This window comes from Mustela nivalis (assembly GCF_964662115.1).
Source record: "Mustela nivalis genome assembly, chromosome: 7".
Lineage (NCBI taxonomy): Eukaryota > Metazoa > Chordata > Mammalia > Carnivora > Mustelidae > Mustela > Mustela nivalis.
The window spans coordinates 102,890,684-103,179,041 of NC_139026.1; the positions used below are offsets into that span (position 1 = coordinate 102,890,684).

The 288,358-nt window shown below is 38.8% G+C and overlaps 7 protein-coding genes, 2 long non-coding RNA genes and 3 pseudogenes across 23 annotated transcripts; 5 read left to right on the forward strand and 7 right to left on the reverse strand.

The window, feature by feature from the left end:
• Positions 1 to 8,869: 8,869 nt before the first annotated feature.
• Positions 8,870 to 13,534, reverse strand: LOC309870407 (uncharacterized protein; the record flags this gene model as incomplete). 2 transcript variants are annotated; one of them, XR_014314561.1, is made up of 3 exons in its annotated part: positions 8,870 to 9,211; positions 9,645 to 9,729; positions 12,703 to 13,534. XR_014314561.1 is itself a non-coding variant. In XM_082742564.1 (2 exons), one exon carries the CDS (start codon positions 13,532 to 13,534, stop codon positions 12,725 to 12,727), a length of 810 nt encoding a protein of 269 aa, XP_082598690.1. In that variant the 3' UTR covers positions 8,870 to 9,729; positions 12,703 to 12,724. The 2 variants fall into 2 exon arrangements, 1 of the variants encoding a protein (XP_082598690.1); XM_082742564.1 differs by having other exon boundaries at positions 8,870 to 9,729.
• FOXJ2 (forkhead box J2) lies at positions 13,097 to 33,224 on the forward strand. Of its 7 annotated transcripts, none has more exons than XM_082742556.1 (12): positions 19,292 to 19,369; positions 20,099 to 20,208; positions 20,434 to 20,780; positions 22,060 to 22,134; positions 23,068 to 23,136; positions 23,290 to 23,430; positions 23,875 to 23,929; positions 26,759 to 27,148; positions 27,551 to 27,652; positions 28,214 to 28,423; positions 29,048 to 29,146; positions 30,274 to 33,224. In XM_082742556.1, the coding sequence occupies exons 3-12, from the start codon at positions 20,448 to 20,450 to the stop codon at positions 30,360 to 30,362; spliced, it is 1,563 nt and encodes a 520-aa protein (XP_082598682.1). In that variant the 5' UTR covers positions 19,292 to 19,369; positions 20,099 to 20,208; positions 20,434 to 20,447; the 3' UTR covers positions 30,363 to 33,224. The 7 variants fall into 7 exon arrangements, with proteins under 7 accessions (XP_082598677.1, XP_082598680.1, XP_082598678.1 ...); XM_082742553.1 differs by lacking the exon at positions 19,292 to 19,369 and adding an exon at positions 19,614 to 19,682 and having other exon boundaries at positions 23,875 to 24,073; XM_082742551.1 differs by lacking the exons at positions 19,292 to 19,369; positions 20,099 to 20,208 and adding an exon at positions 13,097 to 14,245 and having other exon boundaries at positions 23,875 to 24,073.
• Positions 33,225 to 33,747: 523 nt separating this feature from the next.
• C3AR1 (complement C3a receptor 1) lies at positions 33,748 to 41,746 on the reverse strand. 2 transcript variants are annotated; one of them, XM_082742562.1, is made up of 2 exons: positions 41,686 to 41,746; positions 33,748 to 37,052 (listed from the first exon to the last, which is right to left on the reverse strand). In XM_082742562.1, the coding sequence occupies exon 2, from the start codon at positions 37,038 to 37,040 to the stop codon at positions 35,595 to 35,597; it is 1,446 nt and encodes a 481-aa protein (XP_082598688.1). In that variant the 5' UTR covers positions 37,041 to 37,052; positions 41,686 to 41,746; the 3' UTR covers positions 33,748 to 35,594. The 2 variants fall into 2 exon arrangements, with proteins under 2 accessions (XP_082598688.1, XP_082598687.1); XM_082742561.1 differs by lacking the exon at positions 41,686 to 41,746 and adding an exon at positions 41,607 to 41,671.
• Positions 41,747 to 62,099: 20,353 nt separating this feature from the next.
• On the forward strand, positions 62,100 to 74,392 carry NECAP1 (NECAP endocytosis associated 1). The gene is made up of 8 exons (XM_082742563.1): positions 62,100 to 62,234; positions 67,782 to 67,882; positions 68,038 to 68,142; positions 68,802 to 68,883; positions 69,696 to 69,804; positions 69,885 to 70,065; positions 72,260 to 72,362; positions 72,688 to 74,392. The coding sequence occupies exons 1-8, from the start codon at positions 62,140 to 62,142 to the stop codon at positions 72,734 to 72,736; spliced, it is 825 nt and encodes a 274-aa protein (XP_082598689.1). The 5' UTR covers positions 62,100 to 62,139; the 3' UTR covers positions 72,737 to 74,392.
• A 251-nt stretch (positions 74,393 to 74,643) lies between these two features.
• Positions 74,644 to 152,880, forward strand: LOC309870409 (C-type lectin domain family 4 member D-like). Of its 3 annotated transcripts, XM_082742568.1 has the most exons (10): positions 74,644 to 74,796; positions 75,803 to 75,939; positions 141,816 to 141,970; positions 142,601 to 142,649; positions 144,367 to 144,470; positions 146,011 to 146,100; positions 148,524 to 148,628; positions 150,324 to 150,475; positions 152,175 to 152,287; positions 152,615 to 152,880. In XM_082742568.1, the coding sequence occupies exons 5-10, from the start codon at positions 144,443 to 144,445 to the stop codon at positions 152,757 to 152,759; spliced, it is 633 nt and encodes a 210-aa protein (XP_082598694.1). In that variant the 5' UTR covers positions 74,644 to 74,796; positions 75,803 to 75,939; positions 141,816 to 141,970; positions 142,601 to 142,649; positions 144,367 to 144,442; the 3' UTR covers positions 152,760 to 152,880. The 3 variants fall into 3 exon arrangements, with proteins under 3 accessions (XP_082598694.1, XP_082598693.1, XP_082598695.1); XM_082742567.1 differs by lacking the exons at positions 74,644 to 74,796; positions 141,816 to 141,970; positions 142,601 to 142,649 and having other exon boundaries at positions 75,827 to 75,939; XM_082742569.1 differs by lacking the exons at positions 74,644 to 74,796; positions 75,803 to 75,939; positions 141,816 to 141,970; positions 142,601 to 142,649; positions 146,011 to 146,100 and having other exon boundaries at positions 144,206 to 144,470.
• A 517-nt stretch (positions 152,881 to 153,397) lies between these two features.
• LOC309870411 lies at positions 153,398 to 156,303 on the reverse strand. Its single transcript, XR_014314564.1, has 2 exons — positions 154,116 to 156,303; positions 153,398 to 153,886 (listed from the first exon to the last, which is right to left on the reverse strand). It is a non-coding gene; the product is annotated as an uncharacterized lncRNA (long non-coding RNA).
• A 437-nt stretch (positions 156,304 to 156,740) lies between these two features.
• Positions 156,741 to 159,412, forward strand: LOC309870413. Its single transcript, XR_014314567.1, has 2 exons — positions 156,741 to 158,428; positions 158,645 to 159,412. It is a non-coding gene; the product is annotated as an uncharacterized lncRNA (long non-coding RNA).
• Positions 159,117 to 164,111, reverse strand: LOC309870408 (C-type lectin domain family 4 member E-like). 2 transcript variants are annotated; one of them, XM_082742565.1, is made up of 6 exons: positions 163,873 to 164,111; positions 162,972 to 163,064; positions 162,260 to 162,349; positions 161,401 to 161,552; positions 160,663 to 160,778; positions 159,117 to 159,451 (listed from the first exon to the last, which is right to left on the reverse strand). In XM_082742565.1, exons 1-6 carry the CDS (start codon positions 163,907 to 163,909, stop codon positions 159,301 to 159,303), a joined length of 639 nt encoding a protein of 212 aa, XP_082598691.1. In that variant the 5' UTR covers positions 163,910 to 164,111; the 3' UTR covers positions 159,117 to 159,300. The 2 variants fall into 2 exon arrangements, with proteins under 2 accessions (XP_082598691.1, XP_082598692.1); XM_082742566.1 differs by lacking the exon at positions 163,873 to 164,111 and adding an exon at positions 163,470 to 163,692.
• Positions 164,112 to 166,422: 2,311 nt separating this feature from the next.
• On the forward strand, positions 166,423 to 174,834 carry LOC309870341 (vomeronasal type-2 receptor 26-like; annotated as a pseudogene). Its single transcript has 3 exons — positions 166,423 to 166,520; positions 174,303 to 174,405; positions 174,575 to 174,834. The product of its transcript is annotated as a vomeronasal type-2 receptor 26-like (transcript).
• Positions 174,835 to 208,829: 33,995 nt separating this feature from the next.
• On the reverse strand, positions 208,830 to 240,800 carry LOC309870342 (ankyrin repeat domain-containing protein 26-like; the record flags this gene model as incomplete). Its single annotated transcript, XM_082742478.1, is given in 6 exon segments — positions 208,830 to 209,051; positions 229,319 to 229,396; positions 238,200 to 238,352; positions 239,979 to 240,014; positions 240,016 to 240,611; positions 240,614 to 240,800. Coding segments are annotated over 6 exon segments (1,272 nt in total).
• Positions 240,801 to 255,686: 14,886 nt separating this feature from the next.
• Positions 255,687 to 264,853, reverse strand: LOC309870344 (casein kinase II subunit alpha' pseudogene; annotated as a pseudogene). The gene is made up of 3 exons: positions 264,850 to 264,853; positions 256,854 to 257,153; positions 255,687 to 256,750 (listed from the first exon to the last, which is right to left on the reverse strand). The product of its transcript is annotated as a casein kinase II subunit alpha' pseudogene (transcript).
• Positions 264,854 to 268,123: 3,270 nt separating this feature from the next.
• LOC309870345 (ATP-dependent zinc metalloprotease YME1L1-like) lies at positions 268,124 to 274,099 on the reverse strand (annotated as a pseudogene). The gene is made up of 6 exons (XR_014316502.1): positions 274,047 to 274,099; positions 272,888 to 273,038; positions 272,107 to 272,234; positions 271,943 to 272,016; positions 271,027 to 271,113; positions 268,124 to 268,416 (listed from the first exon to the last, which is right to left on the reverse strand). The product of XR_014316502.1 is annotated as an ATP-dependent zinc metalloprotease YME1L1-like (transcript).
• Between the last annotated feature and the right edge of the window lie 14,259 nt (positions 274,100 to 288,358).

Genomic DNA, 288,358 nt, shown 5'->3' on the forward strand with positions numbered 1-288,358 from the left:
AATTGGTCTTCAGGAAACTCCAAATTAAAACTACATGAGATTCCACTGCACGCTCCCCAGAATGGTTAAAATGAAGGAGGAAAAGGAAAGGAAGAAGGAATACAAAACGTGGGAGGGGATATGGGGTACCCAGAACTCTCATACACTGTTAATTGGGGATATACATTGATAAATTGGTGCAATCAATTGGTGCAATTGGGGGAAACTAGCGATATTTATTGAAACAGAACATAGGCCTACCCTGTGACCCAACAATTTCATTCCAACGGATTTCAACAGAAATTCATATACATGCTCACCAAAACATGGATACTAGAATGTCCATCTCTGCAGTATTCATAATAGCTCAAAACTGGAAATAATCCAAATGTCCATTGAGAAAAGAATGGATAAATGCGTGGTGAGTATATTCACCCAACTCACATAGGATACAGCAATTAGAGCAAATGTATTATGGTGATGTATTATGGCAATGATATGGATAAATCTCATAAAGTTTAGTGAAAGAAACCAGGGTGCAAAAGAGAATATGTTGGGGTGCCTGGGTGGCTCGGTGGGTTGAGGCCTCTGCCTTTGGCTTGGGTCATGACCCTGGGGTCCTGTGATGGAGCCCCCCACTCTCAGCGGGGAGCCTGCTTCCCCCCCACTCTCTGCCTACTTGTGATCTTTGTCAAATAAATAAATAAACTCTTTAAAAAAGAGAGAGAGAGAGAGAATATATTAAAAGATTCTACTTATATAAAGGTCAAAAGTCGCATATGGTGTCATAAGTCCAGACTGTGGTTACCTTTCAGGGGATTGTGACTAGAAAGGACAGCACGGCTTCTGGGGTCTGTTAGTCACTTGGTCTGGGTGCTGTTAACTTTATAAAAACAACCATCCAAGGGCGCCTGGGTGGCCAGTCATTCAGCATCTGCCTTCCCTTCAGGTCATGATCCCAGAGTCCTGGGATGGAGAACCGAATGGGGCTCCCCGCTCAGCAGGAAGCCTGCTTCACCCTCTCCCACTATCCCTGCTTGTGTGCCCTCTCTCTTGCTTTCTGTCAAATAAATAAAATCTTTAACAAAAAGAAAAAAACCCCAATATCCAATAAAACATTTTCCTGGTATGTTTTACCTTAAAAAGTTTTCAGAACAAAAAAGCCTGACATATTAATTTGTCCAACTTCTCTGCTCAATTCAACCTGCATCGCTTTTATGACCATTATAAGGCTCTAGTAGGCACTGTGGAGTCCTGGAAAGATGTGTCTGCCTTCCGGTATTTCATAATCTTGGCAGTGGTATAAGCAAGTCATTGCTGGGAATAGTCTTTGATTATGTGCTAATTGTTAGGGAAATCCTATTAAAATACTCTGGAAGAAAGTTGGAGAAAAGTATATGCATCTAGGCAGAGTTTCTGGGTTAGAGGGATTTTTTTTTTTTTTTTTTAGATTTTATTTATTTATTTATTTAAAAAAAAAGATTTTATTTATTTATTTGACAGACAGAGATCACAAGTAGGCAGAGAAGCAGGCAGAGAGGGAGGAGGAAGCAGGCTCCCTGCTGAGCAGAGAGCCTGATGTGGGGCTCAATCCCAGGACCCTGGGATCATGACCTGAGCTGAAGGCAGAGGCTTTAACCCACTGAGCCACCCAGGTGCCCCTAAGATTTTATTTATTTGACGGAGAGACCGCAAGTAGACAGAGAGGCAGGCAGAGAGAGAAGGGGAAGCAGGCTCCCCGCTGACCAGAGAGTGTGATGTGGGGCTCGATCCCAGGACCCTGAGATCATGACCTGAGTCGAAGGCAGAGGCTTTAATCCACTGAGCCACCCAGGCACCTGAGTTAGAGGGATCTTAAGATCCTATAATTTCTTGTGAATAGGTGCTAGGGTGATCAACTGTCTCAGTTATCCCAGGACTAAGGGGTTTCCCCAGGATAGCCGTGGTCAACCTGGGATGGGTAGTCACTCTAACTGGGGCTGAGCCTGATTCATCTTTGTTTTCATTTTTTATTTTGTTTCTTCCTCTTCTTACTTTATTTTTTTAAAAGATTTTATTTATTTGACAGAGAGAGATACAGCGAGAGAGGGAACACAAGTAGAAATAGTGGAGAGAGGGAGAAGTAGGCTTCCCACGGAACTGAGAGCCCAATGTGGGGCTCTATACCAGAACCCTGGGATCATGACCTGAGCCAAAGGCAGACGCTCAACTGACTGAACCACCCAGGCTCCCCTGCCCTTATTTTGTTTTGTTTCTTGAGAAGTGGGGAGGAGCAGAGGGAGGAGAAAGAGAATCCTCAAGCAAATTCCCCATTGAGCTTGGAGCCCCATCAGGGCTTGATTTCATGACCCTGAGATCATGACCTGAGCCAAAGTCAAGAGGCGAATGTTAGGGCGCCGGGTGGCTCAGTCCTTAAGCGTCTGCCTTCCATTCAGGTCATGATTCCAGGATCCTGGGATAGAGCCCTGCCTCTGGTTCCCTGCGTGGCAGGGACCTTGCTGCTTCTCCCTCCCCCTTGGAGGCTCCCCCGCCTGTGTTCTCTCACTCTGTCAAATAAATAAAATCTTTAAAAAAATTAAAAAAGAGTTGAATGCTTAATTGACCGAACCACCGAGGTGCCCCCGATTCATCTTTGAACCTGAAGTTTCTAACAGAGTCTGGCACATAGAAGATGCTCAATAAGCTCAATATTTGTTGAAATAAAATGGGGGGGAAATGGTAACAAATAAAGGCTCCCTATCAGGTGATGCCAGTTGGTTTTTGAAGGGCAGGGAATTGCAGATCAGGTAGGGATTAGGATAAGCTTCAGAAGGGCCTTGAATGCCAAGCTGAATAGTCTGGATTATGTTTTATTGACAATTGGTTGCCATGGAATGCTCTTGAACAAAAAGAGTGACATAAAAAAAAATCTGTACTTTATTAAATCTGGGCCACTGAAGGGGATTATTTGACATAAGTAGACTCTACAAGCCAAAGTCCAGGTCGAGAGGTTATTAGGAGTCCAGAAAAAAAAATGAATAATAGACTTTTAGAATTGTAAGAGAATGCCTTTTTAAAAATGCCTTTTTAAATTTTTGAATAACAGGTTTTCTTTTTCTAGTCTATGTTCCTTTTAGAAACTGTTTCTTCCAAACCTTCTATTCTCTTTTCTTAAATGTTAATAGTTTTTTGGAATACTAATTTTAATAAATTAAATGAAGCAGTAAATGAAGGCCCAGTGGTAAAATGACCTGTCCAGGGCTATTTGGCAAGTCTGAAACAGACTGAACAAGAAGCTGAGTTTCGGGGCACCTGGGTGGCTCAGTGGGTTGGGCCACTGCTTTCGGCTTGGGTCATGATCTCAGGGTCCTGGGATCGAGTACTGCATCGGGCTCTCCACTCGGCGGGGAACCTGCTTCCCTCTCTCTCTCTCTGCCTGCCTCTCTGCCTACTTGTGATCTTTCTCTGTCAAATAAATAGAATCTTAAAAAAAAAAAAAAAAGACAAACCATAAGTGACTCTTAATCTCACAAAACAAACTGAGGGTTGCTGGGGGGAGGGGGGTTGGGAGAAGGGGGTGGGATTATGGACATTGGGGAGGGTATGTGCTTTGGTGAGTGCTGTGAAGTGTGTAAACCTGGTGATTCACAGACCTGTACCCCTGGGGATAAAAATATATGTTTATAAAAAATAAAAAATTAAAAAAAAAAAAAAGAAGCTGAGTTTCTTTCCTGCTACAGCGGTCACCTTACACTACATCAATAGATTCATAACGATGTCATGCTGGAATAAAGTGTTTCCTTGGAAGGGAAAAAACAAGGCAGTATTTTTTTTTTTTTTTTGAAGTGATATGTATCCAATTCTTAAATTATGAGAGTATAATCTTCCCATCTTTTTGGTGTTAAAAATGTTAAATTCCAAGGCGCCTGGGTGGCTCAGTCGGTTAAGCGTCTGGCTTTGGCTCAGGTCATGACTAGAGTTCTGGGATTGAGCTCCCTGTTCATCAGTGGGAAGCCTGCTTCTCCCTCTCCCACTCCCCCTGCTTGTGCTCTCTCTCTGTCAAATAAATAAATAAAATCTTTGAACAAATAAAAATAAAGACTTTATTTTTAAGTAATCTCTATACCCAGTGTGGGGCTTGAACTCACAACTCTATGATTAAGAGTCTGCTCCACAGACTGAGTCCTGGGGTGGGATGAAGAGCACGAAGTGAGGGAAGGGCAGATGTGGAGGGAGAAGCAGGCTCCCCTCTGAACAGGGAACCTGACAGAACACTTGATTCCAGGACCCCAGGGGTCATGACCCAAGCCAAAGGCAGCCACTTAACTCACTGAGCCACCCAGATCCCCCTCCCTCCTTTTTATATACTTTCCTCTACTTACAGAGGCTGAAAAACCAAAACCTCAATTTCCTAGATTTTCTTGCAGCTAGGATTCTAGTTGTGAGTTTTATCTATGAAAAATTTGCACATCCAAGAGACTTGAAAAGTCAAAGTGAGGCAGGGGCCATCTCCTGGCTACTTTGGTAGTTGCTGCTGGCTGGCATGGTCATGGGATTTGGGGGTGGGGTGGGGTGGGGTTTCTGTAGTGTTCCAGCAACCGTGTACAAGCTTCATGGCCACTGAAAGCTGCTGAAACAGTCAGTGTTAGCAACGGTAGCTTCCCGATGCCTGGATCTTAGGGAAGGCACCATGTTCTCCCACTCAACAGTTAGAGGAACAGTCTTGATTCCTCCCCTTTCTGCAGCTTCCCCTGGTGGGTGAGTTTAGTAGTCTTGTTTTTGAAGCCATATCTGGGATATAGCAGAGGCCCCGCTCCTCCTAAGTCCTTCCAACAAGTTTGTAAGTACCCATGTCCCTGTATTAAGGCCTTTTCTGCTTAAAATAAAGTGGTTTCTGCTTCCTGTAGACAACCAGATCACAACTGAGCAATAGTACTTTGTCCCTTCTGTACTTCTACCAGCCCCTCCAAACCTCTGCCTTCCCTTTTCCTCTTCTTTCCATAAATTCCAAGTGCAGCATAAACTGGTGCTTTCATCCTTGGTCTTTAGAGGCCTTCTAGCTATTGCTGGGCCTCCAGAGGAAAGAAAAAAAGATTACTGTGTTTCACAGAGCAGAGGTTTGGGGAGGTGGGGCAGCTGTTAGGCTGGAGGAAGTTGAAGATTTTCCTAGGGCCTAAGATTCTTTCTGACTCAATGTCTTATGTTCTTACCAATCAAGATGCCACTGGTTTATCTTTATATGCTAGAAGGCTTGGATCTTTGTTTAGGAACAATGCCAGTTTTTTTCTTCCCTTAGACTTAGTGGTAGGCTCTATTTCTCCTTAGAGACAATTTCCACTCTGATTTATTGGATATCATCAAAAGGAAAGGTGCAGTGCTCTCCCTGTATGAATTATTGACCCCAAAATCATTTTGCATGGCTTCACATATTCATATAATATTACCAGGAAAAAAAATGATAAATACCGTTTTTGAAAATTTTCTTAGTATCTCCCTTACCTACTTGCGTATAAGCAATGTATACCTTACTATGCTAAAATTATCTGTAGCTTAGAAATAACTTTCCTATGGTACTTTTATTATTGCAATAGAACTGCCCCCGGCTCTTCCCCTTATTTCAAACTGCTGTCCAAATTATACTGACGAACCAGTATGATACACTCTCTCATAAACTATCTGACCTAGAAGATTCTAGAAAATTATAAAGAGGGACGCAGTCTGGATAAATAGAAGGTACTTGAATCTTGACCGACAGGCTGTGCAGTGTCCTGCCTGCAGTGGGATAGTTATAACACTCTTGGGAAGTTTTTGCACTGTTTCCTCAATTTCAGAGCCTTTTTAGACCATGTTAAAGCATGGGTGAAATCTTGCTATAATCTTGCTGGAAAGCAAGCGATTCCATAATTTCTGGTTATCTCTCAATACTCTCAGTAAGTTCTTCCTACCCTTGACTCTCAGATTGTAGGTTAAACAACTTATTTTCCATTCATTGGATGTAGAGGTCATTTTTGTTTTTACTAATTCCATCTATCATTTCAATTTTTTTCTAGGAATGTAGGTTAAGGGGCAATCTGCTTGCAAATTTTAAAGGCCCCAGGGTGTTAAGAGGAAAATGGTAGGTTTGGGAATGAAAAATGAAAGATCTACCTTTCATTTTATGGCTGGATTAACCCAGGTGGTAAGTGTGAAACATTTTTTCAGGATTATAAAATTGACATAGATAATTTATTTTTAAAATATGTGTATAGATATATTTTTTAAAAGATTTATTTGAGGGAGAGATTTATTTACTTATATTGTGAGAGAGAGGGTTAGGGATGGGGCAAAGGGAGAGGGAGAAGCAGGCTCCCCCCTGAGCAGGAAGTACCCGACGAGGCTCCATCCCAGGACTCGGGATCATGTCGTGAGCCAAACGCAGGCTCAAGGGACTGAGTCACCCAGACGTCCCTATTTTGATATAGATACTGTAAAAAAACATATTCTAAAGGTCTGGCATCTTTAGAATTTGTCCATTATGCTCTAAAACATCTTTTCATTTTGTTTGGTTCAGATCTTGGACCACGTATCCGACACCACCAGGTATGAGGGATACAATGATGAACAAAATATATTCCCTACCCAAGGTTTCTGTATAGTTGAATGCTCTTCCTTTAGACAAATCGTTTCAATTCTCTACATCTCCACCCACTCTCTTCATTATTTTATGAATGATTGCTTTAGGAACCCACCTGCTTGGATACTGTAATCCCACGTCCATCCTTAGCTTTCTCTCTTAGCGTCTGTTTCTCTATCCTTTCCTAGAGTCAAGGTTAAACCCATGTTTTTCCTTTCCTGTCTCATTCTTTTAGGTAATTAATGGGAAGTCTTAAATTTGGTCCCACTTAAATGGCAGCAAAGGCTCATAAGAATTCAATTATCATATGTATTCCAGAAAGCCAGGGTACACGCTGACTTCGTTGAGTAAACAGGAAATTACCGATCCTATCCAGGAAATGACCTTGTTTGAGGGCAAAGAAAGTGCCGCGGATTTCCCTCTTTCCTTCAGTTCCCTTCTAAACTCATTTCCGGGTTCTAATCAATTTGGTCCGTCAGTACAATAACAGAGTCCAGCTGACTCTTCGCAGTCCCACCCTAGACATCGTCCCCGAGAGGATGGCCAATAAACCCTTCCCTTTAGCAGACATTTTTATGCCTCGTTTACCTCATTGCCAACCTCAACCAATCAGTAGCTGCGGTAGGCGGTACCAAAATAATCTTCACTTCCTCCCCAAATAGCCACACCCCTCGCTTGCGTCCTCCTGATGGATTACTGACGCAGCCAATCAGCCAGCAACCTTGGGCCCAGCCTACCTTAAACCCAATCAATTAAAACGGAGACGGGGAATTGGGGCGGAGAATGGAAAACTTGCCCCCTCGAGAGGTGCGTCCGATTTCTTGAACTTACAGTTTTCGACCAACAGTCACTGCGTACTTTCTCTAATGCCCCAGTTCTGTTCTCTTCGACCCCACCCCAAGATGAGCCCCACCCCTCACATATATTCCCCTCATCCCCCCGCCTTCTGATTTCAGACTGGCACGCCCCCATCCTGAATCCTGCGGAAAAGAACCAAACCCAGTTGCCGGGGCTTTACACGTTCCTCTCGTGCGAGCAGAGGAGGAGGAAGGACGGACCCTATGGCCTCGGGCGCCAATCTTTCCATTCAGTGCGTCTCTCCTCCCTTCCCCACGTTCCCGGGTCGGAGCTGACACGGGAGTGGGAGGGACTGTGTGTCTGCCGGGCTCGGGGAGAGGCTAACGCTTCTTAAGGTGGAACGGAGCTGTTGGGAGGCTGGGCCTCCGAACAACCGGGATGTGACGTCCTCCCGCCCTCCAACCACGTTTCTCCGTTTTTCATCTCTAGTCCCCTAACCTTACTTCTAGGCTTCGTTTTAGGGAGAACAAGCAGGTTAGGAAGAGTATATAAAGTTAGCGTCTAAAACTTAAAATAATAAAGTTATGGAAAGGAAATACGCACCATGGAATTTTTCCTTTGTGATTTAATCTCTGCTGTGTTCTATCTCTGCTGTGTTGTTTTCCCTAGATTACCCTTTAAGTAGCAGCTAGAATTTATTCTGATATGGAAACGTGAGCTCGATTTTGTCTAATAAATATTTCCAAATGAATCGCTTGTATGTGCATTTACCCCATATCCACTATACCTGACTGCAGCCTCTAAGCGAAGCAAAAATCCTGTGCTCCGTAGTTGTGGTTTACTTCCTACACCTTCTAACATCAGGTCCCTTGAAAAACTGGAAGAGTGGAGGTGATATGTTGCACAGCCTTGCAGTCTTGGCTCTAGTCAAATCTTTCCATTTGTAAAATGGGGATAATACCTACTCCCTAGGTTTACTGTCACTGCTAAAAGACATAGCATTAATGAAAACATTGTAACCTGAAAAGTGTAAGCATAGCTAATACAGTATTATGAATACAAAGTATATAGTAACAGCAAACACTTGAATAATCCTTACTATCTTCTAGCACTTTTTATTTTTATTATTTATTTATTTATTTATTTTTTAAAGATTTTATTTATTTATTTGACAGACAGAGATCACAAGTAGGCCGAGAGGCAGGCAGAGAGAGAGAGAGAGAGGAGGAAGCAGGTTCCCCGCTGAGCAGAGAGCCCGACGCGGGACTCGATCCGGGGACCCCGAGATCATGACCTGAGCCGAAGGCAGTGGCTTAACCCACTGAGCCACCCAGGCGCCCCTTCTAGCACTTTTTAAAACAATATTTTAAAAAAAACTCTACCCCTAACATGGGGCTTTAACCTGGGACCCCCAAGATCAAGAGTCGCAGGCTCTATTGACTGAGCCAGCCAGGTGCCCCTTAAAAAACTATTTCGTAAAATTTCAAACACATACAAATGTAGAGAGCATAGTATTTTATTTATTTATTTTTAAAAGATTTTATTTTTTTAAAAAAGATTTTATTTATTTTATTTGACAGAGAGAGACACAGGGAGAGAGGGAACAGAAGCAGGGGGAGTGGGAGAGGGAGGAGCAGGCTTGCTCCTGAGCAGGGAGCTCAGTGCAGGGCTAGATCCTGGGACCCTGGATCATGACCTGAGCTGAAGTCAGACACTTAACGACTGAGCCACCCAGGCGCCCCCAAAAGATTTTATTTTTAAACACCTCTACATCCAAGGTGGGGCTCGAACTCACCACCCCAAGATCAAGAGTTATATGCTCCACCAACTCAGCCAGGTACCCTGAGAATAGTTTATTAAAAAACAAAAACAAAAACAAAAAACATGTGATAAGCAACCCCGGTTGATCTTTTATCATCTAAACCTCTTTCCTCCCATCACTTGATTATTCTGAAGGGGATTTCAGGCATTCCATGATTAAATACTGCAGTATGCATTTTTAAAAGATAGAGATCCTTAAACAATAACATAGTACCATTAACACATCTAATATAACAATAATTCCTTGATATCACCAGAGTCAAGATTGAAATTTTACTGACTGCTTTATAATATCTTTTCCAGTTGCTTTGTTCAAATCAGGATCTCCCTCCACCCAGCCCAAATGTCCACATATTATATTTGATGGATATGTCTCTTGGTCCATATACATTGCATTTGCTTGGTATGATTTTTAAGCCCCTTTAAGCTTCAGACTTTTTCTCTGTGCACTTACCTAAATGCTTTCTTTACATGCATGAAGTCATCTCATTTTTCCACAACACTGTGAAGTAGGTACTATTATTATTCCCATTTTACTACTGTTGAGGAAACATAACAGTTAAGTGATTTAAGTTCTCACAGTTATAGAGCACCAAAGCTGGGATTTGGATACACAAATCATATACACAAATCATACGTTTTATTTAACAGGTAAGTCTTTAATAAATGCTCCCGAAACGGTATTGTGACATATTAGTCACCAATAGTATGAAGAAACGATTTGCTCACGGTAGACTAACACTTGTGAATTATGTAATATGTTCTATTTTAGAAAAGTTTGAATCCTTACATTTTGGTTTATTGCATGTTTCAGTGACTCACTCTCTTTCTCTCTCTCTAGAGCTATGTGTTTGTGAGCTCTACACCCACGGTGGGGCTCAAACTCATGATTTCAAGATCAAGAGTGGCATGTTCTCTACTAACTGAACCAGTCAGATGCCTCTCAGTGACTATATTTTTATTCCGCTCCATATCACCCTTCTTAATGCAAATATACAGAGAATGAATGCAAGTGTTTCCCCCTGTCTTAGGGTGAAATCAAAACAAACATAGGTTTATTTATCACTTTTTCTAATTTAAAAATTACATAAGCAAAACCCATAAGAACACTAACTATAGATAAAGTAGAAAATGAGGTAAATTAAATTATCTTCAAGTTCACATCTTTGGTGTATATCCACTTGTGTCTCTGTGTATACTCAAATATATACATACGCTTAAGTATATATTAAATTAAATTAATTAATTAACTTATTTATTTGAGAGAGAGGGGGCGAGCATGAGAGGGGAGAAGGTCAGAGGGAAAAAGCAGACTCCCCATGGAGCTGGGTGCCAGATAGGACTCGATCCGAGGGCTCTGGGATCATGACCTGAGCCAAAGACAGTCGTTTAACCAACTGAGCCACCCAGGTGCCTGATAAGTATATATTTTAAAAAGCAATTACATGATTATATTATACAAACTTTTTTTTTTTTTACTTATTTATTTGACAGACATCAAGAAAGAGGGAACACAAGCAGGGAGGAGTGGGGGAGGGAGAAGCAGGCTTCCCATTGAGCAGGGAGCCCTGGATCTTGACCTGAGCGGAAGGCAGATGCTTAACGATTGAGCCACCCAGATGCCTCTATTATACAAACTTTTAAAGCATGATTTTCTCCCTGGAATATATTCAGATATATGAAAAAATTGGTTCTTTTAAAATAATGTATACCTATTGTAAAATATCTAAATGGTAAAGAAGATGTAAAAAGAAAATCAGCTATTATATAGACATACCATTATTTATTTAAGAGTTACCCTATTATGGTTATTTAAGCAAATTTTCTCATCTTCTACAGTCACAAATAATGCAGAAAATATCTTGCATATATTAAATAATTTCTTGAGCTTCTAATTCTCCAGTAAAGGATGGTCTAATCCTTCCCTTGCTTTCTCATTTTTAGTACTACTTCTGTACCATGCCTCTCAAGTTCCACATATATACAAAAATGTCAAAAATGATTGACAAATGAAACATAACAAAACATCTAACATGTAGCAAGAAGCAAGCATTTGATGCCAAGTTATCTGTGTGTGGGAGAACAAGTTAATATTTCAAAAGGGGGAAAATACAGGGCGCCTGGGTGGCTCATGTCATGATCCCAGAGTCCCTGGATTGAATCCTTGGATTGAGTCCCGCATGGGGCTCCCAGCTCCATGGGGAGTCTGCTTCTCCCTCTGACCTCCCCTCTCTTGCCCTCTCTCACTCTCTCTCAAATAAATAAATAAATAAATAAATAATTTTTTTTTTTTTTTTTTTAAAGGAAGGGATACAGCTTAAATTGGGATAGTGGAAGGATGGAGAGAAAGAAAAGACTCAACTGGGCTTCATTTCCTATAAATTTAAGGATTTTTTTTTTCATATATATATGTTTGTGATCTAGATAGATCAATCAATCACAAACAACCAATTGACCTTTCTGCTTTCTATTTATGTAAAGGAAATGCCATCTATTTTCTTTTTTATTTGAGTACAGTTGCCCACAATGTTACATTAGTTTCAGGTATACAACCATAGTGATGGGACAAGTTTATCCATTATGCTACGTTCATCATAAATGTAGCTACCATCTGTTTCCATACATCTCTATTACAACAAGTTTAAGGATGTTTTTTAATTCTGACAGTTCACGACAATGGAATAGAAGTTGAGTTGGGACTTTGGAGTTACTTGGATTTGTTAGTTTAAGTCCTGGTTTTGCTACTTACTAATCATGTGAATGTAGACACAGTCATAATCTCTAAGTCAGTTTTCTCATCTGTAAATGTTACTTTCGGGTACCATAATGGTACCTTATGGGATTGCTAGAAGAATTAAATGGGGTAACACATGCAGAGTTCTTAGCTCAATGCCTGGCACACTGTAAATACAATGCAATTTTATACAAAGTGTAACTTAAACAGTATCATACATTTAGCCAGAAGATAAAAGACTTTACTATCTAAATGTGAAATGTAGTCATCAAGTTGTAATCCAGAATACGCAGTCTTTTCTTTTGAGCAATTCAAATATTTCATGGATGATATTTTTTGCTTTCATATTATTTTATGTGATAGAAATTAGAATAGTTTGAGAAAAGTTTAGACAGGTCAGAGGGTGAAATATGTAAGAGTTTCTAGAGGAATAATATGACTGAAGGAGGAAGAGTAGAGGTGGGCTCCCGGGTGGCATATTCTGTCGTCAAGTGAACTGAACGAGAAGTCATGTTTTGCATCCTCTGTATACTGTACAGTTTAAAAAGCATTTTCACATCAGTTATCTCCTGTGGTCCTTGCAACAGGCCTAGTGGGTAGTCAGGGCGAGTATCGAGGTGCCCTCGTCGCTCAGCCCCCGCGGAAGAGGGGCCTTGTACAAGTTCATACGGAGTTTAGCCTAGAGTTCTCTCCGTGACACGCTCCTTCTCTCTTCACACATCCGCTCCTTCAACAGCACGTACTGAACTCCAGGATGGGGTCAGGATGACAGACTAACCCGGTCCCAACGCCATACCCCCTTATACACCGTCTCCGGGGAGCGGGAAGCCCACCAGCGCCGTTCCGGAGAGAACACCTCGGGTCGGCCGTGCAGAGAACACCCCCGAAGGCGCGTGTGCAGCCGCGGCGGACGGCGTCGGGCGTGACCGGGGGACCGTCCCGACCCAGGGCAGGGGGCTGCGGTCGCGCGCCCAGGCGAGCTGCTCGCGCGGCCCAGTGGCGGGGCGGCGGCGCCCCACCCCAACCCCGCGCCATCCCCCGGCTCCGGGCCGCGCGTCTCTCCCGGCGCCGCGCACCCCGGCGGCTCGGCCCGCGGCTCGGCGCCGCCCGCTCCTCCTTAACCCGCGCCGGGAGGCGGCGGCGGCGGCGGCCTGGCGGGCGGGGGAGGGGGAGGGGCGTGGAGCGCGGCGCGGAGGCCGGGGAGGAGCCGGGGCCTGCAGCGGAGCCGAGCCGAGCCCGAGCCCGAGCCGAGCCCTGACACTGTCCGTCCGCCTTCTGGCTCCCCCGGAGCCCGGACTGGCCGGAGCCCGAGAGGTGGCAGCGCCGGGGGCCTCACGCGCCGAAGGGAGCGGACCGGACGGGACGGGACTAGAGGAGGCGCTGGCCACAGTAGCCAGGGACCGGAGTCGGCAGCCGCGGCCTCCCGGACCCTGCTGCCCAGGCCAGCTCAGGGAGAGCGGGGAGTAGGAAAACCCCACCCTCGGGGGCACCCCGGAGCGGAGGCGGGCGCGGGGACGGGGGCAGCCTCTCTCGCCGCTGGAGCGGAGACCCTTACCGCCACTCGGGCGAGGGGAAGAAGAGACCCCTGTGGGGGAGAGGAAAACCCCCATCCTGGCCCGGGAATAGACCTCCAGAAGTAGAAAGGGGCGATCCTGCTAAAGGAAGCAGACAGCGTGAGCCCGCCCCAGCGTGCCTCCACCCCTCCAAACGCACACTCTCAGCAGTTCAGGACTTTTGAGGCTAAGAGAAGGGGGGACATGCCTGTGGAGTAGGCGCCCTTTATCCTATCCAGTACTCACAGGGGAGAGGAGTCCTTACATTCAGAAGCAGAGGCCACTCCAGGGAAAGAAGAGGAGCCGGCTTTCAGCCTTTCAGGAGAGGGGAAGGACTCTCCTCTCAACTTCCTTGTACCTAGACAGTGGAACAGGGCAGAGCCCCTCCGCTCAGATCTCCAGCAGACAGAAAGAGCCCTCCACTCCCGAAAGATCCAGTTTGGGGGGGAGGGGGACTCCCCCAAGGGGGAGGAGACAACTCCAGGTTCGGAGAGGCTCCTCCCCTCCTCCCCAGGGTTACAAGCAGGGTGTGGGGGGTGTGCCACCTTCCCCAGGTAGGACCTCCTTCTCCTCCGCCGCCTCCTCCCTCCGCTCCTCATCCTCAGGGGACCCAGTTCCCCCCGACCCCAGCTTGGGATGCTCAACCAAGTACAGGAAGAGCCATTGAGGATGAAACTCTTCATCTGCCTTTGAAGAGGGGAGTCCCTCCAGCCCCAAACTCCAGTACCAGGTGGTTCCCTCCCTTTGCTGGGGGAAGCTTGGAGACAGGTTAGTGCTTTCTTTAACCTCTCTGTCCTCTTTATGTACTAGTGGGGGTAGGGGCTGAGATGGTGGCTCTTGGGTTTCATCACTGGGGAAGGTAGAGTAATAACTCAGAGAATCCTCTGGGGAGTGTGTTCTGAGGAAGCTCCTGGCTTCAGACTTACACCTTCTGCAGAGGCTCTGTGAAATGGGTTTCTTAGTGTTTGGGGACTCGATGGATGGGATTCCTTTGAGGTCCCTGGGGACACATAGGATTTCATGCTGAGGGCAAAGGGGTATCAACAAATGCCTGCATTTTCAGAACTGCATCCGTGCTGTGTAATAAGGATGGACACATCCCAACCAGACTCCTAGCGCGCTCTCCATTCTTGGGCTTTCTTACCTCACTAAAGTGATCATGGCATTTCATGGCCTACACTTGTCTAGGGCTTCCAGTGATACTACCTTGTCTTACCTTGTAAGCCTACTTCAGCTTCATGTCCGCCAGAGCTGTTCTCTCCTACCCACTGTCTCCTTGACAAGAAAATCAGCCTGTCCCCACTCACCCTTCCTCTGACACCAGGAGGCCTCCTCTTGTGGCTTACCTATTCCTGGATGGAAGCATGGCTCTGTCAGTAAAATCCAAAGGGACGATGGAAATCCCCCCTTCCTAAGGCAAGAAGAGAGGATACAGGGGAATGCTAACTCCTGGGTTGAAGTTCTTCCCTAGTGCTGGTCCTGTACCACTGCCCTCATGTCCTGCACAGCTCCTGTCCACAGCTCCTGTCCTTCACTGACAGTTCCTTAGGAAAAAGCAGATCCTGGATAGGAAGACAGGGGTGTTGCTGCTCAGCTTCCCTCCAGTCTTCCATCGAAATAGGTTGCCCCGTTCCCCCACCACCGGGAGATTTGACCTGTGATAAATCTCCTTTAAGAAAAGCACCTAATAGTTTCATCTTTTCCCTTCCCATTTCTTGTTTGGTTCTGTGTCTCTGGAATCTGGTATTTAAGTTTTCTTTCATGAGATATGGAGCAGGAATCATCAAAGCCCAGAATCATCAGAAAAGTTGGGAGAAGGGTGCCAGGAAATCCTTCTAGTGGATGCGGGGCGTTTAGCAGTGTGTCTTTCCACCTGGGACCACTAGCTGGGCCCCCGCTTTCCTGCCTCAAATTCTGTGTGCACCTCACAGCAAAACCAAGTGGGAGGCTTCCATCTTACATGGGTTTTTATGTTTCCTTCTTCTTTCTCTATCTGGGCCTTGGTGGGCTGTGTGAGTCCCTACATACATCCACTTGGCCCTGGAGACTACCTGTTAGTGGTATATGAGGCAGGGGTATAATCAGGTCCACACAGCTGTGCTAGAGAGCGGTGTACATATGTCTCTTAATTCAGGTGAATGGGGCTCTGACTCTATTTCGAGTGGGTATGTGTGTGGGGACAGTTGCGTTGCACTTTTCGGACTAAGCCTCCAATTACCCAGAATCCTGTGTTTTTGGTAGGCCTCTTGAAGCAGGTGCCCCTGTGGGAGGACATGGAGAGGTTGTTGGTAAGGCTGCCCTGCTGGGAGGAAGGCCTTGGCCTGCCCTGGCCAGTTGAGAACCTTCATGAATGGCTGCACAAGAGTCCTTTCTTGTGGTAAGGCTGCTCAGTGTCAGGCTGTGGCCACTTCTTCTAGAACTAGCGAGAGAGTTTTATTTCTGGTATCTCTGGTCTCAAAAGCATGAAGCTCCTTGGCTCTTACCTCTAGAACTCCCTCCCCCACTTCGTGAAAAGAGCCGACTCTAGTGTAATAGCAACCCGTTTCTCCCAAAGTGCTTTCCCAGATGCTGGAATGCAACTTGTTGAGAGACTGAGAGGGAACTGTATCACAGTGGCTCCAGGTGGGCCCTCCCTCCTACCCCCCAACAGTGCAACCAGCCTTACTAGGATGGAGTTTCCCTAATTCTCCTTGCTTCTGTGGAATCTGCTGGGAGCAGATGGCTGTTGGGTTGGATTAACTATGCTTTAAAGAGTGGTGTTTTCCAGATCATGTCTTATGGCTAGACCTGGTCCCTGCTGAAAAATAGAGATGATATCCTCTTGTTCCTTCATCTTTGAAGTCTGCGTGGTCCTGGAATTGGTCTGTAGTGGGGTGACCTTATCCCCAAAGTAAAAAGTGGAGTTTCTGACATCTCGAAAGCTATTGCAAATTCAGTGCAGGTTTTGTAACATAAACTATGGCAGTCTTGCTGTTTTCAGTCTTAACCTCCACGGCCTGCTTTCTCATTTCCAATATTCTCTGTTTTGCCTCATTCAAAAATAATAATAGCTACACTTACCTAACACTTACTAAATGCCTTAAAAATATTAACTTGAGGGGCACCTGGGTGGCTTAGTGGGTTAAAGCCTCTGCCTTCGGCTCAGGTCATGATCCCGGGGTCCTGGGACTGAGCCCTACATTGGACTCTCTGCTCAGCGGGGAGCCTGCTCCCCCCCCCCCCCCGCCTACTTGTGATCTCTGTCTGTCAAGTAAATAAACAAAATCTTTACAAAAAAATATTAACTTGAGGCAATCCTTACAACAACCCTGTGCAGGTGCAGTTATCATCTTTATTCTATAGAGGAAGAAATGACAACATAGAGAGGTTAAGTAACTTGCCTGAGGTTGCACAGCCAGTAAGGAGTGGAGCCAGGATTGAAACCCAGGCATCCTGACTGGTAATTGGTAATGTGGTAAACTCAACCGCTGCTCTATTAGTGTTGGCATTCTGTCCAGAGCAGGAAGGTATCACTCCTTAATACCTGACCTTGGCACCATACAGAGAATAATTCCTGGCCTTTCAGATAAAGTGGGAAAAAACCCGTGCCTGTTATTTTGGATCTTACACATCTCATCCAGGATCAGTCTTCCACACCAACAGAGTGTCTTTCTGTTTTTCTCTGCCTTTCTCCTGGTACTGTAGTCTTCATTAGATGTCCTGTGGATGTGATGGAGCCTGCCCTTTGGCTGCCTTTCCCAGTTTCTATGGGTATTTCCTTTCAGTCTTCCAGCATGCAGAGAAGAATGTGGCCTGACTCAGGTTCTGCCCAAGCCCAGTGGCACAAGGCCCACCTGGAGAGAGAGGTCTGGGTAACTAGGTTGGTTGGACTAAGAAATGGAAGTAGCTCTTGTTTGCCTTTCTAATATTAGCTCTGAACATTAGCCTCGTGCCATTATTTTGGGGAGCATGGAATGTGTGGAAGCCACAAGCTCATTAAGCTTCATTCACTTCCCTCCAGGGATGAAGCTTTGGCAGTGTTGATGACTTCATCCCTTTTATTGAAGGGGGAAACTGAGGCATCAAGACTTCAGGGAGCAAGGGGTGGCTAGGGACATTTAGTGAGTCAGTGTCAAGGCTGGGAATAGAATGGAGGGACCTCATCTCTGAGGTTCTGTGCACTGGACGGCCCTTCCAGAATGGGGAAGTGACAGGGGTGAGGAAGTGGGATGGGTTAAAGGAGAATGGTGCCAAAAGATCAGGAGGACCTTCTGCTGCAAGCTTCTTGTAGCTGGTAAGATTAGGATATATTTTGAGTGCTGTGTGGTATCTGGAGGGCTGACAGGGAGGGTGCTGGAGAAAGGTTAAATTTAACCTCTCTTAACCTGGTGCAGGGGTAAGGGTAGGGAAAAGCATGGAACAACTAGCAAAGGCTGGCAGTGCTTCCCTTTCTGGAATTCACAGCGATTGGCATGGGTTCTGTAAACCACTTGAAATCTACTCTCATGTCCGTGTCCTATGTTGGGAGACTTTCAAATGAAGGGTCCACGGAAGGCTTCTGTATTCATAAGTTGAGGTTTCCTAGGGATCTTAAGCAGAAGATAATAGGGAATTCTTTTTTTTTTTTAAGATTTTATTAATTTATTTGACAGAGAGAGATCACAAGTATGCAGAGAGGCAGGCAGAGAGAGAGGGGGACTTGATCCCAGGACCCCAAGATCATGACCTCAGCTGAAGGCAGAGGCCCAACCCACTGAGCCACCCGGGTACCCAATAACAGGGAATTCTTTATAGACCTCCCCTTCTGAGGAGGACCCAGGAAAACCCTGGTCACTGAGAACCTGCTTATTGTCACAACACTGTTCGGCTGGGATAACCCAGCTATAGGACCAATTCACTGCCCAAAGCGCCCTGCTTTACTCCAGATGCTGTGGCATTTTGATTCAGTAATGCGCTGGGAGGTTTGAGGCTTCCTGGAATGATTAGATGTCCCTATTAGCTTCCAAGTTTCCATGATATTATAAGGCAAGGTGGTGGTGGTGGGCTGTAAAAGAGGGTGGTGGGGAGAGAGGCTACCCATAAAGGGGAAACTCTTTCATGATACTATTTATAAACATAGCTTTTTTTTTTTTTCTTTCTTTCTTTCTCTTGTCAAGTGATTCTTGGGTTTCAGTTGGGTCTCAAGCTGCTCAGGCCCTGAGGCATAAGGTGTTTCCCTCAGCCTTGTGGAGTGGGTGTGTTGCTGGGGAGGAGCAGGGTGCCGACTACTTGTGTGTACATGCAGAAGTTGTGTGGGTGGGGAATTTGGGGGAGAACACAGGGTGAGAAAAGGAGAAAAGGAGAAAGGGTAAATTTCAAGGGGAGGAGAGCCCCAGCTGTGGGCTACAGAGTGAGCTGACAGGTTGCAAGTTGTGTTGGAGGCAGGAGAGGGGGGTAGGCAGTCGTACCTGGGATTGAGTTTTTAACGGCAAAGGATGTGGATTTGTGTATGGTCGAATCCATACCGCTCGTGCATTTTATCTGGGTGCGCATTTAGAAATTACGTACGCGATGTGTTTCTGTCGGGGATTCTGAATTCTGAGGCTCGCTAGCCCTGGTGGGACCGTCAGCAGGGCCTCGAGAAGGAAATACTCTCCTCCCCCGGCGAGCAGGCACAAACCTCCAAGCGGCAAGTGCTTAGGGGGTTGCTGGCATGGGCTCTCTGGGAGCGCCAAATGGCTACCAAGCGCTTCCTGCCAGCCTTTCTAGACCCTGCAGTAGCAGAGAGCACCCGGCGCTCTTCACCTCCCCCCACCAAGACGTCACTCCGGCTACACCGATCTGCCAGCGAGAGCGCCCAGGGGGTGTGGGTGGCAGCAGGGTGTGCAAACATCAGGCGTGGGCGGTTTGGCAGCGCCAGGAGTTTGCATGGAGGTGCAGCAAGCGTGCGTGCCTGGCTGGGAAGGAAGGAGAGAGGAGGAGGGCGGGAGAAGGGGAGCCAGCTCTTAGCCCCAGAGTGGCTATTTTTAGCTAGGCTATCTGATTGTTACGGTGTGCACACAGCTGGGTGTCCCCCACCTCCTGGCTCAGTGAAGCCCAGCGGGCTGGGAGGTGGGAGGTCCTTGTCGATGCCTTCTTCCTGGTGTTGGTGTCTGTGGGCGGGAGCCGGTCAGGGGCAGCTTTAAAGGTGTGAGGGCGGCTCTAACTCAGGATCTGTTACCTCTGTGTGTGGCTTTGTGCTCTGCTGGTAATGTACATCGTATATCTCATTGTGATCTCTGGGTATGGGGGCCACTGTTTACATGTGTGTCTTGCCTCTGTCCTTTGCTGGTCATCGTGCGTAATTTATGCTTGGGGTAAATCGAATATGCCTCATGTGCACATATATGGGATAAAAAGGTGAGGGGTCAAATTCACCCACTGTGAAACATCTGTAAAAGTGTTGGTGTGTGCTTCCTTGCTGTATATTTGTGTTTACTCGGACTGTTTTTCTTTTCTTTTCTTTTCTTTTTTTTTCCGGACTGTTTTTCTTTACATGTTCACTTGTGCTGTCTCTATGTATGTAAAACAAGCATCACATAATTGGAGAGTAGACTTTAGCTGATTTTACCTGGTATATTAAGTTTTTTAAAAAATTATGTGGTTTAAAATATTATGTTGTAGGGCTCCATGTAAGGAGGATTGAGGGAATACCTCAGTTGGGTGGGGGTCTGACTTCTTAGTGCTGAATGGAGAGTCCTGTTGGCTGTGTTCTACATTAAGATGTAAGACTGGTAAGTACCAGTCTGTCATCTAGTAGATGATTGGTGATATGTTGTCTGGGAGCTTTGGGAACACTTGGTTGAGGGCTGTTCTGCGACAGTCTCCCATGGGGATTACAGTGGGAAGAAACTCTACTTCCCTTAGAGCACTAACATTTGAATATTATTTGCCACTAGTAACCAGCTATCACACTCACCTGTTCTAGTTTCCTCTCCCCTTTGTTCTCTTCTCTGCAGAACCCAGAAGTACCATGGCTTCTGACCTAGAGAGTAGCCTCACCTCCATAGACTGGCTCCCCCAGCTGACCCTTCGAGCTACCATCGAGAAGCTTGGGAGTGCCTCTCAGGCTGGGCCTCCAGGTGGCAGCCGCAAGTGTCCCCCAGGCTCACCCACAGATCCAAATGCCACCCTGAGCAAAGATGAGGCAGCAGTGCACCAGGATGGCAAGCCACGATACAGCTATGCCACCCTCATCACCTATGCCATCAACTCCTCTCCAGCCAAGAAGATGACCCTCAGTGAGATTTACCGCTGGATCTGTGATAACTTCCCCTATTACAAGAACGCTGGCATTGGTTGGAAGGTGGGATGACTTCTGTAACCTGCAATTGTTTTTAGCCTTTGACAGCCTTTTTTTCTACTCTTTTGTTTCTTCCTCTAACCTGGTCCAGTTCACTCTGACCTGTTTCAGAGATGCGTGAACTTAAAATCTTATATCTCCCATCCCCTACTCTTTTTCAGAGTTGAACAACTTTCATAAGGTATATCAGGGAAACTCCAGTGATATCGAGCCACTAAGTATAGTTATGAGGATGGCAGGATGCTGTTGCTCATCATACCCTCTTACCTTCTGAGTCTTCGAAAAGGAGATTCATTCATTTCACAAATACTTATTGCCACTCTACTATGTTCAAGTCACTGTGCAAGGGATGGCATTGCTTCTTCCTACCTAGAGGTAGGAGTCTCATCAGATTTCCAAAGCTTCATTACACGTAGTCCTCATCTTCTGAAAAATTGTATACCAGTAACAATAACAATAATAGTAATAATGATAATAATAAGGTCCTTCACCAAGAGCTCATCCGCCAAGCAAGTAGTAAGAGGATAAGTTGTTTGGCTGGCAGTAAAGGAAGAAGGAAACTCTTCTTCCAAGCAAAGAAGGAAGACTGCTGTTCCCCATCTTTTGGAGCAGCAACTCATTTGCCAATTGTTGAGAAGGAGGGGGGATTTAATGTAGTTCTTTCACTCTGTAAATCACCGGTTGACATACAAATCAAATGATGAGCTGGAGACTACTGGAAGCGTTCAGCTTTTCCTCCATGACCCTGTCCCTGTTAGCTACCACAACACCCAGCCTCGTCCAGCACACAGCTGCAACATTCTTTTTTTCCTCCAAATGTAGCATTCCAGGGGGCTGTTGAGAGAACAAAGGTGACCTTGTGCCTTTGTTTTGTTTCAAATTTATATTTGCTTTTATTTATATAAACAGTCTTAAAGGGGAGATTAAAATAAGTTAAGGCAGATATGTATCTATCTTAATTTTTCAGGTATATATATATATATATATATATATATAACCAGAAAGATTATATAGTTGTTGTTTTTTATATAGATACCAGAAGCACCTGGTAGTCAAGTTTATAGGCATTACCTCCCATCCATTTAATTTCTGCATTTTCTCATCTCAGGGCTCTTGCTATCTGCTAGATAAGGTCCTCCATCAGTATAGTTAGGAGGTCCTAAGTTTGCCTGATACTTGAACTTTATGATATGTTATGTTCTTTTGTGTCCCTCTGTGCCCTATTGGAAAATTTTCTGCTTTACACCATGCTGAAGCCTAACTTGCTTCTCTGCTTCCCTAGAATTCAATTCGGCACAACCTTTCTCTCAACAAGTGTTTCCGGAAGGTGCCCAGACCTCGGGATGACCCGGGGAAGGTGAGACACTCCTGTAAGCATTGAAAGGAGGGGCAGGAAGGAGAGAGGAGTAGTTGACAGTCTAGAGTCCTGTGGCTGTTTTAATTACCCAGAAGAGGAAATCATGTTAATTAGAGAAGCAGCTTTATTTTTTCTCAAAGGAAGAGCTTGGCTATCATGCTTGTGGGCCCCCACTAGCATGAGTGACTAAGAAAGATTGTGAATTTTTTTTTTAAGACTTATTTATTTATTTGTCAGAGAGGGAGAGAGAGCGCGCATGAACAGGGGTAGCAGCAGGGAGAGGGAGAAGTAGGCTCCCTGCTGAGCAAGGAGCCTGATATGGGACTAGATCCCAAGACCCAGGGATCATGACCTAAGCCAAAGGCAGGAGACAACTGAGCCACCCAGCCATCCCTGAAATCCTTTTTTTTAAAATAGAATTATATATGGTAAAGTTGACTTTAATGCCCTCTTTCTTATGTGTGGCCCTCTTTTTAGATGTGAAAGGTAGGCTAAATAACCTTTGTAAGGACTTTTCTCTGCAAAAATCCCATGACTTTTATCTTCAAAAGGGAAAAGAGATAAATCAGTTTCTTCTTTCGAAAGATGTGGATGCTCGAGTTCAGGAGAGCCTTGCCACAGATCACACAGAAGGGGATGGTTGTGTGTGGGCATTTCCAGCTCTTTGAACAAGATACCAGAACAATCAAGGCCTGTGTTTGGACCACCAGTTATAGTTATACCCCTAACATACTCATTGAACTTTTAGGACAAATTTATTCCTCAAAAATAGCCAGTACCCTCGGAACTCTGTGTGATTCTCCAGTTATTTTTCTTAATATAACATTTTTTTGGGGGGGGGGGTGAAAATCCTCCCAACTATTTGCTTTTCCAAAGGTGGGAATTTTCATATATAATGATTTTGTTTTCTGTGGGTTTGGGTTCTCCTTCCAGGGCTCTTACTGGACAATCGACACCTGCCCTGACATCTCCCGAAAGAGAAGACACCCTCCAGATGATGATGTAAGTCCCCACCTGGGCCAGCACCTCGGGCTACATCCTGTCTTCTAGTTTTGGTCCTTTCCTGTGTTTGGTGCAAAGGGTGAGCTGAAACCATGGGTCTCAGGAGGATGTTTAGTTTCTGCTTCCAGATTTCTGTTCTTTCCCAACCCTCAGCTATCCCAAGACTCACCAGAACAGGAGGCAAGCAAGAGCCCACGGGGAGGTGTTCCTGGGGGTGGAGAAGCCTCACTGCCTTCCGAGGGGAATCCTCAGATGTCCCTTCAGAGCCCCACTTCTATCACAAGCTACAGCCAGGTAAGAAGTAGGGGTGTCAGGGTGCATGGGGACGGATGGATGGGTGGATAGGTCGTTGAACAGAGTCATAGATCTGCCAGTTGGAAATACTGTATTATCTGTGATGTAGTAGGCAGATCAATTGGGAAAGAAAGGGAAAGCAGAAAAGGGAAGCTGAGAGAGAGAGAGAGAGATATGTAACAGAACTTTGAGAAAGATCAGGGGGATGAAAAGTAGGGAGAAGAGAAGAAGGGGAGCCAAAAAGGTTATGAGAATGGAAGATGGACGGAGCATGGGAAAATGGCTCGAGGTACATCACGATAGGAATCAACCCAGACGGGGAAATGATGTTCATTCATTGAAAAGTTAGGACAGGATGAAGACAAGCCAGAGAGCTTGGTGACCATGAAAGGCTCCTTTCCTGATACAGCACATGGATTGAGTCTCTCTTACTCCTTTCTGCAGGGCACAGGATCTGTGGATGGTGGAGCGGTGGCAGCAGGGGCTCCTGGCCGAGAAGGTGCGGAGGGTCCTCCTCCCCTGTATAACACCAACAATGACTTCAAATTCTCCTACTCAGAGATCAATTTTCAGGACCTAAGCTGGTCTTTTCGCAACCTCTACAAATCCATGCTGGAGAAATCCTCTTCCTCGTCTCAGCATGGTGAGCCTGCTGTTGGGATGAGGGCATGAACATACTTCTACTCCTGGATCAGTGGTACATTCTCTTTCCCTTCTGTGTTACTTTTCACATGAGGAGAGGCTGATCACTGGTTAGGGGAAGCATCTCAAGAAACCAGAATTGTTTGGAATCAAGCTCTTCTGGCTTAGTTTGGAGCTGTTTTGGAGCTGTTTTGAGAGGCAGGCTGGGTTATTAGCTTCAGAAAGTGAGTTCAAGGGATCCCCCTTCTAGAACTAAGGGCAGTGACTTGATGGCTGCAAGCCCATCATTTAGAGGATGGCCACTAGGGGACAGCAGTGGTTTGCTTTCCCTCAGAATCCGTTTCATTGTGAGACAATTTAATTTTTTAGCATATTTCTAGTTGCTTTAAAAAAAAAAATTGTGCTCACTTCGGCAGCACATATATTTTTAAAAAGATTTATTTATTTATTTGAGAAAGCGAGCGAGTGGGAGAGGGGGTAAAGGGAGAAGATCTTCAAAAAGACTCCCCACTAAGCGCAGATCCCACCCTAGGGCTCGATCTCATCACCCTGAGATCATGAGATCATGGCCTGAGCTGATATCAAGAGTTAGACACTCAACCAACTAAGCCACCCAGGCACCCCATGTTAATTTTTGTTAGAAAGAAATCTCAAACAGATGCAAAAATAGAGAAAATAGTATAATACACCCTTAGGTTTCCAACTTTTAAGATGGCCCAGTTTTAATACATGGTAATATTTTGTTCAGCTCGTTTCATTTACCACCCACTTTTTTTTTTTTAAATGGGAATAATGTAATGCAATTCCCAGATGTGCTATCCCACCTATAGGTACTACTTCATTGTGAAGTCTTTTTTTTTTTTTTAAAGATTTTATTCATTTATTTATTTGACAGAGAGAAATCACAAGTAGATGGAGAGGCAGGCAGAGAGAGAGGGAAGCAGGCTCCCCGCTGAGCAGAGAGCCCGACGCGGGACTCGATCCCAGGACCCTGGGATCATGACCTGAGCCGAAGGCAGCGGCTTAACCCACTGAGCCACCCAGGCGCCCCTCATTGTGAAGTCTTAATGATAAAGACTTGGTTATCCACTGCCATTATTATTCTTAACACAGTCAATAATACTTCCTTAATATTAGTTTATATTTGGTCCATACTCAAATTTCCTGTATTACCGTGTGAGAGTAAAGTTCATATTGGAAAGCTCCTTTGAGAGATCACCTGGTCCAGCCCTCTGCGACTCCTGTTTGTTTCTGTTTTTATTTATTTATTTAGATTTTATTTATTTATTTGACAAACAGAGCACAAGCAGGGGGAGTGGCAAGCAGAGGGAGAGGGAGAAGCAGGCTCCCCGCTGAGCAGCGACTTGATCCCAGGACCTTGGGATCATGACCTGAGCCAAAGAGAGATGCTTAACCACTGAGCCACCCAGGTGCCCCTTGTTTGTGGTTTTAAAGAAATTAGAGGTGGGGGTTGACTTCGGGTGAGGCATCAGAGCCTCTTGTTCTGTGTAGTTGCCGTGTACAGGCCTCAGGGTTTGAACGGGATGATGAAAACTGATTAGCAGCCACCTTTCGGAAAATTTATATTAACTGCCGTGGATTTCTTCTTTTATATCTTGGGGGATTTCGAGCTGGAGTTATGCGCTGAGATTGTAGCCTTTGCTTGAGAAAGGAATCCAGGTCAGATGATTGATTGATCAGAAGTGTGGAGCAGGGAGGGGCTGTCAGAGACAAAGTGAAAAATTAGAGTGAGTGAGGATTCAAGTGTTCACTCAGATTTCATGGTGGCTGAAAGCTCCTGCCCAGCCTCAGTCTCTAGTTCTTCCCTGCCCAATGTGTGCCAGAAATTCATCCATCCTTAATCTATGCCTCACCCAGCTCCGTTTGTTGGTGGTGAATCCAAGTAGGTAGTAACAGCGACAAGTGTAGATACAGTAAGGAAGAAGAAAGAGTAGGTACCCAGTGGCTTTATTTTATTAGTAATTTACCTTTTATTTATTTATTTGAGAGAGAGAGAGCACGAGCAGGGGAGAGAGGGAGAAGTACACTCCCCGCTGAGCAGGGAGCCTGAGGCAGGGCTCCATCCTAGGACCCTGGGATCATGACCCAGCCAAAGGCAGATGGTTAACAGACTGATCCACCCAGGCGCCCCTGTGATTTACTTTTAAAACTTCACCTGATATCTGTCTGCTCTTGACACTGATTCCAGGCCTACCCCCAGATCCCTGAGGAATAGAATGAAAGGTACATGCTAACCTTTTTGCTAGAATTCGAGCAGTTGTCACACTGTCAAGGCCCTCCATCTGTCCGTTGTATCTATAGAGGTGGGGGAGCCATGGAGGGCAGAGGGAGCCCAGAGGATCGTGCCTTCTCAGGACACCCTTAAGTCTGGGGTTTTTATCTGACGCCTCCCATCTCATCCCTGTGGAAGTCCTGTTCAGTGAAAATTGAACTGGGGTGTTGGTAGGCTCAGTTGGTTGAGCACCTGACTTGGGGTTTCGGCTCAGGGTTTGGGGATCAAATGCCCCACGCGGTGCTCCATGCTCAGTGGGGAGTCGGCTTGAAGACTCTCTATCCCTCCCCCTGCTCGCAGTGCTGTCTCTCAAATAAATAAACCTTTAAAATAAGAAAGAAAAGAAAGAAAAATGCATGCCCAATTCACTTGGCTGCTTCTTCCACCCTCCAGGCTTCTCGTCTCTCTTGGGGGACATGCCGCCCTCTAACAACTACTACATGTACCAGCAGCCGCCGCCGCCCCAGCAGCAGCCGCCGCCGCCGCAGCCACCCCCGCAGCAGTCGCAGGCTCAGCCGGCTCCCGCCCAGGGCCCCTCCGCTGTAGGGGGTGCCCCTCCGCTACACACCCCAAGTCCGGATGGGTGTACCCCACCCGGGGGGAAGCCGGCTGGGGCCGAAGGCTACGGGCCTCCCTCCGTGATGGCCATGCACCCACCCCCGCTGCAGCACGGGGGCTACCACCCGCATCAGCACCATTCCCACCCCCACCCTGCCCCACAGCCACCACCGCCGGCTCAGCAGCAGGCACAGGGCCAGGCTCCTATCAACAGTACTGGCTTTGGTGAGTACGGAGGGTGTGGTGGGCTCTGGGAGGAGGGCGGGCTGGCCTGCTTGTTCTGACTGGGTCTGGAGATGCAGTTGGCCAGGTAGTTAACAGTGGGTCTCTAGCCTCCCCACCCTTCCCCCCGCCCCCACCAGCCCCTGCAGGAGCCCCTCTGAGCCCACGGAAGTTGCCACTCAGAGCTCCGTGTTTTGGGATTCTTGGACCACCTGGGATTGCTTTACAGATTCTCCTGCCTGGGAGCTAGGCTGTCTCTCCCTAAAGCTATCCGCTGTACTAGTCCTCCATCTTCAGGGAGGGAGATTTTCAGATTATCCTGGTGATGTCATTGACAACCTTGCACGTAGTCAGCGAGCTGCCACATCACTCTCTTTATTTTCCACCCTCCCCGCCCCTTTATAGCCTTTCCTCCCGACTGGTGCTCCAACATCGACTCCTTAAAGGAAAGTTTTAAGATGGTGAATCGGCTCAACTGGTCCAGCATTGAGCAGTCACAGTTCTCAGGTGAGTGAGGAGAGGAAGATGACCAGAGGGGAGAGGAGGACATGGTGAGTGGGAAGCCTAGTAGAAACCAGCACCAGAAGGGGATGGTGAATTGAGCTTTGAGGAGGGAGGATTCCATTGTTTTCCCTCCATATCTCACAAGGCAGATGATGCCAGTGTTATTTGCAAATTAATTTTAATTCATTTTGCCTGAACTCACCCAAAATATGACCGTGTTTTATCCTACCCTGTTTTGTCCCTGGAGTGGGAAGGCTCTCAGGAATTCAGAAACCGGACCACGATTTTGTAGTTTTGTCACTGTTGATGGGCTAATTCAATCACTCCCTTTGAAATTTTGTTTTCTTTACCAGCAAGATGGAAATTGTAACAAGAATTTAGGAAGGAGCCAACAGAAGAAGAGTTTGAAAATGTAGAGCTCTAGGAGATGTCAGTTATTCTTGGCAATGAATCTAGTCCGTAGTGTTGATTTGTGATGTGGTGGGAGCAGTGAGATGGGGGCGGATATGGTAGGGGCTTTGGGACCTCCACAAAGGGTAGCCCTTCTTGCTTCTCTGTTTGTAGAACTGATGGAGAGTCTGCGACAGGCAGAGCAGAAGAACTGGAGCCTCGATCAGCATCACATTGCCAATCTGTGTGACTCTCTCAACCACTTCCTTACCCAGACTGGTCATGTGCCTCCCCAGGGGGGCTCCCACCGGCCACCAGCCTCTGCCCGTATTGCTGACTCCTGTGCCCTTACCAGTGGTAAACAAGAGCCAGCCATGAACCAAGGTAGTGAACCAAGCAAGTTACCAAGGAGGTGGAGGCTCTGACGAAAAGAGAGGGGGAGGAAAAGGGCAGAAGAGAATTGAGCAAAGTCATCTGATGAGCAGTGACCCAGACTGAGCAGTGGGACTGGTTTGTCTGCTACGTTGACTGAACATCTAGTGCAATCAGTCAAGTCCTGTACTGAAACACTGTATGAGTCCCTTTTCCACCTTAATTTGGGAGATCAGAATTACTTATGAAAAGGGAGGAAAAGGTGCTCATTCCAGATGTGTGTGTCAGTAACCCCTACCCAGATCATATCAGATGGGGTTGTGATTCTCTACAGTTACACAATCTTCAGACCAGTGTAATGAGAGAGGTTCAATGATCATGTTTCTCTATTTGTCATCCTTTGACTAGCCATGATATTTCATAGTTGTAGGGACCATTAAGGTCCCTTTTTGCCCTAAGTGGTGAGGACTGATGGCTCCTCCAGAAAGCCTTTAAGCCTGCTGAAGCTATAGAACAGAGCAAGGAAGGGAGGAGACATCAAGGAGAGAAAGAGTACTTCTTTCCCCCTCTATATTGGGCCCTACTTCACTGAGTATAATGAAGTCTGCTCAAGTAACTCTTGTCTTGCTTTGGCAGTGAACTCTTATGTGCACCCACAAGCCCCCCACCTATACCCCGGCCCATCACCAATGTACCCAATCTCCACCCAGGATTCAGCAGGATACAATCGCCCAGGTAAGAGCCAGGAAGCTTGCTTCTCCCACAGCCCAACACTCTTCACTCTGACAAGTTGTGTTTGCTTTCCTCTGGCTCTGAGCCTGCATTCTCTTCCCTCTTGCTCACCCCTGCTGGGAGTATGTGAGCCTTCATGATTCCTAAGGCTGGAGGGTGGGCCCCTTGCTAGGGAGGTATATGTCATGGGAGGCTAAAGAAGACTGATTTACTTTGGACATAACTTGTGCCTGCAATAATAAAAGGGAGTAAAAGCAGGGGTGCCTGGGTGGCTTAGTCAGTTGAATGTCTGACTTTGGCTCAGGTCATGATCTTGGGGTCCTGGGGTTAAGCCCTACATCGGGCTCTGCGCTCAGCTGGGAGTCTGCTTCTCCCTCTTTGTCTCCCTCTCCCCCTGCTCATGCTCTTTCTCCCTCCCACAGCCAAATGGATAAATAAAATCTTAAAAAAAAAAAAAAAAGACAGTAAAAGCATGCAAATAGACCAAAGATGTTGAACATTTATGTCCAACTTTGGAATCTAGATGGAAGGTATGGTCAGGCAGATACATTGAGCACGTTATACAGACATACCTGCTCTGTGCTCATGTCTGTTTTCCTGTCACCTGACTCCTGTATCAGGGGTCTGGGATTGAACTACCTCTGATGGGGGTGGAGGTAGACCCTAACTTGCCATAAATAATATAAAATGAACAGATCGTTTGCTTTTAAATACATTTCAGAAAAATTGCTGTTATTATCCTGCCTAACCACAAGGGTTTCAAATTTTTTGGATGACATCAGACTCTTTGTCCATATCTTCCTTATCCATGTAACACGTCTACAAATTTCTATACTGTGATTTCATATAATAGTACGTTGTGTATGTTTTTTTCATTACTACATGGTTTTCATAAGTATAATTCTTGGGGGCTGCATAGTGTTAAATTGCCATGTGCCCTCGTTTACTCTGGTTTATTTCCTGGACCCACTGGAGTGGCACTAGCAACGGAAACAACTCTGGGCTGATAAGGAGCATAGTTTCACCAGCCCTTCCTCGTGGTCCTATTCAGGGCTGAGCACTGCCTATCTAGATGGATAGAATAACTTCCCATCCACTCTCCTTTTAATTTCTTTGTCTCTTCCTGACAGCACACCATATGGTCCCTCGGCCACCGGTCCCCCCTCCAGGTACCAACGAGGAGATCCCTGATGACTTCGACTGGGACTTGATCACTTAGGGCCTTATGGAGCGTGGCCATGAGCTCAAGGCTGGGTGGCGAAAAGTCTGGCAGTGGGGCAGGAGCAGCCCCAGCCCATCCCTTCCTCCTTGCTGTATATACTTACATATCCTCTTTTTTCTTGCTCTGTCAGAAAAGCCACCACAAGATGCTGCCGAAGATAACCCCCCTCTTTCCTGCCTCCTTCTTCCTCTTCCCTCTTGTTTTTTCTGAATTCTTTTTTTATTATTCTTATTATGGTATTATTATTATTATTGTTATTATTATTATTGGTTATCTGCTGCCCCCAGTCTTCTGCCCTCCTTCACAGACCGTGTCTGTCCCTTGCTAATTTAAAATCATCTGGCCAGAAGGTGAGGCCTTGGTGGCTACAGAGAAAGGTTTCAAATTTTGATTTACCTTTCTCTTTGAGAAACTCAATGCTAATCTCACCTTCTGACCCTAAATTGTTTTCTGTTCCTGTCAGTTCAGTCTAGTACTAGAGAAGCCACATTCTCAAGTAAAAAGAGATCTAAAACACCGCTGGGCAGCCATGAATTTGCAGGTTTTACTCAATGGTGCTAATTTTGTCCTCTGAGCTCTTCCTTGTCCCTTTTATCTTCGATCCTTACTTCTCCCGATCCTCACTTCCCATCTAGGGTAAGAGTGATGGTGGTGGTGCAGAAGGGTGACCATTAAATCCTAGAAGAATAAGACTTATGGGTTGGGTGGAGTCAAGCAGTGTAGAGGGTGATGGAATATAAAACAATCAGTTTCTATATGCTACTAAAAACTTCCATGGGCTTGTTCCCAGCCCTTAGTCTATTGGAGATAGAGTTGGTCTTGCTTCTGTGGTAAAGATGAGGATATCTGTTCAGCGTAGGTTCAGCTTTTAGGAGATGGTTTCAGTTTAACCCTTTTGGGTTTTTAAACATAGTTTTCTCTGGAAATTAACTGTGGCTCATATTTGCATTTACAAATTATTCTATAGTCCCCCTTCCCCATTCAGCAAATACTATTTTGTCCTCCTTCAGTTGCTGGCTCAACTCTTCCTCCTCTTTTATCTTCTTGCCCCCATTTTCTGGAACTCTCAAGAAAGAAAAGTAAGCCATTATCACTCTTTCAGTTTCATCATGTCCTAGGACAAGATGGGAACCTCTTTCCTACTGATCATAGCAGAACCAAACCTACAGCGTTAGGTGGTAGGGGCGTGGGGAAAGGGAAAAGGAGCTGGCATACACATAGGTAGGGAATATTTCAATTATTTAATTATGTCAGCAAATGCTTCTCTTGGAATACAAATCACTGGGGCTGAAGCTTTTGCCATTTGACTTTCAAGGGGTGAAGGAAATTGGTAGAGGAGATTAAATAATCTAGAGAGGAGAGTTTGTGAGGGCCAAGGGAGACCCCCCAGAAAGAGAAAAAAGGTATAGGGACAACTTCTATCCTTTAATGAGAAATGGCCATGAGTTACTGCTGCAAAGTACTTAGTGTGTTTCACGTTCATTGTTGAATACTAGTTACGAGAGGGAAGAACAATTTTACTTCTGTTTTTATTTCACTGAATGTTCACTTTCTGAAAGCTGCAGGACAAATGTAAGGAACGGACAAGGCCACTCTCTCTCTGATTTCTGCTTCTTGTTCATATTCTTTTATTTACCCATGACTTCCAGGAGATCTAGCTTTCCACTCTTCTGCTTTTCCCTCACCCACCCCTTTCTTTCTTTGTAAGGGGGTTATATATGAGAGTTTGTTGAAGAAGGCTGAAGCAAACGGGCAAGAAAGGGCGGTTAACTAAAGAGCACTTTATTTTCTGTGAAGTTCTTTGTAAGAAATGGGGATATGAGTGGCTTGAATCCCCCGTTTTTGGGCAGTCAGTGGGGTTGAAGTATGACACAATATTTCCCATTGGGGAAAGGAGAATTTCTCTTAGAGGGTGGCAAAATGCCTTTGCCCTGTGTCTTTGTTCTAGGCATCTCTTCCGAATTCCTTCCAGTCAAGGTGCCTCCTATATACACAACTTCCCATCTGTTCTTCCCAAGATTTCCCCCTTTACAAATGATTATTTTCTCTTTTCTAAACCCCCTTTCTACTCAGATCCACACAGGATTTACGAGGGTAGACGAAATTGTACATGTAAATGTCCCTTGTTTATAATTCATCTGTGTCTTCTGAAAATTAGTCTCATGAAGACTCTGGTGGGCAACCAGAGTAACTAAAGTTTGGGGCTAGAAGTGGAGACTGGCCATCAGGCCTCCTGGGATTTTAGCTCCCTTCTATTGAACTCAACCTTGCTAGATGGCACAGGACAAAACTTACCCTCTTTGGGCCTGTTTCCCCTCCCCTCCATGAAATGGAAAGAATACTACTTTTTCTTGTTGGTCTAGCATTGCTGGGCTCAAAGTATAGTCATTGTTGTATTGAGTGACGTGTGCAAAAGTGCAGGCACTCCTGCCTCCAGGAGGAGATAAGGGAGAAATGGGAGGAGAGGGACAGATGGAGCGGTCACGTGGTATAGATCCACTCATCCTCACTTTCCTCTCTTCGACCCCCAGGTTTCTAGTTTGGTGAGTCCTTCGTACCACCTGTAGTGCTTTGCATTGGTGCAGGCCGGCAAGGGGGTGTATGATCTCACAAGTTGTTGTGTTTTGCATGCTTTCTTAATAAAAAAAAAAAAAAAAAGGAAGAATGTTTATGGTTTAATCTTACTGGTGCTGGTCTCAGATTTCTTTTTGCCAGGGTAGGAAGGCAGGAAGGGGGAAGCATTTGTCTTCAGCTGGCCTTGTACCCTTTCCCTGCCTCCCACCTCTGGGTCCAAACAGTTGATCTTGGAATTGTTTTGTAAGATTGCTGGGAAAGAAGAATTAAAAAAGATGCATTTAACATTGCTTTTTTTTTTTTCCCCAAATGCTATTAAATATAGTGAAATATTGTTGGGAGAGGCAGTCACCCCTTATAGCTCGGTGTGTGGACTAGGCCACCTTGCCTATGTTCTGGGATATTTCAAAGATCAGAGATACTACAGTTTTGGGAGGAGTTGGATCTCCATCTGGGACTTCCTGGCAAATACTCACAGGTACTTAGCAGAGTTTTTCATAAGAAAGGAGGGAATTCCAATCGTAAGATTTTGTTTTCCGAATACATTTCCCAGGGATGGAACTCTCAAAGGGAATCCAGAAATAACAACTGTGGAATCTTATAGCTATGTCATCACCCCCGTATCCTGTACACTAAATGCAGAAGTTTGGGACTTACATCCAGGTCTTGTAAGATGCGTTGGGACTTCCAGGATCCTAGCTAATTGCGATTATGGCAAGCCTACTATGATTTGCTGTATGTATAGAGATTATGACATATTCTGAGTATCAAACAGTTAAGAGGATCCATGAATCCCAGTCTCAACGAGGAACCACAAGAAAGCAAGCATTTATTCATATCAAATACATAAGAAGATTACATTGGAAGGCAGCATTGCAAATATTACATCATGTCACACATTGTTACCTCACACCTGAATGACTTCTCAGTGATTTGCAATTTTTCTGCATAGCACGTTATTACTTATTTGTAGTCCAGAGCTTCACCCCAATCACTGAACAAATAATAGTGCCTTGCAAGTCTAAAACATCTCATTTTCTCTTTTTTTTAGACTAAATAATTATATTCCACCCAGGGGAGGCTATATTATAGTACAAAAACCCTGAGATTTTAGAAGTTTAACACAATAAAGTTTAAATACACAGACAAATGAGAAGGTGATAGGGTTAAGTAAGTTGTTTTTTTTTTTTTTTTTTTTTTTTTTTGGAATGAAAGAATGGAAGGAAGGCTGTATGTGGGGTTAGGATGGATCCACAGAACAGAAGAAAGTGTGGTCAGGAGCCAACTGAAGTATGGTGATTAATGAATATTAGGATGATGGTCAGTAAAAAGTATGAATGTGGATAAAATTCATCTTTCAAGACAAGAAGTGATGTTATCGTGTATATGAAAACTAGCTGCATAAGCACATGATTTTCATGGTAAATATCAGAAGAAATGTCTAAAATTGTTGCAAGTGTTATTCTGGGAGATGGGAGTGGGAGGAGGGATTGGCTGGGCAGAGAGGGGCAGGAAACTTTATATTTCATTATAAGCCTTGGGTTCTCTTTAAATTATGTGCATTTATTACTTTGGGAAAGATAAAAATTCATTTCAAAAACCCAAAGATATACCTGGTGAATGATACACAAGCGTAGCTGTGCTTTACGAAGTTTGATGGTATTCCTGGAGGGTACTCAGTCACTGTGCAGTGAATTCAAGGGTTACTGCTCCATCCTCCACCCTCCTCCTCTTCTCACTGGAAATGAGTTTCTCAGGGAATGTTAGTTTCAAGCAAGAGGAGGGGAGCAATTTGAATCTTAAGAAATTAGAGGTTATTAGGTGCACAAAGTGTAATACAGAAGAAGATTTAGAGGCAGGGGAGAAATAAGGGAATAAAGGAGGTTAAGGAGGAATGGAAGAGAGATGGTTCTATCAATAGGCAGACTAAGTAAACAGAAAACTCCCCAAACCACAGCTTATGTGCCATTTTATGAGTAAGTTTTCAGATGCCTTAGCAGCCTGTCTTTACACAGTAGATGCCTATTCAGTTGTAATAATGGAAACGTGGAATTCCCATGTCCCGTATCCAGGAATATTGCACATAGCAAGCATCTGATATTGTACTCTGTTCCAGACTGCGTCTCATAACTGCTTGTTTTCATGGACTTTGTCTTTTTGCAACCTTGTTTTCATTTGAAAACATCACCACCCCCACAACAAAGCCAAAAAGAGACAATCATTGTTGACTCATGTAAGATTAGACAAAATGGTTTTAAATTGCATCTGGGAGGGGATTTGGACACTCCCAAAGAAAAAAGTTCATGATGGAAAAATCATTTTAAAACAGACTAGGTTTTCCCTGATCTCACTGGCTTAGTTTGGGTAGAAATAGACTAATTTGGGGGATGATTCTCAAATTTAGCATTCATCACAAACACGAGAGTTCATTAAAACACTTGCTGGGGCTCACCCCCGGAGATTCCGATTCATCAAGTTTCTAGGTGATTCCAACAAGTTACCAGGTGATGCAGATGCTTCTAGTCTCAGACCATACTTTGAGAACCTATGGACTGATTCTTGGATGGCTTCTGGAATCCCCTGCTCACAATACCACTTGTTGCTTCAGAAACACGTCACACTGGGTGAATACCTAAGAACCTTGGCTCCATATCTTCACACAGGTGTACTGATACTGTTTCTTTCCGAAAAGACTTTGCTTTGGGGACAACTGGTAGAGTGTGTGAGGTCTTCACTGAAAGCCACCTCCAGAATGCCCTTCATGGACTGTTTGGCTTTCTTTCTGAAATCTTTTCCCAGGAGGGCATAGAGGAAGGGATTAAAGCAACTATTGGCAGATGCTAGAGCAATGGACATGTGGTCCCAAGATAGCAGAGCTTTTCCAAAGGGAGTTTCTGAGTCAAAAAACAACGATAGGACTCCAATAATGTGGTATGGAGCCCAGCAGACACAGAAGACAACCACCACAGCCATGGCCACTCGCAAGGTTTTGGTCCGAGACTTGGTGAAGCGGCCGCGTCGCATTCGGAAGATAATGAGGCCATAACAGGTCACCATGACCATAAAGGGCAGAAGGAAACCCATCACTAGTCTAGTGATGGTTATTGCCATCAGGGGTGTTAGTACTTGATTGTCGTATGAAAACTGGCCTAGATCATAATCCTGGAGATTTCGGAATAGCTCATATGCATATAAAGAGTTTCTGGAAGTACCAGAATAAAGCTCTAAATCTGTAGAGAGAAAACTCTCAGAGTTATCTGGTGGGTTAGTTCTGCGATCTTCAACAGGAAACCCACTGGGGCTTATAGATGAGACCTCACCAGCAAGAAAATTATAATATGGATATTGACTAGATAATTTAGCTGAATCCACAGGGAGTGACTCTCCAGAAGGTCTTTGAAATGTTTGAGAATAGATAGTGGTGGCTGTCCAAGGAAGATCATTTGTTTGTAAAGAGAAAGACTCTAATCCCTCATCCATTTCTCCAGGCAGGTGCACAGTGGAGTTGTCAAGAGACCCATTTTCCAGTAGATCACTGGTGAAGTCTGAATAACCAAAGGAGCTGTAGGGACTAAAATTGTAGCCACACATGTAATGGTCATCTACAGCGAATGTTTCCCGGTACACGAACACGGGCATACACATTACAAAAGCCACCATCCATATACATCCGCAGATAGCGAAGGCTGTCCCCACCTTGCGGTGATTCTGGCACCAGATTGGCCTGAGGACCAAAAGACAACGATCCAGGCTAATGGCAGTCAGCAGGAAGACGCTGGCAAACATGTTGAGGATGATGATGGAGGGGATGAGCTTGCACAGGAACCAGCCATAGGGCCAGTGTCCTTGCAGCGCCAAGTGAGCCAGGGAGAAGGGCAACGAGAGGCAGCAGAGGAAGTCAGCCAGCGTGAGATGGAGAAACCAAACGGTGTTCACTGTCCGCTGCATCTTTAGGCCAGCCACCCACAGCACTAGCCCGTTGCCTGGCAACCCCAGTAAGAAAGTGAGGCTGAGAATGCCCATGGAGAGAATGACTTGGGGTTCGTACCAGGGTTCTGAGGGTAGGTCAGTTGAACTGTTATCAGCAGAGGAAGGCTCCATTGCTGAACTTCTCTAAAAATATAAGCAATAATATTAAAAACTATCTTTTTCTTAAAAAGCATATCCTTAGAATTACAACCCTCCCACATAATGCTGTAGACTACAGAGGCCCCTGTTTTAGTCTGTATTCCTTAACTTCACACTGGACCACACGAAAACATTCTGTGATCGTTAAAATCTACCATATCAACTTAAATGTGTACCAAAATCATAATTTCATTTGGAAGTTCCTGTCAATGTACATTTCTCCTCTTTCTTGCAATTCCAATATCACATTCTGCACTTGTTCCTTTCCTTACCCAGTGTTCCCTACTAAAAACAAGCAGGGTTCCTGGGTGGCTCAGTTGGTTAAGTGTCTTCCCTTGGCTCAGGTCATGATCCCTGGGTCCTGGGATCAAGTCCCACATTATGCTTTTCCTTCTGCCTGCCACTCCCCCTGCTTGTGCTTGCTCTCTCTCTCTGTCTGTCACATAAATAAATAATCTTAGAAAACAAAACAAGACAAAAAAAAAAAAAACAGCAACAAAATAAGCTAAATGGATGAACAATAACTTTAGACCAGAGGTTCCCAGCTTTCGATCCACAAAAAGGCTTTATGGAGCTCCATCACCACCTCGAACAGTATGTAAGATTTTAAGGTTGCATATTCCCAATTCTATGAGGGTAGAAGGTCCATCCAATCCCTCCACCAGATTTTCAATGACTCACTACCACAAAAAAAGGTAATGTAGACTCAGTTGTATCTTTACTTTTTAATAAAAAGATTAAAAAGATTATTTATTTATTTGAAAGAGAGAGAGAGATAGCGAGAGAGAGCATGAGCAAGGAGCTCAATCCCCGGACTCTCTAATCATGACCTGAGCTGAAGGCAACTGCTTCACGGACTGAGCTACCCAGGTGCCGCCCCCAGTTACATCTTTAGATATAACCTCATCTTTTCCTTTTGCTTTCAAATTTTTCAGGAGCTGTTTACTCTCTCAGCATCGATTCCCTCAACACACGTCATTTCTTTCTTGTTTTTTAAAAACGTTATTCATGAATATATACATATATTTGCATTTATATGTATATGTGTATGCATATTTTTCTTAATTAAAATTTAACAAAACTTGGTTAGTCTGTGCATATTTAAAAATTATTTAATTATGGGAAAATAAACATGACACAGAATTTACCATTCTAACCATTTTTTTAAGTATAAAGTTCAGCAGTATCAAGTATATTCACGTTATTGTACAATTAACCTCCACAGTTTTTTCACCTTGTAAAACTGAAACTCTAATTCTATTAGACAATGGTTCCCCACTTCCCTCTTCCCCCAGCCGCTGGCAAACCACCAGGCTACTTTCTGTTACTATTTGTATTTGACTGCTCTAGACATCTCATATAAATGGAATTGTACAGCATTTGTCTTCTGGTGTCTGGTTTATTTCCCTTGGCATAATGTTCTCAAGGCTCATCCATGTTGTAGCATATGTCAGAATTTCTTTCTTTTTAAGGCTAAATAATATTCCATTGTATGTAAACCCCACATTTTGCTTACCCACTCATCTCTTGATGGACATCTGAATTGTTTTCATCTTTTAGCTCTTGTGAACAGTGCTGCTATGAACTGGCATGCATACTGTTGTATAAACTGATTTCCTTTTTTCAGCTAGTCTCCACATTATGCAGTAATATTTTACCTTAAGGAATACTCAGTCTTTGTCTGGTTTTTTCTAGACGTAGTTTTTTTCTCACCGTCCCGAAACATCTTCTGTAGCTGATTGATCCACAGTTATAGTCAATCTAGGATCACACTTTGCATCTAAATGTTATGTTTAAGTATCTCTCTCTCTCCTTTTTTAACATAGTTTGTCAGGGATGCTAGCTTGTCTCAGGGTCTGTTGTTCTCACCACTCACTTTTTAACCTTTGGAATTTGTAATTTTTTAACACTTTGTAATTTGTCTTCTGACCCATCACTGGGCTAAAGTTACCTCTAAAATTATTTCTAAATAACAAATCCAAACATCGTTTTCTCTGTCTTTATCCACAACTCCATTCTCTTGGCCTCTTGACATTACCGTCCCCTAATTCCGAAGACTCCCATAAATGCACCCTACTTTATAGCTTTCTTGAACAACTCACTATTTTGGCTAATGCTGTTTACTTCTGTCTGGAATTATGTTCTTCACCTTAACCTCCTTTGTCCTGCATTCTTAATCGCTACCTGTTGAAATTCTAGCCATTCCTCAAATAAGCTCAAATGTTATTCTTCTTCAAAACCTCCTCTTAAAGTCTCAATAAGAAATTAGTTCTTCGACCTCTTAAATTTGTGTGTGTGTATGTGTTGAATCTCCATTTCATATTCTCTGTGCAGCGAAGCATTTTGCCTTGCATTATAATAATTATTATTTTAAAATGGTTTTATTTATTTATTTGACAGAGAGAGACACAGCGAGAGAGGGAACACAAGGGCGCGAGTGGGAGAGGGAGAAGCAGACTTTCCACTGAGCAGGGAGCCCGATGCGGGGCTTGATCCCAGGACTCTGGGATCATGACCTGTCTCGAAGGCAGACACTTAGCAACTGAGCCACCCAGGTATTCCTGTATTATAATTATTGTCATGACTGTTTTATCTATTATTCTGGCCTTAAATTTCATAGTGGTAAAAATGAGTCTTCTACCTAAGTGCTTGTTCTACCGAAGTTACCACAATGGATTCTATGACATAAAGATCAAAGATGACTTCAGTGCATGGATGTTCATGTTTGGGGTTTACTTTATTTTCTTTTTCAACTAAATTTAAAATTTTTATTATTGTCCACTTAATCCATTAAATACACTGTCTCTTCTAACTTCCCTTTTGGTTTCCAGTTTCCAGTTCTTACTGGCTATAATAGCATTTTATGTTTCCTTTCATAGAGTCCCAAAATATTTTTGTGACTTGGAATTTTGCTGAGCTAACCAAATGCTGTCATAGGGTCTTACACGATTAGCAGAAGTTAAAATAACCGAGTCAACAAAATAATAGAAAAGAAGAAGTGATTATCATTCTCCCTCTCTGTAGCCTTATGCACTCAAATACTCAAGTCTTATCAGGACCCCTTCTTTCCTTGCTGGGCACGGCAGCTACCCTGGTCCACTGTCCTGCTCCAGTATACATAGTCATGCCAACATCTGTGAAGTATTGAGAGAGGGATAGAATCAGAGAAGCTAGGACTGAAAAGAAACATAGCAATTATTTTTCCTTGTCTCTAGTTTTATTTTGCAGTTTTTGACACAGAAACTCAGCAAGTTAGGGGACTGTCACATATTCACAACTAGGAGGGCTATAAGATCTTAAGTCCAATAGTCTTTCTACTACAAAGAACCACAGAACTAAAAAGGCTTCGGTATTGTAATTATTAACAATAACATGGGAAAGGTACCGAGAGCTGCACAAACTGAAGTAATAAAGACTGAAAAGAAAGTCATCTGGGTGGGTCATTCTGTTAAGCAACTGACTCTTGATTTTGGCCCAGATCATGTTCTTAGGGTCATGGGATGGAGCCCCGCATTGGGAAGGATCTGCTGGAGATTGTCTCCCTGTGCCCCTGCCCACTCCCCCTTGTGCTCTCTCCCCCTAAAATAAATAAATAAATCTTTAAAAAATAGATTAAAAAGAGCAAGATTCCAATATAAATAAAGCCATAGGTATGAACTATATTTTAAATATCACATATCATCTGCCTTGAAAGCATGTATAAATCAGTCTTAAAAATCTTTCAGAATAAACAAGATCACTTTTTACATTTCTCCAAGTGTTTTGGCTGAAAGATACCTCTACATTTGTGACTGGTAGACCCCTTTCTTCCTCTTTCCTTCTTTCTTTCTTTTTTAGTTTTAAATACTACATTGGCCAAAAGTAGTTAAAAGGATAAAGACATTCCTGAAACTAAAATTCAGTTATAACAGGACAAGAAAGTAGATTCCATAATCAAATACTAATGATAGGGAGACAGAGTTGGTAACAATAAAGGATAAGTAGGGGCGCCTGGGTGGCTCAGTGGGTTAAGCCTCTGCCTTCAGCTCAGGTCATGATCTCAGGGTCCTGGGATCTAGCCCTGCATCGGGCCCCCTGCTCAGCAAGGAGACTGCTTTCCCCACCCTTCTCTCTGGCTGCCTCTCTGCTTACTTGTGATCTCTGTCTGTCAAATAAATAAATCAAATCTTAAAAAAAATAATAAGCAAAAGAATAAAAAAAAAGAGGAAATAGGAGTGAGAAAAATATATATAAAAAGGCAACTGACTTGAAGAATTAGCTATTGTGAAAAGCTGGACTCAAAATTCAGAAAGAGACACATAGCCGATTTAAGAGGAAAAAATGGCATAAAATTCACTATTTGTTCTAGAATGAAAATATGAAGAATGAAGATAATTTAGAACATGGGATATTTAGTAAAAGAAAGATGGATATGGAGATAAAACAAAAGAAAGAAAAGTTGGGGAAGGAATGGGGGGAAGAGGAGATAACGACCCTCAAATCATTATCAGTAATAAACAGAAGAAGCACAAGTTGTCTGGTGAATGTAGGTTTTCTTACCAAAACCCTGAGACAGTAGCTGACGGCCTCAGCACAGGTCTGGAGGTCCCCACAAATCCCGTGTGGGTCTCATACTTACCCACAATCAAGCTATGAAGTATGTTTAGGAAATTTGCTGAGCGCTTCCTCTTCCCTCTCTTCGCTTCTTGTGATATAGGAAACTCCACACTTTTGACTACTATCTGACTTCACAGGATGAGTTTTGAAATGAGTCACTCCTCAATGTTTCAGATAAGAAAAGTAAAAAAAAGCAGAAGTGGGAGGGCATAATTGTTTTCTGAAGAACACAGAATACAGCTAAAGAGAGAATTTCTGTACATAAGCTTCTCACTTGGTAGGTTTTTGCTTGCGTTTTAGAAACGCATACACATGACCCTATGCTATGTAAGGGTGGGGGTGCTGAGTGGCTGGAAGGCGTGACCGGCATAAACCAGATATAAGAACCTCAAATAACATCTCCTGAATGCTTATTATGTGTAAAGAAACATGCCGTTCCAAAATCGGATTAATTAAACTATGTTCTAATATTGAGAGGTCCACAATCTAGTAGGAGTAAGCACCTATACACACCCAAGATCCCCCTTCAATACAACCCAGACTATGATAGCAGAAGTGCCAGTAGAAGTAAAATAGTACAACATAACAGAAAGGCTTCGTTTAGCCTGGGACAATCTAGGAAAGTCTTAAGGTAGAAGTAAGATCTGGGTAGATCCTTAAAGACTTTTAAAAAAATTTATTTAATTTTTAAACTTCTTTCCAGAATTCATTGTTTATGCACCACACCCAGTGCTCCATGCAATATGTGCCCTCCTTAATACCACCACCAGGCTTACCCACCCACCCACCCACCCTCTCCTCCCAAACCCTCAGTTAGTTCCTCAGAGTCCAGTCTCTCATGGTTCATCTCCTCCTCTAATTTCCCCCAACTCCCTTCTCCTCTCCATTTCCCTATGTCATCCGTGTTATTCCTTATGCTCCACAAATAAGTGAAACCATATGAAAATTGACTCTCTCTGCTTGACTTATTTCACTCAGCATAATCTCTTCCAGTCCCATCCATGTTGATACAAAAGTTGGATATTCATCCTTTCTGATGGAAGCATAATACTCCATAGTGTATATGGACCACATCTTCTTTATCCATTCGTCCGTTGAAGGGCATCTTGGTTCTTTCCACAGTTTGGTGATTGTAGCCATTGCTTCTATGAACATTGGGGTACAGATGGCCCTTCTTTTCACTACATCTGTATCTTTGGGGTAAATACCCGGTAGTGCAATTGCAAGGTCATAGGGTAGCTCTATTTTTAATTTCTTGAGGAATCTCCACACTGTTTTCCAAAGTGGCTGCACCAACTTGCATTCCCACCAACAGTGTAGGAGGGTTCCCCTTTCTCCCCATCCTTTCCAGAACATGTTGTTTACTGTCTTGCTAATTTTGGCCATTCTAACTGGTGTAAGGTGGTATCTCAGTATGGTTTTGATTTGAATCTCCCTGATGGCAAGTGATAATAACAATTTTTCATGTGTCTGTTAGCCATTTGTATGTCGTCATTGGAGGAGTATCTGTTTATGACTTCTGCCCATTTTTTGACATGATTATCTGTTTTGTGTGTATTGAGTTTAAGGAGTTCTTTATAGACCTTGGATATCAGCCCTTTGTACTGTTAAAGACTTTTTAAAAAAAATTTCATTTTATTTGAGAGAAAGCACAAGCTTGGGCAAGGGGAGGGGCAAAGGGAGAGAGAGGATATCAAGCAGATGCCATGCTCAGCGCAGAGCCCAACAGGAGTTTTGATCTCATGACTATGAGATCTTGACCTGAGAAGAAACCGAGAGTAGGACGCTTAACTGGTCAAGCTACCCAGGCATCCCTGGGCAGGTCCTTAAAGATCTCTATAGACAGGAGAAGCTGATATGCTATTTAGAATGTTCAAGTGGAGAAAAATGAGAGGCAGGTGGGTGGGAGAATGTTTCGGGTATTGGGGATGGACAGAATAGTCAATCAACTAGATTGTTTCATCAAGAAGGCATACAGAAGATTGAAGCAATGATTTCAGCTTAAAGTATACTTCTTAAAAATTCTCACTCACATTGTTTTTTTACATGTATGCATATGAAATAAAATTCACTTGGGTCAAATGTATTTGAAGACTGTTGCCTGGGGTAAAGGCTTCAGTCCATATTAATCAACTTACTGTTCAAACAATATCTGCTTCTCCTCTTGTTTGCAGAGAAATCACCATGAAATTTTTTAAGACAGAAAGACCCAAGAAAAATGCCAAGAGAGTGATTGATTGACTGATTGATTGATGTCCATTGTTATCTAATGACAGAGTAGTACATATAAAGAAGATTAATTGAAATAATACAAAAGTTAAAGGGTAAAAGAATGAAAGTTTTTATTTCCAATTCCACTGCCTAGAAGTAACTATTTTTAATAGCTTCACATTCATTCTTTGTAAATTTTTTCTAAGTAGAACACATATCTTTTAAAAAGGTAGTTTCAAGCAAAAAATGGGATTATAATTTACATGTGATTTTATGATCTGCTTTTTGGCTTAACAATATGTCAGAACATATTTCAATGTTGGTGCATATAATTCTATTAATTATATTCTGTTTTTTTAAAAAAATATTTTATTTATTTATTTGACAGAGAGATACAGCGAGAGAAGGAACACAAGCAGGGAGAGTGAGAGCGGGAGAAGCAGACTCCCCGCCATGCAGGGATCCTGATGTGGGGCTCAATCCCAGGATCATGCCCTGAGCCAAAGGCAGATGGTTAAGACTGAGCCACCCAGGCACCCCATATTCTGTTTTTTTATTTTAATTTAGTATTTGGAAACATGGAATAATGAAGGTATTCAGAAAGCACAAATAGTGAGCATACAAAAGATAGTATTCTCATAAGTGTGCATATATACACATTTTATATGTATATACATAAAATAATTCATTCTCATGTTTAAAAAAAACTTTAAATATAGAAGAACTAAAATGAAATGAAAACTGAAATTTCCAGAATACCTAGCTATCCTATTGCTACTCCCTGGAGGAAACTCTTTCATAAATATAAATGCAATTACATTACATATATTGTCTTGTGCTTTTTCTATTTACCTTTTCATATCTGGACATAGTAGTCCACATCATTTTTTAAAAGATTTTATTTATTAATTTGACAGACAGAGATCATAAGTAGGCAGAGCAGCAGGTGGCAGGAGCGGGGGATGAGGGCTCCCTGCCGAGCAGAGAGCCTGATGCGGGGCTCGATCCCAGGACCCTGGGATCATGATCTGAGCTGAAGGCAGAGGCCTAACCTACTGAGCCACCCAGGTCCCCCCACATAATATTTTTTAAATTGGTCCATATTATCCCTTTAATCAGTTAGTCCTCTGTTGGTGAATAGTCTGTTTTTATCAACTCTTTTTTTTCAAAGATTTATTTATTTATTTTAGCGAGATAGAAAGAGAGAGAGAGTTCAAACATGAGCAGGGGGAGGGGCAAAGGGAAAGGGAGAGTTGGAAAGAGAATCTCAAGCAGACTCCCTGTTGAGATCAGAGTCCTACCCAGGGCTCTTGATCTTACCACCCTGACATCATGACCTGAGTTGAAACAAAGAATCAGATGCTCAATGACTGAGTCACAGGGTGCCCTATTTTTTAAAATCAACTTTTAAAGCAGTTACAAACAATGCTCCAATGAGTACTTTACTTTTGTATTTTACACATCCACGAACACTTTTGTAGAATAGGTTCTGAGAGTTATAACTGCTAAGTCTAAGAGTATGTGCATTTATATTTTTGAAAGATATATAATTTCCTACTACAGAGATTCCATCAATTTATACTTTCACTGATAGGGGTGAGAATATCTTTTTTTTTTTTTTTTTTTGAGAGCATCTTTTCCACTTGCAAAAGGTAAGGTCTTTATCATTAAGTTCAGTATCATAAACATGTACTCTGCTCCTACCACAGACACTATGCTTTGTGCTGTAGGAGATATAGATACAATGAGAGATATACATTATTATAACCTAATAAGGGCTGCTGGGTCACTCTGGAAAGCAGTATGGAGGTCCCTCAAAAAGTTGAAAATGGAGCTACAACCCAGCAATTGCACTACTGGGTATTTACCCCCAAAATACAAATGTATCGATCTGAAGGGGCATGTGCACCCTAATGTTTACAGCAGCAATGTCCACAATAGCCAAACTTTGGAAAGAGCCTAGATGTCCATCAACAGATGAATGGATGAAGAAGATGTGTATATATGTGTGCACACACACACACACACACACTCACACACACGGAGAGAGAAATATTATGCAGCCATCAAAAGCAAAATCTTGTCATTTGCAAAGATGTGGATGGAACTAGAAGATATTATGCTAAATGAAATAAGTCAATCAGAGAAAGACAGTATCAGACAATCTCACTCATATATGGAATTTGATAAACAAGGCAGAGGATCATAAGGAAAGAGAGGAAAAAAATGAAACAAGACAAAACCAGAGAGGGGGACAAACCATGAGAGACTTTTAATCTTAGGAAACAAGCTGAGGGTTGCTGTAGTGGAGGGGACTGGAGGGATGGAGTGGCGGGGTGATGGACATTGGGGAGGGTATGTGCTATGGTGAGTGCTGTGAATTGTGTAAGACTGATGAATCACAGACTTGTGTCCCTGAAACAAATAATACATTATCTGTTAATAAAAATATTTAAAAAATCTTTCTATAGAAAAATAAAATATTTTATCCAGTAAAAAAAAAGGGGGGGGTGTGCTGCTGGGAGGTTCCCAATGTGCCCAGAAACATGAGAGAAATACTAATTCTTACTGAAGCAAACTGACCACTAAAGAGGTAGCACTTGAGCTAGACTTTAAAGATGGGTAGAAATTTTACAGGCCCTTGTAGTGCAGAAAAAATAACATTTTATCTGTTTCTCTGCCCTATGAGATCATGACTTTGTTTCTATGTCCAATGCCTGTTACATTCTTGGTATAACATATGGGAATGAATGAATGAATGAATGAATGAATGAATGAATGAATGAAAGAATATGTGGTTGAAAAGGATGTTGACTTTTGAATATAATTCAAAGATTTCAGAGTCTTTAAGGTTGTTTCTCAAGTGGATTCAGTCTTTCTAAAGATTATAAAGCAATTATATCTGTCCTTTCTTATAAAGTACTAGTTGTTTTGTGGTGTAATGTTGAAAAATTAGGGAAACTTATGTGGTTATCATTTGTTTCCTTTTTTTTTTTCTTTAACATTTTTTTTTTAAAGATTTTATTATTTATTTGACAGAGAGAGATCACAAGTAGGCAGAGAGGCAGGCAAAGAGAGAGAGAGGAGGAAGCAGGCTCCCTGCTGAGCAGAGAGCCCGATGCGGGACTCGATCCCAGGACCCTGAGATCATGACCTGAGCCGAAGGCAGCGGCTTAACCCACTGAGCCACCCAGGCGCCCAACATTTTGGTTTTTTGAGAGATTGAGAGAGAGAGCACGAGCAGGAGAAAGGGCAGAGAGAGAGGGAGGGACAAGCAGACTCCCTAGTGAGTATGGAGCCCAACACAGGGATTGACGCGGAGTTTGATTTCAGGACCTTGGGATCATGACTTGAGCCAAAATCAAGATTTGGAGGCTTAACTGACTGAACCGTCAGTCAGTCCCATGTTTTCTCCTTTTGAATATCTAAATTATAAACATCTAAGCAGAGATTAGATGCTCTAGAAAGAATGAAATCTTGAATATATATTACAAAGTCAGTCATATTAAAACCTTTTATGAGCTACTGATTAATTCTACATTTTCAGTGATGGCAATTTGTATTTGCCTGGCCAAATTAAAATCTTTGGAATCACAGAACCTCTAGCCTTTTTTGCCCGAGAGAATTAAAAAATAAACATACAACAAAGTTTCTGCCCTTAAGGACTTTGATGAAAACGGAGTTTGAATCCCAGCTTTGCCAGTTCATTTTGTGACTGTACAGAAATGATTTAAACTCTGTTTTCATTTCCTCACCTGCAAAATGGGGATTGTGTCAGATTTTATCTATTGAACTGAAGCCCATTCCCATCTTTCCTTACTATCTCTCTATTGGAAGCCTGGGCACCACATTTCCTGGACCTTCTCTCCAGTGGAATTCTGAATAGGCTTTACCAGAAGGTCTATGCTAATGTGCTATCGGATGGTGAAAGGTAAAGGGAAGCATTGCATTTGATTCTGGAACTTAGTTTGTTCACCATGACTGCAAATCTTTTTTTAAAAATTTAATTGATGCATTAACTAATCTCTAAACACAATGTGGGGCTCAAACTCACAAACAGGAAATCAAGAGCCACATGCTCCACTGACTGAGGCAGACAGCTGCCCAGGATTGCAAATCTATTTTACTTATTTTAGTTTATTATTTATTTATTTACTTATTTGTTTATTTATGTTAGAGACAGTGAGTGTGTGTACACTTGTGAGTGGGTTGGGGGTAGGGTATAAGGAGAGGAAGAGAGAATTTTAAGCAGACTCCACACCCAGCAGGGAGCCTGTCATGGGTTTGATCTCACGCACTGAGATCATGACCTGAGCTGAAATCAAGTCGGCCACTTAACAGAGAGCCACCAGGCGCCTTGAAAATCTGTTTTAAAAGTAAAAAAGAACAAAAACCATAAAACAGACTAGCCATTAAAACTATATGTATAACTATATTATATACACACACACACATGCACACACATACAGAAAGAGATTGATTAAACAGGGAATCCTTTAGCTTCTGGCTCTGTAGTAGAATACAACTGTGGTAACTCCTGCAAAGGGGATGGGACACGTGGCTGAGGCAGCTGCTGGCTCCTGTGGGCTCTAGTGGGATTACTGGTTCCTCAGACCTATGCATTCTTAGATGCCTGGGACAGCAGCAAGAGCCCTCAGCCTCAAAGCCAAAGGCATACTTGCCCATTCTAGGTGACATGCTTCTCCAATTCTACGGGAGCAGTCACCCGCAATTCTATCATCTCCTCCCCTTTTATCCTTCTAGCGCTCCCAACGCTTTCATAACCAGGTCCTTATATTAAATATCCTGTTTGATGTACCTACAATGGTTTCTCTTTTCCTGGATGGGTAATGACTGATTTAGGGGAATATTCACTGTACTCTTTAGGATTGTTAGGAGTTAATAAATGCATGCCAAGCCCTTGAAAGAGAGTTGGCACATAGGACTCAATAAATGTTAGTAATTATGCCAAAAACATTACGTGGCTTCCAGTCTTGCCTATTATATCACAACCACTCTCCCAGCTTGGACATGTAACAAATAACTTACAGAATGTTCTTTTCCCATTGTTAAGACATGTCCTTTCTGTCAAATCAAATCCTAGCCCATGGCTCTTCAGGAATGTGGATTAGATGTACTCCCTTCTTCCTCTAGCACATAGCTATAGTAGAACCAAGAAGGGAAACAAATTGAAGAAGAAAGTCACTCAGAAAGGAAAGCAATTCAGTTGAAAAGTAAATAAAACAAAGCAAAAAAACCTGTTCATCCCATCAAAGTATCTGATGCACGTATGCCTAGATCTTGAAAGAAGTCAGTCAAGTTCAGCATGATAAATCATTCAGATCTGAGTGGTTTAAAGAAAAGTAAATGTTTCCTCTATTGATTTATTGGTCATTATTTTACCATTATGGTATGTACCTAGGATAGCCAAGGGATGGAGATTGAAGGGGAAGGAAACTGAGTCCACCCACATTTTTCACGAACACCGTTTGGGGTTTTCATTCGGTGAAACTGAAAGTGGACAAGGGGACAAGCTTTTGGTTTGTGCTTTATCTAATCTGATGAGAATCCATAGTCCCTATGGCCCCTGTTTTTTGATGGGGACAGGATTCAGGACTGTTGAGGAACACATAGCTCTCCTAAGTGTAAGTCTACATAACTTGTTGAGTAAACTTTGGTGGATTTTGTATGTTAGCTATCCTACTTGTGCGTTACTTAGAAAGTGGCGATGGGCATTAAGGAGGTCATGTGTTGCGATGAGCACTGGGTGTTATACGCAACTGACGAATTGTTGAACACTACATCAAAAACTAATGGTGCACTGCATGTCGGCTAGCTGAACATAAAAATAAAAAATAAAAAAAGAAAATGTCTTCATTTCTTTTCTTTTTCCTCATGTCATCTTCAGTAAAAAGCAACAGAAGGTGGTGATACTGTGTTGGGAAACCACCCAGTGTTCCCCTCTGGTAGGAAAAAAAAACCCCACTTCTCCCTTTTCTGTGTATCTCCTTCATACAGCTGACATTTCATTTCTGACACTTCTGGTCACCGCACCTGCGGGCTTTTTTTTTTTTTCCTTGCCACATCAAACAATTCCGTGAGACTAGCTGGCGTCAATTTAACTCAATTCCACATCATCTACCTGGAGATAGTGTTTCATCCCACAGACTGAGGACCAAGTCCCACAGGACTGCTCTTCACTAATGGTGCTAATGGCAAGGGGCAGGTCCCACGATTACTCATGACTTCTGTGCCTCATGGCTACAAACTGGACATTCCAATGACCTCCTCCCCCTCCGGTTGCTTTATTTACTATAGTGGTTCACAGAACTCAGGGAAACTCATACTTATGTTTATCAGTTTATTAAAGAATGCTAGAAAGAATACATGTGTACAGCTAGATGAAGAGATACATAGGTGATAGCCCTATGAACTTCTGCCCCTGGCGAGGTGGAACATGTCACCTTCCCAGTGTGGCTGTGCTCACCAACTTGGAAGTTCTTTGAATCTCATACTTTTTTTTTTTTTTTAAGTTTTTTTTTTTTTTTAAATTTATTTATTTGACAGACAGAAACCACAAGTAGGCAGAGAGGCAGGCAGAGAGAGGGGGAGGCAGGCTCCCCGCTGAGCAGAGAGCCCGATGTGGGGCTCGATCCCAGGACCCTGAGATCATGACCCGAGCTGAAGGCAGAGGCTTCAACCCACTGAGCCACCCAGGTGCCCACTTTTGGGGTTTTTATGGCATTTTCCTCACACAGGTGTGATCAATTATTAACTCCTTTTCCCACTCTTCTAGCTTCTCAAGGAGGGTGGGGGATGGGGCAGAAAATTTCAAGCTTCGAATCATGGCTTTGTCTCTCCAGAACCCTCATCTGGGAGCCATCTGGAAGCCTACCCAGAACTGCCTCATAAAGAAACGTCACTCCTGTCACCCATGGGTTACAAGAGTTTCAGGACCCCTGTGCCAGGAATCCAGTTCAAAGACCAAATATATAGCTCCTAATGCTCTTATCACTTGGGAAGTTACAAGGGTTTTAGGAGCTCTATGTACAGAACTAGGGGCAGAGATCAAGATACATATTTATTATAAGTCACAATATCACACGTGGCCATTTCAGATGAGATATTCCTTATATATTTGCCACATTTGCCAGCCATTGAGGGAAAAATCATGTTAGAATGGTAGCTCCATTTTATTTTTAATTTTTAAAAAATATTTTATTTATTTATTTGACAGAGAGAGAGAGAAAGAGACAGCAAGAGAGGGAACACAAGCAGGGGGACAGAGAGAGAGATTGAGAGAGAGAAGCAGGCTTCCCGCTGAGCAGGGAGCCCAGTGTGTTGTTCCATTCCAGGATCCTGGGATCATGACCTGAGCCAAAGGCAGAGGTTTAATGACTGAGTCACCCAGGAGCCCTGGTAACTCCATTTTAGTTATGTTCTCTGTTGTGTAGCTTCTGAAATACTGAAAATCAATGTGTCAGTGCTTATCTTAACCTAAATGAACATGGTAACTCTTGTTTCAAATGTGAATTAGTATCAATAGTAGTAATAACTTACACCCTGAGAGTTTATCTACCAGACACTGTGCTAAGCTCTTCATTGGTTTCACGTATATAGCTCTCCCAACCGCCCGGTGATGAGATAGGTACTAATATTAGTATCTCGTCGTCAAAAACGACATTGAGTTGCAAAGAGGCTAGTGAGTTATCCATGTGCATGCCACCATGTAAATGGCAGAATTCGAACCAGACAGCGGGCCTGCAGAGCCTATCCTCTTAGACACCTTGCTCCTGCATGAGTGCTCTATTCTTTCAGTATTCATGGTAGTTTATGCTCCGCAAAGTCACCAAGAACACTGAATTGGCAAGTTCTGAACCACTGCTACTAGAGGAAATCCAGATATCATAGCATTCTGGTCAACTGATCGCTATACATTGATCCTTGAACGTCATGGGAGTTAGGAGAGCTGACCCTCCACACAGCCGAAAATTCACATGTTATATTTGATTCCCCCTAACGTAACTGTGAACAGTCTACCATTGACTAGAAGCCTTACCAATAATAGTGATCGACACACATTTTGTATATGTATTATATGCTGTATTCTTACAATAAAGTAAGCTAGCAAAAAGAAAATGTTATTAAGAAATGTTCATAGCAGCAATGGCCACGGTCGCCAAACTGTGGAAAGAACCAAGATGCCCTTCAATGGACGAATGAATAAGGAAGATGTGGTCCATATACACTATGGAGTATTATGCCTCCATCAGAAAGGACGAATACCCAACTTTTGTAGCAACATGGACGGGACTGGAAGAGATTATGCTGAGTGAAATAAGTCAAGCAGAGAGAGTCAATTATCATATGGTTTCACTTATTTGTGGATCATAAGGAATAACACAGATGACATAGGGAAATGGAGAAGAGAAGGGAGTTGGGGGAAATTGGAAGGGGAGGTGAACCATGAGAGACTGTGGACTCTGAAAAACATTCTGAGGGGTTTGAAGTGGTGGGGGGTGGGAGATTGGGGAAACTGGGTGGTGGGTATTAGAGAGGGCACAGATTGCATGGAGCACTGGGTGCGGTGCAAAAATAATGAATACTGTTATACTGAAAAAAAAAAAAAAAGAAGAAAGAAAATCATAAAGATGGGGCACCTGGGTGGCTCAGTCGGTTAAGTATCTGTTTTTGGCTTGGGTCATGATCCTGGAGTCCTGGGATTGAGCTCTTTGTCATCAGGGTCCTTGCTCAGCAGAAGTCTGCTTCTCCTTCTCTCTCTGCTGCTACTCGGGCGTTCTGCTTGGGGGGCTGTTTTAAACAGAAAACATCAAGAAAAACCATAAATATACAAAAACCTTGGCACTACATAGACTGCAGAGGGCACTTCTTTAAAATATGAGAGGTGAGGGGCGCCTGGGTGGCTCAGTCAGTTATATGTCTGCTTTTGTCTCAGGTCATGATCTCAGGGTCCTGGGATAAGAGCCCTGCATTAGGCTCCCTGCTCTGTGGGGTGTCTGCTTCTCTATCTTCTTCTGCCTGCTCCCTGCCACCCCCACCCCACACTCTCCTTCTTGCAAATAAAAATAAAACCTTCAAAAAAAATACGAGAGATTAAACAAGAAGGTACAGTATTACCTTGTTCAATCTCAGCTGAATATGTGCATTTCCAGTGAGTCAAATTTTCTGCCACTTTGTGTGTCCATGAATAACTGTGAAAGGTTTGGGGAATATCGATCTTGGCGTTACAAATAAATTTAAGCAAATAGGCAAATTCACAGATATAAATTTCATAATAAGGATCTCCTGGAATTGTTAAAAGTCTTGCATATTCTGCCCATTAACTGGATGGAGAGGTTGGAGGGAGAAGAAAAAATTTCGGAGGCAGGGACACTTGGGTGGCTCAGCTGGTTAAGAATTTGACTTCTGGGCGCCTGGGTGGCTCAGTGGTTAAGCCGCTGCCTTCGGCTCGGGTCATGATCTCGGGGTCCTGGGATCGAGTCCCGCTTCGGGCTCTCCCCTCAGCAGGGAGCCTACTTCCTCCTCTCTCTCTCTCTGCCTGCCTCTCTGCCTACTTGTGATTTCTCTCTGTCAAATAAATAAATAAAATCTTAAAAAAAAAAAAAAAAGAATTTGACTCTTGATTTTGCCTCAGACTGTGATCTCAGGATTGTGAGATCAAGGCCTGCGTTGGGCTCACACTGAGCATGGAGCCTGCTTAAGAATCTCTTTCTCCCTCCTTCTCTGCCCCTCCCTCTCCCATTTCTCTATTCCCTCTTAAAAAAAAAAAAAAAAGGATTACGGAGGTAGAGTTGCATGCTGGTTAAGGACTTGGTCTTGGAAACATTTAGATCTGTTTGCCACTTGTGACAGTAGACAAGTTAGTTAATCACAGTGTTTCGGTTTATTCACCTGTAAAACTAGCAGGATAATGATAGTACCTATCTGTTGTGAGGATTAATGATATAATGCACATAAGCATGTAGAATAGTATTCAGTATTCAGTAATCATTATTCATTACTATAATTCAACCATATACACAGTATTACTAATAATACATGCAAACATAAATGTAAATTATGAGCAGCTATTGCATTAGTACCAGAAATATAAGGTATTCTTTTCCTGACATTAAATATTAAATATTAGACATTAAACATTAAATATTTGAATATTTGAATATTTGAATGACCAAATCAATAGATCTTTCTGTATCTCAGCATATTTTTGATGAAAATGGGGATAATACTACTGACCCACGAAGACAGTTGTGAGAAATAAATGAGATTGTGTATGTGAAAGTATTTTCTAGTTTGTATTTATGTATGTATGTATGTATGTATGTATTTAATTTTTAAGACTGTATGTATTTATTTGACAGAGAAAGAGAACAAGGAGGGGAACAGCAGGCAGAGGGAGAGGGAGAAGCAGACTCCCCACTGAGCAGGGAGCCCACCTGGGATCATGACCTGAGCCAAAGGCAGATACTCAACTGACTGAGCCACTCAGGTGCCCCACATTTTGTAGTTTTTAAAAAAGATGTATTTTAGAGAGGAAGAGAGCATGTGAGCAGGGGGAGGAGTAGAGGGAGAGGAAGAGACTCTTCAAGCAGATTCCCTGCTGAGTGAGGACCCCCCTCCCAACCCAGGACTCCATCCCATGACTTTGAAATTAAGAATCAGAGGCTTAACTAACTGACCCATTGAGGTACCCCGCATTTTGTAATTTTCAATGTGCTATATATCAGTTAATACCATTATTGTTGCCATACAGAATGTTTATTGTTGGAATCAATAACTAACAACTTAGCTGCTTCACATATCACATTTTATTTTATTTTAAGATTTTATTTATTTATTTGAAGACAGATCACAAGTAGGCAGAGAGGCAGGCAGAGAGAGGAGGAAGCAGGCTCCCCACCGAGCAGAGAGCCCGACACAGGGCTCAATCCCAGGGCTCCGGGACCACTACTCAAGCCAAAGGCAGAGGCCCCAACCCACTGAGCCACCCAGGTGCCCCCACATATCACATTTTAAATGTGAGGTATATAACACATTTGGAAAATTCTGCAATGAATATGTACATTTTAATTTTTATTTATTTATTTATTTGAATATGTACATTTTTAAAAAGAGTTTTATTTATTTATTTGACAGAGAGAGACACAGTGAGAGAGGGAACACAAGCAGGGGGAGTGGGAGGGGGGAAGCAGGTTTCCCAGCCAGCAGGGGGCCAGATGGGGGGCTTGAGCCCAGGACCCTGGAATCATGATCTAAGCCAAAGGCAGCCAATTAATGACTGAGCCACCTAGGTGCCCCAAATATGTACATTTTAAATAATAATGAAATGTTATCATGAGTTTATCATCCAATTTTTTCAAATTTTTCATCCTGTTTTTTTTGTTGTTGTTGTTTTTAAAAGATTTTATTTAATTATTTGACAGACAGAGATCACAAGAAGGCAGAGGCAGGCAGAGAGAGAGAGGGGGTTCCCCGCCGAGCACAGAGCCCAATGCAGGGCTCGATCCCAGGACCCTGGGATCATGACCTGAGCTGGAGGCGGAGGCTTTAACCCACTGAGCCACCCAGGCACCCCCCCTTCATCCTGTTTTAAAAGTAGAATGCTATCACTATCATTCAAGCACACTCCATGCCCACCTTAATCTTCCTCCCCACCCCTCACCGACCCCCAGTATCCACAATTGGGAATTTTGTATTTATCATTTCCCTTCATTTGAAAATGGCTTTGCCACTGAAATATATTTCCCAAAAACATACAACTTTAGATTTGTTCATTTTTGAATATTGCCCAAATGGACAATCTAGTTATTTCTTTTGTTAACTTACTTTTTTCTTTCTTCCCCAACCAACATTGTGTTTTTGTGATCTATCCTTTTTGCTGCACATCGTGAGTAGTTCATTCATGTTCACTCTTTACACTGTCTTATTATACCAATATACCCAAGTTGATTTGTTCTAATGCTGGACATTTATTTCATAAATGGGTATAAATGGTAAACAATGTTGCAATAATATTCTTGTGCATTTTCCCTAAGAACATTCAGCCCGATTGTATGTTTGTACCTAGTGAACATATGCAGAAGTTGCTTACTTTGGAGGAGTACTCCTGGTATGACCACATTCAACTTTACTAGAAACAGCCAAACTCCCACCAGTTCCATTGCCCCACATTCTTGGATGTGGACCAATTCAAAAAAATTTTGTGACTAGTTGTGTCATGAGGAATGTCGTCCAAAACTCTTCACTCAATAAGGAGATTACTCTGGAAATCAAGTATTTCCTTAGAAAATTATCTACAGAGTAACTATAGTAGGGGCTAGAAATTGCTTCTGTTTGATTTACATTTGGTAAATGTAATTGGTGCAGTATGAGAGGACAGAGTTGGGAGGAAAATCAGATATATTTAGCTGTAGCGTCTGATCCTTTTCTTAATTACATCCCACACCTGCCACATGCCTCATGTTCTTGAGATGGCATGGAGATTCTCAAAGGATGAGTTATTGCTGCAAACCTCTCTGGGACCAAATTATTACCCACGTTTTGTAACTCTTAAAGCTTGAACACCTAGGAGGAAGCAGGTATATTTTCTTATCAGAAAAAAGAATCCTATCAAGAGTTCTCATCTGGAACTTCAGGTCAGCATCAACAAGTGAGACATATCCTTTGTTTCTCAGGGTTGCAGGACCTGGTAGTTTTCTCCACAAATGCTAAGGTGGCTTTGATCTTAAATTCTGTAATTCTAGGACTTGCTTGGTATTTTTCCCCGCTTAGGCCTCTAGGTCACCATCATTCTAACTGTAGCTCTTGATTGAACACACCATGTCCCAGGCGTGTCTTATGTATTGGGGATACAGAGTAAATCAATTGGACAAAGTCAGAATTCCTGACCTAAGAATTAGAGATTGCCAAATTCACATACTGGACCAGTTTCACCTGACCCAGTAGCTGCAGGACCACAATAGGTGCCCCTACTTCAGATACTTTTAAAAGATAAATACTCCTTCTTCCCCAAATCTTTTAGCTCTTTCTTTCTCCAGAGATAACCATTTTTCCCCTAATGGCTTTTATATTTTTATTACATATGTATGACTTCATAAATAATACATAGTTTCATTTTCATGTATTGAAATTTTATATGCATAGTTCTTTTTTTTATATGCATAGTTCTTGATTTACTGTTATAAGTTATTTATCACAACAGTAGCATAAAGAAGTATATAATATGAAAAAGAGGGGCGCCTGGGTGGCTCAGTGGGTTAAAGCCTCTGCCTTTGGCTCAGGTCATGATCCCAGGGTCCTGGGATCAAGCCCCACATCGGGCTCTTTGCTCAGCAGGAGCCTGCTTTCTCCTCTCTCTCTGCCTGCCTCTCTGCCTACTTGTAATCTCTGTCTGTCAAATAAATAAATAAAATCTTAAAAAAAAAATAGTAAGCTCTAGACCCAACATGGGTCTTGAACTCATGATCTCAAGATCAAGAGTTATATGCTCTACTGACTGAAACAGCCAGGCAGCCCTTATATTTATTTTTTATAGATGACCTAATATTATACCTTTTTGGACCTTACAGTTTTTCACTTATTAACTTACCTTTTCATATCTGAGCATATAGACAAATTTCAGTGTTTAATAGGTGCATAGTACTTCACTGATAGATGTACCATAACTTATTTATTTATGGAATGGATCAATTCCAGATTTGATGGACATTTAGATTATTTCCATATTCTAATTATAAAAATTCTTCTGTAAATAGCCCATATATTTCTGTGTACTTGTGAGGTTATCTTTATGGCTTATATTAAATGAAAAAAAAATGATATGGATACAAAACTACACAAGTGTTCTATTTTTGTACCAGTATCTTGGGTGCTTCTTGTATTTAAATAGTGTGGTGGGGTGAAGAAAATGTTAATTTGTAAATCATGAAACATGAGTTTCCAATCCTGACTTCATAACCAACTGTGTCTTTGGACAAATGATTTAATAAGTCTCGAATTCAAGTCTGTCATATTAAAAGTGCAAGATTTCACCCACAAGGTCACTAGGGTCCATTCTAAGTAAGGAATATTTATAAACTGTGATTGAAATCTCATTACAATTCTTATCACTGCATTTGTAGCAACCCTAAGACTTAGGACAGTTATACTTTAACAAGTACAATTTCATGATAGATAATAGTACCCTGAACAAAGGTAAATCAGAATTAAAAACCCTGTGATAAATAGTTTTTTGTATGTGTGCAAAGAATAAAGAGCTGAAAAATACTTTACTGGTGGAAAAAGTCAGGAAAACTTGACCTTTATTTTCATGTTTAAAATATTTCTAAAAATAGTCAAAATTTGAGTTGTATGAGGCCCCTGACATTTCTAACAAAGATGCTTTTGTTGAACTCGGTTAAATCACATATACTTGGAGAATCACACATAGGAGAAAATTAGCTTGATTTCTGGGACAGTTAATCTAATCTCCAGTCCAGAACTTTTGAATTGTGTAGCTGCTACCCCCTGCTGGTGGGCAGAGGTGAATTCCAGCCAAGATATTTAGCATTTTTTGGATTTATAAAGAACAAATTATAGCATTAAAGATGGACAGAAACAATCATTCATTTAATAGAAAAAAAAAGTATGGTGTTCTTACTACATTCCAAAAACTGTGATGGATACTGTGTAAATACAAACATGTTTCTTGCCTTTGTACCTATTAACAGATGAATGCAACGTGATAAGAATTAAAAACTAAGTATAAATAATGCTGTGGGAGTGTAGAGCTGGGTTTGGGGAAGTCGAGAAAGACTCCTCAGATAAACTGATATATGAATTACATCTGAAGACATTTTACCAGGGAATGAATGGGAAGGACATTTCAGTCTGTGCAAATATGTTCAACATGAACATGAACAAAGATGGTGTGTTTGGAAAATTACAGCAATGTGATTAAGCTAGAGGACACTGGGAGCAAGAAGAAGATGGTGTGAGAAAAGTGGCTCTATTGTGAGCCTGAAAAGAAGGTTGGGGCAAGATTATTAAGAATCATCTAGCTAAGAAAATTAGACTTTATCGTACAGCCGGTAGAAAGTTTGTAAGATGACTTTCTTTCTTTCTTTTGTTGTTGCTAATTGAATTTATTATTCTTTTCTTTTTTTCTATTAACATATAATGTATTATTTTACTTCAGGGGTACAGGTCTATGAATCATCAGTCTTACATAATTCAGAGCACTTACCAGAGCACATACCCTCCCCAATGTCCATAACCAGCCACCCTCTCCCTCCACACCCACCCAGCAACCCTTAGTTTGTTTCCTGAGTTTAAGAGTCTCTTCTGGTTTGTCTCCCTCCCGATCTTAGATTGTTTCACTTTTCCCCCCATGACACCCTGCCCTATCTCTCAGATTTCTTATTATCAGAGAGATCAAATGATAATTGTCTTTCTCTGATTGACTTATTTCGCTTAGCATAATACCCTCTAGTTCCATCCATGTCATTGCAAATGGCAAGATTTTGGTTTTTTTGATGGCTGCATAGTATTCCATACATTCCACTACACACACACACACACACACACACACACACACACACAGGAATACACTGAAAATTCTTCTTTATCCATTCATCTGTTGATGGGCATCTAGGTTCTTTCCATAGTTTGGCTGTTGTGGCCATTGCTGCTATAAGCATTCAGGCGCACATGTCCTTTCAGATCACTACATTTGTATTTTTAGTGCAATTGCTGGGTTGTAGGGTAGCTCTATTTTCAACTTTTTGAGGAACCTTCATACTATTTTCCAGATTGGCTGCACCAGCTTACATTCCCACCAACAAGGTAGGAGGGTTCCCCTTTCTCTGCATCATTGCCAACACCTGTCATTTCCTGACTTCCTCATTTTAGCCATTCTGACTGGTGTGAGGTGGTAGTAAGATGACTCTTTGAAAAAGCAGAGTAAAATATACACAATAATCTTAGTATATGATCTAATTATCAGAAACATTCTTGGTCTTTCTTCATTACTTTTTCTTAACCTGTGGGTCAAGTAGGTCAAGATGTACTACTAGTATTGAAATCAGTTTTGTGGATTGAGAACAATAATATAAAATAGAACAGAAGAGAACACAATAAAAATTATAAACTGCCATCATGTTTAATAGAATTATCATTTTAGGAAAACTTTGTTTCAAGTACATATGTGTGCATTGGGTTCTAATATAAAATGTGTTTCTACTGTGGGTAAATTTCACTCACATGTGAAATTTAAGAAACAAAACAAATGAACAAGGGGAAAAAAGAGAGAGAGAGGCAAACCCAGAAACAAAATCTGAACTATAGAGAACGAACTGATGGTTACTAAGGGGTGTGTGTGTGTATTTATTTATTTATTTGACAGAGAGAGAGAGACAGCAGGACAGGGAACAAAACACAAGCAGGGACAGTAGCAGGGACAGTAGGAGAGGGAGAGGGAGAAGCAAGCTTCCCCCTAAGTGGGGCGCCCCATGCCACTGGATCCCAGGACAATGGGATCATGACCTGAGCCAAAGGCAGACACTTAACCCACTGAGCCACCCAGGCATCCCATATTATATATATATTAATATATATTTTCTACTGATAGGTGTTCATGTTGTTTTGCATTACTCACGATTATAAACAATGCTGTAATAAATACTGTACGTACTTTATTGTGCACATAAGAATATCTCTAGGGTCACCTAGGTGGTTTAGTTGGTTTAGAGTTTGACTCTTGATTTCTGCTCAGGTCAGGACCTCAGATGGTGAGCTGGAACCAGGTGTCTGGCTCCCTTCTCAGGGTGAAATTTGGTTGAGATTCTCTTTCCCTCTTTCTCTGTCCCTCCTTTCCCATGCTTGCCTGTGCTCTCTCTCTTTCTTCCTCTCTCAAAATAAATAAATAAAATCTAAAAAAAAAAAAGAAAAGTCTCATACCTATTAGTGGTTTTACTAAATTTAAAGTCATATACGATATTTTGATCAACTCTGCTAAATTTCCCTTCAAAATGTTGTATCAACGTACATTCACGGTACTAGTGTATGAGAGTAGCTGGTTTCCCACATCCTTGCCAGGGATATATATCATAAGTCCTTTTGAGGGTGCCTGGGTGGCTCAGTCGGTTAAAGGACTGTCTTCGGCTTGGGTCATGATCCCGGTTCTGGGATGGAGTCCCATATTGGGCTCCTGGCTCCACGGGGAGTCTGCTTCTCCCTCTGACCTTCTCCCCTCTCATGCTCTCTCTCACTCAAGGGATAAATACAATCTTTAAAAAATAAGTCTTTTTGAATTTTAAGATTATCACTTTGTCAGGTAGGCTATTATTAATGACAGGTTTTCAACCAGTCAGTATAATGAAGGGGCAAAGACTGCTACTATTTTAGACAGACTTCAGTTCATAACTTGGTTTTGACACCTGCTATCCCTGCTAATTAAATCGGTTCAAAGTGATAGTGTTGTGGCAAGTTTACATGTGAAGAGTACAGAGAACATATTTATGGAAAGAGTTCAATAGGATTTATCATTACAATAGGATTTGGAGCAAATAGTGAGCATTAAGTAATAGCTCATTAGTTTTTGCTAATTTATCAGTAATTGAGTTGGTCCCATTTAAGAGTTTGAGGTTATTTTCCAAAAAGATAACCAGAATGTACACTGAAAGTGTGGCAAACTATTTCAACAGGTGTTGTTCCGTGAAATCCGAGATTAAACGGTGCTGTTAGGCAACTAATCAGGCTGGGCATTTTTAACATTTAGACGCCGGAGGATTAAAAATCCACCATGACTATGAGTCATGTATTTACTGTAGGTACCCGGTTTGGGATTACCAACAGGTAATTACCCTTTTTCTGCCGGGAAACTGGTTAAAAAGTGGTTCTCGTCAGAAAAAAATTCTCCCAGTTTTCAACATGGTCCTCTTCCTCCCCAAGTACTGCAGGACCCTTCCAGCCCCAAGATGGCGCTTTCCCTAATCACCTTTGGGAATCGAGATTTCCATAACGTGGGTCACGCACTGGAAAGGCCGTTTTGCCATTACCCAAGATGGCGAACTGCGCAGCTTCACGGTTTCCAGGTTTCAATATGGCTTCCCCAGCCGGTACCTCCGGAGGTTAATCTCAGGAACCCAACTAAAATCGCGCGGAAGCAGCGTAAGCGGAAGTTGCGCACAGCCCACCTCCCCCGCCCCCAACAGTCCGCCCCCATTCCATACACCCCGCCCCCGGTGGCGCGGAGTGCAGAGCCAAGATGGCGGCTGAGTTGGAGTACGAGTCTGTTCTGTGTGTGAAGCCCGACGTTAGCGTCTACCGGATTCCTCCCCGGGCCTCCAACCGCGGTTACAGGTATTAACCCCGAGGCACTGCAGCACACGCATACCGGGTCGGGGATGACAGTTTCTTTCTCAGGTAGCACGCTGCACGTCCCTTGCCACTGCCACCTCTGGGTTGTCACCTTGTTAGCCTGCTCACCTGGGTTGTTATGGCCCAGCCCTCCTGTTCTTTCCCCACTGTGGAATGCCATCCTGGTTTCCTCCGCTTTTAGAAAAATTACCGTCTGCATCTTCACACCCCTCCTCCCTTGGGCCCCTCTGGGTTACCCATCTGCTCCACATCATCCACATCCAATCGTCCCTGCTCTATTGCCAGTCACCTTTAGTTCTTTCCTGCGTCCTTCAGTTTGTCACCCTTGTCGAAACTCCCTCCCGTCCTCCCTCATACCCATTACCAGTACCCGGTACGCTTTTGTGGATAGTCATTGTTGGCCATTCTGTAGGTGATACAGTTTATCTTCTGTGCAGTTGTCAGTCTTGCTACCAAATACCATCCACCATTTGGTTTTCCTTTTCAGTTCTTTGGCTAGTGGGCAAAGGTTAGGATTATAGGTTTTCCATTGGTTGTCCATTCTGTTTCTTTTCAGTACGTTTTCTTGGTGATTACATAGTATTTTCTATTTTCCTCCCCCCTCCCCCCTTTACCTCTGCCATAGCTTTTTCTCTCCAGAGTTAATGGAGCATTTTCTCTGTAGTGCTAACCAACCACCTTGTAATCCGATAACAGGTTCTGAGGATGCTGTAGGAAGTCATGAGGTCATGCAGTGGAAAGAGTTAACATGTTAACTGGATTACATGCTAAGAAATATGAGTATGACTTCTGACAACTTAACAGCTATATGATTTGAGACAAATCTCTTAGCTTTTCCAAGCTTTAGTTTTCTCATCTGTGAAATAGGGGAAAAAAATTAATGATAATAAAATCTGCTCTGGTTATGTACCTCACAGAAGTTTTTGGAGGGTTAAATGAAATAATACAATGTGAAAGAATTTAGGAAACAGTAAAGCAGCATGTAAATAGATAGGATGCTGTTCTTATTGTTCTCTGATCCACATCACCATCATGATTTTTCTCTTGGCATTTATTATTACTTTGACTGTTGTGCTCCTCCTCTGCCCTTTATTTTGCCTCTTTACCGGAGAGGCATTCATCATCAGTTCATCATCAGTTCATCATCACTCAGTATCTTTGTGCTTGCTGACCTGTGCATTAGACCCTGTGGGTTGTACCTTTTGGCAAAGAGGTAGTCCTAATTCCAGTCTTTCAATCAGACTCCAAATTGACCATAATAGGAATCTACATGCTTTCTGATGGTAGTTACAGGTAGTAATATGTGTGACTCAGCTGAGGGATATCTTCTTTGGGAAGCTCCCCTTTACCTTTTCATTCTGGCTTTAGTATGTTTTCTGCATGCTTCCACAACACCTATGCTTATCTCTGTCATAGTGAGTGCTCTTACTTCTGTATTGTAATTGATTGCTCGATCTGTTTTGCCAGACTAGCTATGAACAACTTTTTTCTTTTCTAACTTCTTTTCTAATTTTATAGTACCAGGGTCTACTATAGTGTCTGGCACATAGTGGGCACTCTAAATGTGGAAGAAATTAGTAGGTTATACTTAATTGCATAAGTTGACATTGATTGAACTGCTAAATAAGGTGGAATAGCCCAACTTAATAGTTAAGACTTCCTGGAGGATAGGATATACCATAAAGTGGGCTTCTCTTCTTTTTCTTCTGCTTTATGATTTTTTAAAGACCTTCCGTCTCTCACCCATCTGCATTCTCTACCTTCACTTCCTAGTTTATCCAGAGCCTTTTATCCTTATGTCCGTTAACAGCAGTGAGGCATCAAAACAATTTCTTAATTTTCCTCTTTTACTTGTTATCTATGTTTTCCTGCTTATTATTGACATTTGTAATCCTCCAAAAGGTATTTTATCATTATCCACTCTTACTATAATGAATGAAGAGAGCTGCATTAAGTTTGCATTGAGATTCCCATTTATTTGCTTTTGGCAAGGCACTTAACTCTCTCTCTCTCTCTCTTTTTTTTTTTTTAATTTTACTTTTTTTAGAGAGAGAGAACAAGAGAGCACACAAGGAGTGCCTGGTTGGCTCAGTCGTTGAGTATCTACCTTCCACTCCGGTCATGATCCCAGGGTCCTAGGATTGAGCCCCTCATTGCAATACATCGGGCTCCCTGCTCAGTGGGAGGCCTGCTTCTCCCTCTCCCTCTTCCTCGTGTTCCCTCTGTAGCTGTCTCTCTCTGTTGAATAAATAAATAAAATCTTTAAAAAAAAAAAATGTACAAGCATGGGGAGCAGCAGAGGGAGAGGCAGAGGCAGACTCCCCACTGAGCAGGGAGCCTGACATGGGACTTGATCCTAGGATTCTGGGATCATGACCTGAGCCAAAGGCAGACGCTTAACTGACTGAGCCAACCCAGGCGCCCGACACTTAACTCTTTTGAACTGTGGTTTCCTCATTTGTAAAAATGGATATACTACTTATACCTTGCAGTATCCTCTCACTTAATTTTCGTAAGAGTGAGCATAATGCCTGGCATGTAATAGATGCTTGATAAACATTACTTTTATGTCTTTTTCTCTGCCTAATCTTGTTTACAGAACACATTTTCCATTATAAGCATGACTTCTTTAGGCTGCCATTAAAGGAAAAACTGGGCTTTTTAGGAGGCAGGAGTCAGTTGGTTTGTGTGACTAAGATCACCTAGAGTGAGCTGTTGCTTCTTAGGCTTTCACTGATAGTTTCAGTCTATGAGAAACTTGTAAATGATGAAGAAATAGTATCCCAACTTATAAAAATTTTTATATTTATCACTACCCTCCTCCTCAGCTAAATCAATAGTAAGCTTAATAGTCTGTTTTAAGGTAATAAGAAGAACGCTGGACTTTGAAGTTAGACATTATATACTTACTGTGTTACTGTTCTTCACCTAGAGAGACAGAGATAATAGGCTTTTCATGCCTGTTCCATATGATTGCTGTAAGGATTTATTACCGAGGCGAATGAAAGTATTTGAAGTCAGTTCAGAAGACCAGTGAAACCAAGAGTTCCTCAGGCTAGGTCTTGGGAGTGGGAAAGGAACTAAGGCTCAGGGCTGAAGGAGACTGCTGCTGGGCATATCCATTCACTTATTGAGAATTTGTTGAATATTGGCCACTAGACACACAAAATAAATAAGACAAGGAACTTGTCCCAAGAAACACATCTGGTAGGCTTGTTCTGATATATTCAGTATACCGTGTTTAGCTCATAGAGGCATAATAGAAGAAGTAATGACCATATTAAAAAAAATTAAAATACAGGGACCTTTAGAGCATTGCATTCTGGATCAGATTGAAGTACTTGAGCGTCTTTGAGGCAGGGCATCAAGAGAGGTGGACATGACAAAGATTTGTCTTATAAATCCTGTTCAAAACCTGTGCTTTCTCTTTTCCATCTTTTGCTTGCCATCTTGTTAAACTTATTATTGTTTAGATATACTTATTGTTACCTTTCTAACTTGTGAGTGTTTGTCTTCGGGTTCCTAAGGGATGAGTTTGTTTGTTTTGTTTTTAAGATACTATTTTTAAGTTATCTCTGCACCAACGTGGGCCTTGAACTCACAGCCTCGAGATCGAGAGTCACTTGCTCTACTGACTGAGCCAGCCAGCTGCCCCAGGATAAGTTATTAATAACTTTTACTTTGCCCTCTCTTTTCCACAAAATCACAAGGCACTGCTTTGTAAAATTAGTCATATTTAAATGTCTTAGATTTCATTCAAATTTATTTATCATCATACAGATTATAAGTATTCAGTATTTGTAATGTTTCCATGGACATCAGTATGTTTAGCCCACATGTCTTTCCTAAACTCCAGACTCATATTCAAATGCCTTCTCTGTATCTTTGCTTGAAAATCTGTTTGCTATCTTAAACTCTACATATTCAAAACTGAACTCCTAATCTTTCTTCCCAGACGTTGCTCTACCTGTAGTCTATCTCCGTTATTGGCAGCTCCGTTGCTCAGGCTAAAATCTTTAGAGTCATCCTGACTTTTCTCTTTCCTTCTACCTCACATTAAATCCATTAGAAAATCCTTCTTCTTTGCTTTAAATATATCCAAAATGTAGCCACTTCTGCTGCCCCATCTTCCTAGTCACCATTATGACTCCTAGATTACTGCAGTAGTCTCTTAACTAATCCCCATGCTTCGTCACTTACATTGCTTCTACACACAACAGACAAAGTAATCCTTTTTTTAAAAAATATTTATTTATTTATTTATTATTATTATTTTTTTTCAAAGTAATCCTTTTAAAATAAAAGGAAGATTGGGGTGCTGAGGTGGCTCAGTAGGTTAAGCATCTAACTCTTGATTTTGGCTCTGGTTGTGGTCATCTCAGGGTCATGAGATTGCGCCATGTGTCTGGCACCACATTTCAGCGGGAAGTCTCTGCTTGAGATTTTTCTTCTTCCCTTCACCTCTCTCTCAAGTAAGTTAAGTCTTTTAAAAAAACAGCTACTTTCTTAAAACAAATAAAATAAAAGGAAGATCATGATCATGTATCACCTCTGCTTAAAACCTGTAATGGCTTCTTCACTCAGAGTGAATGCCAAAGTTCTTACAAGGCCTATAAAATTTGGCCCTCTGTTACCTCTCCCACTTCATCTCTTAATTTATTTTATTCTTACTGTAGCAGCTTCCTTTTTTTGAGGGCAGACATTCCAGACACACTCCCATCTCAGCACCTGTTGACTAATTGTTCTAGTCCAGGAATTGCCCCCTTCCTCCAATATCTGCATGGGTAATTTTCTTGCTTCCTTCACATTTTTGCTCACTTTTCACTTTGTTAATAAGGTCTCCCCAACCACCTTCTTGAATGTTACAATCTGTTTATTCTCCCACTACCCTCCCAGTTTCCCTTTTCTGCCTCTGCATTTTCTTTTTTACTGTAGCACTTACCATCTTCTGAGATATTATTTATATTGCTTATTTTTTATGTTTTCTTTTATTACTTGTATTCTGTTATATTGTAAACATCATGAGGGTAGAAGTCTTTGTTTTGTTTATTCAGTGTTGTATCCCAAGTGCTCAGAATAGTGCCTGTGACTTAATACACACTCTGTAAATATTGGTTGAATTCAGTGAAAGATGATGATACATTTAGGGATTTGGGAAGGGTTCTATTACCAATATAATTTATTTAGTAGACTTTGTTGTTACCTGATTGGTAAAATACTGTTATATAAATTATTATCTGCAGTAGGGAAATGGTATTATTATGAGAATTTTAAAAAATTGCTTGTATTTGTACTTTATATGTTTTATTGATGCTTATTGGATAATCCTTACATAGTAAGGACTTGTTTGCTGTGGGCTATATGTATAATGAGACATCTATGTAGAGGGGTCATGAGTTATTCTTATTGATTATTTAATAGGTAGAAAGAATAAGCTCAGGACAGCAAAATAGAGCGGTGACAAATGATTTGTGTAGGTTTTTAGTAATTAAAGACATGGACCTGAGACTTCCTATTTTCCTATTCTAGGGCATCTGACTGGAAATTAGACCAGCCTGATTGGACTGGTCGCCTCCGAATCACTTCAAAAGGGAAGATCGCTTACATCAAACTTGAGGATAAAGTTTCAGGTAATCTGTGCTGGTGACTCTCTGACGTATTAAGAGTATTGGTTTGCTGCATTTATAAGTACATTTAAGTTGGGGATTGGAATGGAAATATTTGTTAACTGGAGTTTTAGATTTTTGCTTCCTTTGCCCAAAGAAGTCTTTTTCTTACCTGTCAGGGGAGCTCTTTGCTCAGGCACCAGTAGAACAATATCCTGGTATTGCTGTGGAGACAGTGACAGATTCCAGCCGCTACTTTGTAATCCGGATCCAGGATGGTACTGGTAAGGAATCTGGTATTTTGAATGGGATGATAGTAGGAAAATAGGTAATGCACTTCAATGAAAGTGTGTCCTAATTGCATTTATCTTTCTTTAGTTTACTAAATTTGTCCTCTCCTTTCTTCATAGTTAACTCTAGTTGCTAAAAGCAAGGACAAGGATTAGCATGTTATTAGTAATAGATATGAACACAAGTTCAAGACACTGTGATTTATAGGTAGATGTAAATCAATCAAAGTGTCTAACTAACCAAAGAATTAACATATATTGCCCATTCACTCATTGTTAGTGGTGGGTTTTGGTGGGACTGTCTTAAATCATCTATGTTAGGGCAGTCATTCTCTGTCTTTTCTCTGTAGTCTCTATCAGAGGTTGTCCTAACTTTTTGTTAGGATGCAGTTAGATTTTGTCCTCAACTGTGGTTACTTAATTCTGCTGATGTATTGTGAAAGCAGCGGTATAATGTGTAAACAAATTGGTGTAGCTGTGTTCAAGTAAAATGTTACTTATAAAGACAAGTGATGGCAGCATTTGGCCCTTGGGCTATATGTAGATTGTGGACCCCTGGGCTGTGAGAAAGTGTTTCATGTTCCGGAATTTTCACTGGGTGGAATTTTCCCCAAGGGTACTTCCTATTGAGAATATTCCTGTCTTTTTCACAGGGCGTAGTGCTTTCATTGGCATTGGGTTCACAGATCGGGGTGATGCCTTTGACTTTAATGTCTCCTTGCAAGATCACTTCAAGTGAGTGAAATTTGACCTTTAGTTACCTGGTTAAAAGGTTTTGGATGTGCTCCTTTTCAGTTGAATGGACACTCTTTTACCTTCTGATTTCTGTTTTTGGTAAACTAGTGCATTATGAATTGGAATCTTTCCATTTGCTTACATTATCTTTGTATTTGCTCTATCCTTTCCTTAAAACCTGGAACATGTTTTTGGTCCCTTGTATGGTATTTTGAGATGCTTTTGCTTATGTCTCTGGGGACTTGTGCTTTTAAGTGGCTAAGGGAGGCATATAATAATAGCAGGACTGTATGGGAGATAGTGGGGAGTTGTGGGGCAGTTTTGTTACTTTGTGTAGCTGACATGTTTTATGTCTGTTTCAACATTTCTTCTGCCTGCCTGGTTTTGGCACAGCTGTGGTGGGTAGCATCATGCACACCATCTCCTCCCTACTTCAAGGGCAGGCATAGGCACAACTCTGCTTTTCTGCCTCAGAACTCTGAAACTGTGGAAGTCCACTCACTTGGCACAGGAGTGCAGCCTGGAAGGACTGAGGAATTAACACTCTCTCAGGGGCAGCGCTCAACCATGGAGGATGGGAATTGGCAGCTAAATGCTGTCCTTGGAGGGACAAGTTAAACATGTATTCTGTGTGGCTCCTCAGTGCCACTGAACGCTGTTGCCCTCTTTCGTGGCTTTTCTTCCTTTCCTTCTTCATTCTTCATATTCCCTCACTCTGCTTTCTAGAATCCTGTCTCCTATAAGTTAGTTACACTCAGGTTTGTGTGCTGGACTCTCAGGTAATCTCAGATTAACATAATTTACTCTTTTAGGTGGGTAAAGCAGGAATCTGAGATATCCAAAGAATCTCAGGACATGGATAATCGTCCCAAGTTGGATCTGGGCTTCAAGGAAGGACAGACCATCAAATTGAGTATTGGGGTGAGTATGCTTTCTTTCCCCTACTCCCTGTATTTCTGTAATAAGCTTGTGACTTTTTCTTCTCTGTTTTCTCTATGTAGAACATTACAACTAAGAAAGGAGGTGCTTCTAAGCCCAAGACTACAGGGGCTGGGGGCCTAAGCTTGCTCCCACCCCCACCTGGAGGCAAAGTCACTATTCCCCCACCGTCCTCCGTTGCCATCAGCAATCATGTCACTCCACCACCCATTCCAAAATCTAACCATGGAGGTAGTGATGCAGGTAAATCTCTTCATAACTTTGAGAAATCATCATATCTTAGGTTTTGATTGGGTAGCATCTGTTTGTCAAGGAGTATCTTGATGTTTTTGCTGTTAAATGGCACTTGGTACTGACATGGTGATTCTGGCAGCCTCTAATAAGGAATTAAAGCTTTTCCAGTGAACCGAGAGTCATGATATTTGGCAGGTTCTTTGTTGGAAAATGAGTAGATTTAGTGACTGTTTTCTTCATTATACCTTGGTGAGATGCTAGTAGGTCTGAGAGTCAGATGGAGTAAGATTTTGGTCATAGCTCTGCTATTTTATATCTGAATGTGTTTAGTAACATTATTTACATTTTTGAGTCTCAGTATTCTTTTTTGCTTCTTAAAGATTTCATTTGAGGGGTGCTTGGGTGGCTCAGTTGGTTAAGCATCTCTTTCAGCTTGGGTCATGATCCCAGGTACTGGGATCGAGCCCTGCATCTGGCTCTCTGCTCAGCAGGGAGCCTGTGTCTCCCTCTCCCTTTGCTTCCTGCTCCCCCGACTTGGTGCTTGTGTGCTCTCTTCTCTCTCTGTGTCAAATAAATAAATCTTAAAAAAAAAAACAAAAAACCTTATTTGAGAGAGAAAGTGTACATGGGGGGAAGGGGCAGAAGCAGACATCCTGTTGAGCAGGGAGCCCAATGTAGGGCTCAGTCCCAGCACCCCGGGATGATGATATGAGCTGAAGCCAGATGCTTAACTGACTGAGCTACCCAGGCATCCCGTCTCAATATCCTTAACTGCAAAAGGGAGACTTAGAATTACCCCAGGATTATAAAGGAGAAATGATGTGACACCACCTAACATAGTCCTTTGAAAATTGCAGCTATTCAGTAAATGTTATTTTTTTTATCTTTCGTTTCTTCCCAAAGGCATTTGGGAGAAAATTAGACAGCATCTGGGTGTATGAATACATTTTCATTCTTCCGTATTATCTGAGGGGAAAAAGAGTAGATGGAGTTTTTCCATTTCAAGAATGGGAACATTAGGGGCGCCTGGGTAGCTCAGTGGGTTAAGCCTCTGCCTTCGGCTCAGGTCATGATCTCAGGGTCCTGGGATTGAGCCCCACATCAGGCTCTCTGCTCAGCGGGGGAGCCTGCTCCCCCCCCCCGCCTACTTGTGATCTCTCTCAAATAAATAAATAAAAATCTTAATAAATAAATAAATAAATAAGTAAATGTCAACTCTTCTCCAAAAAAAAGAATAGGAACATTAGAACTCGGGAAGCAATTTTCCAAAGATTAGAGAAGCAGGTATTAGAATCTGTAGTTTTAACTTATTGAATTACAGGATGTAGAGCATTCATATCATTGATTGCTAAGAGTAAGCTTCTTTTGAAATTTTGACGTAAAAATGGTTATAACCTACATCTTTTCATAAGTGTCTCCAGAAGGCACTGGGTATAATGTCTAAAGTTTACTTTAAATTTTTTTGAATTATGCTATTTATTTTAAGATAATCATAGGTTCACATGCAGTTATGAAAAATAACACAAAGAAATCCTGTGTACCCTTTACTCAGTTCCCCTAAATGGTAAATTTGCAAAATCAAAGTCAGATACCACCAGGAAGTTGACATTGATACCATTTACTGATCTTATTTAGATTTCATCAGATTTACGTGTTCTCATTTGTGTGTATATGTGTGTTTTTAGTTCTACGCACTTTTATTTTGGGTAGGTTCCTGGATCCATCACCATGGTTAGGATACAGACAAGCTCCATCCGTACAAGGATCCCTCATGTCATCCATTTATAACTGCATCTGCCTCCTGTGTCCTGCCTCACACCCCCTCACTAACCCTAGGCAATCACTAATTTCTTTTCTCTCTCTATAATTTTGTCACTTCTGTGAATGTCATGTAAGTGGAGTCATAGAGGACATAACTTTTGGGGATTGGCTTTTTCCGCTCAGTATACTTCCCTTGAGATTCATCCAAGTTGTGTCTGTCAGTAGTTTCTCTGTTGTTGGGTAGTAGTTCATGGTATGGAAGTACTACAGTATGTTTAACCTTCACCCATGGAAAGACATCTGGGTTGTCTTCTGTTTTTGACTATTACAGATTAAGCTGCAGTGAACATTTGTGTATAGATTTGTGTGAGCATAAGTTTTTATTACTAAGATTTTTATTATGTTTTCCCTTTTCTTTCTCTTCTCTTTACTGTGTATTCAGATATCCTTTTAGATTTGGATTCTCCTGCTCCTGTCACGACACCAGCATCAGCTCCAGTTTCTGCAAACAATGACCTGTGGGGAGACTTTAGCACTGCATCCAGGTATGAACCTCATGAAACCACCATACTCTCAGTCAGAGGATATGTTACAGTTAAACGAAGTTCTTGATCTGGGAAAGCAGGGCATTTGCAGGTCATAGAGTCTTCGGCAGGAATTCTAGGTAAAGTAGTAGGGAAGTGTGGGGGTTGGTGGGGTAAGAGTTGTAGGATGATGTTTGATGTGGGATATCTCAAGACTTGATAAGTAGAATTTCTGCGAGGTGTAGTTTCAGAAAGTCTGGGCAGCAGTTTCTTGGAAGCTATTACATGAAGAATGGAGTAGCTATCCTAATTCCTTTGGCTTTCTCTCTCTTCTCCTGTCTTACAGCTCTGTTCCAAACCAGGCACCACAGCCATCCAACTGGGTCCAGTTCTGAATAGCATTGGCAGGACATTAAGGACAGACTTGAAGAAAAAAAAAATGAACTTGAGGGCACCAATCTGTGAGGGAAGCTAGGAACTCCTACTGTCCCCAGAATCAAAATTACTGGACAATCTTTTTCATAGCTTCTCCATTGCTGGTTTATGTCACTCCCCTATGTTGTTACTTGCTGTACAGCCAAGAAAGTATCCCTTCTCTCCTGTTCACTATTAAGGCAGGGGAATAATGGGTCTCACCATACTTGTGGCTGACTATGCAGGGCTCAGAAGGCCAGGTCTCTTTGCGGAGGGGGGACAAAATCTACCATCTGTAAAATTTTTCTCCCATCTTTTCAATTCTTCCTTCTTTCCGAATCATCTCATGACCCTGTGTGCCCTAATTAGCAATTTCAGGAGAGACAGAAATTTGAAATTTCCTTTTCCATTAACCTAAGACCCTAACAGTGGACTGACTGACCTCAGTGTTTACAAATTGAGTTTTGATAGGGATAGGTGTGAAGAAAGAACTGTTTGTGAGTCAGTGTTATATATGCTCCTTCAGGCTTATTCTGTTCAGTGAACACCCAGTGCCAGGTGCAGCTCCGTCACCCTCTCATGTGTTTACATGTTTCTTCCTATGCTCAGAGGATCTCGCTGGTGGCACTTTCACTGTTCTTTGTTTGCTGAATAGTGCAACATCTTTGATCAGTGGGTGTCTCTTGGATGAAGGAGGTTCGAGGGGCCATGTTTCCCAAGTTACGTTGTAGAGAAGCGTTTACTTTCTTGCAGCTCCATCTAGTTGCTGCATTTGAAGTGTGGCATTACTTTGTATTTGCCCCATTATTTGACCTGAAGTTGAAGGGTTTAGAGTTTTTAACCGGATATGTAGAGCAGAGGGGTTGAAAGCATGTAGCTCTCTTTCAGAACCCATATTGCCTTGCTGCCTAGGTATCTGGCCCCTTCCCATAAACATTTATTTTTCAGTCCATCTAGCTTTTCTGTAGAAAGCTGCTATTACCTACATCACCATCTATGAAGGAAGTCAAGAGAGTCCACGGCGCAGGCTGTGATAGGTTTGCCCGAGTGATGGCCTTGATAAACCTGGGGTATCTCAGAAGCAAGTTACTCTCCCTCCACTTTCCCTTCCCTCTACCCCACCATTCCTTTTATGATGCTGTGAAGAGAGTTCCCTTTCTTGGATGAACGGGCACTATCTATTTTGTTAACCGGCAGTTTTGAGGATGAAATGGGAGGATGTCATTTCTTCCCTTAGCACTTCTTTGGATGTGTACACTCTGGCCGAAGGGAGTCTTATATTTAGTTTCAAAATATATTCTCTCTCCTGCATTTCCTTCCTGACTCTTTTTAGCTTTGGGTCCATTTTTTTTCATTGCCTCCTGTTCCAGGCAGCTCTATTCTTACAGAGCCATGGCAGGACATTTTAAAATTCCAATAGAAAACACTAAATGGGAAGTTATATAGAATCACTAGTGACTAACTACTGGGAACCTATTTTCTCAATCTTCCTCCATGTTGTGTTCTTTGTATTCTCAAGATGATAATATATTATGTATTTGAATTGCTGAAAAATTGAAAAATGAAATTTAAAATATATGTATATAAAGCATATGCTGTATTGGTGCAATAATGGTAATTAAAATTGTGGAAAAAGATAGTGTCTCCTTTATCTTTTAATTTGTCTATTTCAGTGCCTTTTTAATTTAACTGACCCAGTATAAATGAGCCAGTAGGTAATAAACAGATATTTTATATCTATTACTCTTTTCAAGAGGTAGATTCAGGTTAAGTTCTGCCTTTTTAAATTCAGGTTAGACTTCTGCCCTAATGGTTCAAAACCCACAGAGCACTCCTTGTAGAGATCATATGAATTATTTGCTGGAATAGTTCATTTCCTTTGCTTCAGATTATCATCATGGTCTAGGCCACCTCTCACATCGGAGAACCATAAGCAGCATAAATGAGGGGGAATCAGTGTATGAGATGGAACCAAAGTCAAGGCCATAGACTGGAAGTCAGAAGGATCTTGGGAGTTCTCATTCAGTAATTCTCACAGAAGGTGAATCAAAATGACATATGTGTTTTTTTTTTTTTTTTTTTAATAAAGTAACATGCTTCTCCCTCCAGAGGTTCTGCTGCAGCTCCTCCATTTGCTTTCCTAGAGTAGGTCCTGGATGGTTCTCCTAACCATGGCCTTTCTTATCATTACTGAGGTGGTGAGGCACTGTCATTGGTAGAAGTGTATCCTAAATCTCAGGTTTTATTTGGGGAAAAATGTGGACAATCAGTGTTTGTTTTTTTTTTTTTTTTTTTTTTTTAGCTCATTCCCTTCAGTTATACATTTGTATCTACCTTCACAGTTGTATGAACTTTTATTACTCTACTTCCTCCATTCTGATGACCTTCTAGGCTGTTGGCTTGCCTCTAGCTTTCTTTTCCTCCAGCTCCAGTTCAACTTACCTGTTACCACCAGAATCATCTTCCTCCCTGAGCCCTGCTGATGCCCTTTCTTCCCCAGCTCATTATCTTTAATGATTTTCCTTTGTGTATGGAATAAAGTCCATAGTACCATTTCATCCTCAACTCTGTTTTCCCTTCCACCCCCAGTATGCTCCTGGAACTAGGGGACTGGTCATTCTTCAGATGCCATTAGCAAGCACCATGAGCACTGAACGTTTGCTGAAATTCCCTCTGCCTAGAATACCTTTCTGTCTGTTGAAATCCTTTGCATTTCATAAAGCTCATGTAAATGCTACTTCATGAAATGTCACCTATCCTCCCAGTCTGAAAAATGATCTCCCTTGCTTTGTTTGGGTTGCTGTTGAAATTCTTACTGGTTTGTAAACTCTTTGAATACAATGACCATGTCTTCATTTTTAAATGCTTTACCGTACTTCCCATATACCTTTTTATGTAGTTGATACACATTAAATACTTGTTAAATTAACAGTGATTTCAGTGAAGAAGGACTAGAAATCTGTAAATTGGGTGTTTTGCTTCTTTTACTTATTTTCAGGGTTGTTCCGTGCTACATGACATAAGTATTTCTTCTCGCTTTGTCATAGTTGGAGAAAATCTCATTTAAGTGCTCCAGAGTCCACCAGTATTAGGAATCGGAAAACAGTGATGAAGAAAAATTTTACTTTGGTACTTTGCCTATGACCTGAGAGAAGAAAAACAATACTGTAAAGCACAGCTGTGGGTAGGTTTGGTAGCTTACTGTCTCATTTTGATTATTATAACTGTCTAAGATTACATTGCACTTTGGCTATGTTTTAGTTATTTTCTAGCTTCTAAAAAATCCATTTCTGTTATTGCCTCTTAACTGTACATGAAGGGAATACATAATGGTTTGTGACTAGGGGACTCCTATTCAGGAGCTCCCCATCAATCACATATTCTTTAGAGAAGGAAAGGGCAAATGAAGAGCTTTATCTTTACTTCCAGGTCCCTTAAGCCTGGAGGATATATGTAGCCTTATGATTGTTTTCACAGAAATTTTATGGCTTAACATTTATTTCAGATTTTGCAATAGTTATTTTCAGGCCCCTTTTGAAAGATAAGGTAAAGGGGTAGTAGGTTTTTAAAAAAGCTCTGCTATAGGGATGCCTGGGGGGCTCAGTTGTTAAGTGTCTGCCTTTGGTTCAGGTCATGATCTCATGTGAGATCGAGCCCCACGTGTAGCTCCTTGATCAGTGGGGAGCCTGCTTCTCACTCTCCCGCTCCGCCAGCTTGTGTTCCCTCTCTTGCTGTGTCTCTTTCTGTCAAATTAAAAAAAAAAAAAAAAAAAAAAAAACTTAAAAAAAAAAAAAAGCTCTGCTGTATTTGAATTGCCTATTTTGGAGCCGGGAGTTAAATAATTGTCCGTGGTGACCTTGTTCTGCCTTACCAGTCTGAGGACAGTGCCATCCCCTCAATTAAATACAATAATGCATTATTGTATTTTTATTTTTATTTTTTTTAAGATTTTATTTATTTATTTGACAGAGATCACAGTAGGACAGAGAAAGGGAAGAGATCACAGAGAGAGAGGAAGGGAAGCAGGCCCCCTGCTGAGCAGAGATCCCGATGCGCGGGACTTGATCCCAGGACCCTGAGATCATGACCTGAACCGAAGGCAGCGGCTTAACCCACCGAGCCACCCAGGCGCCCCAGGATTACTTGCTTTTTAATACTTTTCTTTTTCTTATATGTGCTCTGCCACAGAACCTGTAATAGGAAAAAAGGTGTTGGAGCACTTTCTGTGAAATGCTTAATCTGACTGCATATCAGTATGGGACCACTAGAGGGCGAGCTCCCTCTAGCAACTCTAGCCCAACTGTAGGAAATATTGCACAAATGTCCTGGTGACTGAGAAGGTAAATTTAAAAAGAAAGACATAAAAGAAAGACTCAAGAGACATATTTATGGAGTCTAAACATGCTTTTGATGTAAATTTTGTTGGGAATGTAGAAAACTTGCTGTTTAGGTAGGCAGAAAATGAAGTAGAGAATTAGAATTTCTTTAGACTTTAATACTTAAATAAATATTTGAATGGGGATAATTTTAATAACCCCCCCATCAAAATAGATGTTTAATAGGTAGTAAAGTGTAGTAATGTTTATAAAGTGTAGTAATGGTTATAACATGGATTTGGGAAGGAACAAATTGCCGTGGTACAGAATTTTGCTTTGCCACTTACTGGCTTTTTAACTTTGGACAAGTTACTTAACATTTTTTGCCTTAGTTTCCTCATGTGCAGTATGAGGATAATAGTTTCTACCTTACTAGGTTATTGTGACAACAAAATTAAAATTTTAAAGTGCTCAGGATAGGGTCTGGCATGCGGTACTACTACTACTGCTGCTTGGTGGCTTTTCTAATTCTCAGTATCAGGGTATGCAATGAAATGGTAAGTATAAGGGTAAAGTGATGTGACTTCCTTTCTTTTTTAAAAGAAAATTTGGGAATACAACATATTCATTTGATACATTTATATATTTTAATAGGAGTACCACTGTTGTGTTGCTAACACCTTTTTTTTTTTTTTTTTTTTTTAAAGATTTTACTTGTTTTAGAAAGAGAAAGCTTATGGCCTCTGGGGGAGGTGGCATTTTGAGCAGACTCTGCTGAGCGTGGAGCCTGGTGCAGGGCTTGACCTCAGGATCCTGAGATCATGACTTGAGCTGAAACCAAGAGTCAGTTGCTTAATAAACTGAGGCACCCAGGTGCCCCTAGAAGCTAACACTTCTAGTTGACATCACAAATTTATCATATTTATTTGATACTTATTTCTTTTTCTGGTGAGAACAATTAAGATCTAGTCTCTTAACTTTTTGAAGTTTATAATGCAGTATTGTGTATAATCACCATGCTGTGGGTTAGGCCTCCAGGACTGACTTATCTACTGGTTTCAGGTTTGTACCCTTAAACCTCATCTCACCAACCCCCCCACCACCTAGTGCCTGGTAACCACCAATCTACTTTTTGTTTCATGAGTTTGGCTTTTTTCAATTTCATATATAAGTAATAACATATAATATTTGTCTTTCTCTGTCTGACTTATCTCATTTAGCATTGCCCTTCAAGGTCTTTCTACATTGTTGCATACATATATAAAAACACGTATATCTTTTTTAATCATAAATGAACACAGGTTGTTTCTATATTTTGGCCTTTGTGAGCAATGCTGCAATAAACATGGGAGTGCTTATAGGTTTTTGATTCCCTATTTTCATTACTTTTGGGTGTATACCTAGAAGTGGATCATTTGGCAGTTTTACTTTTGGTGTTTTGAGGGACCTCTGTACTGTTTTCAATAGTGCTGTACTAATTTGTCTTTCTGTCAATAGTGTAGAAGGGTTCCCTTTTCTCCACATCCTTGCCAACACTTGTTATCTCTTGTCATCTTAACAACAGCCATTCTAAAAGGTGTGAGTTGATATTTCATTGTGGTTTTTCTTTGCATTTCCCTGATGATGACTGATGTTGAGTATGTTTTTATGTGAATGGGCCCCAAGCATCACTCCTGCCAGTCTGGGCCCACCATAGGGCTTGGAATGGAGTAAAGTAGAAATGGTATCTTTGTGGTCTTGAGTCACACTGAAACAGTTGACTGCTTATGGTTCTAAATAAACATAACCTACCTTTTGTAAATGAAAGAAAAAAGAGCTGCCAGCCATTTTATGTCTTTCTTGGAAAAATATATCTAGTTTCTCTGCCCAATTTTAATTTCATTGTTTATTACTGAGTTGTAGGAGTTTTTATATATTTTGGGTAATATAGTTTCTCAAATATACTTTGTAAATATTTTTTCCCATTCCATAGGTTGTCTTCATTTTTTAAAAAAGATTTTCTTTATTGAGAGAGAGAGAGAGAACAGGAGTTGGAGGGGGGTGAGGGGCAGAGGGTGAGGGAGAAGCAGACTTTCTGCTGAGCAGGGAGCCTGATGTGGGGCTCCATCCTAGGATCCCAAGATCATAATCTGAGCCAAAGGCAGATGTGTGACTAATTGAGCCACCCAGGTGCCCCATCTTCATTTTTTAAAATGTTTCTCTTGTGCAGAAGCTTTTTAGTTTGACGAAGTTCCACTGAACGATTTTTACTGTTGTTGCTTCTACACTTGAGGTCGTATCTAAAAAATCATTGCCAAGACCAATGCCAGGGAGTTTCCTCCCTGTTTTCTTAACAGGAGTTTTACTGTATCAGATCTTACATTTAAGTCTTTAACCTATTTTGAGTTAATTTTTAAGAGTGCTGTAAGATCCGGGGTCCAATTTCATTTTTCTGCATGTGGTAATCCAGTTTTCTGAACAGCATTTGTTAAAGTCACTCTTCTTTTCTCAATGAGTGTTCTTGGCGCCCTGGTCAGATAAATGCAGGGGTTTATTTCTGGGCTCTCTGTTATGTTCCATTGGTTTTTATGTCTGTTTTTATGCCATTACTATACTGTTTTAAATACTATAGCTTTGTAGAGTACTTTAAAATCAGGAGCTATAATGCCATTGGCTTTGTCCTTTTCCTCCAGATTGCTTCGGCCATTACTTTGGAGTGTACTTTTGTGGTTCCATACAAATTTTAGGATTGTTTTTTCTATTTCTGTGAAAGATGCTATTGGAATTTGATAGAGATTGCATTGACTCCTTAGATGGTTGGGTAATGTGGACATTTTAACAATATTTATTCTTTCAATTGATGAACACTGGGTATATCTTTCCATTTTTTTCTTTTCAGTTTCTTTTGTCAAAGTTGCAGTGTTTGGTGTGTAGAAATTCACCCTCTTCGTTGAATTTATTCCTAAAGTATTTTGTTGTTTTTGATGCTATTGTGAATGGGATTGTTTTCTTTATAACTTTTTCAATTGTTTCATTGTTAATATAGAAATACAACTGATTTTTGTATGTTTATTTTGTAACTTGCTGCTATACTGAATAGGTTTATTAATTCTAACAGTTTTTTTGGTGCAGTCTAGGATTTTTTATATATAAAATCATATCATCTGCAGAGACAATTTTACTATTTCTTTGATTTGGATGACTTTTATTTCTTTTTCTTGCCTGATTGCTTTAGCTTCCAGGACTATGTTTAATAGGAATGGTGGGTGGGATTTCTTTTCTTGTTCCTGGTCTTAGAGGAAAAGGTTTCAACTTTGCATTATTGTGAATGTTATCTGTAGGCTTATCATACATATATGGCCTATATCATGCTGAGGTATAGTTCTTCTGTAACCAATTTATTGAGAGTTTTTATAATGAAAGGATGTTGTATTTTGTCAAATGTTTTTTCTATATCTATTGAGATGATCTGTAATTTTTTTGTCTTTCATTTTATTAATATGGTATGTGATGGTTCATGATTTGCATACATTGAACTCTTGTTGCATCCCAGGGCTGAATCCCACCTGATCATAGTGTAAGATGATTTTAAGGTGCTTTTAAATTTAGTCTGGTAATATTCTGTTGAGAATCTTTGTATCTGTGTTCATCAGGAATATTGGCCTGTAATTTTCTTTCTTTTCTTTTTTTTTTTTTTTTAAAGAATTTTATTTATTTGACAGAGAGAGAGATCAGAGATCACAAGTAGGCAGAGAGGCAGGCAGAGAGAGAGGAGGAAGCAGGCTCCCTGCTGAGCAGAGAGCCCGATGTGGGGCTCGATCCCAGCACCCTGGGATCATGACCCGAGCCGAAGGCAGAGGCTTTAACCCACTGAGCCACCCCAGGTGCCCCTGGCCTGTAATTTTCTTATTGTATCTTTATCTGGCATTGGTATCAAGGTAATGTTAGCCTTGTAAAATGAGTTTGGGAGTATTTTCTCCTCTTGAATTTTTTGAAAGAGTTTGAGAAGGATTGGTGTCAATTTTTTTTTTACACATATGGTGGAATTCTCCATAAAATCATCTGGTTTTGGACTTTTCTTTGTTGGTAGGTTTTGGATTTCTGATTTAAAATCCATACTTGTTATTGATCTGTTCACATTTTTTGTTACTTACTGATTCAGTGTTCATAGGCTCTATGTTCCTCGGGAATGTTCATTTTTCTAGGTTATCCAGTTTATTGACATATAATTGTTCATAGTAATCTCTTATTATTCTCTGTATTTCTGTAGTACCAGATGTAATGTCTCCTTTCATTTTTTTTTTTTTTAAAGTTGACAGAACTTTTTTTTTTAAAGATTTTATTTATTTGTTTGACAGAGAGAAATCACAGGTAGTTGGAGAGGCAGGCAGAGAGAGAGAGAGGAGGAAGCAGGCTCCCCGCTGAGCAGAGAGCCCCATTCGGGACTCGATCCCAGGACCCTGAGATCATGACCTGAGCCGAAGGCAGCGGCTTAACCCACTGAGCCACCCAGGCGCCCCTGGTTTCTGTTTTATTTATCTTCACTCTGACCTTTGTAATTTCATTCCTTGCACTAAATTTGGGCTTTGTGTTTCTTTCTCTAGTTCCTTGAGGTGTAAAGTGAGGTTGTTTGAGATCTTTCTTTTTTCTTGGTGTAAGCTTGTATCACTATAAACTTACCTTTTAGAATTACTTTTGTAGCCTTGCATAAGTTTTGGTATGTTGTGTTTTTGTTTGTTTAAAATTTTTTTTTGTTTTCTGTTTGATTTCTTTGTCATATTAGTTGCTCAGGAATGTGTTAATCTTCATATATTTGTGAATTTTCTAGCTTTCCTCCTATTACTGATTTCTAGTTTCATACCATTGTGGCTGAAGAAGATCCTTGGTATGATTTCAGTCTTAAATTTCCTAAGATTTTTTTTTTTAAGATTTTATTTATTTATTTGACAGAGCGAGAGAGATCACAAGCAGGCAGGCAGATAGAGAGGAGGAAGCAGGCTCCCTGCCGAGCAGAGAGCCCGATGTGGGGCTTGATCCTAGGATCCTGGGATCATGACCCGAGCCGAAGGCAGAGGCTTTAACCCACTGAGCACCCAGGCACCCAAGAGTCTGTTTTTTTGTCTCTTGTTTTCTTTCTTAAATTCCACATGTGAATGAAATCATATGGTATTTGTCTTTCTCTATCTGACTTATTTCACTTAGCATTATACCCTCTAGGGCCATTCACGTCGCATATGGCAAGATCTCATTCTTTTTTATGGCTGTGTAATATCCCTTGTATATAGCACCACATCTTTATCCATTTATCTATTGATGGATACTTGGGTTGCTTCCATTTCTTGGCTATTGTAAATAATACTGCAATAAATATAAGAGGTACCCCTATCTTTTTGAACTAGTGTTCTTTTTTTTTTTTTAAGGTAAGTATTCAGTGGTGGAATTACTGGATTATATTTCTATTTTTAATATTTTTAAAAAATTTTTAAAAAGATTTTATTTATTTATTTGACAGACACAGATTACAAGTAGGCATAGAAGCAGGCAGAGAGAGAGGAGGGGAAGCAGGTCCCCTGCTGAGCAGAGAGCCTGATGTGGAACTCAATCCCAGGACCCTGAGATCATGACCTGAGCTGAAGTCAGCGGCTTAACCCACTGGGCCACCCAGGTGCCCTATTTTTAATTTTTTGAGGAATCTCCATACTGTTTTCCACAGTAGCTGCACCAATTTGCATCCCCACCAATGGTGCATGAGGGTTTTTCTTCATATTCTTGCCAACACTTATTTCTTGTCTTTTTGATTTTAACCATTCTGACAAGTGTGAGGTGATCACTCCTTGTGGTTTTGATATGCATTTCCCTGATGATTAATGATCTTGAGCATCTTTTCATGTGTTTTGGCTATCTGTATGTCTTCAGAAAATGTTCAGTTCCTCTGCCCATTTTTAGTAGGATTATTTGGTTTTTTTTGGAGTGTTGCATTGTATAAATTCTCTAAATATTTTGGATATTCACCCCTTATTGGATATATCATTTGTAGATATATTTCCCTGTTGAGTTGGTTGCCTTTTTGTTGATTGTTTCTTTCACTGTGTAAAAGTTTTTCATTTTGATGTAGTTGTGGTAATTTATTTTTGCTTTTGTTTTCCTTGTTTGAGGAGTTGCCTGTGTTTTTTTTCTGGGAATTTTATGGTTTTAGGTGTCACAATTAGGTCTTTAACATTTGAGTTTATTTTTGTGTATGGTTTAAGAAAGTGGTCTAGTTTCATTCTTTTGCATGTAGTTGTTCAGTTTTCTCAGTACCACTTGTTGAAGAGATGGTCTTTTCCCCATTGTTTGTTATTCCTTCCTTTCATGTAAGTAATTGACCATTCAGGTGTGAGTTTATTTCTGGGCTCTCTGTTCTGTCCCATTGACCTATGTGTCTTTTGTGCCAGTACTGTACTGTTTTGATTATTTCAGTTTTATAGTAAATCGTAAAATCTGGAATTGTGATACCTCCAGCTTTGTTTTTCTTTGGAGAAGATCATTTTGGATTAAGATTTTGTGGTGATCTCTACACTCATGAATTTGACTTCCAAGTCTCTCCACAGGTTTGGACTATTTTTAGCTGTTATTTCTTTAAATAGCTTTCTGTCCCTTTCTCCATCTTTTTTTTTTTTTTTTTTTAAGATTTTAAAAATTTATTTGGCAGACAGAGAGCACAAGGAGGCAGAGAGGCAGGCAGAGAGAGAACGGGGGGAAGCAGGCTCCCTGCCGAAGCAGAGAGCCTGATGCGGGACTCCATCCCAGGACCCCAGGATCATGACCTGAGCCGAAGGCATTGGCTTAACCCATTGAGGTTAACCCCTTAACCCCACCCAGGTGCCCCCCTGCCCTTTTTTTTAAGATTTTTAAAAAATTTATTTGACCAACAGAGAGCACTAGTAGGCAGAGAGGCAGGCAAAAAGAGAGGGGGAATCTTTCTCCATCTTTTATCCTTCAGGAACTCTACTAAAATGATTGTTTTTTGTAGACTTTTGTCTTCTCTTTTCATTCTTTTTTTCTTTTTTGCTCTCTAACTGGGTAATTTCAATTGATATGTCTTTTAGATCACTGATTATTCTTCTTGGTTAAGTCTGCTGTTGAAGCTTTCTGTTGAATTCTCCAATCATTATATTCTTCAGCTATACAATTTCTGTTTTTATTTTGTATTTTTAAGATTTTACTTAGAGAGAGCATGAGCAGGGTGAGGGACAGTGAGAGAGACAGGCTGCCTACTGAGCAGGGAATTTGATTTTTTTTTTCCTTATGCTATCTATTGAGCTTCTCATTTTTTCTTGTATTGTTTTTCACGATCATTAAATTGTTTTTTTCTGTTTTCTTATAGCTCTCCGAGCTTCTTAAGAACAATTATTTTGAGTTTCTTTGCCAGGTAATTCCTGGATCTCTCATTCTTTGGGGTTAGTTACTAGAGGTTTACTGTATTTCTCTGCATTTTTCCCCAATTCTTCATTATTCCTTTAGTGTAGTATGGTTTCCCGAATATTTGAAGAAACAGCCCCTCTTTTGGCTTAACTTCGATGAGGGAAGACTTTTACCTGTGGGTGGGCACATATTGGAGCATGCTGTAACCCCAGTTCTAGTGGTGCATGGTGTTAACTGCTGGGATGTGTAGTTGTACTATCTATCGGGTGGGGCATGGTGGGCCTTTGGCTCAGACCATTGGGGTCTACAGCACTGACAGTTGTTTTTGGCAAGCACTGCAAGGTCTACAGAGGCTGTGAGGGCTCTTGGAGTCCTCAGTGGTGCCTCCAGCACCCCACCAGGTGGGCCCGGCTAGGGACCAGGACAGACAGAGGTGGTGACTGGAGCTTTTGGTATGCACATACTTGGCTGTGGGGACCAGTCGTAAGCACTGTTAAGTGATGGAGGCCAGCTGCAGACACATGTGGTAGTTGGGGCAGGGCAGGGAGCAAGGGCTGGAGCCAGCTTTGGGCTCACTGGCAGCTACAGGGCTCTTGCTGTTGGTGTATTCTCCTCTGGTTGCATGGTCTCTCTTTCCGGCTGTGTGCCCCATTAGTGGTGGTTACTGATGGGCATCAGGTTGGTAGTATGCAAGTGCATAGCTGGAGAAGCTAGACTCACGTGCACATGATGTTTAGGGTAATCTTTTGGGGTCTATGCTAGCATCTTGTATTTGAACAGGAACCTTGGTTGGCTGCTGGTGTGATTCAAGGGCTCTGGAAACGGTGGCAGGGAGTGTGTGCGGAGAGGGGGCTAATGTGAGCAAATGTGAATACCTGTGAGGCAAAAGCTGGTGAAATTGTCAGGGACTCTGCTGTGATCATTACTTTCTGAAGTGGCAGAATCTGTGGGGTTTGTCTGTAGAGCATGTCACTGAACTATGACATGTGACCTGTGACTCATATAGCTGCTTTTGGTTGCCTCTGCTGTTTTTCCTTGTTCCTAGCTGTCTCTGTGCATTTCAGCTCTGCCATCTGGGTGGGATGAAATTGAAGTGAGACCATGAAGTGCTCTGAAAGGGTAGGGAAGCTGATCACTAATCCCTTTTTTCCTTTTCTGGTAAAGGGAGCTCTTTCTAGCTGGGAAGAATCTTTTTGGTGCTGAGCAGTGCTGCCTTGGGTGAAGGGGTAGGGTGTGGTGGGAAAAGACAGGCAAAATAAAACTTTTTCTTCTCTTTCTATGTTCTTATTCTCTGGTTTTTTGTTCTATTGTATTGCTAAAGTTTCTGAAATAGACTCCAGAGCTCTTCAGAACTGTTTTTGTTCATGGATCTGTTCAAAGATCTATTGATCTTTTTTTTTTTTTTTTTAAAGATTTTATTTATTTATTTGACAGACAGAGATCACAAGTAGGCAGAGAGGCAGGCAGAGAGAGAGGAAGGGAAGTAGGCCCCCTGCTGAGCAGAGAGCCTGATGTGGGACTCGATCCCAGAACCCTGAGATCATGACCTGAGCCGAAGGCAGCGGCTTAACCCACTGAGCCACCCAGGCGCCCAGATCTGTTGATCTTTGAGGGGAGACAGAGGCTGGGTTCTCATATATCACCATTTTGGTGATATTGAAAAATAATTATCCAGTTCCTTTATATCTGATGGAACAAGATATTTCAGATTCACCTTGTATTTTCCTATTGGTTATTCTTTTTAATCTAAAACCCAGGGAGAGGTATTACTGATGGGTGGTCTGTGCTTTGCTGTGACAAAGCTTTTTAGTTTGATATAGCCACACTTATTTATTTTTGCTTTTGTTGCCTTTGCTTTTGTGTCAAATAACAATACTGTATTATATACTTAAACCTTGTTGAGAATGTAGATTAGTCATGTGAAGGGATGGATGTGTTAACTAATTCTACAGTAGTACTTACTCATTTTACAGTCTATATGTGTATCAATCATCACTTTATATACTTTATATGTTGATGTCTCAATAAAACTGGAAAAAATGACAAATACTGTATGATCTCAATTATAGTAGAATTTAAAGAAGTTGGTTGCTGAGGAGTGGGAGCCAAGAGAAAGGGTGCATGCATCCCTTTGGATTACTGTTTTTGTATTTTGGGGGTAAATACCCAGTACTGTGATTCCTGGATTATAGGCTAGTTCTATTTTCAACTTTTTGAGGAACCTCCATGCTGTTTTCCAGAGGATCCGTACCACCTTGCATTCCCACCAACAGTGTAGGAGGGTTCCCCTTTCTCCACATCCTCGCCAACATCTCTTGTTTCCTGACTTTTAAATTTTAGCCAATCTGACTGGTGTGAGGTGGTATCTCACTGTGGTTTTGATTTGTATTTCCCTGATGCCGAGTGATGTTCAGCACTTTTTCATGTGTCTGTTGGCCCTTCTGGATGTCTTCTTGGGAGAAATGTCTGTTCATGTCCTCTGACCATTTCTTGATTGGATTGTTTGTTCTTTGGGTGTTGAATTTGATAAGTTCTTTATAGATTTTGGATACTAGTTCTTTATCTGATGTATCATTTGCAGATATCTTCTCCCATTCTGTCGCTTGTCTTTTGGTTTTGTTGACTGTTTTCTTTGCTGTGCAAAAGCTTTTAGTCTTGATGAAATCCCAATAGTTCATTTTTGCCCTTGCTCCCCTTGCCTTTGGTGATGTTTCTAGGAAGATGTTGCTGAGGCTGAGGTTGAAGAGGTTGCTGCCTGTGTTCTCCTCAAGGATTTTGGTGGATTTCTCTCTCACATTGAGGTTTTTCATCCATTTTGAGTCTATTTTTGTGTGTGGTATAAGGAAATGGTCCAGTTTCATTTTTCTGCATGTGGCTGTCCAATTTTCCCAACACCATTTGTTGAAGAGACTGTCTTCATTTCCACTGGACATTCTTTTTTTAAAAGATTTTATTTATTTATTTGACAGACAGAGATTACAAGTAGGCAGAGAGGCAGTCAGAGAGAGGAGGAAGCAGGCTCCCTGCTGAGCAGAGAGCCTGAGGTAGGGCTCAATCCCAGAACCCTGGGATCATGACCTGAGCCAAAGGCAGAGGCTTTAGCCCACTGAGCGCCCCAGGTGCCCCTCCACTGGACATTCTTTCCTGCTTTATTAAAGATTAGTTGACCATAGAGTCGAGGGTCCTTCTGGGCTCTCTATTCTGTTCCATTGATCTATGTGTCTGTTTTTGTGCCAGTACTGTACTGTCTTGATGATGACAGCTTTGTCATAGAGCTTGAAGTCTGGAATGGTGATGCTGCCACCTTTGGTTTTCTTTTTCAATATTCCTCTGGCTATTCGGGGTCTTTTCTGGTTCCATATAAATTTTAGGATTATTTGTTCCATTTCTTTGAAAAAAGTGGATGGCATTTTGATAGGGATTGCATTAAATGTGTAGATTGCTCTAGGTAGCATAGACATTTTCACAATATTTGTTCTTCCAATCCATGAGCATGGAACGTTCTTCCATTTCGTTTTGTCTTCCTCAATTTCTTTCATGAGTACTTTATAGTTTTCTGAGTACAGATTCTTTGCCTCTTTGGTTATGTTTATTCCTAAGTATCTTACGGTTTTGGGTGCAATTGTAAATGGGATTGACTCCTTAATTTCTCTTTATTCTGTCTTGCTATTGGAGTATAAAAATGCAACTGATTTCTGTGCATTGATTTTATATTCTGACACTTGACTGAATTCTCTGTATGAGTTCTAGCAGTTTTGGAGTGGAGTCTTTTGGGTTTTCCACATAAAGTATCATATCATCTGCAGAGAGTGAGAGTTTGACTTCTTCCTTGCTGATTTGGATGTCTTTTATTTCTTCTTTTGTCTGATTCCTGAGGCTAGGACTTCTAGTACTATGTCAAATAGCAGTGGTGATAGTAGACATCCCTGCTGTGTTCCTAACCTTAGGGGAAAAGCTTTCAGTTTTTCCCCATTGAGAATGATATTCACTGTGGGTTTTTCATAGATGGTTTTTATGATATTGAGGTATGTACCTCTATCCCTATACTGTGAAGAGTTTTGATCAAGAAAGGAAGTTCTACTTTGTCAAATGCTTTTTCAGCATCTATTGGGAGTGTCATATGGTTCTTGTTCTTTTTAATTTTTTTTATTAATGTATTGTATCACATTGATTGATTTGTGGATATTGAACCAACCTTGGAGCCCAGGAACAAATCCTACTTGGTGATGGTGAATAATCCTTTTAATGTACTGTTGGACCCTATTGGCTACTCTTTTGGTGAGAATTTTTGCATCCATGTTCATCAGGGATATTGGTCTGTCTGATAGGGTCTTTAACTTTGTCTGATTTCAGGATCAAGGTAATGCTGTCGTCATAAAATGCATTTGGATGTTTTCCTTCCACTTCTATTCTTTGGAACAGTTTCAGGAGACTAGGTATTGATTCTTTTTTAAATGTTTGGTACAATTCCTCTTGGAAGCCGTCTGGCCCAGGGCTCTTGTTTATTGGGAGATTTTTGATGACTGCTTCAATCTCCTTACTGGTTATGGGTCTGTTCAGGTTTTCTCTTTTTTCCTGGTTCATTTTTGGTATTTTATATGTTTCTAGGAATGCATTCATCTCTTCCAGATTTTCAAATTTGCTGGCATATAGTTCTTCATAATATGTTCTTATAATTATTTGTATTTCTTTGGTGTTAGTTGTGATCTCTCCTCTTTCATTCATGATTTTATTTATTTGGGTCCTTTCTCTTTTCCTTTTGGTAAATCTGGCCAGGGGTTTATCAATCTTATTAATTCTTTCAAAGAACCAGCTCCTAGTTTCATTGCTCTGTTCTACTATTCTTTTGGTTTCCTTCATTGATTTCCGTTCTGATCCTTATTACCTTTTTTCTCCTACTGGGTTTAAGCTTTATTTCTTGTTTTTTCTCTAACTTCTGTTGGTGTAGGGTTAGATTGTGTATTTAAGAACTTCCTTGTTTCTTTTTTTTTTTTTTTTAAGATTTTATTTATTTATTTAACAGAGAGAGAGAGATCACAAGTAAGCAGAAAGAGAAGGGGGAAGCAGGCTCCCTGCGGAGCAGGGAGACTGATACGGGGCTTGATCCTGAGATCATGACCTGAGCCCAAGGCAGAGGCTTAACCCATTGAGCCACCCAGGTGCCCCGAGTTCTTCTTTGTTTCTTGAGAAAGACTTTTATTGCTGTATACTTTTCTCTCAGGATCACCTTTGCTGTATCCCAAAGATTTTGAATAGTTGTTTTCATTTTCATTTGTTTCCATTTTTTAAAAAAAATTGTTCTTTAAGGGGTGCCTGGGGGGCTCAGTGGGTTGGGCCTCTGCCTTCGGCTCGGGTCATGATCTCGGGGTCCTGGGATCGAGCCCCGCATCTGGCTCTCTGCTCAGCAGGGAGCCTGCTTTCCCTTCTCTCTTTGCCTGCCGCTCTGCCTACTTGTGATCTCTCTCTCTCTCTCTGTCAAATAAATAAAATCTTAAAAAAAAAAAATTCTTCTTTAATTTCCTGGTTGACCCATTCATTCTTTAGTAGGATACTCTTTAGCCTCCTTGGCCTGTATTTGAGTTCCTTCCAACTTCCTTCTTGTGGTTGAGTTCAGTTTCAAAGCATTGCTTTCTGGAAATATGCAGGGAATGATCCCAGTCTTTTTGTACCAGTTGAAACCTGATTTGTGACCCAGGGTGTAATCTATTCTGGAGAATGTTTCATGTGCACTAGAGAAGAATGTGTATTCTGTTGCATTGGGATGGAATGTTCTGAATATATTTGTGATGTTTATCTGGTCCAGTGTGTCATTTAAACCCTTTACTTCTTTGTTGATCTTTTGCTTAGATGATCTGTCCATTTCAGTGAGGGTGATGTTAAGGTCCCCTACTGTTATTGTATTATTGTTGATGTGTTTCTTTGATTTTGTTATTAATTGATTTATATAATTGGGTGCTCCTATGTTAGGGGTATAGATATTTAAAATTGTTAGATCTTCTTGTTGGACAGACCCTTTAAGTATGATACAGTGTCTTTCCTCATCTCTTCTTATAGTCTTTGGCTTAAAATCTAATTTATCTGGTATAAGGATTGCCACCCAAGCTTTCTTTTGATGTTCATTAGCATGGTAAATTGTTTTCCACCTCCTCACTTTAAACCTGGAGTGTCTTTGGGTCTAAAATGAGTCTCTTGCAGACAGCCTATCAATGGGTCTTGTTTTTTTGTTTTATTTTGTTTTGTTTTTTATCCATTCTGATACTCTGTGTCTTTTGATTGGGGCATTTAGCCCATTTACATTAAAGGTAACTATTGAAAGATGTGAATTTAGTGCCATTGTATTGCATGCAATGTGACTTTACTGTATATTATCTTTGTTCCTCTTTGGTCTGTTACTGTTAGGCTCTTTCTTTGCTTAGAGGACCCCTTTTAATATTTCCTGTAGGGCTGGTTTGGTGTTTGCAAATTCTTTTAGTTTTTGTTTGTCCTGGAAGCTTTTTATCTCTCCATTTTCAATGACAGCCTAGCTGGATATAGTATTCTTGGCTGCATATTTTTCTCATTTAGTGCTCTAAATATATCATGCCAGTTCTTTCTGGCCTGTCAGGTCTCTGTGGATAGGTATGTTGCCAATCTAATATTTCTACCATTGTATGTTACAGACCTCTTATGCCAAGCTGCTTTCAGGATTTTCTCTTTGTCACTGAGACTTGTAGGTTTTACTATTAGATGATGGGGTATTGACCTATTTTTATTGATTTTGAGGGGGATTCTCTGTGCCTCCTGAATTTTGATGCTTGTTCCCTTCCCCAGATAAGGGAAATTCTCTGCTATAATTTGCTTCAATATACCTTCTGCCCCCCTCCCCCCCTTTCTTCTTTTTGGATCCCAATTATTCTAATATTGTTTCATCTTATGGTATCACTTATCTCTTGAATTCTCCCGTTATGGTCCAGTAGTTGTTTGTCTCTCTTTTGCTCAGCTTCTTTATTCTCCATTGTTTGGTCCTCTATATCACTAATTCTCTCTCTGCCTCATTTATCCTAGCAGTAAGAGCTTCCATTTTTCTTTTTTAAAAGATTTTATTTATTTATTTGACAGACAGTGAGAGAGAACATGAGAGAGGAGAAGGTCAGAGGGAGAAGCAGACTCCCCGTGGAGCAGAGAGCCCGATGTGGGACTCAATCCCAGGACTCTGGGATCATGACCTGAGCTGAAGGCACTCGCCTTACCAACTGAGCCACCCAGGTGCCCCTAAGAGCTTCCATTTTTAAAAAAAGATTTTATTTATTTATTTGACACAGAGAGAGAGATATCACAAGTAGGCAGAGAAGCAAGCAGAGAGAGAGAGAGGAGGAAGCAGGCTCCCCGCTGAGCAGAGAGTCCGATGTGGGGCTTGATCCCAGAACCCTGTGATCGTGACCTGAGCTGAAGGCTGAAGCTTAACCCACTGAACCACCCAGGTGCCCCAACAGTCTCCATTTTTTATTACACTTCATTAATAGCTCTTTTAAATTCAACTTGGTTAGATTTTAGTTCTTTTAGTTCTCCAGAAAGTGATTCTCTAGTATATTCTATGCTTTTTTGCAAACCCAGCTAGCATCTTTATTATCATCATTCTAAATTTTAGTTCTGATTTTTTACTAATGTCTGTATTGATTAGGTTCCTAGCCACTGGTATTGTGTCTTCTTTTTTTTTTTTTAGGTGAGTTTTTCTGCCTTGTCGTTTTATTCAGAGAAGAATAGATGAATGAGAGAACAAAATACTAAAGGTAGCAATGATCCCAGAAAAAATATGCACTAACCAAATAAGAAAAGATTGGAAACTGGGAGAGAGAAAAGAAAGGTGGGGGAAATATGTTTGTTTGCATAAATTTAGAATAGAACAGAGCCACACACTTGATTTTGGGTGTATTTTGGTCTGTTAGAAGAAACTGCCCCCAAAATTTTAAAGAAAGAAAAGCATATATACACACAGACAAACACACACACACACACACACACACACACACATACAGACAAATAAGGATGAACACAAGGGATGGAATATGACTGTAAAGATGAAAATTTAAAAAAGGAATTGATAAGAATTTGGTTGAGGGGCCCCTGGTGGCTCAGTGGGTTAAAGCCTCTGTCTTCAGCTCAGGTCATGATCCCAGGGTCCTAGGATCAAGCCCCACATCGGGCTCTCTGCTCAGCGGGGAGCCTGCTTCCTCCTCTCTCTCTCTCTGCCTGCCTCTCTGCCTACTTGTGATCTCTGTCTGTCAAATAAATAAATAAAAATCTTTTTTTTTTTTTTTAAGATTTTATTTCTTTATTTGTAAGAGAGAGAGAGTGAGAGCGAGCACAGGCAGACAGAGTGGAAGGCAGAGTCAGAGGGAGAAGCAGGCTCCCTGCGGAGCAAGGAGCCCGATGCGGGACTCGATCCCAGGACGCTGGGATCATGACCTGAGCCGAAGGCAGCTGCTTAACCAACTGAGCCACCCAGGCGTCCCTAAATAAAAATCTTAAAAAAAAAAAAAGTTGGTGGGAAAAAGAAAAAAAAAAAAAAACAGAAGGAGAGAATGTGATCAGAGTGGAGACTAGAACAAAGCCCTAGGCTAGATTTAGACTGTATATTGATCTGTTAGAAGAAACTGTACCCCAAAATTTTAAGGAAAGAAAAACTTATAGGAATAGAATATGATTATAAACAATGAAAACTAAGAAAGATTTTTAGAGGGTGACTGGGTGGCTCAGTTGAGTGTGTGCCTTCAGTTTGGGTCATGATCCCAGGGTCCCAGGATCAAGTCCCATTTCGGGCTCTTGCTCTGTGGGGAGTTGCTTCTTGCTGTTGTTCAGCCTGCCCCTCCCCCTGCTTGTGCTTTCTCTCTGTCAAATAAATAAATTAAAATCTTTAAAAAAAGATTTTTAGAAAGGTGTTTATAAGATAAAATAGTTTAAAAGGTTAAAATAAGAAAGGGGAAAAATTTTAAAAATAGAATAAGAAAAAGATAAAATAAAAAAAATTAACTTTGAAAGACTAAAAATCATGGGAGAAAAGTCATGAATTCTATGTGTTCCGTTTTCCTAGCTCTGGAGTTTTGTAGTTCTCACTGATTGGTGAACTTGGTCTTGGCTGGATCTTCTTGGTGATCTTCTGTGGGAGGGGCCTCTTGCAGTGATTTTCAAATGTCTTTGCCCAAGGCGGAATTGCACTACACTTGCCAGGGGCCAGGCTAAGTAATCTGCTTGGTTTTGCTTTTGGTAGCTTTTGTTCCCTGAACACTTTCCAAACAGCTTTGGAGGATGGGAATGAATACGGCAGCCTGACAGTGTCTGGCCCATAGGAGCCAAGAGCTCAGGCCCCACTCCTCAATGCACCATGAGAGAAAAGCAGTCAGTCACTCCCGTCTCCCTGGTCTCTACCCAAACACGGAGCTCATGCAGCCTGTGGCTGAGCGTTTCTATCTCGGGTGCACGGCCCTGTTTGGAGTCTCCAAACCCAGCGGATTCTTGTAGCATGTTCCCATGCTGCTCCTCCTGGAGGAGGAAGGAGGGGCGTTCCCCAGATCTGCCACCTGTGGGGTCCCTTTTCGAAGAGTAGTGGCCCCGACTGTGCCTGGGATCATGGTTTCAGGTAATCCCAAGCTGAGAGCCCCCTCCTAAGCTCCATCTCTGCATCTGGCTTCCCTGCTCTGATACCTGGGAGCTCTGCCACACTCAGATACCCTTAGTCTTTTTGTGACTGTGTGGATCCAGAGACCACACTGTCCCAGCAGGGGCTCCATTCCCCCTTAGCCTCTGGAGCTGATGTCCCTCAGTGGAGACTTCTAAAAGTTCCAATTTTGTGCTCCACTGCTCTATAGTTTACTGGGAGCTGGCCCCTCCCCCCACGGTCTCTCTTCCCATATATCACCTCGGACTCACTTCTCACTACATCCTACTTTCCAGAATGTGGTTGCTTTTCTGTTCCTAGAATTGCTGCTCTCCTCTTCCATCTCCTGTTGAGTTTGTAGGTGTTCAGAATGGTTTGATGATATCTGGCTGAACTCCTGGGACCCGATGAAATTTTGTCTCCTACTCCTCTGGGTTCTTGCTCCTCCCCTGGTTAAGTTTATTCTTAAGTATTTTATTCTTTTGATGCTGCTGTAAATGAAATTGCTTTCTTAATTTTCTTTTTATACTGTTTATTGTTAGCATATAGACATGTAACTGACTATGACTATTGAGGTCAATTTTATGTCCTACTTTCCTGACTCTATGTATTAGTTCCAACAGTATTTTTCCAGTTTTAAAGATTTATAATTTCCATATAATATTGTATGAGTTTTAGGTGTGCAATGTGATAACCTAATATATGTATGTATTGCAAAATGATTACCTCAAAAGGTTAGTTAACACATCCATCAACTCTCATAGTTACCTTTTTGTTTTTCTTGTGGCCAGAATATTTAAGTTCTACTCCTTACCAACTTGAAATAAACAGTACAGTTTTTTTAACTATAGTCACTATGCTGTACATTACATCCCAGGATATAGATTCATCTTATAACTAGAAGTTGATACTTTTTGATTAACATTTTCCCATTTCCCCCCTACCCCAGCACCTGAACTACTATTATAGTCTATTATATGGTGGCTTTTTAATTTAAATTAAATAAATTTAATTTAATTAATTTTTAATTTTTGAGTACAGTTGACCTACAATATTACATTAGTTTCGGGTATGCAACATAGTGATTTGACAGGTTTATATATTATGTGATTCTCAGCACGAGTGTAGCTACCATCTATCACCATACAGTACTGTTGTAATACTATTGATTATATTCCTTATGCTGAGTCTTTTTTCCTGTGACTTATTCATTCTATAAGTTTGGCGTTTTTAGATTCTTTGTGTGAGATCATATAGTAATTGTTTTTCTCTAACTTATTTCAGTTAGCTTAATGTCCTTAATGTCCATTCATGTTGTCACAAATTGATCATTTCCTTCATTTTTTTGGCTGAATATTACATTGTTTATATCCCATACTTTATTCATTCATCCATTTATAGACAGGTTATTGTCATGTCCTGGTTATTGTAAATAATGCTGCAATAAACATGGGGTTGCAGATATCTCTTCAAAATAGTGTTCATTTCCTTCAGATATATGCTCAAAAGGGGGATTGCTGGATCATGTGTGGTTTTATTTTCAATCTTTTGAGGAATCTCCATATTGTTTTCCACAGTGGCTGTGCAAATTTGTATTCTTGTCAATAGCCCTTTCTCTCCACATTCTTGACAGCATTATCTTTTGATATTAGCATTTATTTTCTTTTGGTGTCTTTTGAGATTAGTAATCCTAATAGAAGTAAAGAGGTATCTCATTGTGGCTTTGATTTGCATTTTCTTAATGATCAGTAATATTGAACATCTTCCCATGCCTACTGGCCATTTTTTTTTTAAAGGTTTTATTTATTTATTTGACAGAGAGAAATCACAAGTAGATGGAGAGGCAGGTAGAGAGAGAGAGAGAGAGGGAAGCAGGCTCCCTGCTGAGCAGAGAGCCCGATGCGGGACTTGATCCCAGGACCCTGAGATCATGACCTGAGGCGAAGGCAGCGGCTTAACCCACTGAGCCACCCAGGCGCCCCCTACTGGCCATTTTTATGTCTTTGGAAAAATGTCTGTCTGGGTCCTTTGCCTATTTTTAATTGCAATTAAATTATTTAATTTTGTTATTGATTTATATAAGTTCCTTATATAGTGTGGATATTAACTCCTTATATGTAGCTGGTTTGTCAATATTTTTTCCCATTCCATAGGTTGCCTGTTCATTTTGTTGATTGTTTTTATACTGTGCAGAACTTATAAATTTGATGTAGTCTCTTAAATGTTTGCTTTTGTTGCCTATGTCTTTCGTGTCATATCCCCCCAAAAAAAAATTATTGCCATGACCAATGTCAAGGAGATTTTCCTCTATGTTTTTTTCTAGAAGTTTGTTGCAGACTTACATAAAAGTTTTTAATCCATTTTGAGTTAGTTTTTTGTAGGTGGAATAGCATAGTGGTCCATTTTATTCTTTTGCATGTGGTTATCCAGTTTTACCATTTATTAAAGAGACTACCCGTTTAATATTCTTGGCTCCCTTGCCAAATACTTACTGTATTATTTCTGTTTTTATGCCAATATATTGTTTTGATTACTATAGATTTGTAATACAGTTTGAAATCAAGATGTGTGATGATTCAGCTTTGTTCTTTCTCAGGATTGCTTTAGCTATTTGGAGTATTTTACAGTTCCATACAAATTTTAAGATTGTTTTTTCTATTTCTGTGAAAAATACTGTGGGTATTTAATAGATAGAGATTTCATTGACTCTGTAGATGGCTTTGGGTAGTATGGACGTATTAACATTATTAAGTCTTCCAATCTATGAACATGGGATATGTTTCCATTTATTGGTGTCTTTCCCAATTTCTTTCATCAATATATATAGTTTTCAATGTACAGATTCTTCATCTCCTTGGATAAATTTATTCCTAAATGTTTTATTATTGCTATTATATATAGTATTTATTATGCCATTGTAATGGAATTGTTTTTTTAATTTATTTTCCAAGTAGTTTATTATTAAAAACAATTAATTTTTACATTCTGCAACTTACTGAATTCATCAATTCTAACAATGTCTTGGTGGAATCTTTAAGATTTTCTATATATAAGATTATAACATCAGCAAACGGACAATTTTACTTCTTCCTTTCTAATTTGAGTGTCTTTTATCTTTCTTTCCTTCCTTCATTCCTTTCTTCCTTCCCTTCTACCTTTCTTTTTTATTTTCTATTTCCATTTTCCTAATGATTGCATCTGTTCATGTGCTTGTTAGCTACTGATTTTTTATTTTTTAGTTTCTGTTTAAATTCTAGTTAGTTAACATACAGTGAAATATTAGTTTCAGATGTACAATATAGTGGTTCAACACTTTTGTGCAACACCTGTAGCGTATAATAACAAGTGTACTCTTTACTCCCCATCACCTATTTAACCCATCCCCCATCCACCTCCCCTCTGGTAACCATCATTTTGTTCTCTATAGTTCAGAATCTGTTTCTGGGTTTGCCTTTTTCTCTCTTTTTTCCTTTTGCTCATTTGTTTTTTTTCTTAAATTCCACATGTGAGTGAAATCATATGGTATGATTTTTCTGACTTATTTTACTTAGCATTATATTAGCTCCTTAATGTTGTTGCAAATGGCAAGATTTCATTTTTTTATGGCTAATATTCGTGTGTGTGTATCTTTACTCACTAGTTGATGGACATTTGGGCTGTTTCCATGATTTGGCTATTATAGATAATGCTGCTATAATCATTGGGGTAGAGGTTTCCCTTTGAATTAGTATTTTTGTGTTCTTTGGGTAATATCTAGTAGTGCAATTGCTGGAGAATAGGGTAGTACTGTTTTTAGCTTTCTGAGGAAGCTCCATACTGTTTTCCAGAGTGGCTGCACCAGTTTGCATTCCCACCAATAGTTTAAGTGGGTTCCCCTTTCTCCACATCCTTGCCAACCCCTGTTGCTTCTTGTGTTTTTTATTTTAGCCATTCCCTGACAGGTGTAAGGTAGTATCTTACCGTAGTTTTGATTTGTATTTCCCTGATGATGAGTGATACTGAGTATCGTTTCATGTGTCTGTTGGCCTCTGTATGTCTTCTTTGGAAAAGTGTCTATTCATATCTTCTACCAATTTTGAAATTGGATTATTCATTTTTTGGGTGTTGAGTTTTATAAGTTCTTTATGCATTTTGAATATCAGGTATGTCATTTGCAAATATCTTCTCCCATTTTGTAAGTTGCCTTTTAGTTTTATTGATTGTTTCCTTTATTGTGCAGAAGCTTTTAACCTTGAAGTCCCAATAGCTTATTTTTGCTTTTGTATCCCTTGTCTCAGGAGACATATCTAGAAAGAAATTGCTGTGGCTGATATTAAGGGGGTTACTCTACTCTCTAGGATTTTTGTGGTTTCCTGTCTCACGTTTAGGTCTTTAATCCATTTTGAATTTATTTCTGTGTACGGTATAAGAAAGTGGTCCAATTTAATTCTTTTGCACGTTACTGTTCAGTTTCCCCCACACCATTTATTGAAGAGGCTATTTCTCATTGCACAGTCTTTCCTGTATTATATTAAAAAGAAAAGAGAAAGGATCCAAATAAATAAAATCACAAATGAGAGAGGAGAAATAACAACCAACACCACAGAAATACAAACAATTATAAGAAAATACGAAAAACCATATGCCAGCAAATTGGACAACCTGGAAGAAATGGATAAATTCCTAGAAACAGAAACTACCAAAGTTGAAACAGGAAGAAATAGAAAATTTGAGCAGTCCAATAGTCTGCCAAGAAATTGAATCACTAATCACAAAGCTCTCAAAAAAAAAGTCCAGGACCAGATGGCTTCACAGGTGAATTCAACCAAACATTTAAAGAATAGTTAATACCTATTCCTCTCAAACTATTCCAAAAAATAGAAAAGGAATGAAAAGTTCCAAACTTATCCTAAGAGGCCAGCATTACCCCGATACCAAAACTAGCTAAAGACTCCACTAAAAAAGAGAACTATAGACCAATGTCTCTGATGAATACAGATGCAAAAATTCTCAAAAAAAAAAAATACTAACAAATTGAATTCAACAATATAATAAAAAAAATAAGTCACTATGATTAAGTAGGACTTATTCCTGGATTGCAAGGGTGGCTCAATATTCACAAACCAATCAATATGATATGCCACATTAATGAAAGAAAGGAGAAGAATCATATGATCCTTTCAAAGGATACAGAAAAAGCATTTGACAAAGGACAACATCATTCATGATAAAAGCCCTCAACAAAGTAGGTTTAGAGAGAACATACCTCAACTTAATACAGGCCATATATGAAAAGCCCACAGCAAATATCATACTCAATGGGGAAAAACTAAGCTTTTTCCCTAAGATCAGGAAAAGACAAGGACATCCACTTTCACCACTGTTATTTAACAGAGCTCTGGGAGACCTAGTCACAGCAATTGGGCAAAAAGAAGAAATTAAAGGCATGCAAATTGGCAAGGAAGAAATAAAACTTTGACTATTTGCAGCTGCCATGACACTATATGGAAAACCTGAAAGACTCCATCAGAAAATTGCTAGAACTGATGCACAAATTCAGTAAAGTCTCAGGGTACAAAATCAACATACAGAAATCTATTGCATTTCTAAACACTAAAAATGAGGTAGCAGAAAGAGAAATTAAGGGACCAATCCTATTTACAATTGCACCAAAACCAAAAAGATATCAAGGAATAAATCTAACTAAAGAGTGAAAGATCTATACTCTGAAAACTAGAAAACATTGATGAGGGGCACTTGGATGGCTCAGTCAGTCAAGCATCTGACACTTAATTTTGGCTCAGGTCATAATCTCAGGGTTGTGGGATCAAACTCCATGTTGGGCTCTGTTGGGAATCTGCTTGAGATACTCTCTCTCTCTTCCCCTTTGCCCCTCCCCCCTGCTTGTATATGCTTTCTCTCTAAAACAAATAAATAAATTGTAAAAAAACAAACAAACCCACATTGATGAAAGAAATTGAGGATGACACAAAGAAATGCAAAGGTATTCCAAGCTCATGAATTGGGAGAATAAATATTATTAAAATGCCCATACTACCCCAAGCAATCTATAGATTTATACAATCCCTATTAAAATACCAACAACATTTTTCACAGAGCTAAAACAAACAACCCTAAAATTTGTGTGAAATCACAGAGGATGCTGACTAGGCAAAGCAACCTTGAAAAAAGAAGAGCAAAGCTGGAGGCATCACAATTCTGAATTTCAAGTTATGTTACAAAGCTGTAGTGATCAAGACAGTATGGTGCTGGCACAAAAATAGACACCTAGATCAATGGGACAGCTATAGAAAACATAGAAATAAACCCACAACTATATGGGCAATTAATCTCTGATGAAGCCATTGATGTTTTAAAGATATTAAAAAAATACATTTCATTTAGGTTTTTATAGTTGTCTTCCTCAAAATGGCTGGTCTAATTTATTATGCCTGCAAATGACTGGATATGGAAGTTTAGACATCTAATATTTTACTGGAACAAGAAGATATTTTGAACCTTCATATAGTGGACTGAATAATGGGCCCCCAAAGACGTTCACACTCTAAGCCCAGAAACCTGTGAATATGTTACATTCAATAGGATAAGAGGTTTTACAGATACTAATAAATTAAGGATTTTGAGATAGATTATCCTAGAATATCTGGGTGGGCTTAATGGACTAAAGAAAACTTACTTACAAGAGAAAAGTAGAGGGATCAGAGTCAGGGAAGGAGATATGATGACAAAAATAGTGGTCAGAGTTAGAGAGATTTGAAAATACTATACAACTTGTTTTGAAGATGGAAGTAGGGACCATGAATCAAAGAATGTACATGGTTTCTAGAAGCTGGAAGAGGCAAGGAAATGGATTTACCTCTAGAGCTACAAAAGGAATACAGCCCTGCCAACTCATTCTAAACTTCTGATCTTTAGTGCTATAAGATAATAAACTTATGTTGTTTTAAGTTACAAGAGTTTGTGTTAATTCTTTATAGCAGCATTAGGGAACTAATATACCTTTGAATTTTAGTTGAGTGTTATCAAGGGCTCAGTAGAGCTGACAAGAGAGCTAAGCTGCCAGCTTACACATAGATTTTTTTGGCTGGGGACCAGACACCTGGTGGTTACCCCTTTTATTTTTTTAAGAGAGAAAGAGGGAGTCCAGTTGTGCAAAAGCAGGAGGAGGGGCAGAGGGAGAGAGAGAATCTCAAGGAGGCTCCATGCCCAGCACAGAGCTTGACAAGGGGCTCGATCCCATGACCCTGACACCATGTCCTGAGCTGAAATCAAGAGTCAGACACTCAACCAGCTGCGCCACCCAGGAACCCAAATTATGGTGGTTATCTTGAGTTATAGTGAGCTCTTAATTATGGACAAATATTGCTGATTAAAAGAATGTTCATAGTGGGAGAATAGCAAAAAAATACCTGATCAGAGGTCAAAATATGCATTCCTATTTGTAGGAATTTTTGCTTCCTTCTCATTCTGGCAGCAAGCTAATTTTATAATGCATTGCAGCCAGGGAAGTAAGTGCCAGAGCTGAAGAAGCAGTAGCTTACTAGACTTCCTAGCACTGGTTTTCCAAATCATAACCTTTAAGAAAATTATAGGGATTTTGGAAAGTAGAAATTAAAATAGACTTTCTGAGAAAAGAGGGAGTGTGTTAAAAGGACATAACAAAAGGTGTAAATCACACAACAAAAGGAGTTGAGAATCAATGGGCCTCAGAGGGTCATGTGGGTAGAGAAATGGACGAAGAGCATGCGCCTGGCTCCCCTTAGCTTTTTGCCTCTGAATATTGTTGGGGAGAAAAAAAATTTTTTGACCCTTCTTAATTCTTTGGCTGGTCTAATAATAAAATTAATATAGGGCAGTTTAACAGGAGGAAAACATTTAATTATGTATATATCGCAACCCCACAAAAATAGAAAACCCACCAGCAGGCAGGCAGTTGAGGCTTATATGTCATTCTGAGCTAAGGGGAAGGCGGTAAGGGTCTGGTACCTCAAAAGGGAAGAAGACAACTCACAGAATGGGAAGAGCAAATATGTGGTAAAGAAATGTTTGCCATGCCGTGCAGAGACCATGTGACACAGAGAGGAATTTGATCTCCAGGCCTCACCAAGCCCCCCCAAAACCCCAGTTTATCATACCTAACCCATATTCTTTGTAGCTATCACTGGTGATATTTCTCTTTCTGGACAGGCCCTCTTTCTAAAATCTGGGCAGTTAAGGGAGAGGTAAAATTTTTTCTTGAATCTGATGGGTCTTGATTGCTTTAAGCTCAAAATAGTTTACATGTGGAAAAACTTGTTTGAACTCTCAGTATCTTGGCACTGACCCACTAGAGGAGACTTGATATGTCTTTTGTGGCAGAGAAGAATCTCGACATAACCAAGGTCACATTTCTTCAAATCTCATCCAATGGCATGTGGTTAAACAGTAAAAATAAATTGATTCAGGAAAAAGAAGATTTAATATTGTACAACTGAGTGAACAGAAATTCATACTTTCTGTGTATTTTTTAAATGTCTAATTTATGTTACAAGAAGATTTTCTAGGTGCAGTTTTAGATTCCACTTGCTATTGTCAATTCAAACTGTTGAGCAAGAAAATTTGATCTTTCCTCTAATTAGCAGGTACACATCTTTATTGAGGAATCCAGAGATGTTTTCTGAGGACACAAACTCTGAGTAATTTAATTTATTGATTCATAGATTATACTTTAGGAGCAGCAGGGTTATATACCAGGAAAGAAATTACCCAAAGGGGGTCAAGTAACAAGGAACACAATTCAATGTTTGAACAATGTATACATTTTCCCTCCATATCTGCCTGTCTATCTAGGATTTTCTCTTGTGATTTTTTTGTTTTTGTACTTGTACCTGGGCAGAGTCAAAAGATTCTCTGATGTCTCCATTTGTGACTTGAGGCAACATTCAGGTCTGCTCTTGCTTTATATTAATTTGGCACCTTGCCCATATTTTTATGTTATTTTCATTTATTTTTCTTTTAGCATCGCCCCTATTTTTAGTTTTTCCCTTCCCCTCAGCACCCAGAGGGCAAATCTATACCTGAAACTAATGTAACATTTTGTGTCAACTGCACTTGAAAATAGAAAATAGAAAATAAAAGAGCATGAAGAATAGGTGAGCAAGTTGTAAATTGGGACTATTAGTTGGTCTATTACTTACATGACTTGATGTAGTAGATGTCTTTGCTCTTTTGTTCAGACCTTAAATTATTCTCAAGCCTTGGTTTATTATATCTTCCATTACCAAGAGGACCTGAAAACTGAAAGTGACATTGCAGTATCTGCTCTTCCTCTTTCGTGAATAAACTATTGCTCTCACTGAACCCTGAAGGAATTTGTACTATTTATAGCTTGTTCCTGAGTTTTCATTTTATCATTAACTCTTCTTCCATTTTAAAAGTTCCATCAAGAAAACAAAATCTCATATTATTCAAGTCTCTGTTTATTTAATATTACTTCCTTGAGAATGTGCTTTGATGGGAATGCAAACTGGCGCAGCCACTATGGAAAACAGCATAGAGGTTCCTCAAAAAGTTGAAAATAGAGCTACACTATGACTCAGCAATTGCACTACTGGATTTTTACCCCAAAGAATCAAAGGTAGTGATCTTAAGGGGCACCTGCACCCCGGTGTTTATAGGAACAATGTCCACAATAGCCAAACTATGAAAAGAGCCCAGATGTCCATTGACAGATGGATGTATAAAGATGTGGTGTATATATATACAATGAGATATTATGCAGCTATAAATACCTGAAATCTTGCCATTTGCAGTGACATGGATGGAACTAGAGGGTATTATGCTAAGTGAAATGAGTCAGTCAGAGAAAGATAATTATTGTATGATCTCACTGATACGTGGAATTTAAGAAAAAAAACAGAGGATCCTAGGAGAAGAGAGGGAAAAAAATGAAACAAGATGGAATCAGAGAGGTAGACAAACCGTAAGAGATTCTTAATCATAGGAAACAAGTTGAGGGTTGCTGGAGGGGAGGAGGGTAGAGGGATGGGGTAACTGAGTGATGGACATTTAGGAGGGCATGTGTTATAATAAGCACTGGTGTTACATAAGACTAATGAATCACAGGCCTGTACCTCTGAAACCAATAATACATTATATGTTAATTGAATTTAAATAAAAAATTTAAAAAAAGAATATGCTTTGATCAATGATTTGGGATAAGGATGATATAGAGAGCCTCAGTGAGTTACTAATATTGAAGACAGGGAACCTGCTTCTCACATTCCAACTTTTGTGTCACCCTTTCTTGTTTTGGAAATTCTACTGTGATTTAGCCAAGAAAATTGTGGAATGTTTTTCAAATGTGTGCTTCATCTTAACTGTGACTCATGAATACTGATTAACAATCTTCTCAAGTTCTTGAAACTTCAAGAATTCTAGTCGTATAAACGTATCCCATACTATAAAATATCCATGGAAAAAAATATATAAAATATCCATGGGTCCCATGCTATTCTTTCCTTTTAAATTCATACCTGTAAAATTGAGCTGTTGCTTATCTTTCTATATTAAAATGACTTGTGTTTCCTTCTAAGACATTTACTTAATGGGTACAACCTCACTGAAAATTTACCATGAAGAAAGTTTTAAGAATAGCATTAGATGTGAATGTTTGTTCATACATTGAAGACATATGAATGAATTACCTTCATGTCATATACATGCTTGTCTTTTGAAAGATCTAACATGGTAATTAAATAGAGAAACTTAATGGGAAACACCCAGTAAATGATTTTAACATATTTGGAGAAGTCCTTAACATTTTTATTATTTTTGAATGTTCTTTTGTTTACATTTTTCTGATTGTAAATGAAAAGCTTTTAAATTTGGGGGTACTTTAGCTCTTCTTTTTTTAAAAAAAATATTTGTTTATTTGACAGAGAGAGACACAGTGCGAGAGGGAAAACAAGCAGGGGGAGTGGGAGAGGGAGAAGCAGGCTTCCCACTGAGCAGAGAGCCTGATGCTGGTCTTGATCCCAGGACCCTGGGATCATGACCTGAGCTGGAGGCAGACGCTTAATGACAGAGCCACCCAGGCACCCCTCTTACTTCTTATGAGGTGAATTTTATATCTGAAGTTCTCCAGCATTTAAGAGTATGATGACTAAGACCTAGCCTTTCTGAATAAATCCAGGTTTCCTGGATAAAAACATCAGAGAAACAGAAATAAGAGGTTCCTGGTATGCCTCACCAACACAATGTTTCTTGAAGAATAACCTCAGAGTGGAAGTGAGAACTTATTTTCTTTTTCACTTCAGTAAGAGGGTAGAAGTAAAACCAAGAATGGAGGATTAGGAAATGAGGTTGATTCCAAGAGTGATATTCTATAAAGTAAGCAAATAAGTGAAAGAATTATATAATTAGATAATATGAGTACTGTAGTAGATATCAGAGCATGATAATTGGTTAGAAAAAGATGAAGTTAGAGAAATAACTGAGCTTATGAGAAATTAGGAAGATTAAAAAAACAATTCTGGGAGAAGAAAAATTAAAAAAAGTAGTGAAGTTTGGGGGAAGATATGGCAGTAAAGGAAGAATGCCATTCAAGAAGAAAAAGAATGGGAAAATAGGCAGTATGGACTTCTCAGTACTGCCAAAGTTTGCAAACTTTCCATGCTCCAGACTCATAGGAAACTGGTTTCCTGAATGGTTAGATGGAGGGGATTGTGACTTTTTATTTTGTAGACCTGATAGAAGGAAGAGCTGATAGTCCTAGGTGAAGCCCGAGTGTTTCTCATTTCCATTCCACCCTTCACAGGCTGTTTCATTGTAGTTTATTGTGTAAATTCTTGCTTGAAATGGAGACATCTCGGGTGCTTGGGTAGTTCAGTTGGTTAAGCATCTGTCTTTGGCTCAGTTCATGATCTTGGGATCGTGGGATTGAGTCCCAGGTTGGGCTCCCTGCTCAGTGGGGAGTCTACTTCTCCCTCTCCCTCTGCTACTCCTTTCTCCCCTTCCCCCATTCATGTTTTCTCTTTTCCTCTCTTTCTCTCAAATAAATAAAATCTTTTTAAAAAATCTGTGGGGCTCCTGGGTGCCTCAGTTGTTAAGCATTGGCCTTCAGCTTAGGTCATGATCCCAGGGTTCTGGGATCAAGCCCTACATCGGGCTCCCTGCTCAGCAGCAAGCCTGCATCTCCCTCTCCCATTGCCCCTGCTTGTGTTCCCTCTGTCACCGTGTCTTTTTCTGTCAAATAAATAAATAAAATCTTTCAAAAAAATCTATAAAAAAAAAAGAAATGGAGAAATCTCTGCAGTACTTCCAATGCAGCTTTTTAAACAAATGTCCTTCAAAATAGCTTTTCTATTTCCTACTGTAATTTTGTCCTCTTTGACCAAATAGAATTCAAAATATAGATTACATGTTTTATTTTCTTTCTTGACCTTATGATGGCTCTTAAAATGCTAAAACAAGCCTTTTAAAAATTAATTGGCTACCATTTTTAGTAACTTTGCCTGGTTCTGTCTATTTTCCCAATTTGGATTCTTTTCTTAAAAATCTTATTGAGGACACATGAAAAAATGTTCATCATCACTAGCCATCAAAGAGATTTAAATTAAAACCACATTGAGATACCACCTTACACCAGTTAGAATGGCCAAAATTAGCAAGACAGGAAACATACGTGTGTTGGAGAGGATGTGGAGAAAGGGGGACCCTCTTACACTGTTGGTAGGAATGCAAGTTGGTGCAGCCACTTTGGAAAACAGTGTGGAGATTCCTTAAGAAATTAAAAATAGAGCTTTCCTATGACCCTGCAATTGCACTACTGTGTATTTACCCCAAAGATACCGATGTAGTGAAAAGAAGGGCCATCTATAACCCAATATTCATAGCAGCAATGCCCACGGCCGTCAAACTGTGGAAAGAACCAAGATGCCCTTCATCGGGTGAATGGATAAGGAAGATGTGGTCCATATACACTATGGAGTATTATGCCTCCATCAGAAAGGATGAATACCCAACTTTTGTATCAAGGACTGGGAGAGATTATGCTGAGTGAAATAAGTCAAGCAGAGAGAGTCAGTTATCATATGGTTTCACTTATTTGTGGAGCATAAGGAATCACATGGAGGACATGGGGAGATGGAGAGGAGAAGGGAGTTGAGGGAAATTGGAGGGGGAGGTGAACCATGAGAGACTATGGACTCTGAAAAACAATCTGAGGGTTTTGACGGGGAGGGGGGTAGGAGGTTGGGTGAGCCTGGTGGTGGGTATTATGGAGGGCACATATTGCATGGAGCACTGGGTGTGGTACATAAACAATGAAATCTGTTACACTGAAAAGAAATTAAATAAATTATTGAGGAATAACTGACAAACATAATTGTATATTTAAAGACTACAGTGTGATATTTTGATATGCATATACATTGTGGAATGATTACTAAGGGTAAGATAATTAATACATCCATCACCACAAATAATAAACCCTTTAAAGGGTGCATGGTAAGAATGTTTAAGAGCTACTCTTAGCAACCTTCTAGTAAGAAATACTGAATTATTAATTATAGTCACCAACTGTACATTAACTTATAACTGAGAATTTGTATCCTTGAACTATATCACCCAATTTGCCTTCCCTCCAGCCTCTGCATTCACCGATATATTCTGTTTCTTTTTTAATCTTTTATAAAAGATTTTATTATTTGACAGAGAGAGGGGAAGAGAGAGACCACACAAATGGGGGGGGGGTGGCAGAGGGAGAGGGAGGAGCAGCCTCCACACCAAGCAGGGAGCCCAACATGGGGTTCGATCCTAGGACCCTGAGATTATGACCTGAGCTGAAGGCAGATGTTTAACTGACTGAGCCACCCATGTGCCCTATTCTCTGTTTCTATAAAATTGCTTTTAAAAAGAATTCCACATATAAGTGATAATAGTAATGCCATACAGTATCTGTCTTTTTCTGTCTGATCTCTTTCACTTAGTTCACTAATGTCCTCCAGATTTATCCATGTGTTGCAATGGACAGGTGTTACTTTTTCATGGTTGAATAATATTTCATTTTATATATACCATGTTTTCTTTATCCTTTTATACAATAAAGGACATTTAGGTTGTTTTCATATCTTGGCATTTATGAGTAATGCTGCAGTAAATGTGGGTGTGCAGATATCTCCTTGAGACACTAATTTCAGTTCTTACAAATATATATTTAGGAGTGGGATTAGTGGATCATAGAGTAGTTCAATATCTAATTTTTTGCCATACTGTTTTCCATAAACATTATACCAACTTAACATCCCCACCAAGAGTGTACAAAGGATCCCATTTCCTCCACACCCTTGCCAATTCTTGTTATCCCTTGTCTTTTCAAGAATAGCCATCCTCACAGGTATCAGGTGATATCTCACTGTAGTTTTGATTTGCATTTCCCTGATAACTAAAAATGTTGAACACCTTTCCCTACCTATTGGCCATATGTATGTGTTTCTTTGAAAAAGTGTCTATTCAGATCCTTTGCTCATTTAAAATTTGCTTTTTCGATTCAGAGTTGTATCCATTCTTTATGTATTTTGGATATTATCCCCTTTTCAGATAGATGTTTTACAAATATTTTCTCTCATTCTATAGGTTGCCTTTGCTGTTCAAATCTCTTTAGTTTGATGTAGTCCCACTTCTGTATTGGACTTTTGTTGCCTGTGTTTTGCTGTCTTATCCAAAAAAATCATTGCCAAGACCAATGTCAAGGATCTTTTCCCCTGTTTTAGGTGTTATGTGGTTTCAGGTCTTACAGGTAAGTCTTTGATCCATTCCAAATTAATTCTGTGAGTATGGAACATAGAGGGCCAGTTTCACTTTTGTGTATGTGGATATTACGTTTTCCTAAGACCGTTTATTGAAGGGACTATCTTTTCTCCATTGTGTGTTCTTGGCACCCTTGACAAATATTGGGTAACCATATATGCATGGATTTATATCTGGGCTATCTACTCTGTTCCACTGGTTTATGTTCCTGTTTTCCTGCCAGTTACCATACTGTTTTTAGCTATAGTTTGTAATATACCTAGAATCAGGAAGTGTGGTGTCTCCAGTGTTTTTCTTCTTTCTCAGAATTAGTTTGGATATATTTTTTTTATAGCTTTATACATGTTTTAGGATAGTTTATTCTGTTTCTTTGAAAAATTCCATTGTAGGGGCACCTTGGTGGCTCTGTCAGTTAGGTATCCAACTCTTGGTTTCAGCTCAGGTCATGATCTTAAGGTCCTGGGATTGAGCCCCACGTTGGCTCCCCATGTGGAGTCTGATTGAGGATTTCTCACCCTTTCCATCTGCCCCTTGCCCTGCTCTCTCTCTCAAATAAATAAATAAGTAAATCTTTTAAAAAATGCCATTAGAATTTCAAGAGAGAGTGGATTGAATCCATAGATCATTTGGGGTAGTATAGGCTGTAATCATTTTGGGATCATTAATAATATTAATTCTTCCTATCCAAATAGAACACAGGATATATTTGCATTTATTATTTTTTCATTTTCTATCATCAAGGTCTTGGAGTTTGCAGTGTAGCTCTTTTATCTCTTTGGTTAAATTTCTTCCTAAGTTTTATTGTCTTTGATGTTATTGTATATAAGATTTCTTTCTTAATTTTTTCAGATAGTTTGTTGTTAGTGTATACAAATGCAACTGATTTTTATATGTCAGTTTTGTATCCTGAACTTTATAAAATTCATTTATTAGTTCTAATAGTTTTTTGGTGGAGTCTTTAGGGTTTTCTACATATAGGATCATGTCATTTGCAAAGAGAGATGATTTTACTTCTTCCTTCCTGGCTAGGTTGCCTTTAATTTAATTAATTTATTTTTTTTATTATTGTTCTTGCCTATTACTCTAGCTGGGAGTTTTAATACTACGTTGAGTAGAAGTGGTAGGAGTGGGGATTCTTGTCTTTTTTCTGATCTTGGAGGAAAGGCTTTCAACTTTTCACCATTATGTGTTATGTTAGCTTTGGCTTGTCATACATGGCCTTTATTGTGTGGAGTAAAATTTCTTCGATACCTAATTTCTTGAAAGTTTTTATCTAGATAGCATGTTGAATTTTGTCAAAAGTTTTTTGGGGGTGTGCCTGGGTGGCTCAGTTGGTTAAGCATCTGCCGTCAGTTCAGGTCATGAACCCAGGATTCTGGGATCGAATCCTGCATTGGCCTCCTTGCTCAACGGGGAGCCTGCTTCCCCTCTCCCACTCATCCTGCTTGTGCTCCCTGTCAAATAAATAAGTAAAATCTTTAAAAAAAGTCTCTTCTTATATAAATGAAATAATCATATGATTTTTTCTTTTATTCTGTAATATGTTAATTACATTTATTGTGTTTTTAAATATATTTGCACCTCAGGGATGAGTTCCACCTGATCCTTCTATTTTTTAATTTTTTAAGATCTATTTACTTATTTATTTGACACACAGAGATCACAAGTAGGCAGAGAGGCAGGCAAAGAGAGAAGGGGAAGCAGGCTCCCTGCTGAGCAGAGATCCCGATGTGGGGCTGGATCCCAGAACCCTGGCATCATGACCTGAGCCGAAGGCAAAGGCCTTAACCCACTGAGCCACCAAGGCACCCCTATAAGATCCTTTTAATGTGCTCTTGAATTTGGTTTGATAGTATTTTGATGATATTTACATCTATGTTTAACAAGGATATTAGCCTATAATTTTGGTTGTTATTTTTTTTTTTTCAGTGTCCTTATCTAGCTTTGGTATTAGGGTAATGCTGCCCTTATAACATGAGTTTGGAAGTGTTCCTTTGGCTTTAATTTTTTGGAAGAGTTGAGAAGGATTAGTATTAGCTCTTTAAATATTTGGTAGATTTCACCTATGAAGCCATCTGTCTAGGCTTTTCTTTGTTGGGAGATTTTAAATTAATTATCAAATCTCCTTGTTTAATATTAGTCTGTTAACTTGTATAATGAGCCAAAGTCCCTAAGTGATAGAACATGGGTGAGTTTCTTAATGTACATGCCAGCTCCCTGCCCCTTAATACACTGAATAAAGATTTCTGTGCTAACTCCACAGGAGGATAGCACCTTGAGAGCTTAAAAAAAAAAAAAAAAATTGGTCTGTTAAAATTTTCTCACTTCATGATTCAGTCTTATGAGTTGTGTGTTTTAGGAATTTATCAATTTCTTCTAAGTTATCTAACTTCTGGTGTATAATTATTCTGAATAGTTTCATATGATCCTTTGTATTTCTGTGGTATCAGTTGTAATGTATCTTATTTTGCCATCTGTCTTTTTTTTGTGGGTAATGTCAATTTTATTTATCTTCTCAAAAAACAGCTCTTAGTTTTATTTATTTTTCCTGTTGTCTTTCTAGTCTCTATTTAGTTTATTTCTGCTATAATCTTTCTTACTTCTGCTAACTTTGGCTTAGTTTCTTTCTAGTTCCTTAGGTATTAGGTTAGGTTGTTTATTTGAGTTTTTTTTTTTTTTGATATTTTATTTTTTGTTTATTCATGAGTGAGAGAGCATAAGCAGGGGGAGTGGAAAGCAGATGGAGAAACAGGTCCCCCACTGAGCAGGGAGCCTGATGTGGTACTCGATCCCAGGACCCTGCGATCATCACTTGAGCTGAAGGCAGACACTTAACGGAATGAGCCATCCAAGCATCCCAAGATCTTTTTTTTTTTAATGTAAGTATTTTTCATCATAAACTTTCCTCTTGAAACTGCTTTTGCTGCATTCTATAAGTTTTGATTTATTGTGTTTTCATTTTTCTTTGTTCACAGATAGTTTTTTATTTCCCTTTTGATCTCTTCTTTGACCCATCAGTTGTTCCAGAGTATGTTGTTTAATTTCCAAATATTTATAAATATTCTTGCTTTCTTCCTGTTATTTATCTCTAGTTTCATACCATTGTGGATGGAAAAGATACTTGATATGATTTCAGTTTTCTCAAATTTGTTAAAACTTGTTTTTTGTTCTAACATGGAGATTATTCCATGTGCACTTAGAAAAATGTGTATTCTGATGATTTTGAATGAAATGTTCTGTATATGTCTTTAGGTCCATTTCATCTAAAGTGTAATGGTGATGTGATTTACAATAAGAAATACATATTGGTCTCTTTCTCCTAAAATTCTTGAAATTTCCTAAGTGATGAAAATGAGATAGGTGTCTTTTGGTATATTAAAGAGGTGATTTTTGGAAAGCACCTAAGGATGGAGATTGGATACAAGGAAAACCGGCCATGTGATTGGAAGGTTGAAACTTTTGGTGCCCACCACCCCCTGACCTTGAAGGAGCGGAGATGACCTGGAGTTTGAATTAATCACCAATAGCCAGTGATATAATCACTTTAATCAATGACATCTCCATAAAAACCTAAAAGGACTGGCCTCAGAGAGCTTTTGGCTTGATGAAAACATGGAGGTTTGGGAGAGTGGTGTGCTTGGAGAAGAACATGGAAGCTCTGTGTCCTTTCCTCATATCTTGCCCTATTCATGCATCTCTTCTATCTGGTTGTTCTTGAGCTATACTTCCATAATAAATTGGTAATGTAGTAAGCAAAATGTTTCTCTGAGTTCTGTGAGCACCTCCAGCAAATTGATCAAGTCCAAAGAGGGGATCATGAGAACTTCAGATCTATAGCCAGTCAGTCAGAATCACAGGTGATAACTTGGACTTAAAACTTGCATTTGAAGTTTGGGTTGGGGAGAAGGGCAGTGAGATCTGACACTGTCTCCAGTTAGATCATATTAGAATTGATTTTAGGACTCTCTGCTGGTGTTGGAGAATTGCTTTTTGGTGTGGGACTTACCTCTCTATTTTAGAATTTCATGCAGAATTGAAATTGGTGAACAGAAGTGAAATCAGTCAGAATCTTAGTAGTTCAAATTACTTATTTCCTTATTGAGTTTTTGTCTGGATGATTTATTCAATTTTGAAAGTTGAGTATTAAAATTCCTACAATTATCATATTGCTGTCTATTTTTGACTTCAGATACATTTATGATTATGTAATCTACTTCAGCACTCCAATATTGGGTTCATATAATTCATAATGGTGTCCTTTTAATGAATCGATCCCTTAATCATCTATAACAACTTTATTTGTCTCTTGTTACATTTTTGACTTAACACATATTTTGTCTTATATAAAAGTATAGCTACTTTGTTCTCTTGGGGTTACCATTTGCATGGAATGATTTTTTTCCATCCCTTTACTTTCAAGCTATAGGTGTCCTTAAAATTTGTTAGTCTCTTGTAGGCAGCATATAGTTGGGTCTTGTTTTGTGTTTTTAAAATCTATCTAGCTACTCTCTATCTTTTAACTGATGAATTTAACTACTTACATTTATTTTATTTTTAAAAAGATTTTATTTATTTATTTATTTAAGATACAGAGAGAGCAGGAGCTGGGAAGCAGAGATAGAGGGAGAAGCAGGCTTTCTGGAGCCCGATGTGAGGCTTGATCCCAGGACCCTAGGATCATGACCTGAGCAGACACTTAACCAACTGAGCCACCCAGGCACCCATAACCCCTTACATTTAGAATAATTATGATAAGTAAGGACTTACTATTACCATTTTGCTAATTGTTTACTGATTATTTTGTAGTTTTTTTGTTTCTTCCTCTCTTGCTATTTTTCTTTGTAAGTGGAATATTTTTTGTAATGGTATACTTTGATTCTTCATCTTCATCACTTGTGTACCTATTATAGGCTTTTGCTTTGTGATTACCATGTGGCTTTCATAAGACATCTTATAGTTATAACAGTATGCTTTAATCTGATAATAATTTAGCTTTAATTGTATAAAAAAGTTCTATACATTTACTTGCCCCCTTGAAATTTATGTTGTTGATGTGCCAGTTTCTATCTTTTAATAATGTATATCCATTGACTAAATATTGTAGCTATAAACATTTTTGTCTTTGATCTAATAGCTATAGTTCAAAGTGATTTACCCACCACCATTGCAGTATTAGAATAATTTGAATTTGATCATATATTTACCTTTACCAGTGAATTTTATATTTTCATATGTTTTCATGATACTAATTAACATTCTATCATTTTAGCTTGAAAAACTCTCTTTGGTATTTATTATGAGGCATATCTAGTGGCGATAAATTCCCTCAGCTTTTGCTTGTCTGGGAAATTCTTTATCTCCTCTTCATCTGAAGAGCAACTTTGCCAGGAAAAGTATCCTGGGCTGACTGTTTTGTTTTTTGTCTCTAGCATTAGAATATATTATCTCAGTCTTTCCTAGCCTGCAAGATTTCTGGAGACAAATCTGCCGATAACCTTATTGGGATACTAGGGATTATGCGAATGAACATTTTTTCCCTTGCTGCTTTTGAAATTCTCTTTTTTTGATTTTTGATTATAATGTGTCTCAGTGTAGATCTCTGGGCTCAATCTGTTTGGATACATTTGAGCTTTTTGTCCTTTAGGTCCATATGTGTTCCCAGATTTGAGTAGTTTATAGTCATTATTTCTTCAAATAAATTTTCTATCCATTTCTCCTTATCTTTTCTTTCTGGGACTCCATAATGTGGATAGGATTTCTTTATGAGTTCACTCATTCACATGGGTTTCTTTTTTCTTTTTCATTCTGATTTCTTCTCCTCTGGATAATATCAAGAGATCTGTCTTCAGGTTCTCTGATTCTTCCTTTTGCCTGATTGAGGCTGCTGTTGAAGTGCACTATTGTATTTCTGATTTTATTCATTGTATGTTTCAGTCCCAGAATTTTTTTAAAAATTATTTTTATTTCTCTGTTGAACTTCAGGTTTGTTCAGCACAGACTGGGCATGGTGGGTCAAAGTCCAGAGCAATAACAGGAGAGCAACAGCACATCCCTTGTGGTGGCCCATCAGTGACATGTCCAAACATAGGGTGGGTTGCAGAAAAGTGTCAGTACAGTCCTGGTAATGACTGGTTAGAGCTGAGAACAGGAGCCCCAGGGTGGGGTCAGAACCCTACAGCTCACACTCATAGTGGCAGTGAAAGCATGACATGATCAGTGGGTAGAGCAGCAGTAGCTCTGGTCTGTATATAACAAGGTGCTGTAGCATCCTGATCCTGGATAATGGGGCACAGCAGTGATTGGCCCCCTGAGGACAAGTGTCATCACAGAGGACAACTCCAGTCTTAGGAAAGAGATGAAGCAGCAGGGACTCTGGGCTCCTCCATTATCCAGGATCCCCATTGGTGAAGATTTTTATTTCTTTGTTGGAGAAAAGGTCTTTATTTCTTTATTAGAGGAGATCATCAAAAGGATGTGTGGCCATTGGTTGCCCTGTGAACTGGACCCAAGCAATTGGAAATCCTCATTCCTTCTCCTGTTCTTGAAGTATATGTTTGCCTCCTGGTCTCCAACTGAACCACCCAGGTGCCCCATAACAGTCCCTGCTTTATTTTTTATTTTTTATATTTTTTAAAGATTTTATTTTTTTATTTGCCAGAGAGAGAGAGCAAGCAAGCACAGGCAGGCCAAGTGGCAGCAGAGGCAGAGGGAGAAGCAGGCTCCCCTCCTTGCTCCCCCTGAGCAAGGAGCCCGATGTGGGACTCGATCCCAGGATGCTGGGATCATGACCTGAGCTGAAGGCAGCCGCTTAACCAACTGAGCCACCCAGGCGTCCCCAGTCCCTGCTTTCAACTGTAAATCTGAGGTGCCTGGATTGTTCAGTCTGTAGGGTATGGGACTCTTGATCTTGGAGTCATGGGTTTAAGACCTACATTGGGTGTAGATCTCACTAAAAAAATGTAAATAAACTAACTCTTACATTTGAACAGGATGAACATTGAAAAAATACACAAACCTATAAATAGATAAAATAAGCAAACATTAGGAAACTCTGAGAATGCAAAGTTTTCCTTCTTAAAGTTGTGCACAGAGAAGAGTGAATATATTTAGGAGGTTTGAAGAGAGTTATCATTAAAGGGTCAGAGCCATGCTGTTAGATTTTAATCTTAAAACACATGAGACAGAATAAATGTGAGAGAAGAGGAGTAAGGTGATCTGTGAGAGGTTTTTGTTCTGGTAGTTTGTAAAAACATACAAGTTTGTAGACTAACAAACACGTGATGAAGTGTAAGGGAATGAATCTTCCTCTTTTCCTGTGAGTCACCAAAGCTTTACATAATGGAAATTTGACAAGAGTTTTTTGTTTTGTTTTGTTTTTAAAGTAGGCTCTCTTCCCATTGTGGGGCTCAAACTCATGACCCTGAGATCAAGAGTTGCATGCTCCACTGACTAAGCCAGCCAGATACCCCTGAGGAGGATTTTTTTATTACTAGCTTGTAAAATGCAATCCTATTGAAAGACACTAATTTGCAATGTATAATCAGACTTCCTGTTCTTATGTTTAAATTTCCATTTAGTCTGATCTTTGTTCTGAGTTCCAAATAAGTAGGTGGCTGTTTCACTTGGAGATCTTCAATAAGAGTTTAAAATGTTAAAATGAGACCCTAGATTTTACCAAAAAACTGCCTCTTCTAGTGCTCCCCATTTAAGTAAATGAATTCAGTATATACTCAGGCACTCAAATTACACATCTGAGTCATTTTCAGTAAGTTTTCTCTATTTACCCCCCTGTTTTGTGTTGGTCTTAGCCTATCAATAGTGATGCTATCAACTAGACATGCCTTGGGATTTCACATGGGCCTGCTGCAAATCCACAGAGACATCACCCCTTTTGGAACCAATGTTGTCTGGACCGGTCTTTGTGGCCCATATGATTGCAAGATGCCTCCAGCAATAACCATCAGAAAACTTAGGGGGAAAAAAACAATAGGTTTATTACTCATTAGAAGAGGTACCCCTCTTTCAACATTTTTTGATGTTTCTACTTGTTTTACATGTCTCTTATAGACAACACCCTTTGATCCAACTTGAAGGTTTCTTTGGTCTCTGTTTTTTTAAATAGTAAGTTCAACCCATTTTTATTTATTGTGATAATTTTATATTGAGTTATCATTGTTATCTTGTTTCATATTTTCATTGTACTCTTTTTCAATTTTATTTCTTTTTAAAAATTGCTTCCTGCTTTTTATTAGGTTAATAATAATATTTTCTTATTTTAAAAAGTTACATTCTATTTTTGGCTTAGGGTGGGTACTCTTAACCTCAGATTCATGCTTGTGATTATTGCCTTACTAATTTTTTTAGACATTGTCTTAGTCAAGATAGTGTGTATTATACAGTGAAAAACAATTATACTAAAACAAACCAAAATGTTTCCTTCTCATGCCATGTATCAATTTCTAGTTGGCTAGGTTCTACATTACAATTCTCCTCACTTGGCAGCCAAAACAGATGAAGTAGCCACTATGTGGAATATTGGCAATAATTGTTAGGGAAAGGCAGCTCTGGAGGTTCTCTTATTGGTATTAAATACTTTGACCTGAAAGTGACACGGGTCACCTATTATTGGCCAGAATGAGCCACAAGACTCCACTTAACTTCAGGGACTGAGAAGTAAAATCATCCCATATGATCAGAAGATGGTAAAAATAGAATATTTGAGAAGCACAAGTAATAAGTAAGACACTTATCAATGTCTTTATATTTCTCCTTAAAAAGACAAGCAATGTTAGCACATTCTTAGTCCCCTCCCCCATCCCTGCCCTGGCTCCATGTTGCTGTTGTCTGTAATTAAACTTTTAGATATACATTGCTTTGAAAATTTCTTTGGTCTTAGGTTTTTCTGAGACAAGAATAAACTTCACTAAGGTCTTAGGTCATTTTATAAAACAATAAATTTTATTAAAATGTTTGATTCTCCCTTCTCATATCTCTGGCAACACTTGGCTGCATTTACTCTATGTTTAAGGACCTCTTTGTGAGTATTTTCAGTGATAGATTTATTTGGGTAGAATATTCTTACAGTGTTCTTGTATAGAAAAGACTATCTGGGGTGCCAGGGGGGCTCAGTGGGTTAAGCCTCTGCCTTCAGCTGAGGTCATGATCTCAGGGTCCTGGGATTGAGTCCTGCATCGGGCTTGACAGGGAGCCTGCTTCCTCCTCTCTCTCTCTCTCTCTGCCTGCCTCTCTGCCTACTTGTGATCTCTCTCTGTCAAATAAATAAATAAAATCTTTTTAAAAAAGAGTATTTGGCTAGATATAAATTTTAGATTCCAAATACTTTAAAAAAATAGATAAAAAATACTATTCCACTGTCTTCCTGTATCAAAAGTTACTACTGAGAAACAAGAGGTAAATCAGACTTTTCCTCCTTTGTAGGAGATTTGTTCTTTTTCTCTGGAATTTTTAAAAATATTTTTTCTATCTTTGGTATTTTTAAATTATGGTAATTTTTCTTAATACATAATTTTATCTCTAGCTTTTCTTATACCATGAACCCTTTCAAAAGCCATTATTCTATTCAAAATGAATAATCTTGTGACTTATTTTCATTAGTAAGAATTTCATTACCTAGCAGCTGTATAACTCTGTCACACAGTTTTCTTTTTTTGTGATGCTAGTAGCCACTGGTGGTTATTTGATGACTAGATCCATTAATTAACTGGGTTCCAAGATGGTGATATTATATAATTTCCTTATCATTTATCAGCTGGGATACTTTTATTAAGAGATTTTTTCCTCTTTGTACCTATACCATTTCATTTAAGAAATACAAGATATATACTTGAGTCTTGAGTCTTTCAACTTACTGCTTATCAACATTCATGAATTTGTTCTCTGTAACTCTCAGAAGGTAGCTAAATAGTTCTTATAATAACATTATAAACTCATGGATTAAAAGATATTTGGTGAGTGTTAACACATTGAAATTCTTCATATTAAAGCTCAAATAATATCACTTTAAACCAGAAAAAGACTCTATAAGTTGAGTTCTGAGTATTTTTGACATGACTCGAAGTATTTGATAATTTCCTTGCTATTTGGAATGGTTCCAGTTTCATCCTCTACATTCCTTCCCCCAGACATGAAATCATCCATTTTTATGAGAAACTTGGCTTTCTCTTAGTGGAAAATAACATTTCAAGATCTTAGTCACAGTGCTAAGGGTGGTCATTGCTCAGCAGGAAGATGTTTTTTAAAATAAATATTTTATGGACACATACTTTTTTTTTGCCTTTAAAATGGCAAGTATTTTTTTTTATTATGTCATTGCTAATAAATACTACATGCTGACTAAATACAGACACAAGCCAAATTCCAAACATATCCAAAATATCAACTGGATACAAGAAACGTTATTTCCTTTTGGTGAGAGAGAGACTCACACCAGCGTGAAACTCATAATATTACTGTTTTCTGTTATCACTAGGCAATTCTATCCATTACCTGTCAACTTCTAAATATAATTGTAGGAGAGAGAAAAGTAATTTGAGGAGAAAACAGAAATTTAGGAATTGATAAAAAACAGAAAAATTACTGGTAGCCAGGGTCAACTATAGTTGACTTTCTTAAAAACAAATCTTCCTGTACAGCTAAGATAGGAGGTTATACTGTTTGGCCTAATAGAACACTATAGCTTAAAAAAAAAAAAATCTTCCCAAGAAACTGCATGCCTAGTAGCTGAAGAGGATCAAGGAAGAAACCCTGTGTCCCTCTCAGAGGGTGGCGGGAGCAGAAGAACGCTGTGCTGCAAGGTGGCCACGTGCACATGGCACAAGGAAAGGAGCAAGGGTAAATACCTGAGTAGGCCACAGCGTCGCTGCGGGCATACTTCACCCCTGCCCTGCTTCTCTAGTATGGCGTTCTCCATTCTCTTACACTTCTTCAGGGAAACCATCAGTTCCCAGTGTTTGAGATACAGGGGTCTCCTATTCTGGCGTGTGTTAGAGTTCCAGGCATCGCCACCATATGCATGGAGCTGAAAGAGGTCAGTCAAGGCAGCTGCATCTGCAGGTCAGTGGCAGTGGGGACCAGTAAGCTCTTCTGCATTTTCTAGCCGCCTGCCCAAGGGAGGAGCAGGCTGCAGGAGATGCTCTATCTCCTGTTAGAGCATCAAACTCTTTCCGCACGAACCTGGCCTCTCTTTGCCAGTCCTTTTCCTTTTCCAGGAAGCTCAAGGCTGTAACTGTCTCTCTCTTGGATGACCTGAGCCTGCTCCTGTTCCCGATATTACAATGTGGGGAGTGATTTAAGTTATCCCTGGAGCCATACCCCTGGGGAGGGAGTACCATTCCAGGGTCCCCTTGCACCACTGTCCGCAGGTCCTGGATGCATACTTTTAACTCAAATTTAGGACTGACTTTGCAGTAGTTAAAATTGTGATGCAAAGTTATTTTTATTTGCATAAAAAATTTGCCAGTGAAAACCAAACTGAAGGCACCATGTCTAGGTGAGCAGTCCCTAGTGAATTCTCTGTTGCCTAGGGATGGGTGGTTTCAGTTCCTGTCTCCATCTCTGTCCTAAAATTCAGAGACGGTGTCAAGTTGCAGAGAGTTGATACAGTCCCAGTTTCCAGGCAGCTGTGGTGAAAATGGTGGTAGTGTTTGGTGTTAAGGGTTTTTTTTTGTTTGTTTTGTTTTGTTCTTGGGGTTTTTTTTTTTTTTTTTTTTTTTTTTTTGGTTTTGGTTTTTTGGTGGCTTATTTCTGTGAAAAGCTGTCAAAACGGGATCCTTCCTGCCTCAGGAGACGATTTAATAGGTCTAAGATACTAAGACACCTAATGAGTGTTTTCTAAAATACTAGGATCTTTCTCTGCATTATTGCAATTCAAAGTCACAGCTTTATGAAATGTGTATCATTGTCAGCGTATTTTACTATTAAGACAAAAAATAATGCCATAGTGTGTGACTTGCCCGATATTTCCAGATTCCTGTCTATCTTCAGGCCCTACCATGAGCATCAGTCCTGATTTTGTGATGCCTGCTTTCTTATCCAGGTGCTTACCTGCTGTTCTCTTTTATAGCACAAGAGAACAGGAATGATGTGAACTATGGAGTTAAAATATTAAAGTCCTGGAAACATTCTTTCACTGTGGGGAAGCTGAGCTGTCATATCTAGAAAGTTGTTTTCAGAAATATTCCAGTGAGAGGAATGTTAGGCTAGGACTTAAACCTGTTATTTGTATGGAGGCTGAGGTTTTTTTTAAATCAAGATGATTAGAAACCTCTTTTAAGGCAGCGTGGTTATTCTGTCATGCATTCTCTTACTACAAGTGACATTCAGAATTGTGTAGAGTTTTCTAAGCATAAAGTAGATGTTTGAAAGTAGAATATGCCTTCAATTCCCCATATGGTGGATCTGGAATATAATGAACAGGGGTACTTTTCATTGAAAATAGATCAGATTACTTGTGGGTAGGAGGAAGTGGGCAAATTTAAAAGGTAACTTTGTGCCTACGTATCGGCAATATAAATGATGTGGTTGCCATTTTTTCCTCACAATTTTAGTTTTTTTTACTAAGATGATTGGTTGATTCTTCTTTATGAATTTCCTGATTGGATCAAAATGAAATGGATTGATTCTTGAACCGCCGTAACCATCAATGGAACTCAGAGCTGAACTCACCAGGGTAACTGTGAGTGTTCCCTGCTTGGTAAACTGATGGCCTCAGCCAGGCCTTAGGACTAAAGCTTTGGTGGTTTGTTGAAGATGGTTATCACATGCGTATACCAAGAAAAAAGTGTTCACAACTCAAATTAATTTCAGAAAGCTGTTTTATTTGATTTAAAATTAATTTATGTAAGAATCTGAGGACTTTTCTTCATGGAACAAGATGCATTGTGAAGCTTCCAAGTGGGATAGTGTAGGATATGCAGGGTTTTTCCAACTAAATTTTTGGGGGTACTTATAAGTAACTGCCACAATAGTATTTATCTTTTTGTGATATATCTGTTAGGGAAACACTGATGTAGGCTGCAGAGTTTAGATACTCAAGCTTGTATGGCAATACAGAATTAAATGTATAATTCATAAAACAAGCAGGCACTGTTGATACAAATTATGTCTAACCCAATGCCTCATTTAATACTTAATCAGAAAATGTATATTGCAAACCTATTATGTGCAAGTTTTCTCCTAGGTAGAGATAAAGTAGTAAGGAACAGAGTTCGTTTTCACATATATATTACATTCTAGTGGGAAGGAGCATTAAATAAATAAATACATTGTGTATCATATGATAAGTGCTTTGGAGAAACATTAAAACAGAATAAGGAAATAGAGAGTGATGGTGGGATTCTGTTTAGCATAGGTGCTTGGGAAGGCTCCCTGTGAAGGTGACATTTGGGCAACAGCCTCACAGAAAAGAAAATCTGAGCCAGGCAGATATTTGAGGAGAGGATCCAGGCTAAGTCATCTTGAAGATAAAGACTCGGAATATTGAGACTGTGTGATACAAGAGGACAGTATGAATGGGTGTGCATTTGCAGGGAGAATGTCAGTGAGGCAGATGGGCCAGACATCTGCCCATGTGATTCCTTGTAGGCCATGGTAAGGAATTCTAAATGTTATTCTGGGCCAGATAGAAAGCCAGTGAAGGCTTTTGACTTGAGGAATGACAAGATTTCAATTTAGCTTTATTATTATTATTTTTTTTAATTTTCTGGGTATGAAGAAGCCAGCAGCATGAGACTATTTTAGATGGGAAAACAAGAGCTCATTTTCGAACACTCTAAAGTTTGAGTTTCCTATGAAGATTTCAGATAGAGATATCAGGACTTAATTGTATCAAATTAAGACAATTTTTTGCCCTGCAAAATTAAGAACTCAATCTATATTTCTAGAATGAATAAATAAATAGATGAGTATTATTTATGTCTTTGAAATAAAGAAGAATTAATACTTATTCTTCTGAAATTGTTCCAAAATATAGAAATGGAAGGAAAACTTCCAAACTCACTCTATGAGATTGATCTAGTACCTTGATCCCAAACCAGACAATGACCCCACGAAAAAGGAGAATTACAGACCATTATCCCTGATGAACACAGATGCAAAGATTCTCAACAGGATACTAGCCAATAAGATCAACCAGTACACTTAAAAGATTATTCACCATGACCAAGTGGGATTTATTCCTGGGCTGCAGAGGTGGTTCAACATCAGCAAATCAATCAATGGGATACACCACATTAATAAAGAAAGGATAAGAACCACACAATATTCTCAATAGATGGAGAAAAAGCATTTGACAAAATACAGCACCCTTTCTTGACATAAGAGGGAACATACCTCAATGTTGTAAAGGATGTATATGAAAGACCACATAGAAAATACCATCCTCAATGGGGAAAAACTGAGAGCTCTTCCCCTAAGATCAGGAACACAGTAGGGATGTCCACTCTTACCACTGGTGGTCAACACAGTACTAGAAGTCCTAGCCTCAGCAGTGAGACAACAAATAAAAAACAAAAGCACCCAAATTGGCAAAGTAGAAGACAAACTCACTCTTTGCAGATGACTTGATATTCTATGTAGAGAACCCAAAAGAGGGGCGCTTGGGTGGTTCAGTCATTAAGCTTTGGCTCGTATCATCATGATCCCAGCATCCTGGGATGGAGCCCCACATTGGGAAGCCTGCTTTCTCTCTCCCACTCCCCCTGCTCATGTTCCTGCTCTTGCTGTCTCTGTTTCGCTGTCAAACAAAACAAAGCAAAAAAAACCAAACCAAAACAAAACAAACCCAAAAGACTCCACCCAAAATTGCTAGAACTGATACAGGAATTTAGCAAAGTCACAGGATATAAAATCAATGTGCAGAAGGCGGTTGCATTTTTGTACACTAACAATGAAGTAGAAGATAGAGAAATCAAGGAATTGATCCTGTTTACAGGATTGCACCAAAATCCATAAGATACCAAGGAATAAACCTAACCAAAGAAGTAAAAGATCTGAATACTATACAACAATTATGAAAGAAATCGAGGAAAACACAACGAAATGGAAAAACATTCCATGCTCATGGAATGGAAGGACAAATATTGTTAAAATGTCTATGCTGCCCAAAGCAATCTACACATTCAGTGCAATCCCTATCAAAATACCACCAGCATTTTTCGCAGTGCTGAGACAATCCTAAAATTTATAAGGAAACAGAAAGACCCTGATAGCCAAAGTAATGTTGAAAAATCAAACAAAAGTTGGAAGCATCGCAATCCTAGACTTCAGGCTGTATTACGAAGTGGTAATCATCGAGATAGTATGATACTGGCACAAAACAGAGAACCCAGAAATGGACCCTCAACAATATGATCAATAATCTTTGACAAAGCGGGAAAGAATACCCCATGGAAAAAAGACAGTCTCTTCAACAAATGGTGTTGGGAAAACTGGACAGCATCATGCAGAAGAATAAAACTGGACCACTTCCTTACACCACACACAAAAATAAATTCGAAATGGATGAAAAAGCCTGGCCCTATTCCTGGTCAGAGATTATGAAATGCAGTGATTTCAAGTGGAATAATTTTTATGTTGAACAGATGACTCTTGATGGCAGTGACTATGTAGTATTAATCTCTATGTTCCCAGACTAGATGGGACTTCAAACTTTTTCCTAAGTAAATGAAATAATATTTCCCCAAACTTATGCTTTTGAATTTTGTAGAGGAACATTCAGTGTTCCTTGAAAGAATCCCCATATTATTGGCTTTCCATGAATGAAGCAATTTTTTAAAATCCAGTTTTGGTTTTTTTGTTTTCTAAAATTGAGGTATTTCTGTAATTTAGTTGGTAACTCTGAGGTTTAAAATGGGACTATTAGGGTGCCTGGGTGGCTCAGCGGGTTAAGTCTCTACCTTCGGCTTAGGTCATGATCTCAGGGTCCTGGGATGGAGCCCTGCATCAGGCTCTCTGCTCAGCGGGGAGCCTGCTCCCCCACCCCGCTCCGCCACCTGCCTGCCTCTCTGCTTACTTGTGATCTCTGCCTGTCAAATGAATAAATAAAATCTTTTAAAAAAATGGGACTATTTAGGGTGCAAATCATCGATTTTGTTATTTGTTGTGAATTATAAAACAAAATTTATACGGAGAAAGGCATTACTTGATTAAACCAAGAATCCTTATTATATAAACATTTTAATTGTCTTTGTTGCACATGATCCAATCTAAAGATTTGGAGGTACCTATGACATAATGCCAGGTTAAGTATATATATAGGAAGTGATGTGTTTTGTTAAGATTTTTTTTGGTTTGTTTTTGTATAATTTGTTGCTTGTAGTTGTGAGGTAGAGGTTTTTTCCTAAATTATAAAGTTAAAATTGGACTACTCAGCGATAACATTCAATAAAATAAAATTGCCATGAATTAAGGAGACATATGACCCAGTGTTTAATTACTCCCTAAAAGATTTTATGTGGTTCTCTGGTCAGTTGGCTAATAATATGGGTGTGCAAGGGGTTAAGGTGAGCCTTTCCAGTTATCTAGTTGTCTGATTGCTGTTTTTAGGACTTCTTTTTTTTTTTTTTTTAAGATTTGTTTTTAAGGTTTTGTTTATTTATTTGGCAGACAGATATCACAGGTAGGCAGAGAGAGGCAGGGGGGTGGTGGGAGGCAGGCTCCCTGCTGAGCAGAGAGCCTGATGCAGGGCTCCATCCCAGGACCCCAGGGATCACAACCTGAGCCAAAGGCAGAGGCTTTAACCCATTAAGCCACCCAGACACCCCTGTTGCTAGGACTTCTAATACTAGGTTGAACAAGAATGGCTAGAGTGGGCATCTTTGTTGTGTTTCTGATCTCAAAGGAAAGGCTATCAGCTTTTCCCCATTGAGGATGATTCGCTGTGGGTTTTTCATAGATAGATTTTATAAAGTTGAGGAATGTTCCCTCTATCCCTATACTTTGAATTGTTTTAATCAGGAATGGATGCTGTATCTTGTCAAATGCTTTTTCCTGCATCAATTATGTGGACCATGTGGTTTTCCTCTCTTTTCTTATTCATTTGTTCTATCACATTGATTGATTTGCGAATGTTGAACCACCCCTGCATCCCATGGATAAGTCCCACCTGGTCATGCTGGATAATCTTTTTAATGTACTGTTGGATCTTATTAGCTAGGATCTTGTTGAGAATCTTAGCATCCATATTCATCAGGGACATTGATCTGAAAGGCTTTATTTATTTATTTGACAGAGAGAGATACAGCAAGAGAGGGAACACAAGCAGGGGGAGTGGGAGAGGGAGAAGCAGGCTTCCCGAAGAGGAGGGAGCCTGATGCTGGGCTTGATCCCAGGACCCTGGGATTAGGACCTGAGCCCAAGGCAGATGCCCAATGACTGAGCCACCCAGGTGCCCCCGCCTTATACTTTTTATACAGTTTCCTGCTTGATGATTTTATGTATTTATCATCTTTATCTCTATGGCACTTGTGAAGTGGAGATGAAGTCAACCCACTTGTGGACAGGCATGGTGGCAGAGCCTCCTGTGTGCTGAGGATGTTTTCCCACAGCATCACTTACCATAACATCTCTGGACATGAATACAGATTTTTAATATTAATTCATGTTCAGTTGCTTGTTACTTTTGGCCCACCTATCCTACCTTTCAAGATTTTGATACCTGACTGGTCACAGAAAGATCAATGTTTCCACTCCTCTTTGTGCCATCTCAAAAATCTGACCAATGTATCCTACAGCCAAATAAATGAGCTAATTGTAAGTTGTGTGTATTTTCTAAAAAGATATTTGCATAAGGGGAAACACTGGGATGAAACAGGCAGTTCAGCACTATCCTCAGTTCTCTACTATCTCCTTTCTTTTGGGCTTTGTCCACAAAAGCCTTAGTAATCACATCTGTGATTACCTGACTCTCTCTTCCTTTGGCTATACTTGGTCTAGGCTAGAAAATCCAATTCTTTCCCTCAGGGATTCTGAATTTGAGCTGAGAGACATAGGGACTGGTTTTAAGAATCAAGCCTTGTTGATGGCAGGGCCCTAGGTTTAAGATCCAAAAATGTTTGTGTCTGTGATTCCCCAAGCTACCTTGGTTGACTCTTATGGAAGCCTGGTTGTTCATCTCTTTCTTGGATTCTGTGAAATGCATGAGCAGCCATCTTCTACATTTATTTTTTTTTTCCAGTGGTTTATAGAAGGTTTCTTTCTATTATTGGCAAATGAAAAACAACATAAATAATAAACATGGTATAACAGATTACAAGAAGTAGGAAAATGACAATCTGTGAAAGATTAGGATGGAATCTAATAATATGGTGGTTTGGGGGATCAGCTATAACCTTAAAATGAAAGTTAAGTATGCCCTTGACTGTAAAAGAAATACAGGTGTAAGTGTCTATTCTCTGTTTTCTACAGATTTCATCTTCTGTACATAGACCCAGTCAGTAGTCTGGAAGTATGGGTGCTGTCTATGCTACTTGACCAAAGTTCTTTGGTTAATATCTTTGACTATAGTCTGGCTTCAAGACTGTGTCCATAGCATTTGTGGGAAGAGAAGCAGAGCTTTAATGCTGCTTTAGACATACTCACTCATAACCATTTCTGGTTTACTCATGCTTGTCTGACCTCTGAGAAACATATTGTCCCAGTTTAGGGCTCTTCACTTGCTGAACCAAAGAGGAAACTGTGGGTTCCCATTGGGTCATTGGATTGTTGCTTTATTTTCCATCCTGTTTGTCTATGTTGGTTTCCTCACATTGTTGCTGGTATATATTATTCCTTTCTCTGCCTCTTTCACAAACTCCTTTTTTTTCCCTTAGCATAGTCCAGTTTCCCCTGCATACTAAACATGTTCCTTTTTTCTTGTTAGTCTTTTTGAAAACATTGTGTCAGCTTATATTTATTCTGTTAGTGGCTTTTTATCTGATAAGATGTCTTTCTTTTCTTAGAGGACTGTAACCTAGTGGTTAACATATGGGCTGGAGTGCCATATTACCTAGATCTGAATTTCAGTTCTAGCATACTCTATGCAGGAGCTCAGGCAAATTTTTAACTTTTCAGAGACTTGGATATGTTATTTATAAAGGGGAAAATAGTACTTACTTGATTGGATGGTGAGTAAGCAAGTTAATTATTATTATTATTTTAAAACAAAGAATGAAAGAAATTTCTTATAAAATACTGAGTCTCTGTCACATTTGAAAGGGACCCTGTTTCATCTAATTAGTGAGTCATTTACTAACCATGCAACCTTGTATTTTCTCTAAATCTCCTGGCACTTGTGGGATGTGGCGGGACAAATAGCTCCTACTCATCTTCTAAGTCATCCCTTCCTCCAGATGCCTGCTTTCCTTCCTCAGCAACCCTACTCTAGCTCCAGACTGGGTTATGTACTCCCATTTTTCTTCATTATTATTCACTAATTCTTTCTGGGTAGTATTCATTAAATATATAAGCATTTGTTGAAAATCTTTTTTTCCCTAATATAGTGTCTGCATTGGGAAGATGGGTAGTTTGGACCTATTTTGCCCCTTGGCCTTTTCCCCAAGGCCTAGAAAAGTCCCTGGTACACAATAGGTACACTGTGGAATTAGTGAAAGACAATGTTCCCTGTTGTATTCCCACAAACTACAAAGTGCTTAGCACATAGTAGATACTTTCCAAATATTTGCAACCAATTAATGGATTTGTTTTTATTTCCATCAGCTTCCTGGCCTTGGTTTCTTCATCAGGAATGGCCCTGTTATGTTTATTTCCTATATATCTTTTCCAGGTTCCATTATCAGGATGAGTCCAAACACTTTGAAGGCAAAGACCTACTTCTTTGCTAAGTTTTGATGCAAGATTTGAGGTTGAAATGTCTCTTTCACTCTAGAGCAATAATTCATCTGTGAGATACTGTGGGACAGTGTGACAAAAGCCATAAAAGTGAAAATGGCAAACACCAAAACCTGTAGTGTGGAGGGGATGGTACAACCCAAAAGAATACACAACTCAGAATTTTCTCAACTAATAGGCTTTGCAATAATGCACTGTGAAGTTTTGAATAGTAGATTATTCTGGATCCCTCACTCCTCAAACCTTTCAGGCTTGCCTTCCACAGACTCCTCTCCATTTCTGAGCCTGACTGCCACATGTTGGTTTGCTTATTTGGAACAGTTGTCTGACCAACATTGTAATGATTTTAGTAGCCTGGTTTGATTTTCATATCACTTTTTTTAAAAAGGTGATTTATTTATTTGTTTGTTTATTTATTTATTTAGAGTGCAAGCAGTGGGAGGGGCAGAGGGAAAGGAAGAGAGAAAATCCCAAGTAGACTTTCTGGTAAGTGCAGAGCCAGTTATGGGGCTCAATTTCAGGACCCTGAGATCATGACCTGAGCTGAAACCAAGAGTTGGACACAACTGACTTCAGCCACCGAGGTGTCCCCCTTCATTATCACTTTTTAAAGGATGTTTGCCCTTTTTTTTTTTCTTGTTTTTACTTCAAAGAAATAATATTTTTTGATCATGTAGGTGTTTATTGCTATGAACTTCCCTATTAAAACTGCTTTTGTAGCATCCCATGAGTTTTTGTATGTTGTATTTCTTTTTTTGTATTTCTATTTTCATTTGTTTCAGGACATATTTTGATTTCCAGTTTGATTTCTTTTTTTTTTTTAATTTCTTTTGTGACGCATTGGTTAAAACATTATTTTATGGTATGTTGAGTATACCATAATCAAATAATAATAATGATTTCTTTAAATGAAATGGACTGTACTCCCCAATCAAAAGATACAGAGTGACTCAATGAATAGTATGTATGCACACAGGAGCATGTTGTTTAACCTCATAGTTTGTGAATTTTCCTGTTTTTTAATTGCAATTAATTTCTAGATTTATACCACTGTGGCCAGAAAATATGCTTAATATGATTTCAATCTACTTAAATTTAGTGAGACTTATGTTGTAGCCTGACATGTGACCTCTCCCAGAGAATGTTCCATGTATACTTGGGAAGAATGTGTATCATGCTGCTCTTGGATGGAGTTCTGTACATGTGTGTTAGATCCATGTGCCATTTAAGTCCAGTGTTTCCTTAGTGATCTTCTTTCTGGGTGATCCATCTGCTGTGAAAAGTGGGACATTGAAGTCTCCTACTATTATTGTACTGCTGCCTATTTTTCCCTCCAGGTCTGTTAATATTTATCTTATATATTTAGGTGATCCTATGTTGGTTGCATAAATATTTACAAATATTATATCCTCTTGTTGATTTGACCCTTTTATCACTTTGACTTTTTTTGTCTCTTATTATAGTCTTTGTCATAAATTCTATTTTGTGCAAGTATAGCTACAGCCTGTTCTCTTTCCATTTCCATTTGGATGAAATATCTTTTTCCATCTCTTTACTTTCAGACTGTGAGTGTCCTTAAAGATGGAGTCTCCTAGAGGAAGCATGTAATTTTGTTTTATTCATTCACCTGCACCTGTCTTTTGGTTGGATAATTTAGTCTATTCCATTTAAAGTTGTTATTGTTGTTATTAAGACAACTTTAATGTGGTATACTTTTTTTTTTAAGATGTTATTTATTTATTTGACAGAGAGAGATCACAACTAGGCAGAGAGGCAGGCAGAGAGAGAGAGGAGGAAGCAGGCTCCCCACTGAGCAGAGAGCCTGATGTGGGACTTGATCCCAGGACCCTGAGATCATGACCTGAGCTGAAGGCAGCGGCTTGACCCACTGAGCCACCCAGGCGCCCAATGTGGTATACTTTGTATACCATGCTTTAAGTATGTATTTCAATGATTTTTAGTAAATTTATGGAGTTATAAACCATCTCCACAATATAGATATAGAACTTTTCCATCACTCCAAAAAGATTCCTTGTGCTTATTTATAGTTGCTCCCCATTCCCACTCCTTGTCCTAGGAAACCACTGATTTCCTCACTACCTCTATGGATTTGTCTTTTGTGAATATTTCATTTAAAAAATTATTAATATGTGTTCATTTGTGTCTGAATTCTTTCTCTTAGCATAATGTTTCTGAGGTTCATTGAGGTTGTTGTATATGTCAGTATTTTTTACCTTTTTTTCATAAATAATATTTCACTTATAAATCTGGCACATTTTATTTATTTGTTCATGAGTTGATAGACATTCAGATGTAGAGTAAATATTTTTTTCTTAAGAGCCTTCTTGAGGGGGACGCCTGGGTGGCTCAGTTGGTTAAGCAGCTGCCTTCAGCTCAGGTCATCATCCCAGCGTCATGGAATCGAGTCCCACATGGGGCTCCTTGTTCCGCAGGGAGCCTGCTTCTCCCTCTGACTCTGCCTGCCACTCTGTCTGCCTGTGCTTGCTCTCACTCGCTCTCTCTCTGACAAATAAATAAATAAAATCTTTAAAAAAAAAAAAAGAGCCTTCTTGAGGTATAGTTTACATACCATATAATTCAGTCATTTAAAGTACACAGATCAGTGACTTTTTTGCATATTCACAGATTTGTGCAACGTTCATTACTGTCAATTTTAGAACATATCATTACCCAAAAAAACACCTCACACCACTTAATCATTACTCCAAAATCTATACCACCACCCCCTGCCCTAGGCAACCACTAATTTACTTTCTCTATTTATGAATTTGCCTATCCTGGACACTTTGTATAAATAGACTCACACAGTATGTGGTCTGTCATAACTGAATCCTTTAACTTAGCATCATTTTTTTATTATGTTAGTCATCATATAGCACATTATTAGGTTTTGTAGGGTTTCATGATTCATTGTTTGTGTGTAACACCCAGTGCTCCATGCAGTATGTGCCCTCCTTAACAGTCATCACCGGGCTAACCCATCCCCCCATCCCCCTCCCCTCTAAAACCCTCAGTTTGTTTCCTGGAGTCCATAGTATCTCATGGATTGTCTCCCCCTCTGATTTCCTCCCCTTCATTTTCCTCTTCCTTCTTCTAGTGTCCTCTATGCTATTTCTTATAGTCCACATATGAGTGAAACCATGTGATAATAGAATTTCTCTGCTTGACTTATTTCACTTAGCATAATCTCCTCCAGTTCCATCCATGTTGATGCAAAAGTTGGGTGTTCATCCTTTCTCATGGCTGAGTAATATTCCATTGTATGTATGGACCACATCTTCATTATCCTTCATCTGTTAAAGGGCACCTCTGCTCTTTCCACAGTTTGGCTATTGTGGACATTGTTACTATGAATATTGGGGTGCATGTGGTCCTTCTTTTCACTACATCTGTATCTTTGGGGTAAATACCCAGTAGTGCAATTTTAAGGTCATAGGGTAGCTCTATTTTTAATTTCTTAAGGAATCTCCACACTGTTTTCCAAAGTGGCTGCACCAACTTGCATTCCCACAAACAGTGTAAGAGGGTTCCCCTTTCTCCACATCATTTACTGTCTTGCTAATTTTGGCCATTCTAACTGGTGTAAGGTGGTATCTCAGTGTGGTTTTGATTTGAATTTCCCTGATGGCTAATGATGATGAATATTTTTTTCATGTGTCTATTAACCATTTGTATTTCTTCTTTGGAGAAATGTCTGTTTATGTCTTCTGCCTATTTTTTGACTTGATTTTTTGACTTTATTTGCTTTTTGGATGTTGAGTTTGAGAAGTTCTTTACAAATCTTGGGTATCAGCCCTTTATCTATAGTGTCATTTGCAAATATCTTCTCCCATTTCCTGGGTTGCCTCTTTGTTTTGCTGACTGTTCCCTTTGCTGTGCAGAAGCTTTTTATCTCGATGAAGTCCCAAAAGTTCATTTTTGCTTTTGCTTCCCTTGCCTTTGGAGATGTGTCTTGAAAGAAGTTGCTGTGGCTGATGTGGAAGAGGTTACCACCTATGTTTTCCCCTAGGATTTTAACGGATTCCTGTCTCACATTGAGGCCTTTCATACATTTAGAGTTTATCTTTGTGTATGGTGTAAGGGAATGGTTGAGTTTCATTCTTCTGTATATAGCTGTCTAATTTTCCCAGCACCATTTATTGAAGAGACTGTCTTTTTTCTATTGGATATTTTTTCCTGCTTTGTTGAAGATTATTTGACTATAGAGTTGAGGGTCCATATCTGGGCTCTCTGTTCTCTTCCCTTGATCTATGTGTCTGTTTTTGTGCCAGTACCATGATGCTGCCTTGGTGATTATAGGTTTATAATACAGCTTGAAATCAGGAAACGTGATGATCCCAGCTTTGTTTCTTTTATTCAACATTTCCTTGGTAATTTGGGATCTTTTCTGGTTCAACACAAATTTTAGGATTGTTTGTTTCAGCTCTTTGAAAAATGCTATTGGTATTTTGATCAGGATGGCGTTGAATGTACAGATTGCTCTGGGCAGCATAGACATTTTAACAAAGTTTATTCTTCTGATTATGGACATGGAATGCTTTTCCATCTTTTTGTGTCTTCCTCAGTTTTTTCCATGAGTGTTCTGTAGTTCCTTGAGTACAGATCCTTTACCTCTTTGGTTAGGTTTATTCCAAGGTATCTTACGGGTTTTGGTGCTATTGTAAACAGAATCAATTCCCTAATTTCTCATTCTACAATTACACTGTTAGTGTAGTAGGATAGCAGCTGATTTCTGCACATTGATTTTATATCCTGCCACATTACTGAATTGTTGTATGAGTTCTAGTAATTTGGGGGTGGAGTCTTTGGGTTTTCCACATAAAGTATCATGTCATCTGTGAAGAGAAAGTGACTTCTTCTTTGCCAATTTGAATACCTTTTATTTCTTTTTGTTGTCTGATTGCTATTGCTAGGACTTCTAGTACTATGTTGAACAACAGTGGTGAGAGTGGGCATCCTTGTCATGTTCCTGATCTTAAGGGAAAGGCTCTCAGCTTTTCTCCATTGAGAATGATATTCGCTGTGGGCTTTTCATAGATGGTTTGTATGAAATGGAGGAATGTTCCCTTTATCCCTACACCCTGAGGAGTTTTAATCAGGAAAGGATGCTGTATTTTGTCAAATGCTTTTTCTAAATCAATTGAGAGAAACATGTGGTTCTTTTCTCTCCTCTTGTTAATGTGACCTATCACATTGATTGATTTGTGAATGTTGAACCACCCTTGTATCCCAAGGATAAATCCAACCTGGTTGTGATGGATAATCCTTTTAATGTACTGTTGGATCCTATTGTTGAGAATTTTGGCACCCCATTCTTCAGAGATATTGGTCCAAAATTCTCCTTTTGTTGGGGTCTTTGCCTGGTTTGGGGATCAAGGTAATTCTGGTCTTACAGAATGAGTCTGGAAGTTTTCCTTCTGTTTCTATTTTTTGAAACAGCTTCAGAAGACTAGGTGTTATTTCTTCTTTGAATGTTTGGTAGAATTACCCAGGGAATACATCAGGTCCTGGACTCTTGTTTTTTGGGAGGTTTTTGATCACTGCTTCAATACAGTTACTGATTATTAGTCATCCTGTTTCAGTCTTGGTAGTTTATAGGTTTCCAGGAATGCATCTATTTCTTCCAGGTTGTTTAATTTATTGGCATATAGTTGTTGATAATTTCTGATAATTGTTTCTATTTCCTTGGTATTAGTCATGATCTCTTCCCTTTCATTCATAATTTTATTAATTATTTGGGTCCTTTCTCCTTTCTTTCAGGTAAGTCTGGCCAGTTTATTGATCTTAACTAATTCTTTCAAAGAACCAGCTTCTAGTTTCATTGATCTGCTCTACTGTATTTCTGGTTTCTGATTAATTAATTTCTGCTCTAATCTTAATTATTTCTCTTCTCATGTGTGGCTTATGCTTCCTTTGTTGTTGTTGTTGTTGTTTTGAGTTCTTTAAAGAGTAAAGTTAGTTGGCGAATTCAGGATTTTTCTGTTATTTTTGAGTGAGGCTTGGATGACTATGTATTTCCCCTTTAGGACCACCTTTGCGGTCCCCATCAGGACTGCCTTTGCAGTATCTCATAGGTATTGGACCAATGTGTTTTCATTTTGATTGGCTTCCATGAATTGTTTAAGTTCTTCTTTAATATCCTGGTTGACCCAAGGATTCTTAACCAGGATGGTCTTTAGCTTCCAAGTGTTTGAATTTCTTCCAGTTTTTTTTTCTTGTGATTGAGTTCCAGTTTCAAAGCATTGTGGTCTGAGAATATGCAGGGTAGAATCTCAATCTTTTGGTATCAGTTGAGACCTGATTTGTGACGTAATATGTGCTGTATTCTAGAGAAAGTTCCGTGTGCGCTTGAGAAGAATTCGTATTCTGCTGTTTTAGGGTGTAATGTTCTGTATATATCTATGAGGTCCATCTGGTCCAGTGTGTCATTCAAAGCTCTTGTTTCTTTGTTGATTTTCTGCTTAGATGATCCATCACTGAGAGTGGAGTGTTGAGATCTACTATTAATGGGTTATTAATATCTGCTAGTGTTGTGATCTACTGTTAATGAGTTATTATCAATATGTCTCTTTATTTTGGTTAACAGTTGGCTTATGCAGTTGGCTGCTCCCATGTTGGGGGCATAGATATTTACAGTTGTTAGATCCTCCTGTTAGATAGACCCTTTAAGAATTATATAGTGTCCTTCTGTATTTTTAACTACAGTCTTTAGCTTAAAATCTAATTCGTCTGATATGAGAATTGCTACTCCAACAATTTTCGAGGTCTGTTGGCATGAAAAATGGTTCTCCATCTCTTCATTTTCAGTCTGGATGTACCTTTAGGTTCAAAATGAGTCTCTTGTAGACAGGATCTGGATGGGTCCTGTCTTTTTATCCAATCTGCAACCCTGTGTTGTTTCATGGGAGCATTTAGGCCATTCATGTTGAGAGTGATTATTGCAAGATATGATTTTATTGTCATCATATTGCCTGTGAAGCCCTTGTTTCTATAGATTGTATCTGTAAATTTCTGTTCTATATCACTCTTGGGGTCTTTCTCCTTTTGTAGAACTTCCCGTTAGTATTTCTTACAGTGGCGGCTTAGTGGTCATGCATCTTTTCAGTTTCTGCCAGTCCTGGAAGCTCTTATCTCTCCATCCATTCTGAATGACAGCCTTGCCAGATAAAGTATTCTTGGCTACATGTTATTCTCATTTAGTACCATGAATAGTCTTGCCAGCCCTTTCTGTCTTGCCAGGTCTCTGTGGACAGGTCTTACGTTATTTTGATGTTCTTACCTCTGTATATAAGGAATATCTTCCCCCTAACTTCTCTTAAGATGGTTTCCTTGGTTCTAATATTTGCAAGTTTTACTATTACATGCAGGGGCATTGGTCTTTTCTCCTTGATCTTGGGAGGGGTCCTCTCTGCCTCTGTGATGGGAATGCTTGTTTCATTCCCCAGATTGGGGAAATTCTCAGCTATGATTTACTCAAGTATATCTTTTAGTCTCCTCCCTCTCTTCATCCACCTAGTGATCCCAATAATTCTGACATTGGAACATTTTATGGCATCGACTATTTCTCTAATTCTGTTCTCATGGATTTTAAGGTGTTTGTTCAGGGTTCCTCCTGCTCCTTCTTATCAGTTTGTCTTCTAGATCACTAATCCATTCTTCTGCCTTGTTTGCCCTAGCTGTTAATATCTAGTTTACACAGCTTCTCATTTATAGCATTTTTAAGTTCAGTCTGATTAGCTCTCATTTCTGCCCTTAGAGAGTCTATGTTCCTGTTTATGGTTTTCTCCATCCTAACTATTCTCTTCATAACTATTACCCTGAAGTGTATTTTGACATCTCATATCCATTAGGTCTGTGGGAAAGGCCATTGTCTCTGGTTCTTTCATTTGTTGGGAGTTCTTCCTCCTAGTCATTTCAGTTATGGTTGAGGGGATGTGCAGTCAAAAATATCAACCACAATCCAGGCAAGGAGCACCCTGGGAAAGTTCAGAGCAATTGGAAGCCACCACCAAAACAAAGCAAACAAAAACAAACAAACAAACAAACAAACAAAAAAACCCAGCTAAAATGAAACCCAAGAATAAGATTTACAAAGTACAAAAACAAAAACAAATAAACAAAAAACTACAAAAAAGGGGGGGTGAAGGGAAGGGACCTATAATCCCTTGATGTGGGTGAGGTAGGGTGTTTCAGTTCTTCCTGGGTGTATTGTTCTCTTTGTTAGAGAATACTACTTCACAGCAATACAGGGAAATTAAAACTGGTGTATATATATAAAGGTAGTATTGAATATGGAAAAAAAGGACTACATTTTATCTGTATATACATAAAAAAAGAATAAGATAAAAAAAAGTGCATGTGTGGAAAAGTTCACGTTAAAAAGTTACCATGGAATACGTTGTATTAAACATCTAGTTGAAATGATAAATAGGTGAAGAAGAAGGAGAAAAAGAAGAGGAGGAGGAGGAGGAAACATAAGAAAGAATTAAAAAAAAAAAAAAAAGAATTGTATCTAAGAAATACACAGGCTGTGAGGCAATACCAGAAGCTTAATATACTATTTCCCCCTGGTTTTGGGGTTGTACAGTTTCATGGGGACTCTGTGGTTGTTGTCCTCTTGTTCTTCCAGCTTGTCTTCTGGGGAGGGGCCTGACACATTGTTTTTCAGTCAGTCCTGCTTGGGTGGAGTTGCCCTGCTCCCTCTCAACGGGCTGGACTCCGTGGAAATTTCTTTTGGGCTTTTGTTCTCTGGTGGCTTTTAGCAGATTTTTGGAGGGTCAGAGCATATGAAAATGTCCATACCTAGACTTCCACCACAGAGGAGAGAAACCATAGTCATTTCCTCTCTAGATCCTCCAGAACACGCAGTCTCCCCCTCTGTAAGTGCCACTGAAAACTGCAGCTTCCCACAGGTGGTGTATGCCCCCAGCAATCCTCTCAGCAGTAGACCCCAGCCCCCAATTATCTCTGCCCCCTGTGCCTCCAAAGCCACAAGTGATCCCAGTCTGGGTGAGCCCAGGCCAGTGGTGGTGGTGGCTGCCTCCTCCCCACCCCAAATCTGCAGGCTTAGATGTGTGCCTGTAGCCGCCTGATTCTAGTATTTGCCCCTTAAGCCCCTGTATTCTGTTTGAACCCTGTTATCAGTTTCTTCCTATCCTACTGCCACTGCTCTGCAAGCTATCCCTGGCCTCCAGCATAGGACACTTTTGCACTGAGGTATTACTTTCCAGTGGCTAGCTTCTGGTGGTCCACTCCCCATTCTGTTTATCCTCCAACATTTGTCCATGCAATCCCAACTCCATCCTTCATACCTCAGGACTGATGACCCTCTGCCCCCATAGAGATCCAAACATATAATCTTACATCTCAGGCTGATTTCGTGGGTGTTCAGAGTGACTTGGTAGATGTCTAGCTAAATTCAGGGGACCAGTTGAAACAGAGACCACACTCCTCCACCATCTTGCCAAGGACCAGCATAATGTTTATGAGATTCATCCATATTGTAGCATATAGCAGTATTTCATTCCTTTTTATTGCCAAATAGCATTCTGTTGTATGGATACAACATTTTACCCTCAGTTTCATTGAGATATAGTTGACACATAACATGATATAATTTTAAGGTATACAGTGTATTGATTGAATGCATTTATAAGTAGCAAAATGATTACTACTATAGTATGAGCTACCACCTTCATCCTGTTACATATTTGCCTTTCTTTTGTGTGGCAAAAATGTTTAAAATCTATTTTTTAGTAACATTCAAGTATATATAATATTATTAGTGATAATCACTATGCTGTATATTAGACTATTAATCTCACAACTGAAAATTTGTACCATTTGACCAATATCTCCCCATTTCCCCCACTCCCAACCCTTAGTAACCATGCCTCTACTCTCTGTTCCTTAATTTGTCATTTTTTGATTCCACACATAAGTGATGTCATACAGTATTTATCTTTCTCTACCTGACTTATTTCACTTAGCCTAATGCCCTCAGTGTCCATCCAAATGGCTGCAAATGGCAGGATTTACTTCTTTCTCATGTTTGAATAATATTCCATTGTATATTTATACCATATCTTCCTTATCCATCATTTGTTGATGGACACTTAGGTTGTTTCTCTATCTTGGCTATTGTGAATAATGCTGCAATGAATATGGTAGTGCAGACATTCCTATAATATTCTAATACATATGAAACCAGAAGTGGTAATACTGGATCATATCATGGTTCTATTTATAATTCTTTGAGGAACCTCCACACTTTTCCATAGGGGCTATACAAATTGCATTCTTACCAATAGTGTACTAGGGTTCCCTTTTCTTCATATCCTTGTCAATAGTTGTTATCTCTCGTCTTCTTGATATAACCTTAATTATAACAGGCTTGAGGTGATATCTCATTGTGCTTTTTTCCCCCCTGATAATTAGTGATGTCAAGCACCTTTTCATTGCTCTCTGTGTATCTTTGGAGATTATTCAGTTCCTCTGCCTATTTTTAAATTGGGTTATTAGGGATTTTTTGCTATTGAGTTGTATTCATTCTTTATATTTTTTACGTATTAATTCCTTATCAGATATGTTTTGTAAGTGCTTTCTTAGGAAGCAGAAAGCTTTATTTATTTATTCATTCATTCATTCATTTATTTTTATTTTTAAAAAAGATTTTATTTATATATTTTGACAGAGAGAGAGAGAGAGAGAGCGAGCGCACAAGCAGGGGAAGCAGCAGGCAGAAGGAGAGGGAGAAGCAGGTTCCCTACAGGGATCCAGATGCAGGACTCATCCCAGGACCTTGGGATCATGACCTGAGCTGAAGGCAGTTGCTTAATCAACTGAGCCCCCAGGTGCCTGACTAGAAAGGTTTTAAATTTGATGTAAGTGGGCTTGTTTATTTTTGCTTTTGCTTCTGTGCTTTTGCTCTCATACCCAGGAAATTATTGCTGACACCAATGTCAGGGAGTTTTATCCCTATGTTTTTTTCTTGGAGTTTTATAGTTTCAGGTCTTCTTAAAGTCTTTAATCTATTTTGAGGTTTTTTTCTTTCTTATTAGTGGTGTAAGATAAGGGTAAGAACCACATTCTTCCACTTGTGATTATCCACTTTCCCAACACCATTTTGAAGGGACTATTGAATCTCCTTTGAGTATTGTTGGCTCCCTTGTCAAATATATGTTGACCAGGGCACATGGGTGGCTCAGTGGGTTAAAGCCTCTGCCTTCGGCTCAGGTCATGATCCCAGGGTCCTGGGGTTGAGCCCCGTATTGGGCTCCCTGCTCAGCAGGAGTCTGCCCTCCCCGCCTCCCCGCTCATGCTCTGTGTCAAGTAAATAAAATATATTTAAAAAAATATTTGTTGACCATATATGCAAGAGTTTCTGGGTTTCCATTTCTGCTCCACTGATCTATGTGTCTATTTTTATGTACACTGTTTTCATTACTATGGCTTTGTAGTATGATTTGAAATCAGGAAATGTTATGTTTCAGTTTTTTTCTTTTTTCCAGGATTGCTTTCACTGTTTAGAGTCTTTTCTTGTGCCATACAAATTTAATTTTATTTTTTAAAATTTTTGTGAAAAATGTCATTGGGATTTTGATAAGGATTGCATTGAATCTATAGGTGGTTTTGGGTAATATAGACATTTTAACAATGTTAATGTTCCTTATCCATGAACACAGGGTATCTTTCCATTGGTTTGTATCCTCCTTATTTTTTTTTTATCAAAATCTTATAGTTTTCAGTGCAGTTATTTTGCCTCTTTGTTAGATTTATTCCTAATTATTTTAGTGTTTTTGATGCTATTATGAATGGATTTGTTCTATTTCTTTTCCTGGTGTTTTGTTGGTGGCCTATAGAAACAAAATGATTTTCTGTATGATAATTGTATCCTGCAATTTTATTGAATATATTGATTAGTTCCAAAAGTTTTTTGATGGAGTGCTTGGGATTTTTTTTTTTTTTAATATGGGATCATACATGCAAACAAAAGCAATTTTACTTCTCCCTTTGCTGTTTGGATGACTTTCATTTCTTTTTCTTCCCTGATTGCTCTAGCAAAGGCTTCTAGTGCTATGCCAAATAGAAGTGGTCAGAGTGGGCACCTTTGTCTGGTTCTGATTTTAGAGAAAAAACTTTCACCTATTCACCATTGAGTATGTTGTACTTTGTCAGATGCCTTTTCTACATCTATTGAGATGATCATATGATTTTTATCTTTTATTCTATTAATATGGTATATTACATTTATTGATTTACATATGTTGAACCATCCTTATATCTCAGGTATTATTCCCATTTAATCATGGTGGATGATTTTTTAAAATGTGCTGTTAATTTGGTTTGCTATATTTTGTTGAGTATTTTTGTATCTATATTCATTATATTATATTATATTATAATGGGCTATAATTTTCTTTTCTCATAGTATCCTTATCTGGCTGTGGTATCAGAGTAATCCTATCCTCATAAAATGAGTTTGGGGAGTATTTCCTCCTTTTCAGTTTTTTGAAAAGGTTTCAGGATTGCCATTAGTTCTTTAAATGTTTGGAATAATTCACTAGTGAAACCTTCTGGTCCTTGGCTTTTCTTTCTTGAGAGATCTTTTTTATTACTGATTCAATCTCTTTACTTAAAAGTGGTCTGTTCAGATTTTCTATTCATTTTTTAAAAGATGTTATTTGTCTGAGAGAGAGAGCATAAGCAAAGGGGAGGGACAGAAGGAGAGGGAGAAGCAGGCTCCCTGCTGAGCAGCCTGATGCAGGCTTCAATCCCAGGATCCTGGGATCATGACCTGAGCAAAAGGCTGATGCCCAACCGACTTCAGTCTTCATGGATTCCATGTTTCTAAGAATGTATTTCTTCCAGGTTATCCAGCTTGTTGGTGTATAATTTTTCATAGTAGTCTCTCATGATCCTTTGTATTTCTGTGGTATCAGTTATAGGGTCTCCTCTTTAGTTTCTGGTTTCATTTATTTTAGTACTCTCTGCATTTCTGTGTTACTCTAGCTAAAAGTTTGTTGATTTTTTAAAAAAGATTTTATTTATTTATTTGACAGAGAGAGAGAGAGAGAGACAGTGAGAGAGGAAACTTAAGCAGGAGGAGTGGGAGAGGGAGAAGCATGCTTCCCACAGAGTGGGGAAGCCCCATGTGGGGCTCAATTCTTGGACCCTAGGATCATGACCTGAGCTGAAGACTGACACTTAATGACTGAGCCACCCAGGTACCCCATTGATTTTTTTTTTTTTTTTTTTAGTCTAAAAATTTCAGCTCTCACTTTTAATGATCTTTTATATTTTTGGTCATGGAGCCCAATGTGGGGCTCAAACTCATGAACCTGAGATCAAGACTTGAGCTGAGATCAAGTTTCAGATTTAACCAACTGAGCCCCCCAAGGTACCCCTGCTCAGTCTTTATTTCATATATTTGTCTGGTCTTTGTTAATTCCTTTCTGCTAATTGGGCTTGATTTGTTCTTTTACTAGTTCCATGAGGTGTAAATTGAGGTCTTCAAGCTACTTTTTTTTTCTTGAGGTAGTCAGGAATCATTATAAACTTCATTCCTAGAACTGCCTTTAGGGGCACCTGGTCGGTGGTGTCTACTTTTGGCTCAGGTCATGATCCCTAGATCCAGGGATTGAGCCCCTCTTTGGGTTCCCTGCTCAGTGGGGATTCTGCTTCTCCTTCTGCTGCTCCCTCTGCTGTGCTCTCTTTCTCTTACTCTCTCTCAAATAAATAAATAAAATATTTAAAAAAACTGCCTTTGCAGTCTCCCATAAGTTTTGAAATGTTGTGCTTTCATTTTCATTTGTTTGAATTAGATTTTTTCATTTTTTTTCTTTTCTTTTTTTTAGAGAGAGAGTGAGAAAGCACATGCACACATGTGTGCATGCAACTTGTTGGGTAGGTGGGCAGAGGGAGAGGAAGAGAAAGAATCTTAAGAAGGTTCCACTCCCAGCTTGGACCTGACACTAGGCTCGATCTCACAAGCTTGAGATCATGACTGAGCTGAAATCAAGAGTCAAACACATTACCAGCTGAACCAGATAGGCACCCCTGTCTTTTTATCATCTTAACTACACCTTAGACACATCTTTTCATTTGGCTCAGTAAACTTTCTAGAGCAGAGTTTCTCTCATGTATTTGAAATCATGTTTGTTTTCCAGGAACACAGAATATGCCAGGTGTAGTTTATTTTTTCCTGTTCTAGGTGGGATTTATATATCCTCTAAGATTCCTAAATCCTTTTAATAAAGAATACATAGTACTTTAGAAAAGATGTAGTTTCTAGGGTCACTTTGAGAGTTTGTGGGTAAGTAATATTGTTGCTATGGAAATACTTTGTGACAGTGTTGAAAAATATATGTGTTGTCAAATCTATAATTTTACTTCCTCCCACTTCCAACTTAACATAGTAGTATTTCATTCAAGATCACCAAATATATATGTGTGTGTACATATGTGTGAGTGTATATATACTTAAAATAATATTGTAGCTTAAGGAAGAAGGCAGGTGAAGGGCCATATTTTGGAAGCTAGAATTTAAGAAGGATCTCTAAGCTACTGGATACTTGTTTTTGTGATCTCAGGCTGCTGTAGCAAAATACCATAGATTAGTGGCTTAAACAACAGGAATTTTTATCTCACAGTTCTAGAGGCTGGGACGTTTGAGATTACAATGCCAGCATGGCTGTAGGACAAACATTCAGTCCATGATGGCACTGTAAAAGAGGACAGGGAACCTGATGATGTCTTTACCACAGAATGTTACATTTCCTTTTCCATTGCCTTATAAGCTTATTTTCTCTCATCTAGGAAGATTTGGGGGTTTAATCAACAGCTCCACCATCCCTTTCTCAACCCCAAAACAAAAATTTGTGGTAAACAAATTTTGATTTGTTTACCTGTCTTTACATACAGTATACATACATTGTGTACATTAAAAGCTTTAGTTCAGGGGCGCCTGGCTCAGTCGTCTGCCTTTGGCTGAGATCATGATCCCAGGGTCCTGGGACTGAACCTCACCTTGGGCTCTGTGCTCAGAAGGGAGCCACCTTCTCTCTTTCACTCTCCCTCTGTGCTCTTTCAAATAAATTAATAAAATCTTTTTTTAAAAAAAGCTTTAGCTCATTGCTCGCATTATCTTTTGTCATCTTGCATACAACTTACTCAGTTCAGAGACATTTTTAAGGCATAATTTACCTCAAGCATGTAACATGTAATTTGAAATATAACACCCCTCCCTAAAAAAAAAAGAAGAAGAAAGAAAGATGAAGGAGTGTGTATTAAATTTTTATTAAGCATAATGATTATTCTTTTAGGGCATTGCTAAACTTTTTGTTTGAATGAATAAAAACAAATTGAGAAATTTCACATGACACACTAATCTAGTGATCTCAACATACTTCATGGAAATTTCTACTGGCTGTTTTTGGGTGTTGCTTTCCCAATTTCCTTTCGTCTTTGCTCTGTTTCTCAGAGTGAATCAAAGGAAACTTGTCTTTGAAAAGACTTCTTCTTTTGACTCGTCTTTTATGTAGAGAACTTTCTGCTCTTACCAGAATAAGTAAGATTAATGTTCAATCTCAAGTATTTCTGAGGGTATACTCCTTACCCACAGAAATATACACTTGGGGCAAAATCAGAAGAGGCTTCTCATTCTCCCAACCACTGGACAGGAAGAGAATTAACCCACAATGGGTCAAGAAGAATCTCAAAATAAACGTGAGTACATTCTCTCCTCTCAGTTTTAAAGAAGCAAATGTAATTATGACTAAGATTTAAAAATATAAATTAATGGTAGTTATAGTTCTGAAAATTGAAGATGATGATAAGGAGGAGTTAGAAGAAATGACAATGACTTTGCTGAGGAGAAAGGTCATAGATAAACTCAAGTATGTTGGGTAAGAGAAACTTCTTTGTGAAACATACATTGGGCCAAGACAAGAGATAAATTATGCAAAAGAAAAATAAGATGGAAAGAAAGAGAGCAATTTGGGAAGATTCTTTTAAAGGTAGGAGGAGGAAGGAAGATAGACAAAACACACCAACTAAGGTTCACAGTTTACCTGAGGCTCTGACTTTATCCCATTTTATGCTGTACTTAAGGGTCACTATGTATTTGTATTACAAGAATATTAAATAATATTTTTGAGGAATAGAACAAATAATATTATTTCTATGAAAGGATATTCATTGCAGTACTTTTAGAAACAGAAAAAAACACCAGAAACCAATACTTGCTTGTATATTACTAATAGTACACATTCTAAATGATGGTGAATCTCTGTGATGGAATTCTGCACAGTGATTCAAATAATCCTATATATTAGTAGGTGTTGACAGAGAAAGTCTCCAAGACATATTGTTACATAAAAAGCTGTTTCAGGACAAGGGTACACTGTGGTCCCATTGAAGTTTGCCATGGTAGAGTGATGAGGTGAAGTAAAACATTAATTTTAATTTTAATTATTAATTTTAAAATTATATATTTCTACAAGTACTGCAATGAGTATCCTTTCATAGAAATAAGTTCAATTTTTCTACATGATAGAGCTCTAGAACTGATATTGTTGTGGTAAATATGATGCACTTAGAAGTTGATAAGTGTTGCTAACTTGGTCTATCTAAAAGCTTTCTAATTTTTAGTTTAGCATAAACTATATGCTAACACCAAGAGAGTTTATTTTTCCTCAGTCTTGCTGATACTATATATTTTCTACTTTCTTTTAAAAATCTCATATGTGAAAAATTATACCATAATATTTTAGTTTGCATTTCTTTGAGCATACTTGTTTAATGATCATTCATAATTTCAGCAAACTAAATTTTCAGCAAATTTCCTGGTCAAACTTTTGCTCAGTTTTTAAGTTGCTTTTTGAAATTCTCTATACAGTCTAGACATTAATATTGTGACAAAATTTTTTTTCATATGTCCCTTGTGTTTTAACATTATTTGTGTCATATAGATGTTTTAGTCTTTATGGAGCCAAATTATCCATTTTCTTTTTTTAATGATCTTTGAGTTTTCTGTCTTATAAAAGCCTTTCCATTAAAAAAAGGTTATATTTTTATGTATGTATGTATGTATGTATGTTTTTATCAGTAAATTCTAAAACTGATTTATTCAAGAGGAAATCTTTAAGCTCTCCTCTAGATCTAAAATATTGTGGATGAGCTCATATCTAGCTTGCATCTCAGTAGAATATCTTTCCTAGTTCTTGTGGCAGAGAAGACAATGTATTTATCTTTCCTTTTGCCCTAGTCAGAGGCCAGCATTCCCAGATGATCCCTTGGGCCATTGCTGTTTTTTACATCTCAGTTCTCAGTGCTTGTTTTATTGCAAACTGTTTGGGTAAGTTATTAGCAGAAATGGAACTCTGTGAATTTCCCCAAACAACATTCATGAAGTTCCTCTAAGTCTTTTGTTATTTTGATTCCCCATCCCAACATTTCAATCCATACTGCTTTTCAGGGTCTTGAATTTAAAATTCAGAGCTACATTTTTAACCTTCTGTCCTTTGATGGTGCTGTCTTATGTCAGGGAATGAAAGCTGGAAGTTAAACCCTTTCTTAGACCTATGAAGGTTGGTGGCTGAAGTAAATCATTCCCTAGTTTTGACTGAGATTATAAGGGGCTGTATCTTATCAGTAAAGAATAACCAGCAAAAAACCAACTTTCAGATAGACTGTATTCTGGCTTTGAAAAGAACAGTTGAAAGACTTGTTCTTTCTAGTAGCAAGACCTTATATAAAATTCTTATAATTACAATAATATAGTATAGGTCCAAGTACAGACAAATAGATCAGAGGAAAGGAATAGAGAGCTTAGTTACAGATCCTGCATATATGAACTGTTTATATAAAACAGAAGGGGATACTGCAGGTATAGGGAAAGGACAATTTTTTTCAATCAATGAAGACCATTGATTATCCTCATTCAAAAAATGAAATCTGTCCCCTGTATATCATGTATAAAAGCAACCTGACATGAATTATTGGCCAAATGTGAAAAGCAAATCAATAATGCTTTTTAGAAGATAAATGGAGAATATATTCATATCCTCACGTCAGGGAATGATTTCTTAAGTCATAAAATGTGCTAGCCAGTGAAGAAAATATTGACCAATTATACTACATTAAAGTAAGAATTAGTGTACAACAAAAATACCAAGAAAGCAGCCATAGAAGGTGTTTGTAATGCATATAATTGATAAAAAATTAATGTACAGGATATATAAACAATTCTTTCAAAACAATAGGAAAAAGTCCTGATAGATAATACAGCAGAAAAATAGGCAAAATTTTGAATAGGCAGTATAGAAAAGAAAAATTGAAATGTTTAATGAACACATAAAAAATGTCAAGCTCATTAGTTTTCAGAGAAATGAAAATTCAACTCACAAAATGAGATACCATTGCAAACATACCAGGATGGCAATAATTAAAAATTCTAGTGCTACTAAGTATTGATGATGATGTGGAGCAACTGAAACTCCAATGAACTGCTGCTTATGGGAGCATAGAGCAGTACAACCACTTTGGGAAACTTTGCCACTATCATAGTTGGCAATATGCGTATTCTATTACCAGCAATTCCACTCCTAGGAATATAGCCTACAGAAATGCATGCTCATGTGCTCTAGGATGCATGGTCAAAAATGCTTAGAATGGTATCATTCATAATACTCAAACGCTGGAAGCAAAGCAAATGTCTACCAGAAGAAGGCTATACGTTTTAGTGCATTAAGACAGTAGATCACATTATAGTAATGAAAATGAATGGATTATAGTTGTATGTAACAATAAAAATAAATTTCAGAAATAACATTGAGCAAAAGACAGAACCAAAAGAATGCATATTTTATCATTTTATTTATATAATGTTCAAAAGCAGGTGAATTAGGGATATGTTATCAAGGGGTAAAATTTGAAGCAAAGCACAAAATGATTGGTTTAAAAACCATGGTATAGTTACCTTTAAGAAAGAGGAAGTGGGTTGTATTTGGGATGTGAAGGCCACCTGAGGTGTTGGCAATGTTATGTTGCTTAAGCCAGATTGTTGTTACCTGGAGTGTTCACTTTATAATAATTTGATAAACTGTACATTTGTGTTTTTCACTTCTTTGCACTTGATTATGTTTCAAAGTAAAAATATTTATTTATTTATTTATTATTTATTTTGGGAAGAGAGAAAGGGAGAGCGAGTATGTGAATGGGATGGGCAAGGGACGGTGGGAGAGAGAGAGAGAGAGAGAGAGAGAGAGAGTGTGTATCTTAAACAGGCTCCATGCACAGCACAGAGCCCAATATGGGGTTTGATTTCACAACCCTGAGACTATGACCTGAGCCAAAATCAAGAGTTAGACGCTCAACCAACTGAGCCTCCCAGGTTTCCCTCAAAGTAAAAATATTTAAAAGATAAGTGAATATATCTGGCTGATATGATAATACTTGGCAGAACTATCCCAGTATTTTCTAAAAATCTCCACTCTAAAACAGATTCTGATAGAAAAATATGCTTAAAAGCATATACACCTAAAGGTTTGCAGAACTACTCCCATAAACCACAAAATGGATAACGATAATAAAATATTAATTTTTGACAATTCATTTCAACCTATTCACCTGGGACTGGAAAAGAAGAACTGGGTAATAAGAATAAGGGTTAGTTACCTTAACTCTTAGGAGAAGAAAGGGACCAGAGTGACCAGCTCCCATTTCCCTAAGTAAATGATTACATAGGAAAAGAAAACTAACTCTTTTCCCCTTTGACAGTAACTCATCACACCATTCTACGCTGCAGGAGAGAAGCAAGAGTGTTCAAGTTACCAGAGTACTACAAGAAGATGACATGCACCAGAGAGAAATCAAAATTGAAAGGTAGGAGCATAGGAGAATTTCTTTCTTACTTCCATTTCCTTTCTTTTTAAATTAACATTTCATTTTATTTTATTTTTTCAGTGTTCCAAGAGTCATTGTTTATGCACCACACCCAGTGCTCCATGCAATATGGGCCCTCCTTAATACCCACAAACAGGCTCACCTAACCCCCCACCCCCTTCCCCTTTAAAACCCTCAGTTTGTTTCTCAGAGTCCACAGTTTCTCATGGTTCATCTCCCCCTCTGATTTTCCCCAATTCACTTATCCTTTCCTTCTCCTAATCTCCTCCATGTTATTCCTTATGCTCCACAAGTAAATAAAACCATATGATAATTGACTCTCTCTGCTTGACTTATTTCACTCAGCATAATCTCTTCCAGTCCTGTCCATGTTAATACAAAGGTTGGGTATTCATCCTTTCTGATGCAGGCTTAATATTCCATTATATATATGGACCATATCTTTATCCATTCATCTGTTAAAGAGCATTTTGGCTCTTTCCATGATTTGGCGATTGTGGCCATTGCTGCTATGAACATGGGGGTACAGATGGCCCTTCTTTTCACTATGTCTGTATCTTTGGGGTAAATACCCAGTAGTGCAATTGCAGGGTCATAAAGTAGCTATTTTTAATTTCTTGAGGAATCTCCACACTGTTTTCCAAAGTGGCTGCACCAACTTGCATTCCCACCAATAGTGTAAGAGGGTTCCCCTTTCTCCACATCCTCTCCAACACATGTTGTTTCCTGTCTTGTTAATTTTGGCCATTCTAACTGTGTAAGGTGGTATCTCAATGTGGTCTTGATTTGAATTTCCCTGGTGGCTAATGATGGTGAACATATTTTTCATGTGTCTTTGGAGAAGTTCATTTTTTGACATGATTATCTATTTTTTGAGTGTTGAGTTTGAGGAGTTCTTTATAGACCTTGGATATCAGCCCTTTGTCTGTAGTGTCATTCGCAAATATCTTCTCCCATTCCATGGGTTGCCTCTTTGTTTTGTCTTACTTCCATTTCCATTCAGATTCATAGTCCAATTTAAAGTAACCAGTAGTAAATGAGGAGAGATTAAAACAACAGGAGTATCTGGTACAAGAGTAAACATCAATAAATAGAAATAGATTTCTCATGTCTGTAATTAGTTGAATAACTGGAGAATATAACAACACATTTAGGATCCATTTCTGGCACCCAAAACATAACATTAGTTTAATTCCATTTTCTTTTGATTTAGGCATATCTTAAGGACTTCCCTCCTAGAATATACAGCTTTTCCAAAGTGACTTTGTCTCTTATATTTTGCTGGAATCTGTAAAATCCCTCATCCTTTGGGAGGCTGGGCAAATGCTTGAGAGTTCTAGTAGGTTCTCTACCCTCTTTAGATAGAATTACCTGCAAAAGGCTTTATTCTAGAAGCACTTCAAAAATAGAAGTAAATACATGTAGGCACATTGAAAAATGATGTTGTCTTCTAAGAGAATATCTTGTAATTTCCATGTAAGTCACTACATGATTCAGATACTTTTGCTCAGAAATATTTAGAAATGCAATTTTCAGGCTTTTTTTAAAGGGGGAACAAAATGATATTGGTAATCTTGGTATTATTTCCAAAAAATATTAACTGGAATAACTATGCAATCTCTTAGAGATAAAATGCTCCTTTGCAACTGATTCTCATTTCAATTTTCTCATGAGGGACCACCTGGAATTGCTGTCCTTTTGGCTGGAGAGCATTCCAGTCCAACTGCTATTTTCCTCTTAATGACAATAAGACATGGGATAAGAGCGAAAGGAACTGCATGAGGATGGGGGCTCATCTGGCCACCATCAGCACAGAAGCTGAGCTGGTATGTTGGAAGACTCAAATCTATCTCTCTGCTCTTTGAATCTCTTTGCAGAGAAAGAGGAATTTCTTTGTTCTGCCTCTATGCCTTTGCTTCATCTGTTTTATCTTCTTTGCTCATTTTTCTTCATCTGGCCAACTTTTGGTCTTTCCAGATTTGATTCACATGTTATTTCCTCCAGAAAACTACCCTGACCACCTTCCCTATGCCATCCTCCCTGTTCTAATTTGGAGAGACACCTGTGGTACTTTGTGCACTGTGTGGTCATGGCACTTACACTGTACTGAGATTATCTATTCACTGCTCCCTGTCTGCCATTGACTCCCCTTTGCAGAGGTCTGTGGCTGTGCTCTCCTAATCTTTGCATCTCCAAAGTCCTGCACAGTGCTAGGGACACTGGATAGGTCTTGATAAATGTTTGGTGAGTGAGTGAATAAATGAATGGTTAAGCAGGACTGAAATAGCTTCTCAGGAGAAATCATAAGAAATACAATTCAGTCGCATGGTTTTAACTCTAAGTAAAAAAAAATTCTTAAGTTTAATTCAGTTCTTTAAAGCACTTCTTTTTTTAATTTTTAAATTTTTTAAAAGCACTTTTTAGGGGCGCCTGGGTGGCTCAGTGGGTTAAAGCCGCTGCCTTCAGCTCAGGTCATGATCCCAGTGTCCTGGGATCGAGCCCCGCATCGGGCTCTCTGCTCAGCAGGGAGCCTGCTTCCCCCCCCCCACCCCCGCCGCTTCTCTGCCTTCTTGTGATCTCTCTCTCTTTCTCTGTCAAATAAATAAGTAAAAATATTAAAAAAAAATAAAAGCACTTTTTAAAAAGATTTTATTTATTTTTTTATTTGACAGACAGGGATCACAAGTAGGTTGAGAGGCAGGCAGAGAGAGGGAGAAGCAGGCTCCCCGCTGAACAGAGAGCCCGATGTGGGGCTTGATCCCAGGACCCAGGGATCATGACCTGAGCTGAAGGCAGAGGCTCTAACCCACTGAGCCACCCAGGCGCCCCTTTTTAAAGCACTTCTTAAAACAAATTTCCTCTTGTAATATATTTCTATATATATATACATACATACATACATATACATATACATACACACACACTATATGCATATATATATAGTATATATGTAACTCATATTCTACTCTTTTCTTAGGGAGGTTTCCCAGAGGATTCTGTCACCATGGCTTTGCAATCTGTAGGTTCACCAACTCTTTGAATAAAATGGAACTTAATTTAATACACACATGCATAAAGAAGGCAATTTTAAAAATGAAATTTTTAAAAAATTTGATCCTATTAAACATTGTGCTAAGTGATTTGCAAGTGTGATCTCACTTACTCATCACAGTAACTGTGCAGTAGTAGAGTGGTCCTTTTGGAGATGAGAAATTTTGGGTTTGGTGAGATTAGAGCACTTACTACATTACACGATAAATGGCAGAGGCAGGATTTGAAAGCACATTTGTCTGATGACACTGCTTTTGTGCTTAGCTAATAATCCATCTGACCATTTCTCTCTTTTCCTAATAGCTTTTCCTAACATAACATAATATTATTTCCTAACATAACATAATGTTATTATGTTAGCTGTTATGTTACCTAACATAATAGCTATCAAATGATAAATGCAAATATACTTATAAAAATTATAATTTTTATAAAATTTTTATGTAATTATACAAAATTTATATTTTTATGCAGAACTTTATTTCTCAATTTTTGGATAGACGATTTTCATATTTCCTGGGATTTATAGATGAGAATCATGGAGGCCAATCCTTGGTGAACAAGACAGCATTTAACCCACATAATTTGTGAGTATGTCGACTGGGGTGTAAGAGCTTTATAGGCAAAGCTGGGAAGATAGCAAGCAGAATTCATTTGGGCTGCAGTATAGTGATGTAGGAATGCTTACTCAGAATAGAGCACTATGTGTTGAGTAACCCCATACTAATATACTATGATACTTCTATTAGTGCACTCTGTATTTTTCACCAAAAACATTTTCCCTGCATGTCCCCTGACCTACACACACACACACTCACACACACACACAAATAATATAAATATAAATATAAATACAAATACAAATACAAATACAAATATAAATATAAATATATATATTTTTTCTTTCATTTCAGATTATGGCATGAGGGTGAACCCAAAAATCAGGAAGAAAATTGTATTGTTCTTGTTAATGTCCAAGACAAATGGACAGGGAATGATTCTCCTTGTAACTTTGAGACAAAAAGTATTTGTAAATTACCTGGAGCAGCATTCAACTAGAAACCTCCAAAGAAGTCCTTGCGATGGGGACAGAAAAGAAGAACCAATTAGACTAGGGAAGAATGTACCTGCACCATTGGAACAGAGAAAACCTGCTGAGAAAATAGAAAAATTTCAGTTATGATGGCCTTATTTATTTTTGTTCTATTCATTCAAGATACTATGTTTTTGTGTGGTATGGTGGCAGGAGTCATCTTTTGTGTGAGAATCCATTTTCATTAACATTGCTTTCTTGATAGTATATCAGAGTAGTTTCTTTTCAGTTGGTGTGCACTGATGACATATCAATCAGAATGGCTCAAGATGATGCCATCTCTTAGTCATTGCTTTCCTCTGCTCATATTTTTACAGTTTGGGGTATTCCAACTGGTAGTGGAATGCCATTATTTTGGCCCAGTTACAACAAACTCTTTAAATTTTTTTAAAGATTTATGTTTTTATTTGAGAGAGGGAGAGAGGGAATCTCAAGCAGATTCCTCACTAAGCACAGAGCCTGATGTGGGGCCCAACATGGGGTTCAGTCTCACAACCCTGAGATCATGACCTAAGCTGAAATCAAGAGTCAGTTGCTCAACTGACTGAGCCACCCAGGTGCTCCCTAATCTATTTCTTACAGTCTGATTATTTTTCACTACCTCTTTGGTGACCACCACAGACCACCTTTCTTACCTGGGTTATTGCAATAGCCTTCTGAATGGTCCCCCTGTTTCTCCCCTCAGCCCCTTTCAGTCTGTCCCCACCTCTCATGGCACTTCTCCTATTCTTCATACTGTCTTTAAGACAGCTGATAGTCATTTCATAACAATAACTGCAAAATTTATTAGGACACTGTGGTAGTCCTAGAAGTTTGAAACACTTAAAAAAATTTAAACACTGTGGGGGGTGGGAGATTGGGGGAGCCAGGGGATGGGTATTAAGGAGGGCCTGTATTGCATGGAGCACTGGGTATGATGCAAAAACAATGAATTCTGTTATGCTGAAAAGAAATTAAAAAAATTAAAAAAAATTTAAACACTTGTTTTGTCATTGAAAAAGTATGATATGTATATGTTAAAAAGGCAAACCAGAAAATTATAAATGAAAGTATGAATTAAATCTTCCACTTTGAACTCCAGTCCCTTAAATGCCTCTTTTTTTTTTTTTTTTTTTTTAAGATTTTATTTATTTGTCAGAGAGAGAGCGCGAGCGAAAGTGAGCACAGGCAGACAGAGTGGAAGGCAGAGTCAGAGGGAGAAGCAGGCTCCCTGCAGAGCAAGGAGCCCGATGTGGGACTCGATCCCAGGACGCTGGGATCATGACCTGAGCCGAAGGCAGCTGCTTAACCAACTGAGCCACCCAGGCGTCCCCCTTAAATGCCTCTTCAGAGAAACTATGATTGTCAGTTTTTTATACGTATTTCTGTATATGCTTAAATATGTGTTATATAAATGTATATACATATACATCCCATTTTTTTTCTAACACTAGTGGAATCATTATCTATAGCATCTTAAATGTCTGACAATTTTTTTTTCTCCCATGAATCTCAGGGGTTTTGTCTGTTTGGTTTTTTTTTTTAATTTATTTTTTATTTTCAGCATAACAGCATTCATTATTTTTGCACCACACCTAGTGCTCCATGCAATCCGTGCCTTCTATAATACCCACCACCTGGTACCCCGAACTCCCACCCCCCGCCCCTTCAAAACCCTCAGATTGTTTTTCAGAGTCCATAGTCTCTCATGGTTCACCTCCCCTTCCAATTTCCCCCAACTCCCTTCTCCTCTTTAACTCCCCTTTTCCTCCGTGCTATTTGTTATGCTCCACAAATAAGTGAAACCATATGATAATTGACTCTCTCTGCTTGACTTATTTCACTCAGCATAATCTCTTCCAGTCCTGTCCATGTTGCTACAGAAGTTGGGTATTCGTCCTTTCTAATGGAGGCATAATACTCCATAGTGTATATGGACCACTTCTTCCTTATCCATTCGTCCGTTGAAGGGCATCTTGGTTCTTTCCACAGTTTGGCGACCGTGGCCATTGCTGCTATAAACATTGGGGTACAGATGGCCCTTCTTTTCACTGCATCTGTATCTTTGGGGTAAATACCCAGGAGTGCAATGGCAGGGTCATAGGGAAGTTCTATTTTTAATTTCTTGAGGAATCTCCACACTGTTCTCCAAAGTGGCTGCACCAACTTGCATTCCCACAAACAGTATAAGAGGGTTCCCCTTTCTCCACATCCCCTCCAACACATGTTGTTTCCTGTCTTGCTAATTTTGGCCATTCTAACTGGTGTAAGGTGATATCTCAATGTGGTTTTAATTTGAATCTCTCTGACGGCTAGTGATGATAAACATTTTTTCATGTGTCTGATAGCCATTTGTATGTCTTCATTGGAGAAGTGTCTGCTCATATCTTCTGCCCATTTTTTGATATGATTGTCTGTTTTGTGTGTGGTGAGTTTGAGGAGTTCATTATAGATCCTGGATATCAACCTTTTGTCTGTACTGTCATTTGCAAATATCTTCTCCCATTCCGTGGGTTGCCTTTTTGTTTTGTTGACTGTTTCCTTGGCTGTGCAGAAGCTTTTGATTTTGATGAAGTCCCAAAAGTTCATCTTTGCTTTTGTTTCCTTTGCCTTTGGAGACATATCTTGAAAGAAGTTGCTGTGGCTGATATCGAAGAGATTACTGCCTATGTTCTCCTCTAGGATTCTGATGGATTCCTGTCTGTTTTTCATCATGATCAGGGTACTCTCTTTGATCCCCACCTCTTCTTTCCCCCTTTCCCTACCATCTCTCCTCTGGTAACCACCAGTTTGTTCTCTATAATTAAGTCTGTTTCTTGGTTTGTCTCTCTCGTTTTTTCCTTTGCTCATTTGTTTTGTTTCTTAAATTCCACATATGTGAAATCATGTGGTATTTGTCTTTCTCTATTTCATTTAGCATAATAACACTCTTGTGCAAATGGCAAGATTTCACCCAAGTAATATTCTCTTGAGTGTGTGTGTGTATGTGTGTATGTGTATATATATATATACATACATATGTGTGTGTGTATATATATACACACACACACACACACACTATAATGTGTGTGTATAATTCTGTTTTGTGTGATGTGTATATCACTCTCCTTTATCTATTCATTAGTTGATGTACATTTGGGCTGCTTCCATAGTTAGGCTACTATAGATAATGCTGCAATAAACATAGAGGTGCATGTATCCCTCTGAATTAATGTTTTTATATTCTTTGGGTAAACACCCAGTAGTATGATAGTATGGAAGTTCTATTTTTATTTTTTTGAGGAACCTCCATACTGTTTTCCACAGTGGCTGCACCAACTTGCATTCTCACCTACAATCTTCTTCACATCCTTGCCAACACTTGTTGTTTTTTGTGTTTTTGATTTTAGCCATTCTGACTGGTGTGAGGTGATATCTCATTGTGGTTTTGATTTGTTTTCCCCCAATGATGAATGATGTTGAGCATCTTTCATAGACTCATGAAAAGATTTTTTCTTCTTTGGAGTAATGTCTGTTCATGTCTTCTGTTTATTTTTTTTTTAATATAATTTTTTAATTTTTTATAAACATATATTTTTATCCCCAGGGGTACAGGTCTGTGAATCACCAGGTTTACACACTTCACAGCACTCACCAAAACACATACCCTCCCCAATGTCCATAATACCACCCCCTTCTCCCAAACCCCCTCCCCGATGAATGGATCAAGAAGATGTGGTATATATACACAATGGAATACTATGCAGCCATCAAAAGAAATGAAATCTTGCCATTTGCGACAACATGGATGGAACTAGAGCGTATCATGCTTAGCGAAATAAGTCAAGCGGAGAAAGACAACTATCATATGATCTCCCTGATATGAGGAAGTGGTGATGCAACATGGGGGCTTAAGTGGGTATGAGAAGAATAAATGAAAGAAGATGGGATTGGGAGGGAGACAAACCATAAGTGACTCTTAATCTTCTGCTTATTTTTTAATTGGATTATTTGTGGTTTTGGGTAATCATCTTGCATTTTTTACTTAAAAATATAGTTTGGGAAACGTTTTATACCTTGTTCCAAATAACTAAATAGTGTTTCATTATATTGGTATATCATAATCTGAAATAACCTTTAAGTGATAAAATATTTCCTTTGTATAATAAAAATCAACAAAATAATGGCTATGAAAGAAACCATAAGAACAATCCCAGTTCAGATCAGAAAAGAAACACAGTTCCAAGAGGAGTTTTTTTCCTCTTAAAAATATGGGACTGATAGAATGTATCTGAATGCATTGAGAGGTGATATACAATTCTGCGTAGTTAAAGGATGCATTATTAATCAGTACATAGAAAACTAGATATAAAAAATGCTGCCAATATTAGCTATACAAAAAGCAAAATGTATTTAAGAAAGTATGTAATATAATACACAATCATGATACAGTACAAGATTCAGCTGTGATAACATTTACATATTCATGATAACATGAGTAAAATTTTTTGATAATGAGTGTGTATTATTTTCACCAAATGTATTAGAATGATTTTTCTTTAAAATATTTAGAGGCCCACATGGTAATATTTACATCTTAACAGTGATTTACTTTGGGAATATGGTCTTGGGACTACAGATGATTGCTTACTCTTTTATTTTTCGGAAATTTCTGGCTTTTATGGTGCCTGAATATTTTTGTAGGCCCTATTGTAAAAATATATTTTAAAATAGAATCAACCAGATGATGTACCCCTCAGAATTTTCAATATAAATAACTTGGTTTCTGTTGATATTTAACCAGTAAACCCTGAGTGATTGTTTTTTTTCTTGCCAAACTTTGAAGACAAAGTTAATTGCATAACAAATTATAAATATATGGTGAATAAAGTATACTAATACTTTCATATATCTTTCAATATTGAAATAAAGTTTAAAGATTTTATATATTTATTTATTTGACAGAGAGAAAGAGATCACAAGTAGGCAGAGAGGCAGGCAAAGGGAGAGGGGGAAGCCAGCACCCCGCTGAGCAGAGAGCCTAATGCGGGGCTCGATCCCAGGACCCTGAGATCATGACCCGAGCCAAAGACAGAGGCCTAACCCACTAAGCCACCCAGGTGCCCCTGAAATAAAATTTAAAATAACAAATTATAGCCAGCCACAAAGAAACAATGGTGAATAAAAGTATTTCCATATGTCTCTCATTGATGTTTATAATTTGAAAAAAGGAAACTAGAAAGTATATGTACTGGATTACTTTTAGGTCAAATGACTTTAGATTTAAAGGCATATTGGTTTCAAAAACCACACGTGGTCCCTTATACCTAAGAAGAATAAACATTTTTAAGTAAAGATAATATATTAGATTCACTTACATAGTTGAATTTTCCCATTTCATGATTACACATTCATTCCAATGTATGAATCTTGAGGGTCTTTTTATGGTGCTGTGTGCAAGAAACATGGTTATTAAAGGTACTGTGTTATTTAAATATTCTTGAATAACCTTCTCAGTACTGAAAAAAATATGCTAGTAGTGGATAGGCTTGAGATAGGAGATTGTCAAGCTGAATGTTCTCTTCAAACAATTTGACGTTGGACCCTAGCTTGAGCAAGAGCCACAAACTGAGGTGAGATTCAGTTATTCGGTGGAAGAGAAGAAAGAGAAGAGGGAGTTCTTTTCTTTTCTTTTCTTTTTTTCTTTTTTTTTTCTTTTTTAAAGATTTTATTTATTTATTTGACAGAGAGAAATCACAAGTAGATGGAGAGGCAGGTAGAGAGAGAGAGAGGAAAGCAGTCCCGATGCGGGACTCGATCCCAGAACTCTGAGACCACGACCCGAGCCGAAGGCAGCGGCTTAACCCACTGAGCCACCCAGGCGCCCCGGGAGTTCTTTTCTGAATCATAGTCTGTTTGGAGCCGAAGCTCAGCATGGCCTTTTCCTAGTGAGGCATAGTCAAGGCCATTACCTGGGAAGTCCACATGTCTTTGAAGCAGGGATAAGCTTCATGACTTGAGGGAGTTTCTTACTCATTGTACGGAGAACATAGTGAAGCTACTTGCTTGGGCAGAGGTAAAAATGGTATGCAGTTGAGAAGAGAATATAGACTTATCAGGAGCCAGAAAGAAAAATTGACCAGAGCCTGAATTCAGGGGCTTCAAAGTCACTTTGAAAATCCTCTTCTTGCTGGGCTCTGTACTTGCTCAATGTCCCATATTTTCCCATCAGTCTTCACAAATGAAGCAAATGTGCCCAAAGGAGCATACTTTTCCTGACATTTGTTCTAGAATTGTTTGGTAAGTTTTGAGAAGTCCTGAGACTAATATGGAGAAACATGCACGTCAATTAGCGTCACAAATTATAACATTCAAAATGACTCATTTTTATTGGTAGCAAAAGCAACGAAGTCCTCCCAATGTCCCTAAGGAGTCCTCATTAAATGCTGCACACACTTCTCTCTGGTTGGAGCTATGTTCATGCTCTTGTGCCTCCATATTTATGCATTTAAGTTGTGCTTTCTGCTCTTAGAGAATTTTTCTGTTGCTTTAGACATTTATTTCTGGCATTTCACAAATCCAAAAAATACTGAAGAAACAGGGCACATCATTCCAATTTTTCCTGGGATTTGAAGAGTCTCGGATGGTGGCACAGTCCTCCACTGTCACTAAATTATTGGGCTCCCCGACATCCCAGAAGCTGAACGAGAATAATCATGCAGGAGATTTAAAATCCCAGCTACAAGAAGCCAAGTGACCTACTATGCTAGGCAAATGACACTTGTGTTGTATCACTTCACAACACTTTTGTTAGGCATTGTAATCTCCATTTTATTTTTTAATTTAAAAAATTATTTATTTATTTATTGGACAGAGACAGAGAAAGTGCACATGCAGGGGGAGAGGCAGAGGGAGAGGGAAAAGCAGACCTGACCCCAGGACCCCAAGATCATGACCAGAGCTGAAGGCAGACACTTAACCAACTGAGCCATCCAGGTGTCCCTATAATCTCCATTTTGTTGATAAGGAAAATGAATCCCAGGAAAGCTAAACCATTTGTCTAAGTCATAGAGTTTATGAGGAATGAAGCTGAACTGGATACTCCTGATTTTCTATTCTGTCATGCTCCCTCATGGTTGTCGACCCATAACGAGTGGCTATTGATATTCTGGTGGACGTGTTTCCTTCAAAGCTCCGATATTCTCATGGATTTGTTTCCTTCACACTCATTTCTCATCTTACCTTTGGTTCCCTTTATTCCATACTGAGTCTGTATTCACGTAGGTACATACTTCAGTGGTGGTATTGTGCTGTAGTGAAGCGAATTTCTCAAGTCTCAGGGCATCTGGGCTGTACTCTTAGAATGGACCTTAACCTTCCTGACCTTTAGTTTCCTCAAATGCTAAGTAAAGATTAATTATATCCATGTATACCAGAAAGGTGTAATTTAGGTAAAATGAAATAACGAATGAGATAAAAACTTTGAAAACTCCTAAGTGCCATGCAGTAACGAAGTAAGGTCATTATTAAAAAGAAAAGGGACATTAACAAGGGGGTTCCATGCTCTCACTCCATAACTCCACTTTCTCAAATCATTATTTTTATCTCATTTACTAGTTTGGGGGCATAAGACTCTGAATTTCACTCTGTCTCTGCTGCATTTCCAATGAATTAGTCTTTAATTCTAACCCTCTCTTTTTCAACTGTTACTTCCCCTGTATTCAGATAGTCTCAGGAAATGGGGGCACTAGATCCTCATGCTTCCTTCATCTGTCTTCTTGCAAATCGTATTATGAAGGGTTGACCCGAAGATATCTTGTGGAACAGGAGGAGGTTCTGTGAACTCCCTGCAGCAATGGTCTAACTTTGATTTGACACAGTGTTAAAATTCTCCTGCAAGAAGGAATTTACCTGAGAGATTCTGAGAAAGGTGTTCCATCTACCCATTGCCACTGACCCTCGTTCACCTGGTCTGTCAGTCCAATATAGAACTCTCTCCTTTTAGGTTTCGCAAAGAAAAGGAATTCCTATGGAAGCAACACAATAAAAAAAAAAAAATAGACCAATTATTTCAATTTTGAACAAATGTTGAAGGTAATTGTTCTTAAGAGAAATAAAGTAGGACAAAGACTACAGATGATAAGTGTCTCTGAAATTGTAAGATCATAGAGGATTTTCTTTTTAATTTGGTAAAAATATGCATACCATAGAATCAAATCTTTAACAGAGAAGGAAGTTCTCAATAACTAATTTCAAGTTTATCTACTGTTATTTGTAGCAAAATCTACTGTATATATCCAGCACGAAACATTATTAATCACAGCATAAGGATGGTGGTCATACCTTTGACATATCTGACATAATCATATGATATGCTCATCAATGTAATGGCCATTCTAAAATGAATTCCCAGCCCCCCCCAACCTCCTAATCAAGAAACAGAACATAGAAATCCCTTCGCTCTAGCCTCTTCTCGTGATGAAAATAGGGTAAGTATCGACTTACAGAAATAGTAGAAATGGCATGCATTTCAGTACATTCATTCAACAAATAGTAGCTGTGGCCCAACGCTGTATGCACGTATGGAGAAAGGGATAGATGCTAAGAAGAAGGTCTCACAGACATTGGAGGAGGCTGCACTCCAACTACCTGTTCCTCCCGCGTGTTGATAACAACAAGATGAGCACCCATGTCGGAGCAGTTTTTTAAACTCGATGCCCAGGACATGGTGTTAGTAGAAAAGAAGTAGCAGCTAGATTGAAAATGAACCCAATTCGATGGACAACAATTCTTGACTGAACCTAGGAGGAGAGAAGTTTCCATGAATGCTCTAGCCTGGAGGAGCGTCATGTAGCATTTTGGTAAGACTTGGAATAAAACTGTATATGTAAGAGCATTATAGGGAGTAAATTTCTGAAGTATTTGCAAATTCCCTCATCTATATATATTTTTTTCTCCTTCACCTCATTTGGAAGAAAGTGAGGAAAAGAAAATGCATTCCTGGAGACAATTATCTTCCTCTTCTAGGTTCTGTTGAGACATACCTCAGATTTATTCTAAAAGTTTTCTATAACGTCCCCAAGATTTCCTGTCTCGATGCTAATTGCATTTCTGAAGTTCTAGAACTGTCTTCTTACCAATTCCTCAGCATTCTCATATAGAACAGGCAAGATTTTACATTTTTTTTTTGAAAAACAGAACAACATCCAATTACTTTACTTGTCCCCAAATCAATCTAGAAGCAAAAAAAAAAAAAAAAAAGTGTCGATATAGGGGCCCCTGGGTGGTTCAGTCGATTTGTGTCTGCCTTTGGCTCAGGTCATGAGCCCAGGTTTCCAGATTGAGCCCCACATCAGGCTCTCTGCTCAGGGGTGAGTCTATTTCTCCTTCTGCCCCTCCCTGATGTTCATGCTTGCACTCTCTGTCTCTCTCTGAAATAAATGAATAAAATCTTTTAAAAAAGTGTCAATATATAAATGTTGATCTTCAAGTTTGAGGACTATCATACCCAATCCATCCCTGGAGCAGGAGAAGTCCATGAATGCCTCATGTAGCTGGAGCTTATTCTCATCACAGAGTTGAAGGACACGATATGTCACTGTAAGGAAAGGTGCAGAGTTAATGTCCATTAATCTTGAAAAAAAATTTTTATCATTTTTGTATTTATAATGAAAGTACCAATAATTATCATGGTTTCTTTTTCTTTTCTCTTTTCTTTTTTCCTATTTGTCCTTCTACACAGAGAGACAATAAGATTTACCTACTCAAAGAAAGAAGAGGGAATTCACATTTCATGATTTTCCTGATTTATGAAGGTGAATGTATTGTATCTCAGGTCTAAAGGCCCAGAGAAAACAAATGCATCTTTATTTAGTCTCTCTATGCCAACCCCCCCTACCCTTCTTCCAAAAAGCGATTTTATCATGCTTCTGGTTAGGGTCCCATAGAGAAGTTTACCCTAATGATATGAATGCAAAGGGAAGGACATAAGGCCGTCAAGGAGATGAAAAATGTCTATCATGAAAAATGTGTCAGAGGTCTCTGAAATGTGGTAACTATTCTGTTCTAGTTGGGGTTCTAGTTGAGCAATAACCTGGAGATAAATAGGGAAGAAAGTGGAACAGAAATACCTTTTGAGGGGGAAGAGAACCCAAAGGCGACCAGAAAGATTTTACCCCTAATATTCACCAGGGAGATTGAACTTGACCTTTCGAACTCACCAACACATCTGGTGATAAAACAGGCGCTGAGCAGTAGCATGGAGACCCCAGCAACAGTCCATAAGAGAACTTGGGAAGACACGCGTCTTTTCTCTGTAGAAAGAAATATGCAAACATAGTCAAACTTCCCTAGCACGTTACAAAAGAGATTCTTACCCAACCACATAGTTCCTTCCACTCGCACTGTTCTATATGGATTAAGTTTCAAACTTCAGCATGTATCAGAATCATTTGGAAGATGTGTTGAAACACAGACGAAAGCACTTCACCTCTAGAGTTAATGTTTCATGAGACTTGGTACTGAGCCAGTAAGTTCCCAGAGGCTGCTATTGGTCTGGAAACCATCTTTCAGAACCCCTAGAATTGCTAATCTTAAGATTCGTGAACTGAGATGGGCAATTTTTCCTTCTTAAGTTTCCCAGATTTTTTCCCCTTCTTTTCCTATTTTTGTCTTTCCCATTTCTCCCTCTTATCCTCTCTGTTTTTCTCATCTCTCACCTGCTCTCCTCTTTTCGGTGTCTTATTTCCTAAGCTCTCTGTCAATCAGACCAGATAAAACGCGGCCCAACCTCTAGTAGCTCCTCTCCGCCTCCCTCCAGACACACATTTTACAGACAGGGAAAGTGGGTTCTAGAGAAGTGAGGTGCCTTGCCCAGCACGACACAGGGAAAGGGTGGGCAGAGCGGTCTGATTCAGCTCTCCCTGGAATCCAGCCCAGCGATCCTCAGTACAACATACGGTCCCTAACCACTGCCTCCCTCAGCTTCCTCTCTTGCATTCTGTCTCTGTCTCCCTTCTTTTGTTCTACTGGAGACTTTTCTATTGTCCCTTCCCTCAAAATATTTATCACCTCTTCCCAAAAGACAGATCTCTGAGAGAAAGGGAGAGTTGCAAATTTTACCTGGGCCTTGTGATGTAGATGGTTGGGATGGATTCATTCTCTCTCTCTCTTTCCCTCTCTCTTTTTCTCCTCTGTCAGTTTCTGAATCCAGGAGTATTTTGTTGGTAAGGTTCAAGAAAAATGATTCTTTTTCTGTTTTTTTTAGGAAGTGTGACCCTAAGACATCATAATATCAACGTGTTCTGTGGCTTTGTGTTTTAGTCAGGGTTTCCTTTCTTGCATAAGGACGCCAAGGGACTTTACTGGGCAACACATCTTTCTCCTCAGTTAAGGAAACAACTAAATGGGGAAATGGTGAGGTGGTTAAGTATCAGCAGATTGAGCTGAGCATGTGGACACATCAGGGGCTTAAAAATACAGTTTTGTTTTGGTGGGTAAAATGTCTCTACTTTCTTCCAGGCATCACTCATCCTTCGGTCTGCCCTTGATATTTGTGGGGCCCTCCTCCGCACTTCCGGTTTTCCTTTTGGTCCTTGCCACCTCACGTTTGTTAACTGGAAAGGGGACAGACTCCAAGTCTTTGCACTTGGCACAGAGCTGGGCATGTTGTATATGTGTTTACAACTTGGCCATGTGAATTCCTTTTCCTATTTTATGTTTTCTTTTTCCTACTTCCTTCGCTTACATCTCTTGAAGCTTCTGGATTTCTCTCGTGCTGTGTATGTTGCATTGTGGGTTTATATCTCTTCTATCAATGTGCTTACCCCTAGGCGATCTCACAAGTCTGCCCCAGTTGAATCACCTCACGTGTATGACTACTTTGAAATTCAGATCCATTCCCTATGTCAAAACACAGCTTCTGGAGTCCTCGAGACTCAGCAGGTAGTTTCATTCTATTTTTCCAAATTATTTGAGGATTTTTGTTTTATAATAGGGCCTGTATTAGGAGAAATAAACCTGAATGTCAGAAGAAGTAATTTTAATTAGACATGAAAATATAATGCTTCTCTGGAAGGTTAGTTAGATGTAGTAATGTTCCACTCCCTTCCTTAAAAATACTTAAGATCAAACTGGTCTCTATTGATTAAAATTCCCAAGTGTCAGGAGGCATTAGTAAAATAAGTAAGTAAATAAATATTTATTTATTTACATATATAAAAAAATCACCTGGTAATCCCCATGCTAATGAGTCACAGCCTTCACATCTTAGAAAATATCCTTGTTCTCAAAGGGACTTTTTATTGTTTCAGTGTATTGCTCAATTTCCCCTGCATCCTCCATTTTATAGTTCTGTGGATTTAATAAAGAAAACTTTAAAATTCTACGTGTATATATTATAAAATATATGCATATCTAATATGGGTCTTATCAGCAAATGGTTTTTGAATAATAAGAAATTATCTAGTGGCTGAGTTAAATGAATTATTAAATGATGAATCATAATGACTACAGTCAATTATTTATTATGATCAGTCAGTAATAACTAATATCAATAAATAATTCTATGTTAATAATTTTATGAATATGCAATGACTAATATTAATAATCAACAAATTAATATGTTAATCAGTCAAAATACATATGTTTTTATCCTTTATTTTATTACTTTTTCTAAATTATGAAAGAAGGTTTTTTTAAGATTTTATTTATTTATTTGGCAGAGAGAGATCACAAGTAGACAGAGCGGCAGGCAGAGGGAGAGGGGGAAGCGGGCTTCCTGCTAAGCAGAGACCCCGATGTGGGACTCAATCCCAGGACCCTGAGATCATGACTTGAGCTGAAGGCAGAGGCTTAACCCACTGAGCCACCCCGGTGCCCCTAAAACTAGTATTTTTATGGTTAACAATATAAGAAGAATGTGGCAAGTAAAAGACCTCCCATCCATCCTAACTCTTCTAAAGTCAACCATACTTGGAGTGCTTGGGTGGCCCAGTCAGTTAAGCATCTGTCTTTTGCTCGGGTAAGGATCCTAGAGTCCTAGGGCCGAGTCCCACATTAGGCTCCTTGCTCAGCAGGGATCCTGCTTCTCTCTCTCCCTCTCCCTCTGCCTGCCACTCCACCTGCTTATGCTCATGTGCACTGTCTCTCTCTCTCACTCAGAAAAATTAAAAAAAAAAAAAAAAAAAGATTTAAAGTCCACCCTGTTTAATGATTTCTTGCATATACCTTGAGACATTCTCCAAACTTATGTAAGTCATGTTTATATAACATAGTGCTTATTCGTTTTTAGTTAAGTAAGATCATACCTGCAACACTTTTATGTTTTAAAAATTACTTTTATATTCATCAACATATTTGGGTATCTATCTTCTTAACTATTGTTTAAACTTTTCTGTAATTTATAAAACAGGCACAGCTAATTTCTACTTTTTCCTTCCTCAACACATGAGGTAATGGCTACCTTTATACACATTAGCAGGTGCACACTTTTTGGTTCAATGACACAAACCAAATGTTAAAAATCATTATTTGGCTTGAGTTTTCATCATAGACCAACTTTCCAGGCTATAACCATAAATATAAAATTTTCTCTGAAGGCAATTTTCATTGCATTTAAATATCAAAAGCTTAGATAAATGTAACACAATGACGTTACATTTGGGAGCATGAATGGCCGCACAGAGCAGCTGGTACATGGCTCTTGGGATCAGCATGCTGCTGTTCTGTCATACAGACTTTGTCCTCACCATGGGAGAATACAGAACAGGGTATTTTTGCATATTTACTCTTCTCGAATCCCTTCTTATTCCTACTCCTGAACAACAATAAGAATTTCTTTTGGTATCCAATATGATTTTCCATGAATTTTGTTGAGTGATATTCTGAAATTTTTCTTCCCCATGAAATTTCAAGGTGCCAAAACTGATATTCTGCTGTTAATTTACTCATGTAAGATGTGAAAAATTTCCATGTCGAATTTAACCTCAAAGACTGGTCGCCTAAATGGAAGTTAAATACCAAAACAAACGATTTAGCTCATTTTTAAACATCATTACATCTAACAGAGGTATTCTGCAAAGATTTAAATTATGCTGTAATTAACTTCTGTTACATTTATATTATTATCTCAAATTTTATAAATGTGAAGCATATTGTTTAAATTTTTGTGAATAATTTTATTAAAGCTCTCCAGACATTGTACTCTTTTTTTTTTTTTTTCTTTAGATTTATTTATTTATTTTAGAGGAAGAGAGAGCATGAGCCGGAGGGACAGGGAATGGGAGAGAGAGAATCTGAAGCAGACTCCACATTGAGTGCAGAGCCCAACACCAGGCTCCATCCCAGGACCTGAGTTCATGACCTGTGTCATAACCCAGTCAGATGCTTAACCAACTGAGCCATCCAGGTGCCCTGCACTCTTTTTAAATACTTGTGGTGACTACGAATTTCCCTATTTATTTTATAATTTACAAACAAAGAGCTTTAAAACAGAGATGGTAAGGATATAATCTCTCTGTTTAACTTATTTCACTCAGAGATTATGCTGAGTGAAATAAGTCAAGCAGAAAGAGTCAATGGTCATATGGTCTCACTTACTTGTGGAGCATAAGGAATAACATGGAGGACACTGGGAGATGGAGAGGAGAAGTGAGTTGGGGAAAATCAGAGGGGGAGACAAACCATGAGAGACTGTGGACTCTGAGAAACAAACTAAGGGTTTTGGAGGGGAGGGGAGTGGGGGGTTGGGTGAGCCTGGTGTTGGGTATTAAGGAGGGCAAGGATTGTATGGAGCACTGGGTGTGGTGCATAAACAATGAATTTTGGAACACTGAAAAAAGATAAAATTAAATAAAAAAAAGAAAAAAAACTATTTGAAATGGTGGCTGTGATGATGATTCGATCAGAATGCACATTCCTTAGGGAATTAGTTGACTTGCAGGTTCTAAGCCCTCAGTTAAGTTTGGCTGTAGCCTGCCCTCCCTTCCAGTTTGGATCTGTTTGGAGCAGACTGGGAAGAGGGAGCTATGCGGTCTATTGAGGACTCAGTCAGAGATGAGCTAAGTCACAGGAATAGCATGTAAAGCCCACGAAAGAAGCAAGCATCTTTCATTGAAGTCCTAGTGAAATCTATTTGTGGGACAAGAACAAGTTATTCATCTGCTTTTCTCCTAGGCTCATGCAATTTGATGCTATTGCCTTTGGTTCTAAAAATTCTGCTTTAAGCTTCAGTCAGCTCTCACTGTATTTTGCAGCTGAAAATCAAATCTCTTACCTCTGGCAGTAGAACCTCCCCACTGAACCATCTTTGATACGTTGATAATGTCCTCATTCTTCTCATACATCTCAATAAAGAAAAGTGTTATTTCTTAACTCAAATTCAATTATCATTTTTTCCATCTGTTTCTAATCAACAGTGGCTTTTAATGTTTGAGAAAATTTGGTCTGCGAGCTCTATGATATTTGCAAGAGAAAGGTAGATACACCGGGAATGGGGAAGAATGTTAAAGTTCAACGCAATGATCTAATTTAATACATTCATCACAAACAAGGTACTGGGTTCCAAATAAGAGATTATTTGCTGGAGATCATGTAAATATTGAGTGGCAGAGCAAGGTCTAAGACCCATATCTCTCATTTCAGTGGGTAGTGCTGTTTTTTCCTATTTCCTGCCTCCTTAGTAAGGAGTACATTTTCCTCCAAAAGCAGTTGAGAAAATAAAGCGATCTTTACATAGCCCATCATCAAAAGGCAACAAACCCTGGATTTAAACAGCAGTCATAGAATTCCGACAGCCTTTTCTCTGAATTTACAAAGTAGAGCAATGGGAAATGCATATTCTCTACACATCTATAATTTCACATATGAATTAAACAATTCATAAATTTTTTTGAGCTATGATTTACATATAGCATTGTATGAATTGATATACAACATGTTGACTTGATACATTTATATACTGCAATATGATTAACACTGTAGCATTAGCTAATACCTTTATCACATCATATAATTATTATTTCTTTTGTGTGGTAAGTAAAAGAAAGATCTGGTCTCTTAGCAGCTTGGAAGTTTATTTTATAATATAATATTGTTGACTAAAATCTCCACATGCTCGGCATTAAGTCTTCAGGAGTAATTTTTTTTATTATTTGCTTTTTTAGGAGCTACTTCTCTATTTGTTGCAAGTTTGTATGCTTACATTACATCTTCCCAAATAATTAATGGAACGTGAGCAATATGCTTGGGATAGATATTACCTGTTCCTCATCATAGCAATTCAAGTAGGAAAAAGAAGAGTGGTGTAAGAAATACCTCTACAACCACCCTCTGACTGTATCAGTCATTTGTTATTTAGTATATGTAACTCATTGGGTTAAGCTGTTTACACAAATCTCATTCAATGATCATAACAATCAATAATGAGGTCCTACTATTAATCTCATTTTAATGATGAGTAAACTGAGCTAAGATGGAGAGGTTGAAGGACATGCTCCATGTATTAAGATGTAAGAAATAAAGTCACAATTTAAAGCCATAAACATTTTTTAAAAAGAACTTTTAAATAACTATTTAATATTCATTAGATAATATTCATTAGATAAATTCATTAGATAACCCATTAGATAATTAGATAATATCTAATATTCAATTAGATAATAATCAATTAGATAATTATAGTAGATAATTAATTAGATAAACTTCCAAGCTGCTAAGGGACCAGATCTTACTTCTACCCACCACATAAAAGAAATAATAATTATATGATGTGATAAAGGTGTTAGCTAATGCTACAGTGTTAATCATATTGTAATATATAAATGTATCAAGTCAACATGTTGTATACCTTCAAATGATACAATGCTATATGTAAATTACAGCTCAATAAAAATGTGTGAATTGTTTAATTCATATGTGAAATTATTTTTAAATGAAATTCTTGATATTTGACTTTGTATACAAATTAACCGCTTTTTCAAAACCATCATTGTAGCACTTCATTCTTGATAATATACATAGATTTGTATTTCATAGCACTGAAAGGAGTTTTAACAAATAGATCAGGTAGGGATTTTTTTTTTTTAAATTTTTTACAGGTAGAGATTTTTAAATTCAATTTGTTATATATCTGCTGCTTGATTAAACTTAAATAAATTTGTGAACATTAACAATGAATCCAAACTGACGCAAAGGCTGTACTGACATTGATTAAATAAGATGACTACTGGTGTGGGTTTATGAACAATGATCACACACAAGTCAAAGAATTCCAATAATGACATTGACAATACAATGTTAACATGGGAAGACAGGCTTCTGCTGTAGGACATTCGGCAGATTTTGCTGGAGGATCTTTGAGGAAGAGGATGGGCCAGGAACCCACAGAAAATTCAAGGCTCAGGCAACACTGTAAACCTTTGCAGGTCTCCTGGTTAAGTAAGACCCATTATAACCAAGCCATGGTTAGTTCGCTCCTAGTGAGTCAGATACATCAGGCGGAGTTGTTTGTTGCGCAATGGAAACTTTATTTGCAGCAAATGAGATCACAGGGAATAACTTCCAAAGCCATGGTCCCCCATGCAAGGGTGAATGGGTTCCTTTTATTTTGGGTTTGGAAGAATATTTAAATAGGGAAACCTTCTCACTGTGTATAGAGGCGGTCATAAAGCCATACATGCACCTTAAGGAAACATACAGATATTGTATATTATATAAATGAGGCTTGCGGTCCTCCTTGGGTGGAGATTTCAGTATTATAATGAAGTAAAGGTAACTGTCAGTCTTTCCAGAGGTCACCCCACAGTTCATCTGCGAGGCATGAGTAGACCACCCAAACTGGTCTGGGTGGTCTGGGCTGGCTGGAGGTCTTGCCTGGAGAGTGACTTTGCCTGAGGGGTGGTTTCTGTTTCCATTTGCCTGATTGAAGAAATAAATTGGAAAGAAGAGCTTAAGGTAAAATGTGGGACAATGGTCAGTGAGTGCAAGCAGGTGGGCAGTAAAAGCCAGGTCCAGCTGGGGACAGCACGTTGTCCCAGAAGCTGTGATCGATATGATGCAAGCCCATCCAACCCCTAAGAATGGGAAAGAGGTGCAAGTCTTTGTAGGGATTTTGGGGTCGTGGAGACTTTTATTTCCCATGTCTCACAGTCCCTTCATCCTTTATGTCACCTGGTGAAGAAGGGGCACACGTACGATGGGGAATTGGAAATATATAAGCTGCCTTTGAGAAAGCCCAAGTGCTAGCGGGGCATGTCAAATCTCTGGGCATCTCCCAAGCAGGCCTCGTATTTGAGTTAGATGTGTCTGTGACTCCAGAAGTTGTGGGTCAGGCACCATGGCAGAGCCAACAGAAAGGGAGAGGGTCCTTCGGCTTTTGGTCCCAGCTCTGGAAGGGGCCAGAAACCCAATACACTCCCAGGGAACAGCAGCTCCTAACAGTGTACACAGTGTTCCTTCAGAGAGAGCCTCTCACAAAGGAAGAGCAGACTGTGGTGAGAACTTCTCTGCCTGTGAAGGAAAGGGTGGGTTGAGAATATGTTCTATTGATCCACCTTGGCCATTGCTTACACCCCTCCTTTGAATAAGTGACAGGTCTCTTTGTAGCAGAGGAGCCCCCTCTCCACCAGTCTACTGTCTCTAGAAAGGTGGGTGCTACAAGGTCTTGTGGGGTATGTAGCTCCTCCAGATCGCCACGCTCCCATGTCTATGGCAGCCCTGTAGCCTGCAAAGAGGGGGCAAGGGAAATTCCTGCCAATGCCTGGTACACAGATGGTCAAGTCAGGGAAGTCCGCCTACCTGGACTGCTGTTGCCGTTCAACCCCATGATGGATACCATCTAGGGAAAAACAGGAACAAACTGTAGCGGCCAGTGGGCTGAGCTCACAGCAGCCTCAGTGGTGATCCCCGTGTGCCTGGCTTTTAACCCTTTGCCTTGATAGTTATGCTGCTCTAAAGGGATTAACCCTATCACATGAACAAAGGGAAGCCAAGGGGTGGCTGACTATGAATAAGCCCTTATGGGGTCAGGATATGGGAAAGACATTTGCGTCCACCTGCAAAAGCCCGAGTGGCCCTCACTGTTTTCCATGTCCCAGTTCAGAAAGCACCAGCATCAACCACCACCACCCCCAACCCCGCCACAATCAGAAGCTGAGACCTTAGCTCAGGAGTGAACCTTAGCTCCTGACCCTCCAGTAGATATGGTAGATTGGACGCACCACACCCAGGATGGCATATTGCCAGGAAGGCTGGATTGCCTTTGAAGGACAGTGACTTGCTTAATGCAGTAACAGCGTGTCCTGTGTGATCTAAAGAAGCCCACAGCAACTGCCAGAAGAAGCTGGGGGTCATTCGCCAGAGTTTCTACCTAGTGAGGGACTGGCAAATTGATTATATTGGCCCCCTCCCACTGAATGAGAGTTCTAACCATGCCCTCCCTGGTCTGTGTGGACACAGCACCTGGCCTAACCCAGGCTTTCCCCTGTGGCCATGCAAACCAGGCTGTCACCATTGGGGGATTGAAGAAATTGAGTACCATACCCTCATCGAATAGTGATTGGGGGGGGGGTCACATTTCAAATGTCAGGATATGTAAGACTGGGCAAAAGAATGACATTGAATGGAAATTCCATCTCCTTTATTACCCACGAGCAGTGGGGGTGGTAGGAAAAATCTTACAAAACTGCAAATCTGCTATTATTTCTGTAATTTAAATCCAACAAGAGCTCTCCATACATCTTTTAAAATAAAGTTCAGACTTGACACTATGGCCCACAGGCTGTTCATTAGCAGCTATCATTTCAGTATGCTTCTCAAAACATTTCCACACACACTTGTAATAATATGATTAATGCTCCTGCTCCTTCTACCTCCAACTGGAAGTTAGACTGCTTGTGTTCTTTCTGTCGGAATCTCAAGTGCTTAGAATTCATGTTTAAAAAAATACATAAAAAACAAAGGGAGGGGCGCCTGGGTACTCAGTGGGTTAAAGCCTCTGCCTTCAACTCAGGTCATGATCTCAGGGTCCTGGGATGGAGCCCCACATCATGCTCTCTGCTCAGCGGGGACCCTGCTTCCCCCTCTCCTTCTGCCTGCTTCTCTGCCTACTTGTGATCTCTCTATGTCAAATAAATAAATAAAATCTTAAAAACAACCACACAGAAACAAGAGGGAAAATGAGTGGAGGTGGATGCCATACCTAGGAAATTTCTATAATGATCACAAAGAAGTTCTTGTTCTTAAAAATAGCCAGTTTATATCAATCCTTTGGAAGAGAGATTAACAGCATAAAAATGATCAATATTTCTCAATATTTTTGATAAAATTTTGGGGGGAGTGCAAACCCACATTTGAATTTGTAATTGTTTTTCTAATATAAATTGTGCCCAAAATAATCGTTCTTCAGAGTGAATGAGGCCAAACCTTAATGGAAGAAACTTCACACTTCATTATGCTTGTTTTGCAATTTCTTGAAAACTTAAATCTCCGAAGTTTCTTCCTCTCATTGTTATTTTTTACTGTAAGCCCTAAACAATGTTAAATCTGTTGTAAAACTACTACCATAACCAAATTACAACTTTCAAGAAAGCACTTACCTTAATAAAGATATTCAATAAATATCAGGACTCTATTTCCTAGGTTTTAATTAAAGCCCGAAATCCTTGGAATGTCTTTCCTCTTCCTTTCATACATTATCAAATACACTTTTTATATGGTCTGTGTTTTTCCCTCACTTTCACTTTACTTTTAAATTTTTGCTCTCTAGTTGTTTAATCCAACTCATTCTTTCTGGATATTTTGGATTCAAACATGTAACAGATGATTTCTCTCCTGTTAAGGAAGGTCTTTTTTTTTTTTTTTTTCCAGTGTTATGAGCTCATGAATATAATTGGGTATATTTACTTCAGAATTCAAATATGGTTCTGTTCCAGATATATTTGCTTTACACATATATTTGGGGAATGACTGAAAAGCTATAATAAATCTGACTGTATCCCTTTCAAATGTGCATGAAGTATCAGGTGTCCTGAAGACGCACATCCAAATAAACAGAGAAATCAGTGCCTCCCCAAAATTATGACTTTTTTTTTGGTCCCATGAAGATCCAGGAGCTGTTCCAGTCTTTTGGCCATTAGTTTTTATGTTGTTACTACTATGATTTTAGGACTGTTTATCCAATATGGAGACACACCCATTGTCGGAGGAAGTAACTGAAATCTCCGTTATATCCTCTTTGTTTCCTCAATGTTTTGCTTCTTCTGCTCTTTGACTTGTACTGGTGGGCCTCTCCTGCTCACCTTCGCACTGAGATAAATGTTATTTGGAGTTATATTTTCTATAGTCATTTCTGCTGTGTTAGCAAAACTCTTCATAGTGGTTGTAGCCTTCAAAGCCATAAAACCAGGAAACTCTCCAAATGTGGTTGGTGAACCAATTCTCAATTGCTCTAGTCCACAGTGGCTCCCTCGCTCAAGTACTTGTCTGCATAATCTGGCTGGGAACTGCTCCCTCTTTCCCTACCATTGACACACAATCAATTTGGTAAAATGCAGCAAGGGATCCACCACTGCCTTCTACTGTGTTCTGGGTGTAACTGGGGCTCTCTAGCACTTCTGAGCTTGACTATTGCTTTTCTGGCTATCAGGCTACCAGACAGTTTTGGGGCACTTGGGTGGCTCAGTTGGTTAAGCATCTGCCTTGGGCTAGGGTCCTGGGATGGGGCCCCATGTCAGGTTTCCAGCTTAGTGGGGAGCCTGCTTCTCCCTCTCCTCCCCACTTGTGTTCTCTCTAGTTATCTCTGTCTCCTTCTCAAAACAAAACAAAGCAAAATGGATACCAGACAGTTTCAGTAAGCCCCAAATGATCACATTCAACATGCTGATTTTCTGTAGTGTGTGGATTTCTTCCATACCCACCTATCTGAGCACCAAAGGCAGAGCTGTGGCAGCTTTGCAAACCTTTTCAATCTGGGCTTCCAGTGCTGGTTTACTGGGTTGTGTATTTCTTCCCAAGTGATATGTGATCCTACTAAGATTGGGTAGGGATTCAAGGAAAATAACTTGTATATCTTCTTTCCAAAAGTAAAAGGAATACGTTTTTAAGTGACACTATTGACACAAAATGAACAGTAATATGGAAATAAAGATTCCAAAGTGTGGCATGAAATAAATGCGTTTCATCAAAACAATGACAGTTGTTTTTTAATGGAATGACACCATCATCCCTGTGGGCAGCAGGCCATGGTGAAAAAAGCTCTGTGGTCAGATAGAGCAACGTTCAATTTCAACACCTCTACTGGCTGACTCTGACTTCCGGTGTATCCAATTAACATTCCTTTGAATTGCACACATCTTTCTCCTCTTTAAGCAACATGTGGCAGGTGAACAAGGGTTAGGGTGACAATTAAGTAAAATCATCCATGTGAAAATATAATGGGTACTCAAAATATGCTTCCTTTATGTTAACTATCATTTTCTTCTTATTTCAATAAAAATTAAATTTTAAGGCATTTTAAGTTCGGGGGTAGAAAGCTAGTGATGTCTAGTTGTCCCTCATTAAACTATTCATAAACCCAAAACAAGATGAAATTTGAACTTTGGGCAGTTTAAATGGGCTTTCATATGTCCATATGGATCCAAGACTAGGGAGAAAAGTGAGGGAAACAGACAGTGCTTACTGCATGTCCCTCCAACATGGAAGTGGGGAAGCTTGACCGACTGAGAGAGAGAAGACCGTCCTTTATGGGAAAGGTTGTTTTTGAATATACTCAGAACTTTCAAACATCTTTTCTTTCCTCTTCTCCCTACTGATATCCGATATCCCTTACAATTTCTTTTTTTTTTTCCTAAAGATTTTATTTATTTGACAGAGATCACAAGTAGGCATAGAGGCAGGTAGAGAGAGAGAGAGAGGAGGAAGCAGGCTTGCTGTCGAGCAGAGAGCCCGATAAAGGGCTCGATCCCAGGACCCTGGGATCATGACATGAGCTGAGGGCCGAGGCTTTAACCCACTGAGCGACCCAGGCACCCCTCCCTTACAATTTCTTAAACTATATTTTCCAGTAGTGAGATATGTAAGGGATTATATGTGAATTAAGAAATGAGGTTTTGATCCAGGAATGTAAGATTAACAACTATAAATAAAAGCACCTGGATGAACTATAGAACAGTTCTCTCTGAGAGATGGAGTTTTCAGTTAATTATTTTTCTCTGGCAAGGGAATTCTTCTTCACAGACCATTTCTGATTGTCCAGTAAGAGACCTGTCCTCCTCAGTTAGCTCTCCTCAGTTGCCAGGTCAACATCTGCGTGTACATACAGATGAGTGCCACATTCTTGATTTCTGGAGCTTAAGCTAGAGTTTGCTATGGTAGTCAGGGTCTCTGCTGAGGCGCGGAGGCCATCCGCCAAGAAATAAAAGCATTGGAAATAAAGGATTCTCGTAAGTTACTGCATCAGGTAAATGTTTTTTATTTTTTGTCTTGTCTTGTTTTGTTTTGTTTTTAGAGCAGGAGTTATATGTCATTCAAAGTTCTGGAGCTTGAGAGGAATTGTGCTTGCACGTAATATTGAACACAGTACAACTATCAGATGAAGGAACGTTGCCTTAAAGGTATTCTTAGCTTAACTCCATTCTCAGTTGCCACCTATCTTTTTTCTTTCTGTAATAAAATAGATTTATTTTTTAAAAAGATTTATGTATATATTTGGGGGGGGCAGAGGGAGAGAGAGAATCTCAAGCAAAAGCCCCACTGAACAGGGAGCCCAACACAGGGCTTGATCTCACAACCCTGAGATCATGGCCAGAGCTGAAATCAAGTCAGATGTTCAATTGACTGAGCCACCCAGGTGCTCACAAAATAGATTTATAACTAAAATTAAGATAGGTTTACCACTTTGGTTATACTGCACTGAGTTGCTTCTATTTGGTCATAAATCTGTAGCAAAGGGAAAGAATATTCCATTAGAATCTGCTTTGACATGAATAAAGCAAATTATACTCAGTTTATTACCCAATGATAATGGAAAAGATGGTATTGTAGAAGTTGTGTTGGAAAGTTTCTACAGCTATATTATGCATCTATTCAGTGGAACTTACAGCTTAAGAAGGGATAAGCTTATTTTAAAAAAAAAATGGAAGATCAGCACAATTATGACAAAGTAAGGTCACGTTTTCTAGAGCAAATCTTTCTGTCTTGGGGTTGCATATCAAGAACTGAATTGTAAGGAATTGATAGAAGGAATAAATGTCTTCAGAAACATTCCCATATAAATGGTAGAAATATTTTAACCCTCTTGAGGGAGCCTAACCAAGTATTTAAATGGATATCAAATATGTATTTCTTTCTTTTTTTTTTTTTTTTAGATTTTACTTATTTATTTGACAGAGAGAGAGAGAGAGAGAGAGAGAGCGAGCGCACAAGCAGGGGGAGTGGGAGAGAGTGAAGCAGACTCCCCAATGAGCAGGGAGCCCCATGTGGGGCTTGATCCCAAAAGCCCAGGATCATGACTTGAAATGAAGGACACTTAACCGACTGAGACAACCGGGCCTCCCATTATCAAATATGTATTTCAAACCAAATGTACATTTCAAACCAAAATGTACAGTCCAAATGAAATGGACTGTAAGGGGGTACACCGTGCAGCAATTGAGTCATGATGAATGCAGAATACCTCATCATCCAATGGTTCTTTACAAAATATCTAAATTTATTATTCTGTAACATAGTACACTTAAAAGTATAGATAATGTCCAAGTACTGTTTAAAAAATTTTCATTCCATAAAAGCCTTTTTATGACCATGTTGCTAAAAAAGTATTAGTACCAGGGCTCCTGGGTGGCTCCATTGGTTAAGCATCTGCCTTTGGCTGAGGTCATGAACCCAGGGTGCTGGAATCAAGCCCCTCATGGGCTCTCTGCTTCTTCCTCCCCCTCTGCCCCTCCCCCCAACTTGTGCTCACTCTGTCTCCCTCTGTCTCAAATACATAAATACAATCCATATATATATTTGTTTTTGTTTTTATATATATCTATATCAGTACCTATGAAGGACTTCAGTCCCTGGGTATCCTTTCCCCAACCACATTCTGCCCCCTGCCGTTCTCTAGAGGGAAGCGCTACTCTAAATTTTGTGTTCATCATTTCCTGGCTTTGTTTGAAAACAGTTTTCCATCCCAAGGTAGTACCTTGTTGAATTTTTACTGCTTTTCAACTTTATATAAATGTATCATATTGTATATGTTCTTCTGTAATTTGCTATATTTCAAAAGCCTGTTTTAAGGATTTATATGCATAGTCATATGTGATATAGTTTTAGTTCATTCTTTGTCCTGACTGCATATTGTATATTGCTGTGTAAGAATAGCAGCAAATGGTGCTGTTTCTTCTATTCTATTTTATTCCTCTATTCTTGTGAAAATCTGTTTATATAGGTACTATTTCTCTAGAAGTGGAATTTCTGTGTCATAGGGGATTTCTTTGTTAAGAAGTATCAAATTGCTTCCTAAATTCTATTTCTAAATTCTATATATGAACTTTCAACAGCTGCTTATATAAACTCCCACTGTTCCACACTTTTACCAAACCTTGGTCATTGTCAGACTGTTAATTTTGTCACTTTGAGATTATGAAGTGGTATTTCATTTTGTCTTATAATTCCCTGATTCATAATGAAATTGTGATTTTACTTCCGCTTTTCTTTGAAATACAATAACTTCACAATGACATCACTAAGCGTTGGATTTCTTTTTTTAATCATGTCTGGGATATTCTGGTCTTTCTAAATATGTAGAGTGACTTTTACTATTTTAGGAAAATTCCCAGACGTTTAAGAAAGTATTTTGTTTCCCCTAGTCTCTATCTCCTCTCCTTAGAGATATATAATAGTCTTATTCTATGCCTCTTAACCTCTATTTTTTCTATACTTTCTATATCTTTCAATGTCCCTTAAGCTCTATTTTCTGGTTTTCATCAAAGAGAAAAATTATTTATCTTCAGAAATTGCCTTTCTTTATTTAAGGATCTTGACAAAATTTAATATCCATTCTTCACACAAACACTTGGGGAAGTGCAGCCTGGTTATCTCTAAAGCCAGCTTCTCTCTTAGTGGGGAGACACTATGACATTCCCACTAATGTCAAGAACAAGGCAAGAGACTCACTTATTTCCATTACTCCTTAGTATTGTATTGGAGGTATGGGCCAGTGCATTTTTTTTTAAAGGAAAATAACTAGAAATCTAGCAAATGGAAAAGAAGATACAAAACTATCTCTAATAGCAGATGATATGGTAATATACCTGAAACATCTAAAACAATCAAGGATGCAAACAATGAAATAAATTTAAAAAATGAGTAGAAGAGAAAACGAGCATACAAAATCAATGTGTATACAAACACAACCAGACAGAAGAGAAAACTCTATTTATAATAGCTACAGGTAAGATAATAATTCCTGGAAATCAACATAATGAGATATGTGAAGAAACCATGTGAGAAAGACTTTAGCACACTTCTGGAAGTGGACGTGAACAAATGGAACGATATCCCTTGTCTGTGGATGTCAGGTTTTTTTTTTTTTTTTTTAAGATTTTATCTATTTGAGAGAAAGCGCACAAGCAGGGGTAGAGGACCGAGGGTGAAGAGCAGAGGATGAGCAAGAGGCAGACTCACCACTAAGCAGGGAGCCCTACGCAGGGCTTGATCCCAGGACCTTGAAATCATGACCTGAGTGGAAGGCAGATTCTTAACTGACTGAGACATGCAGGTGCCCAGACGTCAATTTTCTTGAATTAACATAGAAATTTAGCACAGTCCTAACATAAATAGCATAATTTTTTAAACAAACAAAAAAAAAGGTAACTCTGAAATTCATATTGCAAAAAATATACTAGAGTACACATGATATTTTAAAAACATACAAAGAAAAGAAAAGAACCATAAAATGGAAATAGTCCTTTCAGATATGAAAGCACATTATAAAACCTCTGTATTTAAAACACTGTGGTATGGGCACAAAAGGAGACACACAGAAGAATGGAATAAACAAAAATTCAGAAACAAATACAAATACTTACAAATATAAAAGCACCATCCCAAAATGGACTTTTAAATCAATACAATGGGAAAAACTAACTAGGCATTCAGAAAAATAGTGAAATTGGGTCCCTATGTCAAATACCAGCATAGGTTCCAAATAGAAGAGAAATCTGAACATAAAAAAATAAAACCATACAAATACAAGAATACACAGCTGAAGTTTTTTTTATTTAACCCAAATCTGAGAACTTAACTGTGACTAATTACAACTCAAAATCCAGATACTACATAACCTATAAAAACACTATATGCATTGACAAAAGACAAATGAGAAAATAAGAGAAATATTTGTAACATATAACAGATAAACAAATATAAAGAGCTTTTAAGAATAAAGAAAAAAGGGACGCCTGGGTGTCTCAGTGGTTAAGCGTCTGTCTTTGGCTCAGGTCATAATCCCAGGGTCCTGGGATTGAGTTCCGCATGAGGCTCCTTGCTTAGCAGGGAACCTGCTTCTCCTCTGCCTGATGCTCCCCCTGCTTGGGCTCTCTCTCTATGACAAATAAATAAATAAAGTCTTTAGGGGTGCCTGGGTGGCTCATTGGGTTAAAGCCTCTGTCTTCAGCTGAGGTCACGATCGCAGGGTCCTGGTATTGAGTCCTGCATCGGGTTCCCTGCTCAATGGGGAGCCCGCTTCTCCCTCTCCCTCTGCCTGCCGCTCTGCCTACTTGCGCTCTCTCTTTCTGTTAAATAAATACATAAAATATTAAAAAAAAAGTCACTCTAAATAGTCTGGAGGGGATAAGGAGAGAAGAGATACGCGCCAGGACAGTATTACTGTCAAAGGCAAAAGGAATCCAAATAGTGGTTTTGTGTAATATGAGTATAAACAGGTGTGATAGTTCATTTTATGTGTCAATTTCATTACATCAGGGAATACCCAGATATTTAGTGAAACATTATTTCTGGGTGTGTCTGTGAGAGTTTTCCCCAATGACATTAGGCTTTGAATCAGTGGTTGTAGCAAACCAGATTGCCTTCACCAGTGTGGGTGGGTGTTGTCCAATTTGTTGAGGACCTGAATAGAACAAAAGGCAGAGGAAAGGAGAAGGTGGCCCCTTTCTGTCTGATTGCTGAGCTGAGATGTTTTTCTTCTCCTGCCCTTGACTGAGACTTAACACCATCAGCTCCCCTGATTCTCAAACCTTTGGACGTGGACACCACCAGATTTCCTGGGTCTCCAACTTGCAGATCAAAGACTACTCCACAACTGCATGAACCAACTCCTTCTAATAAATCTCAGGGTTCCTTAGAGGACCCTGTCTGATACACAGACAGACAATTGATGGCAGAGAATACATCTTCTTTATACAATTTGTGAATTGTGCACACACTGAGAATAAAAAGCAAAGTATAAGTTTTGGAAAATCATACACTATTTTAACCATTTTAAGAATGAGTGGAAATTAAATCTTCAGGTGTGAACAGAATTTAAAAAGTAAATGAACTTGCTTTATATCAATGACAATCTGAAGTCTTAATAATATTCACTGTATTTAAAAAGCTACATCACTATATGTATCTCAGGAAAGAATGAAGTTTTATGGGAACTAAGATACACATGTAAAATGACATTTTGTAGAGGACTACAGTGAGGAAAAAAAAAAATCAGTGTAATAGAGCACTTTCCGTAGATGTTCCCAAGCCATCAGAACATGCAAGGTGAAATTTTAGTGAGAGGCTACAGACATTACTGCCAATGACTTTATGAACATTTAAAATAATTTTTTTCTTTTTATTTTTGTCGACAGTGAGGATGTACTTTTTGATTTTTAGTTTTTGTATTTCATCAGTAGTAAAATCAAATTACAACTTTAGTAATAGATTTAAATTTCTGGCACATCCAATACTCCCTTGGAAATAGTTGAAATGGGCTTTGAGGACTTGATGGGCAAGATTGTTAAAAAAAAAAAAAAAAGGAAGCAGGGTAGGGTGGGGGAGAAATCAAAGCTTGTTTCAGCAAAGTAAAATAAATTATAGAGAAATGGTTAGCTAGAGTCCTTACTTAGAGTTCTATTCTCAAACCAAATGTGTCTGCTTTTCTTCTGTAACACCAAGACCTGAACACTTCAGTCTTGGTTCGACAAACTTCCACCCAACAATTCAATATTTTATGTGGAACAATTGTTCAACCCATTGTGTTGGGGCTTTTGTTGTTGTTGTTGGTTTATTTTACCATTTTATTACTCAATTTCAAGTTTACATAAAACATCTAGAAAATCCACCATCGCTTAAGGAAAAATAATTTCAAAGGTAAACATGAGCAAACACAGCATGCTGCCATTTCTCCCAGATGAACAGATTTTATTTGTGAGGAGAGCACATGATAACCCTTAGAGAAGAAGAAAAAAATAACTGGAACAGCTAAAACAACTATACGGTGTAATGGTTTCATCGTGATGGTTTGGCAGACTCATATCTGTGACGATCCTGAATCTGCTACTAATTAAATAGGGCCAGCATAGGAAATAAAACATCTGGACCAAAATCATGGCTGAGATATTAACAGAAACATTACCTCTCCCTCACACTTTCTTTTCACTTGACAAGGCTGTATGAAGCAACATTGTCTTCCTTAAATATTTCTGAAACAAGATTATTACCATAGAGATCTACGCTCTCCATCTCCTTCTAGAATGGGAAATAATAATATAGATAAATAATTCCAAATTAGTTCTGTTAAAATATTTTTCCTCTGATGATTTAGAAAATGAGTCTTATTTCCTATCCACCTTGGAGGGCGGGCGGTGGGCTCGCCCTTTTTCATCTTTGCAATTCCTTTAATTCTTATCACGTTTTCATCTTTGCAATTCCTTTAATTCTTATCACTATATTTTTAAGGAGGCTCCTCCCAGGTTATGTCTTCAGCACCCTGGTCATACAAGTATCTTACACTGTCCTCCTTAAGAGTTTTGAAATCATTTTTACTTAGCACTCACACTGTAGAATGGCATAGAGTTCCATGTTCGTGTTCAAGAATAACATACAAAAAAGTAAACTCTGCATGGTAAAAAAAAAAAAAAAAAAAAAGGATAGTTTTTTTATTTTGTTCTTTGGCTGGATTCATAAAAGGAGAAAAACCTGAGACGTGTCATGGTGGGAGGGGTGTTCCAGGGTTCCTACTCAAGTCAATTATTCAGTATAATTATGAAAATTTAACATCCTCTAAGAATGGTCTAGTCCTTCTTGTGTTTCCCAAATTCATACAGAGAGGAAAGTGGGACCTCTGTTGTCGTTTATCTTCAGCTAGACTTCACAGTATGAGTTCCATGGGCTAACTATTGGCTTTTATCTACTCACTGAAAATGCATGGGTGCCTGGGTCCTGGTATTTTTCTGGATGTGCCACTCCACAGTTGTCTGCCCTGTCTTAGTTGCATAAACAACCAAACCCATCTGGACTTTTTATGTTGTGTTACTCTGCTTGAATTAAGAGAGTTTAAGGGTGACCAAAGGAAAATGCCTACACTTAATGTCAATCACATTCTGCCAGAGAAAACTTCATTAGGGATATGTGAAGAGATTGGGAAATGGGTTCCTATCCACATTAGTACACACACACACACACATACACACACACACACAGAGCTGAGAGTTACCATTAATTCTTTCAACAAAGCATTTATTGATCCAGGTAATATTCTAGGTTCTAGGAATACTGACATGACAAAGGAGACAAAAATCCTTGCTTTTATGGTAGCTCTTTTCTAGGAAGTGGAAAAAACCAGGGTCACGAAAATTTTAAGTACATTATGTAGTCTATTAGAAGATGATGAATAATGTGGGGGGAAATAAAACAGGAAAGGAGACAGGAAATTCTTCCTGAAAGAGAGTTGAGATTTTAAAGAGGGTGGTCAAGAAAAGCCTCACTGAAAAGGAGATAATGAGCCAGCACTTGAAAGAAGTGGGGAAGCAAACCATGAAGATGTCTGGGAAAGAGGTAGAGGGAATAACAAGTACCAGCCTCTGATCAGAAGCATATACAGCAGGTTAGAGCAACAGCTAAGAGTAAGAGGCAGGAAGTGACAGGGGTAGGGGTACAGCTGCAGCAAATGAGGTCAAAGAGGTCATGGTCACGGAGGACAGGATCTCTGAGAACCTTGTCCTCCATTTTAACGATTCTCTCTGGCCTTACTCTGACGTAGGTAAGAAGCCACTGGACCTTTTGCAAAGAACAGTGCTGTATTGCAAGTTACCTTTTCACAAGATTGCTTCAGCTACTGCATTGAGTGGGGGGAAAAAGACAAATTAGGGAAATCTTTTTCACTATGCCTAAGAATTAAAATCCCGATGAGAGATGATGCCATCTTTGGCCCAGTGGTAAGGATGATAAAAAGTCTTAAAATCCCAGATATATTTTGAAGGATAAACCAGGAGGAGTGCTGGTGGATTGGTATGAATGATCAGGGAAGAGGAGGAGTTAAGGATAACTCCAACAGTCTAGATCAAAACCTGGCAGGGCGACATTTAAAAAATTGACTTCCCTGGCTGTAAAATGCTCCTCTGCTAACTCTTGTTAAATGGGTGTGAAAATTTAAATTTGACTGATGAAGGCAACACAGTAACATCTCGATTTTCTAGATTTTGTTGGTTTCATGAGCTTTCCTGCCAGAGTAAATTTTGTTGTGATTTTTTTCTGGACAGTGTCCTGTCTGATGGGATTGACAAAACCCAGTATTAGAGGGTCAGGGTGTCTCACAGTAGAGATCTCCTTACTCACAAGGTCACTAAGGCCCCAATTTGTCCTGAAATAGCTCCATTTTCCTTTCACATGTGTGTTGTTGAGCTGCATTTCTTATCCGCTTACAGACACAAGAAGTAGGAAATCAGTTTCATAGACCAAAGTAATTCTTAACTTCGGCTCAATGTTTTTAACTCTACATCATTTGAATCCATAAATTATTCACTGAGTCAATAATGGTGCATGGCTAACATGTACCAATGAATTTTTTAAGAATTATGAACACTTTGTGATTGAACAAGAGAAAGTAAAAAATGAGAAGAGGATAAATTCTAAATTAATTAATTAATTAATTAATAATTAGTTGGAATATCAAGTCTCATTCCTGAGATAGTGATGCCCCCTTGTGGCTCTAGACTCTAGCTCTAGAAGGATCATTCCTTCTCCATTTCTTCCGGAATTCAGGGTACTAATTACAAAATGCGATGACATGTTTCTATGTTAACATTAAATTATAACATTGAAATTAACATTAACTAAACTTTCAACTTACTTTCTATTCTAGGATATAGATTTCCAAGAAGAAATTTACCTTTAATCCAGCTTTTTTCTTTTCTATTGGGAAAATAACATCAATTTGGTGTGTGCGTGTGTGCGTGTGTGTGTGTGTGTGTGTGTGTGTGGTTTATTATGATACTTATATAATGTAAAGTCACAAAGAACACAAAATCAGTGAATATTGAACTGATACTCTCAGAAAAAAATATAGAGTCAGATATCTGTGAACCTCTAGTAACATTTTTTTGGTCAACTGATCAGTATACCTGTTTTATGTATTTCCTGTTTAAAGATACTATACTCAATATATATTGTTTTTGGTTCATTAACATTATAAGATTCACTTACTGCTAACAGGAAGTTTATCAAAAACATGTACTTTCTCCATTAGGCACATTGCACACAGCCTTCCTGCACTTAGGAATAACAGGCAGCACGTCAGCATCAGCATTGCATGTGGGTAGAATTTTATTTTATTTTTAAAGATTTTATTTACTTGACAGAGAGAGAGAGAGAGATAGCGTACAAGCAGGGGGAGGACAGACAGATGGAGAGGGAAAAGCAGGCTCCCTGCTGAGCAAGGAGCCCAATGCGGGGCTGGGGCTCCATGTGAGACTCCATTCCAGGACCCGGGAATCCTGAACTGAGCTGAAGGAAGACGTTTAATGCTTGAGCCACCCGGGCGCCCCATGGGGAGCCTTTTATTTTTTATTTTTTTAAATTAATTTTTAATTTTTTATTTCTTTTCAGCATAATAGTATTCATTGTTTTTTGCACCACACCCAGTGCTCCATGCAATCCGTGCCCTCTCTAATACCCACCACTTGGTTCTGCCAACCTCCCACCACCCGCCCCTTCAAAACCCTCAGATTGTTTTTCAGAGTCCATAGTCTCTCTCATGGTTCACCTCCCCTTCCAATTTCCCTCAACTCCCTTCTCCTCTCCATCTCCCCTTGTCCTCCATGCTATTTTCTTATGCTCCACAAGTAAGTGAAACCATATGATAATTGACTCTCTCTGCTTGACTTATTTCACTCAGCATAATCTCTTCCAGTCCCGTCCATGTTGCTACAAAAGTTGGGTATTAATCCTTTCTGATGGAAGCATAATACTCCATAGTGCATATGGACCACATCTTCCTTATCCATTTGGCCATTGAAGGGCATCTTGGTTCTTTCCACAGTTTGGCGACCGTGGCCATTGCTGCTATAAACATTGGAGTACAGATGGCCCTTCTTTTCACTACATCTGTATCTTTGGGGTAAATACCCAGGAGTGCAATGGCAGGGTCATAGGTGCATTCCCACCAACAGTGTAAGAGGGTTCCCCTTTCTCCACATCCCTTCCAACACATGTTGTTTCCTGTCTTGCTAATTTTGGCCATTCTAACTGGTGTAAGGTGGTATCTCAATGTGGTTTTAATTTGAATCTCCCTGATGGCTAGTGATGATGAACATTTTTTCATGTGTCTGATAGCCATTTGTATGTCTTCAATGGAGAAGTGTCTGTTCATATCTTCTGCCCATTTTTTTTTATATGATTGTCTGTTTTGTGTGTGTTGAGTTTGAGGAGTTCTTCACAGATCCTGGATATCAACCTTTTGTCTGTACTGTCATTTGCAAATATCTTCTCCCATTCTGTGGGTTGCCTCTTTGTTTTGTTGACTGTTTCCTCTGCTGTGCAGAAGCTTTTGATCTTGATGAAGTCCCAAAAGTTCATTTTCGCTTTTGTTTCCTTTGCCTTTGGAGACATATCTTGAAAGAAGTTACTGTGGCTGATATCGAAGAGGTTACTGCCTATGCTCTCCTCTAGGATTCGGATGGATTCCTGTCTCATGTTGAGATCTTTTATCCATTTTGAGTTTATCTTTGTGTGCGGTGTAAGAGAATGATTGAGTTTCATTATTCTACATATAGCTGTCCAGTTTTCCCAGCACCATTTATTGAAGAGACTGTCTTTTTTCCACTGTATATTTCTTTTCCTGTTTTGTCGAAGATTATTTGCCCATAGAGTTGAGGGTCCATATCTGGGCTCTCTATTCTGTTCCACTGGTCTATTTGTCTGTTTTTATGCCAGTAACATGTGATCTTGGTGATCACAGCTTTGTAGTAAAGCTTGAAATCAGGTAGCATGATGCCGCCAGTTTTATTTTTGTTTTTCAACATTTCCTCAGCGATTCAGGGTCTCTTCTGATTCCATACAAATTTTAGTGTTATTTGCTCCAGCTCTTCAAAAAATACTGGTGGAATTTTGACCAGAATGGCCTTAAAAGTACAGATTGCTCTAGGCAGTATAGACATTTTAACAATGTTTATTCTTCCGATCCAAGAGCATGGAATGGTCTTCCATCTTTTTGTGTCTTCTTCAATTTCTTTCATGAGTGTTCTGTAGTTCCTTGAGTACAGATCCTTTACCTCTTTGGTTAGGTTTATTCATGGGGAGCCTTTTAGCTAGTGAAATCACCAACAGAAAAGCACAGAAGAATTTCTGGGTGATAGGGTAGTTCTACTTTTAATTTTTCAAAGTACCTCCATACTCCTCCCATGGTGGATGCGCCAGTTTACACCCCACCCACAGTGCACAAAGATTCCTTTTTCTCCACATCCTTGCCAGCATTTATTATCTCTTATCTTTTTAAAATTAACATATAGTGTATTATTTGTTTCAGGGTCTGTGAATCATCAGTCTTATACAATGTTATCTCTTATCTTTTTGATAAGATCGTGAGGTATTACTGTGCTTCGGATTTGCATTTCCCTAATGATTAGCAACATTGAGCACTTTTTCATGCACCTGTTGGCCACTCATGTATCTTTTAGGTCGTGTATCTTTATGTCTATTCAGGTCCTTTGCCCATTTTAAACTGGATCACTTATTTTTACTTGAGTTGTGTGAGTTCCTTATATATTTTGGATATTAACCCCTTTATCAGATATGTTACTTACAAATATTTGCCCCTCATTATTAGGTTGTCTTTTCCTTTTCCTTGTTTCTTTTGTTGTGCAGAAGCTTTTTAGTTTGATGTAGTCCCACTTGTTCATTTTTTATTTTGTAGTTTGCACTTTAGGTGTCACCCCTCCCCACCAAAAAAGAGCCAAGACCCATGTCAAAGAGTTTTTCTCCTGTTTTCTCTTAAAGGAGTTTTATGGTTTCTGGTCTTACATTTAAGTCTTTATCCCACTTTGAGTTGATATTTCTTTATTCAGACAAGTTTAAAAATCCTACTGATAGGGGCACCTGAGTGGTGCAGTTGGTTAGACATGCAACTCTTGGTTTCTGCTTAAGTCATGATCTCAGGGTCGTGGGATCAAGCCTCATGCCAAGCTCTGCGCTCAGTGGGGAGTCTGCTTGAGATTCTCTTCCTCTCACTCTGCCCCCCCACTCTTTTTCTCTCTCTCTAAAAATAAAATAAAATCTTTTTAAAAATTCCACTGATACATTTGAGAGGATAGGCTAAATGACAGTTTCCAGAAGCTGAGTTGCTGTTGAATGCCGTTGTATTTTCACCATCTAACATATATTTTACTGATTGGTTTTGATGGTTAGTTATGTCTCCCAACTAGAATAAAAACTTCAGGAAGGCAGAGATTATGATGTCCTTGTTGTTGTTTTTGCTCGCTACTAAGCATCCCCAATGCTCAGAATGAAGTTTTGATAATAAACCAATGGTTATATAGTATTTACTACATGCTTTGTTACAAGGATGGCTATGTACTTTATTTTCCAAACTGGGACTCTTTTTAGATTGAATGGCAGGACCTATTAATAATTATGCTAGGACAATAAGAATGATCAAGCGTGTCCTACACATAGTAGATTTCACAGTTACTCTGTGTAGAACTGTGTAACACAACCTGTGTGTGTGTTTTATGGATATTTCCTCCTTTGCTCCTCATTAAAACATTTGAAGAGATTACTGTTTTCCCCATCCTACAGATGAGCTATAGAACTCTGCTATCTCCATTTTACAAATGAGGAAACTGTGATGTAGAAAGACTAAATAATTTTTTAGAGGGGAGGAGGGGCAGAAGGAGAGAATCTCAAGCTGACTCCCCTGTTAAGCGAGGAGCCTGATCTCACGACCCTGAGATCATGACCTGAGCTGAAATCAAGAGTTGGATGCTTAACTGACTGAGCCACCCAGGTGCCCCATAAAGACTAAATAGTTTAATCAAGATTTCACAACTAGTATATTAAGCCCGGGTTTGAGCTCAGGTAGTTTGATCTCAGTGCGTGTGATCGCTCTGTATATTAACTTGAAAAATATTTGTGGCTTAATGAATGAACTGGCCACATTCTTTCATATACTTTGTAGTTTCAAGTTCTCTCTATCAGGATACTCTGGAGAGACTGGCCAGTCTTTTTTTCCCATAATGAAGCCCATAACTCAGTGACTCATGGATAGCTTTGTCTAAATGAGAGAAACACCTAGGAAAAGTTTGAAGCTTCATATGAGATGGTGAACTCATATATTAATTTATTCAAGTGTAAGAAATATATTCTGGCTAGGAGAAAATATAAGAACAGATATAAATTAACTGAAAACAATTTTACATTTACCATATAATATGTTCACTTAGTTTTTTGTATAACATTTTAATTTCACTGACTAGATTTCCTTCCAATAGAATATGAAGTCTGTTCTATGTGAAACATTTCTAAGAGCAGGTATGGTGATTATTTCAGATATATCATTGATGTGGGAAGACAGGGGAGGAGGTTAAGTGAGGAAAATAAATTCATATTTTTCTAGCCTGGAGGCCAAATATAGTCATTGAGATTATTATTACTGATTCTCTGAAGAAAATTTCCTTCAAAACTGTTTAGTTCTCTTTCTCAGCCTATGTCCAAATCTCTCTGTGATGAAAATATTAATACTCTCTTTCGACAATGTTGTTTTGGTTGGTTGGTTGGTTTTTGATGCCCAATATACAAAATTATTTTGGCCTCAGATCATCAGAAAACATAAATCTGGTTTAGGAGAAAAGACAAGACCCTGATGTTTAATATCCTTTTTCACTGAGAGACTACAAATGCTAATTTTCTAATGTTTTTATTTGAATTATATTTTCACCTTTTTTTAGAACTCTGAAAGCACATAGGAACACAGAATGGGCAACAGTTTTAGTCAACTCTACTCACCTAGGGATCTTAGAGGAGAAGTAAAAAACGGGGGGTGGAATTTTCACTATAGTTCCACCTAAAGTGGGACAATGTGGTAAATTTTGGAAAGCCCATGAACTTTGGAGTCAGACCCTATATTTAGGCTGTGTAACTTGTTTTTCTCCTTAAGCTTCTCCTTCTTCATTTATTAAAAAAAAAAAAAAAAAAAGGTGATTAAAAAGCCTGCCATTGACTTAGCAGAGTGATTAAAACGTCTGCTAAAACATCATCAGTAAAACATACTGACATCAAGGGTCCCTTGATATGGCACACTGGGAACACATTGTCTTTACGGCATGCCCCCAACAGTGCTGAACCTCCATCTCATAATGAGAAATCACCAGAGAGGCCCACCCTGAGGTACTTGTACAAAATAATGGATGGGCACCCTTCCAAAATGTCAGAATTGTAGAGACAAGGGAGAACTTAGGAATCGTTAGAGGCTGGAAGAAACCAAGGGGACAGGACCAAACTAAACCCAAGATGCTATCCTGGATTGGTCCTAAAACAGAAGCAATGGAAAAACTGGTGAAAGTTGATTAAGTTTTGAATTTACTTTATTATAGCAATATTATGATGTACCGTCATTTTTGGATAAATATTTGATGTTTCTGTAAGATAGTAACACAAAGAGAAGTGTATATAGGAATGCTGTTTTCACAATTTATCTTAAAAAGTCTAGAGTTACTTTTTAAAAAAGCCTCTCATGAAGACTTTTAGAATAATATATTTGGGAAATCCGTAGTTCGGTTTTATTTTTACTGCTCTTAACTGAGCACAGTTTGTTACATTAGTGACCTTGTGAAGATTTCTTGCTTGCCATAACTCATCGGAGTTACTCTTCATTTATTTTTAACTTTCCCAATCTATTCAGCCTCTTGGTCCAGGCTATAATCTGAATGGCCAGGGGCCTTGGTTTTGCAGATCATTCCACAGCGCAACTGCACAGCTCAGAATGCTTCTGAATTCTCAGGCTTAATGAGGACGTCTACCTGTCTCTGGAGGTTTGCATGATTCCAAACATATTTTTCACCTATTACCTTAGTACCAATTGGGGGCAGGTGGAGAAGCAGAGGCCATTAACTTCTCATAGACCCTAATTTCTGGTTGAGAGTGAAAGAGGAGAGAAGTGAGAACAGTGCTAATGAATGGACTCCGGCTTCTCATCAGAACAATAAAAACAGGAACCCCTTTAGAAGATGCTATCTTTGGCGTCAGGTCTCAGAATGGCAACAAGAATGTGCCTGGCACAATTACAAAGTTACTGAAGTTTGTTACAGCAACACCTGCCCCTGTCATTTTTCTGCTCATCTTTACTTGATACTCATCCCATCCCCTCAAATATACCATGCCCATTCTTTGCTAAACACCCCCATACCTCTGGTTGATCACCACAGTTAGGTCACCTGAAGGCATACCTGTTTCTGGTAGCTGTATCCCATCTGTCCTCCCTGTCTCATTCTGCCTCTGTAACTTCACATGGCTTTGTTAGAAATTAACAAGGACTTCTCTTTGTATTTTCTGCCATTGTATTTTAGACAGGTGCTGAAGGCCCAAAGAAGTGGTTTTAATGGTCGGATGTAATTCCCTTGGACATATTGGTTGAGGCAGGAAGTTTTGCTTCTGTGAATATTTAAAAGCTTTCCTAGCAATGGAAGAGCTGGGATGTCATAGATTTGTAACGTTCGTCTATGTCATTGATCAGTTAAGGATGAGCTTGATATTGCACACTCTGAGAGGACACTGCACCATCTAAAATGTTTTTGTCCAATGAATATGAACTTAGATTCTGATATTATGTAATTTATCATTTATCAAGATCCAAGGATTTAATTTTAATGGTTAACATAGCCCAGATATTTCTCATTTATATTTCTTCACTGCTTAAACAAGGTAGGTTCAGATACTTTAAAACAAATTATCTGGGGTGTGTCTGGGTGGCACAGTCACTTGAGCATCAGACTCTTGGTTTTGGCTCAGGTTGTGATCCAGGGTGATGAGATCCAGCCCCACTCCTGCACTGAGTCTGCTTGAGACTCTCTCTTCCTCCCTCTCTGTGCCCCCACTCCCCTGTAAAATAAAATTATTTTTTAAGATTTTATTTATTTATTCATTTGACAGACAGAGATCACAAGTAGGCAGAGAGGCAGGCAGAGAGGCAGGCCCCACAAGTTTACTTCTAAATATATTTTGCTTAAGGTTGCCCACTGAGGTAATTGCTATTGTGGATAAATATCAGAGCTTCTGTTTTTCTCATTACAAGATGGTAACAGAGTCCACTCATGAACAGTCATATACAACAGACTGAAAAATCAAACAGGCAATTTTCAGAGTTGAACATAAGTACATACAGAAGGAAAATCCTAGTTTTCTATCAATATTGTCTGCTTTTTGGTGGAGGGGATATGTAAGCTGATACCTGAAGGAAGGGAAGTAGTGTGCCAGGTAGAGGGAAGGAGCATATACAAAGAAGATACACAGAGAGTGAGGAAGAACACTTGTGGAATTGCAAGTAGTCGATGCTGAAGACGTGCGAGAGCAAAGCTGCAGAGTAGGGTAAATGTTAGCGATAGAGAAGGCTGAAAAATCTGGCAAGAACCAAACTGATTTGGGTGTTTTTATTCCATGTATGGAGCTTGGAATTTTACCCAATGGCAAAAGGTAAAGCAATGACAAAATCAACGACTGGAGATTTAGATGTCACCTGTCAAGTGACAGCTATTTGAACTATAATTGCTTAACTAAGTATCACCTAAGACAAGACTGCGTTTTTTGTTTGTTTTGTTTTATATCATTAGCAGCAACAGGGATTTGAGAAAGCCCACATATTCAGGTTGACAGTTCCAGAGGGATGGCAGAAGTGAAGGAAGATTACAGCTTGAAATAACAGATAAATAGACATTTGGAGATTTTTTTTAAAAAGTCTGAAACACGATGACTAAATGAGGAATAAGTATGTTCCTCATTATGTTTATGTTTTACATTTTTATTAGATATATATTAAAAATTTTAACATAGTACCTATAATCCAAACAATGGAAAGCAATGCCATTTACCATTCATAGTTGATTTCAGAAATCATTGACCATCTTAATTCAGAAATTTGGCAATATACCTTCTTCTAGTTCTCTAGTTATATTTTTCCCAACTCCTGCTGCATCTGAAATAAGTCAAATATTATTTATAATGTTCAAGTTAAACAAGAGACATTATTGTAGGAACTATATATAGCTTATGAGATGTGAACTTAAAATAACACTATTAGAGACTAAAACTAAGTTAGGGATTGCTTAAATAGAAAGATAATCACATAAATAAAATAAATCCCTACTTATTTTAATCTTAGGTACCAGAAGAAATACATGTACACTATTTATATAAATCTGATAAAAAGTACAATTAATATTGGTCTATTAAATATACATAATTTCTGGAATAAGAGGAATATGGCAGAGGGATAGGGGACCATATTCCAGTCCCTGGAATTCAGCTAGATAGCTTCAAATCATTCTGAACACCCATGAACTCAACCTGATATATAAGAAAAGAACTGTTATAATTCTACAAATAGAAAAGTGACCATGTTCTGCAAGGTAGGAGGTGTGGCATGGAGAAGTGAATCCAAGGTGATAGATGGGAAGATAAACTGTTGTGGGGGCATAAACCGCCTATCAGAAAGTGATATAGCAGTGGCGTGCAAACTGGAACTTTTATATCTAATCTGGTGAGGGACATCCCTGCTTGAAAAGTACTCAGGTGGAGAAGTAGGGCAGAATCCTAGGTAGAACTGCCTGATCTCATGATCCCCGGGGTCACAAAAAGAATGGGGTGCCTGAGTATGGGAGAGTTCCCAGGTGTTTCAGCAGGGAAGCCAGCTGTAATCAAAGAGCAGAGGAGGGGGCTTTCAGCTCAGTGTTGCCTTAACCACAAACCCCAGACTGTTGGGTAACTGCTGTCAGAGCAGGGGCCCAACATGCAGAAAAACCAGGGCAAGACTCCCCTCCGGCTCCCTGGAGGAGTGGCATGAATGCATGCCACAGGAGACTGCAAAGTTTGGAAACTCCAAAGGGGGTTGCATGGCTGAGAAAAATATGCTCAAAGGCTGGGTGTACACAGAGTGCATACAGAAACCAGGGAGACAAGAGTGATTGACAGCTTTGCTGTGAGGGCACACTGAAGAGTGGAGGGTGCCTGCTTTCAGCTCTAGGGCTGGACACTGGGAGGCTCACATTTTCATTCTAATCCTCTCAAGCAGTGGGGAAAACTGTCAGGGACCAAAACCACAAAGAGGAATCTGGAGGCCCTTACTTAGCCTGGCCCCCTGGCAAGGGCAGTGCAATACCACCAGGACAAAGACCTCTGAGAATCAGCTCAACAGGCCCCTCCCCCAGAAAATCAGCAAGAACTTCCTGCTAAGATCAATTTTAACTAATCACAGAGAACTGAAAAATTCTAGTGCTGGGGGAAAATACTATATAGAACTCATGGCTCCTTAATCTTTCAAGTTTAATTTTCTTATTCTTTTTCCATTTCAACCAATTTCTCATTTTATCAAAAGTTTTTTAAACTTTTTTTCTTTGGTTCCCACTTTCTTGATTTATCTATCTATCTATCTATTTATTTATTTATTTTCAGCGTAACAGTATTCATTGTTTTTGCACCACACCCAGTGCTCCATGGAATCCGTGCCCTCTCTAATACCCACCATCTGGTTCCCCCAATCTCCCACCCCCCCACCATTTCAAACCCCTCAGATTGTTTTTCAGAGTCCATAGTCTCTCATGGTTCACCTCCCCTTCCAATTTCCCCCAACTCCCTTCTCCTCTCCATTTCCCCTTGTCCTCCATGTTATTTGTTAGGCTCTACAAATAAGTGAAACCATATGATAATTGACTCCCTCTGCTTGACTTATTTCACTCAGATTATGCTGGGTTTTTTAAACTTTTTAAATTTTTATTTTTATACTTACATTCTATGCTTTCATAATGTTTAACTTTATTTTTGCATATATATATGTATATATACATATATATACACACAATTTTACAATTTTGGGATGTAGTTTCCTCTAACAAACAGATCAAAATATACCCAGAATCTAGTGTATTGCTCTATTCTCATCACCTGTCTGATTATATTCTCTCTTTTTACATTTTCATTTTATTTATTTATTTATTTTGGTTTTTGGTCTCTTCTGATTGGTTTAAGAGTATATTTCTCTGGGCTTGTTGGTGTTATTTTAGCATTTTGTTCTTTCATTTTCTATTCTTCTCTAGACAGAATGACTAGATGGAAAAACTCACCTGAAATAAGAGAACAGGAGGTACTACTGGCTGTCAGCAACCTAATCAATATGGATATAATAAGTAAGATGGCAGAATTAGAGGTTAGGATAACAACTATAAAAATACTAGCTGGGCTTGAACAAAGCATAAAAGACACTGGAGAATCCCTTTCTGGAGAAATAAAAGAACAAAAATATTACCAAGTTGAAATCAAAAGGTTATTAAGGAGACGCAATAAAAAATGGAGGCTCTACCTCTGGAAACATTATGGAGGTTCCTCAAAAGTTAAAAATATGACCCAGTAATTGTACTGCAAGGTATTTACCCCAAAGATGCAAACATACTGATCTGAAGGGGCACCCGGACACCAATGTTTATAGAAGCAATCTCCACAATAGCCAAACTGTGGAAACAGCCCAAATGTTCATCAACAGATGAATGGATAAAGAAGATGTGGTGTATATATAAATGCAATGGAATATTACAAAGCCATCAAAAAGGATAAACTCACAATTTACATTGACATGGATGGAAACAGAGGGTACTATACTGAGAGAAATAAGTCAATCACAGAAAGACAACTATTATATTGTTTCATACATATGGGGAATATAAGAAATAGTGCATAGAATCATAGGGGAAGGAAGGGAAAACTAAATGGAAGAAATCAAAAAGGGAGACAAATCATGAGAGACTCTTAACTATAGGAAACAAACAGACATTTGCTGAAGGGGAGGTGGGATGAGGTAGGGGTAATTGTGTGATGGGCATGAAGGAGGGCATGTGATGTGCAGAGCACTAGGTATTATATACAACTGATGGTTAACTGAACACTATATCTGAAACATATATCATATATCAGCTAATTGAATAGAAATTTTAAAAAATTCATCACATACATAATGGGTAATGGAGAAATAAAATACCACTTATCTTTTACAGACTTACTGAGCTATAATTAACTAATAAATATTAACTATTTCAAATTTAAAAAATTGGAGGCTCTAACTGCTAGGATAAATGACACAGAAAGGAGAAGTAGTGACATAGAAGACAAAATGATGGAGAATAAAGAAGTAGAGAAAAAAGAGAGATAAACAATTACTGGATCACGAGGGGAGAATTCAAGAGATATGGTTTCACTTATTAGCAAAACATTATTAGAATAACTGGGATCCCAGAAGAGGAGGAAAGAAGGTGTGGCAGAAGGTATATCTGAGAAACTATAGCAGAGAACCTCCATAACCTGGGGAAAGAAAAAGTCATTTAAATCCAGGAGGCACAGAGAACCCCTTCAACATCAATACGAATAGGCCAACACCTCAATATAGAGTAGTGAAGCTTGCAAATTTCAGAGACAAAGAGAAAATCCAGAAAGCAGCTCAGAGCATGCCAGAAAGGACTGGCATGGTATAGTCTGGTTGCTAAACCAGAAAAATATGCAGCCAAGAATATTTTATTCAGCAAGGCTGTCATTTAAAATAGAAGGAGAGATAAAGAGTTTCCAGGACAAACAGAAACTAAAAAATTTGTGACCACCAAACCAGCCCTGCAAGAAATACTAAGGGGGATCCTTTAAGCAAAGAGAGAGGCCTAACGTGTCATAGACCAGAAAGAAATAGAGACAATGTACAGAAACAATGACATTACAGGTAATCAATGGCACTCAATTCATATCTTTCGATAGTTACCCTGAAAGTAAATGGGCCACATTCCCCAATCAAAAGACACAGGGTATCAGATTGGATAAAAAAGCAAGACCCATCAATATGCTGTCTGCAAGAGACTCATTTTAGATCCAAGGACACCTCCAGATTGAAAGTGAGGGGGTGGAAAACCATTTACCATGCTAATGTACATCAAAAGAAAGCTGGGGTGGCAATCTTTCTATCAGACAAATTAAATTTTAAGTCAAAGGCTGTCATAAGAGATGTGGAAGGACACTAGCATAATTAAAGGGTCTCTCCAAAAAGAAGATCTAACAATGCCAAGATTTATGCCCCTAACATAGGAACAGCCAATTACATAAGTCAACTAATTACAAAATTAAAGAAACACATTGAGCATGATACAATAAATAGTAGGGGACTTTTATACTTCACTCACTGCAATGGACAGATCATCTAAGCAGAAGATCAACAAGGACACAAGGGCTTTGAATGACACACTGGACCAGATGGACTTCACAGATATATTCAGAGCATTCCATCTTAAAGCCACAGAATACATATTCTTCTCCAGCATACATGGAGCTTTCTCCAGAAGAGATCACATACTGAGTCACAAATCAGGTCTCAACCAGTACCAAAAGTCTGGGATCATTCCCTGCATATTTCCAGACCACAGTCCCTTGAAACTTGAACTCAATCACAAGAGGAAATTTGGGAAAAACTCAAATACATGGACGGTAAAGAGCATCCTACTAAAGAATGAATGGGTCAACCAGGAAATTAACGAACAAGTAAAAGAGTTCATGGAAACAGAAGAAAATGAATATACAACCATTCAAAATCTTTGGGATGCAGCAAAGGCAGTCCTGAAGAGGGAAGTATAGAGCAATACAAGCCTTTCTCAAGAAACAAGAAAGGCCCTAAATACACAACCTAACCTTCCACCTAAAGGAGCTGGAGAAACAACAGCAAAGAAAGCCTAAATCCAGCAGGAGAAGAGAATTAATAATGACCAGAGCAGAAATCAATGAAATAGAAACCAAAATTATAGTAGAGCACAACAACAAAACTAGGAGCTGGCTCTTTGAAAGAAGTAATAAGATCGATAACCCCCCCAGCCACACTTTGCAAAAAGAAAAGAGAAAGGACCCAAATTAGTAAAAGCATGAATGAAAGAAGAGAGATCACAACCAACACCAAGGAAACACAATTTTAAGAATGTATAATGAACAACTATTTGCCAACAAATTAGGCAATATGGAAGAAAAGGTAACAGAAAAACCTGAGCAGACCCATAACAAGCAAGGAAACTGAAGCAGTTATCAAAAATCTCCCAACAAACAAAACTCTAGGGCCAGATGGCTTCCCTGGAGAGTTTGACCAACCATTTAAAGAGGAATTAATACCTATTCTTCTGAAGCTGTCTCAAAAAATAAAAATGGATGGAAAACTTCCAAACTCTTTCTATGAGGCCAGTGTTACATTGATCTCAAAACCAGACAAAGACCCCACCAAAAAGGAGAATTACAGACCAATATTGCTGATGAACATGGATGCAAAAATTCTCACCAAGATACTAGCCGACAGGATCCAACGCTACATTAAAAGGATTATTTACCGTGATCAAGAAGGATTTATTCTTGGTCTGCAAGGGTAAATTAACATCTGCAAATCAATCAGTGTGACACAATACATTAATAAAAGAAAGGAAAGAACCATATGATACTCTCAATAGATGCAGAAAAACCATCTAACGAAGTACAGCATCCCTTCTTGATTAAAACTCTTCATGGTGCAGGGATAGAGGAAACATACCTCAATGTCATAAAAGCCATCTACAAAAAGCCCACAGTGAGTATCATTTTCAATGGGGAAAAACTGAGAGCTTTACCCCTAAGGTCAGGAACACGGTAGGGATGACCACTCTCACCACTGTCATTCAAATAATACTAGAAGTCCTAGCCTCAGCAATCAGACAACAAAAAGAAATAAAGGCATCTGAATCAGCAAGAAGTCAAACTCTCACTCTTCTCAGATGATGTGATACTCTATGTGGAAAACCCAAAAGACTCCACTCTAAAATTGTTAGAAGTCCTACAGGAATTCAGCAAAGTGGCAGGATGTAAAATCAATGCACAGAAATCATTTGCATTTCTATACACCAACAATGAGATAGAAGAAAGAGAAATTAAGGAGTCAAACCCATTTACAATTGCACCAAAACCCATTAAGATACCTAGGAATAAACCCAACCAAAGAGGCAAGGGATCAGTACTCTGGAAACTATAGAACACTCATGAGAGAAACTGAGGAAGACACAAAGAAATGGAAAAACCTTCCATGTTCATGGATTGGAAGAACAAATACTGTTACAATGTCTATGCTTCCCAGAGCAACCTATATTCAACACAATCCCTATCAAAATACCATCAACATTTTTTTCAGAGCTGGTACAAATAATCCTAAGATTTGCATGGAACCAGAAAAGACCCCAAATGGCCAAATGAATGTTGAAAAAGGAAACCAAAGCTGGTGGCATCACAATTCCGGACTTCAAGCTCTATGACAAAGCTTTCATCATCAAGACAGTATGGTATTGGTACAAAAACACACACATAGATCAATGGAACAGAATAGAGAGCCCAGAAACGGACCCTCAACTTTATGGTCAACTAATCTGACAAAGCAGGAAAGAATGTTCAACGGAACAAAAGACAGTTATTCCAACAAATGGTGTTGGGAAAACTGGAAAGCCACAAGCAAAAGAATGAAGCTGGACCATCTTTGTATACCACACACAAAAATAAGACTCAAAATGGATGTGAGATAGGAACCCATCAAAATCCTAGAACAGAACACAAGTTGTATTATCTCTGACTTTGGCCAAAGCAACTTCTTGCTAGACAGGTCTCCAAAGGCAATGGAAACAAATACTTCAACAAGATAAAAAGGTTTTGCATAGCAAAGGAAGCAACTGACAACACTAAAAAATGTCCTACAGAATGGAAAATGGTATTTGCAATTGACATATCAGATAAGGGGCTAGTATCCAAAATCTATAAAGAACTTATCAAACTCAACACCCAGAGAACAATCCAGTTAAGAAATGGGTAGAAGAAATGAACAGATATTTCTCCAAAGAAGACATACAAATGCGCAACAGACATGAAAAAATGCTCAACATCACTTGACATCAGGGAAATAAATATAAATCAAAAGCACTATGAGATATCACCTCACACCTGTCAGAATGGCTAAAATGAACAAGTCAGGATACAACAGATGTTGTCAGGCATGCAGAGAAAGCAGAACCCTCTTACACTGTTGGTGGGAATATAAGCTGGTGCAGCCACTCTGGTAAAAAGTATGGTGGTTCCTCAAAGAGCTGAAAATAGACTACCCAATGACCCAGCAATTGTACTACTATGGATTTACCCCAAAGATACAAATATATTGATCCAAGGGGGCACCAGCACCCCAATGTTTATACCAGCAATTTTATTGATTTATTTATTTGAGACAGAATGAGAGATAGAGAGCACAAGTGGGGGAAGAGACAGAGGGGCAGGAAGTAGCAGACTCCCCACTTAGCAGACAGCCTGAAGTGGGGCTCTATCCCAGGAACGAGGAATCATGAGCTAAGCTGAAGGCAGTCACTTAACCAACTAAGCCACCCAGGCACCCCTCAGTACCCTACATTAGACCCCATTTGGGGCATTCACTGAGAGGGTACCTTTTATGAGAAAGGTCTAAGTAAGAAAATTCTAGATGGGAATACTTGTAATACACAGCTGACCCTTGACTAATATGGGTTTGAATGGTGCAGGTCTACTTTACTTACACATGGACTTTTTTTGATAATGTATTTTAGTGTATTTTCTCTTACATTTTTCTCAATAACATTTTTTTTCCTCTCTAGCTTTATTGTGAGAATATAGTATATAATACATGGAATGTATAAAACCTGTGTTAATGAACTATTTATGTTATCAGTAAGGCTTCCAGTCACCTGTAGGCTATTAGTAGTTTAGTTTTTTAGATTCCATGCAGAAGTGAAATCATACAGTACATGACTTTCTCTGTGTTATTTCACTTAGCATAATACTAGGTCTACCAATGTTGTCACAAATGGCAAGATCTCATTCTTTTTTATAGCTGAATAAATATTTCATTGTATATGTATCACACATCTTCTTTATCTATTCATCTATTGATGGACACTGAGGTTGCTTCCATACATTGGTTATTGTAAATAATGTTTCAAAAAACATAGTGGTGCATATAACTTTTCAAATTAGTGCTTACATTTTCTTTGGGTAAATACCCAGTAGTGGAATTACAGAATTGTACTTCATTTCTATTTTTAATTTTTTAAGGAATCATAACACTTTTTGACAATAACATTATATTCAGGCCTTATAAAATTAATAATCTGACAACATTACTAGACAGCCTTGTAAAATTAATAACTCAATACCACCTGATGGGAGAAACTTTTATTGAAGTAATTTTATAATACCATTAATAAATACTATGTAAAATATAAAGCACTTTTTTATATGACATGACTTAAGGAATTACCAATGTAATGTTACTGTCTTTTCCCCAAAAGCTTTTCCTAAATATTTACTTCTGTAACTTTTATTTCCAGGTAAGAACTGTGTTTAGCTGGTAGAAATAACTTGAAGTCCACTAATAAGGAGAATGCATTTGTAATTTTATTTATACTTTTCCATTTATCAAAAAAATAGGAGGGTAAGAAAATTATACACAGAAAAACAATGTGCAATGTATCAGAAAATTTTAATTTAAAGAATTATTAACTAGAAGGATTTTGTCATAACTGTTAGTTTTTAAACTATGGCTCATAAAATCTAAGGTTCCACTGGGACACAGCAGGATTGAGGGACAAGGAAGTCTACAGGTGTAGTCTCATCTCTCCTTTAGCTAAACAGCTCTACTTGTCTCTGTTTTATATAATACAGTTTAATGCAAAAGAAAAAAAAAGAAGTTCTATTCTTTGGGAAAAAAATTTTTCCCCAGAGGTATAAAAGTCACTAACTTAGTCAAAGTCCTAATTTTACATAAGAGACAAAAAGGCCTCAGAAAGATTTTAGTTTGCCTGAGGTCAAAAAACCACCTAGTTGCAGGCCAGGAATGTGCTTTAGGTCTTACTGAGCCTAGAGTTTTATGCCAGTTACTTCCTCATATTCAGGAAAAATACGTGCATTTTTAACTAGAACTCAGAGAAAATGAATACATATAACTTTGTCATTGGCTCAATAAAGTTAAGGAAGGCATTAGGCAGAAAACAGCTTTCTAACTAAACTATAATTTTTTACAGTCATGAACAAAAATAAAGGAAGAGAAGTTATCTTAATTCCTTTTAGTAGCTACCCAATGACCCAGAAATTGCACTATTGAGTCAATATACTCAAGTTATAAGCACAATTTTTTTTTTAACTTGAAGGGACAGGAACTTGAAGGAGAAAATCTTTAGTTGAACTGAAAAACCTGAAACTGAGGAAATTCTTCCTTGAAAGAATTATTCATTTCCTTCAAATAAAACTTGGTTTATCAAAATCAATCAACAAATGAGTTACCTATGTTGTGAGTTATTTATCACAAAATTTAAAACACTGAACAGATTTCTCTTTGCCATCTAGCCTCTCCATTAGTTCATATGTACAAAAGACATGATTAACTTCAATTATAAATTAAATCCATTCAGAAATTCTAGGTAAACCTTCATTTCTATGTGAGAACATTTCTCTACCTTCTTCATGATAGAAAACGAGATTTACCTAATGGGTGAATTTGGGAGAAGGCATTAAGCAGTGCCTACATGCTTCCAAATCTCTTCTTTAAAAAGCTATGCTTGCCGCGATGCCTGGGTGGCTCAGTGCGTTAAGCTACTGCCTTCGGCTGGGGTCATGATCCTAGCGTCCGGGGATGGAGTCCGCATAGGGCTCCTTGCTCAGCAGGGAGCCTGCCTCTCTCTCTGCCTCTGCCTGCTTGCGTGCTTTCTCTCTCTCTCTTTCTGACAAATAAATAAATAAAAATCTTAAAAAAAAAAAAGCTATGCCTGGCATAGTAACATGAATTGAGGTCTGCTTTCATCTTTGTGGGATGGGCATCAAACATCTGTTCCTTCCATTTACATCTGTGTGTGGAAGTGCCTAATTTGGAATAAACTATTAGGAAGTTTGCTGTGGCTACATACCTAAGCCACATCCTCCAATTTGTTAGTATGTATACAAGTTACTAAGCTTATCTCCATCTGTCTGACTCCTGTGTTCTCAACTCAGAAAAAGAGGTGCATAACAAATAACATGGAGGATATGGGGAGATGGAGAGGAGAAGGGAGTTGAGGGAAATTGGAGTGGGAGGTGAACCATGAGAGACTATGGACTCTGAAAAACAATCTGAGGGGTTTGAAGGGGTGGGGGGTGGGAGGTTGGGGGAGCGTGGTGGTGGGTATTGTGGAGGGCATGCATTGCATGGAGCACTGGGTGTGGTACATAAACAATGAATTCTGTTACATTGAAAAGAAATTAAATTAAAAAAAAAAAAAGAAGAAGAAGAGCAATGTCATCTGCCACCTACTCCACCACAGTTCCGACAAGAAAAATGAACAGACAATACTTAGAAATGGTTTCTTCTTCCTTGACTTTATAACTAACATTCATTGTTCAAAGCAACATACTACTTGGGAGAAGAATGGATGGATTCAGTGAGAACTTCAAGAAAGAGAAAATATAACGAAGAACCAATCAGAGCTGAAAAATACAACACCTGAAATGAAAAATACTCCAGAGGGAATCAACGGCAGATTAAAAGCTACAGATGAACAGATCAGTGTTCTACAAGACAGGGTAGCAGAAATCATCCAAGCCAAAAAATAAAAAGATAAAAAAATTTTAAAAATGAGGACAGGTTAAGGGACCTCCTAGGATTGAGCCCCACACCAGGCCCCATGCTCAGGGAGTCTGCTTCTCCCTCTCTCTGTGGCCATTCCCTCCCATCTGTGTTCTCTCTTGCTTGCTCTCAAAAATAGATTAAAAGAAGAAAGAAAGGAAGAAAGAAAGAAAAAAAGGTCATAACTAGAAATAAGAAAATTATGAAAGAAAGAGTTTTATTGGTAAAAGCAAACATACAATAAAAGTAATAGATCAATCACTTTTATAATGCCAGTATAAATGTTAAAAGACAAAAGTAGTAACAACAATTGTATCTACAGTAATTAGTTAAGGGATACAGAAAATAAAAAGATGTAAACTAAGACATCAAATACATAAAACAAGGTGGGGTGGAAAAATGTAGTGTTTTTAAAATGTGTTTGAACTTAAGTAACCATCAACTTAAAATAGACTTCTATATACATGGGATGTTATATATGAACTTCATTGTGATCACAAAAATCTATAATATACAAAAAAGAAAAAGAAAGGCAACCAAGCATTACACTAAAGAAAATCCTCAAATTAAAAGGGAAGAGAGCAAGACAATAAGGAAACCAAATGAAAGAACAAGATTGAGGCCTCATTTACCATGAGCTTATGCTACTTTTGTCTACATTAATAAGACCATGAATATACCTTCAAAACTGTAAACCTATGTACATTGATTGAAATGGATATTTTAATAACAATGATACACAATGGAAACTAGCTGCTACTTAAAGACTCCCTATTATTCCCATCTTAGTCGACAATCATTCAAGTGATGGCAAGGTAGATACATGTGGACTTCATTTTAAAAATTCCAATTGTGGGGCACCTGGGTGGCTCAGTCAGTTAAGGATCTGATCTTGACTTTGGTTCAGGTCATGATCTCAGGATCATTGAGACTGAGCCCTGCATCTGCACTGAGTATGTAAGCCTGTTTACCCTCTGCACCTCACCCCCTTCCACCAGCTTGCACACACTCTCTCTCTAAAAAAAAAATCCAGTATTTGCTTGATTTAGCGATTTATAAAATGCTCTACAATTGCTCAGCAAGACGTTTTGTAAAAATTGAAATAAAAGTGTTATAAGTTAAAAAAAAAATGCTCCAAGTAAGAAAACAATTAAGGATGTACTCTCAGGTATGAAAATGACAACAATTATAACTTAAAAAGAAAAATTAATCTTTTTAGCGTTACAAGTTTATTTAATTCATAAAAAGAACTTATGGATTCTTTAAAATAGTAAATATCCATATGTGATTAAGTGTTTGGATTTTTTTTTTTATAATTTTTTATTTTTTATAAACATATATTTTTATCCCCAGGGGTACAGGTCTGTGAATCACCAGGTTTACACACTTCACAGCACTCACCAAAGCACATACCCTCCCCAGTGTCCATAATCCCACCCCCTTCTCCCAAACCCCCTCCCCCCAGCAACCCTCAGTTTGTTTTGTGAGATTAAGAGTCACTTATGGTTTGTCTCCCTCCCAATCCCATCTTGTTTCATTTATTCTTCTCCTACCCACTTAAGCCTCCATGTTGCATCACCACTTCCTCATATCAGGGAGATCATATGATAGTTGTCTTTCTCTGTTTGGATTCTTATTGTTCACTTATACATAGGGGTGGGAAAAATGGGTAACAGCAAACTTTAAAATTGTTATGAACCATTGTCAACCAGGAAATTAGTAAAGCATCTAAGTATAGATTTCATAGTGAGCAATAATATTAACTTTCTAAAATCAAATTTAGATGTAGGTTTTCAAGAAATTTAAAATGTGTCAGTTTTGTGGTGCCTGGGCAACCCAGTCAAGTGTCTGACTCTTGTTTTTGGCTCAGGTTATGATCTTAAGGTTGTGAGACTGGGCCCCATGTAAGGTTCCACACTTAGCAGGAAGTCTGCTTGAGAGTCTCACACTCTCCCCCTCTTGTACACTCGCTCTCTAAAATAAATAAAATCTTGAAAAAGTAATAAAATATGTCATTTTTGTTATATTTATTGAATAAAGGTAATAATAGGTATGTATCTCTTGAAAGTAAGAGCTCCAGGAACTAAGAAAAAAAATCAAAATTTCTGTCTCATTTCTTTATTAGCACAAATAATTGTGACTTTTACTTAGTGTGTATTAGCTAGCTAAACAACTCAGAATTTTACCAAATTAAAAACAAAAATTATAACAGAAATCTGAAACCCAAGGAAAAAAAGGTAAGATACCATGGAATGGGAGAAGATATTTGCAAATGACAGTACAGACAAAAGATTGATATCCAGGATCTGTGAAGAACTCCTCAAACTCAACACACACAAAACAGACAATCATATCAAAAAGTGGGCAGAAGATATGAACAGACACTTCTCCAATAAAGACATACAAATGGCTATCAGACACATGAAAAAATGTTCATCATCACTAGCCATCAGGGAGATTCAAATTAAAACCACATTGAGATACCACCTTACACCAGTTAGAATGGCCAAAATTAGCAAGACAGGAAATAACATGTGTTGGATGGGACGTGGAGAAAGGGGAACCCTCTTTCACCTTTGGTGGGAATGCAAGTTGGTGCAGCCTCTTTGGAGAACAGTGTGGCAATTCCTCAAGAAATTAAAAATAGAGCTTCCCTATGACCCTGCCATTGTACTCCTGGGTATTTACCTCAAAGATACAGATGGAGTGAAAAGAAGGGCCATCTGTACCCCAATGTTTATAGCAGCAATGGCCATGGTCGCCAAACTGTGGAAAGAACCAAGATGCCCTTCAATGGCCAAATGGATAAGGAAGATGTGGTCCATATACACTATGGAGTATTATGCCTCCATCAGAAAGGACAAATCCCCAACTTTTGTAGCAACATGGACGGAACTGGAAGAGATTATGCTGAGTGAAATAAGTCAAGCAGAGAGAGTCAATTATTATATGGTTTCACTTATTTGTGGAACATAAAAAATAGCATGGAGGACATGGGGAGTTAGAGAGGAGAAGGGAGTTGGGGGAAATTGGAAGGGGAGGTGAACCATGAGAGACTATGGACTCTGAAAAACAATCTGAGGGTTTTGAAGGGGTGGGGGGTCGGAGGTTGGGGTACCAGGTGGTGGGTATTAGAGAGGGCACGGATTGCATGGAGCACTGGGTGTGGTGCAAAAATAATGAATACTGTTATGCTGAAAATAGAAAAATAAATTTTAAAAAAAGGTAAAATAATATAACTAACCTTGGTCAAGAAAGTCCTGATGTCATAACTCGAATGCCATGAGTTTGAGATATGAATCACCACGTTTTCTCTTAGAGCAACATTTCTATTGAGTAGTGAACTATTATTGCTAACATTTCTACCATAAGGCAGTTATAGGGCTGGCCTCCTATTAATAGTGTCAAACCAAGTTTGCTTCTGCTGCTTCTCCACCAGAAGTTTGGTACTGGTCTCTGCCAGCCTCTCACTAGTCCTGTTAAGATTACAAAACACAATGCTTAGTATTTTATTTCTCCCCAGATCATTCCTAAATTACTTGCATTTTTTAAAGTTTCCATAATAGTAAACAGAATGTGCCCTTAAATAGTGTTTTAACATGGTAAATGTGACAGAGCAGACCTACTATGTGTAATTATAGGTTTAAAACTGTTCTAAAGAAGTACATATATTTCTAGGGTTCCTAACTAACAAGAACTTCAAATTAAGGAGGGAAAGAAATGGCTATCAGTGATGGCTATGGCTTAACAAGTAATACCTGCTGCCTTCTGGAATGGTTGTACTTAAAAGATTCTTGGGGATGCCACGACACATACTTATATTTAGTAAACCAGTTTAGAGCTGCAAAAATAAACCATCCTGTGGGGTCTGGGTGGCTCAGTCAGTTTACCATCTGCCTTCAGCTCAGGTCAGGACCCCAGAGCCCTGGAATTGAGCCCCACACTGGGCTTCTTGCTCAGCAGGGAACCTGCTTCTCCCTCAACCTCTGCCTGCTGCTCCCCTCTGCTTGTGTTCAGTTGCTCTCTCTCTCTCTCAAATAAATATATAAAATCTTTAAAAGAAAATAAAAATTTAAAAAATCCCTCAAAGACATTTTTCAAGCATTGGCTTTCACCACTCTTGTACATTTCACACATTACCTCAGAGAAATTGAGCATTTGGCACTGAGGAATGATTTAGAGGAACAATTGCTCAGGGAGAAGTAGATGGCAGAGTTGTGATCAAAACGAACTGAAACAGCTCCAGAGGCAATTAGGTTATAACACAGATACCAGGGTACTGGAGGTGGGATCTGCCCTTTCTGTCTTGACCTTTTGGGTTAAAGATGTACTCTTCCAAAAAAAACTAATATCAATAAATAAATATTAATAAACTCATTTCTATTCAAGGTAATTCTGACAATTTTATAATAATATGCTGTCTAAATTATAAGCCTTCAAACAATTAGCTTAAAGACTAGGAGATCAGAGTAACTGAAAATATTCAAGGGAAAAAAATAAAATCATTTAAAACAAACAAACAAAAAAAAGAGAGATACAAACTGTCTTGGACTAACATTTCAATAGTAAGTTCATTTACAAACATAATTTTTCAAAATTATACTATTTAGTTGGCTTTCACTTACTACTGATCTCATGAATGTGGCTCCATAAAAATTAAGGTTTAGAGGCAAATTAATAAGCTAACTCTACTTTCTATGATTGTTTTAATTTACTTGTTCAGTTCATTTTTCAATGACGTTCGATGTGTTACTTCTTCTAGGTAGAGGTGCTTGTATCTGTTCAATTCTGTTTTAATGAGATCTTCTTGAGAACTTTCCATTTTGAATAATTCAAATTCCAGCTCTTTAATTCGGAGTTCCATTTGACTTCTTAGTGAAGCATTATTATTTTCTCTTAACTGAGCTAAGATTTCTTGAGATGCTACTTTTGTCTAAAGCAAATTAAAAGCATAGTTTTAAAATTGTTACAACCTGGATAACTACAGTATATTTCTTCTTTTTTTAAAATTTTTTATTTTTTATAAACATATATTGTTATCCCCTGTGAATCACCAGGTTTACACACTTCACAGCACTCACCAAAGCACATACCCTCCCCAATGTCCATACTCCCACCCCCTTCTCCCAACCCCCCTCCCCCCAGCAAACCTCAGTTTGTTTTGCAAGATTAAGAGTCAATTATGGTTTGTCTCCCTCCCAATTCCATCTTGTTTCATTGATTCTTCTTCTACCCACTTAAGCCCCATGTTGCATCACCACTTCCTCATATCAGGGAGATCATATGATAGTTGTCTTTCTCTGCTTGACTTATTTCGCTAAGCATGATACGCTCTAGTTTCATCCATGTTGTCGCAAATGGCAAGATTTCATTTCTTTTGATGGCTGCATAGTATTCCATTGTGTATATATACCACATCTTCTTGATCCATTCATCTGTTGATGGACATCTAGGTTCTTTCCATAGTTTGGCTATTGTGGACATTGCTGCTATAAACATTCGGGTGCACGTGCCCCTTTGGATCACTACGTTTGTATCTTTAGGGTAAATACCCAGTAGTGCAATTGCTGGGTCATAGGGCAGTTCTATTTTCAACATTTTGAGGAACCTCCATGCTGTTTTCCAGAGTAGCTGTACCAGCTTGCATTCCCACCAACAGTGTAGGAGGGTTCCCCTTTCTCTGCATCCTCGCCAGCATCTGTCATTTCCTGACTTGTTGATTTTAGCCATTCTGACTGGTGTGAGGTGATATCCCATTGTGGTTTTGATTTGTATTTCCCTGATGCTGAGTGATATGAAGCACTTTTTCATGTGTCTGTTGGCCATCTGGATGTCTTCTTTGCAGAAATGTCTGCTCATGTCCTCTGCCCATTTCTTTGTTTTTTTTTTTTTACTTTTTTTTTTTTATTAATTAATTTATTTTCAGCATAACAGTATTCATTATTTTTGCACCACACCCAGTGCTCCATGCAATCTGTGCCCTCTATAATACCCACCACCTGGTACCCCAACCTCCCACCCCCCCAATTTCTTGATTGAATTATTTGTTCTTTGGGTGTTGAGTTTGCTAAGTTCTTTATAGATTTTGGACACTAGTCCTTTATCTGATATGTCGTTTGCAAATATCTTCTCCCATTCTGTCAGGTGTCTTTTGGTTTTGTTAATGGTTTCCTTTGCTGTGCAAAAGCTTTTGATCTTGATGAAATCCCAATAGTTCATTTTTGCCCTTGCTTCCCTTGCCTTTGGCATTGTTCCTAGGAAGATGTTGCTGCGGCTGAGGTCGAAGAGGTTGCTGCCTGTTTTCTCCTCAAGGATTTTGATGGATTCCTTTTGCACATTGAGGTCCTTCATCCATTTTGAGTCTATTTTCATGTGTGGTGTAAGGAAATGGTCCAATTTCATTTTTTGCATGTGGCTGTCCAATTTTCCCAACACCATTTATTGAAGAGGCTGTCTTTTTTCCATTGGACATTCTTTCCTGCTTTGTCGAAGATTAGTTGACCATAGATTTGAGGGTCTATTTCTGGGCTCTCTATTCTGTTCCATTGATCTATGTGTCTGTTTTGTTTTTTTTTTTTAACTTTTTATTTTTTATAAACATATATTTTTATCCCCAGGGGTACAGGTCTGTGAATCACCAGGCTTACACACTTCACAGCACTCACCAAAGCACATACCCTCCCCAATGTCCATAATCCCACCCCCTTCTCCCAAACCCCCTCCCCCCAGCAACCCTCAGTTTGTTTTGTGAGATTAAGAGTCACTTATGGTTTGTCTCCCTCCCAATCCCATCTTGTTTCATTTATTCTTCTCCTACCCACTTAAGCCTCCATGTTGCATCACCACTTCCTCATATCAGGGAGATCATATGATAGTTGTCTTTCTCTGCTTGACTTATTTCGCTAAGCATGATATGCTCTAGTTCCATCCATGTTGTCGCAAATGGCAAGATTTCATTTCTTTTGATGGCTGCATAGTATTCCATTGTGTCTATGTGTCTGTTTTTGTGCCAGTACCATGCTGTCTTGATGATGACAGCTTTGTAATAGAGCTTGAAGTCAGGAATTGTGATGCCACCAACGTTGGCTTTCTTTTTCAATATCCCTTTGGCTATTCGAGGTCTTCTCTGGTTCCATATAAATTTTAGAATTATTTGTTCCATTTCTTTGAAAAAGATGGATGGTACTTTGATAGGAATTGCATTAAATGTGTAGATTGCTTTAGGTAGCATAGACATTTTCACAGTATTTATTCTTCCAATTCAGGAGCATGGAACATTTTTCCATTTCTTTGTGTCTTCCTCAATTTCTTTCATGAGTACTTTACAGTATTCTGAGTATAGATTCTGTGCCACTTTGGTTAGGTTTATTCCTAGGTATCTTATGGTTTGGGGTGCAATTGTAAATGGGATTAACTCCTTAATTTCTCTTTCTTCTGTCTTGTTGTTGTAGAGTAATGCACTGATTTCTGTGCATTGATTTTATATCCTGACACTTTACTGAATTCCTGTACAAGTTCTAGCAGTTTTGGAGTGGAGTCTTTTGGGTTTTCCACATATAGTATCATATCATCTACGAAGAGTGATAATTTTACTTCTTCTTTGCCGATTTGGATGCCTTTAATTTACTTTTGTTGTCTGATTGCTGAGGCTAGTACTATGTCAAATAGCAGTGGTGATAATGGACATCCCTGCTGTGTTCCTGACCTTAGCAGAAAAGCTTTCAGTTTTTCTCCATTGAGAATGATATTTGTAGTGGGTTTTTCATAGATGGCTTTGATGATATTGAGGTATGTGCCCTCTATCCCTACACTTTGAAGAGTTTTGATCAGGAAGGGATGCTGTACTTTGTCAAATGCTTTTTCAGCATCTATTGAGAGTATCATATGGTTCTTGTTCTTTCTTTTATTGATGTGTTGTATCACATTGACTGATTTGCGGATGTTGAACCAACCTTGCAGCCCTGGAATAAAACCCACTTGGTCGTGGTGAATAATCCTTTTAATGTACTGTTGAATCCTATTGGCTAGTATTTTGGTGAGAATTTTCACATTTGTGTTCATCAAGGATATTGGTCTATAGCTCTCTTTTTTGATGGGATCCTTGTCTGGTTTTGGGATCAAGGTGATGCTAGCCTCATAAAATGAGTTTGGAAGTTTTCCTTCCATTTCTATTTTTTTGGAACAGTTTCAGGAGAATAGGAATTAATTCTTCTTTAAATGTTTGGTAGAATTCCCCCGGGAAGCCGTCTGACCCTGGGCTTTTGTTTGGAGATTTTTAATGACTGTTTCAATCTCCTTACTGGTTATGGGTCTGTTCAGGCTTTCTATTTCTTCCTGGTTCAGTTGTGATAGTTTATATGTTTCTAGGAATGCATCCATTTCTTCCAGATTGTCAAATTTGTTGGCGTAGAGTTGCTCATAGTATGTTCTTATAATAGTTTGTATTTCTTTGATGTTAGTTGTGATCTCTCCTCTTTCATTCATGATTTTATTTATTTGGGTCCTTTCTCTTTTCTTTTTGATAAGTCGGGCCAGGGGTTTATCAATTTTATTAATTCTTTCAAAGAACCAGCTCCTAGTTTTGTTGATTTGTTCTATTTTTTTTTTGTTTCTATTTTATTGATTTCTGCTCTGATCTTTATTATTTCTCTTCTCCTGCTGGGCTTAGGGTTTCTTTTTCTTTCTTGTTCTTTCTTCAGCTCCTTTAGGTGTAGGGTTAGGTTGTGTACCTGAGACTTTTCTTGTTTCTTGAGAAAGGCTTGTACTGCTATATATTTTCCTCTCAGGACTGCCTTTATTGTGTCCCACAGATTTTGAACTGTTGTATTTTCATTATCATTTGTTTTCATGATTTTTTTTCAATTCTTCTTTAATTTCCCAGTTGACCCATTCATTCTTTAGAAGGATGCTGTTTAGTCTCCATGTATTTGGGTTCTTTCCAAACTTCCTTTTGTGGTTGAGTTCTAGCTTTAGAGCATTGTGGTCTGAAGATATGCAGGAAATGATCCCAATCATTTGATACCGGTTGAGTCCTGATTTAGGACCAAGGATGTGATCTATTCTGGAGAATGTTCCATGTGCACTAGAGAAGAATGTGTATTCTGTTGCTTTGGTGTGAAATGTTCTGAATATATCTGTGATGTCCATCTGGTCCAGTGTGTCATTTAAGGCCTTTATTTCCTTGTTGATCTTTTGCTTGGATGATCTGTCCATTTCAGTGAGGGAAGTGTTAAAGTCCCCTACTATTATTGTATTATTGTTGATGTATTTCTTTGATTTTGTTATTAATTGGTTTATATATTGGCTGCTCCCACGTTTGGGGCATATTTAAAATTGTTAGATCTTCTTGTTGGACAGACCCTTTGAGTATGATATAGTGTCCTTCCTCATCTCTTATTATAGTCTTTGGCTTAAAATCTAATAGATCTGATATAAGGATTGCCACTCCTGCTTTCTTCTGATGTCCATTAGCATGGTAAATTCTTTTCCACCCCCTCACTTTAAATCTGGAGGTGTCTTCGGGCTTAAAATGAGTTTCTTGGAGGCAACATATAGATGGGTTTTGTTTTTTTATCCATTCTGATACCCTGTGTCTTTTGACAGGGGCATTTAGCCCATTAACATTCAGGGTAACTATTGAGAGATATGAATTTAGTGCCATTGTATTGCCTGTAAGGTGACTGTTACTGTATATCGTCTCTGTTCTTTTCTGATCTACCACTTGTAGACTCTCTCTTTGCTTAGAGGACCCCTTTCAATATTTCCTGTAGAGCTGGTTTGGTGTTTGCAAATTCTTTCAGTTTTTGTTTGTCCTGGAAGCTTTTAATCTCTCCTTCTATTTTCAATGATAGCCTAGCTGGATATAGTATTCTTGGCTGCATGTTTTTCTTGTTTAGTGCTCTGAAAATATCATGCCAGCTCTTTCTGGCCTGCCAGGTCCCTGTGGATAAGTCAGCTGCCAATCTAATATTTTTACCATTGTATGTTACAGACTTCTTTTCCCGGGCTGCTTTCAGGATTTTCTCTTTGTCACTGAGACTTGGAAATTTTACTATTAGGTGGCAGGTGTGGGCCTATTCTTATTAACTTTGAGGGGCGTTCTCTGAACCTCCTTAATTTTGATGCTCGTTCCCTTTGCCATATTGGGGAAATTCTCCCCAATAATTCTCTCCAGTATACCTTCTGCTCCCCTCTCTCTTTCTTCTTCTTCTGGAATCCCAATTATTCTAATATTGTTTCATCTTATGGTGTCACTTATCTCTCGAATTCTCCCCTTGTGGTCCAGTAGCTGTTTGTCCCTCTTTTGCTCAGCTTCTTTATTCTCTGTCATTTGGTCTTCTATGTCACTAATTCTTTCTTCTGCCTCATTTATCCTAGCAGTGAGAGCCTCCATTTTGATTGCACCTCATTAATAGCTTTTTTGATTTCAACTTGGTTAGATTTTAGTTCTTTTATTTCTCCAGAAAGGGCTTTTATATCTCCCGAGAGGTTTTCTCTAATATCTTCCATGTCTTTTTCGAGCTCGGCTAGAACCTTGAGAATTGTCATTCTGAATGCTAGATCTGAACTATTACCAATGTCTGTATTGATTAGGTCCCTAGTTTCGGTACTGCCTCTTGTTCTTTTTTTTGTGGTGTTTTTTTCCGTCTTGTCATTTTGTACAGATAAGAGTTATGAAGGAGCAAGTAAAATACTAAAAGGGTGGCAACAACCCCAGGAAAATATGCCTTAACCAAATCAGAAGAGATCCCAAATCGTGAGGGGGGAGAAAGGGGATAAAAAGAGGTTCAAAAAGGAAGAAAGAAAAAAAAAAAAGAAAAGAAAAAATAAGTAAGAAAGGAAAAGAATTAAAAAAAAGAAAGTGGATAAAGAAAAATATAAAAGAGAAAAAATATATATGTTAGATAAACTAGTTAAAAAACGTTAAAAAATAAAAGGGTAAAAGTTAAAAAAAATTTTACCATAAGGCGAGGAAAAAAAAATGAAAAAGAAAAAAATTAAATTAACTGTAAGACTAAAAAAAAAAAAAACACAGGGAGAAAGCCATGAGTTCCGTGCTTTGCTTTCTCCTGCTCTGGAATTCTGTTGCTCTCCTTGGTATTGAAACCGCACTCCTTGGCAGGTGAACTGGTCTTGGCTGGATTTCTTGTTGATCTTCTGGGGAGGGGCCTGGTGTAGTGATTCTCAAGTGTCTTTGCCCCAGGCGGAATTGCACAGCCCTTACCAGGGGCCAGGCTGAGTAATCCGCTAGGGTTTGCTTTCAGGAGCTTTTGTTCCCTGAGCGCTTTCCGTAGAGTTCTGGGGGACGGGAATACAAATGGCGGCCTCCTGGTCTCCGGCGGAGGAGCCGAGAGCCCAGGGCCCCATTCCTCAGTGCGCCCTCAGAGAACAGCGCCCAGTATCTCCCGTCTGCCTGACCTCCGGCCGCGCTCTGAGCTCACCGAGCCTGTGGCTGGTTCAAGGTAACACCGAGCTGTGAGCTTACTGTCAGCTCTGTCTCTGTAGCTGGTTTTCCCGTTCTAATACCCACAAGCTCTGTGACACTCAGACACCCCCGATCCTTCTGTGACCCTGCGGGACCTGAGGCCACGTTAACCCTGTGTGGGCTCCGCCCCAGTTTAGCCTCTGGAGTGATGTCCCTCAGTGGAACAGACTTTTAAAAGTCCTCATTTTGTGCTCCGTTGCTCTGCCTCTTGCCGGGAGCCAGCCCCTCTCCCCGGGGTCTACCTTCCCGTCGCTATGGATTCACGTCTCTGCCAGTCCTACCTTTCAGAAAGTGGTTGTTTTTCTGTTTCCAGAATTGCTGTTCTTCTTCTCTTCCATCTGCCGATGGATTTGCAGGTGTTTGCAATCTTTAGATAAGCTATCTAGCTGATCTCCTGCTAGCTGAAGTAGTCTCAGCCTGCTACTTCTCCGCCATCTTGACTCCTCCCTATTTCTTTATTTTAGTTTTGTATCAATGATTCAGAGAGCAATTTTTATTTATTTTTTAATATATTTATTTATTTATTTAAAAATTTTTTTAAAACTTTTTCAACGTAACAGTATTCATTATTTTTGCACCATACCCAGTGCTCCATGCAATCTGTGCCCTCTCCAATACCCACCACCTGGTTCCCCTAACCTCCCACCCCCGCCCCTTCAAAACCCTCAGATTGTTTTTCAGAGTCCATAGTCCAGAGAGCAATTTTTAAAGTGAAAAAAAAAAAAAAAGCTGAAATGTAAAATATTTATCATTATTGTGAAACTGAATTAAATGTGAATAATGTTCATTCTTACATCAGAACTCACGCAATCTGATAATTCAAAGAATAATAAAATCATTTAAATTTTTAAAAAGTGAACAATACAACTTAAGAATAATCGAAGTACATGGGATAGCTGGCTGACTCACTCATTTGAGTGCCTAACTCTTGGTTTCTGTTCATATAGTGATCTCAGGGTCCTGGGATAAAGCCCTGTGTCATACTCAGCATGAAGTATGCCTGGAATTTTCTCTCTACCTGTCCATTCCCCACTCGTGCTTTCCAAATAAATAATTAAAATATTTAATATAAAAAATGAATAATCCAAGTATGGTACAATTTTTTTTTTTTACGTAGGCATGCTCAGAATGTAGCCTAAACAAGCAACTGATGGTGCCACCCATGTACCCCATAGTAAAAAATTTTTAAAGGAAAAATTTTTTCTTTTCCTCTCAATAGCCTTGTTTTATACTAACTGGTCTTAAAAAATAAAATGACTTTCCACTGTGAACTATTCTGAAAGATCAGTTTAGTGAGAATAATGATGAAAACTGAAATTTTTAAAGGGAAGGAACAAATGCTTCCAGAAATTTACTAAATTGCTATAGAGGAAGTAGAGAAAAACTCTACACCACATGTAACCAAAAGGTAATTTGCAGTGAAATGAATTAAAGCATATTATAAATGAATAAATCAACCTGTAAAAACAGATCAACTTCTTTTAATTTTTCTGCTATGTTCAATCTTTTTCTTTTTTCAAGCTCCCGTTTATATTGTTCTATTTCACTATATTCTACCATGTTGACTTCTACACGAATTCTGAGGTTTACTACTTATTGTTCCAACTTCTTTTTTTTCTTCTCTAGTTTTTCACATTTTGTCGGTATTTCTTTCATAGATGATAATTCCTAAGAACCTGGTTTTTTGAAAACACAGTTTCCAGTTTTGCTGTAAGATCATCAACCTGCATGAATAAAATAATACAGTTTGGAAGTAGATTGAAAATAGTCTAATGCAAAATTAAGACCCAATTTTTTTTTTTTAACGACTTTAAATCTCTGCACTAAACATGGGGCTTGAACTCAAACCCCAAAATCAAGAGTCACATACGTTACTGACTGTTCAAGCCAGGTGCTCAAATTTTAAAATAAATTCATTTTCAACAAAATGTTATCTATATTGTAGTACAGTCTTGGAATGTGGAACCTCAAATAACTCAGAAAATTAAGAAAATTAAGAAATTAAGAAAATTAAGAAAAAATTAAAACCACTAGGAGTTGCTAAAATCTATCTCTGGTGTCATCCTCTTTGCCACACATTTGTATTTGATTTTTATACTTTTATTTTTCTATGATTGTTTCAGATTTTTCCTCCATAAAATAACTGTAAGTCACCTCTTAGTAGAAAGTCTCTTAACCCTTCCCTCATCTTAACACTCCATAATTTTTTAAAAGATTTTATTTATTTACTTGAGAGGGAGAGAAAGCAAGACATAGTGGAAGAGCAGGGAGAGGGAGAAGCAGACTCCCCACTGATCATGAAGCCCAGGAAGGGGCTCAATCTCAGCATCCCAGGATCATGACCCATGCAAAGGCACTTACCTGAGCCACCCAGGTGCCCTCGTACTCCATAATTTTTAAAGAAGTTTTAGGAATACCATATTGGCTTATGTAGGTCTGAGCCAATAAATGTTTACCAAAATAAGACCTTGAAAATAAGACTCTAATTAATGAATCTATAAATACTGATTCTAATGCCATCAGCCTTTTTCTGAATTACAAATGTTTTATGCTAATTTGAATTGCATTCTAAGGAGAAATGATTCACAGGATTAAGAAATCACATCCCTCAGTAACAAAATTTAATGGGGAAAAAAATTTAGTGAGATGATCCATATATTTTTGGACCAAAAAAAATTTCCTTAACTCAACAGTGTTACAATCCTTTGTAACTTCCCATAAAATAAGAGAATATACTAAGCAATGAAAACAACCAAAAAACTTGCTGGAGTTTCAGTGATGCTGAGTTGGGAAGAACTCCTTTCTTTTAGATATGATTGGTAAGACAAGGTGAGTGGATGTGGTGGTTTATAAACTGACACTGCTCCCATGACAATCCCTCCCCTTCATATGTGCTAGCCTTAGTAACTGGGTCCTAGTGAACAGAATATGGCAGAACTGCTATGTGATTTTTTTAAAAAAATATTTTATTTATTTATTTGACAGAGAGAGAGAGGGATTACAAGTAGGTAGAGAGGCAGGCAGAGAGGGTGAAGCAGGCTCCCTGTTCAGCAGAGAGCTCAATATGGGGCTTGATCCCAGGACCCTGGGATCATGACCTGAGCTGAAGGCAGAGGCTTTAACCCACTGAGCCACCCAGGTGCCCCCTGCTGTGTGATTTTTAAGGCGAGGTTAGAAAATGTGATAAAGCTTCCATCTGACTTTCTTTTTCTAGGAAACCTCACCCTTAGAATCCAGCTGTTGTGGGAAAGTCCAGGCTACCTAGTGAGTCTTCATGGAAATATTCCAGCTGAGACTGCCCTAGCTAACATCCTAACCAAAAGCCAGCCTCAACAGCCAAACATGTGCATGAACAAGGTTTTAGATGATTCTAGTTCCCAGCTTCCAGTCATCCCACGTGATGGCAAATGAAGAAGAAATGAGTTGGCCTTACTCAGCCTTGTCCAAATATTTGTGAACAAGATAAATGCTGTTTTGGCCACTAGGTTTTGAGGTGGTTTATTATACGGCAATAAATAGCTGGCACAGATACTGATATGAAAAATGGGGTGCTACCATAAAAATCCACCGAAAACTAAACCTTCTTTAAACCAGGAAGTGGGTGGAACCTGAAAGAAGATTAAGAGTGAGAAGTAGAGAAGAGCAAGAATGAAAACCAAAAGGGCTTCCAAGAGACTATGAGAGGAAACCTGATGGCCCTTGAAGAGGCTTACAGCAAAGGTTTCTAGATAAGTGAAGAAAATGACACTAGAGGGAAAAGGAACTCGTGCCACAAACCACTTGGAAGTAAAACCAATAGGAAAGATAAGCTTAAAGAAAGACTATTCAATATGAAGGAACCAGGACTTACTGGGTTCATCTATCTGTTCCTCATTCACAGCCTCTCCACATGCTGTATTGTCAAATAACGCTAAAATAAAGAAATGGCTTCTGGATTAAAAGCAAATCCAGGAAGACATGGCCTATGGGTGAAGCCAAAACTGTAAACCCTTTATTAAGACTTCAGAAGGATTTAAGTTGTGCCTCAAATTTCTTTAAGGATCTTAAGAGTATGAGAATTTTAAAGGCATTGTCAAATGAGAGCTTCACAGGAAACCTGAGGTGAAAACTTATCTCAAAAAGACCCAAGAGGATGGCTTTTCTAATGGCATGAAATCCAATCATATTCATGGAAAACTAAAAAACTAAGAGAATTATAGTAGCAAAAACACTGTTTGCAGAGCTTGGACTAAAAGAGACCAAGATAGTACAAACTAAAAATAGGCCTTTGAGTCTTAGAAGTCCCATGAGGAGGAAGCAGGCTGAAAAAGCAGCTACAAACACAGGTCATTCATTATGAAAAGGACAGAACTGGGACGCCTGGGTGGCTCAGTTGGTTAAGCAGCTGCCTTCGGCTCAGGTCATGATCCCAGCATCCTGGGATCGAGTCCCATATCGGGCTCCTTGCTCCACAGGGAGCCTGCTTCTCCGTCTGACTCTGCCTTCCACTCTGTCTGCCTGTGCTCGCTCTCGCTCGCTCTCTCTGACAAATAAATAAAATCTTTAAAAAGAAAAGAAAAGGACAGAACCAAGAGCTCAAAGAGTAAAGCAAACAGCCATGGAGAAGCATTCCCATGCAACTGAAGTACTGACAGCATGCTTCAGGGTGTGTTTCAAAGACGCTATGGACTAGTGTGCCTCCCATCTTCTTTCAGTGGGAGAGTCCTTAGCAGGTTACCAGAGTGTTCATTTTGAGTGGTAGAGAACTGTCTTCCTTAATCCCTGAGTGTTCAGATGGAGAGGATTTGCATTCAAGGGACTATACTTCACGCACCTTATCCCTGCTGTACCTGATTAAGTTGGTAAGATCTTGGACTCAAGCCTAAACCCAATGCCAGGAGAACTGAGATTTGTGGGAGGTATGGGGGGGGGGGGAGGTGAGTGTATTTTTCATGTGGGAGGAATACAAAAAATTGTGGCTGGTGGGTAAATCATGCTGCTTTTTAAATGTGTCCATAGGTTTTAAAATATTCATTTCATTAAAAAAAAAGACCATGGGCCTACCTTCATGACTTTCTTCTAACAGAATATGGTGAATGTGATGCTCTGTGTATTCCAAGGCTAGGTTACAAAAGACAATAGACCTTCTGCCTTGCTATTCAGCTCAGGAAGCTTTCTTGGAATTTAGCCCCCCATCTTGTAAGAAAGTTCAGGCCACAAAGAGTCTAAATGTGCCAGTGTAAGTGTTTAGGCTGCCTGCTTTAACTATAGTCCTAGGCAATAGCCAGCATCAGCAACACCAGATGTGAGTGAACACATCTTCAAACAGTTCCAGCCCCAAGCCTTTCAGCTGCCCCACCTGAAGCTAGGGGAAGAGAACAAGCTGTCCTAGCCACACTTTTACTAACAGTAGATTTGTGAACAAAATAAATGTTATTTATTTAAGCCACTGAACTCTGGGGAGTTTGTTAAGAAAAAACAAAAAGATAAACAGAAAAATGGATGACAAAGCCATTAATAAGATACATAATTTATATAGCAGAAATTGGTCTCCTTAAAGTAGGAAGTAATAAATGTTAAGATTAATTTTTTTTTAATTTTTAAAAAATTTATTCATTTGGGAGAGATACAGAGAGACAGAGCACAAGCAGGGGGAGAAGCAGAGGGAGAGGGAGAAGCAGACTCCCTGCTGAGCTGGAGCCTGACATGGGACTCCATCCCAGGACCCGGAGATCATGACCTGAGCTGAAGGCAGACACTTAACCATCTGAGCCACCCAGGTGCCCCTAAGATTAATTTATTAATGACAAACAGTGCTAATGAGAAGCAGCACATAACTAGAAGCAAGATCCAAGAAGTTTTTCTTTCCATTTTCCCCCACTTAGGATGTCATTACCTGTGCATTTTTTATATATGACCTTTATTATGTTGAAGTATGTTCCTTCTAAACCTACTTTGTTGAGGGTTTTTATCATGAATGGATGTTGTACTTTTTTATCATGAATGGATGTTGCACTTTGTCAAATGCTTTTTTTTTTTTTTAAGATTTTATTCACTTATTTGACAGATAGAGACCACAAGTAGGCAGAGAGGCAGGCAGAGAGAGAGAAGGGGAAGCTGGCTTCCCGCTGAGCAGGGAGCCCGATGCGGGGCTTGATCCCAGGACACCAGAATCATGACCAGAGCAGAAGGCAGAGGATTTAACCCACTGAGCCACCCAGGTATCCCTCAGATGCTTTTTCTACATCTTTTGAAATGATCAGATGATTCTTTTCCTTTTATTAATTTGGTGTATCATAATGATTGATTTGCAGATATTAAAACACTGCCATAGCCTAGGAATAAATCCCATTTGATCATGGTGATGATTTTTTTAATGTATTGTTGGATTCAGTTTGCAAGTATTTTGTTGAGGATTTTTGCATCCATGTTCACCAAAGATACGGGCTTATAGTTCTTTTTGTGGTGTCTTTGTCTTGTTTTGGTATCAGGGTAATACTGGCCTCATAGAATGAATTTGGAGTTTTTCCTTCCTTTCTGTTTTTTGGAATAGCTTGAGAATAGGTACTATTTCTTTAAATGCTCTGTAGAATTTGCCTCTGGTCCTAGACTTGTGTTTGTTAATAGTTTTTTTTATTAATGATTCAATTTCTTTGCTGGTTATCAGTCTGTTCAAATTTTCTATTCTTGTTTCAGTTTTGGTAATTTTGTATGTTTCTAGGAATTTATCCATTTCTTCTACATTGTCCAAATTGTTGGCATATAGTTGTTCATAATATTCTTTTATAATTGTCTGCATTTCTGTGGTGTTGGTTGTTATTTCTCCTCTCTCATCTGTGATTTTATTTGGGTCCTTTTTCTCTTCTTTCTGATAACTCTGGCTAAAGCCTTATCAGTTTTATTAATTTTTTCAAAGAACCAGCTCCTGGTTTCATTGATCTCTCCTATTTTTGTCTTTTTAAAATTTCTATAGTGTTTATTTCTACTCTAATTTTTAAAAAGATTTATTTGCGAGAGAGAGTGGGGAGAGGGTCAAGTAGAGAGGGAGTGAGAGAATCCTCAAGTAGACTCCCCCCTGAGTACAGAGCGAGAAGCAGGGCTCAATCCCAGGACTCTGAGATCATGACCTGAGCTGAAATCAAGTCTGCTTCTTAACCACCTGAGCTACCCAGGTACCCCTACTTCTGCTCTAATTTTTATTCTCTTTCCTTCTGCTGACTTTAGGCTTCATTTTTTGTTCTTTTTCTAGCTTCTTTAGGTGAAGGTTAGGTTGTTGTAGATTTTTCTTGTTTCTTGAGGTAGGCCTGTATTGCTATATACTTCCCCTCTTAGAACCATTTTTACTGTATCTCAAAAGTTTGGGCAATTGTTTTTTCATTTTCATTTGCTTCCATGTATTTTTACATTTATTCCTTTATTTCCTCATTGGTCCATTCATTGTTTAGTAGAATGTTACTTAACCAACATGTATTTTTGGTCTTTCAGATTGTTTCTTGTGGCTGACTTCTAATTTAATAGTATTGTGATTAGAAAAGGTGCCTGGTATGACTTCAATCTTCTTGTATTTATTAAGACCAGGTTTGTGGGTATCATGGAGGGTGAGTATTGCATGGAGCAATAAATTTTGGAACACTGAAAAAAAAAAATTAGAGGAAAAAAAGGCTTGTTTTGTGGCCTAATATGTGATCTATTCTACAGAATGTTCCAGAATGTGTATTCTGCTGTTTAAGGATGGAATATTTTGAATATATCTCTTTAGTTCATATAGTTTAGTGCATCATATAAAGCCACTGTCTCCTTGTTGACTTTCTGATCTGTCCATTGATGTAAGTGGTGTGTTAAAGTACCAACTATTGATTATTTCTATTCCTTCCTAAAATATCCAAATTGTAAATTGTCTTCATGGATACTTTTGCAATTAGGAATAAAAGCAATGAATTTCATTTAAAACCTATATAATAAAGATAAAGTACCCTAGTATTATTGTATTATTATCAATTAGTTATTTTCTGTTAGTCATTAATTGTTTTTATGTATTTGGGTGATCCCATGTTGAGTGCATAAATATTTACAATTGATAGCTCTTCTTCTTGTTAGACTGTCCTCTTTATTATGATATAGTGCCCTTGTCTCTTACTACACTCTTTCTTTTAGACTCTATTTTGTGCAATATAAGTTTTACTATTCTGGCTTTCTTTTGATATCCATCTGCATGACACACGTCTTTTTCCATCCCCTGATTTTCAATCTGCAGGTGTCCTTATGACAAAAATAAAACCCTTGCAAGCAGCTTATAGATGGATCTTGTTTTTTCTTCTTCTTTTTTTTAATCCACTCTGACATCCTATGTCTTTTGATTGGAGCACTTACCCCATTTATATCCAAAGTAATTATTGATAGATATGTATTTGTCATTTTACTACTTGCTTTGTGGTTGTTTCTGGAGATTTTCTCTGATCATTTTCTGTGTCTTCGAAGTTTTACTGGTTTTCTTTAGTGATATATTTGGATTTCTTTCTCCTCTTTGAGTGTTTATCAGTGGTTTTGTTTTCTTTTTAGGGAGGGCATGAGTAGAGTGGGGAAAGGGAAAGAGAATCTTAAGCAGACTCCATGGTTGAAATAGAGTGCAGTGCAGGGCTCAATCTCACAACCCTGAGATTATGACCTGAACTGAAATCAAGTCAGATGCTTAACCAACTAAGCCACCCAGGCACCATTATTAGTGGTTTTTGATATATAATTTGTATATAACCTCTTCTGCATATAGCAGTCTATATTAAGCTGCTGGTCATTTAAGTTTGAGCCCATTCTTTTCTCTTTTTCTCCCCATGCTTTAGATAAGGTATTATATTTTATATCCTCTTTATCTGAGTTCCTTAACTTATTTTTTATATAAGTTTTCATTTTTGCTACTTTAGTGTTTTGTGCCTTTATACTGTCACTTTTGGTCTCTTCTTTCCACTCAAGGAGTCTCCTTTAATATTTCTTGTGGGGCTAGTTTAGTAGTCACAAACTCCTTTAGTTTTTATCTGGGAAACTCTATCTCTCCTATTATAGGCTTGCTGGATAGAGAATTCTTGGCTACAGATTTTTCCCATTCACTACGTTGAATACATAATGCCACTCCCTTCTGGCTTGCAAAGTTTCTGCTGAAAAAGTTCCTGCTAGCCTTAAGGGGTTTCCCCTGGAAGTTACTGACTTGCTTTCTTGCTTTTAAGATGTTTTCTTTATCAGTATATTTTGCACATTCAGTTACAGTATGTCTTGGTGTTGGCCTGCTTTTGTGGATTTTGATAGTTTTCTGTGTCTCCTGGATCTTGATGTCTGTTGCATTCCCTAGATTAGGGAAGTTTTCTGCTATTATTTCTTGAGATAAATTTTCTTACACCTTTTCTCTCTCTTCTTCTACTGGGACTCCTATAACATGAATGTTATTACATTTGATGGAGTCACTGAGTTCCCCAGGTCTGGTCTCATTTTGCATAATTCTTCTTTCTCTCCCTTCTTCAGCTTCATTGCTTTCCACTACTTTGTCTTCTAAGTTGTTAATTTGTTCCTCTGTTTTTTCCAGCCTGCTGTTCATTGCATTAAGTGTGTTTCTTATCTCATTTATTCCACTCTTCATCTCTGATTCTTTTTTAACTCTTTTATCTCTGTTGTAAGGGTCTCACTGATGTTGTCCATTCTTTTCTCAAGTACAGTGAGTATCCCTATGATCACTGCTTTAAATCCTCCAACAGGCATGACATTTACCTCTGTCTCACTTCAATCTCTGGATCCGTAGCCTTATCCTGATCTTTCATTTGAGATAAATTCCTCTGTTTTCTCATTTTATCTAAGTCTCTACCAGCTTCTCTGTGTTAGAAATGCCAGTTATGTCATCTGCTCCCGAAAGTAATGGACTTATGAAAAAAGACATCATGTAGTGCCCAGGGTCTCATACTTAGGGGAGTATCTTTAGTGTGTGTTGCATGCACTCTGATGTTGTGTTCTGGCTGCTCTATCCTTCAGGCCAGACATCTGCAGAGGCTCTCCTTAACTACTGTGGGCAGTTTTTGGTACCTGGCCTGAATGTAGCAACTTTTAACTAGGTGTGCTCTGGTGTGCTTGTGAAATGAGACCTGTCACCACCTCCACTGAACTGAGGCCCTCCCGAATCTGTTCAGATGTGGTGTGGGCAGGGGCTTGTGCTGATTTTCTGGGGGAAAAGCCTACTGTGGTGGAACTGAGGCAAGAATGATTGAGCAGGGCAGTTCCACTGGACACAAGGTGTAAGCATATTAGGCAGCCAGTGTCAGAGCTGCACTGCTTCCCACAAATGGCTCTGTAAACTTGTGCTGAGGGGCAGTGGAGGGAAATGGTACCAGCTGGTTCCTTTGTTCCTAGAGAGGGGTCTCTGTGAACACTGCCTCTCAGGGAAATGCTCTGAGAAGAGTGAGTAATTTCTCTACTGTATGCCCCAGACACTGTTCAGAGCACTGTTTCCATGCTGTATGCTCCCAGGTTGTTTGCCTGCCTTCTCTCCAAGAGCAGCACAGTGCCCTACAGGCTCTATCCCAGCCAAGCCCAATGACCTTTAGAATTCCAGGTTTTAAGCCCCCCTATGTAAGAACTCATGAAATTAAGCTCCTCTCACTCTCCAAGCCAGTGGCTACTGGGAAACATTCTCTTTGTGCAGTCCCATGTCTCACTCCTGCCCTTCTCCATGACCATGACTCCCTCTTCTCTGCAGCAGCCAGGATCTGTTTCTCTCCTAAACCACATCTCTGTACTTCCTACCTTCTTTGATGTGGCACCTTCTCTCTAATAGTGGACTTTGTTCTGTTAGTCTTCAGGTATTAGGTGAACCTAGGCTCCTCTTACTCTGCCACCATCTTCCTTTCTCTTAAGATATTTTTCCAAGATTCCCTTCAATTACAAATTATTATAACAGGCAGGAACACCTTTACAGAATTTCCCCTCAAGTTAGGGGAAAAGAAAAACTCACAAGCAGAGAGACAATTTGCCACTTCTAGTCTGCCAATGGGAGAATTAGGCACAAACAAGTCATCTACAAGAGAATGGAAGCAGGGGACAACAGCCGAAAAGACTGCTGCACCAAGCAACTCCTCAGTCTCACTTTTTTTGTTTGTTTGTTTGTTTGTTTTTCATTTATTTATTTTCAGCATAACAGTATCATTATTTTTTCACCACACCCAGTGCTCCATGCAATCAGTCTCACTTTTATTAGAGAAACAATAGCCCACAGAAGAGCAAATGAGGGTCAAACATTCATCGCCTGTCTTGTAGACAAACAAGAAGGAGGGTAAAGTTTATAGTTAACCAAGCACATTCAAAGGACTCATCTAACTAACATCGGGTGCTTTTGGGAAGAGAAAGGAGAGACAAGGGAAAAGGGAAGCATGCGGTATTTCGTTCCACCCTGAGCAGGCCAGTCATTCCCAGCTGCTCCGCTTCTGTGAAGCAGGCAGCATTCTGCCCTGAGTGAGCCGGTTATCCCCAGCTGCTCAGCTTCACAGTCATATATTGTCCTTTCCCCCAAAGACCTGTTGCCAGTATGTATTTTTCTTAAGGCCTTATCTAATGTGCCTGGTAACCAGTAAAATCCTCCAGGGGTTATAGTTTAAGTAATACATTGTTCTGAGGGGCAGTTGCAACAATATGATTTGAAATATAATAGCTGAAAAACTAGATATAGTTTAATAACCAAAATTTGATCTTTTACCTGATCTCCACTAACTGAAATTCTAGAAGAATAGGCAGCTTTGAGTATTTTAAAATCAATCTAATACTCAATCTTTATTCTGCTTTCATCAGTGAGGAAATAAAGAGAACATTATGGAATCATTTTTAATCTTTTCAGTAGCAACCCAACAGTACTGTCCTTTGGCACTATTTAAATTAAATATAACTTCTCCTTTAACTTAGTCCAAGCTTGTTTATGTGGGGAGGTAAGTAAGACCATCTCATCTTTATGTTGTGCCACAAAGCTTTCCCATATCATACAAACAGGCTTTGAAATTTTTTTTGGAATTCAAACTGATTATCTACTATTTGTCTCTGATAACTCCATTAAGTAAAACCTGATAATTTACAGCTGTATTCTTGAAATAATGTAATAAATGTTTATTCCATTAATTGCATATTGCATATCTTTTTATTTAAACTAAAAGAAGATGGATAAAGACAACTGTGTTTTCTAAGAATGTAGGATCTGTGCCAAGGACAGGATCAAAACCAGTGTTATACACAAGAACCAGGTCAAAAGAGTATCTAACTGTGAGTTGCAATTTTGGATTAGCAAGATTTCAAAACAGAAAAGCTGAAGGCCCAGAGTTCATCTTTTCCTTCCTAGATGGTGAAATTTATGGATGAGTCTACACTTTATAACAAGTTCATAAAACATAATGAAGTAAATAGTAGACAGCAGATCCTACAACCAAGATTTGATAAAAATGGATATGCTAGGCACTGAGTGAGAGACTAAAGATATGAATGGAGAAAAGAAATAGGACTCTTATCTTTTTGAGCCTAACTTCTCATCATATCATGGAGTCAGCAAGGCATAATTGGTAAAAGTCTCATTTTTAAGAAGCAAAAAATGTCTACAGGAGTAAAGTTAAGTTATACTACAATGACTTTTTATTATTACATAAGTGAGTGAGTAATTTGCAAGACAACTAGGGAAGATCATAAAATTTGATTGGACAATGACATAAGGATAGACATATAGATCAATGTATTAGAATTGACAATCTAAAAAGAAATTGCTATATTATGGTGAACTGACATTCAATGAGGGTATAAAACAATTGAATGGAATAAGAATAGTCTTTTCTTAACAAATGGTACTGGGACAAATGGATATCCACACGCAAAGTAATAAAATTAGACCTCTACCTTATAGCATATATACAACATTAACTCAAAACGTAAGAGCTAAAACTATAAAACTCTTAGAAAAAAAACATAGGTATATCATTTGTGACTGGATTTGGCAACAGTTTCTTAGATATGACACTAAAAGACAAAAAAAGATTAAGTGTATTTCATCAAAATTAAAAACTTCTTTGCTTCAAATGTCACCATCAATAAAGTGAAAAGGCAAGCTACTGAATAGGAGAAAAGATTTGAAAATCTTATATCTGATAAGGGATCTGTATTTAGGATATACAAATAACTCTTACAATAATGAAAAGACAATCCAAGAAAGAAATGGGCAAAGTAATTGATTCAGTCCTTAAGGAAGATATAGAAATGGATAATAACACACATAAAAAGATGAGATGCTCAACATAATTAAGTTTTTGTGTTTTTTTATTTAACATTTTATTTATTTATTTGACAGACAGAGCGAACACAAGCAGGGGAAGCTGCAGAGGGAGGGGGAGAAGCAGGCCCTCTGCTGAGCAGGGAGCCTAACGCAGGGCTTGATGCTGGAGGCATCACAATTACAGACTTCAAGCTCTATGACAAAGCTGTCATCATCAAGACAGTATAGTACTGGCACAAAAACAGACACATAGATCAATGGAACAGAATAGAGAGCCCAGAAATGGACCCTCAAGTCAATGGTCAACTAATCTTCAACAAAGCAGGAAAGAATGTCCAATGGAAAAAAAGAGAGTCTCTTCAACAAATGGTGTTGGGAAAATTGGACAGCCACAAGCAGAAGGATGAACCTGGACCATCTTTTTATACCACACACAAAAATAGACTCCAAATGGATGTAAGACCTCAATGTGAGATAGGAATCCATCAAAATCCTTGAGAAGAACATAGGCAGCAATCTCTTTGACCTCAGCCACTTCTTCCTAGAAACATCCCCAAAGGCGAGGGAAGCAAGGGCAAAAATGAACTATTAGGAATTCATCAAGAGCAAAAGCTTTTGCACAGCAAAGGAAACAGTTAAAAAAAAAACAAAAGACAACTGACAGAATGAGAGAAGGTATTTGCAAATGACATATCAGATAAAGGGCTAGTATCCAAAATCTATAAAGAATTTATCATACTCAACACCCAAAGAACAAACAATCTAATCAGGAAATGGGCAGAAGACATGAACAGACATTTCTGCAAAGAAGACATCCAAATGGCCAACAGACAGATGAAAAAGTGCCCAACATCACTTGGCATCAGGAAATATAAATCAAAACTACACTGAGATACCATCTCACACTAGGCAGAATGGCTAAAATTAACAAGTGAGGAAACAGGTGTTGACAAGGATGCAAAGAAAGGGGAACCCTCCTACACTGTTGGTGGGAATGCAAGCTGGTGACAGCCACTCTGGAAAACAGCATGGAGGTTCCTCAAGAAATTGAAAATAGAGCTACCCTAGGACCCAGCAACCGCACTACTGAGTATTTACCCTAAAGATACAAATGTAGGAATCTGAAGGGGCACGTGCACCCGAATGTTTATAGCAGCAATGTCCACAATAGCCAAACGATGGAAAGAACCTAGATGTCCATCAACAGATGAATGGATAAAGAAGATGTGGTGTATATACACAATGGAATATTATGCAGCCTTCAAAAGAAATGAAATCTTGCTATTTGCAATGATGTGGATGGAACTAGAGGGAGGGTATTATGCTGAGGGAAATAAGTCAAGACAGAGAAAGACAATTATGATAGAGCTCTCTGATATGAGGAATTTGAGAGGCAACGTGGGGGGTTTGGGGAGTAGGGAAAGAAAAAATGAAGCAAGATGGGACTGGGGAGGGAGACAAACTCTTAATCTCGGGAAAAACTGAGGGTTGCTGGAGGGGAGGGAGATGCGAGGTATGTGGTTGCTGGGTGATGAACATTGGGGAGGGTATACGCTATGCTGAGTGCTGTGAATTGTGTAAGACTGATGAATCACAGACCTGTACCCCTGAAAAAAAAGACTAAGAGAGGGTGAAATCAACCCAATTAACTGAGAGGATAAATTGTGATGGCAGGGAAATAAAAAGAGATGTCCAGACAATAACTAAATGAATGTTCACAGCAGCATTATTAATGGCCAAAAAGTGGAAACAACCCAAAGGTGCAACAAATGATGAATGAACAAGGGTTTTAGCCCACAATGAAGTACTGTTTGATAATAAGGAAAGAAGCACTGATATATGCTATGACACAGATGAACCCCAAAAACATTAAGCAAAGGAAGCTAGTCACAAAGGACCACACATTGTGTGATTCCCTATATATGAAATATTCAGAATGGGCAACTCTATAGAGGCAGGAAGTAGACTGGTGGTTGCCTGAACCTGGGGGAAAGGACTAAGGGCTGCTTTTCAGGGTAATTAAAATGTTCTACTTGATGGCAGTAATGGTTGCACAACTCTATCAATATACTCAGAAACATTGAACTACACATATTAAATGGGTGAATTGTATGATATGTGTAATCTATCTCAATAAAGCTTTAAAAAAATCCAATTGCAAGGCCTAGATAATTTTCTTAATTCTCTCTTTTAGGTGCATATAGTATACATGATCTAAATATTTCTGTGCATTTATTATATATATATATATTTTTTAATTTTTTATTTTTTATAAACATATATTTTTATCCCCAGGGGTACAGGTCTGTGAATCACCAGGTTTACACACTTCACAGCACGGTGAGCACATACCCTCCCCAATGTACATAATCCCACCCCCTTCTCCCAAACCCCCTCCCCCCAGCAACCCTCAGTTTGTTTTGTGGGATTAAGAGTCACTTATGGTTTGTCTCCCTCCCAATCCCATCTTCTTTCATTGATTCTTCTCCTACCCACTTAAGCCTCCATGTTGCATCACCACTTCCTCATATCAGGGAGATCATATGATAGTTGTCTTTCTCTGCTTGACTTATTTCACTAAGCATGATACGCTCTAGTTCCATCCATGTTGTCGCAAATGGCAAGATTTCATTTTTTTTGATGGCTGCATAGTATTCCATTGTGTATATATACCACATCTTCTTGATCCATTCATCTGTTGATGGACATCTAGGTTCTTTCCATAGTTTGGCTATTGTGGACATTGCTGCTATAAACATTCGGGTGCACGTGCCCCTTTGGATCACTACATTTGTATCTTTAGGGTAAATACCCAATAGTGCAATTGCTGGGTCATAGGGCAGTTCTATTTTCAACATTCTGAGGAACCTCCATGCTGTTTTCCAGAGTGGCTGCACCAGCTTGCATTCTCACCAACAGTGTAGGAGGGTTCCCCTTTCTCCACATCCTCGCCAGCATCTGTCATTTCCTGACTTGTTGATTTTAGCCATTCTGACTGGTGTGAGGTGATATCTCATTGTGGTTTTGATTTGTATTTCCCTGATGCCGAGTGATATGGAGCACTTTTTCATGTGTCTGTTGGCCATCTGGATGTCTTCTTTGCAGAAATGTCTGTTCATGTCCTCTGCCCATTTCTTGATTGGATTATTTGTTCTTTGGGTGTTGAGTTTGCTAAGTTCTTTATAGATTCTGGACACTAGTCCTTTATCTGATATGTCGTTTGCAAATATCTTCTCCCATTCTGTCAGTTGTCTTTTGATTTTGTTAACTGTTTCCTTTGCTGTGCAAAAGCTTTTGATCTTGATGAAATCCCAATAGTTCATTTTTTCCCTTGCTTCCCTTGCCTTTTGCGTTGTTGCTAGGAAGATGTTGCTGCGGCAGAGGTCAAAGAGGTTGCTGCCTGTGTTCTCCTCATGGATTTTGATGGATTCCTTTCGCACATTGAGGTCCTTCATCCATTTTGAGCCTATTTTTGTGTGTGGTGTAAGGAAATGGTCCAATTTCATTTTCTGCATGTGGCTGTCCAATTTTCCCAGCACCATTTATTGAAGAGGCTGTCTTTTTTCCATTGGACATTCTTTCCTGCTTTGTCGAAGATGAGTTGACCATAGATTTGAGGGTCTATTTCTGGGCTCTCTATTCTGTTCCATTGATCTATGGGTCTGTTTTTGTGCCAGTACCATGCTGTCTTGATGATGACAGCTTTGTAATAGAGCTTGAAGTCCGGAATTGTGATGCCACCAATGTTGGCTTTCTTTTTCAATATCCCTTTGGCTATTCGAGGTCTTTTCTGGTTCCATATAAATTTTAGCATTATTTGTTCCATTTCTTTGAAAAAGATGGATGGTACTTTGATAGGAATTGCATTAAATGTGTAGATTGCTTTAGGTAGCATAGACATTTTCACAATATTTATTCTTCCAATCCAGGAGCATGGAACATTTTTCCATTTCTTTGTGTCTTCCTCAATTTCTTTCATGAGTACTTTATAGTTTTCTGAGTATAGATTCTGTGTCTCTTTGGTTAGGTTTATTCCTAGGTATCTTATGGTTTTGGATGCAATTGTAAATGGGATTGACTCCTTAATTTCTCTTTCTTCTGTCTTGCTGTTGGTGTAGAGAAATGCAACTGATTTCTGTGCATTGATTTTATATCCTGACACTTTACTGAATTCCTGTATAAGTTCTAGCAGTTTTGGAGTGGAGTCTTTTGGGTTTTCCACATATAGTATCATATCATCTGCGAAGAGTGATAATTTGACTTCTTCTTTGCCGATTTGGATGCCTTTAATTTCCTTTTGTTGTCTGACTGCTGAGGCTAGGACCTCTAGTACTATGTTGAATAGCAGTGGTGATAATGGACATCCCTGCCGTGTTCCTGACCTTAGTGGAAAAGCTTTCAGTTTTTCTCCATTGAGAATGATATTTGCGGTGGGTTTTTCATAGATGGCTTTGATGATATTGAGGTATGTGCCCTCTATCCCTACACTTTGAAGAGTTTTAATGAGGAAGGGATGCTGTACTTTGTCAAATGCTTTTTCAGCATCTATTGAAAGTATCATATGGTTCTTGTTCTTTCTTTTATTGATGTGTTGTATCACATTGACTGATTTGCGGATGTTGAACCAACCTTGCAGGCCTGGAATAAATCCCACTTGGTCGTGGTGAATAATCTTTTTAATGTACTGTTGAATCCTATTGGCTAGTATTTTGTTGAGTATTTTCGCATCTGTGTTCATCAAGGATATCGGTCTATAGCTCTCTTTTTTGGTGGGATCCTTGTCTGGTTTTGGGATCAAGGTGATGCTGGCCTCATAAAATGAGTTTGGAAGTTTTCCTTCCATTTCTATTTTTTGGAACAGTTTCAGGAGAATAGGAATTAGTTCTTCTTTAAATGTTTGGTAGAATTCCCCCGGGAAGCCATCTGGCCCTGGGCTTTTGTTTGTTTGGAGATTTTTAATGACTGTTTCAATCTCCTTACTGGTTATGGGTCTGTTCAGGCTTTCTATTTCTTCCTGGTTCAGTTGTGGTAGTTTATATGTTTCTAGGAATGCATCCATTTCTTCCAGGTTGTCAAATTTATTGCCGTAGAGTTGCTCATAGTATGTTCTTATAATAGTTTGTATTTCTTTGGTGTTAGTTGTGATCTCTCCTCTTTCATTCATGATTTTATTTATTTGGGTCTTTTCTTTTTTCTTTTTGATAAGTCTGGCCAGGGTTTTATCAATTTTATTAATTCTTTCAAAGAACCAGCTCCTACTTTCGTTGATTTGTTCTATTGTTTTTTTGGTTTCTATTTCATTGATTTCTGCTCTGATCTTTATGATTTCTCTTCTCCTGCTGGGCTTAGGGTTTCTTTCTTGTTCTTTCTCCAGCTCCTTTAGGTGTAGGGTTAGGTTGTGTACCTGAGACCTTTCTTGTTTCTTGAGAAAGGCTTGTACCGCTATATATTTTCCTATCAGGACTGCCTTTGTTGTGTCCCACAGATTTTGAACCGTTGTATTTTCATTATCATTTGTTTCCATGATTTTTTTCAATTCTTCTTTAATTTCCCGGTTGACCCATTCATTCTTTAGAAGGATACTGTTTAGTCTCCATGTATTTGGGTTCTTTCCAATCTTCCTTTTGTGGTTGAGTTCTAGCTTTAGAGCATTGTGGTCTGAAAATATGCAGGGAATGATCCCAATCTTTTGATACCGGTTGAGTCCTGATTTAGGACCAAGGATGTGATCTATTCTGGAGAATGTTCCATGTGCACTAGAGAAGAATGTGTATTCTGTTGCTTTGGGATGAAATGTTCTGAATATATCTGTGATGTCCATCTGGTCCAGTGTGTCATTTAAGGCCTTTATTTCCTTGCTGATCTTTTGCTTGGATGATCTGTCCATTTCAGTGAGGGGAGTGTTAAAGTCCCCTACTATTATTGTATTGTTGTTGATGTGTTTCTTTGATTTTGTTATTAATTGGTTTATATATTGGCTGCTCCCACGTTGGGAGCATAGATATTTAAAATTGTTAAATCTTCTTGTTGGACAGACCCTTTGAGTATGATATAGTGTCCTTCCTCATCTCTTATTATAGTCTTTGGCTTAAAATCTAATAGATCTGATATAAGGATTGCCACTCCTGCTTTCTTCTGATGTCCATTAGCATGGTAAATTCTTTTCCACCCCCTCACTTTAAATCTGGAGGTGTCTTCGGGCTTAAAATGAGTTTCTTGGAGGCAACATATAGATGGGTTTTGTTTTTTTATCCATTCTGATAGCCTGTGTCTTTTGACAGGGGCATTTAGCCCATTCACATTCAGGGTAACTATTGAGAGATATGAATTTAGTGCCATTGTATTGCCTGTAAGGTGACTGTTACTGTATATGGTCTCTGTTCCTTTCTGATCTACCACTTGTAGGCTCTCTCTTTGCTTAGAGGACCCCTTTCAATATTTCCTGTAGAGCTGGTTTGGTATTTGCAAATTCTTTCAGTTGTTGTTTGTCCTGGAAGCTTTTAATCTCTCCTTCTATTTTCAATGATAGCCTAGCTGGATATAGTATTTTTGGCTGCATGTTTTTCTTGTTTAGTGCTCTAAAAATATCATGCCAGCTCTTTCTGGCCTGCCAGGTTTCTGTGGATAAGTCAGCTGCCAATCTAATATTTTTACCATTGTATGTTACAGACTTCTTTTCCCGGGCTGCTTTCAGGATTTTCTCTTTGTCAATGAGACTTGTAAATTTTACTATTAGGGGATGGGGTGTGGGCCTATTCTTATTGATTTTGAGGGGTGTTCTCTGAACCTCCTGAATTTTGATGCTCGTTCCCTTTGCCATATTGGGGAAATTCTCCCCAATAATTCTCTCCAGTATACCTTCTGCTCCCCTCTCTCTTTCTTCTTCTTCTGGAATCCCAATTATTCTAATGTTGTTTCGTCTTATGGTGTCACTTATTTCTCGAATTCTCCCCTCGTGGTCCAGTAGCTGTTTGTCCCTCTTTTGCTCAGCTTCTTTATTCTCTGTCATTTGGTCTTCTATATCACTAATTTTTTCTTCTGCCTCATTTATCCTAGCAGTTAGAGCCTCCATTTTTGATTGCACCTCATTAATAGCTTTTTTGATTTCAATTTGGTTAGATTTTAGTTCTTTTATTTCTCCAGAAAGGGCTTTTATATCTCTCGAGAGGGTTTCTCTAATATCTTACATGCCTTTTTCGAGCCCGGCTAGAACCTTGAGAATTGTCATTCTGAACTCTAGATCTGACATATTACCGATGTCTGTATTGATTAGGTCCCTAGCCTTCGGTACTGCCTCTTGTTCTTTTTTTTGTGTTGAATTCTTACGTCTTGTCATTTTGGCCAGATAAGAGTAAATGAAGGGGCAAGTAAAATACTAAAAGGGTGGCAACAACCCCAGGAAAATATGCTTTAACCAAATTAGAAGAGATCCAAAATCGTGAGGGGGGAGAAAGGGGATAAAAAGAGGTTCAAAAAGAAAGAAAGAAAAAAAAAGAAAAAAAGAAAAGAAAAAAAAGAAAAGAAAAAAAAAATTTTTAAAATAGAAAACACCTGAGAAAAATGTAAAAAAGAAAAAATATATATATTAGATAAACTGGTAAAAAATCGTTACAAAAGAAAAAGTAAGAGTTAAAAAAAAATTTTTTTACCCGTAGGCGTGAAGAAAAAAAAAAAAATGAAAAAGAAAAAATTAAATTAACTGCAAGACTAAAAAAAATCACAGGAAAAAAGCCACGAGTTCCGTGCTTGGCTTTCTCCTCCTCTGGAATTCTGCTGCTCTCCTTCGTATTGAAACCGCACTCCTTGGTAGGTGAACTTGGTCTCGGCTGGATTTCTTGTTGATCTTCTGGGGGAGGGGCCTCTTGTAGTGATTCTCAAGTGTCTTTGCCCCAGGCGGAATTACACCGCCCTTACCGCCCTTACCCGGGGCCGGGGTGAGTAATCCGCTCGGGTTTGCTTTCAGGAGCTTTTGTTCCCTGATCGCTTTCCATAGAGTTCCGGAGGACAGGAATACAAATGGCGGCCTCCTGGTCTACGGCCCGGAGGAGTCGAGAGCCCAGGGCCCCACTCCTCAGTGCGCCCTCAGAGAACAGCGCCCAGTTACTCCCGTCTGCCTGACCTCCGGCCGCGCTCCGAGCTCACCGAGCCTGCGACCGGTTCAAGGTAACACCGAGCTGTGAGCTTACTGTCGGCTCTGTCTCTGCAGCCGGCTTTCCCCTTCCAATACCTGCAAGCTCTGCGACACTCAGACACACCTGATCCTTCTGTGACCCTGCGGGACCTGAGGCCACGCTGACCCCGCGTGGGCTTCGCCCCGGTTTAGCCTCTGGAGCGATGTCCCTCAGCGGAACAAACTTTTAAAAGTCCTGATTTTGTGCGCGGTTGCTCCGCTGCTTGCCGGGAGCCGGCCCCTCCCCCCGGGGTCTCTCTTCCCGTCGCTTTGGATTCACTTCTCCGCCGGTCCTACCTTTCAGAAAGTGGTTGTTTTTCTGTTTCCAGAATTGCTGTTCTTCTTCTCTTCGATCTGCCAATGGATTTTCAGGTGTTTGCAATCTTTAGATAAGCTATCTAGCTGATCTCCGGCTAGCTGAAGCAGTCTCAGCTTGCTACTTCTCCGCCATCTTGACTCCTCCCCATTTATTATATATTGAAAAGGAAAAGAAAATGAAGGAAATGCCTAAGTTTAACTGGTTTGTGAAATCACTTTTCTTTACAAGTTATCCTGAAATCAGTACAGATTCTGTATCCATTCAAAAAAGTGAAGATGAGAAATAAGACAATTTTCTGAAACATTCCATTAAACATTATCTTCTGCTTTCACACAGCTTAGCTCATCATGGTAACAGAGATATCATTAAAAAACATTGTTTAGGGCACCTGGGTAGCTCAGTTGGTTAAGCATCCAACTCAGGATTTTAGCTTAGGTCATGATCTTATGGGTCATGGAATCAAGCCAACGTGGGGGGCTTTGTGCTGGGCAGGGGTCTACTTGAAATTCTCTCTGTCTCCCTTTGCCTCTCTGCCCCTCCTCCACCACAAATAAATAAATAAATCTTTAAAAAAAATTTTAATAGGAAAAAAGTCTCAATTTTTGTGAGGAATGATGTGTAAGTTTCAACTTTCCTAAGGGTAACTACTATAAGAAAAAACAGTATAACACAAATAGCAGAATGAAAGTCAAATTTTAAGAAATAAGTACATTGTGAAGATACTAAAATTATACTAAATTAATTATAATGAAAATACAATTATAATGAAGTGGTCCATGGAAATAAGCATCCTAAAACACTTCACATTATTTAACCAACTATAGATTAACTTGACATGTTACATTTCATACATACCTGATTCCTAATCTGAGCCAGTGTTTTCTTTAAGTCCTGTACCTCATCTTCTAAATTCATACGACAACGTGATGTCACCTTCAGTGAAGCCTCTGACATAGATTGTGTTTTTAGGGTATTGGCCATTTCTTCTTGAAGTTGTCTCACAGCTACCTAATAAGACATTTTTGTTACTGGTTTTAAAAATCATCTTACTACTAAATTATGTTAACAATATATAACTTTAACCTATGTTCTTGGAAAATTTCACTATAAACATTAATTCATCTCCTTTTCCTAACATGTACACATTACGGCTTTTAAATGAATTTGGTTAAAGACACAAAAAGATGTTATCCTGCCTAGTCAGTATTATGTTACTTAGATAATTAATTCAGCCCCACTATCCATTCCTTGTGGATGAATTTTCCCAAAGCTTCCCAATCTACTGAAGTCTCAAAAAGAAATGAATATATAGGTGGAACTAACATTGGTAAATTCTACATTATGAAATGTTTTCCCTCTTTTTTATTAGAGGCTTCAATTAATGTCAGATTTCCTCACATATTCAATCCTCTGCTCAAATCCTTTTAATAGATAACTATCTCAGAACATAAGTGAAGTCATTCTAATGGCCTTCACGATCCTAGATAACCTGGCTTTCACCTCTCTCCCTGACCTCCATTCCTGCTACACAAGAATCCTGCCACCCCTTATTAATCTGAAAATGAAGATCCAATGCCCAATTAATAAATTACAGAGATACAATTCTCTTTGTGTTGTACAAACTTATGCCCACAAGATAGTAATTGAGCTTTGAAATGAGCAGATTATTTGTAAAATTGCTTAAAAAGTTATAAATAGCAGTGGGAAGATTAAATCAAATATAGTTTTGCTAAAGCTCACCATAGTTGTCCCAAATTATTATTTAATGAAAAGTAAGTCCCTTCAAAGGATTAAAAGGTCATAAGAACACATGATTTCAGATTAAAAATTCAAATTTATATAAATAAGAATAAAATTATACCAGCCTAAAATGTGTAAAAAGCTATCATGTATAGCTTGCATAAATATATAAATGTATAAAAGTATATATGTATATACATATATTTATACTTATGTATATATGTATAAAAAGTACTGAGATACTATACTTTTTATTCAGTTCATTTGGGAAATCTGGAGCTAACTGTCAAGTTAATCCACTTAATTGAATCTCAATTTTAAAATACTCGTTTTAGTATTTTGAGCATTTTCTACTTATCTGTTTGTCATGGTATCAAAATGTAATGACAAGGATTAAAATTATCATTTTAGCAGTATAAGATTAAATTATTAATATCAGCCTACTATCTATTAACAATTTATAACTTAACTTCTTAAACTTTCATAGAAGACAGAACAATTTTATTCAAATTAAAGCACCTCTCAAGTCTAATTTTTATTGGCTGGATACAAGTTATGCTGACTTACAGTCTATATATTTTTTATATTCAAGTAGATTCAAAATTCAGCTATAATCATTTAGGTCATGATCTCGGGGTCATGAGGTGGAGTTCTCCAATGTGGAGCCCTCCTGGGATTCTGTCTCCCTCTACCTCTGCCCCATTCCCATTCATGTGCAGATGCATTCTTTCTCTCTAAAATAATCATAACAACAACAATAACCCATAATCAAATATTGCTTTGAATTTTCTCAGGAAGCTTGAAAAATATTTATCTTTCTGGATACTTACTTTCTTTCTTTTAAAAGATTATGTTCATTGATTAACTCTTCTTGCTCTTTCTTGCTTCTATTACAAGAGCTTGCTTTTGACATTCAGCTTGAAGTTTTTTTTTTTTTTATAATATCTTGAAACTGGTCTTGGATATTAATTACTACCTTTTCTTTACTGGAAGCTTTGTTGTGAGCATCATCTAGTTGCTGTTGAAGCAACATATTTTCACTTTGTAGTTGAGATAATCTCTCTTTTAAGGATTCCTGCTTCTCAATGTATTTACTCGCTTTATCTTGTGCACTTTGATAAGCATGTTCAATTTCCTTTTTCTGACACTGTGTTTGACTTCGGTCTCTTTGTACACGTTCTAAAACCAAAGTCTTTTCTCTGAGAGCATCTCTTATGCAATGGAGCTCAGTTTCCAGAGTATTAAATTTACTTTCAGCTTCAGAAAGGTTATGAGAAAGAAGTTCATCATCTTCTTTTAGGTTAGACACATCAAAATTCAGTTTGTCCTGTACACAAAACCATTTGCCTTTTCCTCCCTGGAAAGCAAGTTCTAGGTCTCTTTTTGACACCTGACTTTGGTCATAATCCTGTATAGCAGCAGCTAGTCTAGCACGGTATGATTCAACTTTTTTGTCCAGTCTTTCTTTGTTTTGCTTTTCATTCTCCAGGTTAGACTTTAGCACTGTGTTCTCAATGGTCAGAGCTTCATTTGTCCACTGTGTTGGAGTATTGTTTTTGTTAATCTTTCCTCATTCAGTTTTAAGGTCTTTTGAAGATTGACATGCTTTTCTTTTAAAATGTCCATGTCTTCACAGTATTTCCTTTCTTTCTCCTGGTTCTGGTTATTTATTGTGTCTATTTCCAGTCTTAGCATAGCGATTTGATCCTTCAACATGTATTTTTTAATACAACATATATTTTTCATTTTCATGACTATTAGAAATCTAAATAAAACAAAGGATACTTTTAGTTGGAACACAATAAAATGGCATTATGATGATTTTTCTCTGAAATGAAAGAAAAAACTATGTTTATACAATGACTAGGTTGCAGTAAGTAGATATTGAACTGGAAAAAAAATAAAGTTGGGTCTAAACCTCAAATTTTATACAAGCATAAATTCCCAAAGCTTCAAAAGTTTAATTAAAGACAATGAATGCATGAAAGGAAAAAAGAAAGCAAGACAAAAATTTTAAGAATCTCAGAATTGGAAAGGTCTTTCTCCAATTTATGACAAACCCAGAAAGCCTAAAATAAAAGATTAATAAATCTGACTACACTAAGAATCAAGTTTACAGTCTGACATCTAACACAGGTGTGCCACAGTAAAATCCTTAGCTCTGCATCTATTTCAACAGATGAAATTTCCTAAAATTCTTTTTCCTCTCAATAGTCATTAGAAATTCTACTTTTCTAATATTTCTACAGTCAGTTATAAGAGTTAAATCTACTGATAACTGACAAATCTAGGCCCTATACTATAAACACTTCCACATACATCAATGAACTCTTTTAGTTCAATTCTAGAATGGAGAGGTTCAAAATATTAAGTGAGCTGCAGGACTTCCCACAGGTCTTCTTACTCCATTACTAGTGCTTATGCACGAAACTGGAGCTCTTCTCTAGAATAAATCATAATGACAAAAGAAGCCTCATACTTCACACAAAATACTGATGGTAAATAAGGTAAAATTTATACAACTCAGAAAAATCATGAGACTATTTGCTGCTGCAATAAATTTTTTCCCTCATCATGATGTTTAAAATGGTAATAAATACAAAATAGGGAAAAATACACTAAGCTATTTTATAAGGAATAAAATACTCATCAATAAATTATCATTAACATATGATTGTTTCAAAGGCACCTTATAATGAAACAAGATACTACTTAGAGGAAATTGCTACTCTTCTCAAAAGTAAGAGATAACATCCAAAATAAAGTCTCTGAACAGGCTATACATTTCCTCCTGTTCATCGGTGGAAGTGTTAAGCTAAACTATTGAGAGAGAGGTGAAGAAATAACTGCCAAAAACTGAAACATATGTTGTTAGTTGCAACAGTTTTGAGCTTATGGTTATGGAAAATAATAAAAGCCTCTCCCTTTGGATGAAGACATTAAGAATGTCACTATTGGGAGGGAGACAAACCATAAGTGACTCTTAATCTCACAAAACAAACTGAGGGTTGCTGGGGGGAGGGGGTTTGGGAGAAGGGGGTGGTATTATGGACATTGGGGAGGGTATGTGTTTTGGTGAGTGCTGTGAAGTGTGTAAACCTGGTGATTCACAGACCTGTACCCCTGGGGATAAAAATATATGTTTATAAAAAATAAAAAATTATATTAAAAAAAAAAAAAAGAATGTCACTATTTGATTCTGGCGGACAAATGCATTTAAATTAAGAATATTACTTTATCCACTGGACCCAAAATGCCACTGACCCCCTAAAAAAAATATATATATATATATATATATATATATATATAAAAATATGTATATATACATATATACATGCTTTAAAAATCCTCTATGCTTTCCATGATCTGCAGTGCTGGTTTTATATATATATACATATATATATATATATATGTATATATATATATTTATAAATATATATACATGGAGAAAAAATATATATACATATATATACATATATATGGAGAATATATATATATGCATGGAGAAAAAATAATAATTTCAGAAAATAAAATATATATACATACAAATACCTACACACATGTACTTCAAAATAACTAAAGAAAATACCCCAGAACTCCTTTTGTTATCCATTTCTACCTCCTTTTGTTTGCAGAGGTGATTGTTTAGAATTCCATCTTGTAATATCCTGGCATCCTGTTCTTGACAAAGTTGTTTCTTAGTATCATTCAATTCTTCCACAGCCTAAAGACATATTTTCATTAGGATTTTGGATGACACCATTAAAAAAAAAAGTCAAAAGTTTAAAAGAACTTAAAAAAAATGTTCAAAAGAAGTAACCTTTTTAAATACAAGGATTTTTATCCTACATGAATAACTCAAATTTTAATTTAAATGACAGCTAAATTTGTCATAGGGTAAAAATACAGGTAGATATATAGTATGTGAAATAAAATTTCTTTACAAAACATTTAACTAAGTCCATCATAGTCTCAAGGTCATTTAGCCTGTATTTTAATATAAAAAATCCAAAACTGGCATTCCTGGGTAGCTCAGTTGATTAAGTGTCCTACTCTTAGTTTCAGCTCAGGTCATAATCTCAAGGTTTTAAGATCCAACCCTGAGTCAGGCTCTGCACTCAGAGTCTGCTCGAGATTCTTTTCCTTCCCTTTTCCTCCCCCTCTACACATTCCCCTACTCATGTTCTCTCTCTAAAAATAAATAAAATCATAAAAAAAGAAGCCAACATGAATATTTATCTCAATTTATCCTCCATCCCTTCATTCAGAAATAATATATAGGGCTTATATGAGAAGCCAAGAATTCCAATAAATTAATGATTTTAGCTATAAATATCATAGTTCCTATTAGTATAAAACTAATTTTTTTTTTCAAGAGAAGTAAGCCTTTATTTCCTTGTTTCACAAATAAACTTGGCTGAATTTGTTGCTTTTTGCTGATTAGTCGAAGAGACCAAATCCCATATCCTCATCCGACTCCTCCGACTCTTCCTTTGCTTCAACCTTGGCTGGGGCTGCAGCAGCAGCAGGTGCAGCAGTGGTGGCAGCGGCCACAAGGGCAGCAGCCACAAATGCAGATGGACCAGCCAAGAAGGCCTTGACCTTCTCAGCAAGTGGGAAGGTGTAATCAGTCTCCACAGACAAAGTCAGGACCCGCTTGTATCCATTGATGATGGAATGGGGCACTGATGCAATAGTTGGGTAACCTATCTGCAGACATACGCTGGCAACATTGTGGATACCCTCCAGGAAGCGAGAATGCAGAGTTTCCTCTTGATGTCAAGCACTTCAGGTTGTAGATGCTGCCATTGTCAAATAAAACTAATTTTTTATCTATTTTATACCTAAGTAATATACATTAAATCAAAGGGATATTATAAATAATAGTGATGGAAATATGCAATTTTTATCAAAGACTTAACTGATTGAAATCATTTTTTGCAGTCCTCAATTCCATATCTAGTGTTCTAAGATTATGTTCAAGTTCTTGTTTCATTTCAACTTCTTTATTATACTTCTTTATTATACTTCTATATTTTTTCTTCTTTATTATTCTTTTCTTGTTAGTTGCTCCTCAGTCTTTTCATATAACATTTCAGGACTTGTTGCTCTTTCTTTTTCTTGTTTTAAAGTAAATCTGCAAATAAATGTGCTTATTTTAAAATTTGTTTTGTAAGCAATAAAAAGCACATGTTATGATCTGGTTCCACATATGTTGGTTAATTATCCAAATGAAATTTCTACATTCTCAATTTTTTTTTCTTTCTAGGGCTCATGTTTTTATTTCTCATTTTAATCTCTTCCAAAAGATATATATAGTTGAAGAGAAGCAATGAAAAAGCATTATCTGCTTAGTACTAATACCTCTGGGAGTTATCTCTGGGAGGGTATCATGCTTAGTGAAATAAGTCAATCGGAGAAAGACAACTATCATATGATCTCCCTGATATGAGGAAGTGGAGATGCAACATGGGGGTTTGGGGAGCAGGAAAAGAAAAAATGAAAAAAGATGGGATCGGGAGGGAGACAAACCATAAGCAACTCAATCTCACAAAACAAACTGAGGGTTGCTGGGGGGAGGGGGGTTGGAAGAAGGGGGTGGGGTTATGGACATTGGCGAAGGTATGTGCTATGGTGAGTGCTGTGAAGTGTGTAAACCTGGCGATTCACAGACCTGTACCCCTGGGGATAAAAATACATTATATGTTTACAAAAAAATTAAAAAATTAATTTAAAAATATAGGAAAGAGTAAGGTTACCTGTTAATAGATAATTATTACAATAAAATATTCATTGACCTATATGATCAAATGTCTATTGGGTTAGAAATATGGGAATAAAAAGCACAAAATGGTCCTGTTCTTGGGGATCTAAAACAAAATCTATGAGTAAACAATTTGGGAAAAAAAATTAAAAATTAATGAGTGAAATAAAATTATATCTATATCTATATATCTATCTATCTATCTATCTATCTATATATCTTCCTCTTCACTAGATGTTTTCTTTGCAGGTCTAAAAAGAAAAACAATTCTTTCCAGGCAAATATTAAATACTTAAAATACAAATAATATCTAAGTCACATCTAAATTATATTATTAATAATGTTAACAAAGCATTAAATTTTGATCAAACTGGCAAAAAGCAAAGGAAAAGCATAATGTTACTTGCATTATTTGATACGAAGAAATATACCACATTTTTTTGTTGTCATTTTCAATAAAAACAAGCTTTTACTGGCTCTAAAAACTATTTGGAAAGTGCAAGTTAAGTTCTTATATGAAAGAAACTCTTTTTAAATAATCATGATATTAGTGTTTTGAGGATCTACTGTGTAAATACTGTGCATATTATAAAAACTTTACATGTTTTAAAGGTTTTTTTAAGCCTCACAATAATCTTATAAACATAGGTAATTATATTAGGTATTTTACACAGAAGAAAATGAGGCACAGAAAAAAGTAACTTCCCAAAGCCGGTACAGGTGGTCAGGAGTAGACCCAGAATTCAAATCCAGAAAATGTGCCTTCAAAACACGTGTTTTACAGTATGTGGTGAAAGTAATATTTAAGTGTTTTTAAGTAATCTGATAGCAAATGAATCTATTAGCATTCCGTTTTTAGCTATAATTGTAAATAATAATGCATGAATTCTTAACCATTTTTTTAATAAAAAGGCTTCATATGTAGGCAATATTGAAAATCTACTTCCAAACAACTAAAGATTTGCTTCTTCTAAAGAAGTTGATCAATGGGCATTCATTTATTCATTCAACTGTTTATTCACAAACATACACTTATTAAGCACGCTATACAGATTCTTGGGGATCTAAAACAAAATCTATGAGTAAACAATTTGAAAAAAATAAAAATTAATAAGTGAAATAAAATTATATATATATATATATTTATTTATTTATCTCTTCCTCTTCATTAGATGTTTTCTTTGCAGGTCTAAAAAGAAAAACAATTCTTTCTAGGCAAATATTAATGACACTGTTGACACAGGAATCATGGCTTTTGTAATTTAGAACTTTATAAACCAAAAGTAATAATCCATGATAGATTAATAGTTTATTTTTCAATTATAAAGAAAATCTTTCCCCTTCCCCCAGAATCTAAACAAATATTAAGTTAATATAACCAGATACTTCAAGGTCCCTAATAAAACCATAGCTATTCATGATACTGTCAAAGGCACTGAATATCTAAAATTATCAAGGAATGATTAGTTCTATTCATAATGTCCCAAGGTTTCTATATTTACTATTATACATATATTTTATCAATGAATGATAGTATGTGCACATTCAATTATATGAGAATACTCCACTGTGAAACCAATTCTGAATAAACAACTTCTTGACACAAAACTACATGAATAGGAGTACTAAGGACAATTACTATATCATCTTTAAAAGAGTGTAATACAATCAATAAGCTTTCTAATATTTGGAAATGCAAATTAAATTACTATGTCTCTATTGGATCATTTCCAGGAGCATACAAACGTACTCTAAAAGCTCCCATCTTAAAATTGAAAAAGAAAGAAAATTCCTTTGAACTCCACATTCTTTTTCAGTTATCAACCATTTCTCTATTACCTTTCCCCGTAAAATTTTCTAAGGAGTTCTTTATAGTTATTCATTATAGTCCAGCTTCCATGGTGACTGTTGAAACTGCTCCTTGTCAAAGTCACTTGTCCTCAACTTAAGCTTTCAAGCAGTGTGTCTGATATACTTGAGTATTTCTTGTCTTAGCCTGTACCTACACTACAGCATTTTATTTCTATAAAAAGTAATCACTGTTAAAATTCCTTCAGAGGGAAATAAATAATTTATAGATTTTACCTTCCTTCATCCTGATCCATTCCACTTGAAGTGCTGTCATCATTCATTTGTAGTGGATGAGAAGTTAGAGAAGGATCTTTCTCAAACCTTGGTGTAATCACAGATTTTTTTGATGTTTGTTTTTCTTTTTCCCCTTTCCTTACTTCCTTTGTATCCAAAGAAGATCACTATTTTAAAAATAGCAGTTAAAATATCCATTAAAAAGCCAATGTTTTGGGGTGCCTGGGTGGCTCAGTTGGTTAAGCCACTGCCTTTGGCTCAGGTCATGATCCCAGAGTCCCAGAGTCCCAGGATCAAGTCCCGCATCAAGCTCCCAGCTCCATGGGGAGTCTGCTTTTCTTCCTCTGACCTTCTCCCCTCTGATGCTCTCTTTCTCTCCCTCTATCTCAAAGAAATACTCAACCACTCTCTTATACCATACACAAAGATAAGCTTGAAATGGATAAAAGACCTCAATGTGAGGCAGAAGTCTATCAAAATCCTAGAGGAGAACATAGGCAGTAACCTCTTTGACATCAGCCACAGCAACTTCTTTCAAGACAGGTCTCCAAAGGCAAAGGAAACAAAAGCAAAAATGAACTTTTGGGACTTCATCAAAATCAAAACTTCTGCACAGCAAAGGAAACAGTCAACAAAACCAAGAGACAACCCATGGAATGGGAGAAAATATTCGCAAATGACACTACAGACAAAGGGCTGATATGCAAGATCTATAAAGATCTCCTCAAACTTAACACACACAAGGCAGATAATCACATCAAAAAATGGGCAGAAGACATGAACAGACACTTCTGCAAAGAAGACATACAAATGGCTAACAGAAACATGAAAAAATGTTTATCTTCATTAGCCATCAGGGAGATTCAAACCAAAACCACATTGATATACCACCTTTATATCTGTTAGAATGGCCAAAATCAACAGGACAGTAAACAACAAGTGTTGAAAAAGATGTGGAGAAAGGGGAACCCTCTTACACTATTGGTGGGAATGAAGTTGCTGCAGCCACTTTGGAGAACAATGTGGAGATTCCTTAAGAAATTAAAAATAGAGCTACCCTGTGACCCTGCAATTGTACTACTGGGTATTTACCCCAAAGATACAGATGTAGTGCAAAGAAGTGCCATCTGTATCCCAGTGTTCATAGCAGCAATGGCCACAATCGCCAAACTGTGGAAAGAGTCAAGATGCCCTTCAACAGATGAACAGATAAAGAAGATATGGGCCATATATACAATAGAATATTATGCTTCCATCAAAAAGGGTGAATACCCAACTTTTCTATCAATATGGACAGGACTAGAGGAGATTATGCTGAGTGACATAAGTCAAGCAGAGAGAGTCAATCATTGTATGGTTTTACTTACTTGTGGAGTGTAAGGAATAACATGGAGGACATTGGGAGATGGGGAGGAAAAGTGAGTTGGAGGAAATCGGAGGGGGAGACAAACCATGAGAGCAGTGGACTCTGAGAAACAAACTGAGGATTTTGGAGGAGGGGGGGTTTGATTGAGCCTGGTGGTGGGTATTAAGGAGGGCATGTATCGCATGGAGCACTGGGTATGGTCCATAAGCAATGAATCTTGGAGCACTGGGAAAAAATTAAATTAAATCTTTAAAAATCTTTTTTAAAAAATTTAAAAATTTTTCAAAAAGCCAATGTTTTCTAATAATTTTACTGGTAAAGAATAAAGAAAACCAATATTTGTAAAATTCTGCTACCCATCTCAGTTCATTTATTAGTTCACAGAACAGTTATGAAGTCCAACCATATATATAAGGAAGTACACATCCCTTGCTTCAAAGACAGATAAATATACAATTACAATACAATGTTTTTGTGGTGACAAAATGCTGTGGACCTCTTTGTAGGCGCTGTGGAACCAAGCACCATAAACCAAGGGACCTAGGAAAACTCTTGCCTACCCATGCATCAGATAATAGGCACACTCACTACAGTCCCAGCTGTGGACCCAGCAATAGCCCATACACTGGCTCCAGCCCCTTCCTCTCAACCACATCCGGGAGCCCCTGGAAAACACTATCTTAGATAATCACCCATTGAAGAGAGAGCCTTTTTGGAAAACCAGATTTCCTACAGTAAATTTCCAACATACCACCAGAACAAAAAAACAAAAAAACAAAAAAATCAGGTTTGGACATACTGGAAAGGTGGTCATTAAAGACTACTTCAAATGCAAAGACAGCAATGTAAAACTTCAAAGAATATAAAAAGTCAAGGAAATATGATATCATGAAATGATCACAACAATCTTCCAGTAATTGATCTCAAACACATGAAGATCAGTATTTTATCCAAAAAAGAGTTCAAAATAGCAGTTTTAAGGAAACTCAGTGAGCTACAAGAAAACACAAAAAGCCAATTCAGGGGTGCCTGTGTGTCTCAGTCTGTTAAGCACCTGACCCTTGATTTTGTTTCAGGTCATGATTGCAAGGTCATGAGATCCAGCCCTGCTTCGGGCTCATGCTCAGTGTGGAGTCTTCATGTCCCTCTCCCTCTGCTACTCGCCTGGCTCACACACATGTTTTCTCTAAAATAAATAAATAAACAAACAAAACCTTTAATTAAAAAAGCCAGTTCAGGGAGCCTGGGTGGCTCAGTGGGTTAAGCCGCTGCCTTCGGCTCAGGTCATGATCTCAGAGTCCTGGGATCGAGCCCCGCATCGGGCTCTCTGCTCAGCAGGGAGCCTGCTTCCTCCTCTCTCTCTCTGCCTGCCTCTCTGCCTACTTGTAATCTCTCTCTGTCAAATAAATAAATAAATAATATAAAAAAGAAGCCAGTTCACTAAAATGAGAAAAATATTAGATGAACAAAATGAGAAATTTAGTAAAGAGTTGGAAGGGCACCTGGGTGGCTTAGTCAGTTAAGTGTCTGAGTCTTGGTTTCAGCTCAGGTCATGACCTCAGAGTTGTGGAATCGAGCCCTGGGTCTGCTTGACATTCTCTCTCCCTCTCTCTGTCCCTCCCCCAACTTGATCTCTTTCATTTTCTCTCTCAAATAAATAGATAAAATATATTTTTTAAAAAGAGCTGGAAATAGTTAAGAAAGAACTAAACAAAAATTCTGGAGCTGAATGATATAGTGAATGAAATGAAAAAAAGCAATACAAATCACTGACAGGGGGTGCCTGGGTGGCTCAGTTGGTTAAGCATCTGCCTTCAGCTCCTGTCATGATTTCAGGGTCCTCGGATCCAGCCAGGCATTGGGCTCCCTGCTCAGCAGGGAGCCTGCTTCCTCCTCTCTCTCTGCCTGCCTCTCTGCCTACTTGTGATCTCTGTCAAATAAATAAATCAATAATCTTAAAAAAAAAGATAAGAATGTGGATTCTTCTCTAGAACCTCCAGAAAAGAATGCAGCCTTGCCAACACTTTAACTTAAGTGAGATTTTCAGACCTCTGACCTCCAGATCTCGAGCAGGTTCCCCAGTGTGCTTAGGACTGGGGGCTTCTTGGGATACAGGGCTGTTAGTGCTAAGAACAAGTCAGTCCCAGGGTATACCCAACATACCCCTCATTGCTTTGACACCCTCCCCGAGTAATTTCTGCTTATTATGGCAGTTCATAGTTGGAGATTTTTTTTTTAAACCAACTCTGCACTCACTCTTCCCATATCCCCCACCTATCCAGAAAAGACACTATCTGTGACTCTGAGATTCCTTAGGCAGAGTGGGACATTTGTAACTCCTCTTCATAAATTTCAAACATTAAAACTCAGATTACGAACGCAAGTTAAAATTTCAGTTTGGGGGGCACCTGGGTGGCTCAGTGGGTTAAGCCTCTACCTTCGGCTCAGGTCATGATCTCAGGGTCCTGGGATCGAGCCCCGCATCGCGCTCTCTGCTTAGTGGGGAGCCTGCTTCCCCCTCTCTCTCTGCCTACCTCTCTGCCTACTTGTGATCACTCTCTCTCTCTCTCTCTCTCTCTGTCAAATAAATAAATAAAATAAAATAAAAATTCAGTTTGGTTCTTCATTTTACCTCCACACTTCTCCCCTACAGAATTCAGGCCAATGCCTATGTGCCTGATCCCCCTCCACCAAGAGGGTATAGAGCATTGTGCAGGTTCAAACCGTTCCCACTCGTGTCATTCTTTCCTATACGGGAAAGTACATACTGGTAGTACACTTTCTCATGACTAGAGCTGATCACTGGATGAACTTCCTATTTTCAACAGAAAAATGAGTGGGCATCTCTACTTCATTAAATTTCAAAATATTTTTTTTAAATATAATTTTTTATTTTTTATAAACATATATTTTTATCCCCAGGGGTACAGGTCTGTGAATCACCAGGTTTACATACTTCACAGCACTCACCAAAGCACATACCCTCCCCAATGTCCATAATCCCACCCCCTTCTCCCAAAACCCCTCCTCCCAGCAACCCTCAGTTTGTTTTGTGAGATTAAGAGTCACTTATGGTTTGTCTCCCTCCCAATCCCATCTTGTTTCATTTATTCTTCTTGTACCCACTTAAGCCCCCATGTTGCATCACCACTTCCTCATATCAGGGAGATCATATGATAGTTGTCTTTCTCTGCTTGACTTATTTCACTAAGCATGATACTCTCTAGTTCCATCCATGTTGTCGCAAATGGCAAGATTTCATTTCTTTTGATGGCTGCATAGTATTCCATTGTGTATATATACCACATCTTCTTGATCCATTCATCTGTTGATGGACATCTAGGTTCTTTCCATAGTTTGGCTATTGTGGACATTGCTGCTATAAACATTCGGGTTCACGTACCCCTTTGGATCACTACGTTTGTATCTTTAGGGTAAATACCCAATAGTGCAATTGCTGGGTCATAGGGCAGTTCTATTTTCAACATTTTGAGGAACCTCCATGCTGTTTTAAATCAAAATATTTTTTATTTGTCCCAGAATCTGTGTGCCAAACATAGGAGCTGGTACTAAAGTTCATAGGGAGTTGGTGCCCAGAGAGTTGTTATAGGTATCCTCTTTGTTGCCAGACTTTTTCAACATAAGCAAATTAAGTAGCTCTGTTTCCAACCTGGGACTCAAGTGGGAACTCAAAATCCCTCCAATGGGAAGGAGATAGGCAAAAATTTAGCATCACCCCTCAGATCCTTGCATATTGGGGAGCCAACATTGGGAGACTGCCAGGGATTAATACCACTACATAGTTATTGTCTTATTTATATTTTATGATTTTTCAATGATAAATTGTGTGTTGCTTTGCACATAGTAATTTGTTTCTAGTTAAAATAATAAAATAGCTTTAAATGTGTTTAAAGATTGGGGCATCTTGGTGGCTCAGTCAGTTAAGTGTCTGCCTTTAGCTCAGGTCAAGATCCCAGGGTCTTAGGATTAAGCCCCATGTTGGAGTCCCTGCTCAGTGGAGAGCCTGTTTCGCCTTCTCCCTCTGTCCTTCCACTATGCACCCCCCCCAACAACACTCTCACTCACTCTCGCTCTATCTCAAATAAAAATCTTTTAAAAAATGTGTTTAAAGATTAACAAATGAATATGGTCAACTAATCTTCAACAAAGCAGGAAAGAATGTCCAATGGAAAAAAAGACAGCCTCTTCAAGAAATCGTGTTGGGAAAATTGGACAGCCACATGCAGAAAAATGAAATTGGACCATTTCCTTACACCACACACGAAAATAGACTCAAAATGGATGAAGGACCTCAATGTAAGAAAGGAATCCATCAAAATCCTTGAGAAGAACACAGGCAGCAACCTTTTCGACCTCAGCCACAGCAACTTCTTCCTAGAAACATCGCCAAAGTCAAGGGAAGCAAGGGCAAAAATGAACTATTGGGATTTCATCAAGATCAAAAGCTTTTGCACAGCAAAGGAAACCATTAACAAAACCAAAAGACAACTGACAGAATGGGAGAAGATATTTGCAAACGACATATCAGATAAAGGACTAGTGTCCAAAATCTATAAAGAACTTATCATACTCAATACCCAAAGAACAAATAATCCAATCAAGAAATAGGCAGAGGACATGAACAGACATTTCTGCAAAGAAGACATCCAGATGGCCAACAGACACATGAAAAAGTGCTCCACATCACTTGCCGCCAGGGAAATACAAATCAAAACCACAATGAGATATCACCTCACACCAGTCAGAATGGCTAAAATTAACAAGTCAGGAAATGACAGATGCTGGCGAGGATGCAGAGAAAGGGGAACTCTCCTACACTGTTGGTGGGAATGCAAGCTGGTACAACCACTCTGGAAAACAGCATGGATGTTCCTAAAAAAGTTGAAAATAGAGCTACCCTATGAGCCAACGATTGCACTACTGGGTATTTATCCTAAAAAGATACAAACGTGGTGCTCTGAAGGGGCACGTGCACCCGAATGTTTATAGCAGCAATGTCCACAATAGCCAAACTATGGAAAGAACCTAGATGTCCCTCAACAGATGAATGGATAAAGAAGAGGTGGTATATATACACAATGGAATACTATGCAGTCATCAAAAGAAATGAAATCTTGCCATTTGCAATTATGTGGATGCAACTAGAGGGTATCATGCTTAGTGAAATAAGTCAATCGGAGAAAGACAACTGTCATATGATCTCCCTGATATGAGGAAGTGGAGATGCAACATGGGGGGTTTGGGGGGGTAGGAAAAGAAAAAAATGAAACAAGATGGGATTGGGAGGGAGACAAACCATAAGTGACTCTTAATCTCACAAAACAAACTGAGGGTTGCTGGGGGGAGGGGGGTTGGGAGAGGGGGGGTGGGGTTATGGACATTGGGGAGGGTATGTGCTATGGTGAGTGCTGTGAAGTGTGTAAACCTGGCGATTCACAGACCTGTACCCCTGGGGATAAAAATACATTATATGTTTATAAAAAAATTTTTAAAAATTAAAAAAAAGATTAACAAATGGGGCACCTGGGTGGCTCAGTGGGTTAAGCCTCTGCTTTCGGCTCAGGTCATGATCTCAGGGTCCTGGGATCGAGCCCTGCATCGGGCTCTCTGCTCAGCAGGGAGCCTGCTTCCCCCCTCTCTCTGTCTGCCTCTCTGCCTAGGTGTGATCTTTCTCTCTGTCAAATAAATAAATAAATAAAAATTAAAAAAAAAAAGATTAACAAATGAAGCTTTCAGCATTAGATAATAAAGTATAAAATATATAATTCACAAATGTAAAAATATACATTTTTTTTACTACCAATACCAATACAATTTTATTGGAATACGGAATATACAGATATTTTCAAACAAACAATCTAAGCTTATAAAAATGTGTGGCATTATTAAATAATTAACAAAGAAATCCTACGGTCTGTTGTGGGTCAACACCTCGAGCTCTAGCCTAGCTTGAAGTCCCACAGCTGTGGCATGGCTCTGTAGCTGGGGGAGGAGACTGCTTGCAAATCAGACTGGTGATAAGTCCCCAAAATGAAATCAGCCTGTTTACTTTTTAAGACAGAATCTAGCTTCCTTTGCTAACACAAAGGCTGGCACAATGGATCCTGAGCTTTGACACTGGCTCCAGGAGCTCTAACTAACCCCTCAGGCCTCCCAGATGATAATTGCTCAGTCACTAGGGAACGGGCTGGACCTGCACACACGACCCCAATCCCTGCCCGTGAGAAGGACAGCTCTGCCATCACGTTCACATATGACCTCTTGGAGCTTCCAAATGCAGCTTACCCTGACTATAGAGGGAAATTGCTTTTCATGGGGATAAAAAGGCAAAAAGGGTAGGGGCTGGGGGAAGAGTACATTTTTGTCACTCAATAGGTCTTTTCCTAAATACATTCTAATAGGATGTTTCCCTTATTCCCCAACCTGCCTGAAGACCGACTTTCCAGCTTTCATTATGGTTATGACCAGAAAGTCTCTATTTTAGAGAGGTGCATGAAAACAGGTGCACACATAGGGATGGATGTGCTGGGAAATGGTGACGTTTTCCTTATAAGTCTGCAAAAAATAAAAAAAAGGCTACACGGAAAAAATAGCAACAAGGTTTTATGACCAGGCAAATCAACAAAGGTTACAGTGAGCTCCAAGTTATGCACTTCGCATCACACTTCTAGTGAGACAGAGGGACCTGTTCACGGTGTCACAAGGTTTCAAGTGATGCCTGCTGACGGCAAAGGGGCCTCTTGTGAGCGCCTGCAGTTTGCTCCCAAATGAATACACTTAGAAGAAAACTGCAGGGGTGAGGCCCATTTCCCAGAGAGCTCATGTCATAAAAAAATACATAAAACATGAATTTGTAAAAGAGCTTAAAAAAATACTGTCACTGTTTTGATATCTTTTTTTCATAAATGAGGCTGGTGTGTCAGTATAGACTGCTGACGTTTTGCTAAATCTTGAGCCTGAATCTCACACCAAAGGAAACCCAGACCATAGTGGAATAGACAGGAAGTCAGATATTCAGAGCTTGTTGACTGAACGGGTTAATTCAACAGTAGGCTCCTGTTAAATAAAGGTAAATGAAAAACAACAACTCCAGGTCTCTCCTCTCCCATGCATTCCAAAGGGAGTGCTCCCTCAGATCCTGAACTCTGGGCATCGTCCTGCCGCCACAACGGCAGCACCCTGTAGACTAGTACTGTGGGATTTCTTTCTTTTTGACAGACAGTTAGGTCTTTACTCTTCTTTGCATTTAGAAGGAATGACTAGAATTTCATTTTATCACATTGTAGTTTTCCTTCAAGATTTGGGTTTGGTTGGTCGGTTTTATTGGCGAGCATCAATGCCGCATGACCCATCGCCTTCCAAGTCTTCACCGGGCTGCCGTGAGGCCCCTGGAAAGCAGAGTGTTGCCTGCAGAAGGCTGGGGCTGCTCCTTCAGCAGGGTATAGAAGTCCGGGTGCTCCATGGCCTCTTTGGCAGTCAGGTCTGTTGATGGTCGTATCTCAGAAATTTGTCCAGAAGATCTAGAGCCTCGGGGCTGATGAGGTATCTGTTCTCACTATGGATAAAGTTTTCCCAGCATTTCCGTGAATGTTGTCCCAGGATTTCGTTGAAGTGCGGATCGAGGTCTATGTGATATTTCTTCAGATACCCATACAGCTCATCTGTACCCAGAACCTTGGCAATGCGAACAAGCTGGTCATAGTTGTGCTGTCCGTGACAGAAGGGCTCCTTTCGAAAGATCATGCTTGCTAACATATAGCCCAAACTCCACATGTCCAAGCTGTAATCATACATCTGATCATCCACAAGAAGCTCCGGGCCCTTGAAATATCTCGAGGCTACACGGACATTGTACTCCTGAGCAGGATGGTGGAACTCTGCCAGACCCCAGGCTATCAGTCGCAGCTTTCTCGGCTGGCGATCTCTCACGACCTTGTGAGGTTTCACATTCCTGTGCGTGATTCCCTTGCTGTGGCAGGAATCCAGGGCCTTAAGGAGCTCATACATATAAAACCCGATATCAAAGTCTGTCAGGACCTGGTCAAGTTGCTTAAGATCTGTAGTACTGATATATTCAAATACCAAAGCTGGGGTCTTTGACACAGGGTCCTTCACAGTGTCGATCAGCTTAATGATATTTGTTCCACCACGGAGGTTCTCCAGAATCTTAACCTCTAGTTTTATCTTCTTTTTCTTCATTGGCTTGAGAATATTTACAACCTCTCTCTCATTGTTGGTGGTGTTGATGGCCTCAAATAGTTCACTATACTTTCCTCGACCAAGTTTCCAACCAGTTGGTAATCATCTTAATCACCCCAAGGACGTGAGCCTCATAGTTCCAGTACTTGGGGCTCCTCAGGCCGTTCACCTGCGCGTAGACAGGGCGGGCAGGACCGGGGGAAAGGGAGTGGGTAGGTGGGGGGGGGGGCGCTGCAGGGCGCGGGGAGTGGCTGTGCCGCAAGCCCCCAGCTGCGCGGAGCGGGGGGGGGGGGGGGGGGGGAGGGCGGGGGGGGGGGCAGAGGAGGCGGCAGGCCGCGGGCGCGGGAGGAGGAGGAGCGCCACGGCAGGCAGTCACGCCAGGCTGGGCCCGCGTGGGCGGGCGGACTGGGGGCGCCGGGGGCGCGGGCAGAGCTGGCGGGGCCGTGGAGCGGCGGGCGGGGTGGCTGGGCAGGCGGCGCTGGCGCTCGTTCCGGGCCTCCGCTCAGCTTGCAGCTCGGAAGCTGCGGCTGCGGCGGCGGCACCAGCGGGGGAGGCACCAGCAGCGGCGGCCGCCGGCCGGGAAAGGGGCAGCGGTGGCGGCCGCCAAAAATATAATTATTAAATGCTATGTTGCCTACAAAAGAATAATCGATGGAAAATAAAAATACTCTAGAAAAAATTAGTGAGCAAAACCTACCTACGCATCTCAACACATACACCAAAATAAACCCTATTAGTAAAAGTGTTTACTCTTTTTTTTTTTTTTTTTAAGATTTTTGTTTATTCATTTGACAGACAGAGATCACAAGTAGGCGGAGAGGCAGGCAGAGAGAGAGAGTGGAAGCAGGCTTCCTGCTGAGCAGAGAGCCCGATGTGGGGCTGGATGTGGGGCTCTGTGGGGCTTGACCCCGGGACCCTGGGATCATGACCTGAGCCAAAGGCAGAGGCTTTAATAAACCCACTGAGCCACCCAGGCGCCCGTGTTTACTCTTTTTAACAAAAGCATTAAACCATTAAATATTTCAGAGGAAAACATATATGAGTGGTATTACTGATGAGTGACAGATTTTTCAAACAACAGAAGTTATAAAAGAAAGTATCAATACATTTGGCCATATAAAATCTGTGACCAAATAAACGTAATGTAAGTAAAAATATAGGAAAAAAGGATTAGCATGAATGATAAACATTCTTTGTTTATAATAAAGGAACTAAAAATTTTTGTAAATGATCACAGGATATAACCAGTTCATAAATTAACCATGAGTACCAGCCTTCTACTCTTATCTGATCCGGACAGTAGGTTCAACTTCATCATCTTACCTCAAGACATTTGCCCTTTAGTTCTGTCATAATTTAGTCCACTGGAATCTTGATATACTCACTACCTTACAGATCATCATACTTACCCGTTATATGGATTACTTCATGCAAATATTATTAGGTACCTAGGAAACAGTCTGAAAATCCTTGTGAAAAAAATCTTCCCCATTGTTACAATTTATGTAAATCTTTTCAAAAAACAAATTAGCATTATTCATTTAAAGAAATACTTCCCCCAAATTAAGCATAAATTCAAGACACCGCTTTTGTATCACATGTGATTGATAAGACATGTTAACAATATAATCAGTTCTAAGAGACCAAAAGTTCTGGTGGATAAAACTAAATTGGGGACTTGGGATAGGCACATAGTAATATCTCATTTTTGGAAATAGTGTATTTTTATAAAGCCTAACATTCTTTTTCCTTTATTTATTCCTCTAATAATTCTTCACATTTTATATAACAAGATGTGGAGATCTTTTATAACACCAAGAATCATTAAACTTAAGCATCTTAAAATCTAACAAAAATTTTTTTAAAAAAGTATACAAAAGGCATTAGCTCATGTGGAGAGAGGGTACAGGCAAACACATCTGCCTAATTTCCCAAACAGGAAAAAAAAATCGGTTATATAATAATCAAAGCATATGATATCAGCTGCGTAAATTCTGAAGTCTGTTGTTTTCTGCTATAGTAGCATGAAACATGATTTTTCATCAAAATTTTTAAAAATTGAACCTTTGTCATAGCAGAAGTAGTACTGGCAATTTGCCATTCTAACTAGTGAGGGCTGTGTTTCCACATCCATGAAAATTTTACACAAGGCTTCACATTACTTGAACCACAAATTTCTTATTATCGCTGTCATTTCACATTTTTACAACTGATTATGGCTTTTTAGGTAATTGTGATTATTTCAAAATAATAAAAAACAAGAGTCTATCTTTTGTTCTTGAAAATACTTTAGCAACCAAGTTCTCCAAATAGCTTTCTGTTTTGTCTCATTTCCTTACTTCCGACACCTCTGTCTTTGTCATCACCTAGTTCATAATTTCTAGGAGTTACCTAGACATAACATCTCAGGTTTAAGAATAGCTGGTCTTTAACATACTTTCAGGACTGTGAAGGGTGGCAAAATTTGAGGTGAGAGCCTAAAATCATTTCTGCAGCACAGAAAGGATGAAACATGAAGGATAGGCTCATTAAGTGAAATGTATCCACTTAAACACAGTAAGATGGCAGCTACAGAGAGGCTCACTATACATCTGTTTCCTTGAGAGTTCATGTGATGTACACTTTTTAAAAAATATTTTATTTACTCATTTGCCAGAGAGAGCATGAGAGCATGAGAGCACAAGCAGGGGAAGCAGCAGGCAGAGTCCAATGTGGGACTCAGTCCCAGGACCCGGGAATTGTGACCTCAGCCAAAGGCAAATGCTTAACTGAGTCACCCAGGTGTCCCACACATACTTTTTTTTGGAATTTTGACCACATCTGTTTATACCCAGGACCCATTCAGGAGATGCCCATCTATTTACAAAAACATCCTGATTTATCTGATCACTTGGTAAGTTCACAGGGCAATATAAGAGAAACAAGGGATCTGGAAAATGGGAGATTTTTCACTTCTTTGTAACAACAAATAATCTATTTCATTATTTTTAACTCCCCAAAATGACTACATCTGATTACTAATGGTACAATCCAACTGAAAAATCTGTGTGCAGTAAACAAAACTCAGCTTTAATACTTTCTTCCTAAGGGAAAATAAGAACAAGGTCACCCAATTTACAAGGTCCTAACTCATAATTAATGGAACCTGTGGCTTTTACGTGTGCAAGCATGGTGAGTAAAGAGTTTGGCAAGGATGTGATTAACTACTAGAGAAAGTATTTTTTTTAATATAGGAGAAGATATTTAATTTCACTCCATATTAATTAAAGAAAATACCAATTACAGCTCTATTGTAGTACATCTTTTAAAATCTGACATAAAAAGATCAATATTCTAAAGACTGGTTTTGCAGTATGGAGGTTCCTCAAGATGTTAAAAATAACGACCCAATGACCCGGCAATTGCACTACTGGGTATTTACCCCTAAGATACAGATGTAGTGAGAAGAAGGGGCACATGCATTCTAATGTTCATAACAGCAATGTCCACAATAGCCGAACTGTGGAAGGAGCCAAGATGCTCTTCAAGAGATGAACGGATAAAGCAGATGTGGTACAATGGAATATTACTCAGCCATCAGAAAGGATTTGCATCCACATGCATGGAACCGGAGAGGATTATGCTAAGTGAAATAAGTGAAGCAGAGAAAGACAAAAATCACGTGGTTTCACTTATATGTCAAACATAAGGAATAAGATGGAGGGCCAAAGGGAAAGGAATGGAAAACTGAAGGGGGAGAAATCAGGGAGACAAACTGTGAGAGACTATGGGCTCCAGGAACAAACTCCGGGTTTCAGAGAGGAGCAGGGAGGGGGGATGGGGTAACTGGGTGATGGGTATCAGGGAGGGCACATGTCGTGATGAACACTGTGTGTTATATGCAACTAATGAATCACTAAACACTACATCAAAAACTAATGATGTACTACACATAGCCAACCGAACCTAATAAAAAATAGACTGGTTTTGTAGGCATAAACATTGTATATTCCCTATGAAGGGCAATTTGGAAATATTTGTCTACATGAAACAGAATAGGATCAGTGTCTAAAATAATAATTATTAATCCTTTCTGCTACATAATGATCTCAGGAAATGGCAGGTCACTCTAGATGTCACCCAAGGGATGAAGTATAATTTCACATTGTAAAGAGGAAATCTTTAAATTTGAGTTTCATTCGCCTGTTCTTCCTCTGCCCCGCTCTCTAAGTCCACCCTCTCTAGTTTTAAAATGATGTCTGGTATCTCCCAGCACTACAACAAATATATGAAAGATTCATGAAACTCTGTCCCCTGAGGTTGAATTTTAAGAGAATTTGATTAATAATAAATTTATGTTAAGACACTTAATTTAGAATATGAATGGCAGCACCTGGTTGACCAAAAGATAAAACACATCTTATATGAAATCTAAAATACCTTAAAGAATTTCATATGCTAGATATCTTCTTCTTTTTGACAGGTCCTTCTGCATATCAGATACGTTGTAAACCTGGCATACAATCCGACCTTGCATTTTTTAATCTTCTAAAAAAGAAGTCAGATGTTCCTCTACAAGAAGAAGGGTATCTCCTGTTTCTGTTCTACTCACTAGGATATTTTCAGGAATGAAAGTCACATAATAGTCTCTACAGCATTATTTAACTTTCTATGGGGAATCTGAACCTTCTATTCCAGTTCACTTCTATTCCTCCTACCTGAGGGTGAGGGAAATGAAAAGAACTAACCTACTGAATGCCTAGCATTGTGGTCAGTCACAGAAAATGTTATTAGCTGACTACCTATACAGCGCCTCAGTTAGCCCTAGAGATACAAATATATTCAAGATTGCTCCTAGAACTCACCATCAGTTGGCAAGAGGTTGACACAGAATAAATTCTAGGACAGGTTATTGCTGATGTACACGTGTTGTGCTCTGGAGAAACAGAGAACAGGGGGACATACAGCCTTAAGAGAAGGGTTGGAGAGAAAGACTAAGAAATCAAAAGCATCTAGATGATAGGAAAATGGAGAGAAGCTGAAAGACCCAAAGAAATAAAATCAGAGTTTACCAATATTAAAAGGCAAAGAAGTATGCCACAAGATAATTCCTGAATTTTTAACATAATCAAAGAAGTGTTATCAACAGAATGAAGGGGGAAATAAGAGCTATGACCAACTAAAAGCAATCATCAGAAAGGATTTCTTTTGCCTTATTAATAAAATAATAATAAATAATAAATAATACTATATAATAAATAAATTATAAATTATAAAAATAGATAGGGGTGCCTGGGTGGCTCAGAGGGTTAAGCCTCTGCCTTTGGCTCAGGTCATGATCTCAGGGTCCTGGGATCGAGCCCCGCATCAGGCTCTTTGCTCAGCAGGAAGCCTGCTTCCCCCACCCCCCGCCTGACTTTTTGTGATCTCTCTCTCTGTCAAATAAATAAAATCTTTAAAAGAATAAATAAAAATAAAAATAGATTATTCTACCAAATTCCTGGATTAGCTCTTTCAGTATTAGCAGTATTAATTCTGGTAGCAACTATGGGAAGATAACAGAACAAAATTTCATAGCGATTTTAAGGGGAAAGAATATGAAGCTGTAATATAGTACAATAAAAAATCTTATTAAAAATACCAAAACAGGGGCGCCTGGGTGGCTCAGTGGGTTAAAGCCTCTGCCTTAGGCTCAGGTCATGATCCCAGGGTCCTGGGTCCGCATCGGGCTCTCTGCTGAATGGGGAGCCTGCTTCCTCCTCTCTCTCTCTGCCTACTTGTGATCTGTCTGTCAAATAAATTAATAAAATCTTTAAAAAAAATACCAAAACAATAAAGCTTTTTTTATATATCCCATATATAATTGTGACAAAACTATTTCAGGTTTTGAATAATCACATGAATGGAATTATAGCACCAAAAAAAAAAATGGTCAAACATCTTCTTTTTTTTTTTTTTTAAGTTTATTTATTTTTTTCTCAGTAATCCCCACATCCAATTTGGGGCCCCAACTCACAACCCCAAGATCAGGAACCACACTCTCTCCTGACTGAGCCAGTCAAGCACCCCAAAAATCTTAATATATGTTACCACTATTTTTAAAAAATATTTTATTTATTTATTTGGCAGACAGAGATCACAAGTAGGCAGAGAGGCAGGCAGAGAGAGGGGGAGGAAGTAGGCTCCCTGCTGAGCAGAAAGCCCCATGCAGGGCTCAATCCCAGGACTCTGAGATAATGGCCTGAGCCGAAGGCAGAGGCTTTAACCCACTGAGCCATCCAGGCGCCCCCATAACTGATGTTTTTAACTCACGGGATAAAATCACACAGCAAAATCATCTCCCACTAGTCTCTTAAATATTCAGATATTTTTCTACCAATCCAGATTGAAAAAGCTTACTTTAATATAAAGTCCATAGAGTTGTTTGAACTTGTAAGGCACTAAAACAGAATGTCAGCCCCACAAAATTATAAAAACACCAAATGTCAAGAGTTCATAAGCCAAGCCAGGCTACAGGCTAACTACCTGCAGTAGGGTTAGAAGGCCGGCATGGTCCTTTTCTTCTTTCCTGCCTAATTCCATTCCTCCTCTCAGTTGGCTGTGTATGGCTTGACCTTGCCAGAGTTAAACTGCCGGGGGTGACTGAGTTCTTACTTGGCTAAGATGCTTTGGAACGGGCTGCATTTGGCAATCATTTTATTGTTTTAGGTTTTTGTTTTAACGTAGGCTACACAGCTAATATGGGGCTTAAACTCATAATCCCAAGATGAAGAGTCACATGGTCTACTGACAGAGCCAGCCAGGTGCCCAGCAGTTATTTTCATGCCGACTTCCTCACACAGGCACTTCTGTACCCATGGCTGTTCGCCCCGGCAACTCCCTTGCCTGAGTGAACGCAATCCATTCTGTCGGGCTTTTTTTCTTCTTAACTCTTAAGGAATCCAGAGATCCATTTTGGATTGTCTTCTTCTGAGTCCTCCCTGTACCTCTAAGCAACCCTTTTGTACAGTGTCTAAAATGGATTCCCCCACAAGGGCCCACTCCCTACACTTGACAAACATCTGGTCCTTCAAAAGCACTCGAGCACTTTTTGTCAAACCAAATGCTGAGTGTGCAGAACAGTCTCAACTAACATTAGACTTTCTCCCTTCATTAACCAAAGCACCTTACCAGTCCTTGCAGGTTCCAGATTTCCTGAATATAAGCCAAACATTTATAATTCCAGAACTGCAAGAGATTCATATCAAGCTCTCCAAACTAGGTTTTATGAGACATAGTGCCTTCTCGCCTTCCCACTTTGGCAGCTTTGTAATTAGCTTTCTTTCCCATTAAGTGCATTCTCAAATTCATAACAGATTACCAACCCATTATATTACCATTTATATATAAAATACCATTTATATATAACTAAAGTCCATGGTCTATATGGGGTGGGGATCCACATTCTTGCCTAAAAGAATGGGGATTCACCTGTGACAGAATGGGGGCAGGAGAAAATTTGCACAGAAATAAAGTCCTTAGTTCAAGTATACCAACTCCCCATTCTTATGTCTATGACTAGGTGTTATTTTTTCAATCCAAAGATCAAGTCTACATTCCAACATATTTTATTAAAATACTACATACTTACATTAAATAATGTACTCATAACCAGCTGGACTGAAGTAACTCAGTATTTACTTTAAAATGAATATGAATAAACACAAAGAACATCTAAAAATAAAACATGTATCCATTACCAAAAGTAATCAACTTAATAGATAAAGGTTACATGTCAAACTCTGGCATTCTGGGAGCCTTGAATGGATACTTCTGGAAAGTTTACCAGTCCTCTCTAGGTCTATTCTCATTAAACTGCTTTGGTTGGAGTATGATTCAAAGTAAGAGAGGGAAATTCACTTTCAGTACGATGAGGTGAGGAAACTGACAAATCATCCCCACTTTTAAAAAAAGCAGCTATAAATCTGGATAATATTACTTTAAAGACTCTGAAGACCTACAAAAAATTAAAAAGTGTTTACTCATGAAAATCACTGAAGTTTGGTTAGAGCTTGTGTGAGTCTGTGCTGTGCTCTCATTTCCCATGCCAGAACTTGTCACTTAGAGAAGGGACTTGCTTAACCTGAGGCAGAGTAAGTCAAAGAGGTGGCCTCCACGCTAAGCACACAGAGTTCTCTAGCCTGGGGTTGCAATGCTGTTTGAGGGAAACAAGACGAGAGTAGCAAGGTATTTAACTGTAAACTCTGAGAGGTCAGAGAGCCATCTGGATGTGATAAGCACTCCACATGAACTCTAGATTTACCAGAGGCATGCAGAGTAGAAACGGAAGCTGGCTCAAGCCACCCACATACCCATGGTTGCCAAAGCATGCGCACACACGCAAAGAAGCAAAAAGCTTGTTAGAAAGCAAAAACCAGGCAGCCTTGAAAATGACCCAAATGTTGAATGGACTTATAAGCCCACACAGATCCATCAGCAGAGGAGAAAGCATGAATAATGGGGTCTGCACGCAACATCTGCCCAATCTTTGGCTAAATGTTAAAGGATGCAGGCACAGCGGCAACAGGTAGGAAGCAAGATTTAAAAATTTAAGAAATGAATAAAGACATCAATGGATGCACACTGTAGTAGAGACAGACTTCATAAATTTACAGGAGGCAAGTTACTAAACAAAGCAAGACAAGACAACCTCCTAGGGAGGAAATCAGAACCCCTAATTGCTACATTACCTGAAATTCAATAAGATTTTAAAACAAAGAGACAAGAAAAGTGACCCTTACTACAAAAAGCATTAAGGAGAAACTGTCTGAGTATTTCCAGATGGTAGATTCAGCAAAGATTTAAAAACAGCTATACAGACATGGTCAAAGACTAATGGAAATAGTGTTGAAAACCATGATGAAAATGACACAACACATGAAGAGTCTCAATAAAAAGATACAAAGTAAATTAAAGAATTGAATGAAACTTACAGCTAAAATAATACAATACCTGAAATGGAAAATTCAACTGATTTGAGATGACAGAAGAATCAGTGAATTTGAAGAATCAACAGAAATTATTCAATCTCAAGCAGAGAGGGAGAAAAAAAAAAAAAACAATGAAGAAAATGAACAAAGCCTGAGACCAGATCAACAATAAGTGTACCAACACATATATAAGGAGACCCCCAGAAGGAAGACAGAAAAGGATTAATAAATATATTTGAAGAAGTAATTGCCAAAAATTGCCTAAATTTGATGAAAACCTAATCTGCAGATCCATGAAGCCCAATAAATCCTAACTAGGAAATAAACAAGGACATCCACACTTAAACACATCATCATGGGGTCAAACTGCTAAAAGACAAGAATAAGCAAACAAAAAGAAAACCTTGAAATCTGCAAGAGAAAAAAACCAACCTATCACAAAAGGAGACCAAAATTATGATTAACAGCTGACTTCTTACCAAAAAATAATGGGAGCTAGGAGTCTAAGGGATAACATAATCAAAATGAAAAAAAAAATAATGGAAGCTAGGAGTCTATGGGATAACATAATCTAAATGATTAAAGATAAAAAAAAAAAGGCAACCATGTATTCTATATCCAGCAAAACGATTCTTAAAAAAACAAAGGCAAAAATAAATGACATTCCCAGAGAAAGACTGTGGAAATAAGATTATATAAAGCACTAGTTATGTCACTATATTGCTGAGTTGATGTAACATGCACAGATATAACATATGACACTAGGAGCACAGAAAAGAAAAGGAGATATATTGAAACAAAGTTCCTACATTTGACCAGAATTAGAGTAGACTGATAAGATGCACCAGTCATACCTAGATCAATCATTAAGATGTAACTCAAAAAAGGAGGAACAGAAGAATCTCTTGAGATATGAGAAAAACAGGAAACAAAAAGAAAAATGGGAGGTGTAGAAACAAGTATATCAAAACTAAATCTGAATTAACTAAACACTCCACTCAACAGAGATTGTCGATGGGATTAAAAAAAAGCAAGATTGATAAAGAACCTGTGTTCAGAATATATGATCTCTTACACCACATAATAAGACAACCCAAAAGTGACGGTGAGGGTGCTCTTAATGGACATTTCTCCAAAGAAAATATATACATGGCCAATAAAATAGGAGAGGATATCACTAGTATAGATAAATGTATGTTAATCCATGAGATATTATTTCATTCACACCAGAATGACTTTATCAAAAAGACCCTAAGAATATGCTGTAGAAGATATGGAGAATGATGCATTTCATCAGGTCCATAAAAAGGTATACAGAAACTTACTACATGACCCAGCATTTTCAACCCCAGAAATCTGTCTAGGAAAAATAAAAACATGCAAAGACATGTATACACACAGGGAGAAGGAAGGAAGGAGAGAGGGACAGGGAAGGGTGAAAGAGGAGAGAAAGGGGAAAGGGAAGTGGCCAATTAAAAAATGGGACAATGAATCTGGACCAAGGGTATACGAGAGTTCCTTGTATTATTCAAGTAACATTTCTGTAAGTTTGAAATTAGATCAAAATTTAAAGCTACAAAAAAAAAAAAAAAAAAGAGGCAAGATACTGTATAGCAAACTCCCTCTATCAACTTCTTCAATGAAGACCATATACAGCTTAAAAGTTATTAGAAAACTGTAGGTAATTTTAATAAAATCACTTCAAGAATATAATCTGGTTGTAAAGCCAATACAATGAGCTCTAAAATAATTCTCTATTCAGTTAAATAAAGTCATCTGTAAATCCTGTAACAACATGGTCATATTCACAAAATCTGAATGAAAAGCAAACATGACTTTCCATAACCAGGAGGATAATTCAAAGTTCACTTTGAAAGGACTGAGATTTGGGGTTAATCTTTCTTTTAATACCAAGCATAATTATATAGTTATTCAGATTTTGAAGTGAAGAGAAAAACAGGAAACAAAAAGCAAAATGGGAGGTGTGGAAACAAGTATATCAAAACTAAAATGAATTAACTAAATATTTAATTTAACTTTTTATTATTTTTTAATAATTTATTTAACAAAATATTTGCTGCTCTGAAGTAAATTTCATTTTTTATTTAACAAAATATTTGCTGCTCTGAAGTAAATTTCATTAGTAAATGATGATGTTTAAAAAGAAAAAAGACCATGAAAATGCAAGCTGCATTTCTAAAAGGTTGTAGTCACTTAAATTCTGATTAAATCTGTACATTTACAATTCTCTCTTAGATAGACAAAAATAGAACTATTTTATATATGGACAATCTGAAACATAATAAAGTGCATCTTAATGAAGTTTCCACTAACCTATATAGAAATATGTTTCACTTGATCCAAATGGCAGCATTTCTTCATTAAAGATAAATGGTACTATCTAAAAACAAAGATAATCCTTCAATAATTTTACATTGCCAAGTAAAAGTACTTCCCAAGAGCTAAAGGCACAATTTTTATTCACATCTAGTAGAGGAATCAACCCTAAAATCATTACTTATTTTCAACTGAATAACTGATTAACATTTATCAAATAAGCTGTTTCCAATCCCAATAGTTCTTTATTTTCTTTAACATATTTGCTATGGGCTGATAATTTGCCATAGGTGTCATCATGAGAATAACCAGAATTAGATTAAATATGACAAAAGAGAGACAAAGTGTTTCACACTCTTGAGTGATACCAAGGCAAGAATGGGAGAAAAGCGTTGCAAAAGGAAACCACCGAAATGCTACTTACATATTCCTGCAGCAAAACCAGCAATGCATCCATTTTAAGAGTTATCATCTCACTTCCAATTTCTTTCCCTCAAGAACAATTTGAATCTCTTTGGCATCCAAAGTCTCATAGGTTAGTAAAGCTTCTGCTAGATTCTTACGCTCTTTTGCATGAGTCTTCAAGATATGTTTTGCTCATTCATATGAGTCCTGAAATGAAAAAAAGGAGGTATCAAAGAGGCAGAAAACTTAGTAGAAGCAAAAATCATAAATAAGAAAAAAAAAGTATATGCCTTAAAAAATGTGAACTATATTCATTTCTATTTATAAAAGATAAAAGCATGAAGCTCTTTTTAAAAGTTAACATAGAATGTATTACTTGCCCCAGGCGTACAGGTCCGTGAATCATTAGGCTTACACATTTCAAAGCACTCACCATAGCACATACCCTACCCAATGTCCATAACCCAGCCACCACATCCCTCCCTCCTCTTCCCCCAGCAATCCTCAGTTTGTTTTGTGAGATTAAGAGTATCTTAAGGCATGGAGCTTTTAAACACCCAGCATGGAGTCTACTTGATTGATTGATCGATAGATAAGGCAAACTTGGTTCTCAAAGATTAGTTTCATACTTGCAAACATTCTATATTTAACCTCAAAATGTATCACATGGATAAGTGAGTACTACTTAGGCAGCTATACTTAAAAATATATAAGTATATACTATACTTATCTGCTTTTAAAATAAGGTCTGCGAACAAAGAAATCTATTTCTTTATTCAATATACACGTTAAAAAGGAAAGGCAGGTTTGCTCCTTTTGCCTTGTGAGATTTCACCAATTTATTCACTTTAAAGGGTGAGGAAAGATCTACTTTTCTACTCTTATTTGGTAACAACTTACCTGTCAGTCAGTGACTATACCATTGTAAAATGAGTTTACCAACACCAAGAAGCATACATCATATAAAAATAACACAATTATTAAAAATAAACATCATTAGACATTCTGAACAAAACTGTTATGGTCAAGTGAAATATAAAATTAAAGATAACATATAAAGTATTATAAATATGTCATGGAATATTGAAACTAATAACCTAGGATGAATTAGTATTTACTTTAAAAACTCCATTGGAATGAAACCCTTACACTGTAACATGTAAGACTATGATAAGGTTTTTATATCTTTAAGTTTCATATGCATTTGAAATTTAAAATGTACACTAGCTAATCATCATTTTCCTTATTAACAATGTAAGTGTGCCATCTAGTGGAAAGAATACTTACCGCCCTCGCAAGCTTAACATTTCAGAAAAGTATTAAGAGCAAAGAAAGAGTATTTCCAATGTTCTAATACTAGGAGAGATAATTTACTCGAAATAACATAAATTGTAAAAAAAAAAAAGAGAGAGAGAGAGAGAAAATGAAGATTCAGGCAAGGGAGAGAGAATTCCTCTTCTGAAACACCTTCTAAACCTTTCTAGCATATAAACTTTTCATAAACTTAATGACTTTAAAGCTTTGACGTCCTTGAGTTAATCAAACCTGGCCCTCCTGGGGAGACTCTGAATCCCTCAAGTGATTCTCTTCTATCCCAGATATTTCAGGGTAAAGAGGTGAGCTCTTTGAAGTTTACACCATCTGACTTCAACATCCTTCATTCGGCCATCTACAACCCTAATTCCAGTTCTCACTCACTAGACTTTCTGCCATTTAGCTCAGTCTTTTCCATTCCAAGACCTGCCTTCATGTACATCCAAATGGAATGAACATATCCAACATCTGCACTAAGCACCAGACCCACGTATCCTTCCCCACTTGAAATCTTCACTAAGACACCTTAAATTCAGGGGCGCCTGGGTGGCTCAGTTGGTTAAGTGTCTGCCTTCAGCTCAGGTCATGATCCCAGAGTCCAGAGATCGAGCCCCACATGAGGCTCCCTGCTCAACCTGGAGTCTGCATCTCCCTCTGCTCCTCACTTACCCCACTTTATGCTCATACTCTCTCACTCTCTCTCAAATAAACAAATAAAACCTTAAAAAAAGAAAATACTTCAAATTCAATATGTATAAAGCTCAGCTCATAATCTACACACTTCCCCACCTTAGGCCATCATCACTGTTTTCTCAGTCAACGGCACACACAACTAGATGGCTGCACCAGGCAGAAATCAAGAACATAGCTTTGTTACTTAATTTAGCTGCTCTCTCACCCAAACATCAGAAAGGTATTTGATTCCACTAGATCAGTATCTCTTGAATGCATTCATTTTTCTCAATTTCCCCTCTCACTGCCCTAATCCAAGCATCTGCTGTACCTTAAGGAGATTCCACAGTACCTACTGACTCATCTCACTGAATCAATGCTCACATATTCTGTTCTGGACCCTGCAATCCAAAAGACTTTTGTTTTCAAAGTCCTTTATGCTTCATTCTCAGCAGATATACACAGTGAGGCACAAAGCAACTAATATTTGTTGAATAAAATATATGTCAGAGTGAAAATAATAAAGACTCAAATAATCAAATATCCCCCCTCGTTTAACAATACTATGGTTTTACAGCTGAAGTAGAATATTTATAATTACTGATATTAACTGTTCCTAGCCTATCGCCAGAATAAAATAAAGATTCAGTCTATGACCAGAGGCTCCCAACTACATACTGAAATCATGGCTTCAATGGTGCACTCATTCTCTTGATTATATATAGTGACAGTTCTAAGCAGGGGATAACCATTATCTTCTGGTAGCACCTAACTATTTAGGCACATTAATGAGTAGACAGATGAATAAGCACAGAAAAACAGAATTATTACCCTTAGAAGGATTCTAATTTCTTGTTCAATCGTAGATTGAGTTACTGGACTCAGTTTCCCAGTATCACTGTACGGCATAACTCCAAGCTAAAACAAATGAAAAGAAATTGAACAGAAACACCCCAAACCACTAATAAATGTTAACAGAGGAAGTACTATCCTATACTTAAGGAAACCTCATCAAGGGCAAGGAAGAAATTCAGTATAGAAATTTCATCATTCTTCTGAAAGTGTAAGACTAAAAAGTATGAACAAGAGAGAAACTTTAAAATCCTAAGTATGGTTCTGAGTACCTTCTTAGAAAACCGTTGCCACTATTCCAAATCCAGAAATTCACAATGTAGTGTATTAGAAGTGCTGTGTGAAGTCACAGTGATAACATAGGAGAGTGAAATATGAAATACGTGGGAAGGGTAAAATAAGCAAGCTCGGCAAACAGAAGTTTTAGGTCATATGAACAGAAACAGAATATCTTATCATTTGCTTAACTCATGAGATACTATTATTGTCCAAGCAGCCAGAATGGAAAGTGAATACTATATTTTAGTTCTCAAAAAAAAAAAAAAAAAAGTTTAGATTAGAATGAGCTGTGACAAATCTACTCGGAATGAGACAAGGGAAAAGTAAATGTTACCAATTTATAACGAGAACTCTGTCTCATACGGTGCCTGGGGTAGCTCAGTGAGTTAAGAGGCTGACTTCAGCTCCGGTCATGGTCCCAGAGTCCTAGAATCAAGTTCTGCGTTGGGCTCCCTGCTCAGCTGGGAGTCTGCTTCTCCCTCTGACCATTCCCCCTCTCATGCTCACTCTCTCAAATAAAAAGATAAAGTCTTAAAAAAAAAAGAACCCTGTCTCATAAGGAGACACTTGAGAGTCATCATTTGATACATGAGGGAGGGGTAAAATTAGGTATTACCTTTTCACTCATTCCAAATTTGGTAACCATCCACTTTGCGATTTTAGTTGCATTATTAAAATCACTGGAAGCATCTAAAATTTAAAAATATACATAGACTTTATTTTAAAATATTTTTAAATCAGCAAGCACAATCTGAACTAAAGCCATTCTTTACAGCCAACTTGTTGTGATATGGTCAGTTCCAAATAAAAGCTCCTCAAGCCACTCTTCCTCCCATACTAAAATCCATCTGCCCAAGCATCTGAGCTCTAGTTTTATTCCGTCTGTCATTCTCAAGCAAGAGGGACACCTAGACAATTGAAAACAAAGAAAAACTCCAGACACAGTTGGAAATATTCACATTAATGATCAGAATTGTCATCTGCTATAGTACTTAATATCATGATGCTGACAGCTCAGAGACATTTAGTAGAGATGGTCGTAGGCAACTAACGACAAAAGTGGCATTGTACAAAGGAAAAAAATTCTTTATAAAGCAAAAGTTTATTTTACATGCCATAGCTATATAATCCTGCAATAGGATAATTCTGCAATAGGATGGACCTGTACCCAGGTGCCAAAAAAGGCTTAAAATGTCTATCATTACAAAGAAAATGAAACTTGTACTCAGAAAAATCTTAGAAAGACTGTGGAACCACTAATCTAGTTTCTTTGCGGAGGGAAAAAAAGCAATGACATATTTAAGAATGACACTTTGTTGTCATTCCAGACTTAAATTTCATCATGTAAATATATAATATTTGAACTATTATTATTCTTTATTAGCAGATAAGTTTCACGAGTATCTCTGATCTCACAATGGTTCAGAAGGTTAAAGAAGAAACTTACTGGCAAACTTAGAACATAGTTGAATTTTCTTTTTAATTATTTTCTTCAACAGTTTCCTACAAAAGCTTTTGGAGAGTGTTATTTGAAGGAAAAGAAAAAAAACGAGATACTTACATGTCCAGGTGTTGGCCCTCTTGGCATGATTGTAGCTTTGTTGATAGGCACTGCGTCCTTAGTGTAATATGCAATAATAGCATGACCGGATTCATGATAAAGTGTGATGGTTTTGTTTTTATTGTCAATTTCCACGCTTCTACGTTCAAGCCTTAAGGATAAAAATTTAATTGCATAAAATTATTCTGTTAAGAAGGTATATTTAGATGAATGAAACCCATTTGCCTTTAAGTTATTCTTAGAGTGACATGACTTAATAGCGTTAATAAGTTATTTTAAGCCAAAGTAAGTTGCCAACTGACAACCAAAATTGTAAGAGCTGTCCTCTTACTCCTTACTATCAACCAGGAAAGTTTAGTTCTATTTCCAGAAAATAAATTTAAACAAGAAGTGTCACAACGAAATTGTTCTGAAGCTGATTCAAGATTTAAAATCAAATACTGAAAATTAGCAAAATTTTTCTTTTATCAGTACAATTATTCTTTTATCAGCTATACCAGACAAGAGTAAACACATGGGCACCTCCTGCCCCCAAACTGTATAATCATATAAACTATATTTGTTCTGTAAGAGGCCCAGTTGCTTGGCTACTCTTGAGTAAATATTTTCTTGCTCCTATACCTTTCTTTCTTATAACATTTTTCTCAAAAAGAATTTATTCTCTAACATAATAAACAGTGTAAGACAGGGAAAATAAAAAACTGATGCAAACTTTTAATCTACCACAACACTAAAAGTGAGTCACAAATTGTGTAGGAACCGCAAACACTCTTTACGTATCCAAACAGACTGGTATTCTAAATGGGAATCATTTTCCTGTCATGATACAATCAATAAAAAAAGGTATAGAGATCACCAATTAAGAAGAGTTGATACCTCAGTCAGCCCATTAGTAATTGAAAGAACACAATACAGAGAATGCAGCTTGTCTTGACTTCATGCACAGGGACTACTCAGTTCCCTACATTTTTTCCTAGTTTTTTTCTTGTTTTTTTAAAGATTTTATTTTTAAGCAATTTCTATACTCCACATGGGGCTCAAATGCACAACTCAGAGAGGAAGAGCTGCTTACTCCACTGACTTAGCCAGATGCCCCGCTATTTCTTGAATGTTCCCAAATATATTACGATATCCCAAAGACAGACGAAGATTCAATTACCCATCCGTTTCAGCAAGAAGCTGATTTACAGTCTGCTTTGAATATGAATGCATTGTAGACTCAATTCGCTTCCCACCAACAGAATCTAATTCATCAATAAATATAACACGGGGAGCATTTGCTTTTGCTCCCCCTAGGAAGAGAGAAGAGATACAAATAAGTTTAATGAAATCAATGTTTTTTTTAACAAAATCATGTAAGTATTAAAAACCTGTAAGACTGTCAAAGGCAACAAAAGACATTCATTAAGGAGAAAGTACATAAAATGAGATCTCTTTCTTTCTTTTAAAACTGATTTAAGAACAGCAGCCTCAGGAAAAAAACTGTACCATACAAAATGATATATAATAAAAATAACCAAGTACTCATTCTTCTGACTGTACAAGGCACAGTCAGATTTGAGGCTATTCCTTAATTAAAACTACCGAATTAATGAATAAGATAAAAAGGACAACAACAACAGAAAACCCAGCTTTTCAACAGGCCCAAACCTTACCTAACACTTCTAGCTCCTCTGTTTGGGAAAGTACAGTTCTGTTTTAGGTTAGACATTAAGTTACCTAAAAACAAAACCCCACAATGGTGAGGTTAGCTATCAATCATAATCGAATAACAAATCAAGGGTAAGAATCCCTCTTCCCCTAAAATTTTGTATTGTATGAAAGATACATTAAAACGTACTAAATAGATTTCTGATATGGCTGGCTCCTACACCCAGAAACATTTCATCAAATTCTGATCCATAAGCATAATAAAAAGGAACATCAGCTTCTCCAGCCACAGCCCAAGCAAGAAGCGTCTTTCCTGTCCCTGGTGGTCTAACTAAAAGTATTCCTAAAAGAGAAAACAAATACACTGATTCAACTTAAAAAATAAAAATAAAACCCGATGTGAACCTATGAAACAAGTAGTTATTGATTAATGTATACATAGTTTTCCGGTTGAAAGCACATGACTATTATTTTGAAACAAAGCAAAACACATGTCTCTAGTAATTCACTTCAGGAACTTCTTTAAAACTAATTTCCCTCTACCATTTATATCTTGAGAGAATGGAACATAATAAACTTATCTGTCATTAAACAAGTAAGTTAAAATTCACATAAACACAAATTAAAAGATTAAGCAACAAAATGTGACACATATAAAACATATTTCAGAAATTCTGATGAAAATTTGATTTGGACATCTGATGAAAATTTGAAGAAATTCCGGAGTACAAGATATTAAGGAAACAGTATTTAATTTCATTTGGTAGGATAAATTATTCTCTTTAGGATAATGTCCTTAATCTTAGGTGATACATAACAAAGTATGTAGAGGTAAAGTAGTTCATGCTAAGCTTTGTAACTTTTCCTATGTTAGAAAATTTTCATAACAGCAGTGCGTTTTTCATAAGTTGGAATAACAGATTTCTCTGGTTTTCACAACTTTTCATTTTTCATTTAAAAAGGCAAAAAGCCCTGTATTAATGCTATATTTTAACATAAAAAACTATTTTTAAAGGAAAGTTGTTGAAAAATACCTTTAAGACTACCCCTTGTATTGCTATGTTATTGTTATTCTTAACTGGCTTAAATGGTAGAATGTATTTTTGTAACTGAGAATATTCCAACAATTTTACAAAATATCTCTTGTGATTAGAAAGAAAAGTGTTTAACTATTCTATGACTTTAAACTTTAAACTTTTTGATGTTATAGTACTGATTTTAATAAATGAATCCCAAATTAGCAGAGATTCATGCAAATAGTTTTATATACTGCTGAACATTGTCAGTACAGATAGTGGGCAGTATAGAAACAAACCTTAAATATGAGTGCCACCTTTAACTTACCAATTCCACTTCTAGTATTAGAATCCAGAATAATGAATAAATAAATGAGTAAATCTAGAATTTATTCTAAAGAGATAATCAAGGATGTAGGCAAAGCCTTGAGATAATAAGATGATCACCACAGTGCTAATTTTATTATTTTAATTAAAAATGTCTGAGTATAGTTGACACACAGTTACATTAGTTTCAGGTGCACAGCATAGTGATTTGACAAGTTTAAACATTATGCTGTGCTCACAAGTATAACTACCCTCTGTCACCATACAACACTATTACAGTATCACTGACTATATTTCCTATGCCTTTTACTCCTCTGACCTACTCATTCGACAACTAAAAGCATGTTTCTCTCTTTCCTCTATATACATTTTTGCCCAGCCCTCACACTGCTAATTTTAACCACAAAACACTGGAAACCGTTAAAGTTTAATGTAAGTGATTACAGCATAGCATGATCATATAGTCCAAGGACACCACAAAGTCATTACAATCTTGTACCCAATTCTAGCATATGGTTTTCCCTCACACCAATAAACAATTCTCCAACACCAGTCGGGTACCTTAACATTCAAATCAATTCTGATGCTATCCACCTGAAGATAGCATCAAATACCGTAAGTTAAGGACTTCATCCCAAAAGACTGAAAAATACATACTAATTTGTGGAAAGTTCCAGCCCTCTTATCACATGGTTGATTCTCCTGGCAACCAGCTGCTAACCTTAGGTGTGCCCTAAAAGTTGACTCATTAACAGAAGACAAATCTATTCCTGTCATCACTATAAAACTACAAGAAATGGGACTAAAACTAAATAAGTATTTCTTTTTTTTTTAAGATTTTACTTATTTATTTGACAGCCAGAGATCAAAAGTAGGCAGAGAGAGAGGAAGGGAAGCAGGCTCCCCGCTGAGCAGAGAGCCCAATGAGGGGCTCGATCCCAGGACTCTGGGATCATGACCTGAGCCAAAGGCAGAGGCTTTAACCACTGAGCCACCCAGGCACCCCTAAATATGTATTTCTAATTATAAATCACAACAGTCATTAAAAGACAAACAGGACTATTCCACAAATTAGTATGTATACTAATTTTTAAGGTCAGGAAAGATCCACACCCACTCTCATAATAACAGAGTGAGGAAGGGAACCTGGGTGGCTTAGTCAGTTAAACATTAAACTTCGGCTTACTTCATGATAGGGTCGTGAGATTGATCCCTGCATGGGGCTCTACATTCAGTGCAGAGTCTGCTTCAGATTCTCTCCCTCTGCCCTCCCCTTGACTGACTCCTGCACTTGCATATGTGCTCACTCTCTCTCTCAAATAAATAAACAAATAAATAAATAATTAATTAAATAAATAAGCTAAAGAACTTTTTCAGATTGAAGAAAAATCTAGGGATACCTGGGTGGCTCAGTCAGTTAGGCAGCAACTCTTGATTCTGGTTCAGATCATGATCTGTCTGCTTGAAGATTTTCATTCTCTCTATCCCTCTGCCCTTCCCCACTGCCTGCTCTCCCTCTCTCTCTTTCTCTAAAATAATTTTTAAAAAAAGATTAAAGAAAAATCTAAATGTGTAAACCTGGATTGTGTCCTAAACCTGGATTTGGGGTGGGGGATGGGAGGACCTCACTACAAAAGGTATTAATAAGAGAAATGTAGAAATTTGAATATAACTAAATTTCATAATTAGTTCTGGAATGGTGTGAAATTTCCCGACTTTAATAACTATACTGGAGTTATGTAATAGAATAATCCTATTTTTTAGGAGATACATAACAAGGTATTTGGGGTTAAAGGAGCATGAGCTCTACAATTTACTCTTAAACAGTTTAAAAATACATTTATGTAAAGAAAGTGAGCAAATGGGACAAAATGCTAAAAAACTACTCAGTCTGGTTAAGAGTGCAGAGAGTTATCTGCACTATTCTCACAATTTAAAATCTGAAATTGTAATAAAATTCAAAATCCCCTTCCTCTCAAAAAAAGGTTATACAATGGTATGTTCAGAATGAAGACTTATTTGTAAAATAGCCGTTAAGAACTAAACCTTAAGCTTTTAAATCAGTAAAAATTAAATTAGCAATGGATTATTGTATTTTGTTTTTAATGTCAAGTCATGATAAAGGGAAGGTACCTTGCCTTTTGGAAGTTTACCTCCAAGCACAGTAAATTTCTATGGATTTGTCAAGAATCCAACAGACATCATTAAAAATATTAGCTATCAATTTAAATTAAAAGTGCATTTATGTGTGTACTTTTATGTATTTATTTTAAATTACACTGGTCTTATAATACGTTTGCAGCCAATTTGCAACCCTGTATTAGACAACTTTAAATAGTTCTCAGTGGGGGAAAAAATAACTCAAGTACATTGGTCAGGGTTAAAAAGAAACTACCTGACAAGAAGTGTACTAAAACATGAAACATCTCTGGGCTGAAGGGCATTATGAAAATCTAGAATTAAACTCATGACTCTCTTAGATTCCTAAATCATTTTCTAGGATTTTCTCTAGGATGTATACAATCGTTAAAGAGTAAACAAGTTTTTTTGATTAGGCTTAGAATGGTTTTTGAAAGCTACTGATTAAATTATTAAAACTTAATAAAATGTTTGTAAAGTTAACAGATATAAGTTCTGTCCACCCCTAAGGAGAAATGTATACATATGTTCACCAAGAAACATAAGAGATATTCACAAGAGCACTTTTTAGGCCAAAACTAGACACAACCCAATGTCTACCTAATGGGGAATACGCAATATTGTGATTCATAGAATAATCCACAGTGGGGATGAATGAAGTAAAACTTCATCTATAAACATGGATGGATCTCATAAATATCACCTTGAATGAAAGAAGCCATATACACCACATGTACTATGTTTATGTAAAATTCAAACTCAGGCCAATTAATGTGTCTTATGAGTCAGAACAACAATATGCTTGCGGTGGGAAGAAAGGGACACTAGGAAATTTCTGGTCATATTTCATTTCTTGAGCTGGGTGCCAATAATATACTGAGTTCACTGTGTGAAAACTTACTAAGGTACAGATTTGTGATTTGTACAGTTTTGTGCGAATGCTAAACTTCAAAATTTATGTTTATTAAGAGATCTGGGGGCATCTGGGGGCTCAGTCAGTAAAGTGGCTACCTTTGGCTCAGGTCACCATCTCAGGATCCTGAGACCAAGCCCTACATCAGGCTCTCTGCTCAGCAGGGAGCCTGATCCTCCCTCTCCCTCTGCCATTCCCTCTGCTTGTGCTCTCGCACAATCTCTCTCTTGAATAAATAAATAAAATCTTAAAAAAAATAGCATCCCCCCCAAATAAAAACAAATATGTATATAAAAAGAGTTCTAGCCCTTCATCTATTAAAATACATTTTTTAAATTCAAAGATATCCATATGCTAAAAGAAGGACAAAAGACATTTGGACAAGGTAATCAATAACTTTAAATTGTAGGAAAAAGGGAAACAGATTAGGTGTCATCTACTACTAAAGCTACATTCCCTCTGCCCAAACTTTGTGTCAAAAAAATTCCCAACTGAGGTATATAAAATCTATATAGAATAGAGTTGAGGGATCAAGACAATGAATGAAGGTATAAAAGCCCTTATTAGTATTTTTAAGGCAACTATATGTAAAATTACTCCTACAGAAACAGAAATTCTAGGCAAGGAAATGAAATTCCTATATTAGCTCTTCAAGAGTTGGTAAAACTGATCACAGTTACCACCTACTGACCCACCTATTTTGGTAAATGTTATAAATTACATTGGTCTATATAAATTTAGATTCTATAACAATGATGGCAATATAAAATTGTAATAGCAATTATAATATTTGTTTAGATAAGCATAGAAAATTTAATCTACAAACTTTGTAATTACCCCTTTCTAGTATTATCAATATGTTTTCTTTAGCTTCATAATCAGAGTTGGGCTCATTCCAAAAGGGGTGTCATGGTCTCAAGGTCCTGGGATCGAACCCCACATCAGGCTCTCTGCTTAGCAGGGATCTTGCTTTCCCTTCTATCTGTGCATGCCTCTTTGCCTACTTGTGATCTCTCTCTCTCTCTGTCAAATAAATAAATAAAATATTTAAAAAACAAAAACAAAACAGGAAATGCTTTTTTCTTTCCGGTCTAAGACAGACGATGAAAAAAAGTCGTGTATTTAAAAGATTAAAAAGCCAGATAAATAAAAAGTGCCTTTCCCAGATAAAAATGGATTTTTTGAGTCTGTAAATGCCAAACAACAGCAGAATGAAGAGAAACAGATGAGTTCGTCTCAGAGAATCTGGAGGAGGAAAAGAAAGAAAAACTTAAATAACAACAATGACAAATGACACCTTGATGAAAAGCAATAATTAGGTTATTGACAGTAATCATATTCCATCGAATGCAATTTCGGAACCTGGCATTCTTCTGTATAATTGCCATGATTTCCTTCAGCACCCTATTATCAAAAACCTCATGAAGGCACTCATGCTTCTGTCCTCGACTTTGGTTCTCATTTGAGAAAAGGGACAGTGTCAACAGGTATTTCCATTTTGACACAGCTTAACTTACAAATATAATGGAATATAACCAATAAAAAGGTGCATATGTGTTAGAAAAAGTATGTGTAACCACTTAAAGGTAGGACTATGACTTCCTTTTAGATATTCTTCCCAAATATGGATGGTGTCTAATCAACTTACCATTGGTTTTTTTGTGTTAGGGCTTGAGCTTTCAGAAAACCCTCTGCAAAACCAGTTTTAAATGCATCTTGGTGAGCTTCAGGTATATTTTTGGTTTTCATGAGTTTGTCCAAACTCTCAACATCTGATCCCCTGTCCCACAACAGGAACTCCTTAATACACAAACAAGGCATCAGTACTAACTTATTATATAGATAACACTGCCCAATAATATAATGATCACTTACAAAAAAATCCTTTCAAAAATTCTAGAATTTCTAGTTTTTGTTGACCATCAGAAGAATTACACTAAGACTCAAAAATAAATTACTTATTCAACGGCAAGTAAACTAACTCTGGAACTTACACTTGATCCATCGATTAATAAAAAAACTCTCTGTAAGAACACTATACTGGAAACAGTAGGTCGCATGTGGACTTAGGGTTCCAATGGTTTGATGACCACACTCCTTTATCTCTACTAGAGGAAAAACCTCATTAACTTATTAAATGTTTACTGAGTACCTTTTACAAACTTGGACTTGTATAGGTTGTGAAAATGTAAAGATAAATAACCAATGATCAGAATGTTCTCAGTCTACTGGGGAGAGATAAACAAATAACTAATTTTTTGAAATCATTTTGATATTATGTTAGAAGTTCTAGGTCTGGGAGCACCTGGGTGGTTAAGCAACCGACTTTTGGTTTTAGGTCAGGTCATCATCTCAGAGTCATGGGATCAAGCCCAACATCAGGCTCTGAGCTCAGCAAGGAGTCTGCTGAAGATTCTTTCCCCTCTTTCCCTCCCCTATCCTGCTCCTCCTCTGGTCGCATGCATTCCCTCTCTCAAATAAAGAAGATCTTAAAAAGAAAAAAAAAACGAGGTTCTAGGTCTGGTGGTAAAATAAATGCTACCTCAGAAGTCAAGAGAGGCATCACAGAGAATAGGATTTCTAAACCACAGGGAACATTAAGCATAAACAATCTGATAGAACCATGAAATAACAGGCTTTAGCACTCAGGAACTGCAAGTGATCTTGTATGACAGGACTTTAAATGCCAAGAAACAAGCGGAGTAGAGGTTGGGGGGGTGCCGTATTTAAAGATGAGAACAGAAAAATGGTTGGCAGAGGCCAAATGGATACTATAGCAGGAAACTGACAAGAAAGCAGGGGAATACAATTATTACATTAAAACATTTTAGACAGATGGTGGGTTGGTCGCAGTCTGGAGAGGATGGAGTCTGGAGAACTGGCCTGCAGCTCAGAGCTTTCTACATTGCCTCTCTGCCATGCTCAGCATGTCTCTCATCTGCAGACTAGTTCCCATGTTACAAGCTGGCTGCAGCCTTCTCAGGACCCCATTCAGACACAACAGCATTGAGCAGAAGGAGGGAGACTGCTTATCCACATGCCTATGATGACAAGAGAAGAGCCTTTTCTCCAAGAACACTCAAAGGCCTCTCATATGCAGTGAACAGCTTTTAGGTAAGCAAACAAGATTTTTATTTTGAGTAACACTTCTGGAAACTTTTTCATGCTTCCCAATATGTATGGAAGAACACCAATTGCAACTGTCCACAGCCAATCTCAGACCACCTTGACTATCCTATAATGCTATCTCAACCCAGTGAGATATCTCAACAGTGTGAGACTTCATCTGAAATTAACTTGCTCCATTTAGTCTGCTTTTTGTGTGGCTAGAGAGGAAATAAGGTGGGAGCAACATCTATTTCTTCTGAGAAATTGGGCTACTCTATCCACAACCTCCTCTGAAAGAACATACACAGTAGCCTGCTACATCCCTTTCATGTATGCCATTGAAGTTTCTGCTGGCCACTTCAAAACAATGCTCAAGACAGCCCAAACCTAACAGTAATCACACACCGCTTTCTTTTAGATAGAAAAGTAAGTTGTAAAGCAGTATAAGCAATCTTTCATCTAACAACTATTTATTGAGCTCCTATTACATTCTCTTGCCTGGGACTATGGAATTAATGATTGGCAGACATAAATCATGACCTCGTAGGGAAGACAGGCATTATTGGCTAAGAATAATAATAGAAGCAAATGTAAAATTATCAGTGATAGGCGCCAAGAAAGAGCTGCAAGGCAGGTCCACAAAGGCAGGCTTGAGGAGCTAAAGCTTGAGCTTATATTGCGGGAAGATAGGAGACAACTTGGTATGTAGTGGAGAGGTAGAAGAGTAGTCCAGATAGGAGAAGCCTCATGTAAGAAGATTCTGTGTCAAGAGAGAACATGGCCAGAGAGGTCAGAGCATAGAGGAGTGAGGGAGGTGGTGCAGGAGAAATCCAGAATCTGAGGGAGGAGCCAGATCATACAGGCACTGGTGACATATGTTTAGAAATAGTGTCTCTGGGGAGTTGGAGAGGAGAAGGGAGTTGGGGGAAATTGGAAGGGGAGGTGAACCATGAGAGACTATGGACTCTGAAAAACAATCTGAGGGGAATGAAGTGGTGGGGGGATGGGAGGTTGGGGTACCAGGTGGTGGGTATTATAGAGGGCACAGATTGCATGGAGCACTGGGTGTGGTGCAAAAATAATGAATACTGTTATGCTGAAAATAAATAAATGTAATTTGAAAAAAAAAAAAAAAGAAATAGAGTCTCTATCCTCAACATAAGGGGAATTTCTGTAGTGTCTTGTCCAATCAGTGGTATCAATAGATTCTTATTTGAAAGGGTTATTCTGCCAGAGTGAAGGTCAGATTGCATACAAGAAAGCCATTTTTAAGGCTAATAATGCAGTATTCCACATTAAAAAAAAATGTTGTTCAGACTATGGTGGAAACTGACAGAAGAAGATGTTTCGAAGGTAAAAATTTCAGAATTCAGTGGTTAGGATGAGAGATAAACTAGCCTGTCCACTTGAATGGTGGTGCCAGTCAAGGAACAGGGAACATAGAAATAGGACTTGGAGTAGAGTGGATATCCAAAATACATAAAGATCTCATACAACTCAATAGCCAAGCAAAACAAAACACAGTCTGATTTTACAATGAGTAGAGGCTCTGAATAGACATTTTTCCAAAGAAGACATACAGATGGCCAACAGGTTGGACACAAAAGATGTTGGACATCATTCATCATCAAGGAAGTTCCAATATACGTGCTAGCTTTTCAGACATTGTGCCTCATTAGCCCACTAAGAATGGATTATTGTCTATCTCATTTCCTTAAGACCCATAGGACAATTAACAGGGTAGAAATTATTCCCTAAAGTCAAGCTTCTTACCTGGTTTTTGGTTCATAACCATGCAGTCAGAACCTTTCTTTCCACAGTTTTGCTGTCAAAGTAAATGTTAAATACACTGAGAATGTTGTGTAAAATAGTGTAAAACTGTCATTGTAAGACTATAATCAATTCTCTCAAATTAAAGCAATCTAGTTTTCATAGTCGGGGGCAAGGGGACATTTTATTATTAGTCTGTTTCCAAGTTTTCCACAAGAAAAGCACAGTTATCATGTTAATATAATGGGTTGACCCTTTATAAAATAAACTTAGCCTTAAGTCCTTTGGAACAGTTCTAACACTTGTAAACTAATGTGGAAAACGATTATAACAGACACACATCATCAATGCCATCTTATCATTCCTGGGACCTATCCCAAACTCGCCAGGGCTTAGAGTCTCAAAAGTTCAACTTCAAGTTATTTCAAGGCAACATCACAAAAAATGTGTGACTATGGAATGTTTAGCCAATATCTATTCTGTAGTCATTTTGAGAAATCTATTTATAGGGTAATCTAGAAAAAACTAGCAGGGAGCAATCAGATACAATCTGCTTTGATTCTTGGTCTTGGCCATTCAAACTCACAAATGCATTATAATTCTGGTAACGAAGACAAGACCTAACATAGCCAGATCTTAAAGCATGTAAATAGATTTCTGTTATTTATTGCATTTTAGTTGCTAGTTTATACTCATTTATGTGACTTTGTATGAGAAAATGCTCATAAAATTGCCAGTATGAGGTTTTGAGTTTGAAACTCCATAGTTTAACATTTGTGGACAAAATTACTGCAGTACTCCAGCTTATTCATGAGTAACTCTCTCCACATTAAAGCTTTGTTATAAGTGACGTATATTAGAAATCTTATTCCACCTACAAATTCTTATTTAATGCCGTAATTCTAGCCTTATAATCTACGAGCCTGTATTTGAGGGAAAGTTATAACCAGATGTCCCCAAACAGCTTGTAATCTTTAAAAAAAATACATTAAAAATGAAAAACAAGTGTCAAACTTTTAAAAATAGGAAACTGGTGCCATCTTGTGGTTATGAAGAAGTAAAAATAAAAATTTTATCTCACTTTTTCAATATATTAAAGGATCGCTGCCAAAATCAGGCTCTTCTTAAACAATAGTTTCCTTCAGTGTTCTGAAATTCTCAGATAAAACCTCTTTATTCCTCCTTTAGAATATTGTTCATGTGGAGGGTTTTCCTTGACAATCAGACTTATTGCTATCTCAGCCAGGAAAATCTAATTTTCTGAAAAAATAGTTTCCATGATTATACTTTGATTTTGAATCAGAGATACATCTTAATTCTGAATGCTAAGGTAATGCATTCATTGAAAAGAACTTCAAAACATTTTTTAGGCATTAACATGGTAATCAGCAAATGCCTTTGAGAGATGATTCCAAGCATTCGAAACAACATATGATTTGATTTTTGAAGAGTCCATGATAGTATAGGTTGAGTTCCAGAAAACATTATGCTATAAGAAGTGTTAAAATCCTTCTTCCCACAAATGTCTGGAGTGACCAAAGAAATAAAATGAGCATGAACCAAAATGTCATCCCAAATGCCCCACATCTTATAGACTAGACCAAAGGAAAATGCCATGAGGTAACTAACAAGCATCCTTACTTTAAATACAAAATGGTGCCATGGAAAGCAGAAGCAGGCCTTCTCCTGCATTATAAATGCAATCTGGTACTTCACATCAGTCCATGAAAGACTAAAGGCAAGCCCATAAGCAATAATATTTGGGTGGTCTGTGTTTATACTAACATATAGGACCTCCTAGTGTAAGTTGATATAGTAATTTAAATAGTTTATGTTTAAATTTAATAATATGCTTCAATAAGAAAATAAGAAAATAAGAAGTCTGCTTCTCCCTCTCCCACTTTGCCTGCTTGTGTTCCTGCTCTTGCTGTCTCTTTCAGTCAAATAAATAAATAAATAAATAAAATCTTAAAAAAAAAAAAAAAGAAGAAACACATTTGTACTTTATAAAACTAGAAAGTAAATATACGGGGTGCCTGGGTCTCTCAGTTAGTTAAGCATTTGCCTTTTTAGCTCAGGTCATGATCTCAGGTCCTAGGCCCAACCCCCACCACTCATCTGCCCTCTTTCTCTCTCTCAAATAAATAAATAAAATCTCTTTTTAAAGTAAACATACAAATTTGCACTCTTTGCCTGATGGAGTTATTGATAGGAACAATGAGAATAGAAATAGTAGCAGACTTAAAGGATGATTGTGGAGCTGACCACAGCAGGAAGAAAAGAAAAAAAGTGAAGAATGAAAGAGCCAGGGAGGGCAGAGAGAAGGAGGGCAAAAAGGTATTACATATGTCTGTTGGCCATCTGGATGTCTTCTTTGCAGAAATGTCTGTTCATGTCCTCTGCCCATTTCTTGATTGGATTATTTGTTCTTTGGGTGTTGAGTTTGCTAAGTTCTTTATAGATTCTGGACACTAGTCCTTTATCTGATATGTCGTTTGCAAATATCTTCTCCCATTCTGTCAGTTGTCTTTTGATTTTGTTAACTGTTTCCTTTGCTGTGCAAAAGCTTTTGATCTTGATGAAATCCCAATAGTTCATTTTTTCCCTTGCTTCCCTTGCCTTTTGCGTTGTTCCTAGGAAGATGTTGCTGCGGCAGAGGTCGAAGAGGTTGCTGCCTGTGTTCTCCTCAAGGATTTTGATGGATTCCTTTCGCACATTGAGGTCCTTCATCCATTTTGAGTCTATTTTTGTGTGTGGTGTAAGGAAATGGTCCAATTTCATTTTTCTACATGTGGCTGTCCAATTTTCCCAGCACCATTTATTGAAGAGGCTGTCTTTTTTCCATTGGACATTCTTTCCTGCTTTGTCGAAGATGAGTTGACCATAGATTTGAGGGTCTATTTCTGGGCTCTCTATTCTGTTCCATTGATCTATGTGTCTGTTTTTGTGCCAGTACCATGCTGTCTTGATGATGACAGCTTTGTAATAGAGCTTGAAGTCCGGAATTGTGATGCCACCAATGTTGGCTTTCTTTTTCAATATCCCTTTGGCTATTCGAGGTCTTTTCTGGTTCCATATAAATTTTAGCATTATTTGTTCCATTTCTTTGAAAAAGATGGATGGTACTTTGATAGGAATTGCATTAAATGTGTAGATTGCTTTAGGTAGCATAGACATTTTCACAATATTTATTCTTCCAATCCAGGAGCATGGAACATTTTTCCATTTCTTTGTGTCTTCCTCAATTTCTTTCATGAGTACTTTATAGTTTTCTGAGTATAGATTCTGTGTCTCTTTGGTTAGGTTTATTCCTAGGTATCTTATGGTTTTGGGTGCAATTGTAAATGGGATTGACTCCTTAATATCTCTTTCTTCTGTCTTGCTGTTGGTGTAGAGAAATGCAACTGATTTCTGTGCATTGATTTTATATCCTGACACTTTACTGAATTCCTGTATAAGTTCTAGCAGTTTTGGAGTGGAGTCTTTTGGGTTTTCCACATATAGTACATCCAGATGGCCAACAGACACATGAAAAAGTGCTCCATATCACTCGGCATCAGGGAAATACAAATCAAAACCACAATGAGATATCACTTCACACCAGTCAGAATGGCTAAAATCAACAAGTCAGGAAATGACAGATGCTGGCGAGGATGTGGAGAAAGGGGAACCCTCCTACACTGTTGGTGGGAATGCAAGCTGGTGCAGCCACTCTGGAAAACAGCATGGAGGTTCCTCAGAATGTTGAAAATAGAACTGCCCTATGACCCAGCAATTGCACTATTGGGTATTTACCCTAAAGATACAAATGTAGTGATCCAAAGGGGCACATGCACCCGAATGTTTATAGCAGCAATGTCCACAATAGCCAAACTATGGAAAGAACCTAGATGTCCATCCACAGATGAATGGATCAAGAAGATGTGGTATATATACACAATGGAATACTATGCAGCCATCAAAAGAAATGAAATCTTGCCATTTGCAACAACATGGATGGAACTAGAGCGTATCATGCTTAGCGAAATAAGTCAAGCAGATAAAGACAACTATCATATGATCTCCCTGATATGAGGAAGTGGTGATGCAACATGGAGGCTTAAGTGGGTAGGAGAAGAATAAATGAAACAAGATGGGATTGGGAGGGAGACAAACCATAAGTGACTCTTAATCTCACAAAACAAACTGAGGGTTGCTGGGGGGAGGGGGTTTGGGAGAAGGGGGTGGGATTATGGACATTGGGGAGGGTATGTGCTTTGGTGAGTGCTGTGAAGTGTGTAAACCTGGTGATTCACAGACCTGTACCCCTGGGGATAAAAATATATGTTTATAAAAAATAAAAAGTTAAAAAAAAAAAAAAAGGTATTACATAAGCATAGGGTAAAATCGGTAAAATCGTTGTTTGATGATCACATGTGGCTGAGCAAATTAAAGAGTAGTAACAATAAAAGCCAACATTTGTTGAACACTCACCATATGCCAGGTAGAATGTGAAATTCTGACTCTGTAATATTTAATCATCTTTGAAAAAGAAAAAAAAGTAGGTGA

What these genes read in the sequence shown, in the direction of transcription:
- LOC309870408 (XM_082742565.1), bottom strand. Translation starts at nt 163,909, where the DNA reads ATGAATCCATCCCAACCATCTACATCACAAGGCCCAG. An exon ending in ATCTACATCACAAGGCCCAG is followed by an intron (nt 163,065 to 163,872) that starts GTAAAATTTGCA and finishes TTCTTTCTACAG; the next exon opens with AGAAAAGACGCGTGTCTTCC. An exon ending in CCTTTCTCAGAATCTCTCAG is followed by an intron (nt 159,452 to 160,662) that starts GTAAATTCCTTC and finishes ATTCTCGTTCAG; the next exon opens with CTTCTGGGATGTCGGGGAGC.
- FOXJ2 (XM_082742551.1), top strand. Translation starts at nt 20,448, where the DNA reads ATGGCTTCTGACCTAGAGAGTAGCCTCACCTCCATAGACTGGCTCCCC. An exon ending in CTATCACAAGCTACAGCCAG is followed by an intron (nt 23,431 to 23,874) that starts GTAAGAAGTAGG and finishes TCCTTTCTGCAG; the next exon opens with GGCACAGGATCTGTGGATGG. An exon ending in AGCAGGATACAATCGCCCAG is followed by an intron (nt 29,147 to 30,273) that starts GTAAGAGCCAGG and finishes TCTTCCTGACAG; the next exon opens with CACACCATATGGTCCCTCGG.
- LOC309870409 (XM_082742568.1), top strand. Translation starts at nt 144,443, where the DNA reads ATGGGTCAAGAAGAATCTCAAAATAAAC. An exon ending in TTTTATTGCAAACTGTTTGG is followed by an intron (nt 146,101 to 148,523) that starts GTAAGTTATTAG and finishes CCCCTTTGACAG; the next exon opens with TAACTCATCACACCATTCTA. An exon ending in AGAGAAATCAAAATTGAAAG is followed by an intron (nt 148,629 to 150,323) that starts GTAGGAGCATAG and finishes TTTTCTCATGAG; the next exon opens with GGACCACCTGGAATTGCTGT.
- C3AR1 (XM_082742562.1), bottom strand. Translation starts at nt 37,040, where the DNA reads ATGGAGCCTTCCTCTGCTGATAACAGTTCAACTGACCTACCCTCAGAA.
- NECAP1 (XM_082742563.1), top strand. Translation starts at nt 62,140, where the DNA reads ATGGCGGCTGAGTTGGAGTACGAGTCTGTTCTGTGTGTGAAGCCCGAC. An exon ending in ACTTGAGGATAAAGTTTCAG is followed by an intron (nt 67,883 to 68,037) that starts GTAATCTGTGCT and finishes CTTACCTGTCAG; the next exon opens with GGGAGCTCTTTGCTCAGGCA. An exon ending in CCGGATCCAGGATGGTACTG is followed by an intron (nt 68,143 to 68,801) that starts GTAAGGAATCTG and finishes TCTTTTTCACAG; the next exon opens with GGCGTAGTGCTTTCATTGGC.